Here is a 238,491-nt window from a genome sequence, read left to right as displayed (position 1 = left end):
ATTTTTCATCATTCAAGTTAACACTATATTATAATTATCTTTTAAAATTTCCTGTATGCAGTCAGAACAAAGGTATGTAGATACTAAATGGATATGTTTGAAACGGTCGTGGACAATTGTGTGGGAATTCAAGGAAAAGAATTTGGTAGGTCTTGTATAGAAAACTGAGATGTAAATTTTTAGAAACAAAATAATAAAATGGGTGGAAGAGTTTTAGAATATGCTCTAAGCTTAATAATTTTTTCTTTCTTTTTGTTTTCTTTTACGATATGAAGTGAATAGGCCAAAATCTATAGTAAATTTTTTTATATCAGCATTTAAAATTGAAGAATATTAATTAAGCTTTATTTTTGAAAAAATCTTGAATGAGACTAGGGATGGAGTAAATTTCATACCCTGGTAACAAATCGAGGACCGATGGGCAGGGCCAGCCTTTAGGCGCTTAGACCGATCCAAGCTTGTCAAGGAGTAAAGAATGTCATATATTTTTTTCATAAATTTATTTCTTCTTAACATTAGAATCATTAAAAAAAATGGTTCTAAGCAAAGCTAAAAGAAATTACAGCACATAGACTTTATTTTACAGTCTGATCATGTTGAGTCCTGGTTAAACTAACTTTCTAGTACATTTTGTTTTCTATTCGAATTTATTTTCCAACCAATAACAGTAAAGGTCAAAGTTCTGTAAAAAGAATAAACTCATTATAAAAATAAAACAATAGAAAAAGTCCAGGCTCATATATAAAAATTATGTAAATAAATGTGATAAAAAAGTTCAGTGTATGCTATTTTAATTTTTTAAGTCAGCAATTATTTATTATTCATTGAAAATTGGAAAATTGGAAAAAAGTTTTTCAGAGCAGACTGATTAAAAGTCAGAGCCGCCAATTAATAATTTTTCCAAATGGGCCGAGGCTTCTCAGACCGGCTCTGCCAAAGGTAATTCTTACTATTGACAAGAAAACTAGTTTCTTCTTCAAAAAATAAGTTTTTTTTTTGTGTGTGTGTGTGTGTGTAATAAGAAGATATTTGAATACTTTTCCTTTATTGTGTTCGATTTATTTTGTGCTTGAATTACTTTGTGATCGATTACTGTATGTTCGATTTATTTTGTGCTTGAATTACTTACTTTGTACTTGAATTAGTTACTTTGTGTTTTGGATGATTGTGATTTAGATGATTTGGATGATTATCAAAAATTCGAACTCGAGATTTTGACAAATCACCACGTTTCAGACCTCCCTGAGTTCGAGAAACGAATTTTTGGAAAGTGTCCGTCTGTCTGTCTGCTACAAAGAAAACTCAAAAACGCTTTGAGCTACAAGGATGAAATTTGGTATACGGTCTTTACACCAAATTTGTAGATTTCTGTCAAATTTTGGACAAAATCCGTTTAGAGCTAGTCGGTCTGTCCGGCTGTTCGAATATAAGTTAAAACAATAATTACAAAACGATGAGAGTTCGAAGAATAAAACTCGATACACAGATTTAACATTTATACTGTAGACCCATATCAAACTTTGAGTTAAATCCAACGAGGCGTTGACCGTCTGTAGGTCTGTGCTTTCAGAAACTTGCAAACGCAATAACTAAAAAATTCAATGACTTAAATGTATGAAATTTGGTATTGGATTTTGTGACTACAAGTATAGTTTTATGTCACATTTTTGTTTTAATCAGTTGCGCAAAACCCATTCTAAACACAAATTGGGTTTTCGGATACTGTGACAACATGCCGGAGATTAATCGCCAAAAAAATACGCCAAGGAACATACGGTCGATTCAGTAAATATGCCAAATTCACGCCAAAGGTTAATATTTCATAATTATTGAACGTCGATGCCATGCAAGGCGTTCTCTAGGATAACAACTTTATTAGAGAGTATGCGAGAAAGTTTTGGGAAGATCACACCAGCTGTTTACTCTCGAAACAAGCTTCCCATTAAAATAAACTGTAAATGGCATGGTAAAAGTCAGAGTATCTATTTTTTCAATATCTGCTTCATTAAATTTATCAATTTCTGTGCTTTTTATTTGTTGAGCAGCGCAGATGTCTTGAAGCAAAACTTTGGTTTTAGAATCGGAAGATCGTGAGTTTGAGAACCATTTTTAACAACTCCTGGTAGTGTGGGGTCAATCATTTTTCATTGGTTAAGAGAAGTCGTACCTTTTCTTAATTAATTTGAAAACTAAATAACTTTTTTTCATTTTTCTAAATTATTTTCAAAATATTAAAAAAAAAAAGTGTCTAAGTGCCATAAGAAACAACAAGTCAACTCTGTATCGAGGAAAGACCTCTAAAGTTACGCCAAACAGAAGGTTAAAGATGTTCATTTTTTTCTAAAGTATATAATAATAATTCTAATATTATTGGTAATGTTCATGCAAAAAAAAAAAAAAAAAAAATCTTGGGGGGGAAAAAAAACTGCTTATGTCACTTATTAAATTTCTCAGAATACAACCCTTTTTATATTGATACAAGATAGGAAATCATTCTGCTGATCTATTCTGTTCTCGAAAAGTTGTGTTCAAGTAGCTAATCATTGAAATTTCAGATTTACATAATACCCAAAGCTTTACAAGCGTATATTATCACTGAACCGAATATCTATTAATAGAGCTCAAACTTTAATTCTATTTCAATTACTCAGCTATTTTTTAAATGCAGAGCCCTAATTAGTACTAATTAAACGGTGCTAAAAGTATATTGTGTAGTTTTCTGAACAACTTGAGTGCTACTGACTATAGACAATTTCTCTTTTCGCTATCTATTGTTAAACGAGTTTTCGCACAATAAAAGAAAGAAAAAATCCATATTAAAAAGTATTATTTTTTTTTCTGGCTCTAGTAAGTCCGAGAAAATTGTTGGTTTTCATGATTTGAAGGGGGTGGAGGGTGAATGAATTGATTTGTCCAATTGAAACTCAGATCTCTCGGCATTAGTCATTCAATTATTGAATTAATTATTTTTAGCCTTGTATATGGATATTGATTAATAACATTTTCAGTTCACAAAACACTACATCTTATGTTTAACACAATAAAAAGGAACATGTTCCGTATTCATTATACATGAGAGTATCTTGATGACTTTAATGCACGATGGAAATTACGGTAAAATCCTAGATGGGCACACCTATTGACGACTTATTTGAAATCTCGCCAAGTTGACTACTAATTGAATATTTGTTATTATTATTATTTTTCAATTAAAAAACGATACTTGAAGGCCAGAAATAATAATAAATATAATAAATAAATAAAATTAATAAATTAATAATAATTAAATAAAATAATAGATAAATAATATTAAAATAAAATAATAATAAAATAATAAATAAATGAAATAAAATAAATATAATAAAAAATAAAATAATAAATAAATGAAATAAAATAAATATAATAAAAAATAAAATAAATAAAATAAAACCAAATAAAAATCCGTCTAGGTTGCCACATTGGCGACGTTATCACCACTCGTTTGGTGAGAATTTAAAAAGACGCCAAGAGGTGGGCTGTGCTAGGATCCACCCGAAATTACAAGTAAACATGAACAGCGTTGCATATAAAGGGGGAGGGAGGGGGAAAACATCCCTATTTCATCGACATGTTACACACATTCCACATTATACGTCACAACAGGGGGGCAAGGGGGAGGGAATAGATGCCCCGGTGTCACTTTAAAGGAGCTCTATAGAGACAAGACATTAATGCGTTCATGCTACTTTTAAAATTAAAAGGGAAGGTATATAAATTAAAAAGTAATTAAAGGTGTGTGAGAGTGGTTTCTTTGTTACTTGTCGATTTAGGAAGGGGAATCTTCAGTATCTTTGAATGAAATGCGTAGGTTTTTATCCTTTCGCTTGGTGCGTGAGAAATTCCAAAAATCACCAGTTTTCTAGACGCGTATTGGAAATAATTAAATAAAAAAGTGAGATTCGGATCATCAAATAGGACAACGTTTTAGAATAAAATTAAAAGAGGGAATTTAAAATAAAAGTAAGGAAATCAATCAAGATTTAAATCAGACTAAAAATGTCACTACACACGCATCCATTCTAAAATGTTCTCTTATTTCCTGATACCATTCCACTTTTTTCTAATTAATGAATTCAAGAGAAGCTTTGTAAAATGCTTAAATCGGCAATTCACACTCTCCGAGTGAAGGGATAAAAACTGTCGATCAAGCGAATTCTTTTTAAAAGATTCCTATGATTTCCTTGCCTCGATCGCCACGTATAGAGAAATCCTTATCGTAATCTCATAGTATATAAGACCAGGATAAATAATTTATCCCTCTTTTACGCTCCTTTGCTGTTGTATAGCTGGTGAAAGGATGATAGTCCGTCAAAACTTATTGTACATAAATCATGCCTACCGGGATGGAATAAAAAGAAGAAGTTAAAAATATGAAATGTGTCTATCGGCCACAACCCTGCTTCAAAAATTTTATATATATATATATATATATATATATATTAGATAGATAGATAGATGCACAAAAAGCAAACTAAAGCTAAAATACAAGCAAATATATATATGTATAAAAAAATAAAAGCGTAAAGAGAACTGGAAAGAAAGAAAATGGCCTAAAACATATGAAAAGTTATTATTAATAATAATAAATATATGCTAAATGAATGCCCAAAATGCTGCAATTCACGGAAAACTGTGAAAATAAAGCGTAAATAAATCGTAAAAGTAGAAATAAAATACAAAACAGAGTATGAAGGGAGGGATCAACGCATTACTCGCTTATCAAGGGATGAAATTAACGCGAACCACAAAAACAATTACAGGATTTTCCACAAACAGTATTCAATAATTAAGAATGCAAAGTTAGATATATCTGAAACATCTTATTTGCAGTTATTGGCCTACTTCATTTTTCAGGTCGTAAAGTGATAAATAAAACAATTACCCTACGGTGTCTCAACAATACCTTCTAATTATCAAGCGATGAATGCAAGAAATTTTAGGTACATTTCATATTTAGCTGATATGCTGCATATAAAATTTTAAAAAAGTCAGAATATAGGAAAAAATATTTTATGATTCTTTTTTTTTTTTTTTTTTTTCTTCTTCTTCTTCTTCTTTCACGGAATGTGTTACAAAAGTAATAATTGTTAATCTGTGGAGACTACAATGAAATTTCTAGAATTTATACATCAAAAAGGAGACATAAGTTAAATAAATAGAAGTTAATAGTTAAATAAATAAAACCTCGACTCCTCAAGGAGCTGCAAGTAATTTTTGGAAAGTTAAATGTTTTCCTTTCTTTTAAAAATTAACAATGATATTTTTAAGTAATAGTATGGATTACTTAGATAAAAATTATAATCACAAAACACCTAAAAATGTTAAAACCTATAATGAGGCTTGTATGATGATAGTTTTCCTGTTAATTACAAAAATAAACATTTAACTTTAATTTGAAAAATATAGTGAGTAGTTTGGAGGCATTTTAACTTTCTCGTATAAGCAATATAGAGAAAGTATAGTAATAATCAAAAAATTCGAAGTCGAGATTTTGACGAATCTCCACGTTTTAGACTTCCTGAGTTAGAAAAACACAATTTTGCAAAATGTCCGCCCATCTGTCTGTCTGTCTGTGACAAACATAATTGAAAAAGGATTTGAACTAGACGATTGAAATTTGGGATACGGTCTTTACACCAAATTTTCAGATTTCTATCAAAATTTGAGTAAATCCGTTCAGAGGAAGTCTGTCTGTCCTGCTCTTTGAATATACGTTAACATGATATTTACAAAATGAAGAGAGTTGGGCGGATGAAATTCGGTGCACAGATTTAGCATCTATAGAATAGACATCAGTCAGATTTTGAGCCAAATCCAAATACGGGTTTACTGTCTGTCGGTGGTCAGAAATAAGTAAACGCGTTAATTCAAAAATGCAATGACTTAAATATATAAAATTTGGCATAGGAATTTGTGGCTACAAGTGCAGTTTCGTGTCAAATATTTGTTTCTATTGGTTGAGAAAAACATTTCTAAAACGCAAATTCGATTTTTGGGAACTATTAACCTAATCTAGGGATTAATTGACAAATATTTCGTTATGAGTCACACGATCAATTCAGTAAAAATGCTAAATTTATGCCAAAAAATAATATATAATTATTGTACGCCAATACAATGTAAAGTGTTCTCTGGCACGACAAGTTTATTAGAGAGTATTTGGAGGGACCAATCCCGCTAGTTTTATTAAATTATTCAGTACTTTTAATTCTTTAAAGGGCCATTTTTTTCTAGTCATATTATGTTAAAATGTTTCTAGGCTTGATATTAGAATAAGAAAAGGGATTCATTTAGCTTATTAAATAAATTTAATTTGATTAATTAATTAATTTGGTTACTTAATAATTAAATAACAAATCAAGACACATCATTTTGTGTGAGGTAAAGAACTGAATCATCTAAGTTTCTGTCTTTCTAAAAAAATTTTGTCAGAACTTACGCCAACCTACAAAATTTCATACAAATATTGATAAATTTGGTGGGAAGCATACTTCCCACGGCCCTAGAAAGGGTTAAAGTAGTATTTTAATTCTAGTTTCTTCCAATTACTGAAAATAATTATAATGAGCTTTATTATGAAGTATTAATAATAAATGCCAAAATTTTGTTCACTAACAATAATGACAGTACACTTTTATGATCATTATCGATATTATATTGTTATTTAATTATCGATACTTTTTTTTATCCTAATTTCTGTAGAATACTGAGATGAAGATAAAACTAATCTACGACCCAAAGTAGGATAACGAACAGCTTCAGAGGATTAATAAGAAAGTGGTTATACAACATCTTGGTTTTTTATTGACATTTTTTATAAGCTTTTACCCGAAAATTGTAATTAAAATTCTCTTAAAATTAATGCAAAAGCAAAAAAAAAAAAAAAAATCTCTCGCATAGAAATCCCAATTTAATCAAATTCTTAATTGTATCCAGTAATGGAATATGCAGTCTAATTAGGTATATGAGGTCATTTATATGGCAAGAGACCATGACCAAAGATGATGGGAATTTTAATGAATTTATTTCCCTCTCTGTTTTATATTCTTGAAAGTAGCTCCAGACATAAAATTGGACGAGCTCAAGGCACGGTCTAATTTGATGTCTGGAGAATTGAATTTTATCACGTGTGTCTGCCTAGATTTTGGATGGTCGTTATAGTTCCGATGTTTAACGAAGTATTACGAGCTTTGCCTTGAATCATTATGATATGAGTGTTATTATAGTTGTTAGTTAAGGGTAAGAAGAGAAATAATTTTCCAGAATATTATGCCTTCTACAGAAAACCCTTACAATATACTTACTCCTCATTTCCATATTAAATACCAGCCAATATTGATCAGTTGGGGTACGAAAACCGCACAGATATTAAATACTTCATGATGTGATGCAATATAAACCAATTTTAACTTGTAAGACTTCTTAAATATTGATTGAAAACTTCACTTTCGGATTAATGTAGGTTTCGGCGAGCTCTTTAAACGTCGGGCATAATGGATATGTACTCTGATATTCTAAAAGTGTTAACTACTTATTTTATCTCAGTTACAGTTGATATTAACAATTTCCGATCATCATTTACAACTAAGAAACTACTATATATCTGTAGGCTTTGCTTCTGGTAACTGTTCAAATTTCACTCAAATCAATTCAAGTAACTCTCTCTCCGGAGGATCAGACAGGTGTTTGCGGTTTCTTACCTACTTCGTGGAAATGGAGAAGATGGTAAAAACAGGAAAAAAAAAAAAAATATGAAACGTGTAGTCATGGGAAATTTATTATATTGAGGAGTGCCATGGGCTAGCGTTTTGAAGCACCTGGATATGCGGTCCATGATTTTCGGTCATAGAGTTGCTTTGAATCGAGACATTGTTACTGAATGTGTATGTATAATGCCTTGTTTGGTCTTTAAAATAATTACAGGCTGTGCATCAATTGTGGATTTAGGCACTTTGTTGCTCTAGGCAGTGCACATTATGAGGCTTCTCTTTTAATTAGATGGTCAATTTAATTTCATATTTTGGTATACTTTTAACATGCCAATGATTTATTTTTTCTTTAAAATTTACAACTTTTATGAATATATATCTCCAATTTAATTTCATATTTTGACATACTTTTAACATGCCAATGATTTATTTTTTCTTTTAAAATTTTACAACTTTTATAAATTATATCATTTTATTTATCTCTAGATTGTCCAGCATTCATGTTTGCACGTAATATTATTAAAGCAGATGTTTGGCTTTATAAAAATTTTAATAACTAAATGAACGTAATGAAACATTGAGAGCTAACCAATTATACTTAAAATGTCAATATTATTCTATTATTTTATAATTCATAGAATTTGTATTTTTTACAAACTTATTTATTTGGGAAATAGTAAAATAAAGTTTTTAAGTGAATCTACATGGGATTTTCACAATTTAGCTGTCCTATGCAGCTACCTAGTTGGAAATATGTCTCTGCTAAAAACAAATAAGTGATTAAATGCTATTAATTAATCACTTAATAAGTGGATACGGTACAGAGTTGGGGTTGTTTGGATTTCCCTTTGCAATGCTATTAATTAATCACTTAATTCGTAACATTGTGAATAAGTGGTTAAGTAGCATTAGTAGCATTGTGTAATAAGTGATTAATGTAGTTTGAAAAGTATTAGGTAATTTTTTTTTAAAAAATTAGCCTCTTTGGACTTCATTAATTATATTGAGAAACCAGTTCAAATTTTATGAATTTAGGCTTTATGAAATGTATGTAAATTGCAAAGGGAAATCCAAACAACCCCAACTCTGTACCGAATCCACTTCTTACAAAGCAATAATTAACTATTAAATAATGTGATATTTAAACTTTTAGTCTATTTTACAGGAACAGTTCTATTTCAAAGGGGTAGGGGTGGGTAATTTAGAATAATTTCTTAATTGTACGACCACCTCTACCTTTATGATTAGTGTGCGATTCAATATTTTAAATTTTGATATTTTAATGGTTTCACATGTATTTGCTCTCATGATAAAATGGAAGAGAAAAGAATTTGACTTATTGTAAAAGCATAGCCTGTCCTATCGCTCGACGGCCATGCATTGCGCCGACTACGGGATGATTATTTGAAACGATCGTTTACACAAAGTCACCGTGGGAGTTTGCCCCGATGAAACGGCGACCTTCAGAGGCGATAGAAAAAAAAATATATTTATATAATCATAATCCAATATCGCGCCGACGCGATGCTAATGTCTCGGAAATACGGGCTTAGTTTTATCCGATCATTGCGATCATTGGACAATCATTTAGCGATCACTCTTGCTCCTTCGGTACATTATTTATGATTTCTGAAGCAATAAGGGTACAGCGAAGGATTCTCACTCTTAAGATCTTCCGCGTCATATTTAAGAATGGATCTTATTACTAAGTTAGTTCTATTCCGTGATTTCAATAATTTCTTCGAAGTATTCTGTTTTGAGAGTCTTTAGACTGAAAATTTGAATCTTGACCGATGTTTTTACTTTCAACATACCGACTGCATCGACAATGGAGTGACCAGATATATTTCGTAATGCTATCGATTCTCATTCATTCGGCAGATATCTAACTACAGGATGGATGGATTAAAGAAAGGGAGTTAAAAACAGATATTAATAGTAAAACCTATGTTCAATCTAAAAATATTATACACTCTCCAAAATTATATAGATTGTTATATAATATACAATATTAATACTTTCAACTATGCAGATTATACAGATGTAAGGGGGCAGTTGGGTTGAAGAAAGGTAACAGGCAAGTAGAATGAAAATATGTTATTATTTTATTTTCCAAATAGTTAAAATACAAATTCTATGAATTATGAGACATTGAATATATCAACTCTTTGTCAAGTTCTATCTATTTCATGAAGCATGTTTAGTTATTTCCGCGGCTTTTATTCCTTGAATATTGATCGCAGACATATACTGTAAATTATAAAGTTGCGTAAAAAAATGTGCAAAATATTATGAAATCGATTAAAATTTTCAAGGGATTAAACTTTAAAAAATACAAAATTTAAATTTTTATATGGACCCAGTACAAAAAAAATTCCCAATGAGTAAAATGTGCTAATAAATATACATGATTTAATAAGATCATGTACAACTCTAATAAGGTAATGTGCCTTTAGAGGTCAGGACAATCCCATAGAGGTCATGTACATCCTCTAATAAGGTCATGTTCAGAATTTTGTCATGAAAACTCTCAAAGATATGTTAAAACAAAATTGGTGAAGGGTCAATCACAAATTACAATGCAAATGTTTACAGCTTCAATGCAGATGACGTGACGCAGGAATGCATCATAAGGAAATAAAATATGCCTTATATCTTTAGTTTTAAATACAATTGTAAAATCTATGATTTGTATTTAAAACTAAAGATATAAGGCATATTTTATTGCTTTCTGAAAAATACTTTAAAATTTTATATCATGAATTACAGAATATAACTTAAAAATAGCACGGTCAATGAACTTATAAAAAAAAACTCATGTAATCTTTCCTTTATGTAATCTTTTCTTTAAGTTATTATTTCTACAAATTTTTAATACTTTTGAACAATAAATAGCAAAACTATTATTTATTTATTCAATCATTATTTTCTTTGTTAATTTGTGTACCGGCCCTAAAACATGAACATCCGACATGATTTTTCCTCTTTGCAAATTCATATCCAGGCACCGAAAAGTGGTTTAAGTCAGCATTTATGTAGTTTCATATCTTTGAGACTTTTTGTGATAAATTTCTGAAATTTTGTACATGACCTTATTAGAGAATGGAACACATTTTACTCACTGGAAAGTTTTTACACAGGGTCAGTATAAAAATTTAAATTTTGTATTTTTTGAAATTTAATCCCCTGAAAATTTTAATCAATTTCATAACATTTAACACCTTTTTTTACGCAACTTTTTGTAATTTACAGTGTATGTCTATGATCAATATTTAAGGAATAAAAGCCGCGGTCAAGGTTTTTGAGCCACCCTGTATATAAAAGTGATTATTTACTGTACGTAATATTGAATATAAATAAGGACAAATATTGCGTACTTTCATTAGTCATAACAAATGAATAAATATAAATATACATATTTTTACTAAGTTTCTAAAATAAAAAATAAATAAAATGAATATAGATTATTAGTGTGTTGTTAAGCCAAAAAATGTACTGAAATGTGAAACTAAATTGACCTGTTTATTAAAAGAGGGTTTCATAATATGCATTGCTCAAAATGTTTACACCCACCACTAAAAAAATATTTCAAAATGCAAAATCTGCTCTTCAACCAATCATTATATGGTACCAAGGTCAATGACATCAACATGAAATGAGTTATCTTTTCTTTGATGCTATCTATTCCCTTCCAAAAATGCTGGACTATAAAAGGTGCACTGTAAAATTCTTGAGAATCTACTGTATTGAATTTCATTGGAGTAGAGTTCACTTAATTTCCTTATATTCAACAAACACAAAATAAAATTGGATGTATTAGGACCTTAAAGTTTTTCCTTCAAACTGGACTCGACATTTAATGGGACCTTCGAAATAACTTCGATTACTTTTGGGATATGCTTGATATGTAAATATTTTTTTAAACTCTAAAATCAATTTAAGATATTTTAACTCCTTTTATCCACAATATATAGTTCCGAGGTCACTGACATCAACATGCAGCGACTTATTTTCTCTTCAACGCTTTCCATTTGCTTTCTAAAAATGCTGAACTATGAGAAGTGCAAAGTCGAATTATTTTAATTCTACTGTATTGAATTCTATTGAAATAAAATTCATTTTGTATTTAGTTTTAAATACAAAATAAAATTTGATATATTACTGCCTTAAAGATTTTTTTCTTAAACAAGATTCAACATTTAATGAAGCCTCCGAATTCTAATGGAATCTTTGAATGCTCTTAGGATATATTTGAAACATTAACACTTTTATAAAATATAAAATCAATTTACGATATTTGAACTTCTTTTTTCTACTGAATAATTCTTTTATGGACAGTTGATATGTATGACTTGTTTATTTCGTTCGTAAGTTAAAGAGTGTCCCCAAATTAACGCAACATTCAAATCTTATATTAATATTGGGACACCTTTTAGATAGGTTGTTAATTTTCTACATTTATTTTTCACTTCTATTCTGTGATTAACATTTTCAATTAATTCAAATGGTATTGTTTATCATTAAGTTATTGCTATTACTATCTGTTCCGTATACAATGTTTTCTTCATTTTTTAGCCCGAATTAGTTAAATTCAAGAAATTACAATTGTTTTCAGCAATTGGATTAAAATGAGATGGAATTTAATTTTAGAACTAAACTGTAACAGACATTTTATTGTTCATTTTTACGTTTCTTGAATTAGGCATGAACAGAATCATAATGATAACAAATACATCGAATATTCTCACCCTACTGTAACAACTGCGCCTTTTTCGCGAGAAGAGAGAGAGAGAGAGAGAAAATGAGATAGCTGTTTATTTGTTATTTTAGAGTAAGAAAAAAAAGAGTCAAATGATTGACTTGGAATTGGGCTGGGTGGCACCCCACTATGGTGATTTCCTGTATCATGTTATGCTCAGATTATTTCTCGATACATATTTTATTGCTTCAATGTGCATGTCTGCATTTTTGTGTTTGTACTTGTGAATCTGGACCATTTGTACATATCGGAAAACCAGTGGCTGTTGTCTCCCCAAAACTTTCTCGCACACTCTCTAATAAATTTGTCATGCCAGAGGGCGATTTACATTGCACTGGTGTACAATAATTACGAAATATTAACTTTTGGCGTGAATTTAGCATTTTTTGGCATCCTTGGCGAGTTGTTTAACGATTAGTTCCTGGTATGCCTTAATAGTGTTGAAAAATCAGTGTTTTAAACGCGTTTTTTTCAACAGATTGAAGCAAAAATTGGACACAAAATGCATTTGTAGTCACAAAATCCCATACCAAATTTAATATATTTAAGTTATTGCATTTTTTAATTACCGCGTTTACATGTTTCTGTAAGTACAGACTGACAGACAGTCAAGCTGTCGATGCATTTGATTCAAAATTTGACAGATGTCTACATTTTAGATGTTAGATATGTGTATCGAATTTTGTCCATCTAGCTATCTACGTTTTGAAGTTATTGTGTTAATTTACATTCGACCAATTGGACAGACAGACTTCCTCTCAACAGATTTTATTTAAAATTTGATAGAAATCTCCAAATTTGGTGTAAAGGCCGTATACTAAATTTCAACTCTCTAGCTCAAAGCGTTTTTGTGTTATCTTTGTCACAGACAGACAGACGGACATTTTCCAAAAATGTGACAATCAACGTTTTGACAGATTTGATTCAAAATTTGATAAGAATTTACATTTTAAATGCTAAGCCTGCATACAAAATTGCATCTATCTAGGTTATTACGTTTCGAAGATGTCGAATTCTCTTTGAACAGTGAGACAGATAGACTACCTCTGAATAGATTTCCTTCAAAATTGGATAGAAATCTAAAAAAAATTTTCTTAAGTCGACATGCCAAATTTCATCGATCAACCTTCTTTTTTTTTTAGTTACAACGTTTACAAACAAACACAATGACAAATATATGCTTTTCGAACTCTGAGAAAGCCGAAATGTGGAGAGTCGTCAAAATATCAAGATGGTATTTTTTTTTTTTTTTTTTTTTTTTTTTTTTGTCGATTACTATACTTTCTCTATACTAAGTACACGAGAAAGTAAAAAGAATTTTAAAAAAATTTGGCGACTTACTCGGTTTCTTTGATCCGAGATGGTACACTACTGTGATGAAATATAGACTTACACATATGATAACTACAAAGGATACTCCGTCTCGCAGTAAGCCATCTACATGATCGGATGCGATAAATCTACATAATCGTAACGCTACAACATTGGCGGGAACTATAGGTGACCCTAGAGTCATCACCAATCCCGCTACAACTCCAACCATACAAAGTATGCCCCGTCATTGGTAGAAAGTAGCTAACCCTACATTATTTCTGTACTCATCAATGCAGCGAGAACCAATCAACATGCCGGAACCTTCTCATAGACATATTTTATGTCCCTCTCCCCGGTGGGGATATATTTATATGATAACTCAATTTGAAAATAAAGTGAGAGCCATTATGAAGAAATTCGGCATCCTGTGTGTTTTAACAAATTACTCATTTTGTTTCTTACAACAATAGAATTTTCAGATGGTTTTAAATAACAATTATTTTGGATAGTAAAAGATACTTTCCTTTTGTGTATCTTAAAAAAAAAAAAAAAAAAAAATAGCTCATTTGAAAAAAAAAAAAAAAAAAAAAAAATTAATCTTTATCATTGTCAGATCTAGAAAATTTGAGACTCAAACAGAGCTTAGAATGTGACTGCTTTTTTTTAAATAACTAATAAATAAACTAGCCTAGTTATTTTAATATATTTCTAATTTAATCAGCATTTTAATGAGCTATTTTAGATTAATATCTTGCCTTAGTAACTTTATAATAAACACGAATTTTGTTTATTTATTAAATGTGACTGAGGATTGCTCGGCATTCAAGTAGACGAATGGGGCTAATAAATGTTTTAATAATTCAAGATGGAATTGAGCAGATTGAATTATGATCAATTAAACTTGACAATTTATGACTTATTTAAGTTGACTTGTTTTCCTAATATTTTTTCCAGCTTATTTATTTGGAAATTAGACTAATAAGATTTTTTAATCGACTTGCCTGCTGCATTTGTCAGCCCAGTGGCCTTAGGCAGCTGCCTAGTTCGCATAGTAGGAAATTATATTAATTATATACTAGCATGAATTATCAATTAGGTAAATGCTTAGGTGCCTTATAATTTTTAATAAAATCAGGTAATGTAATTTTTTCATCGTTATGCTTCAAGATATTTCATTTTGAGCTTTTTTTTTAATTTATGAGGGTTCTACATTCGAACTTATTTAAGTTAAAATCAAGTATCCTCTAAATGTCGGAATATTATTCAAACAATATCCTTAATAAAAGTTAAAATCAAGTATCTTCTAAATGTCGGAATATTATTCAAACAATATTCTTAATAAAAGTTAAAATCAAGTATCCTCTAAATGTCGGAATGTTATTCAAACAATATCCTTAATAAAAGTTAAAATCAAGTATCCTCTAAATGTCGGAATATTATTCAAACAATATTCTTAATAAAAGTTAAAATCAAGTATCCTCTAAATGTCGGAATATTATTCAAACAATATTCTTAATAAAAGTTAAAATCAAGTATCCTCTAAATATCGGAATATTATTCAAACAATATTCTTAATAAAAGTTAAAATCAAGTATCATCTAAATGTCGGAATATTATTCAAACAATATTCTTGTTAATCTTCCTAATTGATTATAACATTCTTTCATTCTAAATATTATTTTGTATTATAATGTAAACCAGCGGGAGTGGTCTGCCAGTAACTTTATAGTATACTTTCTAATCAAAGTTCTATTTCTCCTTTTCCCGCATAAAATGGTGGAGCTTGGGTAAGACAATAAATGCTATGAGTGCTCACATTTAAATTTTCATCAGTACCGCTCATGAGCGTTGTGTGCTTCGTACTATAATGAAGAAAATCGGGTAAAATCCTAGATGAGCCCACCTCTTGGCGACTTATTTGAAATCTCGCCAAGTTGACTACTAACTAAATATATGTTATTATTATTTTTCAATTAAAAAACTATACTTGATATAATAAATAAATAAATAATAAATATAATAAATAAATAAAATAGATAAATAAAAAATTAATATAGTAAATAAATAAAATAAATAAATAAAAAATTAATACAATAAATAAATAAAATGAATTAAATATAATAATAAATAAATAAAATGAATTAAATATAATAATAAATAAATAAAATGAATTAAATATAATAAAAAATAAAATAAAAATAAATTTAAAAAATACGTCTGGGTTATACAAACGTTATCGCCACTCGTTTGGCGAGAATTCAAAAAGACGCCATGAGGTGGGCTGTGCTAGGATCCACCCGAAAATCGATTATGTATTTTGGATTTTTCCGACCTATTGAAACTAAAATTTAACAAAGAATTATTATTTCAGTAACAAGATCACATGATAAATTTCATTTATCTATGCCATTATTTTGTTTTATAATATAATATAAATCAGCAGGAATGGTCTCTCAGTAACTCTCTAATATAGGTACTATTTCTCCTTTTCCCGCATAAAATGGTGGGCCTTGGATAAGACATAAATGCTGTTAGTATTCATATAATATGAGAATGTACAATGCATGAGATATGTAATCATGTATGAGAATATACAATCTGCCAGACGGACAACCCTTTGATGGATTTGATTAACTATACTTAAATCTATATTTTGAATGCAAAAAAATACATGGTAAATTTACTTTACCCGATATGTTGCGTTTTTTAAGTTATCGTAAGACCGACAGACGGTTAATACCTTACCACGTTTCATGTAAAATTTGGCGAAAATCCACATTTTTGATGCCAAATCTATCAGCCAAATTTTGTTCATCTCGCCTGTTATGTCTTGTAGTTATCGCATTCATTTGTTATTGACATACAAACTTTCTGTCGATGGATTTCGTTCAAAATTTGATAAAAATCTGCAATTTTGATGTAAAGACCACATATCAAATATCTTCTGTATAACTCAAAGTGCTTTTCAGTTACCATGTTCAAGATAAACAGACAGACATAATTTCAAGAATGACTTTTTCAGACTCTGGGTGGTGCAAAATGCGGAGATTCTCAAAATCTCAAGTTCGAATAATTTGACAATTACAATTCTTTCTTCCCCGTGATCTGGATGACCCGGGTTCGAGTCGCGGTTCGGGCATGGTTGTTCTTCTATGTTCTATCTGTGAGGTGTTTGAATGTGATCTTCTGTAAAAAAGGGTTGTGCAAGCGAATGTGACTCAAGAAGTAGCTAAGTCGTACTCTTGGCCCTAGTTGGCGTTACTGTAAAAACAAGAGACGCTCACTCGGCTTAAATCGCTGACAGATAACTATTGGCGAGATTGTAAAGTGCCATAAGTCACAACAACAATTCTTTCTCTTTGTATATAAGAAAATAAAAACGACCGACTTTATATTACAACAATATTTAAATTGCCTTAGCAACGATATACAGATAAGTACTTCAGACGCTATAACGATGTTATTAAATGAATGTCTACTTGTAAGCATAAGATTTGTATAATTAGGTCATAATATGATTTTTCTAATTTATATAATAAACGTTTAATTTTAAAATTAATTTTTGTTTTCAGTGTTATGTAGATCGATTTTCAATCCTTTGCAGTTTTTTTCAATATTATCTTTAAGAAAACTATTATTTTCAAATGTATTTGTATCGGTAGCATTAAATTTTTAATGATCAAAGTTCCTTATTAAAACTTTGATTATGCATTTTTTTTTATGTGTGTGTGTGTTTGTTTATACGTCGTTTTATGTCAGTCTCTTGAAAGATGTATCAACGCTTGTTTATTTATTTGGAAAACTGAAGACAAATTACTTTATCAGAGTATTTCCAAGTACATAAAAAAAACAAATACCTATGATGATATCTTTTCTTTAAAAAACCACACTAAACAATCATTTTCTAGACATTAAAAAAAGAATAAAATAAAACCGCTTTATCATGTTTGAGAAAATGGGGGGGGGGGAGGAGAGAAAGAAAAAAAAAGAATAAGAAAAGAACACAGCAGTATACATGTCGATTAAAAGCAAAATTCACCAACCCAAACAAATACAGTTTTCCCAAAGTTAAAAAAAAACTCGTTCTTTATATACACTTGTTGATTGAATACACATCAAACCAACCAAATAAAAACAACTTTTTTTTCTTTTTCCCCAGTGAAGTGCTGAAATGTGGGAGTGTATTTCGCCATACCAACACCCCCTTCTTGCTTCTCCCCTTCTAAGTTCCTGATCCTTTAATTCCGCCAATCCACCAATGTGCGGCGCAGTGTCTAGGGGGGTCTTCCGACATAGACGATTTTCGGAGTCCTCTCGTCTGCGTCTGGTTTTGGACGGACAGAGGGCTTTTTGTGGCCGTGTTTACACTTGACTCGTAAAAAGGATTTACGTGAGTTCGTCACGGTTATCGGAGGGGTGTTGTTTTTCAGGTGTTGCTTCGGGTAGGAAGAATAATGGGGGTATTGAAATGCCCCATCCGTGGAGTGCCGCTGCTCTTAGCGATGGTTTGGATATCGTTTGCGACCGCGAAAGGTAATTGATGGTTTAATTTTTGATTATTTGTTTATTTATATACTATAACTTGCATGGAGTGCTACAATTTATGTTATGTGATATGGTTATTTAACTGTGATGTGTTTTTTTTAAATCTTATTTTTCAGTTATGAAAAATACGAAACTTGTTAATAAGCAATAAAAAAAAATTAGTTTCGCGGTTTTAATTTCGTTTCTAAATTCTGTTTGCTCTTCCGAAAAAAGAAAAAAGAAAAGAGATTTTATGTTCTGATTAAATAATTAATGAAGTTTCAGAAAATTTAGTTATATTTAATTAAGTTGTGCAACAATTTGTGTCAACGTTGTTTTTTTATTGAAATGATAATCTTAATTATTTTTGGGTATAAATATTAAGGAATGTGGTAAAAAAATTATTGCGGCAGACTGCGCAACCACAATATCACAGCTGAAATTTGTTAACCATGATTTCAGAAACTCGTTCAGCGATATAAAAAAGATGAAAATGCAAAATTTAAGAAAATGAAAATCCATTAAAATCAGGAATTGGATGCATGTATCTTTCTGAAATTTATTTTTATTGTATTTATCACACTAATCAAGCAGTATCATCTTTGAAAATGAGATTCAGATTATATGCTTTGTGTTATATAAATAATAAATGTTTCTTTTCTTGAAACTCAAAAACTTTTGCGATACATCATGCAGCTAATTATTTAGCTGCTTAGCAGTTAATTACTTCCGTTTTGAAATTCCATTACTAAATAGTACTATAATACGATACAAACGCCAAACTGTAATATATATATATATATATATATATATATATATATATACTTGTTAAAATTTGGGTTAAGCACGATTTGGCAGAGATATATGAAATCTGTACCATGTTGTTTAGTTTTACCCGTACTATTTGCCCTAATTCGGCCCTGTAATCATATAAAACAATGATTATCGCTGTATTTATTTCATGATACAACATTTTTAAAGCCAATAATTTATCTGAACAACCAAGAATTTCAGCCAACTATGCATATATTATTTGTATGTATATATTACATTCATATAAATCTTGATCTAAATTTAGTTATAAATTTTTACCTATCGTTATCTAACTAATGATTTGTACGCTTTCAAATAAATCGGACGTTTCATTTCTGAAAGAAAAAAAAAAGGCCAAATTAACAGCTTAAAATTTTAGAATGTATTTAATTAACTTATTTGAAGATAAGCAATTCCTGGTGCAAGATCTTGTAAAAATGACTATACCGTCCTATCTCTCAAGGGAACTGCATTTTCAAATTTAGATGGCCATTTCAAAATAGGTCACTTAGTCTTCCTTTTATGTATTTATTTTGACTGTTAAAATATGAATTAACCCTTAGCATTTATAGTCAAATTTTATGTTAATTTCGTTGTAGTTTTTTTTTTTTTTTTTTTCATTGCGAATTAGAATATAATAGAAATACAAATAGAGAATAGAAGAGCGATAAACTTAACCAGGAATCTCCCAATATTTCTATCACTTTTTATCGCCGTTTCTCTGTTAATAATCAAATTTAAATTAAATTCAAAACAGACGTTAAACTCTGCAATTAGACTGCTCATTTACTCTGTCCTTCTTCAACCAACTAATCCAATCTTCACCATGGATTTCATACATGAATTGTAAATCCTGTTTTAAAATGTAGATTCAACTTTTTTTTTACATAAATTTTAGTATGAAATAACAGTCATTTCACTTTTCCGTTACAAAAAACATATTTAATTAAAAAAAATGGTTACAAAAAAATAAAACTGATAATTAAAAATACTCAAACCTGCCATTTGTTTTCCTTTGAATTTTATATATTTTTTATATAATTGTTTAATAATGCAGTCCAACATTTCGTGGACTTCTAGATTTACTTATAATGAATTTAAACCTTACATAGTAAAGTGAGGTATTTCACTTTTCTTCAAACGAAATACACTCATACACACACACAATTTTTTTTATGCAGCTACAAAACAATTAATTTACTGCCACAATAGAGCGGACATCATGATCATGTGATGCACTGCGCCAATTTAATTTTGAAATCCATTGCACTTCATAATGAAAGAAAAGTCTGGGCTTTATTACAACTGAGAATTAACACCACGTAATCAAAAGTTAGATAATATGTGCAGTTACATTCCTTAAATGTAATGGCTATTGTATTTTATGAAATACAAAAAAACGAAGAACATTGATATTATTCAATAATTTAACGAAAATTATATAAAAAAGAGATGTTTAACTAGTAAATGCAACTCGAATCCGTTTTTTTGCATGTAAATACATAAATAATAATCAAAACATTGATTTAATGTGTTCCGCTTTTATTTGAACTTTGATTAATATGCGTAACCATGAACGGAGTTGGTAGATGTGATTCATTTATTTCATATGTTGCATATTAATCACATTTGGCAGTGAATGCTCATACTTATCATCAATAATGATAAAATCATACTTATCAATTTCATGGAATATTATATGTAATTATATCTAATAATAATATGTAAACAGAATATTTATCTGTTGTGTAATACGACAGATAAATAATGAATTCTAAACGGACAATTTTCATTTTAGCATTTTTTTAAATGGCAGTTAACCAATTAAATGATTGATGGTTTCAAAGGGCAATTATAATATTAAATCACAATACCCTTTCTAGTTTGTTTTTATTTATTGAAGAATTCAATTGTGAACGAAATTAATTTCCTTATTCTTTTAATTAAGATTTTCATAAGTTTATCAAAGAAGAATTAACAGAATATTTAGTAGTAATCAAATTTACTATGCATTATTTATTTACTATGCATTATAGTTGGCAAATGATAATATGAAAATGTCATAAATATAATAAAATGAATCAAATCATTTATTATTGTAGTATAGAAACAAATTTTAAAAAGTTTTATCAAAATACTTTTATTAATGTATTAAAATTCTACTACTTTTTAGTTTTAATATGTAATTTATTATTATAAACACTATAGATTCCTGAAATCAAATTTTCTTAAATTATCTTATAAATGAGTATCTCTTGTATCGAATCAAAATTAATGGAACTAGTCGATTAACTGACAACTAAGTTTTGAAAATATTTGAAACTAGTTGATATACCCGGTCTGTTAAGGATTAAATTCCTTTCAAGCGTAATATTCTTAATGCAGAAAGTAAATTTTCTGAAAAGTGATATAATATATAATCCTCTTTTCTAGATATATATTGAAATGAAAGAGATATTAAGAAAAACTGTGGCAGAGTAGCTCAAAGTCTTAACGTTATCCAGAAAAGTTTAAAAAGGTTATCTACAAAGTTTCTTATATCAAAATCATTTGCATTTTTTTTACAGAACTGAAAACAATTGAATGAAAAATTGCTTAACAATGAAACTATATCATTGAAAAAGAAGATTTTTTAAAATTTTTTGATGGTATGGATAGTATTCTGAATAATTTCCTCTAAATTTCTGTAGAAAAAAAGATATTTTTGAATTTCCCATGACCTGATACTCTGCGGTCTTTAAACATCTATTCGCATAGGCTTTACTTCATTTGTCGAAGTTTGAGCCTTCGACTTATGCCTCCTTTTAAACATTGTTAAGTCGCTAATTGTAAAAAATAAAACAAAAAAAACATCGACTTTGTAGAAAAAAAAAAAAAAAAGACATGCTTTAAAATAAAAGAAATTAGTGATAGAGCAGTTCAAAATTAACATTAACTGTAGCTTGTTTAATTTTTAAAAAAATAAATAAATAACAATTGAAAGAAATATTTTCGGAAATGTAATTTTTACCATCAAAGCGATAAAATTTGAATTTTAAATTTAATTGAATTGATTGAATTTTAAAATAGCACTAAAATATTTCTTGTAGTATTATTTCTCCGAAGTTACTGCAAAAAGTGGTTTGAAAATTGTCGGTTAATTGCTAATTAATAAGTATTTAATAAAATTTTGCATTTTGAAAAGTTGACAATACTCTTTCTCTTGTTTTAAAGAATAAATGTACAAACTTTGGTTAAAATTGGCTTATTTGTATAGGAGGAGATGTGTAACATACATGCATGTATAGCTTATACATGCAACATGCAACAATATATTTTATTTTATTTATATACATGCAACAATAAATTTTATTTGTATTCCCATTGAGAACAAACATATAAGTGCTCAAAATTCCAAAATTCACACAAATCATGAAGTGATCGAAAATTCTACTTTAATATTTCATCTTTATAAACATTAAATAGAAATATAGAAAGAAAAAAAAAAGATTATGACCATATTAGCAATTTTCAATTATCAATCTATAATCAATCTATTTTTATAGCAAATTCGAAAAAAAATCCTTCTTTAATTAATTTTTGATTTGAAACGATGAAATACTAAAATTACCCTTCCGAAAACTCCGAAGTTTTGAAGCCTGTTGTTGGATAAATGCGAACTATAAAATTAGTAAGTTATGATAAAATACTGTAAGATTAGGGGCAGACTAAACATGGACAGACAAGGGAGCTGCCTAGAGCCTCTAGGTTGTGAGGGAACTGCAAGCAAGTCTATTAAAAGACTTATAAATGAGTATAAAAAATACAAATTCATTAAATTATAGAATATTGGGATAATATTTTCAGTTTATCAAGAATACTGTTTTTTGAATGAAAGAATAATGTTTCTAATGTTCGTACGAAATTAGGATATTAAAAAACACCAAGCTCTTGTTTCAATAATATTGAAGTACTAGGGAGAACAGGCTTCGATCGACAGTTTTTTTTATAGTTATTTCTATTTATTTATTTTTGTAAAATTACGTTTTTTCGGAAAAAATATTTAGGTACCAATCATATACTGATTACATATGAATATTTTTCAATCTTACTACATATGAACTGGTCACTGGAATAAAAAAAATCATGCACGCAGTTAGTTTAACATGTTGTTACAGCTTCACGCCGATAGATGGCGTATCTGTCGAGTACAAAGTTTCTGTTAATTCTTTTTTTGTATCAGAACGTAGAGTGTGTAAGAACGATTCTGAGACCTAGACGCGGCACCAATTGTGAAAGGTGTCCTAATCTGTAACAGTCTACATGAAGTGGCACAAAAAATGTGTCCGAAAATAAAATGGTGTTCACCAGAAAGAATGAGTAATTATTTAAAGAGAATTACACATGTTATTAGAATTGGTTAACGCAACAATTGCATTGTTGCTATTGGATATGAGCCGAGCGCATTCGTATTCAGATAATGTCATACAGCGCCATCTCTCAAAATATTTTTTTTTTTTTTTGTGTGTGTGTGTGTGTGTGTGTAAAATTGTGTTTTTTCAGGAAAGGCACCTATTTAGATAAACTTAAAAAGCAAAACCTTACCTAAATATAAAATTTGAACCAAATCGTTTAAACAGTTTCCAAGATGCACGAAATAAATTTCAAGAATTGCTCGTTTAAAGTTATAAGATAAATTCATTGAAATGATTATAAATAACTAAAGAATTATTGCGTTTTCACCTAGGAAAAGTAAAAATAATTAATCAGAAGTAAATCATTAACAAGTTAAAAATATATTGAAATGAGAAACTAAATTGAACAATTTGCTTTAAGAGGAGCCTCGTAATATGCACTGCATAATGCCAAAAAAAAAAAAAAAAAAAAAAATGTCTGAATTCGCCATCAAGACAGACACCACTCAGTTAGGTTCATAATATATAAAGGCTGGTTAAATGTTGTAAATATTCCACAAAAGCCAGGACAAAACCAAAAGTTGAAACCATCCAAGTTAATCCCGGATGTCATTATTATTAGTAGCAGAAGGAGTCTACAGATAAAGGACGTACATTACGTTTCTTTTTTTTTTTTTTTTAAATCTAAACTTAACCGCCATTGTTGAATGGATATTTTATTTAAAGAGAAAAGGGATTTTTCAAAATTAAATTTATAAATTATTTTTTTCAATATAAATTATTGTTGGAGAAATAATTATCCCGCATATTTCATTCAAAATAGGACAAAGGGGGGGGGCAAAGAGTCAATAGATACCAATCTGGTTAATCCGAGATCGGGTCATTTAGGATTAAGATTACTACTAAGTTATTTTTTTTTCCTGGCTTTTATAATTCACAAAGTTTATATCTTATACCAGAAAGCATGCCAAGCCTGCTTAATAAATTAAGATTATTTTACAAGATCTTGTTCCATGAAAAGAATATCCCCCTCTCCGTTTGTTGAGGAATGCATTAATGTTAACAGAATTATCTGAGTCCAGAAAGACGGCTTACTCATTTAAATAAAGCCATAATTTTAGTTATCTTGTTTATAAATATGAATTCTTTTTGGAAAGATATATGAGGTATGGTATGTTGCAAATGGCGCTGATGGAAAACAGAAGATGGATGACTGCTTCGAACTCTAAGCCACATCTTTATCTATCTATAACCGTGAATGTTTTATGAGGCAGAATAATAAAGCTAGACTGTTCGGTATTCCGAGAAATAATTTTTAAAATTCTTCCCTTCAGATTTATAACCAGTAAGGTTTATTTTTTTATTTCATAGAACAGGATTCCTCAAACTATTCTCAGTGTTGACTCACATCAGCTGATTTAACTTTTAGAGATCGTTTTTTTTTTTTTTAACAGTGAGAGGTCAGAATTAGGTTTATAATCAAAGAATTTATCGTAAGGACGAAACTAAAGAATCTGATACATTTGCCAAGCTGAATTTTTAAAGGTGATAAACTGCCAAATATGGCAACCTAACTGTATTGCTTTATTATTATTATTTGGCGAATTTATTACTGTTTGCCATGATTTGATTGAGATTGGCGAAACATTTGTACCGTGTTCTTTAATTTTACAGAAGTGTGATAAATAGTAATGAAAGGAAATTTATGTAGATATATTTTTAGTCTATTATTTTTTGGTATATTTACTGAAATATTAAAAACCAGAAGACATTTTGACATATTTTTGTTTGCTATCTTTGAAAAATTATGAAAAAGCATTCTCTAACAACGTTTGGGTAAAACGATATTCAAGCATTCGACAATGCACTATCAATGCCGATAATTTAAGAATCACTAGAATAAAAAATTGGTTGAATATCAGCATTATTTTTTCCAGTATGTTTTGTGGTTCTTGTTGAAAATTTCAGAGTAATGCATTTGCCAGTGTCATCAATTGCATGCGGAATAAAAATACTGACTTTTAAGAAATTTCACAAGATATCACAAATTTTCTTTAATTTAGAGTCCCAAATGGTAATAATTTTGAAGAAATTAGAATAAATTTATTCAATAAAATTTTTGCCTAGTATTTAATTGATTGCTTTTCATTTAATTAATTGTTACTGTTACACTATTCTGATAATGTCCTAGAAATAGGCAATGAAAATTTTTGAAATCATTTTACAGCTCTTTTTTCAATGTTAGTAATAATAAATTACGTTGATTTCTGATAGAATAATATAGTTTTGATTTGCAAAACGATCATATGTTGCTGATATCTAAATACGAGGTAAGAGCTAAAAATTTTGACTCCCCTTATTACGAAGAGCAGATTAATTATAAAACCAAATTCTCTAAATTTAAAAAAAGTAGTTCATTACTTCGCATTTGCACTGAAAACAACAATTAAAATTAATTTGAAATCAGTACAAACAGAATTGGTTTTACTAGACGCTTGAAAATATCATTTTATCGAAACAGACGTGCAACAATTGAATCCCAATTCATCTTGTCAATATACGACGAAAAGAAAAAAGAAAAAAAAATCTATTACACATTTACCTCTAAATCTTTTAAGATAAGGTTATTGGGGTTAATCTTTACAAATTTAGACTAGGTATTGAATTATTTGCAAATGAAGATAATCCCGATTAATTCCCATAACATGCAGTGAAATTGAAGAACTTCAAGAAAACGAAGCAAAGTTCTGGTTGATTCTAAGAAACTTGTTCCTATTTGCAATATTCGTTCTAGATTTAGTTTACAATTTCATATAATCAAAGAAAATCATAGAAATTTAATTAATAGGAAGAAAGACATTACCTCATAAGAAGAGTTTAGATGTTTATTAAGGACTCGGGGAATATAAGTTAGCTGAGACTGTAAAGATGTTAAATGGATGTTAGACAAGAAAATTAATTAAAATTAAGGTTTCGGACAAGGATCCATTCATCAATGCTAAACGAAAATTTCTTTAGGGATAAAGAAGAAAATTAGATGAACTATTTTCAATTCTAGTTAGGCACTGCAGAATTAATTGCGACGCTCAAAAGATACTCCAAAATAGGCACTCAGCAAATTTGGGAACATAGGAAAATTCACATATATCATTGTTTCCATGTTACAAATTAGTAATTTTTCCCCTGTCCATAAAATGGTTCTATCAATGTTCTCCATGTTTTTTTTTTTTTTTTTTTTTTTTTGCTGAGTGATGGCCTTCCATATTTGGTATTGAGCCAAATGGAACAATAAAATGAAGTAAGACTTTTTTTAAAAAACAACTATATGGAGATTATTTTTGGAATTACATATTTTTACGGTAAAAGGATGTAGACGTCAGTCTTAGAAAGGTACATAGATACAAAGCATTAGTGTATTTATGTCTTTTTTGAAACCAATCAGGAAAACTAATTCCATGCCCCGGATGCCAAATACAACTACTGGAACACTGATGACAGCAGAAATATAATCATATTATGCCACCGTTGAGAAAAAATAATAAGTTTTCCATAAGTCATCCTAATATTTCAAATGCAAGTTACCGTAATTTCCAGCGTATTATCCGCGGCGGCGTATAATACTTTTAACTCTTGACAAAAAGAATCAGCATATAATCCGCTCCTACGTATAATCCGCGGTGGCAGATTATTAGTGACGATTACAGCGACGATTTTTATGTTTTTTTAAACAGATAATCCGTGAATTATACACAAACTAGGGTGTTATTATTATTATTTAGTTATTCATCCCTTCCGTTTTCGCTTTTGATTCCCACTAGACATTCTCCGCAGAATTCAGTTCTTTTCAGTACACATTTTTCATTCCTTTTCACACTAAAATGCAATAAATTCAATTCATGTTCGCGGAATACGACTTAATTTTTGATCGCGTTGTACAGCGTATTATGGTTGTGCAATATATTATGGTATTATGTTGTACTTTCATTGTACAACATAATCACAAGAATTATTCTGCCTCATCGTACCTTACGGAAAATACAGAAAGCCAGACAGCCAAACATAATAAAAGAGATACATTGATCTGTGCTAAATAAATACCATTGCGAGTAAATTATGAATAGATATTAAGGCAGAATATGTTCTCTCATCCTCACTGGTAATGTTTATCAGTCTTACCACTATGTTGCGCTCCCAGTTGAAGGCGAGTGCCAGTATATTCAGACGGATAGTATCTCATGTAGAGATATTATATAACATGCATTATTAATAATTGTGAAATCATACAAACTGTTTCCATAGATAAATGCACGCTAATAAATAAAATGCTAAATAAGTGAAAATTTCTTTTAACTTAATTTTAAATTGAGAAATGAACACCACTAAAATATAAATGCAGACTTTATTAGAAACGTAAATTATGATAATTATATTGAACAAACGACAATAACTAGCTTTGCTAATGACTTAAATCATATTTATGTATAGGCTAATATTATTTTCAAATTTTCACATTAATTAATTTCCAGTAGTTGAAATATTGAAACATTTTAATAAATTTCACTGGGATAGAACGAAGATTAATTTTTTTAATTGCGTTGTTTCCATTTTCATTATCAGTCAACTGAAAATATCACTAATAAACTACGCCTATTTTTAATTTAAGAAATAATTCCAAAGTAAATCATTATTGCAATCAATCATTAGTTTCATTCGAATCCTTGGTAAATTTTTATTCAATTTCTTTTTTCAAAATATGAAAAATAAGCTGATTTAACGAAGACCAAATTTAACATTTGTAATCAATATAAAATAAATATCTCTTCTTTTTCTTTTTTTTTTCATAGTATATTGCATTCGATATTTATCTAAAAGTTTGAGAGAAGAAGGTTTAATAATTATAGCTGTAAAAATGTGTTCCAACTCTTCTCTTCCGTTTTCGGAATGTAAAACAAAAAACAAAACAAAACAAAACTTTCAAGATTTCGATTTTTTTTTCAGTGTGGTCTGTAATTTTCCTTTTATTTTATAATTATATAATAAATGTCAAAATAAAAAAGTAAGAAGTGGAGAGGGGGAGGACTTAATACAAAGGCAAAAAGAAAGAAAGATAGTGTCAGAAGATGCTTAGGGTCAAGCTAATTTAAATGTAAGAATTCGAATTGTTTTTAAAAATCTTTCCGGTCATTAAACTTTAGTATAACACAATTATTCTGAAGAAATTGCTTGTTTGAGAAACACTGAAATTCAAAAAAATTTGGTTTAAAATTTTTGTTATATTATTATTTAAATCAGAAACCTGAAAGTAATCATGCCAATTTTTTTTAATTGTTTGCTGAGGAAGGAGGTTCTTCAAATAAACAGTTGAATGAAAAATAATAACAATTAGTTTGAAAATATTACTTCGATTGCCAGCTCTTTTTAAATAATTCAAACATAACCAAATAATAACTAAATTAAAACAAAAAAAATTTTGCTTTTTGAAATTCTGAAACAAAATATTTTTTTTATGTATATATATATGACGTACTTCCTGGAAATTTAAAATAACTCTGAAATTTTGAGAAACATTTTTAAGTTTCAATTAATTAAGCCATGTAATATTTTTCGTTAATATGTTTTATACAAGGGATGTTCAAATGAAAAGATACGAAACGTCGTAAAAACGTAACAGTTAACAGATTTGTCTATGCCGCTATGGGAGAACGTAGCATCTAGGGATGCGATTGGAGTCTCCGGTGTAGATCGGAGCATGCGCGGGTGCCCGCATGAGCAGGAGAGAGCAGAGGCTCTTATAAAGAGGCCGTCCAATTGGCGTCCGTCAGCTACTTGTTGAATTCCTCGAGTACAGAAAAACCATTAACTTCGGTGTGTACTGTGAGACTCTCCGAAGACTACGCAGGTCCATCAAGAACAAAAGACCAGGGCTACTCACGGAGGATGTGGTTCTGCTTCATGATAACGCCCGTCTACACGTCCCCAGGGTCACACAAGCGAAACTGGACAAGCTCAAGTGGGAGCAGCTTGACCATCCGCCTTATAGCCCTGACATGTCGCCCTGCAATTTTCATGTATTTGGTCCCCTAAAAAAACGTCTGAAAGGGAAGCGCTTCAACTCGAACAAGGACGCTGTGAAGGACTGGGTCTAGTCACGGCCACAGGAATTCTGGGAACAAGGAATCCTTCGGCTCTTTAATCAATGGGATCGTTGTGATCAGGCATATGGTATATACTTTGAATAAAGTCTTCATTTATACCCACAGTGCCGTTTCGTACCTTTTCAATTGAACACCCCTTGTATATTTTGGAACACGCACACTGTTCTAAAAAGTTAAAAAAAAAAAAAAAATATTCCCTATTTTGCTATGTTGATGAAGTGATGTAATTTTTTGAACTCGAATTCAAATAATTTTTCTGAGAAATATAACTTAGAAGAAGGCCGTGAAAGAATTACCGGATATACATTACCATCCTAAGGAAATTCTTTTTTAAGGAAAGGTAAATAAGAGCAATTACTTCAACGAATGCAGCACTGAATTTTATTTAAAATCCTATTATTTTATAAAACACATCATCCACATTAATATGTGTTATTTTTTATTTATTTATATTAATTTTATAACACAAATAAACTAAATTCCTCATAAATAAACTGATCTTGAATTTAATTCAATTTTAATGGTATAGCCATCTTAATCTTTTACTTACTGCCATTGTAATTCTAATATAAATCAGAATTTGTAGGTAGTATTATCAGACGTACTCATATCTTTTAAAAAGTTTATATTTAATTAATCAGGATTGTAGGAGTAAAGGTTAATAGAATCATTTGACTGATAAATATTAATCTTTTATAAACATTTTTTAATCTATATAAGAATTTGATATGGGAAAATATGAAAACAAGCAAAAATTGTGTTTTTTTTAATGATTTAATATTATTTAAAATAAAAAAAATTATCACAAAATATTTTTTGGCATAATTATTATTTCAAAAGTTACTTACCAAAAAGATAAGCCATTTTATTAATATAGTAATATTAATAAAATTGCTTATTAGACTGATCTTTTTTAATTGCTAAATTGTCCTCAGTAAAACAAGTGAAGTGAATAATTATGATATGAAATACTATATTATTTTGTTTTTTTGGGCCCTTTTAGGCTTAATCCTTTCTGGGGCCCCGGATGTATATTTCCCACCTATCTTTATATGAAATTATATAGAATGGCATAAGTTCTGAAAATTTTTCACTATGATGCTATAGTTCCTTATTTCACACAAAATGATGTGTCTTGATTTGTTATTTAATTATTAATTATACAATTAATTAATCAAATTATATTTATATAATAAGATAAATAAATCACTTTTCTTAAATCAGTTTCAATCCTAAAAATATTTTAATATGCCATGAATAGATAAAAAATGGCCTTTTAAGGGGTTAAAATATAAGGCAGAAATATCTTCTCTCTTGCCCATTTCTTGTTACATAACTGATAATGAATATGTAATATGTATACTATGCAGTAAACAATATGCTGCAGTTATTTCATTGAATCGAATTTGCTGTGAAAACTGGAATTCATATCTAAATTAGACAAAATTTTCAATTTTCCTGCATCAGAAGTATCTATATTTTCCCGACAAATATGTTGACATTGCTTAAGTAAAAACTCAACACATATCCTACTTCAGACAGACATGTTGAGAACACTTTCCTTATCAACTCTTTCTGTTTCCGGCCCATCTGTTGCCACATAACTAAAAGAAATGTTACCTCAGGAAGGACAAGTATGTCTTTATTCACCCTTTCCTGCACAAAAAAGTTTCTTTCGCATTCAGAAATTTCATCACGTATTTCTGGAAACTACCGGATGTACTGGATGTAATTTTTTTTTACTCGACCATAAATCATCTCGGATTGAGTGATGATTTGCTAAGTTTCGTATTTAGAGTGGGTTTTGGACATTTTTATGATATTTGTCAAGTCGCGAACGGATTTGATCATGGGGGGGGGATATGTTATATTGTTGCAGGAAATGTGTTTTTGCGAAGATTGCTGTGAAATAAATCTGAAAGAATTGCAATTTTTGTTTTTCATCTCATGAAAGGATTAATTATTTTTATTAATGGGACAAAAATTGCATTATTTACTTTGTGACCGCCAAAATTTTATCAGTGTTATTTCATTTAAAGAAGGCAATGGCGAAGCAATGATGAATTACGGAAATATTGAAAACAAATATCACAAAAAAAGTTATACAATATAGTAATTCTTGAATCAACAATTCGTTGTAGGACGAATTATCGATTCAAGGTTAAAAAAATTCGAATTTATTGGGAATGGTAGTAATTAAAGTCTTCCTGCCTACGCCTTTTTATTTTCTCATATATGTTAATATAGAGTGAGTATGGTTATCGTCAAAAAATTCGAACTCGAAATTTCGACGAACCTTCATGCTTTAGACCTTGATTTCGAAAAACACATTTTTAGAAAATGTCCATCTGTCTGTCTGCGATAAATATAACTCAAAAACGCTTTGATCTAGGTGGATGGAATTCGGTATATTGTATTTACACCAAATTTGCAGATTCCTTGCAAATTTTGAGTAAAATCTGTTGTGGGAAAATCCGGTTGTTTCAATATAAGGTAACACGATAAAAACAAAGCAAATAGAGCTAAATAGATAAGATTCAGTACACAGATTTAACATCTATTGTGTTGATAACTGTCAAATTTTGTGCCAAAACCCACAACTTAATATATTAAATTAGATGAGGGGTTTTGTAACTACAAGTCTAATTTTGTGTCAAATTTTTGTTTCAGTCAGTTGAGAAAAATGTCTAAAACGGAAATTCGATTTTTAGACATTATTGATTGCATGCCTGGACTTAATCGTCAAATAACTCGCCAACGATGACAAATTCTCTAAAAATGCTTAAAACATGCCAAAAGTTAATATTTTGGAACTATTGTGCGCCAGTGTCATGTAAGACATTCTTTGGCATAAGTTTATTATAGAGTGTGCGAGAAAGTTTTTAGGAGACCACTCCGACTGATTTTAAGAATGACTGAAATTTTGTTGTTTATTTATTCGCTATCAGCCATAGAGCTGAGATACTGATATCAGTATCTATGCTATCAGCCTTCATGCATTAACAATCAAAGCCAAATTATTTTTCTTATGCCCATTTATATTCTTTCTTTAATTTTCAACAATAAACAATGAAATCAAGAAATAAATTATTAATATAATGAATGAAGCATACTATTCATAGAAATTCAAAAATTTATAGTTATTCAGAAAGATCTAAATTAAGGTTGCCATCAAATATAGATTAAAATTTAAAAGCAAAATATTTTTTTACTTTTTTGATATACAATAGATTTAAATTTTATTATTTTAAAATGTCTTAAAATAAAATTATTCTCGAATAAATTTTAAGATTATAACTTAAGATTATAGATATAGATTAAGGTTATTTGATTTATTTTCGTATATAAATATTTTCGAAGATTTGAATAAAGATATGCATTTTAGTTGCTTATATCTCCAGTATATTTGTCATTTATATACCTTTGTGATGAACCTTATAAGCCAGATAACAGCTACGAGGCATGAGTAAATACTTTTGTCTTGTGGTCTTGTTACTCGGTTGCGAACCGCAAGGTCCCAGTTTCTATTCTGGCTTATAACAATCCGTTACACCTTATTTTAAAAACAAGATTCTAAGTAGGTTTCTGTTGATGTTTCCAAATATATCTTTGATTCGGGTATTAAAAATCAAAAAATATTATTTTATGAGCGCAATGAAGTAAGCGTAAAGTTGAAAACAATAGACTAGTTTCAAACATTTGGGAATGTTAGAAACTACAACATTATCCCATTTTTACGATCCCATTTTGAACGCTTTCCCGCGGTTTACAAACATTTTTGTTGTTGTTGTTGTTGTTAGTAAATTGGTTGGTATATATATATATATATATATATATATATATATATATATATATATTGTTTGTATAAAATTCCTGACATTAAATTTAAGAAATTTCATATCTTTGTCCATTTACACCATGGACAGGTGTAAATGGACAGGCCAAGCGATCATCATCTGTAGAGGGGCGGAAGGTATATGAAGGAATTCATATGAAAATAATATATTTCTATAATATTAAAAAACTTTAAAGATAGATAGATAAAAGACAAAGGAATGAAAGGTGCAAAAAGAAATCCATTTGGGACTGCATATTTTAATAGAAAGCAGAATTGCATTATCTGGAATAAATACCTCTTAATAGTGTAAGCATAATTCTTGTTATTATAATTAAAACAAGCTATTTTTAGCACCAAGTTTATTCACCCAGATTAATGACTTCTTGGATTATTAAATAATAATTTTTTTAAACAATAAAATGCATCGTTTCTTGAACAAAAAAAAAGATATTTCACCTTGTTATTTCATGCGACTGTTAAAACACGAATTCAATTGATCAGCTTATTGCAAATTAAAAAAAAATGTTTATACGAAATGTTGTTTTACGAAATAGAAGCGGAAATGAAAATCCTATTACGGAATTAATTAGTGGCAAAAAGAGGGACTGAATTCTATCTTACCATTTAAAAACATTATTACATTTAATGTATCAAACTAGTTAATAATATTATGCAAATTAAGGGGGTAATTCTACGGAAATGAAATTGGTTATCATTAAAAAGGTAATTTTCTTAGTTTATTGTTTTGGAAAATACGAATATCAATTTCCGAGGACAAGTCATAACTATTAACCATTTGACGACGATTAAGTCTATTTTTGCTCAGATTAAACTTTCTGTTTGAAACTTATTTCTTTTAAATCTTTTTTTCCTGTGACTGAGTATATTTTTTGGTTGACACATCGAACCATCTCAAAAACATTTATAATAATATTCGTAGCTCCATTAATTAGCTATGCGTTGTATCATTGCAGCTATAAAAACATTCAATGATAATTCAAAAGTGATTAGAGCTGGATGGGTGAAATTTACTTGACTTGACACCAATTCATAGATTTCTATCAAATTTTGAAGAATATCTATTCAGAGGTAATCTGTCTGTTCGGCTATCCATCTACAAATTAACTCAATAATACAAAATGTAAAGAACTTAAATAAAATTTACTTCACATGTTTAGCGCTTAAAACATATAGTCTTATAAAATTTTGAACCACATACGTCTAAGAATTGAACGTCTTTCTGTCTATACTTTTGGATTATGTAAAAGCAATAATTCAAAAATGCAATGACTTAAATAAATAAAATTTGGTATTTGATCTAGTGATTCGATGTCAACTTTTGATTCCAATCTGTTGGCAAAAAAGGCATCCAAAATATAAATTCAATTTTCAAATGTTTAGTATTGAATGTATGCCTGAGTGAAATCACACACACACACACACACACACACACACACACACACACACACACACACACACACACACACACACACACACACACACACACACACACACACAACCCTATATTCAAGACTAGGACAAATATTTCGTAACTATCGTTCGGCAATGCCATACAAGGAATTCGCGATCTTACCCAAGGTCTATAATTAATATGTGAAGAGGGGTATAATAACTTTACTAGCGAGTGTGAGAGAAAATTTTGGAGAGACTACTTCTGCTGGTTTGCTTATATAAGTGGATTCCCATGATTAACATTTTCTTGTCATTTATACCAATATTCCCATGGTCCATTGGAAAGTGGAAAAGCAAGATAATACTTTGTATTTTGTTTTATCGATTGAAATGTCAATGCCAAAAATTTTAATGATTTTTTTCCCCAAATATCACGATAGCATTTAAGATATGATACCTGTGAATTCTTTATTTAGACGCCATTAATAATTAAAGCTGTGAATCCAAGGCTTATTAAAATTACTAGTTCAGTTGCGTGACTTCCGTTTTAAACCTGTTTTTATTTTTTCATCCAATTAAAATATGCAATTAGTGAGATTTTTCCTTATTGGATGTATTATCTTAATTATTAATGGATATAACAAAATGCATAAAAACGTGTGAAAATATAGAGAAACAGATTCTGTATTGCAACAATTACATATCCAGCCAAATGGAATACTCATTTGCGTTAATAATTTATTATAAGTGATAGCATTTAATATCAAAAGATTAATCAGTGTGTGGAATAAAATTGATTTAACAACTCACAGCCTCGTTTCCTATTTAATAAATATATAAATTCAGGAGTAAAACAGTAAACCTTTTCATAATTTTAGTAATTAACAAATTTAAAAATTTTATTTATACGTTAAAGAATTTCGATAGTGGAACCGAACATTTCAATTCAAAATTGTCTCAGTCATGGCCTCTAATACTCTCGCTCTAGTTTCTCGCTGCTGTTGTCGTAATAAAAATCGTTTAGATAATGTCGGATGCATAGATAGGGTCGTTTCGATATAATTAGCACGCATTAATAATGTTTTCTGAAGTTTTATTTAAACAAAATAACTACTTAGTAACTTTTAAATAATTGTTTGCATTCGATAACATATGCTCCCAGAACAAGCAATTTATGGAAAGAAAAATATATATTGTTAGTTGGATTCGAGAAATTTAATTATTTATTGGTAATAAAAACAAAATTATATTCTTAGCAGTTAGAATAGAATTTTATGAAAAGAGGAATTCAGAATGTTGCATGTGTATATTTAAACGATTATATTAAATTAAATACATGGCAACACCTGCATTATTTATTCCATTTTTGTATTTCCAAAATATTAAAAATGACTAAAAGATTTGTAATAATTATAACTCATTTTTTAGATAACAAGAAATAAAACATTCGAAATTCGAATAGTTGTAAGACTTTTTTAAGAATGCAAACTAGTATGTTTGGCTATTTATACTTCATTATAATTACCACAGGAAGTTTTAAAACATCTTATGCGGAGTAGCTAACAGATTTTATTATTCAAATTACAAACACGAGAAGATCCAATCGGAAGACTTTATGGAAAATATGAACATTCTCAGCAAAACACGTAAGAAATGAAACCAAGCGATAAATTAGTTTCTATACTTTTTTATTATTATTATTATATCATTTATGAGCATGGAAGATAAAATCTATTCAATTTCCTATGTTATGATTATTTTATAGATAAAAACAGAATAATAGCTTTTTTCGATAGCCGATATCAAAGCTAAATCAGACGATCAAAGAAAAATTAATACCAGGCATCTTTTTCAGTGCTATCGAAAACAAAGTTCATTCCGATTTCAGTAGTAAAAATTTATATCAATGATTCTTGCAAACAGAATTATATTGCTTCCTCTTTTCACACATGGCAAGATTTTGAAGAAAAAAAAAAGGCGCTTGATCGCCAAAAAGCACCTGCTCATCTGTTCACGTCGGTGCTTCTTTGTTCCGAATGAACTTACCTAACCGTACGAGGTTCAAGGTCTAGGGGCGTTGATTCCCCCGTTCATAGCCCCTTGTGCCTCTTTCCCTCCCCCCAGGCATAGTCGGTGTACAGAGCTAATGAAAGGACAATGGATGACCAATGATGTTGAATGTTGAATTCGAACACAACTTTTTTTTCCGTGATTGCTTTTTTTTTTATTCCCAACTTCTCTGTTTTTAGACTTGTTTTTGCTTCTTTTGGGAAGACTATTTTTTATTTTTATTTTTTTTATTTCGATTTTTTTTTTTTGCGGAAAGGTCAGAATAGCTGATGTATTTCAATATAAATCATTGATTTTACAGTAGGATGTTTCAAAATATAAAGATGAATTAATTTAAAGTATTTACATTGAATTTGGATAATTGGTTTTACATGTTTCAAAATATAAGGATGAATTACTTTAAAGTGTTTACATTGGATAATTGGTTTTACAGTAGGTTGTTTCAATATATAAAGATGAATTATCTTAAATTACCTATATTTGGAATTTTTTTTTCAATGTAGGTATTTGTCTGTTGAATTGATTGAATTGTAATTGTTGTAATTTGATTGTTGTAAATTCAATACTTAACCCCAAAAAACTTTTAATTCAGTATTTTTTTCCCCATCGGATTGGAATATGATTGTTTGTGGTTGTTTAAACCTTTTTTGTGAAGTTTAAATGCTTTCTTTACGATGAAATCAAGAGAAAAATTTCATAATTTTAGTAATATCTGTATCTTTTTCTTAACAGTGAATTTACTAATTAATGTAAATATTTTTCAGCTAGCATTTTTCGTTCTAATGAAATATTATAAATAATATAAAAATTCTTAAACGATCGAATAGAGGGCATTATTGTTTTAGTTAATTAAACTATGGATGTGTTAAATTTTTTTCATAAATTATTTTTCGCCATAAATAAAAAAAGGAAAAGGAATATTTGCATTATTTATTTGTATCAATAAAACATCTTTCAATTTTTGAATAATATTTTATAGTGACATCTTATGTCAAAATTATTTTCGATGAATTCAAGAGAAAATTTTCAAAGTATGCAATATACCGTCTTCGGGAAACAAGTCACCGAAATCTCCATGTAAAAACTGCGATAAAAAATGTAGAAGTAAGCCATCCACACAAGGTATTTTTAGGTAATAAAACTATGGGCGCATTAAAAAGAATTCTTCAGATATTATTTTTCATAATAAAAAAAAAAGAATATTTTCATTACTTATTTATATCAACAAATCACCTTTTAATTTTCAAATAACATTTTATAATGGCATCTTATGTCAAATTAATTTTCGATAAATTCAAAAGAAAAATTTCATAATTTTCAACAATACCTGTATCTGCAATATCTATACCTGTAAAAAAAATTTTTTAAATATCCTGAATATATATCTTTTTAAATTTCAATCTGAGTTAATAGTCTTGCTTATATTTTAAGAACCACAGTTGGTCTAAATACAATTTTAATGTGAGTAATGTACCATCATCGGGGAGCAAGTCATCGAAATCTCCATGTGATAGTTGTGATAAGAAGTGTAGAAGTAATTTTCTACACAAATTTCTGTGCTGAATCTCCCCTCCCCCTTTCCCCCCTTTACGGTTGCAGCATCGGGGAGAATTCGCGCTACAACAATACAGATCTTCTGACTGCTCTTATGTGCTGCATGGTATAGAATACAAATAGTTTCATGGTGCATTAGGAAATGTTTGTCAGCCTTTTCTGAGTTTGATCCTCTTACAGCTTAATCCATAACTATTATCGTGGATTATTCCTACCGTTGAAGAGTAAGGAGGGAAGAACTCTTTTTACTTTCTGTCAGTGGCTAGTCCGTGAAAAAAGGAAACAAGTTACTCTCACACAAATGCATTGTGTGACTGTGTACATAAAGGTAGGCCTGTTGAGCCCGTGAGAATAGGTTTTGACCCCTATTATGCAAAACTGAAAAGGAAACTTCGTGTCCCCTTTCCACTTTTGTGTGAGCGACACAAACTTTATGCATGAATTGCCGGAATAAAAAGTATTGCAAACTTTTTGCATTTGATGGTCAAATCTTCTTCTTCATTTTTTTTTTTTGTTGTTGTTGTTAGAGCTTCTAAGCAATGAAATGCATTGTATTTGAAAATCATAAATATTTGCAATCTGTATGTTTTCATAAGAACAGCTGCTATATATTGATACATATCTTATCAAGACAAAATAATAATGCTTCATTTGATATATATGTAATGATGTCTCTTAATCTAATTAAAATTCTAATTAATTTCTAAAGTTTTATCTTAATTCAGCCCATATTCATTCTAAAATTTTCTCTTATTTCCTGATCAAATTCCATTTTTTTTAAATTTGATTAATGCGCCACGAGCTCTAAAAATATTTAAATCAGCGGTTCTCACGGTCCGAGTGAAGGGATAAAAATTTGTCAAGCTAAGCAAATTCTTTTAAAAGATACCTATATTCCCTTTACCTAAATCGATACATGTAAAGAAATCCCTATCAGAATTTCATAGTACATAATGACTGCGGGGAAAAAAAAATTCTATTTCGCTCTTGTATCGGTTGTGAAAGGAAGTCAGTTCGTCCTCGCTTCTTGTACATAAATTATGCCTCCCTGGATGGAATAAAATGAAGCTTTAAAATTACAAAAGTGTCTTCTCTCTTCGGCCACGGAACTGCTCAAAAATAGGTGTTTTAGATTATATATATATATATATATATATATATATATATATATATATATATATATATATATATATATAATTAGCGAAAATAGAAAAAATTTGTTATTTATAAGCTTTTAATCATATTGTTTAAAAGAAGCGCCGAATATGACCTATTTTATTTAAAGTTACGTAAGCCTACTAATCGAAATGATATCTACCTCCTTGATGTTCGATCATATGCTGGTTAAATTTATTCAGATAGATAGATTACTGTTATACGAGTATATTGTATTTTTCAACAGAAGTTAAGCATACTACAATTAAAAACAGAAGTATATTTACTATTCCTTTGGAATAATAATAATGAAACAGTAAGTATGAAAAATATAAGTAGAGCATTTATTTGCCTGTTATACTCGTACACTTATGTAGGATTATGAGATAAGAGTAAAATTGTTGATAATTTTAAACATTTAATCGGCATTGTTATAATTTTTTTTTCTCAAAATATTTAATTTTTGAGCTTACTTAAACAACCAAATCCATACGATAAGTTATTTTTGCATTAAAAAAAATGTGCCAATTGAGTGATTATTTTGAATTTAATTACCAAAATTATTTATCATATCTAAATCATTTTTTAAGCCTGAAAACTTTGATTAATTGCCATTTGGTAATACATCTCGAGAGGAACTGCTGAACAGCTGACGAAGACTTTAGATGGCGAGTGCATTAAACCACAAATTCTTAAATAAGATTTTAGATAAAACGAAATTACTTCCCTTCATGAGCGCAGGATCTCATGGAATAGAGTCTCTCTTACATGAATGCCTCAGAAGTTTACTCTAAAACCAATTTTCCGGTTTTCAGACAGCCGGCGAAAGCAAAATTAATGATCGTCGCCTAAAGCAATGACCCCTTAACAATGAATAAGTAACTGGAGTCGAAGAAAGAAGATTCTTTCATCCTCCTCTTTGAATTCGCCTACTCTATCGGGTTTTTGTTTCCATGGCAATTTTTTCTTGGATGTCGTAGAACTCGGCAAAACTCTGACTTAGCCAGTCTTTCGTGTTAAATTCCAATCTGAATAGAAATATTTATTTCGCGAAATGTTGGTTGAGAAGGCAATTTCCATGAAATAAATCGTCTTCAGTGAAAGAGCAACCATATTTATTTAAGTTATTCATTAAAGTAATAGCATGTTATTATCCAGTGAATAGTTTGCTACCATTATCTAACGAAATAGTTAATTTTTTTAAAGCCTTTTTTAGAAATTGACATGGCAAGCGTCGCTTTCTGTTTTTTCATTAGCTTATAATAGTAATTTTGTTACGCGATGATAAGCACATTGTCTAAACTATCAATTATGATCAGTAAATTGTGAGCTTATAGTTCTGGTGTTAAAGGCCGGATTTTTGAAACTCATTAATGAAAAGAAAAAAAAAATATATCTTGTACAGTAGCATAATATAGATAAATGGATCTGAAGTCTTATCAGTGGCAGATTTAGGTATTTCGCGACCCTAGGAAGTGCACATTATAAGACCCACTTTTTTAAAAAGATGATCATTTTAGCTTCACATTTCAAAATATTTTAAACGTGCTAATAATTTATTTTAAATGATTAATAAATTGTAAGCATAGAGCTCCTACGTGTTAAAGGCCGGATTTCGAAACTCAGTTATGAGAAAATAATTCATCTCTTGTATTCATAGTATAATACGGATAAATTGTGGCGGAATCTTTTCAGTGGCGGAATTAGGTGTGCGGCCTTAGACAGTGTACATTATGAGACCCGTCTTTTAAAAAAATGGTCATTTCAGTTTCACATTTCAAAACATTTTAAACATGCTAATAATTTATTTAAATAAATGTTTATTTCATTTACTTTGTGAGAATATATTTTTGTTTATTTATTATTATTCTAGACTTCCCGGTATTCCTGTTTGTGCATACAGGAATACCGGGAAGTCTAGAATAATAATAAGCAGATGATCATAACAAACATCTGAATAACAAATTTAACTTAATCTATACTACTATTATAAATGTGAAAGTTTGGATGGATGGATGTTAGTTAGTCAATCACGCCAGAACGGCTGAACAGAATTGGATGAAATTTAACTGAGAGATAGATTATAGTCTGGAATAGGACATAGGCTACTATTTATTTCGTTTAATTGAGTGGTTAATTGTTTATTAATTAAAAACTAACTTTCCCGCCAAAAATCGCCAAATGAGTAGAGCTTCAGGGTTTTTCTTTCTTTTTTTTCTTTTCCCATGCCAATGAAATTAGGCTTAACATGATTTGGCTATTATTTCAAACGATTCTGTTTATTTTCTTAGTGTTTGATGCATTTAAAATGAAACATTGTTAATTAATCGATCTTTCGGATTCATTTTGAAGTACTTTTGAATTAAAATAAAACAGAATAAAGGAAATTAAAAATTTTTAATCTATATTGCGTTACCCCAACTGGTGGAGAAAATTCATACATTTGTATTGCCCCAATTGGCGTTGAAAATTCACGCATGCGCAGGAGTAACAAAAGATAAAGCCATTGATGCTATAAATTCCAATCTATTTCCACGCGTACGAAGTCGCGGGTAAAAGCTAATGTTACATATATTTGTAGTATTTCCCAATTATACGTATATTACCAATTATATTCATCAATTATACTCGATAAAACTGTTATTATTAGCCGAATGTTTTATATTTGTTTGAATTGTATTTTGTACAAACTTATTTCTTTGACAATTAGGAAAAAATTTTTTAATCGACGTGCTTCCTAAAAATATTTCCTTATAATATTTATAAGAAATAATATTTCTTTATAATATTTCGTGCAGAAAAATAAACATACAAATAAAAAAAATTAAATAGTCGCCTAAAACCTCTTTGTCTCGTAGAATTAAAGCTAAAATAATTTTAAATGTGTATTCTAATTCTAAGTAAGAAAAGTACTGAAATTCTTTATTATCTTGAAATTTTCAAAACTCTCAAATTGTTATTATTAATATCTATATAACCCCTTAAGCTGAAATTCAAACTATTCAACCAGATCACGTAATCTTTCCATTAGTATGCAAAACTACAAATAAGAAAATATTCATGAAACTGAAACTTATCGCCTGTGGGTGTTTTCTTTTCAGCTGTTAGCACGTTATTCTGTCCCATTATTAAATAGTTATTATTGTCCACAGTTCATGCAAATAAAAACTGGGGAAGAAAATGCATTCAAATGATTTCATAATTCTAAAGGCCTTCGGTCATTTAAATAGCCGTTCCTATAATCATTGAGTAGCCGTCTAAATATCAATAAAACAATAAAGGGAAAATAAGTCGGGAGAAGCGAAACTGGTTTAAGTTGGAATACTGCTCAACTCAACAGAAATTGATTTCTTATTTTTAATAAAAATTTTTAGAATTCATTGTCTTTTTAAGTATTCAATGAATTATTAATTAGAAATATGCGAAAGTGTTATTTTGAAAAAATTTCTTTCCAGACATAATTTACGATTCAATTTACATATATTTTTGTTTTCATTCTTTATGTTTTGTAAATTTATTTAAATATATATATAAAAAAAAAAGATTCAATTTTTTTTTGACTTTTTTATATAATACTCCTACTCTGCGCATGTGTGTCTTATTTAACCATATTTTTGCAGTTGCGTGGCCGAAGAGATGGAAGGAACTTTTGGAATTTTAACTTCGCCTTATTTAAATCCGGGGAGCATAATTTGTACAGTTAAAAGTAAGAGATACGTCAATCTAAATCGCAATACAAGAACAAAAAGAGAAATTTTTCCTTTTAGTGATTTTACTATGAGATTTTGATAGGGATTTCTTGCCATATGTCGACTTAGGAAAGGGAATCTAGGTATCTTTAAAAGAATGTTGTAAGCATTAGGGATTTTTATCGCATCATTTGTAAGCGTGAGAAAATGTTAAAGTTTGCAGCATTTATAGAGCGCGTGTAGAATTAATTAAGTAAAAAAGATGAAATTGGTTCAAGGAATTAAAAGAACATTGTAATCTTAAGTTAATAAAAGCTAAATTAAGATAAAAATTTGGAAATTTATCAAGATTTAAATTATATTTTTAAAATATCATTACACACACACACACACACACACACACACACATATATATATATATAATTATTATTACAAGCAATAATTTCAGAAAGCATTGTCAGAAAGTAATTTATTTTATTATAATATTAATACATTACAAGATCAATGTCTGATTCTATGCTGTTTTTCTTCTCTTTTCTTATTTCCCCATTTAAAAAAAAAAAATATTTTTAGTAGTAATTTGTACCTAAATACGAATGCTTGATATTTGTTTAGACGGAGTGTCAACGCTTTTTCCAATAAAAGTAATGCCTCAAAATGTTTTAAAGATTTTTCTTGAACATGATAAGTATATAAGCAGTAGCATAATACATAGTTAAATTCAAAATGTTTGTAATTTTTTTTTCCCGCGGATGTAAGCAGAATGCATTAAAATATCTTTATTTGCTCGTTAAAGTCATCTTTGTAAATAGGCTTAGTTTATATGGTTTATAATATAACTAGTCGCTTTTGGCGATCAGCCGGTCCGCCAATCTTATTGCTCGTTAAAATTTTAGAAATTAAATATTTTATGTTACTCCTATTTTAATAGCTTCTTCGTCAAAATATTTTAAAACTTCAAATTTTGATAGTCATATAATTCACTCATAATATTATAAAGGCCTTTATCCATAACGTAATAAGTATCTCTCTAATTTTCTGTTTGCTCCCGTAGAATTTATGCTTTAAATTAAAATGGAAATGATTAAACTGCAATTAATATAATAATATTTTTTACTAAAACATTTTTTAGTAATATGATTACTGAAAACAGAGTCACTGAGCATTTAAACTTTATGGACACTAAAGAATATCTTTCTTAATTTAATATCTCAAGAATTTTTCAACAAGAATTTCTCAGATTCATCATGAGCAGATCGATTAATTAACAATGTTTAATTTTAAATGCATCAAACACTAAGAAAATAAACAGAATCGTTTAAAATAATCGGTCGAAAAAGGTTAAAAAAAACTACTTAAAAAACGATGTACTTAAAACTATAAGCATATACAAAAAATATATTAACATAAATACAATTTAATTACAAAAACATGCAACTAACCTAAAAATAATTTAAATCAAGTCCGAATCCGTTGTAAATAGTTGTCAACAATCAGAATACAATGCGCATGCGTGAATTTTCAAAGCCAGTTTTGGTAACCCAAATGCGTAAATTTTTTACGCCATTTGGGGTAATACTATGCAGATTAGAAATTTTTAATTTCCTTTATACTGTGTCATTTTAATTCAAAAGTACTTTCGAATGAATATGAAAGATCGATTAATTAACACCGGTTAATTTTAAATGCATCAAACATTAAGAAAATAAACGGAATCGTTTGAAATTATCAGTCGAAAAAATGTTAAGCCTAACTTCATTAGCGTGGGAAAAAATACTGAAGCTTTACTCATTTGGTGGTGGGGGAATGATTATTTTATTGGTGGGAAAATCAGTTTTTAATTAATAATTAAAATTCTAATTAAAAATTCCAAAAAAGGGACCCCAGATGCACATTCCCAACCTCCTAGGTATACTGTACCAAATTTGGTAGCTGTAACTCAAACGGTCTGGCCTGTGAGCGCCAATACACATACATTGAGCTTTATTATAAGTATATAGATATATAGATGACGGATACCGAGTATATATTTTGGAAATGTAGTACATGAATTTGGTCCGGAATTCGATACACTATAATTTCATGTTGCGACCAAGTAACTAATTTCATCCATTTATGTCTTTATGTCTTTTAAATATCTTGTTTGTGTATAAATAAGCATAGAGAAATCATTCGAGAAAGGATGTTTTTAGAGCACGGAGAATAAATCACTGAAATTCATCTAAGTATCGACATAGAATCTTTTGATAATTACAGTACTTATTCTATGTGCATTTCATAAACAGGAATGCAAAAAAAAAAAAAAAATCTATTTAAAATAATATATAGATCAATTATTGATTGATAGCAATCCTGTTAACCCCATAATCATTTTGAAATAAAACTACTTTTTATACTATCGATATTAATAATGTTTTAATTATTTGCCAAATGACGTAGGACTACTTAGCTAATGTTCAGAATTTGTCATTGTTTTTAACAATAGTGAAGTTTTCAGTCGTATTTGATAATTCTGGAAAAATTACAGAAAGTATTTTGCATTTAAATGCAATCAAATTTTTGATGGAAAACCCTAGCATTAAAGAAAGCAGAAATTAATAAAGGCACAAAATCTTTAACTGAAAAACGAATACTGATTACAGTAATTTATTGCCTCTTAGATTTTGGCATTTGTTGATGTATAATATTCCTTGAGCAGAATTTTTGAGATTAATTTATATCCTTAAACAGGATCTTTTAAAATCAATTCTAGGGAAATAAATGGATCCATTTTTGACTCTGCACTGACCGTAATTATATTTTATTCAAGTTAGAAAATACCTATATAGAGTGCTCAATGACATGTATAATAGGTATTTCTAAAATAATGTTTTGTGACGTAAATTCTTCTAACAATTGAAATTTGCCGAACTCTTCGTATTTATCAGGCCTGTAAAAAAATAATATAATGATATAAATAAATTCATAATACACTCATACATAATATATACTTACTTTCATGAATTTATATGACTGTTTATTGAAAAGAAATTCACCACATGAAGTGAAATAATATAGCTAGAATCATGAAAATACAAAACGTATACAAACTTTTAAGGCCAAGCAAAGACCACAAAAAAAAAAAAAAAAAAAAAAAAGATTAAAGATAAATTTAAAATCAAAGGCGAATTTTTTTTTTTATTTTAATGCTATTATTAAAATGAAATACCATTAAGAATGTTTTTAATGGCATATTTATTTAATTTTAAAAAGCAAAAATCTCCATTACTTATGACTCTATAAATTATAAAAATAAAAAGCATTATTATAGTATAAAAATAAATATTTTAGAATCTTTTAAACGTAGAATTAGTTATGAAATACAAAACCAAATTTTAGAAGGATTCAGTAAAGATTTAAGAAAAATAAAATGTTTTGGGACAAAAGTTTCTGGCAACAGCTTATTATTTCAAATGGGAAATATCGTTTGCTATTTTTAAATTTATTCTTTTTTTTAAAAATGTGACGTGTAAATTAGCCATTGAGTGAAAGAAATATTTTTGCTCTTTTTGAAGAGAAATATTCCTGTTTTATAGTTCAAAAGCATTGTGAAATTCGTGATTTGAAGATTTCTTAATACAAAATAAGCAACATTAATAATCGAAAAAGGAAAAACCGCTCATCAGAATTTCTACATGGAGAACAGATTCAAACGAATACAAGAAGGTAGGTAATTTTCAAATATTTTCGCTAAGAAATCGTTTGAAACAAGAAAAAAAAATTCTGTGGATGTAGAAATCGATTGCTAAATCTTTAAATACATCAGTAACAATATCAAAAAAGCCAATAAGTTAATATTTACTTCTAAAAAAATTTAAAAACATATTATTCACCATATCTTGTCGAGGCAAGTGGTTCAAGTAAAATATTGCAATTATTAAATCTTTTCTCATATATTATGACAGTTTTGGAATGATTTTACTCAAAATTATTGTATCTAAGAGTGCCGATTTGTGGTTGTGAATTTATCATTATTAATTATTATTTAGTTATCTATTTTATTATAATTATTTAGTGTAGTAATTATTATTAATATATAGTTATACATTTAATTATTATTTATTTAATTATTTATTATTATTTAACTATTTTATTATATTTTTTATTATTTTTATTTTATTTTAATTATTTATTTTTAAGTTTATCGCGTCGCAATACATTTTCAACTATTATAAAAAAAAATAATGAGAGAAACAATCATTTAACAACAATCAAATAAATAAAGAACAAAAACTAAACAGAAACAACAATTTTCTTGATATCTTATAATAAAAACAACATATTTTTCTTTGTATATACTACGTTTAACATTAGATATAATTGTTACTAAGAAAAATTCTTTTGTATTTACAAGTCAAATTCCGAAGTTTTTTATTGAAAAGAACATTTTTCTTCTTTTTCTTTCTCCTATAAATATTCCTTTTTTTAAAAAAAAAAATCAAAAACTTCAATCTATCCTTTCTCAAATGCAGTTAAATTATTTGATTTTGGAATTATTACAGAAATAATAAAGATCAATAAAAAACACTAACAAATGACACAGTTGATGATAAGGTGTTGTCAAAAGTCACCGGCGTTACACTGGTAAAAAGATCATAATTAAAGTTAAAAAATAGAATTTAAGCAGCTGACAAAGGACTTGCCATTCACAAAAATCTTTCATATGCATGTGTACTAGATGCTGAAGACAGACAAAGAAAATTAAAAAGCCATAGCAAAAATATAAAGGAGCGGGAATAAAGCAGAGAAAGTGTAGGAGGTCTAAATGGCTCAAGCAGAATAACCTACATAATATTCCACAGTAACAGTATCATTGAAACATAATTAGTACATAATAAAATTTATAAAATTTAAAATATATAAAATTTAATTTCAAGAATAAAATTTATAGGGCTGGTCTTAAAAACTTCACACTAACTTAAATTGATTTTTTTTATAAAATGTTTGTTTTATTTTCTGTATAAAAGGCTGTGAGATAAATTTTTTTATTTTTTTTATATTAGTCTTTCAGTTTAATAATGGTATTAAAATACAGTTATTATTTTCATTTTTAAAATTTATGAGTTATTCAAAAAAATTTGTTGGCATTAAAGTTTTTAAAATTACTATGCATACAAAGACTGTACATAATTTTTATATATCTTTCTTCTAGCTTAAAAAACGATTTTAATTCAATTAAAATTCTTAGTTATAAAAATTGCTTTTTATTTATTTTAATTCCTAAATAGCTAGATTTTGGTGTAATTGGATTAATTTAAAACCTATTCTGATCACCTGAAATTTAATGATAAATTCGATAAAGTATATTTTTTTCTTTTGTACATATTACTGTCGTTGTTCCGAAGCGGGATTAATGAAGATACCTTCTGACAGCCATATTTTAGAAAAGCGAGATGTGTCTTCTTTTCTTCACAGAGAAGAAAAAAAAGTCTCATGTATCACTTCAAATTAGGAATGTATTGTCACTAGACGAAACGGAAACGGGACAAATTTATGTCTTCCTTTTTTTCCCTTTGAGAGAAATGTCATTCAAACATTCTGGTTTGCAACTTGTTCGATGAACGTAAATTTCTAATGTCTTTTCCATGACAACCTATTCATCTCTTTTCTTTCTTGTTCCCAACCGCAACCGTAACTAAAATCCTAGAAAAGAGAAAACATGTCTTTACAGTGTCACTTACTTATCTCTTAAGTTTCGATTTCTTTGTTTGATAAGGAAGACTGAAATTATTTGGTCCTGGAGGAATTTGCTCTCGGCATTTGGAGTGATATATCGTGCAGTCTGACCTGGTGTCTAAAACAAACGACAAAATTATGAAAATATATTTTATGGAATTCAATCGGAAACATCTCAGCAGATCCTCTGACAGTGTAATAATTATTCCAGTCACACTTTTCTCCGAGTCTTAAGGTCGAAATGCTTCTGTCTGGTGAAGCGAATCATGGGAAGAATATCAAAAACGATTGCACCTGCCAATTTCAGGAAGAGAGAATATCACAAATAAAAAACAAACATAGACAGTTAGGGTTTATAATGGATTCTACAAGAGTCATAAAATTATGATTCCTCCCATAAAATATATAAGACTATGTATCTTTATGATTAATAATACAGCATATTTATACTTTCATACCATGATAATGTTAGAAAAGAATGTTTGAACGTTACCATAAACTATGTATTTTAATGATTCCTTATCAAGTGTATTTATAGATTTCATATCACGACATTGTAAGAATGGAATTTTAGAATATTTAACTGAATAGCATACATTATTGCCTTGTTCTACAGAATTGTACACTGACTTAGAAAAAAATACATAAGCTTATATTTGAAGGCATTTTCCTTGCAGGCTTTAGAAATGAAATAGCATAATTGCGACAAAGGAACGTTTGAACCTTATCGTAAACTATGTATTTTAATGATTCCTTATGGAGTGTATTTATAGATTTCATATCACGACATTGTAAGAATGGAATTTTGGAATTTCTAGTCAAATAGTATGCATTATTGACTTGTAATGCTGCAGAACTTTACATTGACAGAGGAAAAAAAATACATAAGTTTATATTTGAAGGCATTTCCCTTACAGACTTTAAAAACGAAATAGCATAATTGAGACAAAGGAATGTTTGAACGCTATCGTAAATTATCTATTTTAATGATTCCTTATCGAGCGTATTTATAGATTTTATATCACACATTGTAAGAAGGGAATTTTGGAATTTCTAATCAAATAACATGCATTATTGATTTGCAGTTCTACAGAACTATATATTGACAGAGAAAAAAAAAATACATAAGCTTATATTTGAAGGCATTTCCTTTGCAAAATTTAAAAATTAAATAGTATAATTGGGACAAAAATATTCATTTCAAAATTTATTTTCGCAACTTTTTATTGAATAATGTCCATATTCGAAGCAGTTATAGAACATTTTAATAAGCAGTTATAGAACCTTCTTTTTTCTTCCTGACAAGATGTATTATTAAAATTTACTTCTGATCTAATTAATATATCTTATCGTTCGACAACACATTTTAAACCTTTGCTTTAATTTTTTTTATTCCTGCAATTTTTCTTCTTTAAGACATTCTCTCGGAGATCAATAGCTTTTTATCAGAATTCTAAAAACCGGTGTTTCAACTTGATTGATGTCTTTAACCCTTCTCCATTTCGATATTCAGCTATGTTATAATATGGCATTTGTGTGTCGGCATTGAATCTATATTAAAATTCATGGACCTTGTGCTGCACTCATAAAACAAAAACAAACTGGTTGTTGTATGACGTTAAATTTTTTGGTAAGCGTACACTGAACTGAAACCAAGCTCTGACATGAAATAAGATCGATTCGCTGTCTGAACTTTAACTGTATTTGTTTTTCAAACAAAAGTAGTATAAGAATATTTTTTTCAAGAATCAGAAAATTTCAGAACAATCGGTCATTTTCAGAAAATGAAGAATTTATATGTAAACCAGTGTTTACATATACCATCCTGTTATTTCACTATCCGGTTGACAGGAAAATAACCTTTATTTTTTTCCTCTCTGAACAGTTTCATTTTTCATATAAATTTTTGCTTCTTTTCTGTGTTAAATAGATAATTCTACATAGAACTATTCAAGTGTGTTAACATGGGTTTTATATATTTAGTTAGAATAAGTTGTGATCACTATTTATTGATGCAGAATCCTATCATTTTGAAAGCAGCTGCGAGCAGGATATATATGTAATGATATTTTAAAATCTAATTTAAACTTAATTAATTTCCTAATTTTATTTCAATTTAACCCATTTTAACTTAATTCTAAAATGTTCTCTTATTTTTTGATTCCATTCCATCACTTTTTATTTAATTAATGCGCCAAAAGCCCTGTAAAAATGATTAAGTCAGCAGTTCTCATGCTCCGAGTGAAAGGGTAAAAATCTCTCAACCTTAACAAATTCTTTTAAAATATACCTATAATTCGCTTACTTAAATCGACACATGTAAAGAAATCCCTATCAGAATTTCATAGTATATAATCTTTGGGGAAAATATTGCTGTGGTTCTTTTTCAATCGATTCTTTGTTCTATAAAAAAACCCGATTCTTAGTACAATAATAACTTAATTTTGTTTTTTAAATTGTGGGATTAAATGGATGAACTAATACATATTAATCAAATCAAGTTATACCATTTATTACTTTCATTTACTTTTATTATATTCCTGAAATATTTCTTACAGAACTTGTTATATTTTTAAAATAGGTTGAGAATTTCTAATGCGATAATTTTTGTTTGAGATTATTGATTATTTTATACCAAATATTTTTAATAGAAAAATTGGGATCTATTAAGCAGAACGATTTAACTTAGATAATATTAGCTAAAAATTATTATAACATAAGGACTCCTAATCATGATAGAATTTGAGTTTGATAATTTCTTCAAAATAAGCTTAAGAGAAAATAAATTAAATAATAAATTTTTATAAAGATTCATAGTCCTTTCAACAACGAATAGTATTCTATTTTATTTTTAAGGTTATAAATTTCCTTATTTAATATTTTCGTATTCTTTAAACTGTATGTTATGAAAGAGTGTTGGACAGATAATACTATTACTACCCTAATATATTTTACTAATTAAAAAATTATGTTGTCCTAATGTTAAAGAATTGTGTTGTCCTAATATTAAAAAATTGTGTTGTCCTAATATTAAAAAAATTGTGTTGTCCTAATATTAAAAAAAATATGTTGTCGTCTTGTTAATAGTTCTTTTTAAATGAAATAATATAATATATGATATAAGAACTCGAAACTATTATAAAACAAACTGTAATAAAGATTAATAATTTTAATTGAATAATAAATAAATCATTACCATTATTAACATGAAAGGATCCAGATAATGTATTTTAATATAATTTAATATTAATAGAAAGTGTCGATGTTTATGTTTTTCATTATCATAGTATAAAAATTTTATAAAATTATTTTTTAACATGTAATTATCCTTCATGTTTTAATGCATGTGCCTTTCAACAACAACAAAACTAAAAAAAAAATGAAAAAAAAAATTCTTACATTTTAGTGAAATAAATACGTTGCGCTCCGAATGTTTTCTGAAAATTCCCTTGAAAGAAAACCTATTAAAGAAGAAATTCTCTTTTTATTTTGTTCTGTGTTCGTAAACAAAGAACACGAATAATCAGAAAGGTCACGACTTTTCCCAAGAATAATGTACCAAGCTTCCAAATAAAAAAATATCTGTGAAAAAAGATTTAGAACCTCGGAAACAATAATAGGAATTTCATAATAACCCGTTTCGTATTTGATAAATGCACGCTTTTAGAAGTGTGAAAAATGCTCTGTATTTGAAATGAATACCGAGCAGTGTTATTAAAGTTGTGAAATAACTATAATTAAACTCATTTTCTACTTGAGGATATCATTTTTTTCGCACTTGTCTGTCGTATTGATAAGTCTGGTTGTTGATTCTGACACTTCTGCAATATGTGTCTGATGTTCTGGTTACAAGTTATCAAAAAGTAAATGAGATCTTTTGCAATATCAGAACTCTGGTGCGAAAGAAGAAAAATTTGATATGGTTCCTGATGGCAATTGTCAGTTGTATATTACAGCTATCAAGCTTTTTTAATTAAAAGGTTTGAAAAGAGATTTTTTTTAATATTTATTAATAAGGATCTCTGGTAGTTAATTATATATTTGCATTTACAATTTTTCTATTTATTTTTACTTTGGTTTAAATTTAAATTGCGATTTTTAATAGTTGCGAAATAATTATTATTCTGAGAATGAAATAGCATTTTGTATTTTAATAAAAATGAATTTAATGGCGTTGCCATTCATAGTAGAAGATATTTTTTAGAACAAAAAAAGTACCAAGGAATGAAAATAAGTCTTAATGATTTCGTCTACCGTATGCTTCGATTAACACAATTTTTTTCGAAAATGATAGTTGCAAACAGCGGAATGATCGTTCCAAAATAAATGTTTTATATCTTCTCTACTACTAAACGTCTTCTCACATACAGTCATAGATTTTGGTCAAAGCCGTAATTACTCAGATTTTTATTATGAGATATTCGAACATTAGTGTTTTATGTTTCATCATATAATAATGAAGAAAGCCGGTACTTGGGTATTAACTGCATGATATTAGTAATAGTAGTTACAAAATGTCGATCTTTGGCATGGATACAGAGTGTGATCTTTGGCGATTTTTTGCGATTAATCACTATGATATGATTAATGTACAAATGTTTAACTCTATGTTTATCTATATTATATAAATATTTTTCCAACCAATTGAAAGTAAAATTTCATTTAGGAACTACGATTACAATCACAAGATGACAAAAAATTTCATTTATTTAAATCATTATGTTGTCGCATTTACACGCATAAGAAAGTATAAACCGACTGATAACCAATCCTTTGACGGATTTAGTTCAAAATTTAATACAAATTTATATTTTATATACTAAGCCTTTATAATATATCGTAGTTATGTAAATCATTAGCTTTTGTAGTTATTGTGTTAATAGGGCATCAGGATAGACAGTATTCTTTTTGAATGGAATCGTTCAATTTAGAAATTTTTACAAATTTAGCTTAAAGTTCCATGTAATAAATTTCATCCATCTTTTTCAAAGAATTTTTAAATAATCGCGTTGTAAACAGACAGAGATAATTCCAAAAATGCTTTTTTTTTTTTTTTTTTAATTTAGAAGAGTCTGAAAAATTGGAAATTCCTTAAAAACTCCACATTTCGAAAACTTCGATTTTTTTTTTTCTGTTACTTACATTTTTTTTTTTTTTTTTTTTTGTAATTTGTATACACGAAAGTAAAATTAATATGTTATTCTTCATTTCATTGATTTTCATATTTTATTTTAAACTTTTTCTAAGTTTGTAAACTGTAAATTGAAGCTAGTGAGAAAAGAAGAAATTGACCTGGTTTCTATTTAGGAGATCAAACAAAATATTAATTCCAAAAAATGCTGCATTATCAATCTTTATTTTTAAAACAAAGGTATTTTCTACTATTCAAGGGATTTTAAAGTCGAATGATTCTCATATGTGGTTACTCTTGCAGCATTGCTTATGAATTTATTTTTGGTGTAGTAAAGTTATGTTTGTCTGATTTAAAGTGTTTTGTTTTTTAAGTTGCTGAAATAAAATTTTAAAAAGTACAAAAAAAAAAAACTCATAAATTTTTTGAAATTTTAAAATGTCCGTGTTTATACTATTTACGCAATAATGACAAATACTTGGTACTAAATTCAGATTTTGCAACTCATCCGATGGCGTAACAAAATACATAAAGGAATTCTCAAAATGTAAACACACCATAATAATACTTCGGAATAGTAATAATTTATTGTGCTCTTCATAGAATTTCCTTGGGGAAACAGAAACAAAGCTAAAACCTTTAATTCAGAGGAAATCTATATTTTTGAATTATTATTTTTATAAATTTCCTTATTATTTTTTGCATTTGTCCATATTCATACTTAGTTTATACGTTAGACAGTCAACGACAATCAAAACTAATCTTTGGCGATTAATGGTTGAAAAAATACGCCAAAAATTAAATAAAAGATTTTTTAGGTGAGATTGATAAGTTATGGTCTGCCGTGTTTTCAGTAATTTTCGAGTGAAATAGCTTCAATAATATATATCTATTTCATATTATTCTGGGGCGGAGAAAATTACAGTAACAATTAAGTAAAACCCATAGTCCAAAAATTCTGACAATCCAGTAAAACAATTTCTATTTTATTCTAGAACTTTACATCATGCGTTTGTTGATCTGCACCTTTGTATATATATATTTTTCTTTTCTTTCGTTTCTTACATTTCAAAGAAGATCTGTGGTTCTTAGAATTTAAGTGATTGAAGTTACTACCAAATGAAAGATCGATCAAATAAATGAATAAAACCAACATTTTTTTCTCTCTCTTTGGTTAAATAGACTATTTCATGTCTTGAATTTTGACAAGCAACTGTTTTAGCCTTCTGTTATCAATATTTGAAAGTTGTATTGAAATAATCTTAAAAAATAACTCGTATAAACATAAAGTGAACCTGTTATTGAAATAATCCTTCAGATCGATTCGATTACAAAACGGAAGGCAATTTTGATGCGTTGAGTACTGGAATAAAATATTTAATTTATATCAAACGTTTGAAGATGATTCCTTAAATAATTTTTCTTCCATTACTATCCAATCAGAGTCGTAAATACCACTCAAGCAACAGGTACTTAAACCCAGAACTTAAGAGGGCGTTAGAGTGAAAAAAAAAAACTTTCAATGTTCTTACATTGGATGGATATTTTTTTTAACAAAATAGGAAAAAATAAAATTTATTAACGATATTTATATTTACCCTTTTCATAGCAAATATTTATTTTATCGCTGTAATAAGATAAAATTCCTACCTATATTTTTACGATATCTTCATTATATTGATTGGCATGCATAATATCAAAAATTATCATGAAGATATCATACACCTTATGCTAATAGAAATCACGGTATTTGTAGAATGCTGTTCTTTAAGAAAAAGAACACAAGAAAGAAATTGCTGAGTAAGATGCCTTTTTTTATTAGTATCAAAGACTTAGCGATGAAGCGCAGAATTATGGTTGCTATTGCAAACTAACCTGGTGGCCCTTTCCATACAGATGACAAGCAAGGAAATACCAATCTTTTCCAAACATCTATTACAATTTTACTACTAAATAAAAATTGGTTATGGTATTCAAAGAAAGTTCATTATGGTTATAATCTACTATTTCCCCATTAAAAAGAAGTGCACGTTAAGGCAGTCAACAATTTTCATTCACTAAAGTCAAGGACTGGAAGAAAATTTCAGAATGCATAACAAGTCATTAAAGATCCAGAATTCATACTAGTGCTCGTGTTGTTTATGAACAGTGGTGCAGCATCGGAGAATAGATGATGAAAGAATGGAAATTGAAAAATTGTCTCTGGGGGAAAGTTATTTAGAGAATTCGAAATGCAACTTTAACTATTGCAATATGCAGTTTCACTTTACGCTTTTGATAGACTTTAAAAAAATTTCCTATGATTCGTTTAATGCTCTTGAAGATTTGACCCAGTATTGTCCGAATTGCCCTCACATCCACATAGTGTGGTAAAATACATAAATAATCTACAATAATATGGTCAATATCTTAGCATCCTAGGTTAAAGATAAGATATTCAAAATGTTCTATTTTCCTTCCCCACGAATTTTGTATTCAGCTGAAAATGTCTCTAAAATCAACCAAGTTTAATATGAAGTTAATAGATCTGTGCAACTAGCGAATAGCAAAAAGTGAAAAAGTTCGAAAGGTTTTGAATTTCTTTAAACATTTTTGGAGACATCCTTTTTTTGTCTCCGTTTAGAAAAATAAAATATTAATCATCAAAAGGTCTTGAAGAGAAAAATTAGGAAATTGCTATGCGAGAAAAGTTTGAATTCAACAAGATTTTATGGACAAAAATATGGTAATGCTGAAGTAATGAGTGGCGTCTACAATGTGCTCTACAAAGCATAATGGAAAATTGTCCCATGTGCTAAAGCATGCTATGCATACAGCGACCTATGAGATATATTTAGATTTCATAATAGCGGTGAAGGAGACATACAAATTTGGAAGTTTCTCGAATGATTCAAAATGTATATTGCTGTTTTGAAAATATACATTTGTAAGCAAGACAACGTACCAAATTGAATCTACTGAAAACAATGTACCAGAATGAATTGTTTAAACACGAAAATAACACTAAAAATTCTAAATGCAATTAACCTAGCTGACAAATATAATGTAATATATGCATTAAAGTATAGGTTTGGTGAAGTTGATTGATACGAACAATGATATTGAACGATACAACTAAGGGGGGGGGGGAATGGAAAAATTTTGCTCTGCTTTTGTTTATTGAGAAGGAGCTCTATTATCATCTGTTATCCTGGTATCCTCAATCAGTAATAACAGTTTGTCTAATCTACATCAAACAGGGCAAAATAAAGATCTAATGAAATTATTATTATAGAGCTGAAATAATTTCTTTAAAAAGTAGTATGAAAAAAATTTACTGTCATCCATGAATGATTTCAAAACACCACAGGAATATGAAGATTTATATCAAATATTAAAGTTACCCATAGCATTATGATTAGTAAAATGAACCACAAATAATTTGTAATATTATTCCAGGCTTAACAGAAATGGTTTAGTATCATGCTGTTTTGAAAATTTATCGAAATATTATTACAATTTGTGCCAGAAATTGAAATCTTTCCAAGCCAAAGATAAATCAAATTTTAGATCACTGATAATCTTTTGATAAAACACTTTTATAACATTAAGATTGATATTCGAATTATTCAGTAATATCCGCATAATTATAGTGGTTTTCTGTTTTGATTGATGGTGATTTGTTTCCACATATTTTATGGCCTCGCATTAATCACCCTTTTCCATGTCAGACTTGAGAGCTATTAAAATAAGGAATAGAATTCAAAGAACAAAATATAAATTTAAAGAAATGATTTGGCATACACATACAAGACGAATGAATGCATTTTTTTATATGCTTCAATTAGATATAGACGATTATCTAGTAGCCATGTAATCGTATTTTAGTATCACGGTTTAATATGCATTATAATGATGTAAAAAGCTATGTGGTTATGTGTTCAAGCATTCTGATTTTAAGTTTAATATTGTATTGAGCTTAGTCGGTTTATATGAAATTTGACAGATATTAGTTTTCACTTGTTTATTTCAGAGATTCAAAAATAATTTGCATTTAATCAAATGTTTGGTGCATTATATCAATGAATCATCCTATTGAGGATGACTAAATTTTCAACCAAATCAGCCAAATTTCCATATATAAATAGCACTGAATTCAAAAATCCAATTAAAAAAACATAATCCTAATTTTATGCATCTTTCTGTTATAAACAAATATATTAAAATATCAAACTAAATTTGGCTAGTGTATTTGCTTTTGATTTCAAATACCAAGAGACTATAACTTCAAAGTAAAAATAGTAATATGGTAATGGAGTAGTAATAAATATTTTTAAACATGTCTCTTTCTTTCTATCTTTCTTTTTTGTACAAAAAGAAAGAAATTAGCATATGTCTTACAGTTAAGAAAATTTTTTTCCATATCTGTTAATATTTTGCATTATGCATGAAACCTTAAAACTACTATTTTCGGCATATTAACAAAATGAATGTTACATTATTAAATTATACTCTAAATCCTCACTGCATTTAATCATATTAAGCACCTTTTGTCTTTTATTAATACTCTTCCACAGTATATTGAATGTTTTAAATTTGAATTTTGAAAAATTTGATGACCTTAGAAAAATGTGTTTCCGCAGGCAAAGTATTTTTAATCATGAAATCATTCTTTAGTATGTCTTTTCCTCAAAAACCATTTTGTCTACAAGGCATACTTTTTTCCATCATTCGATTATAATGTGATTTAATGTCTTTTTAATCTTTCTTTTATCTTTTAATGTCTTTTAAGGATTTTTTTAGTATAATTGATAAATTGAATGTTTTTATTGGTTAAAATAATGTTTAATTTGGCATTAAATAATTTTAGAAATGCAATATACTTGAGATACTTTTGAATGATGTTAAAGAGAATGTTTTGATCCATCTTGTTAAATTTCATTTACTCGCGTTTCTTTATGCAAAAGGCAATTATTCCATATTTTATCATTGAGATAATGAATGCATTTAAAATCAAGATAATTATCACACTTTACGCATAGAAAAAAAATTCGAATTTATATTCAACATACAAATATATTTCACTTTAGAAAAATATACAAATGCCCGAACCAAAAACAAAATAATTCTCTCAAGTTTAAAGAAATAAAACTTGATGGAATTTAATTATCAGGTTGAAAGATTTTTGAAACATTTATATAAAAAAAAAGAAATTCATTTTCCAAACTCAATCTAATAATCTTGTGTTATTTGAGAATCTATATTGGGAATTTTATTCTACAAATTTCGATTTAAAACCTGAATAAACTTATTTTTTTATAAAACTTTTTTCTGTCCTTGCTGTTTTAATGACAATGACAATGCAGAGAAAAAGAGAAAGTCATCAAACTTAAGAGCCAAATATCACAAATTGGGCTGGACCAATTTTTTTTGTCGAATTCAAGGGGACTTATTATTTTTTTTTTTCCTATCGCATTGTTTCTAGATGTAGTGATATAAAGGAAAACTCAGCTCCCAAAACTTTAAAAAGTATTATTTTTTACAAGCATTTAAATTTTAATTTGTATTTATTGACCAATTGTTCTATAATATTCTTTACAATAGAAAGAATATGGATGTTTTTATAAACCTCCTTTACTTAGATGCAGAAATTAATATACTTTTAATCAATTCCAAAAAACGAGTCTAGAGTTTATCACATTTTTTTTCGGTTCTACAGTTACAAAATAGCAAATAATTTGAAATACAATTATCTCATTCTTTTAAGGAAGTAATTTGAAATACAGATAAAAGCAATTTTATGAGGCATCCAAGATTCTAAATCAATTTTCTAAAAAATCTCCACAATCAGTCTAAACCATCAAAAATATCTCCAATTATATCAGTGGTTATTATTAATCTATGAAAAGATTAAAAGATATTCATCTCGGCCACACACACAAGTCAACGATCGATCTCGGAGGACTGGCTCATCTCAGCTACGAGATCTAAATTAATTACCCTAATTCATCCTGATTTATCGAACAATACATAATCGTATATCATCATAACGTCAAGTTAGTCGTTCCGATTTGAAACTACAGAAACACCACACCACTTAAGACAATTATGTCCAATGACTTAATGAACTCATACTGCTGATAATTAATCACAACGACCTATAATTTGAGTTGGAGAAAGACAAAGATATATGCCATTCGTAATGTCAGTTCGGATTCATGTTTTTCTGTGTCGTTCCGCGCGAACTTTCTGTCTGTATGCTCTATATATTTATGAGTATAACAATCTGTGTGGGCTTTGGATAATGAAATGAACTGTTAAGGTCTCAATCATTAATCTTGCTATAGCCCCTTTCCATTGGGAGGTACTAAGCTACTAAAAAAACGGGGGATGAGATGACAGCGAAAAATTAGTCTTCATTGTTCGTGAAGCAACAGGTGAGGTTTTTATTCAGAAGCTTTTAGAAGGAGGCGGCAGTTGCATTAATTCATGAAAAGGTGTCTTAATAATTTCGTGAGCTCGATGATATTATCTTGGCGTAAGTATATATACTCATCCATGTTTTATTCGTCCCTCCTGTTTTTTATACGCTTTTTCAACGTCAACTCCCAATCAAGCTTTTATAACAAATGATCATAACGTTCATATGATAGTTTTTAAGGGAAGAAAACAAGTATGAACTAAATCGTGCTAATATGTTTTTCGCTCGTTTTTTTCAACAATAGAGTTCAAAAAGCTTTAAGTGCTTCGGACTTGAAATAAAGTTTCAGTTTCAAACAACTGTATTGAACGATTTTTCATTAGCAGCTTCAATCGCATGCTACCATCAAACTGATAAAAAATTATACTTTTCCAATAAAATTCCAGTTTTTCTTTTTATTTATGATTTATACTTGTTATCATGTATCATTGTTTACTTATATTATTAAAAAAAGTTATTTGAAGGCCGAAAAGTTATTTGAATTCTAAATTATTCATATGTGCAAAACTTTAAATAATCACCTGATTTTTCAGTTTTCATGGAAAAAGTATAGAAAAGCTGTAAAAAATAAGAGAGAAATAAAGAGATGTACTTATATTTATTAATCTAAATTTAAGACCAACATAAAAATATTTATAACCAACATAAAAATATTTATAACCAACATAAAAACATTTATAAAGAAATATATGAAAAAAGACGTAATTTTAAAATGCATGAAATTCAATAAAATATGGAAATTTCATTTATTACTGAGTTTATGTTAAACGATAAGAATTTTCTTTAAGCCATTCGAATTTATATATATATAAGCTACGAGATAACTGAAAATAATATATATTCTCGGAAGGTTTACACTAGAGTAATAAAATTCGGAAAATTGCTATCCTAGAGATTATTTTTTCTGCTTCATTCAATTGAGACATCCAAGATAGAATAGCATATCTAACCATGCGCCTGAAATCGTTAAGATGCTCTTCAAATAAAAGGTTAGGAATCAATAAATAAAAGGTTTGAAATAGATTTGAATCTCTCATTTCCCATCTGAATGTATTTTAGAGGACTTTTCCCAGGCTTGTCTGACTTTATTATACATTCCACTTGTTGCACTTGCCGGAATTCCCAATAAAAAAAATAAATAAATGCAGTTTTATTTTAAGTACCATTTGCCCTTTGTCCACATCCCACTTTTTTTTTTTAAATCCATGTAGAAAGTTAATCTTTAAATCCAAATAAATAAATGGATAAACAGAACCATATATATATTTGAATCTCCCATCTCAACGTACTTAAGAGGACTTTTCCCAGGCTTTTCTGCTGGAATTCCTTGTTAATGAATAAAAAAAAAAAAAAACCGCACTTTTATTTTAAATACCATTTGCCCTTTGTCTCCTTAAAAAAAATTCCATGTCGAAAGTTAATCTTCATGCAATGCCATTGCCTTGCGCACGTGTATTGCCAAAATAACTCCTCCCCCTCTTTTCTTTCAAAACAAATATCTTATCAGTGCATTCTTCAAATACTTCACAGCAATTATCAAACACTTAAAGCGTCACTTACCTCAATTTAAGTGCTCAGTTAATTGTTTAGATCAGTTGGCTAACGAGCAGACTCTCCTTAATAATTAACCTTCCAAAAGAGTCCATCAACCATTTATAATATCTCAAGCATGCTTGGTTAGCAAATCACTCTCTAGAGTCACGAATTAAAACTTGCCCATTATTTTTTTTTTCACTAAAGATTTTTTTTGCAACCTTATCGATTAATTGATCGCTTAATGTATTTTTTCCGAAATGCCTCAACACTTTGGACATAGTAATTGGTATGGCGGTGTTAATTTAGAGGTAATATCTATTCATTTTGGAAAAGTTACTAAATCCTTCATTTTTCTTCCTCTCTCTTTTAAGTTGCATCATTATTGGTTGGCAAGAACTTAACTTCGAAAAAGACAATTTTCGAAGTTAACTACGAAAAAGACAAGATAGTTATTTCATTTATCTAATTAAAAAAATAGTTACTTCTTTTACAAGTTTAGATATTTTCATTGATATATAATCAGACCATTCTTAAAAATATCTATTATAGCTGGGGTGTATTTGTTTAAAATCAACAATAAAAAAGATGTTAGGAGGAAAACAAGATCACAATAAAATTTTATTTTCCAATCATTTTTTCCAAAATTGTTGCATTTGCAATTGATTTCTTATTCTTTTCATTCGAGCACATTTATTTATCATTTTCATTTATTTCAAACAGCTTTTTTATAGGTCTTGAAGAAAATGCAATTTGTAAACTATTTTGATTTCCTTCTTTTATTTTTTTAGATTACTTACTCAAATGAATGCTTTTTTTGAAAAATAATCTTTGTTTTACAATCAAACAAAACTTTATAAATCAAAATCGTAAAAACCTCTTTTAAGGATTTTAATGTCCAATAAGTTTTTGATGTTTAATTAAAAGTTCAAAATCGTATTACTTATTCAGCTTTTACGAGGCCAAAAGTGGTTTTGAGCATGTCTTGAAATTTGCTAATCTCAGGAAGTTGATGCGACTGCATTGATTTATTTATATTTCCGGTGCACTACAGTGTGATAGGAATTTCAAAAGTTTTCATTTCACGGAACAAGATTTCTTGAATGCAATTTGAGCTATAAATATGCATTTTAAAATATAAGCTTTATGCTTAAAAGGAATTTTAGAAACACATTCATTCCTCATAAAATAAAGGTGAATATAGATTAGAAATGGAAATTTGAAAATTTTTGAATCTTAGAAAAAGCATTTCATTGTCTTTTGAGAGTTCAAAAATTTCATGATAATTCCATCTAAACAATGCAATTATACATTATGCGTCAGAAAGTTGGTGAAATGAGCTGCTAGTTCGCGAAAACAACAGTGTGTGTGCACTTCCAATCCAAATGGTAATATTATTATTTTATAAAAAAGAAATTATAATAAAGAGACAATAAGTTTAAAAATTTTAACTAAAATAGAGTCAATTTTCATGAGTTCAAAATCATATGACGAAAGTAACTGAACGTGTCTTCTAATGTGGTACCAGTGATTTGTAAATAAAATAGAATAAGAAAATGGTCGTAAAGCGAATTTCAAAATTTAATTTCATACGCTTCATTTGATGTATATTACTTGAACATGAACCAACTTTATTGTTAATTCAAATTATTTTGATTTATTTGGCTATTTCTTCTCAAAAAACGGCTATGAAAAGAATAATTTAGTAGGCATCCTATGTGTAAAAATATATGATTTAAATAACTTAAGCTGCTATTTCATTAAAAATTAATAACCGACATGGCTCTTTTATAATTTAGAAATTTTCATTTCTGCATTGCTTTATTCGAGAGATATTAATAGTTACTCTTTGGAAAGGATTAAGCCAATTGTACTTTCAAATGCACCAGCAACGATGTATGAACTATTGATGTGGTAAGGCCTTTTTTGGATCAATTAATATTTTTAATTTAAACCATTAAGCCATAGCATTTCATTTTACGTTTCTCAAGTGGTAATAATCTTTTGCTATCACGTACAAGATGATTTTGTAAACTCATAACTTCTGAGAAAAATTTTACAGCTTGAATTTTAACAAGTAAAGTTCGCGTGAGAACGAAACAGCAGCCTTTTGCCAAATTGAAGTCGAACAACGGTCTCTTTCTTTAAAGCGGAATTAACGACCAAATGTTGCTTTAGGCATCCAATACTAATCCAGTTTATCGAAAAATTCGGAATTAAAATGCTGCAGGATAAGGAACACAGTGCGTGTGGTCTCCAATTGAAAATGATTTATTATACAAGCATCAAAACACGATGCAGAATTTAAAACCGAGGCCAGTCGTCTTCATCTCCTCATTTGCGACAGAGACTGTTGTGTTTTAATTTCTGGTGACGTTTTTTTTTCCCGCCCTTCTGTTTCATCTCGTTTTGAATTGGTACATTGGCGCCAGAGATGTCACGCCTCCAATTATATCATCAAGCTGAAGATGTAAAAATTTAATCAAATGTTTGTAAAAGAAGCTTTTGTGCTTGTTATGAAATTAAGGCAAGCGGTTTAAAATGGCATGGAACATAAATAACTTTTTATAGCTTCATACTCGTGCCCATGAAATTAACATCAAGACTAACTTTTACAGAAGAAATAAAGGGATTATTACTTGCAAGTGAAAAAGTGGTGATGCTTGTAAAGAAATTATCTCGGATCTTTAAAACAAGTTTGAAATCTTCATTATCCATTTTCATACTCTTTTATCTTACTTAAATAGTTTTGGTTAGAAGCATATAATTTTAAAATTACTTTTCTATCTCAAAGTAAGGAGCTGCAATAATTTTTTAAATTAATGAAACAGTGTATAATGCTTCAAAATTTTGAATATTGATTGGCTTTTATTTGGAAATGCTTTAATTTGGTATCATAATTTAACTCCTTGACATAAAAATAAAAACGAAATTTGATGAGTCTGAAAAGCAATATTTAGTTTGGCTCAATTGAATAGTTTTGTATAAGCTTAGGATCGGAACATTTTATGTTGAAATTTGCATTGATACATAATATTTAATATTAATATATAATGTTAATGAACAATACATATATACTGGATATTTGATTTGTAATGTTAATGGGCGATTCTCTGTGCCGATGGAGACAGAAAATCTTGATGTCTCGTCATTAAATGAGTTATTCACTAATTGTACACAAAATATTTTTTTTTTTTACAATTTGAGAAAAATTAACAATATAAAAATTAAAAAAAAAATGTAACCTAAAATTCTTAAATATCTAAATAGGTGACAAATATGGGATACTTATTTAAATTAATATAAATGAACAAAAAGAGGAAAACTTTAATAATAGAAAAATAGTACATTTTAGTGCAACTAGCCGCCTTTGGCAAACCACTTTTTCATATAGTATAATGGCCATCCAAGCTATTAAACAACTATTAATATTAACCATATATTTCTCATTTTTTAAACTTAAACCTAGTTGTTTAATAAGACTGAAACATGAATTAAATGGATTCAGTCTGCAGAACAATTACTATTCTGGTAAATTAAAATGTAGGCCAAGGATTAATGTACGTCCGCCGAAGTTGAATTATTTTGGGACGATTTCTCTTGAAATGTAATCGTGGCAATTTTTATTGCATCCCTAAAAGCCGTTTGTTACTATTTCTAGTGATTTTCCATGATGATGGAGTTTTGAATTTTGGACGACTGACATTATTTTGACGTGCTTGGCGAGAAACCATACATTTGTTTTAAATCTCATCAGATTTTGCATTAGTTACCGTTAAAATTTATATCATAGAATTCTTAGTTATTTCACAAAATAACTGATAACGATTTATCAGTTATTTCAAAGAATTTTGAGTTATTTCATGAAATAATTTATCACATTGTGTATAATAAATTATTCATACTTTAACGATAATTATAACGATATCTGTTTGGCGACGGATAAGCCTAATTTCGTACTGGATGAAACTTTCTGTTTGACACCGGAACTCTTTTTCCGAGCTTTTCTAACAATATTTTGTAGCATCATTAATTTGCTAAGCGAAGCATTGAATGATGTGCAACTATTAAAGAGTTCAATGAATTAGTTGAACTTGAACTTAAACAGTGTGGAATATAACGGACGAAACAGACTGTTATCGCCTCGGTGCCAAAAGGTTATAATTAGTAGTTATCAAAGTGTTTGAGAGCTTGAATAAAGATGCTTAAGTGATGTTTGCTTGCTTTAGCTTGACACAAAAGAAAGGCAAATTAAATGCTGTTTTCCAAAGCACAATTCTGTTGGTTTTAAACTTTGAGCATTTTAACAGGATGTGGGAAATGTCACTGTCTTCATTGCAGTTGATGCACAATGAGCTTTCTTCTTTCTTGTGTATAGTTGACCACCCCTCCACCACTGAACGAAGCAGTATCTACAGGAATGCATAAGGGGTTGTCAGAAAGAATAAATTTGTGTAAGAGACCTGGAGTTATGCTCATTTTACAAATCACGTGCCCAATAAATCTATCTTGAACTCCACTTCTGGTCCATTTAGTGATGGTAATGATGTCTGGGAGTTCCCATTCAAAGTGCGGTGTTTGCTCCTGTGATAATTGTCTGGGGCTATTCGGGTGGAGTTCTTTCTCATGCTGATGATCATATCTTCGGGAGAAATCCAATAATGAATTAGTCGAAGAGTTTTACGATGGTGTGTTTACAATTGACTGTTGTCATTCATAATAAGTAATAGGACTGATTTCTATGCCACGAACGTTAGCGTATTATATATATTTAGATGTTCTTAATTGAAGATCATTATGATAAATAATATATTAGATCTAATTGGTAGTCTATAAAATACAAACAAACATTTTAGGAAATTGTCTAATTTTTATAAAATTGTACATATATCATTCAGTTTAGATTAGTTATGACCATTTTACAAATCACGTGCCCAATAAATCTGTCTTGAACTCCACTTCTGGTCCATTTAGTGATGGTAATGATGTCTGGGAGTTCCCATTCAAAGTGCGGTGTTTGCTCCTGTGATAATTGTCTGGGGCTATTCGGGTGGAGTTCTTTCTCATGCTGATGATCATATCTTCGGGAGAAATCCAATAATGAATTAGTCGAAGAGTTTTACGATGGTGTGTTTACAATTGACTGTTGTCATTCATAATAAGTAATAGGACTGATTTCTATGCCACGAATGTTAGCGTATTATATATATTTAGATGTTCTTAATTGAAGATCATTATGATAAATAATATATTAGATCTAATTGGTAGTCTATAAAATACAAACAAACATTTTAGGAAATTGTCTAATTTTTATAAAATTGTACATATATCATTCAGTTTAGATTAGTTATGACCATTTTACAAATCACGTGCCCAATAAATCTGTCTTGAACTCCACTTCTGGTCCATTTAGTAATGGTGATGATGTCTGGGAGGTTCCCAATCAAAGTGCGGTGTTTGCTCCTGTGATAATTGTCTGGATAATATATAGTTTCGATTCATATAATTGTTTTCTGATTATATGAATCCATTCTTTATATAATAATAACAGAGCCATTCTTCTTCTTTGGTACCTTCAAGAAAATTTCTGTGGGAAAATGCATCAATGTTCCGGTCTAAATTATTCCTGGATTGTTGTTTCATCGACGCTTAAAATATCAGATTAATCTTGAACTCTGCATGAAATGTAAGAATGGGCTCTTGGAAACTCTTTTCCCTTTACTGTTTTTCCAGTAAATCCGATTTAATTATAGACGAACATAAACATCAAAATGTTTCAGATTATTCATTCAGTTCATTATCCCACAAACCACAAATCAAGAGATAAAAGTTAAACGCAAAAATAATTAAGAAATGAAGATTTATCCAAATTTACACTTTCCTAAAAACATAAAAATTGTTGGCTACAGCAGCCCAAATAACAGTGAATTGATGATGGTTCAAAAGAATTTTTTTTCCTTTTTTTCTATTAGATTGTTACTCTTAACGTAGGTAAAATTACATATTCCTTATTCATTACCAGATTTAGAGCTCGCAAAGCCTGAAGCCATTTGAAATACGGGACCAATTAAGTAGTATATTTAGTATGTAGGGCAATTGCATATTCGGAAATTTTTCTGACCCCCTCACCTCCCCAAGAAAATAGGGCTTGGGCAGTTTACACGTAAATTAGGCACCGTTCCAGCAAAGGTAAAAGTAAAAAATTCTGGTAAAATTAAGACAAAGAAAGACCAATCACTCCCTGCTCTCTTTCCATCCTCCACAGATCTCCGACCGTACGTTTTTTTTTAAGTGTGTGTGTGTGTCAATTTTTAACCGATGACTATCTATAGTTTCCGAATTGAGAGCAACCACTGCAAAAGAATTCGCCCAAATACCTATTTATTCTCTTATCACTATTTATTAGCAACGCCTAACATTTACAGTTAAATAATCTCGACTGATATTTATAGTTGATAAGATTGAATAATGCGCTTGTATCCGTATTTTAAATGCTTTACCAAATATATTCAAAGAGAATTTAAAATTTTATCCAAGGGCATAGTAAATTTCCAGCAAAATGTTTCGTTTTTCAAAGAGTTTAATAATAATTGCGGGGAAAATTTGCATTTTTTAAATTATAATCTCAATTAAAAAGTAACACATTTTAATCGAATATTTTTATTCATCCACTGACTTATTTAAAATTCCAAAGATTCAAAAATTGTAGAGTCTGTTTATTTATGGGTTCCATATGATTTATTTATTTATTTCATGTTTGAGAAAATCATAGTAATCTGATTAAAATATTTTTAAAATCTGCTGAAGAATTTTAAAGATTCATGATTTACTTTATAGCTTTTAAAACTGGAAGATATCAAATTGATGCTTCTAAATATATGATTTGCAGTTGCGAATTCGTAAAAAAGTAAATGAATAAAAATACCATCATTCAGCTTAGACTTGCAATTCCATACAACGTTTCCAATGACCTGCTGTTGAAATAATATCTTCACTTACAGAAAAAAAGGATGGTGAATTAGAAATTATTTTTCTTATCAGTTGATTAAGCTTAGTTATGGCGAGCAACAATTTACCTATAACTACTGCAATGAATTATACCTACTAGTTGAAGATTTTTCTAAAACTTATATTTTATGTATTCCAGAAGAAAATGTTCATAAATAATTGATGTTTTCTTTCATAGTGTCATGAAATTCAACTCTCCTTCCCGGAACCGTACGTTTGAACAAATCCGGTTTAAAAACGGGTAATGATGCACGGTTTCTATAAAAAAAATGATGGTGAAATTGTGATTCTTCCGTTTCTTGAAGTAAAAATAAAAATAAAAAATAAAAGAACGTTTTTGAGAAAGCAGTAAAAAATTTAAATGGTACAAACAAAAAAGCGCGTGAATTCATCGTGGTTCTTAATCCACGGTTTATGCTCCAACTTGGTCGTGAGGAGAAGATCATGGGACTTAATTTTTAAGTCTCACGTGTATTTTTCTTTAGAAAGTTCGGACCGTGAATATAAAATGTTCATGGAACCTATTATTTTATTGTATTTTCTTTGTCAGTCAAATAAGTTTTAAAACTCCTACATCCTTGAAATTGCAAAGGGAAGGAAAACCATACACGAATTATTAACCATAAAATATACCTTACTTCGTGCATGCTTTAAAGTAATAATTTAATTTAACCAGTTTTATAAATGTTAATTTAATAAGTAAATATTTAAATGTTGAAGAAAAATGAACTCGTTTCATTTTTCTTGATATTTATTATATTTTTACTATAACTATTACGTGTTACAATTAATACAAAGACTTCACCACACAAAAAGAAACATTTATTTAAATTTCATACACATCGGGCAAGTGCAAAGCAGATTTTCAATAAATATTATTTAATACTGAATTTGTTTATAAAATTTGGACAATTAGTAGCAAATGGGAGTCTAGCGGATTCAGATTAAATCATCCGTTACATATGTCAGTCAGTAAGTTGGCATAGAGAACTGGTGAAAGAAATTACCACGTTACTAATATTTATTACTGAAGAGATTTCTTTTAAAATACAAAAAAAATTTTAATCTGAACATGAACTTAAATTCATGCAATCTTTTCATCAAAAGAATATTAATAGGCCAGACATTTTTTTTTAAAAAATCATGTAGTTTAAGAAATATCTGAGAATTCATTATGGTTTAAGGAATTATCTGAGATCACAGACATTCTCGAGAGTTTTTTTTTCCAAGCTTGTTAAAATTTCAGATACCTTCTTTAATTTTAACCTAGAAACTCTTGAAGTAAGAAACTCTTGTATTAAATGAACTCGGAACAAGTAAAAATTCAAGCATAAACACGTGAACCATTTTTCCCCTGCAATCAAACAAATTTTTAAAATGTTTTCTGGAGATATAAAAAATTTCAAAAAAAAACATAACATCTATATATTTACATTTATATATGGATAAATGAACAGCATTATCACTTAGTTCTAACATTAAATAAAATCTTTAAGAATGATTTACGTGTGTTTTTTCACTTTTATTTTTTACTGCAATTGATATTTATTCACATGTTCCTTAACTTAATTATGTCAGAATTGGTGATTACAGAATATCACTCAGTTAATCCGATTTTTAGGGCTTTCCCCGACACCAATTTACCATCCAATTCAGTATATTTATTTACTAAAGAATTTTGGGCGTACATTTTCTTTAGTGTTATCAATTGATTGTTCGCATAGTAAGCAAGAAAATATTCCAACTAATTACTAATCATGAATCAAAATACAATTCCTAATAATTTTTTTACTGGATTATTGTTTTTAATATTATAGGATCCATGCAAAATTTTCATAAGCACAAAATGCTTTTTTAACGTTTTTATTTAACTTGATTTATTTTATATTTGTTAAGATGGAGTCTGTAAATGAATTTCCGCTCATATTCTAGAAGTTTGAAATTCTGCTATTTTGACTTGCTGAGGCTTGAAAATTTTTTCATCTAATTTAATATTTTCAGAAATTAATTGCTAGTTAAACATTTATTAAATTAAATTTTGATATGGTACTAGTATCACCATTTTATTGTGAATTCGACAGAGAAAAGATTTCAAAATTAAAAAGTACAACATTTTTAATATAAAATAAATTTTCAACTATTTCGTACATTAATAAAAAGGTGCTTTAAGAATTTGTTCTGTTCTTTATAAAAAGCATAAAATTCTATGATGTAATTTTTTTATCCCTGTTTTGTACACTAAGTGAGGTTTGAATGCGAGTATTTTTTAAAGCGGTTTTCTTGATATTTATTCAAGATGATGAATTTCAAAACTACTTTCTAGTTGCAACTGGTTAGTAAACTTTATATAGAAATATTTGCAAACAAGCAAACAAATTGTTCAATTCCGATATTCTAAATATTTACGTGTTAAGAGTGCCAGTAATGGAAAGTTTATTCTACGTCATAAGAAACAGGGAATCACGGCAAATGTTAATTTCGTGAACAGGATATAAATTACAGGAATAAGCTGAGCCAAATCTAGCTATAAACACAAAGATTATCATTTTCAGAGATTGTTATCTTTTAGCCATTTCGGGAATTTATGTTATTTAATTATAGAAATTATAATTTACATTTTTTTAACAAAATTTAACTGTTTAATCTACTGCCTCTCACGGTTTAACAGATGAATGACTAAAAGTTTGAGAATTTAAATGGATAGTAAACAAATTAGAAGATGATTAAGATTTTTACTTGCTCGCGTAGGAAGTATAAAGAAAGTATTGTAATCATCAAAAACTCGATTTTGACGAACCTCTACATTTTAGACCTTCTTGAGTTCGAAAAATAAATCTTTGGATAATGTCTCTGATAATGAGAGACATTTGAAAACATAATGTCTGAAAAAGACGTTTCGAGCTAGACGGATCAATTTTCGTATATGGTCTTTATACCAACTTTGGAGAATTCTGTCAAATGTAGAGCAAATCCCGTTTTGAGGAAATCTGTTAGTCCAGCTGTTCGAATACAAGTTATTATGACAATTACACAACGAAGATAGCTAGATGGACAAAATTCGATACACATATTTTAACTTCTACAGTCTTCACTTATCGAATTTTGACCAACCCAATCCAACCAGGGATTGCTCGTCTGTTGGTCTGTATTTTCAGAAACATGTAAACGCGATTAGTTCAAAAACCGAATGATTTAAATATAACAAATTTTATGTATGATTTTGTGACTATAAGTATAGCTCTCTGTTTCTTTTTTGCTTCAGTTGTTTGGAAAAAAACTACTGTAAAAAACGAATTCTGTCAAATGTAGAGCAAATTCCATTTTCAGGAAATCTGTTTGTCCGGCTGTTCGAATACAAGTTATTATGACAATTACATAACGAAGATAGCTAGATGGACAAAATTCGATACACATATTTTAACTTCTACAGTCTTCACTTATCGAATTTTGACCAACCCAATCCAACCAGGGATTGCTCGTCTGTTGGTCTGTATTTTCAGAAACATGTAAACGCGATTAGTTCAAAAACCGAATGATTTAAATATAACAAATTTTATGTATGATTTTGTGACTATAAGTATAGCTCTCTGTTTCTTTTTTGCTTCAGTTGTTTGGAAAAAAACTACTGTAAAAAACGAATTCTGTCAAATGTAGAGCAAATTCCATTTTCAGGAAATCTGTTTGTCCGGCTGTTCGAATACAAGTTATTATGACAATTACACAACGAAGATAGCTAGATGGACAAAATTCGATACACATATTTTAACTTCTACAGTCTTCACTTATCGAATTTTGACCAACCCAATCCAACCAGGGATTGCTCGTCTGTTGGTCTGTATTTTCAGAAACATGTAAACGCGATTAGTTCAAAAACCGAATGATTTAAATATAACAAATTTTATGTATGATTTTGTGACTATAAGTATAGCTCTCTGTTTCTTTTTTGCTTCAGTTGTTTGGAAAAAAACTACTGTAAAAAACGAATTCTGTCAAATGTAGAGCAAATTCCATTTTCAGGAAATCTGTTTGTCCGGCTGTTCGAATACAAGTTATTATGACAATTACATAACGAAGATAGCTAGATGGAAAAAATTCGATACGCATATTTAACATCTACAGTGTAGACTAGACCCTTATGGAATTTTAACAACCCAATCCAACCAGGGATTGCTCGTCTGTTGGTCTGTATTTTCAGAAACATGTAAACGCGATTAATTCAAAAACTGAATGATTTAAATATAACAAATTTTGTGTGTGATTTTGTGACTATAAGTATAGCTCTATATTAATTTTTTGCTTCAGTTGGTTGGAAGAAAATCCTGTAAAAAACGAATTTGATTTTTGGATGCTTGTAACCGCATGCCAGTGATCAATCGCCAAAACACTCTCCAAGGATCATACGATAGATTCAATAATTTGGTAAATTCATGCTAAAAGTTAATATTCCGTGAGTGCTGTATGCCTGTGCTTTACAAGGCGTTCTCTGGGATCAAATCTTTATTAGAAAGTATGCGAGAAAATTTTGGGGCGATTACTCCCTCTGGTTTTAAATTAAAAAAAAAATTATTTTTATTACTTATTGTGAAATATAATCTTTCATATAATACTTTAAAAGCCTTTGTATTTTCAAAATATTTAGATAACTATCAAGGTAAAAAAGATGAGACACGAATAAGTTGAAATCTTTTATACTGATTAGTTTAAACAATAGCTTTATTTAATTTATTTAAACGTTATTATTTATTTGGAGATGTATAATATAAGACTGGCGTCTAAAGGACCGAATAATTACTATGCAGTCTGATGAAACAGACATTATTTGGTGATGTACAACAAATTAGTTTTTGCATTGTCTGTTTTTTGACGTAATACAAAAAAAAAAAAAAATATTAACGGGTCAACGAACAACAACTAGTTATGTAATTTGGAAAACCATCAACAATTTTTATAGGATAACTGTCAACTAAACATTCTTTCTCTCTCTCTCTCTTTTCCCTTGTCGGTTTTTAATCTGAAGTAGATCTCATTTTGTATTCAATTCTTCGTGGAATGTAAAAATAAAAGCATGCAAAGTTGAACGCCCGGGTTATGTAAATGTATGTAATTCAACAATAAAATGTTTAAAAAAAAGACGACACTGTCATCAAAATTAGTGGCAAGGAAAAGTCGGATTGACTTGTTAAAGATATTTTTTTCTTTCTAATTAATACGTGTTTCTAAGAACTGAGGAAAAAATAATAACAGACTTCGTAGTTAGTATGTGCTATGGAGTATTACTATTCTGGTTGAAGTTTTATGATTTTAGTCACGTTCATTTTCTGTAGAATTTTCGAATTTTATAGCTTTTAGTTAGTATGCGTGCACTGCGAGTGTGAAGGACGATTGTTATCTCAGAATGCATCGTTATTCTGACATACTTCCTCAGTCGCAGTTCAGTAGTTGAATTTCTGAGTATTTTTTCGATTTTTTAGCGAAGAAATGTGTCTTTTATTTTAAAAATTTATAATGTGTATTTTTTATTGCCCTCTTATGAGTTTCCTAGATTTAATGGCTGATTAATTTTAGGTTAGATTCGTCTTTTTATCATAACCTTTTGAAAGATTGATTTTTTACTTTTTCATATGCGAAGTATATAGAGGGAAAGTAATTGTCAAAAAACAACTTGAGATTTTGATGAATATCCGCACATCAGCCCTCCGTAAATTAAAAAAAAAAAAATGGTATTATGTTTCTCTGTCTACAGACATGATGACTCAAAAGTGTTTTGAATTAAGTGAATATATGGATGCAACACCAAATTTGTAAATTTCTATGAAATTTTGAACGAAATCCATTCTGATAAAGTTTGTCTTTAGAGTTGTCCGAGTATGAGTAGACACGATAACTACAAAAGTTGAAAAGGGAAATAAATAAAATTTTATACACAAATTTAGTATCTTCAATGTAAATACGTATCCAACTTGGAATCAAATTGGTCATGGGTTGACTGAATAGTGTACGGTTTCGTGCATGAACACGATAACTCAAAAGCGTACGTTTTACCGAAATAAAATTTGATATGTGAATATAATTTAGTTCGATGAGAAATTTTGGTTTCAATCGGTCTGAAAAAAGGGCCTCCAAAACACATATTCGATTTTCTTGCACTGAAGTATTAACTATATGCCAAATTAATCGCCAAAGGTCTTACGCTACATTTACGATATTTTATAACTTCTGTTGGCCAAAGCATGTAAATAATACACGGGACATCTTTTTTTTCATATATATAATATGAAGTACACAGTTCTCATAAGTGGGAATTCGAAAATTGAGCATTTGTATTATTCACGGCCTTGCCCAAGGTCCACACTTTTTATGTATGGAGGAGGTAAATAAGACTTTTATTAGAGAGTATGGGAGAAAGGTCTAAAGAAAACATGCCCATTTTTTTTTATTTTGTACATAGCTATATTATCTTGCGGGAAATTTAGTACATGCGTGGAGTTGGAACTTCAAGCAAATATTCACTTAGTAGGAGCTCTTACTTTCCCCTTCCCTCAGAGACCCCCGGGGGCACCTCGAATTGAGGATGAGATGCTTCCGGCATGGTGGTTGGATCTCACCACCCTAGAGGGCACACAAATAGGTGGGGGATCTGATCGATGACGGGACGTAATTCCTTTGGGGAGGGTTGTACCGTGGCCGGTGATGGCCCTTAGGACTGAAACACAGTTCCCACCAGTGTTGCTGTTGCGGTGATCTGGTAATTCAGTTTTATGGTTTAAATCCGTGTGCCTTCGTGGCGGGTGGGAAAGTCAGATGTATGACTTTCTCCTTCCCTCAAGAAGACAAACTTCTCAAATCGGTATTTTGCGTCAAAAAGAGGAATCGTTTAGAAGAAATGAAAAAATAATGGAGAATTTCTAATTCGATTTTTGAGAGATTTGACAGGTAAGAAGAGCATATTGAAAGGGTATTATCATTGAGTTTTTGATATGATCTTATCTACTGTATTTGTGATCTTGTGAATTGTAGTCTATGCCAAATTTTAATTCCAAAAGGTAGAAAACAAACATCCAAATTACGTATTCGGGTTTCTAGCACTTGGGTATGAACGGTATTTCAGCGATTAATAGTAAAAAATCGCTATAGGATTCTTTCGTAACAATTGCTCGCCATTGGCATTCATTTGATAATACTGAATTACGTTTATTGTAGAATATGCAGAAATGTTTCGAAGAGACCACTCCCGATAGTATTTGTTTATTTTTTCTCAAGAATATAAATTATTAGACACACAAAATTACAGTTCCTTAAATTTAATATTTTCATTCTTAAGCTAGATGCATGAAATAGCAATAAAATTTGCATAGCCTATACTAAATACTTTAAATATTTTTTTGAATTATCCTTTTTTACTACATTAAAGCACTTTCTTCTTTAATTTTCTTCGAATATCGTAATAAAACAGAACTAATTATTGAATTTCTACAACGCACTCACTAAGAAAAAAATCGGTAAGAACTTCAGTTAAAGATTTTATATTGATGAAAATCCCTAAAACTTCTAACTCGAATGATGTATCACATTTTCTTTTGATGAAGTTTTCAAGATAAAGTTTTCAATATGATAAAATGGTTGAAAAATCATGTCCGTTTTATTACTCATTAATCAATTACAAGATTGACAAAATAAGTTATCTCTATATATAATCTAATAATGACTTGTTAATAGGAAACGCCCATGTATACAACATTTTTTGCAATGAACTTGAAAAATAAAACTTATGCCTTCTAAAACTGCCAATCCTTCATGGCTTGTAACTATATCCTATAATGTTTGCATAATCCCCGATTCCATACATCATAATCAATTATTTGTTGCATGTCTACAGATTGGATTTACCAGAATAATCTCAAATCCATCTTGTGAAATGAAACAAGAGAATTCCAACAACTTCGTTCTTGTCCCATCTGAGAAAAGGATTTCATTTCTGGCACATAAACTATCTCACATGTCACACGTCACAGATAAAAGAGGGGTTGAGCCGCGTGGCCTCGCTTGTCACAAATGAAATACTGACCAGCAGAGCAGTATTCGTTTATTTATTCTTTTCTACTTTCTGCTCCATTTTTTTTTCTGGATTATTATTTTTTTTTTTGGTAAGTTGGCAACATTTCTAGTAAAATGTCAGTGAGATTATGGTAAGAAAGAATGCTCAAGCCATGAATTAGTCCATGGGGGGAAAGGAAAAGAAAGTATGATGAGTTCATCAAGAACTTTTGACTGATATTATGAGTTTTATTTTTGGCAGAAGTAGTAAATCCATCATGTGTACGATGAACATCGAGCTTCTTGGAACAGAACATTTCAACTGTCATTCATATTCTATGTCTGTGAGATAGGATATCTTACATTAGTTGTGTGTACTAGGGCGTGAATTGGTTTTAAGCATTTCATTTTTGGGTTTTTTTTTCCAGGCATATGAGGTGGGACATGTTTCATGAGCTTTAGATTGGCCTGTGAACACATGATGTATTTTCGAATATGCTGTTAAGAGTGTAATCGTAGTTGTTTCTTTGGGAAGTTGTTCGGATATTCAATGTCGTTTGGCGTAATTAAATTTTTAAGTAACTATATAATTTTGTTCCCCTTTCATGTTTAAAGCCATGAGAAGATCTTTCGAGTTATTAAAGCATTTAATTAGGAAAAAAGTGTATTTTAGACATTAATTAATGGTATAGTGTCAGTGTCCCTCTGTAACGGAAACATATGAGGTAGAATGTAATGGAATATTCCGTGAGAAAATGTTTTTTGTAAGAAAAAGTTTTTATGTCGAAACTGCAGGAAAAGCATTGTAAGGTATCGAATATGTATATAAAAAATCAGATTAAGAAGCAGCGATCTATTAATTAATACGAAATTTATTTTCATTATATGCACTTTAGGATGCAAATAAATAAACAGACTGCTTCGAGTTTTAACCTTCCTGCAGGTGCGCTCTCAAAACTACCACAAAATGTCAAGCTTTATATTTCAGATTTGATTTTATAAGTGAGATAAATTATTAAAATTAGGTTGTAATTGGGTAAATGTTAAAAAGTACAATTATTTTAAATAATTTGAATTAAAAAGAAATGGGAATAAACAAACAAGAAAATAGCATAAAATGATGAAAAAATTAACTGAATGGCATGAAAATAAAATAAATGATATTGCCAATATTCCAACTGAAAATTTACATTTGTAAAATTAAATTTAATCATGAAAAAACAGAAGTCTTATTTTTTTAGTTGCGTCATTACTGCTTATTTAAAATGCGCCTGACTTATAAATCACAAATTTTATTGCTAGATTTTATGTGAAGAAAAAACAAATCATTTAAAAATTTACTTTTTTTAAAAACAACTAGAAATGAAAATACAGTAAGAATTTACTTCAGTGGTCGCTGGTACGTATCGATGAAATACGCATAGCAGATTCACAGAGTTCTATAAAAAGCCCATCGAACAGTTCTAACAGTTCGTTGAAAGAAACTGCTAGAGTAGCCAATGTCATGCCTTCGTAGCTCCCTATGGTAAAAACATATAAAGCTAAATTTTTCTCTAGTATATTTTTCACATAAGCGCGCCCGCTTTACCCTGACATGGACTATGACAAGCCGGGAGACAGAACTGAAATCAGTAATGAGTCGGTAATCAAGTCAGCTCAATCGAGTAGTAAGATTGGAGTAGCAGACGTTCGAGTGGCGTGAATAGCCGGACGAAGTTTCTCTCATGCAGAGTTCTCACTATACGCCTTGTGCTGTTACGATTTTTTTTTTAATTCCCGATTTATTGTTTGAGTACTGCTGTTTGCTGTAAGCGTTGTTCTTGTGTACGCCTCAATTGCATTTATTTTTCTGTGTGTTCATATTGAATAAAGCCTCGTTATTTGTTGTTGAGTCTGTTCGACTTACAGCCACTGCATCAAAGTCCTTGCTTTCCGGATTTTGAATTTTTTGCAATAATAGGTTTGCATCTCAAAAATAATGATTCCACCAGACTGCTACTTCAATTCACGTGGCTGCAGTAACGAGTAAAAATTTGCTATGACAATACACAAAGTTTAGAAGCAGAATGTAGCAGTAGTTTTTGGAATGTAATATTTCTTTCATTGCATATTTAATATCTGTTCCAGAATCATTTCCTATGAAAACTTAGTCTTTCACCAGTCTGATAGAAGAATTGTAACTGAATTATAACTGGAAATACTTTAAAAATTTCTAAAATTTTATGATTTTCTACATTACTATCTATCAGTATAATAAATAAAAAAATTTGTTATTCTGTACCGGCTTGAATAGTGCAAGCGATGCTGCGACAGGAATGTTAGAATCTAATATAACTGTTTTGTTCGTCCAAAAATGAAGCAAGCCGATAAAGTGATATTTTATTTCAATAAGTGTAGCAATTGCACTTCCTTTTCTTCATTGCATATATGCCTTTGATAATAAACGATTTTATAGATTAATCACTTGTAAATTAAGTCGCATTTAAATTTATGTAACTAAAAAATTTTTTAAAAAAATAGGCCTGCCCTTTTCCTTTAACCGTTTTTAGAAAAACCCGAACGAAAATTTGAATAATAATAATGAACATAGCTTATTCTTCAACAAAATTCAACATGATATGAGCGAACAAATATATCAATTATAGCGACTAGAGAGATTGCTTGTGCATTTAGGATAAAAATCAGCATTAACTGGAAACAGTGATTGAATACGAACACATGCCACTGACAATGAGATTTTGGACGTAACTAATTACAATAGTTATTTACTATTTAAAAAACTGCGGTGTTGTCAGTTTAAATATTTCTGTTATTTCCTTTTATATATATATATATATGTAATACTTTTCGGGAATCCTGTCGGCTCTTTAATATGTAACATTATTTTATGTGAAGCAGGATGCAGTTTGAAGACAGTGAAGAGATTTTTTACATTTTTAAATTCTTTTTAATCCATCCGGAAAGCATAATTATTTACAAGCAGAAACGCGGACAAGACGTCCGCCACAGCGCAGACAAAAGGCAGAGTGGGGAAAAAAAAGGCCGAAATAAATTATTTCTCGCCTTATATAACCTTAGATTTTGATAGGGAAAATATCTCTTCACAGTGCTAATATATTAATAAGATTCTGATAGGGATTTCTGACGCATGTCAGTCACATGTAAGGGAACACACAGGGATCTTTTAAGAAAGAATGTGCTTACTGGACATTTTTACCCCTTCACGCTGAGCGTGTGAAAGTATCGGCGTTTAGCTGACTAAGCAATTTTATAAAGCTTCTCTTGAATTAATTAAGTAGAGAAAGTGGAATTGGATCACGAAATAAGAGAATGAACTTACTGTAGGCTAAATTAATTTAAAAAATTGGAAATTAATTAAATTAAAATTAAGAGTTTAAAATATCATTACATATATATATATATATATATATATATATATATATATATATATATATATATATATATATATATATATATATATATATATATATTCGGAAAGTCATCTAAAATTCTTCCATCACAGTTTTATCACCAATTAGTAAAGGAAACGCCAATATCATTTAGCCTTTCTGTCTCTTTATACGTCATTAAAGTACGCAAAGCTGCTTATTATTTTTGAGTACATGCAGCATAACCAGAGCTGGCAGTTGCACTATAAAACCCCAAAACAATAACTTACTTTTGAAAACATCACTGTAACTACTACAACAACGAATATAATATAATGGAAATCAATTAATTATTATAAATGTTTCAATAATTTCACAACTGTGCAACTCTTATTTAATTTCCGGCTAGAAAATCTGGATTCCAAATCATTCTTTATATAATATTTCATTACCGAATGAAAAATTGGAATTTTTTCTTTTCTTTTATGCCTCGCCAGTGCAGTATTTCAAACGAGAATCAACGAAACATATATGCACCCCCTTCTTATTATTCATATTTGAGAAGTAAATTTCGTATAATCCTGCGTGTTCTTTAATTTACTGCCATAATCCTGACGGACACTTCTTAAATTATTTGCCATAACAGAAAGCAACTCATTACAATCACAGAACAAGACTCAATAAAGAACACCCGCCAAGTCTGATCTTGTACTTTCACAGTTGCGTGTCAATTTAGCGGTACGGATTTTAGGCCACAAGAAAAAAATAAAACACAAATAATCTCAGGTATTTGTAAACGTGTTCCAGTGAGCTCGAAGGGGGTTCAGACTTAAACAAGACGAGGGAAGGAAAAGTCACACCTGTAACCTTAGCTTTTCTGAAGAAATTCGTGTGAGCTCGGGTTAAACTTCTTCTAAATCTTGCTAATCTCGGTATGTGGTCTTAGTTGGCATAATCGCACTCAGAGCATCAAGAGTTTCGTTTTGCTTTTGCACGTGACTTGTATTCCGTGATCTGAAGATTTGCAATTTTTCTGCTGAAGACATCAGCCCTTGGCAATAAAAAACAAGTCTGTTAACGAGGGAAATATTTCAGACCATACATTTCTGATAAAGGTAGAAAGAAATGTCTCTATTTTCTAAGGGGAAAAAAGTATTAAATGAAAGAAAAAAGGTAATTTCTCAAATTATGCTAATCCTCTTATCGTCTTGGACAAATTGTTGAGAAAGTAGGTGATAGAGATGTATGAATTCGCAATGAATCTATATGTTTAGCAGTTTTAAATTGAATTTACTTCAAATTTATGCTCAAAATAGAAAAAAAACAACATATCTTTATGAAAAAAGGAAAGATTATATCACAACTGACAGAAAAAATAAGTTCTCTTTTATATACATAAAAACATTTCTTTCCCCCAATTAAATTTTCATTTTGATAACATTTATAAGCTGCATATTATCTATAATTGGCGTCAAGTGTCATAAAACGCGTTGATTAGATACAAAGCTCTACTAGGTACATAGTTGAATCTAGAGCTAACGAATTTAGTATGTGGTTAATTATTGATAATAAGCGCTAAGTAAAAAAAAAAAAAAAAAAAAAAAAAAATCAATAGATTTTTAATTAAAAATTAGTCGATATTTTTTATGTTTGTTTTCAGTAATCTCAATACATACTATAGCACAAAAACAATTTTCTTATGGAATTTAAATTTCTTAAAAAATAAAGTTTCGGATATTAATTTTCTATTCGCTTCATTTTTTTCTCTATTTTTTATAAATTAAAAAATATTTTTAAGTACATCTTACGATAATACTTTACATTGTTTTAGTAACTATTGTTTGCCAACAGATTCTAGAACCCACCGCGCTTTTGCGCATCCGTTAGGATGGATTTAATTCAACAAAATGGGGATGAGAGGAAAGAGGAAAGGAGATGTTTACATTTAACAATAAAGTAAATTTTGGAAGTGGGCACATCCTTCCGCGTGTCACCCCTTAGTGAGATAGAATCGTCGAAAAGTGGTCATCTCAGGGTGCTGAAAGGAACAGTACATTAATTCACTTGTCTATTTCGACTATAGTAAATGTATTTTTTCGTGTGTTCACATTATCATTGGCGCATAATTAAAGAGGAAATTTTAAAAATGAAATAGAAATAGGCAAATGAAACTTAAAACATTATCTTGCTCTGATGCTTCGGACTAGAAGCTCAAATATCCTTTAAATTTTAATATGTATTTTTCTATAAATTTGGTAGGATTTATTTGTTTATCAGAAAGTAATTATACATTGTATTTATTGTATCTTCAGCAAACTTTCGATACGAAGATTTCTTTGCAATTATTGCATTATTAATTATCTTATACTAGTAGTAGCCGCAAGGCGCCATCTGTGCTGTAATAAATGACGGGAAAATAAAAATAATGATTAAAAATAAAATTATTTACTAAAATAAAATCAAAATAAAACAAAACTGATTGATTGTTTTATCGTGTTTATTTTTTTCGCAACAGTGATATTGTGATGAGCTATAGTCGACAAAAATAGAAATAATTAACTAAAAATTAAGAAGAAAAGTGAGAAAAAATAGAGACAGAAAGTGTAGAAAGTTTGTTGCAAGTAATTCTATTATAATTTAAATTGTGTAAAATTAACATCTTTGATTCTTGGAAAACTTGGATTACACTTTGGCTCTTTGCTACGTGAGCGAAAGAATAAAATTTCCCCTCGTGGATTGGTTTGGAAATATTTGGGCTACTTTTGAAAAAATTTATTTTAAATCAATAAAAAAGAAATCATTTCGGCCGTTCGAGTCCTAATTTAGGAAGAAGTGCTTGAGTTATTACCACAAAAGAATTAGAAAAGTATAATAAAATTAGAATGTTGGATGGTGGCATTTTAGTTTTGGTTAAAAAATTTTTGGGGGGGAAATTAGCAATACTTAAAAAATTTTTTCAAAATGTAGAAATTAAACCTTTAAAGCTAACTTCATTAGAAAGAATACCGCACAATTGGAAAGAACAGTTATTTGTTCTACCGATTGAGCATTCATTTTTCCCCCTTTCTAATATCGTCAGAAAGGATACTTGGGCAATTACGAGGGAAAATTCAACCAAAACATCACGAATATTAAATACATTTTTGTACATTAAATTTTAAAATTCTGTCTTCGAATTGTATGAAGTCACCATGACCACTACCTGTGTGCCAAATTTCAAGATTGTAAAAATGAAAAATGTTTCTAGAGTTGCAGACATGCATATCAAATTACTCCCTTTTATAAGTATAAATACGTTTATACTAATAAGCTGTAAATTTTAAAAAAATGGAAATTCAGGAAAATTCTGTATGTAAAAATGATTTTATTTTGTGAATAAAAATTTAATTTCAAAACATTCACCCCCAGTTTTTTATGAATAAACTTTTCCTTTTCCACCTCTTTACGAAAGAGAAATGACATACATTCGCTGACACCATTTTCTTGAAGATCAAACAAGTTAATCTGTAAAACCAAAAACTTGTCAATTCAACGTATTATTTCCTTCAAACAAAACTAAATTAGATACCGAACTGACCTTAGTTACGAATTACATGCGATAAATCTTAAGATTTACTTCAACATCCAAAGGCATTATATTGCCAACAATGTAAGCAGAAGTATCATCTTCGGAACATGGCCAGTTCTCAAATCCTTCTTTTCATTAAAAATGTTTTTAATGAGGAACCGTCTATAATCATCATAATTTACCTTTCCTCTTTCAAAGTTATCTATAATGGTAAATAAATTGCAGTTTGCCTTCTCCAGTGGTCTCAAACAACGTTAAATAGCTTGGGGTGACGTATTGGCATCATTAGTACCTCTTGGGCTGACCTCACCGTAATGTTGCAAAACACTTAACACCGGGGAGGCGTTTCCAATTTCAAACTTCCATTCCATTACTCGAAAAGAAAAATCGCAAGGAAGCTAAAATGTGATATTTTGACACCTGTGAGCTTTCGGAACACTCTGGAGATGAGGTACCGTTGGGTGGAATTGTCCCTTCTGGCAGTGTTCTTTTCAGTTTCTGGGATCAGGTGCAAAGAATCCTCTTGTAGATCGAACTGTAATTGGAGATTTTCATTGATGTGTGCAGAAGAAAAATGATCCACTGTTTGATTAGGACCGATTTTTGTTGTAACTAACCATGTCAAAAATCAGACCTTTCAGAGCGCTGGTTTTTGTTTGGTTTCTCTGTAATTGAGGCACGAGATTTTGGTCCAGATTCCGAAGTTCAATTGACAGAACAATGTTAGAATTGTACTTAAGCTTTCTTTGTTACTAAGTCAATCAAAGACAAGCAGTGGCTTTATGGCAGAAATTGCAAAAATAAACTGTAGCTGTATTTTAAAAATTTAACCTTAAGATTTATTTACAGATGCTTAGAGAAGTGTATACATATTATTTGAATAGAATGAAAAGTAAATTTATTGCGCCAAATGATGTATAATTTTGGATTTCCAATAAGATTTTGGATTTCCAATATGAAAGCACTTTTAATGTTTATTTGATATTTAATTTCTTTTTTTTTTCTTATGTTCGAATACAAGTTATATAAGCTAACATCCAAATTTGGTAACTGGTGATAATAGATATCTATGAAAAAATTATTTTGGATGTTATTCGAAATTATTTTAGAATTTTTTTAAACTTCTAATAGAGAACGGTTGATTTCAGTATAACATATAAGCTAAATCATTTTTAAACCAAAATTATTAGTGTTATCTTTATGTAGAATTAGATAAGTATATTCTGATTTTTTCCCCTTCAGTACCGATTGAAGATATAAAAGATTTTTAATTTGTTATCAATGCGTATCTAAAGCCTAATTTCCTGTATCTTAAATATTTGATTTTTTAAGACTGGGTACAATAAATATTTTCTCCTTCTGATTTATTTCATTACTTAAAGGCTCAGATATTATAAACATAAAATATACTTAAGAAACTGCATTTCTTATTCTATTCATTAATATATCTATTTAATATGGCAGTTTATTACTAAGACTTGGTTGAATTTGTGTGTGTTTTTTTAACATTTCGAATAAAAAATTGAGAATTATATTTCAATATATTTCATATATATTAAATCGGTTGCTTCTCGATAGGTAGTTTACCGAGATTAAAACGTTTATTAAACTATTACAAAATTGCAGAAATATTCATGAAACCCAATTAAAATAGTTAACTTTCCAACATAGCAATTTGATAGGTATAAGGAGTCTTATAATGGAAAATATGTTTCTTAAAAGTAAAAGAAAAGTAATCAAAATAATAATTTGCAAATACTATTATTTCGTTCAATAAGACATTGAACTTTAAATGAACGTACATCAAATAATAGAAATCGATCCCCATGGGGCAATTTTTCAGTGCAGATATTCAAAGAGAACTACACAATATCTTGTTATTGATTTTTTTTTTTTTTTTGTCTATCAGTAACAGAAAGCATCAAAGCAAAGGTGATGACAGGTATCATTGGAAGGTACCAATTACATATAAATGAAAAAATCTGATCGATAGTGTTATTACAAAATTCTGAGAGCAATAAGGATAAAAATAAATGAATTATATAGGCACTTAGTCATAACATAAACTTAATTACATGACTATGTACAATTACTTAGATAACATGCATTGTTAACAACAAGTAAATAGGAATGCCTTCGGAAGCATTGACCTCGGAATGCCGTAAATGTTTCAAAAGTACATTTTTAAATTTCGCCCTGAATCTTATGTCAATTCGATTACATTTTTCTGTGATTAATCTATTTGCTATTCGGATTACAGAAAATAATTTTATGGAAAATCTGATGATGAATTGCTTCACTTGAACTTTGTAACGCCAATCTTTGCTGGTGGAATACTGAAAAACAAATTAAGCAATCCAAAATATTATATATATCCAACTGAAAGAGTGAATTTTTAATCATTGACATCGTGAACAGAGTTAACTAGTGGGCAAATGAGGCAATCACATATACAAGTTGTTAGTCGTAATAATTAAAATGACATTAGACATAATTATATAGACCTTAATTATTAACCTTAGACATAATTATATATATTGTATTGCTTAGATTGTATGGCTATAAGGAGAAGCGAAAGAAAAAATGCATAATCAATTGGTTCAGAATCTAAAGAGCAGCATTTGCAACAACAGTAGATATGATTTATGTGGCAACCCTAGCCAGCGTGACTCTCATATGAACTTTCACATTATTCTTTTCTTTGTGCTTAAAACGCAATTTCACAAAGCGTGTCAAAAACAATGAAAATTGTTGCATATGCCTGCATAGGAACGTTCACTTATTGCTTTTGATGTATATTTCAAGGTGAAACAAAACGTATAGTTATATAATATATAATGGCTTAACGGAATCAATAGCTGACAATAACGCATTCATTATAAATGAGTGTAAAATCTTCAACAAAATATTTTCTGGGATGAATGACTTGCCGAATAAAAGACGTTCTATGTAATCGAAAATTGAATCGGAACACATTTTCTGTTCTTCTGGTTCATTATCTCTCTTGTAATCGAGCAGAAGCATCCAATCAGTTTCAGTCTGTGCGATCAGATATCGTTCTTTATTACTGTCGTTTATCTGCTAAAGGATATTATGACTGAAGAAATTTATTGCATGCTTAAAGGAAGTCTTGTAAAATGCTTTACTAGGCTTCTGAATTGAATGAAAGGAATGATACATCATTTTTTTAAGTTAATAGAGATACGTAGGTTATTACATATTCTAATTCTTCAAATACAAAATTTTGTGTCAGGGTTAAATACAATAATCGTAAGTTTAAAATACTTGGGTATGTTAACGCATTTTAATTCTTCGGAAGAATATGAAAATCATTATTTGTTGTCTTTCTCTTGGTTTTGATATTTTAATAAATTCATTTATACTATTCTTTTCTTTTTAAAGTTGAACAAAGTATTGTTTATTAAAATATCAAAAAACAGATCAAGGGTCATAATCTGCTTTGTACTATAATTTGGTGTGTATTTAGTTGATTTGACTGCTGTGCATTTTGCAGAGAGTTGATTTAAAATTCAGAGAAAATGAAACCCAAGCCTATTTTAGGTAAAATAGAAGCGGACATTTGAAAAATGCCTTAATCATTACATTATATTTGTGGTCAAAATAATAAACCGCATTTTCATATTCGAGATATAATAAGCATGGAATATGATATGTTTCTCAAATACAATTTTTTGCAGTTTCTTTTATCGTTATAATTGGGAATACTGAACGGTTAAATGAGTATAAAAACGTCATCTTTATTATGGATTTTTAAAAAAAAGAAGCAGTTTGTTGATTACGTTTTTAAGAAATTAAAACGATTATAATTTAAGGAATCAGCGAAGCAAAAAAGAAACAAACACAGATAAATATAAGAGCATTAACGGCTTTACGCAGAACTTAGAAAAGTGGATGTAAACAAGTAATGTAAAAACAAATTTTTTAAAAACAATTCCTCCTTTCGCAAGAATTGAACTCGCATTCTTCACCTTCATGTGAAAAATACTGAAATCCTTGCATTTTACCGATTGAGTTACTGCCTGTTGATTTCAATTTTCATTACAAGCTGTTAAAACTCTATTTAAAGTATTAAAAATTAATTAAATTTAATAATTAATGAATTAATATTTGAAAAAACTATATTAACATCAAGTGTCATCCACTACAAGTTTAAAAAAATATAGTTGAACTTGAGTGGATGAATGAAAAGTATTTTATTAATGATTGAAAATTTGAACAACATATATAAATATATATGGGAAGAGTGTGAACTAATAGTAGGAATTGAAAAAAGAAAGTGAAAATTTCTTTAAATATTAGATAAAAAAAACATTATAAAGAAAAAAAAATAACAATAGAAATACTGCAATTAATTTAGAATAAAGATATTTTGATTTAGAGAGAAAAAAATAAGGCAAATAAAAACTATTTATAAATGTGTGCATACACAAGATTTGAAGAAGCAAGTGTAGAATTCTTTAAATTTTATTATTCTCCATGCTTAACAAAATAGTTTAGTTTTTAGTTTTTGCTAAGATTTCTTTGTTCAAGCCATGACGATAAAAATGCAGTGAAGGAAAACAGAAAGAGAAAAAAGAGCTTGCGTGAGAAATTATTTCAGAAAGGAATTTGCCGACTCAGAATCTGATTCCACGGGAGAAAGAGTAGCTTGTGCAACTTAGAAGTAAAAATTACAGTGAAGCCTAAGTTCGAGTAATTAATAAAATTATTTTTAAAAGGTAGATGTATTAGAAATTTTTAAACATAACATATATATACAAAAAAAATAAAAAAATACTCAAAATCAAAATATTCAAATGCATTTCAAAAATTCATCATTTAGAAAAATAGCAAATATATTCAATTCTGACTCTAAAAGTCCATGCGGGAAAAGGGACTCTGGACTTAAAGGGTTACTTTAAAAGATTAATTCATTTTCAAAATATTATACATTTACATGTATTTTATATATAAATATGAATGATGTACGAAAATAACTAGAAACTCACCAAGTTCTCTGCATACTCTATAGATGTTCTATGTGTGCTTTCTGAAATACATGACACACGTTCAGGCTGTAATAGAACTCATTCCTCACATTTTATAGTATCATCTTATCTGTGGTCATCGCTGTAGCATCTGGCCTTTTATCTCTTATAATATTTTTATTAATGTAACAGCTTCTCACAGAAGAAAAATAACTAATGCTTCTTTGTCAAATTGCACGAAAATCATTCATCAATGGCGATTATCTTTCAATTTTCATAACTGGACGTGTATTTTCATAACTTTTCACATTTCAGGATAAATGAAATGCAGCTGATGCTCACAATGTAAACTTGGTGAATTTGCGATTATTTCCATGCATGCTTATATTTGTAAGCGAAACCCTTTTGAATATAATAGTATTTTGAAAATAATCGAAACTTTTTTATAGCAATACATTTGCTGTTTCTTTTCATTGCGCTTTCTTTCTGATTATTCCTTCTTTGGTGATTAGGTCCAAAATTAAACAAACCCATTATTTTTGAGTTAGAATGTTTAAAAGCACAGTACTTAAGTTTAGTTATATTAACATCCCGTTTTAAAGCAACACTAGAGCTATTTTGGAACGGATATCGTAATTTCGAACAGCGGTCAGATGACGTGGACAACACCTAAACTGGTATTTAGTTTAAAATTTTTGAGCCATTTTCAAATTTTATCCATCTATCTCATTGCATTTTTGAAAAATGTGCAGATTCAAAATGTTTTGAAAATGTGCAGATTCATCCGTCCGGATATTGAATTTTTTAACTGTCACAATATATTTTTTTCATTGTATTTTTCTTTCTAAATGAAAAGGTAAAAATTTACGATGTATGAGCGTCATATTTACATAGAGAACTAAAATGGTAAAAAGTATGTGGATCTCGGAATCGGAATATCAGACAATAGAACAAAAAATATTGAGAATGTTTGCTTAAAAGTATAAATCGCTTCAAGTTTCGCAGGTGTTAAAATTCTCTGAACGGCGCTGGAGGAGTTACATTCCGTGCGTAGGATGTACACCATTAATTATGCAGCTGAATATCAAATTAGAAATCTGAAATAGAATCTGTTTGATTTTGATTTATTTTACTCTTTTTTTTATTATTCATTATTTCAATTAGCTGGTTTTCCCTCACTGTTTTTTTTTTTTTTTTTTAATTTTTCTATACAAGATCAATTATATTTTGGGAAAAGAATTAACATATCTAAGAGTGGCGGATATAGTGGTGGATTCTGGCATTTTGAGACTTAAAACCCTTTCGTCAATTAACTTATCAATTTTTGCTACATATTTCATTATATTTTTAACTTTATCATCACGTTAACTTAATCAACACATATACTTATTTTTATTGATTTATTAATTTACTATTGCTCATGTTTATGTTGCTGGCACGTTTGTACTCAATTATATTTAAACAAATGCTTGGTGAACATAATAAAACTGATAAGAAACCTGATCCATTATACTTGACAATGTTAACATTATATTATTCTTATTCCTAAAATTTTATTTCATAGAATTCGCGATTTTTATTAATTTATTTATTCGGAAACAAGGAAAATAAGCTTTTAAAACGATGTACCTACGACTCTCTCAGCCCAGTGATCCTAGGCAGCTGCGTTATAAGAAATCTGGTTACCGCTTTCTGAATAGTACTCTTTTATAATAAGAAATTCGTTTTTTGAAATTATATTCACAGTAGTACTGACTCTATACCGTCATAAAACATATTTGTATTATGTATTTCTACGTATTGTGAAGACTTAAAAGTTCTTTCTATTTGTATCAACAATTGCAGTTATGTGTTTGAACCAGCGGTAGCGGTCTCTCGAAACGTTCTCGCATACTTTCTGATAAAGGTGTTATCTCAAAGAATGACTTGCATGGTATTGGCATCCAATAGTTATGAAAAATTAACCTTTGAAGTGGATGCAGCAATTATCTCGTGATCCTTGGCGAGTGTTGTTAGCGATTAATCCCAGACATGCGGTTAATAATATCCGGAAATCGATTTGTGTTTTATGCGCGTTTTTTGCCTAATGATTGAAACAGAAATTTTACACCAGACTACACTTGTAGTCAAAAAAATCACATACCAAATTTGATATATTTAAGTCACTTCGTTTTTGAGTGATCCCGTTTACATGTTTCTGATAGGACGGATCAGCAGACTGTCAACCCCTTGTTAGATTTGGCGCAAAATTTGACATGTATCTATACTATAAATGTTAACTTTGTAAGCCGAATTTTATTTATCTAGTTCTCTTCGTTTTGTAATTATCGTGTTAACTTATATTTGAACAGTCGGACAGACAGACTTCCTCAGAACGAATTTTGCTTAAAATTTGACAGAAATCTACAAATTTGGTATTATAGCAAATTTCATCTGTCTAGCTCAAAGCGGTTTTGAATTATCTTTGTCACAGACAGACATTTTCCAAGATTTTCAAATTTTCGGGAAGGGCGATCTAAACCGTGGAGATTAGGGTTTATACAAAAACCGACTTTTTGAAAAACCGGTTTTCGAATTCAATATTTCCAAAAAACCGGTTTTAGCCGGTTTTCGAATTTTTGTCAAAAAAATAAAATAAGGAAAAATATTTCATTCAATTTATATAAAATAACAAGAAAACGAAATCAATATCAAAGTAAAAATATGTATAAAAAATAAGAATTACATATACATATTACTTACACAAAACAACGAACAAAAATTTCAAATAATATTTATATTATTTTCATTAATTTTAATTTCTCCTAAGAAAATAGGATTTAAAAAAACATAAAATAACCACTGAACGGTAGCTAAGTCTTGTTCTTCTTTTGGACACAATATTGCCTGAAATAGAAAATACTAGCTACTAGCTACTTGATTTTATAGTTTTCATAGCATCAAATAACGAATCTAATTTTTTGTGTTCTTTTATTCGTTACCTCAAATAATGAAAATTCAGCTTTCAGTGTCTTTGGATTTGTAAGTTTTTCTTCAGGGTCTCCAAGAAATTTATGAATTGATTTTTTCCATGGCTTCTTTTAAAAAAGCATTACTCTGATGAGTAGTTTCTTCGATTTACTCTTCAAAAAAATTGTTTCCGCGTAAAAAATTTGGAAATATTCTAGACAATATCTTTCCAGATAACTTAATAATTTCGGTTTCTGAAACTAAAAAGAGTACACTAGACTTCTTCGCTGAACTAAAAATGTTTTTTAGATATTCCAAATACAGCAAAAGAGTTGCTAATTCTACTTGTCTTCTTTCTTGAATTCGTTCTTCTAAAGTATAGGTTCCCAAAGTGGTCCAGGTGGACCCCCAGGGGCCCATAGGGGACCACACGGGGGTCCACGTAGACATGAAAAGAAAACAGGGGTTCACAAGTTGTAAGTGTTTGTAATAATAAATGTTTATAATTTTGTATAACCACAAGTATTTTTTTAATAAATAGGACACAAGAAAATGTGCTACTTTTTTTTTCTTCTTAACACCCCAATTTAGGGTGATATTTTTAGGAGTTTTGGGAATACAGTAGAAATGTAGCAGCAGGGGGTCTACCGAAAATAGTAAAACTTTGAAAGTGGTCTAGGAGAAAAAAAAGTTTGGGAACCTCTGTTCTAAAGCATATAATAATTTCAAACTTATTTCAGTGTTTCAATTTTTTAGTTCGTTTAACAGAAATTCAAATATACCTTCACTCGTTAATAAATTGGCATCTTTTCGCCCTAAGCCTTCAGCTGCTAGACAAATCGGTATCAACCAATCACATTTTTTTTTTTTTTTTTTTTTTGAAGAAGAAGAAGAAGAGGAATATTCAAGCGTTCCGGAAAAACGGTTTTCTTAATGTAAAAACCAGTTTTCAAATGTCACAAATTTACTTTAAAAAACCGTTTTTTTTTTAAACCGGGCTTGAAAAACCGTCAAACCCTAGTGGAGATTCGTCAAAATCTCGAGTTCGAATTTTTTGACGATTTTCTCTATACGGAAAAGTAAAAATTATAAAAAGCATATCTTTCGTCACATAATCGCGCCAAAGAAAAAAAAATGAGAAAAAAATAAATAAAAATTTACTGAGATGGCTACAGTGGCTATTTAATTGCTCTTGAAATTGAAGGAAACGACGACCCAAATTCGCCTTGGTTGACCTGAAAAAATGAATAAAAGGCCTTTTTTTCTTGCCTCGAGTAACAAGCAAGGATGAAACAAAAAGGGAGGAAATAAACATAATAAATATGAGTCTCTCACAAAAGAACACCGCGCCGACAGATTTAAGCCTTTCAATTACTTTTTGGCGTTATTTGAACTCATCCCTCGAGAGCAGCTCGCCAACTGATTAAGGCGGCGAGCAATCTCATTTATGTCCAATTACCAGACCTTGTAGTCTTATCGTATAAATACGGTGCGGTGATTCAATGCTGAAAGAACGTATAATATGGCCATTGAGTTATAAAAAAATGAGCCGAACGGTCTTCAAGAGCGGGGTTGGCATGCCTCGTGAGTAAATTAGACTGGATGAGAAGAAACAGAAAATATCTGCAATTTTGAAGGACACTGACTTGCTTTAGAAACGTTATTTTCTTAGTTGAAGTGAGTGGGCACCCTTAACGCATGCAGGGTCAAATAAACTAGTTTTTGACAAGTGCTGTCAAAAGCTTAGAATCAACTGCTTAAGTGTGAGAGTAATACAATGTTACAATTCTAATGACGCTACACAATGTCTTAATTTTGCCAAACGTTTCATATGATATACGCAATCAATCATGCAAAATAAATTATTTTATCAACGGAAAATTAATACCTAGCTTTCCAAGAACCGCCAGAGAATCGGACAAAAAAATCTGTTATTTTTATTCTATAACTTCCTTGTAAATTGCTTCATTAAAAAGTTATCTATATCAGGAAAAGTCATTTGTACTTAATGTTGCCTGCAAAATAAATCAATAAATATTTATTCGAGTAACTTTAACAAATTCGTAAGTTCGGTTTTTATTTAGAATTCAGCATCAGTGCTAGGAAAACTTATTACATTTTTATGAATTATAGAAATGTTAAAGATAGTACCATTGTTTAATCTTGTTTTATTTTATAACTGAAAATGTCCAATGGATTTTTTTTTCGGTTTAGAATCTTTTTTTTTCTTCGAAAATAAGTAGTTGAATATTTGATTATTCACATGAAGAAAAATCAACTGGAGTATTCACCTTTCAACTTTCTTGTACAATCGATGGTGGATTTCCAGCCAGGTAGACTAGGCAGTTATCTACGGCCGTTAGGCTCAGTGAGGACCCAATGCAAGTGGATTAGAATGTTTTATTTTCCTTATTATCATATAAATAAATTTGCAAAAAATACAAATTATATGAATTATAAAATAGTAGAATAATATTATCATTTTAAGAAGTATAAGTTATCAGGTTCCTGTATGTTTCATTATGTTCTCTTAGTTATCAGAATATTTATAAATATCGAGCATTTGCTGCAATAATATTGTATACAGATCTGGATGTAGGGCAGCCTGGTCCGGGATCATAATAGACAAATAAAAACCAAAGCATTTTTAAAAAGTTATTAAAATAAAAAAAAAGATTAACCTTAAATAATCATGAATATGTTAAGAGTGTAGTGAAATGTGAAACCAAATTGACCAATCTGCAAAAAAAGTTCTTATAATGTAAGGCGTCTCATAAGTCAAGGGCCACTGCCTAAATCCGCCATTGCGTACGCTACCACGGTATGGCTAATTTTATGTTTAATTTAGTCATAGGGGGCGGATTTCCAATTAGGCAGATAAGAGGGTATGGGCTGAAGGAGGCTGCTAGCAGATTGATTGAAAAAATTATTAGCCAGTTTACATTATAAATAAATTTGTAAAAAATACAAATTTTATGAATTATAAGATATTAAAAGCCTTATCAACTGTATTTGATTATATCAATTATACTTGACAAATTATACTTAACAAAGTGTTAAATTATCTTATCTGCTTCATAATGTTTATTTAGTTATTATAGTATTTATAAACACTGAATGTGCGTTGAAATGATAGTTTGTACAAATATGAGTGTCACGCAGCCAATGAATTATGATAAATAAATAAAAACACATGCGTTTTACTAAGTTACCAAAAAAAAAATTACTTAAAATAAATCATTAGCATAATGTTAAATTAAAAATATGTTAAAGTATGAAATTAAATCTTACAGTTTATTAAAAGAGAAACCTCATATTATGCACAACCTGGGCTCCCCAAAAGCTTAAATCCGCTACTGGTTCAGATAATCAGTTTATTGTGTATTCTGAAACACAAGTTATTCTGCTACTTTTCTTTAATGAGCACCATTTCTTGACAATCGATTCAAACCAATTTTATTAACCAATTACTGAGGAAAAAACACTGATTTACAATTTCAAGCTAAATCATCATATATCGTTAGATTATGCATCAAATTTATTGAATTTTTAGATTCCGCTTTCACGCACACAGGCTGACATCTTGATGAATGATTTGATTTAAAATCTTAATACACACCAACAATTCTAATGATCAAACCATGTGTGAAATTTTATGTATCTAATTTGTTTCATTTTAGCTTTATCGTATTGTCGGAAACTGAGATGATTGACAGATAAAAGACTTTGACCAATTTCGAACAAAATTTGAATGGAATCTTTTGCTTTGGTCAGTGAACGCTTGTCCATTAGAGCTGCAAAAATTGCTGACAATTATTTTTAAAACTTACTTAAAAATTAAGACTTGTTGTTTATCACATTCAGGATTCGATAAACAATGGAAGGGAGGAAAAAAATAATAAAAACTGAGAAAAAAGACAGAAATTAAATAAATAAGTAGGAGATAACGCATGTTGTAGCTTCCCGGAGACTAGCCATATGGCATCAAATTTGCTTATCACAGCTAAAGGCGAAAACGAAGGATCCCTCCCATTGAGTTTAACGGTAAATGGCTGCCGTGGGTACAGACCAGGCTTGCCGCAAAGGTCAACTATGTAATGCATTTTTTTTTTTTTTTAAGTTTCTCTTCCATACAAAACTTGCCTTAGGTCTTTTGACTTGTTTTTCTTCAATTTTTTTCCCACGTTAGATGTTATTTGGTTCTGGTTTCGCTTTCATGTTATTCTGGCGGCAATTTATCTCCTTCAATGTATACTCGTTAAAAAAAAAAAAAAAAAAAAAAAATAGAAGTCCCTCCTCAATAAAAGATATAATTTTCTAAAATCCTACTTTTCTTTTAAGTGGCAAAGCCATTTTTTTAATAACTGGATTTTAATTTAAATCTGTTGTTAATTATTTTTTGAAGACTGCTCGTCTCTGAACTGATGAACCGCCATTGATTTTGGTGTAAAAACTGCTGCCAATTTTCAGTATTTTAACTTGTGGAATTTTTTAATTCTAGTGTTCATAAATGATTGTAAGACAGAATGCGCAGTTCCCAAAAATGTTTTCGAACTCAAAGTGTCGATATTCTCAAATGTTGATATTCAGTAAAACTTCGAAGATTGAAATTTTGAGAATTACAATGTTACCTCTTTGTATGCAAAAAATAAATTACCCACAGTCCCATTTTCTTTTAACCTTTGCCAGAACAAAAGCATTATGAAACATAAGTATCTATAGATTTCAAATTTTCTTGTTCTAAATTTCCTTATGCTCAAATTAATTACATCAGCAGAAATTTTTATAATAGAATAAGTATATCAACAATTCAATTTTAAAAGATCCTGCCATCATTTTAGATTTAAAAAAGAAATAATTAAGTTTGTTGAAATATTTAAGTTATCAAAGATGATAGATAAATTATTCACTGATGTTTCAAATCTTTTAATAATACAACAGTGTTGCGAGAGCTGTATCAAGTCTTGTTTTGATAGTGAGTAAGTAAAGTGAGTAGTCAAATTTGATGTTTTCGATATTTTGATGAAAAGTTATTTGGAAAAAATAGTACAATATTTAATGAATGGCCATGTAATGGCATACATATTAGTTTGAGATCATTTGGTTTTTCAATTTATAATCAAAATGCTATTAATTACTCCAGAAAAACTCTACAGAGAGGAAAGCAATACATATGGAAATATCTACTCAAAATATATTAGCTGATAAAACTGTGAAATTGAGTAAGTTTTTGAGTAAATGTATAAATAAATAAATGCAACAAAAAGTTATTTAAATATATATTTATTTAAGAGGTTTCAAAAGGAATTTCTTGAATTTCTATGGATATCTGTGATAAATCAATAATCGATTTACCACCCATTCGGCTAGCGAATACCATTTTGAATGGAACTGCGTGTGGTAAACCGATAACTTTATTGATTCTTGGCAATTTAGTTTGAATTTTAATGCATTTCGTTAATACTAAGGAAGATAATTATAAAAAAAAACTTGAAAATCGCCAATGGTTTTGTTATATTCGTATTTAAAGCCTGGTTTTGATCATCACGAGAATGTCTAAAAAAATATATCCGATTAGCCGTTGAGATAATATTGTACGGTGATGGAATTATTAAGTAACATACACCTTTTTTTTTAACTTCTTCGTATGCGAAAAATACTAAGAGAAGTTTTTGTAACCGTCAGGAAATTGACCTCGGAATTTTGAAGAATTTCTACATTTCAGACCACCCTTAGTCCGACAAACATAGTTTTGGAATTAGGTCTATTTGTTTGTAGGTACGATAATCAAAAATGTTTGAAGCTAGACCCATCAAATTGAGTTTATAGATGTAGATTTGTGTCGAATTTTGAATGAAATTGATTCAAAAGAAATCTGCTGTCCGCCAGTCCGAATATGTTTAAACAAATAACTACAAAATGTAAAGAGGCGAAATTTGGTACGAAGGTTAAATATTTAAAATAAACGTATGTTCTTACTAAATTTTGAATGAAATTTGTCAAAGAATCGTCTGTCTGCCCATCTGTATTTCGCATGCATGTACATGCAGCGATATCTCAAAAACCTAATAATTTAAATAAATGATATTTGGTATGTTATCTTATATATAGTTGTATATCTATGTCAAACTTTAATTTAAATAGGTAAAGAGAAAAGGTTTTCAAAATACATATTCTATTTTCGAGTTATTGCGTATTAGTCGAATGCCAATGATTAATCGCCAAAAAGCATATCATCAATAATCGCAAGATAGTTTCAGTAAAAAGGTATATTCATGCCAAAAAAAATATCTATATTTTGCATTTATTATTCACTATTGTAATACAAAGCACAGTATGATCTTACTCAAGGTCCACTACTGTATTCGGGGGGTGGGGGGATGAGAAAAAGGATATAACACTTTTATTAGAAAATATGAGTGAAACTTTAAGAGATATTACTCCCACAGGTTTATATTTCGTATTTGAGGCCTTTTTTAATAAATACGAAAATGTGCACCAAAAAAAAAAAAGCCATCCGCGATTAATCACCGAAACAGTATTGCTTATTAATACAATTATAAGGTAACATACACATATGTTTTTTTTAAACGAGCCACCCACAACGGATTCTTGGGATAACACTTCTGAGTGAATTACTAGGAAGAATTTTTTGAGTTTTCAAGTATCTCTCAGATATGACATGGAGTGACCATCTGTTCAAGCATCTTTGAAAGTAGCGCACTTTATGTAAGATAAAATATTACTTGCTACATTTGATAAGCATTGGAGATTATGATTAGATTAAAAATTAGGACGGAAAAAAAGTTTTGAAACAGAAGCCAATCGATTTATAAACAAATATATATCAGTTATCAGCTTAGGGTGTGTGATGAAATAAATGTGTAGGTTGTGTTATAGAACTATATTTTTTTAGCAAAAAGAAGTAGGACGAAGATTATTTATTTTCAATAATCTTTTTTTTACATTTATGATTCTAAACCATTTTGTAAGAATAAACAATCAAATGCAGACTAATAGTTTGTTTTTTATTCTGGAAAATATAGAGAATTCTTATCAGAACTGAATAATTTTAATTTTTAAATTATTAAACTTTAAAATGTTGCCTTTTTAAAAAATATTATTTTTGAATTGTAACTTTATTAGTTTATGATTGAAAAAGTGAAATACGTTTCTAAATCAAAACAAAATCATAAAATTTGAAAATGTTTCAGAGAAAATGAAAAATTGTTATGCTAATGTAATAAACTAATAAATAATTATCAATATATTAATAATTTATGAAAATTAAAGTATTAGTTGCCTCTGATATAATTAAGATATTATGAATTATCACAAATATATCCTACATGAATTTATTTGTTATTCAATTTAAGAAAGAAACTAGACTTATTTATTCCTATTATACAAGATTCTGAGTTCCTAAACATAAACGAAGAAGGAACGCTTTTAAATGAGATTTTTTTTTATTTTTTTATACTGTTAAAATTGTAATTTAAAATTAAAATAAAGCATAAAAACTTAATTTCGAATATCTTAATTAATAATCTTAACATTTCTTTTGTATAGATTAAATACTTTCGATTTGGTTAGATAATATTATTTAATAGAAATAACTTAAACATTCTAGACGTTTTATAATATTTCAGGATATTAGAATGAAATAAAAAAATTTAAAAATAAACTTGAATAAAAATGAATCATTAATTTAAAGGTGATATAGTATCTATATTTACAAAGATCTTTCTTATGAATTTTAATTACCATTTTTCATTCTTTTTGTGTTACAAAATAGTAATAGTTTTTAGATAACTTGAGTTTGTCTGAAATATAAATATAACATGATCGTCTTAACAATGACGGGTAAAAAAGAAGTGAAATGAGTTCCACCTACATTTTGTAAGTCGTAACAAAAGGGAAAAATTATTTTCTGACTCCCTTATGGATTAAAAATGTTAATTTAGAAAATACATTTGAAATTTCCATTACAAAGTCCAGTTGGATTGAAGATGATTAAACGTTTTGCAGCTCATATTACTGTCTTCTATTCTCCTTGTTAGGATTTAGCATTGTGGTAATTAGGTGATACAGTTTGGTTGGTACTGCAGGAAAGTCCGCAACCGCCTACTCTAATTTGACCAAGAGAAGAATAGCACTGTGGAAAAATTAAATTACATTAGCATCTCATTATGTAAGAATTTCCCAAAGAAGTGGGTGCTTGCCCTAAAAACCGTGGCCTTGTTTACGATCAAAATCCACCATTGATTGCTATAAAACGCCCTTGCACAGCTTAACTAATTGGATCTTTTTATAATATTATATCCCATTTCAACATAAAAAAATGTTTCCCAACATACCTATATGTCTTATTTTGAAGTATTATCACAAAATGTTATTCAAAGAAAGGCATAAACAATCTACGTTTTGGATGCAGCTGTGTAAATAGTTCTGTCATTTGAATAGCAAAATAAGTTAATTATTATTTCTAAGAAAATACATTTTAAGAATTTTTTCAAGATTATTTTATAGAATTTTTACTTCGAAAAAACAAAAACTTCTGCATAACGAAACTTCCTTTTAGTTGAATCGGCATAAATAACTTGAATGTCTACTCAAATAAAATTTATTTAAAAAAAATAATTCGTTGAATATGTATTTTAGGAAATAGTCATTTTTAGAATTTGATTTTAAAACATCTTGTTTATTAAAGTTAATGCTCTGTAAATATTTATATTTATTATTTAATAGAATATTATTATGATATCGCTAAATATTTATATTTATTATTTAATAGAATATTATTATGATATCGCATCTTTAGAAAAAACATTCCATGGCTGAAAAAAAATTATTTTTAAGCCAGAAACTTATTTGACGAGAAATCTGTTTGCGATCTTTGCTGGTAAGTACCGTTCATGGGATTTATTTACAGATTTTTATTCAGTTTTGTATTCTTAATACGAAATAAGTTTTAAAATATAATAATGAGATTTTATATCAAACTTAAATTTTGGAAAATGAATTTAAATAAGCGAGGCAAGTTTTTGCAAATAAAAGTGGATGTTATTTGAAAAAAAATTTGAGAGACTAATTTACGAAGTGTAGTTTTTTAAAATTTAACTAAGATGTGTTTTTGTTTAAAAAAATGGAAATTAAAAAGATTTTATCACAATTTCACTCTATTTTTTTAATTTATTGATTGAAAAAATATGCATTGTCGTATTTTGTTAATATCAGCACCTTGAGAGATTTTTAATGCAATTATTTTTCTACATTCGTTTTACATTAATTACATTTATTATACATCTAATTAGATGTGCGTGCTTTCCAGAATAATAAAGAAATAAATAACTAATAAATAAATAAATAATAACAGCATAATTTCTACAAAAAAGGTTTAAAAAAAACGAAATTTTTATATTTATATATTTGGAAAATGTAGAATAATGACAGTTCGTTGTCTTTCAAAATGATTATGCCAAGTAAATAACTAATTCATTTAAATTCCAGACAGCAAACGAAAAATTTTTTTCGCTGTAAAGATGCTTTTTAAATTTATTAAAACATTTTTTACTTGTGCCACTCTTTTTTTCTCAAAATTGCTAGAATACTGTTTCGAAACTTAACCATCCAGACAGCAGATGAAATGCAGCGATAAATAATCAATCCGAGACTATTTAATTTCAAGGAGTGGTCACAGAACTTAACGGAAATTATTGTATGCGTGAAGACATTAGAAAAGCTGACAGGGTAGAAAAATAGTTCCTTTTTCTCCTCCAAAAGAAACAGTCATCGCTATATACACTTCCTGTTCATCCAAAATTGATTACTCAACTGAAAAAAAACGAAATTCGTTCCTTTATGATGTCTGCCGGAACTGTTCTTGCAGAAGTAATTAGATTTGACTAAACATCCTAGTGTTATTTGTTACTTTGAGGCAAAATATTTTTACGCTAGCTTCCCTACTTATTTAGCTGTGGTAATTTTATATGGGAATCCAGTTTTATAGAAATACTTGAATTCAGTGAACGTAAAATTCCTCTTAAAAAATATCTGATTTCTTTATTTGCTCTATTTAACAAATAAGATTCAAATAAAAATGGTTCCAAATTTAAGGTATTCATTTCTACGGAGACTAATAATTTAAGAAAAGAAAAAATGTCATTAAATAATTATTGTTTTTGATTGCTTAGCATCAAATGATTATGGAATTTTTATCAACATTTAGAATTTTTAATTATTATTCGTAAAAAAAATTATTTCTGTGAATTCTTCTTCCAAGAAGAATGGCGTTAGAAGAGAATTTACCACAAACCTTATATTCTTTTGTATCGTCAAAGGCTCAAAATCAATTGCAAAATAAAAACAGATAAACCAGACGAATTGCATGTCTTTAAACTATTTTTATTATGAAATGCAAACAAAAAATATGAATAATTTTCTTCCATGCGCAGAGATTTTTTTTTTTGTTGTTGTTGCCATAATTGGTAATCAGTTGCAGTCAATTTCTGAGATTCTGTTCATTTGGGATTTGGGCTAAGTACCAAATAAGGCATTTACAAATAGCTGCATATTTAAACTAATACCGTTTCTTCTGGCAGTTATTTATAGGTTATGGCAGTTATTTGCCAGGTCAGGTGTCGTCCTGGTCATCTGATCGCGTTTCAAAATTATGAGGTCCATCCCAAAATAACCCTAGTGTTGCTTTATAACGGGACGTTAATATAAGTAAACTTAACTATCTGGCAGTTATTTAATGGTAAGCAAAGTCTGAAGAATTAATTCATATATTGATAATTTCGTACCGTTATTCTTTTAACAACTGTCAAAATGAAGAAACATTGCAACGAATGTTTCTTAAAGTAGCTACATTTGCATGTATGAATTTTTTTTTAATATATCAATGATTGATAGCAAAGATGTTTGCTTAAAACTTTAATATATTGACTCATAATACATTGCTCGATAATTGTTTACCGACTTATTAGGCACTATCTAGAAATAATCACAGATTTTTATTTATCCTATTTTGCCTCTTCATTGATATATTACTAATAAAGAAACGGGACAAATCTTTCCAAAACTTTCTCGCATATTCTCTAATAAAGTTGCTATCTGCCTCATCTCGCATAAAAGTTTGGACTTTGGGTAAGGTTGTCAATAATGTATGGCATTAGCGAACATAATTACGAAATATAGACGTTTTGGTGAACTTAGCATTTTTTTTCAATCTATTGTAAGATAATTGGCAATATTTTTGGCGATTTATTTCTGACATGCGGCTAACACTACTCAGAAATCGAATGTATTCTATACGCCAAAACCAAATTTAAACCAAAAATTAAATCAAAACCAAAATTTCACTTGGAATTATCGGTGTAGTCACAAGATAACATACTCAGTTACTTTGATTTAAGTCATTACATTTTTTAAATGCTTGGGAAAATATCGATCCACAGACGATCAACCATTTAACAAATTTGGTTCAAAATTTGACAAGAATCTAATTTTAGATTCGAAATCTGCTCACCAAATTTTATTTATCTGTTTACGTTTTATAATTATTGTGTTCACTTGTGATTGGCCAGGCAGAAAGATTTTCTCTAAATGGAATTCACTCAAAATTTAATAGAAATCTACAAGTATGGTATAAAGACCATATACCAAATTTTATCCTTCTAGCTCAAAGTGTGTTGTTTAAGTTATCTTTGTCATAGACAGACAAATATAATGCCAGAAATGTGTTTTTAGAACTCAAGGAGATTTAAAATATGGAGATTTGACAAAATCTCGAATTCGAATTTGTAGTCGATTACAGTATTTTATCTGATCTTCGAACACGAGAAACTTAAAATCGTAAAAATCATTCACGTTCCATTTCAGACATCTTTTTTCGCAGCTTCAAAGAAAAAAAGGCGCGAAAAGTCGTGCGATTTCATAATAATCCATATCATCAAACACCCGTTTTGCAAGAGTCGACAATTTATAACGCTAACGAAGCACAACAATTCTATTTGTCGAACATGATACCGTTATCTTGTTTCCACTTTTATCTCTTCTGTCTTCAAGAGATCCTGTATTAGTAACACTTTCCCGCATGCTTTTCTTGAGACACAGTCGCTGTTTCATTTCTTTCTCTTTTTTTTTCCTTCATCTTCTTTTTGAATTTCAGCCTACTTGGAAAGAAACTCTTATTATGCAAAAGTTGAATGAAGTATCCTTCAAGCTGATAAGAGTCTCACTTCTAGACTTTTTATGTTTTTGTTTTTATTGCTGGAAACGATTCGAGTAGCAATTTGACCTTTTCTGAGATTGCCGATGTCCAAACATGGTATCCGGAGCAGGTTTTCACTAAAGAGTTATGACCTCCGCTTGCTAGACTTGCATAAAACATCCATTGATTCTCCTGCGAATCGGCGAGAAAAGTGCTTTTGGAAGAACTTCTAAACTTGTGACATCATCAAGTGACTCACGTGTTAAAAGAACTTCAGTTATTCTGCAGTTAAAGATTGTATTTAGCACAAGAATTCACTTCACTTTTCGAACATAGATATTTTTTGAAGAATGGCAACAGTTGGTCATTACTGAAGATGAAAGCGCGTTGCAAAATTCTTCACGAAAAGTTCAAGGGAAAAAAACTGGTTGCTTTTTTTAAAATCCTCGGATGACAAAAGATTCTTTGCTTGAAAATTCGTGACTAGAGAATTTCGAATAGCACAGTAACTACCATGCTTTAGAATGTGTTGGATAGCAATTTTTTTTTTTATGTGTGTGGAGAGGATATTTTATTTTCACTGCTAGAATTTCTATGCTTTATTTTGTCGAATTTATTTACCTCATTGAAAAATATTCAAATTTATTTGAAGAGAAGTAAAATATGTAAAAAACAAATTTTTTATGTTAATAATAAGCTCAAAGGCACTTAAAGCCATTATTAATTTTATTTTTTTCTGCCACTCGAAAATTAATTGTAAATCAATTTGGTGCACTCGCAATTATTTTTTATATTTTAACTATATAAGAAACAAGGAGGAATTGAAATTATTGCGGATGATTTCAGTGACAAAATTTGGATTAAAAAAATTGTTTATCACCTTTGGTGCTTGACAAATTGTTACGTTTTAAGGAATATAGTGCAATCTTTTTATTGATTTTTAAACAGATGTTCTTACGATTATTTTCAGTTGCTCTATCGCAAAGTTTAATGTTTCTTTCCTTATTTCTATTTTAATTCAGAAAGTGTTCTTTCTTGTTGAAGAACTTTCTACCGTTTGAATTAATTTTTTGAATAAAGCGACATAACTTTGTGTAGTATGGAATCAAACGGATGTTTTTTCAGAGTTTATTTTGTAGTAACGAAAAATTTGAGTTATAATAATTCATGGAGGTTTCCATGAGAATTTCTTAAATTAAAATTTTAAATTATATTGATAAGTTTAAATATTGATATTACGCTTTTGAGCTTTTAAAATAACTTTAAAATTATATATTTAACTTATCCAAGACTTTTTACTGTTTTGTAAAAATTTTATATTAAAGGTTGCTTATTAAATCTATCAAATCTTTTTTTCATTAAAATAGAAAGAACACTGGTTTTGAAAATATAGTCATATCAGTTTAATTACTTATTAAAAGAACAATATCTTTTAGGGATTTAAATTTTCGTCAACGAATTAATTATTCCTTAAAAACCTAACTAAATATTCTAAGCCAATCAGAAAATTATACTGCATTTTGATTATTCCACTGAAAATTATAATAATTTACAACATAAACTATTATATAAATTATCATAACAAATTATGCAAAAAAAAATAAAAAATAATAATTTAATCATTTTATATGTAATATGTTTTCTTTTGTATTCTATTTTTAAACCTTTCTTTCCATCGCCTTATCTGATTTTTGAAAAAGGAATATTTTAGGGAAGCTTCTCAAGGATTCTTGTTGGCCTACAAGGCTGTTAGATTTTGACTCTTTTCTAATGTCTCAGTCCAAAGAATCAATACTCTTGACTCCATCACGTCGCGCCGGACTGTCTACAAGCCTCTTTCCTCTATTTTATCATCATTTAGTTTTTCAGTCTGGCAACGCTGCAAGAAATAATGGATTTCCTGAGACTGTTTTCGTCTTTTGTTTACTTCTGTTATTTCTTTTTGAATAGTTAATCTGAAATAGTACAATATAGATTAATATGAGGCCACTTTCTTTATATTTTTATAAATATACTCTTAGGAAACGGAAGACAATAAAAATTTAAATTAATCAAACAAAAGTCGTTGGTCATCTAAAGAATATTATTGACGTACATTTAAATTGTTAAGGAAGTGCGGCGCTGTAAAATACTGTAAATGATTTCCTAAAATTCGGCGTGAATAACTGCTTCCATAATTGTTTACGTTTGCCGAAGAGGAAAATTGAAATATTTGAAGAAATCATAAGAATAATTTTCCTCTGAAAAGGCAAAATTAAATCAGAAAATTATTAGGAACTTAAAACTAATGGCTTTGAAAAATGGAAAATTTGATTCCATAAGATCAATTCTGATAGAACGATTTAAGCCAATTCCCAAGGTAAAGCAGAAAATTATTAGGAACTTAAAACTAATTGCTTTGTCAAATGGAAAATTTGATTCCATACGATCAATTCTGATAGAACGATTTAAGACAATTCCCAAGGTTATAATAAGCAGGCGTGATAAGATAAGGAATTATTTATCGGTTTCGATTCATTTTGATGTATTTTTTTATTGTAATTAAATTTGATGCAAGAACCGGAAGATTTTTAAGCTCTTAAATAGTCACAGAATGTTCCTTTTTATTTTAAATAATTTAGTCTTTGGAAATGGCAGTTTTCACTCGAACCATATTCCAGAACCATTATTATTTATTCCAGAACCATATTTTTTTAGTTGAATAAGCTAAACTATACCGATGTTGATTTTTTAGAACAGAGTAAAAAATCAAGTGAGGTAACCTTTTGACCTTCTGCACATATTTTTGAAAATATCTGCATTCACGAGTCAATAACATTCATATGCATAAAAAAACATGCACAACGAACTTGAGCACACACAAAGTACCAAGTGCACTCTGTACAAAGAGGATTGAGATGTATTGTAAGCTATTTGCGTTTTGAAGGAACACCCATCCGGATAAAGCGATTTTTTTTCTTTTTTTATATTTTCCCCTCGGTCCCGTTGAACCGGAAACAACATATAAAGAATAAAGGCCACAAATACCACCCTGAATGTATACAACCTCTCCGAAGACTTCATATTTCTTTGGGCCATTTTCTTAAGACTCTTTTAACATCCATTGAATGTTTATCCGAGATCGGGACACGTGTGTTCTGTGAAGCGAAAATGTGTTCTACTCCTTTTCTTCATAGTTCTGCCTCTTTTTTTATGTATTGTGTATGCGAAAGGAAGGGGCTCTTTTTTGTTTGTGTTAAAGAAGTTTTCCTGTGTTATTTCTAAAGATCTACAAAATTTTGAGATCCAAACGTTTATTTTAAGTTTAAATGGGCTTAGTCTTTAGGTGCAACAAACATGGAAACCCGAAAAAAGATAAGTATCTTTCATAATATGAAAAACAGTGAGTATCGGCTGAAAAATATAACACAGATCAACAAACATTTTTTTTTTTTTTTTTTTTTTTGCTGCCAAGTTTTTTTAACCGATTTTTATTGCATTTGATGCTATGGTTTCAGATGTAATTTTTTATATCATCTTTTTGACAATAAATGTTATTCAATTATGAAATATTAAATATTTTATTGGAATTAATCGTTAACTGGCCATATATTTACTATATGACCAGTTAATTTTGTTATCCTGATGAAGCAAAGATAAATAAAGTACATAAATTTTCACCACATATGTTTATACGTAATAATAATAATTCATATGTCTTTCTTGATATCTGTGATGAGCCTGTGATAATCCGTGACACTACACTCTTTTATGGTTGATGTTAATGTCAAAAATTCAGCAGACATGTCACAAAAAATCAGAAGACAGAAATCAACTACGTAGCACATAAAAAGATTATGTGCATGCTGTTGCCATTACATCCTCATAAAATCCTATCAGTAATATGATCAGTGGGAATGAGTCTCCAAAACTTTCTAGCATACTATCTTATAAAAGTCTTATACTTCTTCCCTCGCATAAAATTGTCGATCCTGAATAGGGCCACGAATATTATGCATAACATTGGTAAGCAGTTATTATGAACTAGCTGCCTTTGGTGACCAGTCGGTTCGCCAATCTTAATGTTCGCTAAAATTTTAATAATTAAATATTTTATGCAATTCCTACTTTAATAACTTCTTCATCAAAATATTTTAAAACTTCAAATTTTGATAGTCATATAATTCACTCATAATATTATAAAGGCCTTCAGTCATAACATAATATGTATCTCTCTAAGTTTCTGTTAGCTCCAGTAGAATTTATGCTTTAAATTAAAGTGGAAAGGATGAATCTGCAATTAATATAATAATATTTTTTACTGAAACAAAGCATTTTTTATAATATGATTACTGAAAACAGAGTCACTGAGAGTTTAAACTTTATGGGCACTAAAGAATTTTTATCTTAATTTATGTAATATCACAAGAATTTGTCAACAAAATTTTCTCAGATTCATCATGACCAGATCGATTAATTAACAATGTTTAATTTTAAATGCATCAAACACTAAGAAAATAAACAGAATCGTTTAAAATAATCGGTCGAAAACAGGTTAAAAAAAACTATTTAAAAAACGATGTACTTAAAACTATAAGCATATACAAAAAAATATATTAACATAAATACAATTTAATTACAAAAGCATACAACTAACCTAAAAATAATTTAAATCAAGTCCGAATCCGTTGAAAATCCGTTGAATCTGTTATCAACAATCAGAACACAATGCGCATGCGTTAATTTTCAACGCCAGTTACGGTAACGCAAATGCGTGTATTTTTCTACTCCAGTTGGGGTAACAATATGCAGATTAGAAATTTTTAATTTCCTTTAATCTGTTTTATTTTAATTGAAAAGTACATCAGAATGAATCTGAAAGATGGATTAATTAATAATGTTTAATTTTAAATGCATCCAACATTAAGAAAATAAACAGAATCGTTTGAAATAATCGGCCGAAAAATTTTAACCCTAGCCTCATTACTGTTGGGAAAAAAAACTGAAGCCTTACTCATTTAGCAATGGGGAAAATGAAAAGATTTTTTTGGCGGGAAAGTTAGTTTTTAATTAATAATTAAAATTCTAATAAAAAATTCAAAAAAAGGGACCCTAGGTGCACATTCCCTACCTCCAAGGTATACATGTACCAAATTTGGTAGCTATAGGTCAAACGGTCCGGCCTGTAGAGCGCCAACACACACACCCACACGCATTGAGCTTTATATAAGTACAGATTAAAGATATATGATGTGAGTCTAACATTTTTCTGAATCTATAAACATGTATTTGGTGTCTTTTTTTTTTTTTTTTTTTGATCGATTAAAACCAGAAGTTAACACTGAAATACAGTTGTAGATACAAGATCACGTACCAAATTTCATTGATTTAATTTGTTGCGTTTACATTTTCGAGAAAGTACAAACCGACAAATAGTTGACTCTCTGATAGATCTAAATTTTAGATGTTAAACCATTGTACCAAATTTTATCTGCCAAAGCTCTATGCATTTTGTACTTATCGAGTTCACTTGCACTCGATCAGTCAGATAAGACTTCTGAATGGATTTAATTCAAAATGTGATAGAAATTTTCAAATTTGTCCAAATATTAAATATGATGACTCTAGTCTGAGTTATCTTGTTCAGACATGCCAAAGACGTATTTATAGAATTCAGCGCGATACGAATCGCGGAGATTTGACAAAATCTCTAGTTCGAATTTTTGTAACGATTACAATACTTTCTCTATACTAAATATGCGAGAAAGAAAAAGTTTACATTTCGTATTCTTTTCGATTTCTAGTCTCTTCTGTCTTTTCGATTGCTCCTTCCTTTTATTAAAAGAACAGCACGCTGTTAATTCCTCGTATTTTTTCTTCTTCCGAACGTTCTCATTTTCACTAGTGACCACATTTTAATCCAATATTGTCTGGCTCTGGTCTGTTATGTCTCGCGTTTTTCCGCTTGCGAAATCCACAGTGGATACTTAAATTAAATTGTAATCGCATCACGTGATGTGAACATGTTTGATGTGCTTAACATAAGCTAGTGCCATTTTCCTTTGCTATTATTGGTTTGAATTAGAGAAAATCTTCATTTTCTTTTTTTCAGTATTACTTTTTCTAGATAATTTTTACTTATAATTTTTGAGAACGGAAAATAAAGGCATTTATTCATAACTCAGTAAAATTTACAAAGTACATTTTTAATTCTTAACGCATTAATTATGCAGATATATAAGTTGTCTCAACAATATTTTTTAAACACATTTTGTGGCATAGGGATGTATTTTATATATAGCATTATTTTTTCCCCGCACCCTCAAGAGGTTTCATTTCAAAAAACAAAATAAATGCATGAATGTTTTATTCTCCTGATATCTCAAGACATCTCAGAGCATCTATTTCCTTGAGTCCAATCATTACGTAATTGATCACATTTGTCCCAATAATATTTTTTACGAAATTATTGTTTAAAAATGTGGATACTAAAACTTTTGTGAAAAATTAGCCTAAAATTATATCACTCATTACGTTGTTAAAAGGGCAATTCACTTGAAAAAAATCTTAATAACATTCCATTAAATCATATATGCTCCCTCAAAATCAAACGGATTAATTTTATAAAATTCCAAATATCAGGAAAAACCTGATATTGACAGCTTAATATTAGGGATTGCAATACCGGACCAAAATTTCAATACCGGTATTCGGTATTTTTTAGATCTTAATACCGGGATACCGGTTTTAATACTGGTATTAGAATTTTAGAAAAAGAAAGAAAACACAGGTGTTTCTTTATTTTATTTGCCAGTTTTATTAGAGAGTGTAAATACCACAAAAAATAATTTGTAACTTATACATTATAATAATAAATAATCACAAAAAAGTAGAGGAACATCTTATTTATTTAAATCACAAAAAAAGTGTAAATATCACTATTCAGTCTGTGGTACTATTACAAATTTTTGAAATGTGATTTTAGAAAACATAATGCATCAATTGTACTGTCATTAAGCCTGAAAATAATTTTGTGTAAAAATTACCAGCTGTCGAAAACGCTCTTTCGGCACTACGCTAGTTGGTAGTACTGTTAGCAATGCGCGATATACTTTTTCCAAGTATTTACTTCTAAATCCCTCATCTTCAAATAAATCGATTCCTCGTCGGATGGTTTTGGATATAGCTGATTTCTGTATTGTATTTTGGTTCGTTGAATTTTTTTTATTTATCGCTAATTCTAATTTTTGTTGAAGAGACAATTCCTTTTCACTATCGACATTAGTGTCATCATAATCTTCGATAACTGAACCGAATTCTTCTGAATGTGGATATTTTTGTGGGTAAAAAAAATTTAAGAAAATTCACTATAAACTTAATCAGATTTGAATTGATTATTTTCTGTTCTTCTTTTTCATTTTCATTTTTAGAATCATTATAATTATATAAATTCCATAAGACATTTTCTATTTTGGTATGCCTTTCTTCTGTGCGATTTTTCAATGTAATATATAATTCTTCAGATAGTGATGTGTGCTGTTCTTTCAGTGACTGCAACATGAAATTTATTGTTACATTAGCTGTTAATAAATTAAAATCTCTCCGACATAATGCCTCAATAGTCAGTTTTATTGGAAGTAAAGCTGATATAGTTCTGGATATTAAGTCGAATTCACGATCTGAAAAATTAATTTACAGGTTTAAGTCGATTATTGCTTTTTGGATTAAATTTCTCACTTTCAAAAATCGTTCCATCATTAGGAGTAAACTGTTTCAACATGTTTTATAATCTAATATTAACATATATTCTGATTTATTTTCAGTTAGTATATATTTTAGTAATATATCATTTTTTATAGGGAAATGTTTAAATATCTTAACAATTTTTCGAACTTTATAAATTATAGGAAGCATATTCTTGATGATTAATATTTCATCCTCATTAGCAATATCTTCTTCAACAACTACATAGTCATTATCTTCATTGTCAATATCACTCTCACTCTTACACTCTTCAAAATCGGAATCCGAAGTTTCTCGATCCACAGTATTTGGATTCTTCTGTTCTTTATTTTTTTTGGTATAATACATCTATTACTCCTAACTGAATTCCATGTGCTTGGATCAGTTGCTTATTTGCACCAATCAACTTTCCAACTTTTTTCATAACCGTCGCTCCATCAGTCGTTATGGATACAATATTTTCTTTCGGGGAAAATCCGTACTTCGCTCATTTAGATTTAAGAAATTAATTAAGCCAATTATTAGCTAATCAATTTCGTCCGTTTGGGAGACATAAAAACAAAAACGTATATTATTTTGCTATGTTCGTGATCAATGAACATATAGTGGAGACAATTTTAAAAATTTTTAGTAAATACCGTGAAACCGGTATTTAAACTTGTGAATACCGGTATTACGAAATTGTACAAATGGCTCAAAATACCGGTATTCGGTATCCCGGTGTTGCAATCCCTACTTAATATATTCTAGTATGCCATTTGAGGTCGCCTAGCTGGAAATTATTTCGTTTAAATTTTCTTTATTTGTCTCTTTTTTAGCTATATTAAGCAATGCTTTCCTTGTTCCTATTCTGTGACTAAGAAATAATAACTCCAGAAGCAATACTACTATTTATATATTTAATGATAACTAGTTTTAAATCAATAGATGATGGTTCAGCATATTTGAAATATAGCATTTGTTTGTTTATTTACTTAGTTGCCTATATTAAGTATAATAAGTAATCGAATTTTTTTTATAAAGATATACAAATATAAACATTAACTTTGAATAATAATTTGCTTTAGTAAATTGAAAAGTCTATTAAGTTATAAAAAATTGCAAACAATAAAAATAAAATATAATAATAAAAATAAGACAATAAGATCGTAATTATTTTTTATAAACCAAAATAAAAATAGTCCAATTATGTAGAACCAAGTTTAAGAGCCGAATCAGAAAGGAATTCTTTTTCGGGCGGAACCTCTTAAATTCTTTTTATACTAATCCATTCAAATTAAACCCTTCAATTACTATGATTATCAGTCATTAAAATTAATTGTGTATACTGAAAAAAGTAAAAATTTTTTCAGAATAAAATTTTAAAACAGACAGAAATAATTTGATGTAATGTGCCATTAAAAGTGAAGCGGTTTAGGAGATAATGACATCATAATTTGTAAAATTTTATATAATAAAACAGAGATTACATATAATAAAAAGCAACATTAATGCATAAAATTACAATACATACACAGTGTTAGACTTATTTATCTGGCAGATAATTGTTATTTATGAAGAAATTATTTTGTGCGAAATAAAATTCTTGTTTTTGTGCCTCTCTAAATTCATTGCAAAAAAATAAAATAGTTTTTTTTTATGTTCGTGTTCGTAAAAGTGTATGATGTAAATGGACAGATTAATTTTTACACTGTAATGATTTCTTTATTGAGTTCAAAAATTAATGTTGTAAATGTTTCCTATTTAGTTGTTTAGAATTACTTTAATTTTTGATCTGAGGTAATTTGTGATTTTTTGTTTTTTTGTTTTGTGCATTTCTGAATAAAGTGGCCATATGATATGGAGCTGTCTTGCTTCCATAAAAAATACTAATTGTGGACTTAATTTGTTGTTTTATTGCTTGCTTTCTCATTTTGCTTTTTAAAAAGCCAGAAACAAGAATATAATTAAATAATTATGTATAAATAAAGTATAGCTTAAATGAAGTAAGCAAAAGCAGTAGAAATATATTACATGGGTTTATAAAAATTTCTAATTTTTGGATGATGTAAATATTTAATTGATTATCATGATTATTTTTCAACAAAGGAAATAGATTTTTTATAGAATAAAAAGAACATAATAACGTCTGATTTTTATGATGAAGGTAGGTTTTTTTAAAAAAAATTATAAGTACTGTATGTTTAAAAAATCTAATCCCACTACATTTTATAAATGCCCGAAAATTTCTTTTTTGCGATTTTAATAAATTTTATTCGTTGTTATTCCTGTTGAAATTTTTGTACACATAAAGTAAATATTTTAGTCATTTCCTTTTGCTATAATTATTTTGAATTTGCAAAATCTAGAAACATCAGAATTCTTTTCAAAGTTTATTGCAAATTCTGGTGAATTTAAGGATACCAAAAGTAATTAGTATTATTTTTTCTTCATCTTATCTCTGAATTTTCATTTTTTCTTATTCTTTTCTTTTCATCACTGTGTATTGGCAGATCTATAAATAACAGCCTATAAATTTCATTTTGTTCATAAATGAGATATTTTAGAGAGTTTTCTGTATTTTATTCTGTATTATTAGAGAGTTTTCTGTATAATTTTGTTAAGTAACAATGGTTGGATAATACGGATCTTTTTTATTTTAATCTTATGGACCTTTATAATATAAAACATAGTTGCTAAGTTTCACATAGAATTATTTCATTTTAATTTTGTGTTTTATATGTATATCTAAATTTCCTTCCTTTTTTCAACTTTACTTCAAACGTTCTTTCAAATTTTAAAGAGTGCTGAGGTTATGTTCTATTTTTAAACGGTGCTTTTTGAAATTTTATCATTATTCTTGCATCTTATAAAATTTGCGAACGATTAACTATTTGCATTAGTATACTATGCAACAAAAAATTTTCCTAATGTAGTTATTATATTATTTTATGCTAAATTAACATCTTCATGTTATTTTTTTTCGTAACCTAACATTTTTTAGAATGATTTCAGTTTATAAATTATCTTTAATTCGGATTTTTTAAAAATTAAGATTACCGAATATATTCGAATTTAAGATAATGTAAATGTTACATAATTGTCATTAAATGTCTTAAATTAAACACAGGACGTATTTCTTTCGTAGTTCTATTCTGTCGTTCTTTTGGGAGCGACGATGGGGAAGTTCTCATTCATTGCAGCAGAAATGAATGTCAGCTAATTCTATTTTCGACGCCTCTTTACAGGGAAGATGTTATTAACCATTAACACGTCTTAATCCTAAGAATGAAAGAAAGATACATTATCTCACGTCTCTAATTCATTTCACGCCAAATAAGTTTTTTCCTCTGCAATAAATTACAAAAATACTTCAACGTGATGAAAAAAAAGAAACTAACTGGCGTGAAAGAGTATCAATTAATTAGAAAACCTAAACAAGATTAATTTAAGATACAAGTTCAGACAACCTACGTCCCAAAATGTCTTCCCTCTTACAGGGATTACTTTTTTGTCTTCGATAGCTGGCATGTCAGTCATGGTTTAAACAAGGTGACACGGACACACACTATTAGCATTCTTCTAGCGCATATTTTGGAATGAATGCAAGGGTATCTTCCAATCTCCTTTTTTGTATTTTTCCCCTGCAATTTTTCAGGAAAGTTATTCTCTCCACGTAGCCTATTAATCAATGTCAAGGCGTTGAAATGCGATATCCAATCTCCCTTCCCTTGAATTTTACCGTCTCTCTTGTAGATTTTTTCAGTGATAAGCTATTTAGGAAAAGACAGTGCAGATACTGGCTTTCTATTTACCACAAAGAAATTATGTTTACCGTCTGTAAATTTACTACCTTTCCTAAATATACTTGCCACTTGACGTGAAACATCTCTTGCGCTAATGTAATTTGTGTTTAGAGGGGCCTTCCTCCAGGAATTTTCGTCCAAATATTTTTATTTTATTTTATTAAGACGTGTATATCTATTTGTTTATTTTGAAAGACTAGCCTTGTTAACAAAGCAGATAAGAGCGTGACTTAGTTTTCATTTTTCAACGAACAGTTCATGCACGTGCTGTAATTTGTTTTTAGACTTCATTTCAACTGAGGGCTTAAGATTTTCATAGTAGATTAGAACATTTATTTTCAAAATTACAGAAAACTCTCTAAAATATCTCCTTTACGAACGAAATGAAATTTATAACTTATTATTTATAGATCAGCCAACACGCAGTGACTGGATTTTCTAATCTTTACCCATGATGCTGGTAAGAAAAGAGTAGAAATTTTACAGGCAAAAAAAATAAAAATTAAAAACAGTGAAAAATCAATGTTTAAAAAAAACAGAAAATAAATAAGAAGAAAATTTAATTAAAATTTATTTTCGTCAGGCTTATTCGTTCTTATTAGTTTCGTTAGAGTGATCATATTTTTACTTTCTCGTATGCGTAGTCTAGAGAAATTATAGTAATCGTCAAAAAATTTGAACTCAAGATTTAGACGAATCGCCTCGTTTCATATATACTTGAATTCAAAAATCGCATTTTTTGGAAAATGTCTGTCTGTCTCTGACAAAAACAACTCAAAAGTGTTTTGAGCTAGACGGTTGAAATTTAGTATACGATATCTACACCAAATCTATCAAAGTTTGAGAAAATCTTTTCAGAAAAAGTCCGTCTGTCCAGCTGTTCGAATATAATTTAACACGGTAATGACAAAATAAAGAGAGCTAGATAGATAAAATTCGGTACACAGATTTAACATCAATAATGGAGACATCTGTCAAATTTTAAACGAAATCCAACTATGGGTTGACTGTATGTCAGTCTATACTTTCATAAACATGTAAACGCGATAGTTAAAAAACGCAGTGATTTAAATATATCAAATTTGGTATGAGATTTTAGAACTAGGAGTGCCGTTTTGTTAAAAAAAATTTATTTGAAAAAAACCTTATTTTGAATTACTTACTTTATTGAGAAAAACGTATCTAAAACACAAATTCGATTTTTGGATACTATCAACACATACCTGAAATTAATGGCCAAATAACTCGCGAAGAATAACCAGATAGATTCAGTAAAAATGCTAAATTTACGCCAAAAGCTAATATTTTGTAACTATTGTACGCCAGTGCCAGTTCTCTGACATGACAAGTTTATTAGAAAGTATGCGAGAAAGTTTAAGGAGACCACTGCTACTGGTTTGAATTACAAAACAATTATCAGATTGCACTGAAATTATAATTTAATACTAAATGCAAATTTTCACGGGACATTTTTTTGTATGCTTAAAAGTTTTTTTTAGAATGATTTCAATTTTATGAACTATCTTCAAATTAGAAGTTTCTGGTATGAAGATGGAAATTAGTGCAACAGCTAAATTAATGCTGTAAAGTGTTTGAAATTAAACATAGACCTCAAGGAGTACACTTCAAAAGTAGTTCTATTGTGTAAATGATTTGGAAAAGAGGATAGGAAAGTTCGCATTCGTAGTAGGCAAAAATGAATATCAGCTAATTCTAATTTTTTGACATTTATTTATTTTTTACTCGGAAGATGTTATTAACCATTAATACGTCTTAATCCCGAAGTTGAAAAAAATATGCATTATCTCATGATCTTAATTCTTCACACCAAATAGTTTTTCAGTAGATAGAAGCAGAGCTTTTCGAATGAAAATATTTTAAATAATTGTTTGGTTTACTTTTTCTAATGTAGCAGGAAAGCAGAATTATCCGGAACATTTAGTTCAAATTCTGGGCATTTCTTCAATTCGGGGCTACGTGTCAAAAAGCAGAATTTTGAGGGGTAATTCGGAAGATCTGGTCACTTTATATGTTTTTCAGAAATTGAAAATGAAAAGTTATTTATTTATTTTTAAGAATTAAATCTGTTTAACATTTTTTAATATCTGCTGTTTATTTATAATTAAAATCTGGGACAATTCGTGAAATTTAATTAAAATGTTCAATATGGGATAAAAAATTACAATTCAGAATTGCTTTGGTTAATCTTTAACGTCTAATCACTTTTACTAATAGAAGTCCAAAGGAAATTTCAAATACTCCTTTAATAAGAAGTATTTGAATTGCTACAGATGGCATTTTAATTGCATTGAAAAAAAATATAGTTAAGATTTTCAATGTTAAATTGAAAATATAATCGGAATAAAAGCTAAAATTTAAGAATTTTTGTGTGTGTTGAAACAGCATTTTATTTCCTGTAATATATTTGCATTATTCCTCTTTAAAACTGCATAGTTCTCTGCTTTAATAGTATAAAACGCCTTAATTAAAATACCTAATAATAAATGCTCCATATAAAAAAAATATTAAATTTAGTTAATATTAAAAAAAGTTAGCTTTCAAAGATCTTTAACCCCACCTTTTACTATTCTTAAAATCATCAAATTAAATGAATCAGCTAGGAGGAAAAATAATAAAAGTAATAATAAAACGTTTTTATGTGCCTTTAGATCTTTTTCCCTCTTGAAATTTTTAAAATTAGCTATTTCATTGTCTCTGATCTTTTAAAATTTATTTTTTGCATTTTATTTTATGTCCTTATTTCTTTTCCCTCCCATATACAATGTTTTGCTTTGATTTCTAATGCGTAGGAGCTCAGAAAATATAGCCACTTTAATTAAGACAGCTGAAATTTAAAGAATAAATAAATCTATTGCAGTTGAGAGCTTATATTTGCATAATAGAGAAAAAAAATTCTGCTAATAAAAGTGAGAAGAGGTTTAATTTAGTGAAATAACTATTATTAAATGGGAGAGTCACTTCTGGAACTTGTACTATAAATCTACTTTAGACTCACGTTCGTATAACTATATACGAACATTTAACATCAATGCAGAGCGAATAACAAGTAAGACCAGCAATTTTTTTGTAGACGGGAAATAGTTGATTTTAAAAAAATGAGAGGGGAAGGGTGGGAAACTGAAGGGAAAGTGTGTGATTTAGTACATGGTCTATAAGAAAACAAAATGTTTTCGTTAATCTACTTAGCTTTAAATACTTATTTAGGCAAACCTTGTTGGCAAAAACAAACGAAAAAAAAACAATGTTATATTTACATAGAATATAAGGTGCAATTACTAGATGGATTTTATAACTTTTTTTCAAAGTCAGTAGTGACCGTATAAGTACAGTAATCCATGTCTTGTCTCTTCTTTTAAAAGCATGTAATTACTTTGCTCCAACTCTTTATTCAAATGAAGTTTCTTTTTGGTATTTCATGTCAAATACTGAATGCGTAGGCAAGGTTAACAAGTTTATATCAAACGCGAGGAAAATGTAGAAGTTTATCTCATTTTTGAGATTAAAAAGAGTGTGAAATAAAAAGGGAACTTGAAGCATGTTCCGCACAAAATTGGCAACACTTATTAATGTCTGTTTACATGAAAGATATAACTTGGCAGTGTTTATCTTTTGTATTTCTGGAGGTTGTAAAATTAATGACTTATGCATAGTAAACAAATGAAACATTTTGATCGCTTTCATTTTTTTTTATCAAAATGAACCAAGTAATGATGGAAAAAAATAATAGTGAAATGTAAAATTTAAAGTTCAGTATAACTACGAAAAAGAATTAAAACATTAGTTGAAACATTGTAATTATAACTGTAAATGTTGGATATACGGTCATTCAATTACAGAAAAGCACATTTTTCAAACTGAAATACTGTCCGTTTAGGCATATAAATCTCTTAGATCATTAAATGAAGATAACCTTTAAAAAATTCTGTTCTTCAATTGAGAAAAAACATCTTTAAAAAAAACATTGTAAAATTGGAAAGATAATTTAAATTATCCGAACTGGGAATTTAACTTAATAAAATGTCTAAAATATTAAGAACGAAAAAGTTTTTAACACTATGCTTACGGATAATTCTTATATACCTATCTCTATGAACACGCGTCAATTTGATAAATGAACGAATACATATATTTAAAGAAAAACAACCACTTAGAAAGCAAAATAATTAAATACTACTAGTAAAAATTGTATATATGAGATATCTATTTATAGAAAATTTTTATCATTCAATAATATTTTAGTACATTACTTCAATGTTATACATTCATTCTTTTACACAATACTCAAATTTGTTGTACACAAATACTCAATTTTATTTGTACACTGTTCGCAAACAATCTTTTCACATTTTTTTTTTTACAATTTTGTTTCTTTTACAAAATCTAATTTGGGTTAATCTTGCGTTCTTGCAAAGTACTCGGTGACGGTTTATTATAATCTATGTTTTTGTATTGTTTCTTTTCTTCTTCTACCAGTTTTTTGGCCAACTGAAATAGAAAATCCTTCCTGGATAATAATAATAATAATAAAAACTGGAACTAATAGCAACTGCTACTTTCAAAATGTTTTTGCACTCTGACGCAATTCACATTCTGCGTTCCGTTCTTGCTACTGTTGCTTATCCGGCTTGTTTCATTTGAAATAATGAGATCTAGGTATAGTCAGTGTATTCATATTTATTATTGTTGTAATTTTTGCAAGGGTAAAACTAATTTAATAAAAATTTTATTTACATTACGATCGCATCAAATTGATGCACTTCCTTAGAGATAGGTATACCACATAGAGAATATCAATATTTCAAAACTTTGGAAGAAAATAGACCAATATATATTTACTTCGCTCGACGAATAAAAGTCAGCGCAAGAGATAAAATAAAAATGCGAATGGTTTTTGTAGTTTTCCTAAAAATATTCGAAGCGCATATAAATGGCGTGTCCCGTAAACCTAGTGTTAACTGAAAAAAGAAAACATTTTTTTAAAAACTAAAATAAGATTAACACGGCATTTTAATCCAAAGTAAATTATTATTTTTTATCACATGCGCGGAATCTTTTGTAGACTAAACATTAATCAGCCACAGAATTTAATGACTTCATTGAAAGGAAATAACAAGCTTTTTAGGAGAAACAAGTTGGTCAAATAGTTTGATCAACGATTCGTTGCACATTTCTAAAGTGACCAGGCATCCCATATTAGCTGGGGCAATCCCTTAGACCCTTTTCTCAAAACTTAAAATAATATATATATGAATTTTTTCTTATTCAGAATAAACTTCCCGAATTACCTCTTTTTTAGACTTTTAGCTAAATAATTATTAAATTATTTAGCTAAAAGTCTATAAAAAATGTCTAAAGATATTAAATTTAAGAAAACCGATGCACATTTTATTTAATTTTAAATAAGTAGTTTCTGATAAATTTCTCTAGTTTTTAGGAAGTAGAAAATGCAACACTGTGTCTTAATAACTTCTATGATGAATATTATTTAATTTTATGCGTGATTTGTGCTATCATTAAATATCTCTGATAAATTGACCAAACAACTCAATTTGCGATTATCTGATTATGTGTTTTTACTGTCCTAGTCTGACAATCTCTCTTCAAAACAGATAATGCATCGGGTTAAAATTCAAAACAGTGGTATATATAAAATGTACGGATATAAAAAAGAAAATATGATGGCAGATAGAGTTGGTAACGCTAATAACAATTACATTACATATTCACTATAATAGAATTTCAGTTATTCGGATTGTTTGGAAACACACTGAATTTGGGTAATTAAATATCCAAATAACTGGAGGAAAAAGAACATTGTTAAATATATTAAATAATTTAATGCTTTTTACGTACTGCATTAAAATATTTATTACTGCTTGAAAGTAAGTATTAATCGAAGTAGATTTTTTCAATGTCTTTATTCGGTACGATTTTGTCTGCGGATTTTTTTCAAAGCAATCCAGTAACTGGCAATCCAGATAAGTGGAATTCAGATAATTGGATTTCTAATATATGTTGGTAATAATGCTTGCTATTAATAAAACTTCCAATGTTTAATAATACATGATAATTTAATGGCGTTGTTTTGTGACAACAGTTTCAAAAACATACCTTTTTTTAAAGTTCACATTTAAAAGCAGTGCCTCAGACATGCGAATAAAATCTCCCTGTTTGTCAAAAATCTGTTTCATTTCACAAACTAAGCATATTAAATTATTTTTCACTTTATAAGATTTTATTCTTGTAAAACTCATCTTCTTTAGTATTCTTGCTAAATTAGTTGTTGATTAAGCCTTTTGTCAAATTTGATTGCATTTCAGAATACATGGGTGGCATTCGCGAATGAAAAAGAATAGCCTGGAGATTGTTGAATTATGAAAATGATGTCATATGAAATCCTGATTACAATCGTCTTCATTTACTTTCAGTTGTTAAAGCATTTATATGGTTCGTGAAATCTTGTCGATTATATATTTTTTTTGTATGCTGACCCAAAATATGAAATTCCTTACCCATGTCCAATCCATTTCAATTTACTTTTTATTCTTAATTAACATTATAAACCTTGAAAAACATTTTTTTTTCTATGGCTATTCAACAGACTCTCTCAAAATTGAGAAAATTGAGCGAATTGCGTTTTTTCCACCTCTCGTTGGTGGTAGACAGCAAAAAATGACAATGGCTCTGGAGGTTTACTTCTTCCAGCTTTATTCCCCTATTCCTGAGTTTAAAAATAAAAATACGGTAGGATTCCAATTAACAAATCACTTTGAGGAAAAGCAGAAGAAAGAAATCCACTAACAAAATATTCCCTCGAGCAGTAAATGTTCACTCTTTTAATCTTTCCAATTCTAATTATGTTGCATCTGTTGCGGTCAGTGCAAGTTTAGGCGTTGTGTTTCGAGACTGATTTCCGACTAGGTAGACTAAGCAGTTGCCTGGAACGCTGGACTGAGAGGGGCCCCGGCAGGTTCATTAAAAATACGTTGTCAGTTTACTTTTGTCAAATAAATAAATTTCTAAAAATTACAAATTCAGTAAACTAAAATATATTATGATAATATTTGTCAAATGTAATTGGCCATATTCCTATCTGTTTCAATTCGTTTACTTATTTATTAAAATATTTATAAAACCGAAAGTCTACTTAAATAATATTGTGTATAATCGTGGATTCTGCAGAATTATGAATATTAATGCATAATTAAAAACGCGTGCATTTTTACGAAGAGTTAACTAAAATAAATTACTCTAAAAAATTACCAACATGTTCATCAAGTTAAAAAAATGTGTTAAAATATGAAAATTAAATTAACCAATATAATGTACTTTACCTTGGGCAGCAAAATCAATGTTAACATAAAATCATCTATAGAGAATTAGTTGGTAAAATATTTACTAATATTTTACCAACTATAAACGTTTACTTTATATTTTTATATTTTTAATATTACCTCGTAGACGTTGGATTATAAATCACTCCTAATAATGGGATTCTTGCTGTAGATCGTACTTAGATCGGAATTTTATTATAATTAAAAATTTTTTACATATTTTATTTTATAAGTATATTTCTTATACGAGGAGAGATTATATTTTACCTTTTCGTATACGAAATAATCATCGAAAAATTCGAACTCGAGGTTTTGATGAATCTTAACATACCAGATCTACATCAGTTCGAAAAACACTATTTTTTGTATCATGTCTATCTGTGAAGAGAATAACTCGAAACTGATTTAAGTTAGACGGATGAAATATTGTATGCGACTTTTGCACTAAATTTATAATTTTTCATCAAATTTTGTACAAAATCCATCCATTTGAAATATATCTCTTTGGCTCTTCGAATACTGATGAACTCAATAACTACAAAATGCAAAGAGTTAGATAAATAAAATTTCATATACAAGTTTAGTATCTAAAATATCGATTCTTAGCAAATTTTGAACCAAATCTGTTATAGGGTTGCGCATGCGTGTAAACACAATAACTCATAAATGCAATAACTTAAGTTAATAGAATTCGGTATTTTATCTTATTGCTATAACTGTAGTTCTGTTTCATATTTGGGTACCAGTCGCTCAGTAAAAATACGTCTAAAATGCATATTTGCTGATAAATTCACTTAAAATGCTTGAATACACCAAAGATGTATATTTCGTAACTGTTTTTCGCCAGTGCCATGAAGGCATTCACGATCTCACCCAAGGTTCACAATTTTATGCAGGTAGAGGATAAGACCTTTAATAGAGAATATGCGGGAAAATTTCCCGGAAACCACTCACGCTGATTTTCCAATTGCAATTCAGATGAAGTTGTGCATTTGAAGAAAATCAAAACGTAAAATTGAAATTCATTTAAAGTATGAACGATTTATTCTTGTAAACCTAAAAAATAATAAATTCAATGAGAAAATGAAGAAAACTCATTCTTTTTGTAAAGAAACAAAATAGTTCGGGGATTTCAATATAACTCACTTCAGGAAATGGTATAAGAATTAAATCGGCCATCCGAAAAATTTTTTAGGACGAACAAATAAAAGGAATCCCTCCAAAAAACCAAAACCACATTCTGGAATCTATTTCGATGCATGGAACTTAGTGAACGATTCTACAATTGCTCACAAAACCGTTAAGCCAGGACCGACTTTTTTTTTTACTTCCCTCGTCTTCCTAGTGCCATCGATACTGGGGGAAAAAAAAGAGAAAAAGAAAAAAGTTAGCTGAGACGAAGCCTATCTTTCGTTGTGGGCGGTAGCTGTGAAAGATAGTCTCACCAGTTGAGTAATTTCTCAGATTACCGAAAAGCGGTAGCTTGGCAAAGAGGTCAAAAGATTTATTGAATGTTGATGGGATAGTATTGTTGGGAAGGGTTTATAAGCCGGTTGAGAACTGCAATATCTTCTTCACTTACTCAAAGCTTGAGGTAAGAACAGTTAATCTTGGTTTGAAGTGGTGTGGATGAAGATAAAGTCGAGCAGTCAGTCGCCTGAAGTACCAACCTGAAAAAGAGTTTTAAGATTATGAATGGCCACTTAAATTACCGATAGCGGACAGGGATTTCGGTGTGGGGATTTTGCGATCTTTTAAGACATCGTGGAAGTGAATTTTGGTCTTTACGAAGGTAGTGAGATTTTTCATTAGCTAAAGTTGTTGGTTACGCTTGTCTAAAATAATAAAGATGCGGAAGAACATGGCGAATTAGATTTATCCGTTTCAATGTTTTGAAGTTAAAATAAATCGTACTCAGCTTGCAAAAATTTGTTCTGAATTTTTTAACGGATATACTCGCCTTTTAACGAATTATTTATATAGCTATATATCTATTCATAATGTATATTCTAAATTAAAATAATAGATAACAAATTTTTTTTTCTAGTCATATTTAAAAATGTCTTCTGCATCACAATCGGGCTTACATGCTTATAGAACTAAGCCTATGTAGAGATATTCTCCTGGTATTATTCTCTAAAGTTAGATACAAAATATTATTTTACATTTCCGATTCCATCTGAATTACATAACATAACACCATTCCGTGCCCTTGCTATCTTAACCATCAAGATTATTTAAGCTGAATGCAGCTGAAGACCCCGGCCGGTGGCCAATGAACTGCAATAAACCTCCATAACGTTGGATTATTTAAACAGTGTCGTGTACATGAAGTAGAAGACAAATCACAACCCTTGAGGGTAATGATCTTTCTGGTTCTTCTAAGCTTACCAGCTACAAAATTTAATTGTTTAAATTAGAAATTTGAAGAAAATTGATCAGTATCAAGTTCATGAGATTGAGCTATTCTTCTGTGTTAAAAAATTTGACAGAAATATATTGGTAACAAAAACTCTGAAGACACAAAATTATACGAATGTACAAGACAAAAACCATCACAAAATAAAAACAGAAAAAGGACAGATTCTGAGAGGAGAATAAATGCTATTTACAAAACGAAATTAAGTAAAAAGTGAAAAAAAAAAAAAAAAAAAAAAAAAAAAAAACAGAAAAGAAAAGAAAAGAAAGAAGGAAAAAGAACGAGGATATACAAAGAAAGTATCGTGAAGATTTCACAACAATGCTGCTTTGAAATTTATGCTGTTAGGACGGAATGTGATATAATATTTATCTCTAGTCATATTTGATATTTCGAAAAATAGCATAAGTACAAAAGAGGCTTAAAATAAAGAGGTATTCATTTCGTTTTCATGGTGCTCTCTAAGACTGTCGCCCAGGGTATTTATACCCTCTTGTCCCTCGGTTGTTAGGCCATTGATCAAATATTATCTTATCTTAAAGTAAAGCTTTTTTATCTAACATGGTTCAAAAACTTTTCACCTAATTTCATTGTGTTCAAAATAACCCTATTTTTGCTTCAAAACGGAGGATTTGAATGTAATGTAATAAAACTTTTAAAAATAAGAGTTGTCATTAAAATAAAATAAATTTATTATAGTTTTTAAAACTAATTGTTAAAAAATGTTCCTATCAATAAGTTTCGCATGAAAAGATTGAATTAAAACAAGAGCATATTTCTATGTATGCAATTTTAGGGCGACTTACGTAATTTATCCTTCCCGGGAAAAACAGTGAATTTTAAATTTTTAAAAATATTTCAATGGGCGTGTTATTTATGGAATATAATTATATGCATTAATTTATCTTCATTTTCTAAGTAAATATTCATTAAATTCATGCATTTTTCGTCGCATTTTCCTCAATCACTTTACATTCTTTTGAAGGATGTACCGGTTATCCTTGATACGAGCTGCTGAAAGCATTTGGATGGAAATATTATTCGACATTCCAAATTTTACACGCACACTTACCAAACACATTTCGATACTTCATTTCCATAACCAGCAACATCTAATAAGAAGCAATAAATCAGATAGACAACATCTAAATAACGATCCTGCCTGAGAAAGTGGAAAATAATCAAGTCGCTATATATCGACTGATCGAAAAATTAACCAATGAAAGAAAGAAAAGAAAGAGAAAGGTGAAATGAGATTGTGCAACAAGAAAAAAAAAAAGTGAAAAATAATCCACCTAACATGCTCTCCGGGCGTGATATTGCAAATCTAATTAGCAAGATTCCGACGATCATCCAGTTCCTATCTTCTTGAAGTCACCTTTTCCAAGAAATATGACACCACCATGGGACCTGACCAGCGTGGCTTCAGAGATATCTTTCCTTACTTCATCCTTAATAGCTATTACTTTGAGAGATACTGATATTCATTTATCTTTGGCGACTTGACTTGGCGAGCCGTCATTTTGTGGAGGATTATTCGTTCGGTAAGATCAAATCCATCAGCACGTTTCGGTCTCACGGTTGCGTTGAAATTCTACATCGTAATTAAGTAAATTGCTGCTTCCTCACAATAACTGTACATCAATTTTTATTAATGATGTACATTTAGGAAGGATAGACACATTTGGCACACCTTGAGAGCTTAAACGTTTCTGTGAACGATCATCTCGCCAAATAGATAAGAATAATGGCTATCGCAAATGGGTATTGGCAAAGAAAAAAAATAATGTGCTTTTAAAAAATCAGCACTTTACTAAGCAGTTCTTTCATCTTGTAATAGATGGAAGAGTTATTACAAGTTTTTCTCCTTTCTTGGCATTTTTTAATGTAGAGTATTCATTTGAACAAAATCATCCTTCGATCATGTTAATCACAGTTTCTCAATTTTAGTGGCGTTTTTAAATTTATTAAATTATGTTTATGGTTCAAGATGTGGATAAGTTATATAAGTATAACTGAAGGATATTCAACGTCGAAAATGCTATTTTCAATAAAATATTTTAAATACTAACTTAAAGAGTCAATTCTCGTTATATCACAGTGACCAGACGAAAATGGCAGAGCATGTCATTGAACAGCTTAACTGCATATTGGTTTGGGAAGTCATGTCATTTTTTATATTTAGAATATAAAAATTAAATTTGGGAGAGGGGGGGTGATTATTGCATATATTGTGATCAGTATTCAATACAGATATACCAATGAAGAATATATATATACCAATGGAAGGGACAGATATATCAATGAATGCTTAGAAGTATATTCAAATGAGAATGTTGTTAGATATGATTTTTTTTCTCATTCAATATTCAATAAGTGCAGTCCCATAATTTTTTGTTTAAATTTATTTTTTTATATGTAGACGCGTTTACGCGTTTTTATTAATTATATTACAAATAAAAAATACGTTTTATAATCAATTGCTGCAATACAAATTGATCCAATTCAATTTAGTTTAGACCATCTAAACATTTGAGTTTTAGATTAAAACTGGATACGTTTCTTTAAAAGTGCTCCAGTTTGGCATTAGTAAACTAATTATAAAATTTGTTGCTGAAAACGAAATATAAATTTAGTTTCATTTTACTCATTAAAAATTTGTAAGACATTGCACACTTGAAGATGGATTTCGAGGATTATGCTTTTTCTACTTATTGTTGGAGAAACTAGATCGTACAGATTAATTTGTCAATTTTTTGTTAATTTTAAATCCCTTTCTAAACTTGTCGGGGAGTTGAAATCTGAAGCTTAAAATACCCTGATCCACTGTGACTGATTGATTTTCGACTATTCAACTTAAGCAGATGCCTAAGGTCTCTAAGTGAAGGAGGGTCACAAACAGGTAAATTTAAAAGATGTTATTAGCTTTTTATCGCTAAATATATGCATTTTTTTAAAATAAAAATTTTATGAATTATAAGGTATTGGAACAATATTATCTCTTTCTTTAATCTAATTAGTGAGGTTCGTATTTATTTCATTCAATCTACTTTGTTATTACAATATGTATTAACACTGAGCGAATATTGTGTACAAATGTGGATGCTTCATAATTATGAATCATGAAAAATAAATAATTATTGATATATATATTTTGACAAAATTACAAAAATAAAAATGCCGAAATTAACATATTAATTAAATATGCTAATGATTGCAAAAGACTATATCATTAACTTATTGATTAAATTAAAATTGTCTTGAAATGGGAAATTAATTGACCAATTTATCAAAAGAAAAGGCTCTATAATACGCATTGCCTAGGGCCACGAAATGCTTACATTCAACACTGCTGATTTATAATATAAATTGCGAAAGATTTAGTTTTGTTGTTAAGAGTCAAAGGCATCAAAACCCCGAACTGTTTAGTTTGGGGATTGTTTGCCTTTCTTTAAGGGGGGAAAAATGACTCTGTAGCTGAATATAAGATAATATGCAGTTATCAAAAGTACAGCGGCAGCAATACACAGAAGATAAAGCTATCGTGTTTTTTTTTTTTTTAATGTATATAATTTGGCACGCTTTGGGTTCTAGATAAATTTTCGCTTGACGCTATGGTGATAACTTTTTTGTGTGTTGATTCACCTGTAAACGCCAAATATAACAATTAAAATTTCTCATATTTAATTTACTACGTCATTGGCAGTTACATGGCAACATGCAATTAAATCTGTCTGAAATTGTGATGTCGCATAAACTCATTGCATGAAGTGGAATAAGTCCCTTGGTAAAAAACCTCATCGAAATATTTCAATTAGATCACATTTTTGAGGGAATAACAAAAAACCCCTCAGAGATCACAAATCCTTTTTTTTTCTCTTGCTGTTACTTTTTATCTAAAGAGCTCGTGAATCGTAGGAAATAGCCATTCAGTCTGACGAACGGCGGATTCACGCGCGATAAACATGGACACCCAAATGTCTTTAAAACTTCAAAAGAACATCCTCATCATTCGTCGGTGTTATCATTTTAATCGTTCTATTTTTGCCTCCAATGATCCCTAGAAAAGCATTATTGTGTTTGAACAAGATAAAAAGGTCCGTCTGGCACCACAGAGTTCTAAGTTTATAGCGCTTCCTCGAGTAAACTGTTCTTAACATTCCCTTCTGCATGAAAACAGGCCGTTTGTTTTTACAGGAATAGCATTTTTCCCAATCCACACTTCCTGGAACTTTAGCGAGGATATTTGGAAGAGAATAACCTTTCTATCTTCTTGCCTTTTCTTGCACTAGAAGCAGAGCTTGAGGAATTGAAGAGTATTGAAGGATGTCGGATTGAAAGAGTTACTTAGTTTCCTCGAGAGAAGAATGAGCTAAGGAAAGGCTTTCTATTGTGCTGATAAAAGACACTGAACACCATAAAAGAAATTTGTCATAGAAACGAAACAGCTTTCTTTCCTTCCTTTCGATCTTTTTTTGCTTTTTTTTTATTGAAATATATGGAAGGAAAGTATTGTAACCTTCACAAAATTTGGAACCCAGATTTTGATGAATATTCATAAGCCAAACCGCCACCCTAAGACCACACACACACACACACACACGCAAATCCTTTTTGTCTTGTTTATAAATTCAATAAGGGAAAAAAACCCCAGAAAGATCTAGATAAATGAAATTTTTAATATGGTCTGAACCCAAAAATTATAGGCCTCTATAGAAATCCGTCAATGAAATTTTTTTTGTCCTTGTTATTAAATAAAATTATTAAATGATTCTACAATATTTAATGACATATATATTTTTATGCACACATTAATTCCATTCTCTAATATGCATTTCAACTACATGTGAAAATGATTTTGAACTTTAATGTTATTTTCCATGATTTTTCTAAGTCTTTTGAATTAAATAATTTTGGTCTTTTTTTTTAAGAAATTGAATGATATTAGTTTTCAAATTGATCGTATTGATTGGGTCTTTTCTTATTTATGTAGTCATTTACTTCAATTTTAATAGTGTTGCTTGTCTAAAAAATTGTAAATACTTTAGTTATTTCACGGGGATTTGGACCTCTTCTTTTTATGTTGTCATTGATATATGTTGTATTTTAGAGTTTTCATAGCAGTTTTTTTTGTAAATAGTGAAATTTTATACTAATACTGCTTTTTTTGCAAAGGGATCTCAAACTTATTCGTACCATTGATGTGATGATAACTAATTACGCCTGCCATTGAGAAATGCAATATTTTTAGCCATTGTCGTAAATCCCAACCTTTAATGTATTCTTACAAAGAAATGATTCTGTATTTGGTCGCTCTTATTCGCCAGCCGATTCGCCAATCTTAATGCTCGTTAAAATTTTAATAATTAAATACTCTATGTAGTTCCTCCTTTAATAGTTTCTTTATCAAAATTTTGCATTTTCTGTTAGCTCCAGTAGAATTTATGCTTTAAATTAAAGTGGAAATGATTAATCTGTAATTAATATAATAATATTTTTTACTGAAACAAAGCATTTTGTTTTATAATATGATTACTGAAAACAGAGTCACTGAGCATTTAAACCTTATGAGCACTAAAGAATATCTTTCTTAATTTATGTAATATCTCAAGAATTTGCCAACAAAATTTTCAAAGATTGATCATGAGCAGATCGATTCATTAACAATGTTTCATTTTAAATGCATCAAAAACTAAGAAAATAAACAGAATCGCTTAAAATAATCGGTCGAAAACAGGTTAAAAAAACTACTTAAAAAACGATGTACTTAAAACTACAAGCATTGCAAAATATATATATCTAATATAAATACAATTTAATTACAAAAGCATACAGCTAACCTAAAAATAGTTTAAATCAAGTCCACATCCGTTGAAAATAGTTGTCAACTATCAGAACACAATGCGCATGCGTGAATTTTCAATGCCAGTTATGGTAACGCAAATGCGTGAATTTTTCTACGCCAGTTGGGATAACGCTATGCAGATTAGAAATTTTTAATTTCCTTTATTCTGTTTTTTTTTAATTCAAAAGTACTTCAGAATGAATCTGAAAGATCGATTAATTAACAATGTTTAATTTTGAATGCATCAAGCATTAACAAAATAAACAGGATCGTTTGAAATAATCGGTCGAAAAATCTTAAGCCTAACCTTATTAGCGTAGGAAAAAAAAAAACTGAAGCATTACTCATTTGGCGGTGGGGAAATGAAGATTTTACTGGCGGGAAAGTTGTTCTTTAATTAATAATTAAAATTCTAATTAAAAATTCCAAAAAAGGGACCCCAGGTGCACATTCCCAACCGCCAAGGTATACATGTACCAAATTTGGTAGCTGTAGGTCAAATGGTCTAGCTTGTAGAGCGCTAACACACACACACACACACACACACACAAAGAGAGAGAGAGAGATACACACACACACACACAAAGAGAGAGAGAGATACACACACACACACAAAGAGAGAGAGAGAGATACACACACACACATTGAGCTTTATTATAAGTATAGATATAGATATAGATTTATATTGTTTTGCGAAAATAAGGATTTTGTGATTTTATTATTCTTTGTGCATTTTCTTTTCTTGAGCTGCACAGTACCGGAGTTTTTTTTCTGTAATATGTATTTGAAATAAATGCAATAAAATATATAAAGCAATATCTTATTATCTATTCAATTCACAGAAGTATCATATTTTTAACTTTCGATTGCTTGCTTTTTCAAAGAAAAAAATTACGGCTCTAACAATAAAAAATAAATACGAAAATAAGGCATTAATATTAATAAAAAGAAACTGAATAATTAAAACTATTTAGAATTCATTAATAAAAATTGTTTTAAGTCGAAAGGATTTTCTTAATTAATTTTTCTTATAAATGTTAAGGAGTTACAAAAAAAAAAAAAAAAAAAAAAAAAAAAAAAGGAATAGCTTCATGGGAAGCTTTATGCCCATCTCTTATGAGTCTTTTTTTTCCCCACTACAGGTGCTGTTGTTAAAGAAGTCCTCGGCTAAAAAAAGTTCAAAAGGTTCAAATAAACTAAAAAGAATTAAAAAAAAAATGATACACTACTTGCGGACAGACCGGGGAGAAACCACACGGTGGTTTCTTTTGATCTCTTGTGTTTATAATGTTGATGAAGGTAATTTTTTAGAAGTCTTTTACAAAAGCATTTCCTTCCTGTATACGTTTGCGGATAAGATTAATCTCAGCAATGAATATTCTTCCTCAAGTAGACATCCTCACTCTTCCACGCAATACAAAGATCTTTTCTGTAATGCCAATTTTCTTCCATTGACTTTATTCCCTGTTCTTTAGGTTTATTTTTATCTACATAGCTAAATGAAATGAAAATTCATACATTATTGCTCATATTCAACATTGTCTTTTAAGTTATCAGTCTCTCATCTGTACTTACGTAAATACTTGTAATAAACTATTGCGTGACATTTGCATATAGGAGCAGATACGTACAAGTAATAAAACTATTCCGCAATGGTCTTTTGGTCCCGATTATGTGATTGATAAAAACACGTTTTGAAGAAGTAACAACATTTTAAACATTATTTTCTGTCTTGAGATTTAGCAAAAGTTGGCTTGCTTTATTAATAAAATTTAAAATAATTTTCGCTTTATGTCTTATTAGAGGTAAATTGTCGGTCAATGAAGTTAGATAAAAATGCCTACGAAAAATCATCGAATAAAGACATTTTTTCTCATATATATTATATATTTTTTGTGTCTAGATGAGCAATTTTTCTACTTTTTTGCAAATAATCTTGTCAACAGCAGTAGCTTCTAACAAACCTATGTTAATCACTATGCAATATCTTATATCAATGAACTACGGATGGTTGATTAGACAATGGTTATTTGCAAGTGTCTCAGTACAATGCTCAATAAACATTCATTATTTAATAAGCAAACGATGACAGGACATTTAAAGCTTCAATAGCTTTCATTAATTAGCAATAGACATATGGATTCAGTCACTTTGTATAACTGCAAAACACTTATTAACTACACTTCAAATTAAAGGAACCGAATCGTAACTACTTGTGATACGATTTGTTTGTTTGTTAATACTCTGAAAAACAAACCAAAAAGAATTTTAAAAAAAACACCTTTCGACACTTTCTGTCAGTGATACAAACGGGTAACAAGAATGATAAAGGAAAAACTTCGCCACTTTTCATTATCAGATCAATCTGAATCTATGTAACGGAATTGGAATTTTATAACACTACTTGTCTTTTTTGAGCAGAAAAGATTCATTATCATAATTTTAATGACGTCAGATAGAGAATTTGACTGACAGCACCCTCTTGGAGCTCCATGTTTCAAGAGCGTAGAAAGTTTAATAAACTTCTTCAAGAACTACTTTAGCTTTCGTACTTAATTTAAAGGAAGCTCCTTGTTCAAATGGAATGCTTTCCCGGATGACAGTGACATCAAAAAAAAAAAAAAAAAAAAAAAAAGATGAATGATGTTTTTAAAAGTCAAAAACAGTGGAATGGATTTTTAAGTGTGTTAAAAAATGTATTTAAAAAAATAAGATGTGATTTTTTTTGTCGGTTATAGCAACTTGATACAGATGATGATTTAAGCAATGAAATACATAATCATATGGTCCATTGAAAATAGCTGAAGCTGAATAATTCTAGTAATTGGAGAAGAACACTACTTACTTAAACTGTTGAAACAGGTTATGGAAAATGGTTTGTAATTCAAAAATCAGTAAAACTTCAATCATTGTTGTTTCTAATGGCATTTGCCATGGACAAGCTCGCTGACCAAGTCAGCGATTTTAAGTCAATGGAGCGTCTCTTATTTTTAGTAGCGCCAACTAAGGCCAAGAGTACGTCTTACCTACTCACGCATCACATTCGCTTGCACAACACCATTTTACAGGGGGGCACATTCACACATCTCACAGATAGAAGAACAACCATGCCGGCACCGGGACTCGAACCCCTGACGCCCAAATTACGAGAAAAACGAGCTATCCCTACGCCAGGACGCCGGCACTTCAAACATAACAGCAGGCATTTGCCCAGAGATGTAAAATCTGGCAAGAAAAATTTTGGATCTATGGTCGCTTAATATTTGCTTCAATTCGTACAGACTGTAGGCTAGCACAGTACGCCAACCTACTAATTGTTGAACTAGGTAACGACTTATTAATTCTTTTAATTAGATCCTGAAATTTCTTGAATAGATGTTATTGAGTTATTTCCATCAGTATTCAACAACGGTTCAAAATCCTGAAATTCATAATGGACTTTCTGAAGATGATGAGGATCAATCTGACAGATTTTATGAACAAAATTAGAGTAAATTTGCTAAAATTGTCCCTTTTTATTTAATTTCTATTGCATCGTACAACGCTTTTTTGTTTTTATAATAATTTTTAAATTATATGGATTTTTTTTTTTTTTTTTTTTTTTTTTTTTTTTTTTGTATAAAGGCCATTTATATCTGTACCAAACCTGAAAGTAACCGTACAAGCTCTAGAGATAAAACGTGGTTAAGAGTTCACAAATGTAGTTTTTTACTCTGACAAATTTCAGAAACAAAATCAGAATAAGTTTGCTGGAAATTTTCTTTTTATTTCATTTTGTACATTGAGAAATGTTTTTCTTTTATATTAAAGTTATATGGTGGATTTTTTAAAGACTATTTGCTATCTGTACCAAACCAAAATGTATTCATATGCGCTCTAGAGACAGAGCATACATGAGCTCTAGACAGTTCATATATTTTGTGAAATTTAAACTTTCGATATATTCGATATACTTTATACAAAAGGAATCTGGAATTTTAAAAGTTCAAAGAGTCTTAATTTAGGCAAATTAAATTTCCAAATGATTTGCAGTGGAAATCAGATGAAATACTATTATAAAAATTTTATTGACTTAATGATAATTTCTGTGATTTATAATGATGTGATTGATCACAGTTATAAATCGTGTTGATTTATTCTGTGACATATAATTAAACTGTGATTTGTAATAGAAATTCTATATTTTTTAAAATCATTTTTGACTAAATCGAATTGATTGTAAATTATTTAATATTTTTACCCATACAAAATGTTAAGTGGTAAGATTTATCAATAAAAAATTGTTTTAATAAAATGAATTAAAAAGAATCCATTCTTTTGGAGGATGTTAATACTCCTGTATTGACAATGTAATTAAATTGTATATTTTTATCAAGTTAATTAAATATTTAAAAAAATTCTAAAATAGACGCTTATCACAAATGTGCAAAACATAAAAATTAAATGAATTTTGAACGTAAATAGAATTTTGGCTCTTTTATTTATATTCAAAAAATGCTTGTGCATCATAAATGGCTTATCAAGAGCATAAAAAGCATTGGGTCAATATCAATTGCGGTCATTTCCGCTGAAGTTGCGAAAAATGCCGGAAATATGTCGCCATTACGACTTTGACCTAATCCGTTCTGAATATAAATAACGTAAGATTCTTTTTAAGAGAAGAATCCTCTTTTTATAGAAGAAAACCATGAAACTCTCATATTGATTCTTTCTTTTTTTAGTGAAGAGTTATTATTATACGGCTTGAACTTGTTTTTAGATTTGAGGATATGTTATTTAATTGAAAATTTTTATTTGAACATCACTCAGTCAGGCATAGAATATATTTTTTAAAAATATAACTGGTAAATTTGAAGAAACAGAGCAAGATATTTTAACCATGCGCGTGAAAAAAAAAGGGGAAGAATACAACATTTGTTTTATAACATTCAAAAATTCCCTGTAATTTATTGTTACCTTTGATTCACTGTTATTTCTGTACAGTTTAGTTATATGAGTTGCGGATTAACAAAGATGGCCCCATTTTATAAAATGCTAAACAATTAGCATTTTATAAAATGCTAATTGTTATATTTGTTATTTTAAGCTACTTTTTATTTATGTTTAATGAATTTAAAAATATTATTATTTGACCGATATATTAAAATAATCACTTAGTTTAAGCCAGACGATTTATGAAGCTTTTATTATCTCTCTCTCTAATCGATCTCATCCTATTCAATTAAACAAATACTCTTAACTTCCAATTAGATAAGCCAAATGGTATAATAAAATCTATCAATTTCCAATCTGAATAATTAATATGCATGACTAATATATTTTTGAAGGATATCGCTCTTAAAGAAAATTAAAAGCACATCAATAACTAGGAAAAAAAAAGAAAAATGATAGAGATCCAAAGAATCATAAAATAGTTATTTTCTTCCTCGAAAAGCTCTAAGTGGACACTTGAACGGGAAAGAGCGAAAGTAAAACTAGTTTCCCGCCAAGAACAAGCTGTCCTTTCTACTCCCCACACCGTCGACCTTAACACTTGTTGCTCTTCTCCACTACTTCACAAGATGCTGAGTGTTGTGGAGCGTTGAAACTCGCTCCGGTCCATTCACAGATCTGTTCTCCCTTTGCGTTCCATGCTTCTAAGCGACCGGTGATTGCTCCAGTTCATTGTGTGTGGTCATTTGCCTTTCTAGTCAAGTAACCGCGTGCAGTGATAACCACAACTCTTTTAGTGCTGTTTTCACTAGATTTCTCTTAATCGGAAAATCGTCTGCTTTCAGAATTTATAACAACAAAAATTTTTTCGAATGGTTTGTGCGTGGCTGTTTGGTCGTATAACGAAGCACTAGCTAAAAAAAGTTATATTTTATTTTCATTTTTGTAAAGTTAAAAAAAAAAAAAAAAAAAAAAAGAAGTTAAATTTAGAATTTATATACGGATAGATGGCAGTCTTTCAGATTTAGCCTGGACTTTTCTTATAGGCGAAACATTTAAAGTGAAGTTTTCGAAGTAGAAGAAACTTAGTCTGCAATCTGGAATTACTCTCTATCGCTGATTTTTCCGGATCACATGTAACTATCTTTCTTCGTTTTCTTCTGGTCTCAGCGAAGTTCTTAATATACTTTCATTAAAGTTAATTCAATTAGTATTTTTTATTTTTGAAATACAGTGAACGTAGAAGGCATCTCGTTTTAACTGAATTATTCTTTCCTAGTAAAACGATAAATTTCTTCTGAGTGCTGAAAAATTGAATTTAAAAATTAATATAAAGAATGCCGGCAGATGATAAATCAGAAGGCCCATTTAAAACGTAAAATATTACATTGTAATCAGTTTTCTCTTAATAAAAAAATTATTTTTTGGAGAAAAAAAGTGCTTTGCCTATAGAACTGTGAATTAAATTAATTATGTGTGCTTATTTTGTGAACGATTCTGGATGTACGACATATTGGAGCTAATATTTATAGTAAAGCAATTATCGTCTGCGTCAGAACAATTCTAAAGAATAAATTCTAAGCAATGACATTAGATCAACGATGGACGATCACTTTCGTGATCATAACTATATGTTTAACTGTATCTGGAAGAATATCAAGGTGGAATGGACGAAGAAGTAATAGAACACATTACGATAATCGTTACTATTGGTTATTGGATTATGATTATGATCCCTTTGATCCAGGTAAGTTTATTTTCCTAACTTTTTCCAATATTTATATTTTTTTAAGTTTTGTCATTTCTAGGTTGGTTCCTAGTTTCCAAAAATAAATACTCGGAATATAACAAATTTTTTTCTCCTGTATTTAACTAAAAAAGCATTATTAGATAATTCGAAATAATTATTGGTAATAAGCATTGAATAATTTATTGGTAAATTTTTTGTTATGTTTGTTAGTTAAAAATATTTACAATTCAATGTCAATAATGCAGGATATTTTATACTTTTTGTTTGTTTGTTGATGCAACTGAAAAAATATTCCGTAGCATTGAACTTAATAAAAAAAATTATGAAAAATATTTTAAAATAATTATCAACTTATAAAAATTGGATTAAGATTATTAATCCGTACATTTAATTATAAAATTTCAACCTATGTATATAGAACTGATAAAAGAATTAAAGTGAAAATTATATGATTGTATTTTATTTTATTACAAAGCAATTATATTTTTATTTTAATAATTATTTCAACGTTATTAGATGATAGAAATATTTACAGTATTACAAATGCGTTAAAAGTTTAAAGGTACAATAAAAGGAAATAGCTGATAGTTTGTTTGATGTTTTGATTCAAATTTGAGAGTTTTATCAATAAAATGGATGTTTTGTATTGAAGGCATGGAAATAAGAATTTAATTTTAATTCTCTGAAAAATATTTATAGACACATAAATTTGAATTTTTATTAAAAATGTTTGTCTATTTTGAAAATGCAGGGATTATAAATTCATACTTTTGAATTCTTATTCATTTCTGGGATTTATAATATTTTTCCTTACCTTTTCCGAAAATTGACATGGTTCATTGGCATTTGAGTTTTCCTTCTGTTTTGAAGTTAAATTGAATTGTGGGAAATGATTAGTGAATTTCCTTTGATGAATTTTATAATTAGAAATAATAAATATTATTTTTTTATTTTGAAAATATCTTTAGTAAATATGATATCATCGTCGATTCTGCTCTAAGACGGTGAAGTTATTACTGCTACAAAAATAAGTACATTATATTTTTATTGATATGTATTGTGTTTATGAATTGCTCGATAAGACAATATCTTTACAGGAGTGCTTCTGGGTAAAAAATTTTTATAGAACATGAAATAAAATTTACTGCGTGGGTAACATATGTTAACTCTACTTTTTTTTATAAAGCCTAGTTATTGACATAAACGAATAAATAAAAATCTTATTTCATTAATATAGTTATTTTATATGCTATTATAAACGAAAAAAGTGTGCTCGCAAAATATCATTTAATGGTTTAGACATTTATTGAATAAAGATATTGCTATCCGATGCAAAAGTTACTCATAATATACAAACGCCTCAAGTATTCCAGAGATTTTAATTCAATCAATAGGATAATACTTTCCCGAAATGGAAGTTGCCATATAATTGTTATTTATTTACATCTGGCATTTATTGGACTAACAGTTGAATGTAAAATTTCAAATTTCAATGTTAAATTCATATTATTTGTTTAATCAGTATTATATCTAAAAGAATTATCAAATTTGAAATTATTTCACTACAAATTTTTATATATCTGTATTGAGTTTAAATTTCCCCTCAATTTAGAGTCTTACGCGACTTTTATGTTTGAAGTCGGTTTCTGGGTTTAATTAAAAATATATTAAGCTACAAATATCATTTTAAACATGTTTCTTTATATTTTATTCTTTTTTTTTTAAGTAAAAAAAGATTTGGGAAAACAAATAAATAAAATGAGAATAGTTGTCATTATATTTTATTTAGAGAAGTACATATGAAAATTATAAAATTTTCCGAAGTTAGTCAATTATTCAAGAATTAATTTTATGTTTAAATATAAATATTCTGAAATTCTACAGATTATTCTTTGTCTGAATGTTGAAAGTTGCCGAACCGGTTCGTTTCAAATAACAGATTTCTATTCCTTGATGATATGACAAGAAAAACTAAATATATTTCCTTAGATATTCTCATTTATTATTTTACTTAAAATATCAATATCCAAGTGTTGAATTTCATAGTATATAATAACATTTTTGAAATCAAAATATCAGTATCTAAGTAGAATTCTACACGTGCTTAATTTCAAACTATATAATAACATTTTTGAATTCTTGTATGTCATGGTAGAACTAAGTCAAAACTTACGCGTTAGGAATCTGGATGTTAATGAAAAGTAAAATGGCATAAAATTTATCATTATTACAAAATTATTTTAAAAAAATTAGAAGGCTACTTTAATAATGTGAAATTATAAAAAAAATATTTATTTATTTTAAGACTACTTTGAGAGGGGAAAAAACTCTTTATAAATCCTACGCAATTCTCAAGTAAATTTTGTGCATTTTTTTACTCAAGAGCAAGAGAGAGAGAGAGAGAGAGAGAAAAACACGTCGAGATCGTATTAAATGATAAAAGATGGCAGGCAGCTTTTTTCTTTTCATTTTTATTGGTCAAATATAGGCTAAATTTAAAGTGGGAATTGGCCAAGGCCATTTTTTTTCAATTCATTGTCTTAACGTAGTTGCACAACCTTCACATTCCTCAGCACCTGTGTTCACACTTGATGCAAATCTATCTCTCTAAACAAATCAATTTGAGATCTTTGCAGGTGTTCACATCTTTTTTTTTATTTTCTTTAAATTTTTTTTATTTGTTTTGTTTCCAATGATATTTATGAAAAATAAATTCCTTATCCTTAATATTAATGTTTTATGTTGGTTTTTCGTTGTGTGATAAAGAACAAAAATAAACGAACGCAGTCTAGAAAATTGAAAAATCATGTCGTTAACCCTTGGCGATTGAAGATCCATAATAAAGTGTATCATTCGAACACCTGCAGCTGAGAGGCTAGTTCAATAAAAAGAGAGAAACATAGAATAAAAACAAAACAAGTTTGGCGGGAAAGGGGTGGAAGTCCACTTTTTCATTCACTAGTGCACACCTACAGAATGCAGATGATGCTCTACAGAAGAGTTTTATGAGTCATCTAATAGCGGTCGTTAGAAAAAATAAAATAAAAAATAATGTTCTGTAGAAAATATTATTTTTATTCTCGTCTGATCTTTCTTATTTTATCTGTGACCTCACATGACGAGATGATGTCGGGTGTCAAAATCGGTGTTATTTCTTTGTTATTTTGTGTCATCAATGGCATTTCTTTGATGACTAAGGGATTTTTGATGTGTGGTTTATTGTGAGAGTGTGCGACTTCCTTATTAATGCGTATTGATGATAAAAGCAAAAAGGATTATGTGTTATGCAATCAATGAATATTCCTAAATATAAAGATGACATTTAAGAATGAATTGAATAAATGAAATACGAAGAGAATGTAATGATTATTCAGGTGTGTCTGGTTCCGTTTTCAAGATAATAATAAAGCTGTTTTAATATGATGTGTGTCCGTTTAAATATCCCTTTTTAGCGTTCTGTTATACGAAGTATACAAAGAGACACTAAAAAAAAATAAAAAAAAATCCAAGTTTAAGACCTCCTTAAAATCGGAAAGTCCATTTTTGTAATCATGTTTGTCTGTGAACACGTTAATTTAAAAACGGTTTGGACTAGACGAATTAAATTTGGCATTTGGTCATTATACAAAAACTGTAAATTTCTTTCAAATTTTAAATAAAATCAATTTATAATTAACTCGATAACTACATAATGAAGTAAACTAGATGGATAAAATTTACTACATAGATTTAACATCTAAAATGTAGATATGTGTCAAATTTGGAACCGAATCCGCCAAGGGTCCATTGTCTATCGTATTTATATTGAATTTTGAATGAAATCCAATATCAAAAATTTTAGCTGTCAGAGTATACAAGTGACCACAATAACTAGAAAACTTAAGGAGCTAGATGAATAAAATTTATTATATTGTTTCAGAATTTAAAAATGAAGTTTTAAATCAAATCCAAGCAGATTGACAGTATGTCGGTCTGTACATTCACATATATCGAAACGCAATAATTCTAAAGAACGCAACGACTTAGATAAATAAAATTTGATATGTGACTGTTATTTATTGTGTGACAAATTTTGAATTGAATCAGCCCGAAAAAAAGGCATTGAAAGTGCACGTATGGTTCATGGGGAACTAAAAATAAAAATATGAGCGTTCATGGTGTTAATAGTCTTATCTAAGATCCAATAAATTTAATACGGGAGATAACATCTTTATTAGCGAGTATGCGAAAGGGTCATTTTATACTGTCACGTAGAAAATTCAATTTTAGAAAGGAATAATGTTTATTTCAAAATGTAAATTAAAGAGAAAACAAAATTACTTGCATTCTCTTTTCAAAGAAAAAGATTATAATGAGATGCTTTCAAAGTTATTAAAAGCACGTTCTTAAATTTATACATAAGGTTGATGCAATTTTCTAAACCAGATAATGTTATACAATGTTGGCAATAAGCTTAAAGAAAACTAATTATATAAAGAAGCAGGAAATATTGTTCAATTTTCGCTTTTCAAAGTAAGGAATTAAAATAAATGGATTTTTTTTTATGTGTGGAATGTTATCAAAATTACAGAATCGTTTGAGCGTACAGACCCTGAAAAAGCAAAATTAAAATAAAAGCAAACGAATGAAATTATATAGAAAACTTAGCATGAAATAAACCATATTTCAGATGAATGTTTTTATGAAATTATTTATGAATAATTAAGATGATTAAAAAAAATTAGGAAAAAGTTATTTGCCTGAAAATAAAATTGCTTTTATTTGTTATTTTAAAAAAAACTTGAGGTTAATTAAAAAAAACAAAAAAACTTGAGGTTAATTAAAAAAAAACTTGAGGTTAATTAAAAAAAAACTTGAGGTTAATTAAAAAAAAAATCATTTTAAGATCGCTTGCATCATAAAATTTGGAAGTCTTTTGCTATAATTTTCATGGAAGCTGTGCGATTCGAAATAATATTTTCCGTTAATTTTGCTTAATTTTTTTAAAAATGAAAACGGGAATATCGACATAACTCTTGCATAATGGAAAATTAATGTTCGTATTCCTATGTTCTTTTTATAATTTCAAAAGCAAAAACTTATGCATTAATGGTATAATATACTAAAATTAAAAATGTAAATGATATGATATACGTCCAAAATTATGGCGGTTCTCGAAAAATTCGTGATATGAAATGATATAGCGAAGAATGAGGGTGCGCATGCTAATATGCGCATCTGCTTCGAAGAAACTAAATTTTATTTGTAGTTCGATTTTTTTCGTATTGAAAACCTCGATAGAAATTGGCTGGAAGAAGAGTCAGCCGTTTATCTCTGTTAAATTCTAATCAGTAGATAACTTTTCCTACTTTAAAAGCCTTACACATGTTATTTTCATTGTACTATGGTCTTCCAATTCTCTTTTTTCTGTTATTTCATCTAAAATTTGGGCTTAAATTCAAAAGGGAAAATGATTAAACTTCAACCATTAACCTGTTTGCTGAATTAAAACAAGCTGTTTATAAGAATAATAAATAAAATCGCTGAATCTTGGAATGTGTAGTGTAGTATCTAATATATTTCAAAATTTATTGTAATACCCTAAAGCTTATTTGTTCATTGATTCAATGGTCAATTTAAATTACTACAATAAGCAAGCGAAAGATATATATTTCTACATCCAGTTATGTTGTGAAAAATGTAGTAATATATTTTAAAATGTGCTAATTATATATATGCAAAAATTTAACCTTGCTTATTTTTGAAAATAATCTTATGAATCTCTAATTTCGAAGTTAAAAACGAATAAATAGTCAAAAATAAATAAAATAAAATAAATAAATAAATAATTTTTCTTTTTTTAAAGCCAAGCTTTGAAAAGAAACCGACTCGGCATGATCAATTATCGTACCTCGGGATAAACAATGGAAGAAATCAATACAAAATAATTGCGATAACAATAAAAATTATTTAAATTTCAGTCAACAAAAATAATTGAAGCAAATCTAAAATATTTTTAAAAAATTAATAAAATTAAAAAATAATAATATAATTACTATATAAAGTACTTTCGGTATATAGCTAGTTATTTGTGCTATAATTTTCCGAAAGAAAGAAAAATGTCAAATCTTAGTTTTTAAAAAATTCCCCTCAAAAATAACTCCGAGGTGTTCATTTCTATCCTAAAAAACACGTTTGAAACAAATTTCGTACCTCTGTGGTCAGCAGTCGTCTTTTTCAGCGCGAATGTACGCATGAAAATTAGCTTTGTTATAAGAGGTAATTTAAGAGGCCTTCATTTCGTTATTCATACATATCTATAGATTTCAAAAATGTAATTCTTTATAATTTTAATTATATAATAATCTCACTTTGAAGCAATACTAGAGCTATTTCTTGACGAATTTTGTGATTTTGAATTGCGATCGGATAATGTGGATGGTACATAGGCTGCCAACGCTCTTTATTTAATGCATTACATATTTCATCTAGCATTTTGTAATGTCCCCCCCCACTCTTAGTGTCTCTGCTGGGAGACGACAAATTTTGGTTATAAACTTAACTTTAAAAATTTCAGTTGACCTGACATTTCATCGAATGCATAAAAAATTTATTTTTTATTTTAGAACGTTGCTGATAGTCTAACGAATCCAACGACACTAAAATCATACATCAAGGTGATGCAAACGATTCAAAAAATGGCGCAACAAAAATGCATTTTGGCGTTTTAATATTGTAGGTGTTTTATTAACTTGTGCATTAAAATGCTTGATCTAAGAAATTCGATATAAGATAAGTGAAAGCATATTTCTGGAAATCAGACTTTATAACTAATTTTGGAAGAATTTTGTGAAAGATTTCAATTTATTTTTATAAAATTTTATTTAATTCTTTTATTATTTTACAATTTAATAAAAAATTAAATACGAATAAGAGTAGAAATTAGCATTTACACTCAAGCATCCGCTATTAACTTGCAAATTTTATAGATCTTGATTTGTTTCATACGCAGTGTTGAAAACAATTTTATATATTAACATACAAATAAAACTGAAATAATAACATAGTTTGAGTTCGACGAGAAGTTTAGTTGAAACTTTGTTCTGATTATAATAAAACATTTTGAATAATTGTTACGTATTTCAATAAAAATATAACCTCATATTTTCAGCCGTTATATATTTTTTTATTGAACATCAAATATTTTTTATTGGATTTTATCTAACACCTGGTGGATATGCCTACAATCTGACAGCGTCACTCTTTTTCTGATCAATACAACTTGTAAATCTGGGTTTTTGAATTCTTCATTATAGCTTTTTATGAGCTGAACTATGTAAACTGAAGATTAGTTTAATATTTCTGTAGTTTAATATTCGACTAATGTCGAAACTTTTGTTTAATATAAGGTTAAATTTATATCTAAAACTCTTCTGCTTTACTTAAAATTAAAAACACTTATTTGTAGATTTTTTCCATCTTAGAAAACTGTTTTGTTCCTTCACCGATGTAGTACTGTAGTGCTTGTTTATTTCAAAACACAAATTCTATTGAAAAATTGGCTTAGAAATGAAAGAAGGTACAGCCACAATTAGAAAAGAATTTGGTGCATTTTTTTTCAACGTTTTTTCTTTCCTATAAATAAAGCGCTCTTAATTTTGCAGCTTCGTTTTTGAGTGAAGCTCCAAAAATTCTGTTTATATAAATTTTAATGAAATGGAATGACTTTTCCCCAAATTAAGCAGTATTTCTTTATATTCACAGTTTGTTGTCACATAAAATTTTAAAGAATAAGCTTCATTTTTTTTTTTTTTTTACTTTCTCTTATACAAAGAATTTTGTACTCGTCAGAAAATTTGAACTCGAGATTTTGACGAATCTGCTCGTTTCAGACATATGAAAAACGCATTTTTGGAATTTGTTCTGAAATAATTCTTTAATATATTTTTATATTCAACATTTGTTATGTATTGGAATTGTTATGCATATTTTTCTAAACAATAATATGCGCAAATGATTAAGAACACTTGAGTTCAAGCACTCCGTTACTCTATAGCGCATCGATACATTTTGGAAATTATGTTCGTCTGTGTGTGAACACGATAGCTGAAAGACACTTTGAGCTAGATTGATGAAATTTTGCATTTGGTCACTATATCAAATTTGTAGAATGCAATTGAATTTTGATCGAAATCCATTTACAGGACGTTAGTTCGCCTGTTCTGTCTTGAAAATAAGTGAACACGGTATTTCTAAAGGAGCCAGATACCTATGCGTACATTGCATTCGAATTTTAGAAGTCACATTGTTTACTGGTATAAATATTTTAGTGCGCGTATTTATGAAATATGATTTTAATAAATAAAAGTTTTATAGAAACATTCTTTTATTTAGAAATTTTAAATTAAATTTAGGTTTTCTTATTTATATGAACTTTACCTTAAATGTCTATGCTTCTATTTATAATTTTTTTTAAGTCTATAGCTCAGTAACAGGAAAAAAATTTGTCGGATTTCTGCGATTGTCTTCGGTTTTGTTCATTATTATGTAAGTCGAGTTCCATTGGTTAAATCTATTGTAAGATAACAGATTTATCAGCTTATTCTAAACATAAATATATATTCTTTAAATGATAGGGATTTCCGCTTTTATCTCCTCACGTCTGTTCATGACTTTCAAATATTTAAACGGGCATTGCAAAATTACATTTTCATTGTCGAGATTGTGTCTGCCCATGATCATGCATGGTTATTAATCTTAACTAAAAGCATTTATGCAAAATGAGTGACAATTCCAAAATCTAATTGTCGCTGAATAAAATATATCCGATTCACATGACTTAACTGCCACAAGGGATGCGTAATTGTACATATAATCTAAATATAAATAGACTAGTCTTATACTGTTTTGTTTTGAATTATTCTTTTTGTTTCTGCAAGATGCGAAGTGGATTCTAAAATTAATTCAAATTGGCGAACGGTTCTTAAAATCTCACTTCGCGCTTCTCATGTGAGCTCGAATTTAGTCAATGCATATGATTTTAATACTTGGAAGTGATTCCTATGACTTGATGCTTTATCTGATATCCCTGCTCTCATTTCTCCTCCCGGAAACGTTGGAAAAAGGTATTTTGTTTAGTGAACTTGTACATTAGAATGGTGAGTAATCTTGTCTGATGATATTTCAAAAATATTTCAAATTTTTTTTTCTACATACCGTATTTTTAAACAGAATGGTGATAAATATTGCGGCTTTAGATGAAAATTTAATTATTATAAAATATAATTTATGGAGTAATATTCATGAAATTTTCTTGAAGCTTAACATGAATTTCAATTTTCCCTCCCCCTAGAACCGTGGGCTTGACACTGAACGCTACAGGTGCTCAGAATTTTATTTTTTAGAACCACCACACTTGAATGTTTTGTGCTTCGTAGGAAAGAGAAGCGAATATTCATTTTGGTCTTTATTTGGATCAATTGAAGTCAACATTTTGCACTGAACTGCAATTTTGATAATAAGGTCACTTACCAAATTTCATTTATCATAGAGGTTGCATTTTTGAGTTATGGTCATGACATGCATTCTAAAGTAGTGACCGTTTGACATTCTCGATAGATTTAGCTCAAAATCTTATAGTTTAAGTTCTAAAACTGTGTACCAAATTTTATTTATTTAAATCGTTGAGTGTTTCAGTTATCGCATTTACATGTATGTGAAAATACAAATCGACAGACAGACAACCTGTTAACGGATTTAATTCAAAATCTGATAAAAAAAATCTATAGATGCTAAATCTGTGTAACAATTTTTATCTATTTAACTATTTTGTAGCTATCCTGTTCCACTATATTCAAATTGACTGAATTCATGCGAATGCAATTCGTTTAAAATGTGCAGAAATCTACAAATTTAGTGCGTACGAAGACTACATACCGAATTTCATCCGTATAGCGTTTTTGAATTATCTTATTCACAGACAGAGAAGCAGTTGGATTGACAGACCGATAGATATAATTCTAAAAATGAGTTTTTCAGACTTAAGGAAGTCTGAAATATGGGGATTCGTAAAGCTCTTCAGTTCAAATTTTTTGACGATTACTTCCTATAGAAAAAAGTATTAAAAAAAAAAGCTTTTTTAAAAATTTTAAGATCATGTTAATTTTAGATATTTATCCTCTCAATCAATACGAATTCTAATAATAATGAATTATTTTATATTTGCAATAAAGAGTTATGGATTATTATCTTTGGAAAATGGATCTTAAAGGATTAATACTGACCATTACATACAAACAATTGAGCTATCATGACTTTCTAAAAATATTAATAAGTGATTAATGACTTTATAAATTTCTCTCATTTTTCTACAACGACGAGGTGCCAATTTTATTTTAAAAATCCATCAAAACTGTAGAAAGTTTTAAGAATTAGTTATTTATCTTGTAAACATTTTGTTTCTCTTTAGTGTGATAACTGCTCTTGCGTCTGAATTTTCGCTTATTTTTGGATATTTTATCTGAATTAAGGGAAAAAGCATTTCTTCTATTTTATTCTTAATTCCTTTTTTATTTATATAATTCGTTAGTGACCTTAGTCGCAATTGTAAAAGGGGTTTATATGACTTCATTTTAATCTTTTTGATAAAAAAATTAGTACTAAAATTGTATTGGCATTTTCCTTTCATAAATTTATCGAATTGCAAAGATAAAAAATGTAGGATACCGATTCAACTGCTATTCACTACCCCCAGACGATTATTAATAATTATGATTATTATAATAATTATTATAATAATTCCTATAACCATTAGCTCACGTTTCGAAATCAGATGCTATTATAACAAATAAAATTTTAAATTTAATTTTAAAAACCATACATGAGAAGTGCCGTTAATTGGATGGGAAATCCAATGAGTTGAGAGAAATTTAGAGCATTGTCGTTGGATGTGTCTAAATTTAAAGACGTATATAGATTTACAGAATTAAAAAAAATAATAATTTAAAGGCATTTTTTTATGGTATTAGAAAATAATTGGGACATTCAAATACGCTTTAAGCAGTCGTTTTGTACACATTGTATTCAAATGATGAAACTTCTCTATGACTATTTTCAGTTATAATTTTCTTTACTGTTTTAGAATTGTAACGGTATCACGTGAAACTGACTTAAGAACATTTTATTAAAAATAAAAGTAGACTCAAAGTTAAAATGTTTAAGTAATTAAATTAGAGCCCCATACGAACCGCGTGATCATGAATTGGCTTTATCTTTCTTATTATCATCTTATTATTCATTTCTCTTTCTCTCTCTCTCTTTTTGGTCGGCAGTTAATTGCAGTTAGAATGAAAGAACGAAACGATACTTTCATAATTTTGATAAATATTAATTTACTCTCTCGATTAATTATAGTTTGTTTGTATATTAACTCATTTATCTCTATATTATATGTTGCCGTTTTATTAATGCTTTATAATATCATCACAGTAAATTAGTTCTGTGCACCTGAAATTGTTGAGATTGCATTTGATATAATCAGTAACTTTTAAATGCGATTAGTACTTACTCAGATATCTATTTGTGAGAAAGTAAAAAAAATAAGTACTCTTCACATTATTTTAAGTTATTATCCCGTTCTATTTTATTTCAGAAAAAAATTTAGAAACAAGCATGTTTTAGTTTTCGTAGTTGAAATGCGCATAATGTCATCAATAGGAATTTCAACATGTATTATAAATAGAGTTTATTTTTCTTATCTCATGATGTCGCATGCGAATTCTCACACTTTCTCTGTCTGTTTATACTAAGATTTTATTAAATGCCTCTGTATCAGAATTAAGCCTTGCAGGAGTTTTTAGGCTTAAGCCCGCCCTTTTTTCGCTCCAATTTTCAAAACGAATTTTTCCAATTTTTTTTCAGAAAATAAAGCAGTATATATTTTTTTAAATCATGAAATAATGCAAAGTGAATTTTGCAAAAGTGTTTAATTAAAAATATTGATAAATTAATGTTAAAAAATTTAAACAATTTCATTTTAATTTGAATAGCTTCGAATGCACGGTGCCTCTATACTATATATATATATATATATATATATATATATATATATATATATATATAAAAGAAAAGAAAAGATAAGATTATCCTTAAAGTGGTAGGAAAAAATAACTCGAGTCCTAGGGTTCCTTAGGCAATTGTCTACTTCGCTTATTTGATAATACGGCCCTACGGGTAATACGGAGCATATAAAATAAGTGAATATACATATTAACTTTCAATTTCCAAGTTTGGGGATATTCTGTGGTGAAAGAAAGAAAGTTAGACTATATGATCAGATTTTCATATCTTTTTTAAGACATGAAAATTCGATCAGGATTTCATATATTTCCTGTATCATTTGACCAGGATTTCATGTTTTTTCGAAACCATATGACATGATTTAATATCTTTTTCATCCGTAGAAACGAAAACATTCATATTTGAAATATAATGGAAACAGTTTATATATTTTTTTAATGAAAAGGTGATTCTTTTATTTTATTTTTAGCACCAATTCAAATAATGCAGCAAACTCATTATTATTTTTTTTTACTGAATTTGGTTTAACTATATTTACGTCTCATTTCAAAACAATACGAGGGCTATTTTGGGAACAGACCACGTAATTTTGGACGGTGGTTAGATGAAGATGATGACATTTGATCTGGCACCCTCTCTCCAATGCACTTCTGCACCACACCAGCTGGGAGATATTTGATTCCGACATATTGAAGTGCACCCCGCCCGTTGCACAGCGTTTTTCGGTGGAATCGAATTTGGAAGTTGATACTTCCAATACGGTAGTCGGAACCTTGCTATCGCGACTCTTTTATGACTGGATGGGTTTGAGCATATGGGAACGTGTGAAACTGATTTCAGAAAAAGTTGAGTTCCATTGCAACATAACTCTTGCTTTCTGATGTAAATCTTATTTTTGCTTTAATGATTGATATGCCAATTTTTTTTTGTTGATTTGTTATTGTATGCCAATTTTTGCCACTTTTCAAATCAAAAGCCACTTTTTGATATTTTTGTTCATGTTTGGAATGCACTTAATCAAAATAAAAGTTATATTGAAAATCTGTATATTTAGAATAAATAAGGAAGGGGAAAAAAACAGTCTCTGAGCCCCAACTACCATATCAATTTCGCCAATTTTTATTTCATACAAAAATTTAGTACTTTTAGATACGTCAACAATAATCGCCTGATCCCGCCATCCCTTCTGTTTCGAGAAATATCTTAAAAACTTTACTTCACTATACATTTTGTATAGAAAAATACAGCTAACCAATCAGATTGTTTTTTGTGCAAGTATAATTCAAAAAAGTACTTTCATTTGGCGATATAAAATGCAATTGATCGAAATTGTTTGATATTAATAAACTAATATTATTAATGCAAATGGGTCAGAATTGATCGTTGAAAGCAGTTTGTAGTTATGCAGTATTATTCAAATACACGGAGCAGAGGTTTTTTTTTAAAAAAATTATAATGAACCGTAGGTACACAGAGACGGATACGATACATTACTAGATAGAGGAATGTTCAAAGTTAACAATACAATAAATAAACAAAATAACACGATGGTGTATTTACGAGAAAACGAACATGACTCAAGAAACATTTTATCTGCTGAAGATGCAAAAAGTGTATCCATTGTTGCATGCCTGTGAGAACTTCGTTGTAAATTCATTAAAGAGCCACCTCATCATAAATAGAATTACAGTGTCTAAAAGAAATTCATTGGAAATGATTTCATGTGCAAAAGGAAATGCAGTAGTCATTCTTTCAGTCAAATGAAAATATTGAGCGTATTCGAATTGCTTTCGATCATAACTTTAGGAAATCTGCAATCAGAAAGCATGGAATTTCGCATCAGCTGCTTGGCATGTATTTAAAACTGTGGCAAGTCCACTCTTTACTTTGTACAAGATCGAATTTTTACAGCAGTGAGTTCTATAACCAAGAATTATTTACTTCACGATTGTACATTCGATTCGAATGTTGTCGCACAATAAATAGCTATACTGAATGCATACAATAAAAAGATCTTTCCTCTATTCAATGATGTATCATATGTATGTCCACTGTCGTTCATTGGAAATAAATATTTTAAATCTGTTACTTTTTTTTTCTTTCTTAATAGTTCTCTATTATATCTAGCATTAATCTTTTCATCACTTTCAAAAATAAGTGTTTAGCCTAGAAGTAGTTTTTAAAATTTTATGCATTTTTGATATTGTTTAAAACGAGTGGCAGCATTTATTTATGTTTATTTTGGCCTTATGGTTTGTATTACTCAGATATTTTTTTAAAGGAAATATATTAGTATGAACTAAATTATTTGGTATTTTTCAGTGTCTATAATTGATAATTTGCTGCTGTTTTGAATATCATTTAGTTTTCATAAGTACGATTTTTTTAAAAAAAATTTCATAATTATAAGTAATCAGAGAACATGGAAAAATATAAAGTCTTTGTTTCTGACACATTCTTTGTGGCTGCTTTGATTTCGTGGCTGAGTCACCACTTCGGGCTGGCATACGGGTTCGAGATTATCACACAGAATGACCATTCTCTATAAGAACATGGCCCCCATTAATTTTCTGTTACATTTTTAATCCACCGAGGACTAAATATCCTCAAATCGTATAACTGGAAGTATTATTATACATATTTGTATACTCTGAATGTATTCATTGCTCTGGAATATAGTAGTCTGAAGAGGTATACTAACTCGAGTGTCATCTTCGTCATTAAACTTTGGTTTAAAATTTTTAGGACCGCAAAATATTTCTAATGTCGCTTTTTAACATGATGCCAATCTAACTAAACTATTCTTTCACGCTCTTTTAAAAAATATTTTGTTTGTAAGTAGATTGTATGACCAGAATCGGAATGACGTAAAAAAAAGGAGTATCTTTGCATTTCAAAACTTTAAAATTTCGAAAATTTAAATGCACCGAAAGTTCGTTTTTTGCTTACAATATATTTAAGCTTATATAGTAGTAATATTTTAACTGTTTCTCGTTTAACATTCACGGTAAGCCGTTGTTTCCTAGTGATAATTCTCGTTCTCGGGTTGCCAGAGATCTTCAAGTTCGAAGCCTGATTTCGCCGTGTAAGTGGGCCTAGTGAACGTTACATCTATCGAGGTTATTTGTTCTCTAAATAGTGTGGCTGAAAGTTCATATGTCACAGGTATTATCCCCGCCACAGTCAAATCTACGCGAAGTGCGTCCCAAAATCATCGTGTTGCTTTAGAACAGGACTTAAACGTGATATCCATGGCAGTGATATAAAGTCATGATTTGCAATTTAGTTGCCTTAAAAAATTATAGCAACTTGAAGCGTTTTATGAGAAATGGTTTTTAAATAAAATGAGCAACAATAAGTTGTATTTCTGCACTTTATCCATTAATGTATTTTTCGGTATTTTTTTTTTTTTTAATTTCTTGCATAGGACTGCTTCTATTCTGAAGAAATGCAGTAAACATATAAAAACTAAATTAATAAGTAATTCAGTTTTGAAAGATTCACAAAGCGAATTGGCGCTGAGGTAATTTAAGTGTCTCTGAAATACTATAAGAAGCATGTTTTTAGATTTTATTTTTAAAAAAATTAAGGAAGAACAATTTTTCTGTTTGTATATATTTGTAGAAAGCTTTAATTTTGAAACTGGTTATTTCTTTTCCCTCCCTTTCTTTTGTCCTTTTTTTATAGGATAACTTTTTGTATTCTGTTACTGTTTGTATTTTGTATTCGGATTTACTAACTTTTGTGCACAGTAAATATTGGACTAGAATAGATAGTTCTAAAACATTTGAATAATTGTTCATTTTTATTAAAATAACAGTATTTTACAAATAGAATATATTGAGATTTGTAATTAAATTGTTTTTTTTTGTATAAATAATTATATTTATATCACTGTTTGTGTAAAATGTATAAACATTGTAATTTAAGAGAAAGAGGGAGAAGGGTTGGATTGTGAGTTGATTAACTGTCTGTTTTTCGGTGATTGATTTGGTCATCTTTACAGATAATTATACGCTCGAGATGTTATCATAATATAATTTGTTTGTTGGCTGAACAGATTGCATGAGTTTGGTTTGTTTATTTCGTTATGGTCTTTTTCCTTTCTTATCTGCGAAGTATTCAAAAAGAGAGAGAAAGAGAGAGAGAGAGAGAGAGCGAGAAGAAAAAGAAAGAAAGAATCAACCGCATATGATGCTTGACCATTTAACATTTAAGCTCGACAATTTAAAAACGCGGATAAATGAACAATTGTGTACTGATTACACAATTTTAGAATCTAAAGTATGGATCCTTATCAAATAGAAAATCAAATCCTCAAAAGGTTAATCGTATGTCAGTCTGTACCTTTATAGGTATTTAAACGTGATTATTCAAAAATGCAATGACGCAGATAATTGGAAGTTATTATCTGCTCTTGTTACTAAAATTGTAATTCTGCGTCAAATTTTATTTTTAATCTTTCGATAAAAGGGCATTCAAAATGCATATTCAATTTTCTTTACTATTGTACGAATCACTAAATGTTCATTTATCGAAATCTGAAGCTATATGCCTAAACATTCATTGCTTGCTTAAGGCTCCATAATTCTTACGTGGGGTGATGAGATATAATACCTTTATCAGAGATATGCGAGAAAATTTCTATTTCCGCAGATTAAAAGAGTTTTTAACTTTCCGTATGGACTTTGGAATCAGCGTTAAGACATTTTTTCCTGCTTCTGTCATGTAATGCACCAATAATTCAATTATTAAGCGTCATGCAATATAGAGTTTGAATTCTTCATTTGGTAATTTTTACTTTCTCATATGCAAATATATAACGGAAATATATGCAAATATATTGTCAAAAAATTTGAATTAGTGATTTTGACGAATCTCTAATTTTCCGACTTCTTCACTAAGGTTGGACGAAAAACACACTTTTGGCATAAAGTCTGATTGTTTGTCTGCCTGTGACAAGGACAAAATATATCAAAAACGCTTTGAGATGGTATATGGATTGGCATTTGGACTCATAACATTTGTACTTTCTCATGCATGTAAACACGGTAATCCATCAAGGGAATGACTTAAAATTGTGAAATTCGGAATGATATCTTGTGACACCTGCAATTCCATGTCAAATTTTGGTTTCATAGGTTTCAGTTTTATGCGGGGAAGAGGAGGAAGGGAATAAGATGTTAACTGTGGTATATACGAGAAAGTTTCGTGGATACCATTCCGACTGGTTTTATTTTTCGTTTTGAATAAAGACAATTCTTTTAAACATTTATTTCCTATAAATATTTTTCCATGCTTAGGTGTATTTTTTAATACTTTTTTAAAGATAGCTATCACAAAGGAAGTAGCATCTTGAAATTGAGGGATGACATATTCCACAAAATACTCGAAATCGAATGAAATTTGACTAAAAAATATCAAATTTATATGCATGTATACATGCAAAAATTCATCAGATTGTTATTTTATTGAATAAGCGTATAAATTTATCATAATGATAAAAAATATTATATCAACTTGATCCAGATATAATTAGATATTATTAAAAATAATGTAATTAAATTTGCGGATCGATGGAATAACATGGAAGGTGTTCTGTGCCATATCGTTCGGTATTTGCTAGTGGGAATCAACACGCATTCATTGATTGTATTGAATATATATATATATATATATATATATATATGTGTGTGTGTGTGTGTGTGTGTGTGTGTGTGTGTGTGTGTGTGTGTGTGTGTGTGTGTGTGTGTGTGTGTGTGTGTGTGTGTGTGTGTGTGTGTGTGTGTGTGTGTGTGTGTGTAAGCATTATTTTATGTGAAGCAGGATGCAGTTTTGAAGACAGCGAAAATAATTTAGAAGAATTTTACATTTTAAAATTATTTTTAATCCATCGGGAAAGCATAATTATTTACAAGCAAAGACGTGGACATTGCGCGTCCGCCACAGCGCGGCACAAAAACAGAAGTGGCGAAGAGAGCGAAATAAATTATCCCTTGTCTTATATAACATGAGATATGGATAGGGAAAATATTATTTTACAGTGCTAATATATTATTAAGATTCTGATAGGGATTTCTGACGCATGTCAATCACATGTAAAGGAAACACAGGGATCTTTTAAAAAAGAATGTGCTTACTGGACAGTTTTCTATCCCTTCGCGCTGAAATAAATAGGAAATATAGGAAAATATACTATTTAAAAAAATTCCAGAAGAAATAAAATTATATTTGATTACTTATTTATGAAAAATCGAAATCAGAAATTAAAAATTTATTTTCAAAACTGACAATACAAGTCTTATAATAATGTTAATTTGGATGGAATAAGAATTTTTATATATACTTGGTAAATCAAAAAGATCTTGGGTTTGTTTTTTTCCTTGAAATTGATAGTAATATTTTTAGATTTTAGATTAAAAATTAATTAAATCTATCCAGCAATTAGGCAATTATTTATTATTTATCTAATTAAGGCATTTATTAAAGTAATTAATTTAAATTAAGGCATCTACGTTAATAATAGGAATCAAACATTATTTTACTGGGTTGCTTGAAAATATGAATTTATTTAGTAGTTGGTGCCATCATGTATGTTAATAAAATATTTAATTACTCTTTGCTCTTTTAATTTCCTGTAAACTTTTTAACATGGCAGTATTTATAGCCTGACGTATTAACTATGAATTACTAACTTCCAAGCATGTGTGATGTCTGACGAATGATGAAAAAATTGTTCTAATAGGTATAGGGATAGACTATTGGATCTAAAGCTACCATGTTTGACACATTAGTATTTCTTTGGTGGTAGGTGCTCATAAGGAAAGGCTTTTCAAAAATTTTAATTTGAGTTATAATTAAAAATTAATTAAAATTTTAGATGCAGTTTTATTTTGTAACGATGTTTTTTTTATTTGCTATTTCGGAACTCATTATTAAACATAACGCATAATTTATATCCCTTTAAAATAAAATATTTTTTCAGTTCTATCAATTTTATCTTTGTATAATATTTTTCTCAAATTGAAAACACTTTTAAGAATATTTTACATTAATTCTTTTCATTCTTTTAGTTGTTGGAATTATTCAAACGCGCCTTTCAACACAATGTTAAATCATATGTACAGATTTTCAGTGCATTTATATATATATATATATATATATATATATATATATATATATATATATATATATATATATATATATATATATACTCGTTATCGGTGATCTCTAATTTAGAGTATTTTTCTACTACAATAAATGTTTGTGTGTGAGCATGTCTGTCTGTCTGTCTGTACGTGTGATGGCGCTCTATAGGCCAAACTGCTTAACCTAGGGCTATCAAATTTAGCAGAGATATACTTTGGAAAATAAAAATATGCGCCCACCTCAAAGCGATTTTTTTTTCAAATTTTTATTAATAAAACATTAAGCTAGATTTCGATATTTTATCGTGATAACTTCTAATAATTCTCAACCACAAAAATGATTGTTACACCATTTTAAAGTCCAAAAATTATCCCTTTTATTATGCCAATTTAAATGCTGTAAAAATTCTTTAGGCTTGATTTAATTAACTTTTAAACATATTTTTAAATATAATCACAATAATTTGTTGTGACCAAATCGTTTGTATTATTTCATGAAATATTTGATCGCGCGTTTTTATTCCGTTGTTGAAAACTAACGAAGCATTGTTTAATATTTATGTAATTTAGGACGATTAAAAAAGTGGAATTATAATACCGTTAAATCAAGAAGACATATAAATCAAAGATTCACGCATTTAATAATATGATATCATGGAACTGGTCTATTGATAATGCAGCTGTGAAAAATAATTCATTGTTTGGAATTGATATAAATTTTCAATCGAATTTAAAAATTAATTTGCATATTATTGTTTTTTTAATGTACTGATATAGACATTTGTATAGTTGGGAGATTTTTTTTTCTCCTCATGAGCGGTTCTTTTTGAAAAGTATTAATTATTTTCATTAACCATTCACATTGGTGATCAAGTGAAAAAAAAATATATGTATATCGTTTTATGTTCTAGCTCATAAATATTATAATATTGACGTTATGTATTATTTAAGAATATTTTTATTCTTTAAATTTTGCAAAATAATGCAGAAACTGAATGTAGAGGTGTAATAAATGATTATACTATCGTTTATTACATATAAAATTGACTAATTTTACATTTAAGTGATGAAGCCGCATATTAGAAAATATTTTGAACAATAGATGGCAGCATGCTCTAGCGGAAGGGAATTTTCTCCCTCCTGAAAGGATTTTTCTGTTCGCTTGCAGCAGGGAAAATCCTCAACTCCACGAATTGAAACACTTGTCTGCTCTCTCTGTTTGTTGTTCATATTTCTGCATTTGTATTCATCTGAGCTCTTTTAAGCTCTATTTTGTACTATGGAAGACGACGATTTCTTAGAAAATGAAGATGATGCTTTAGAAACCAGTTTTAAACTCGCCACTGATTTTGTTACTGAAAATGCCTCTGTCATGCAGCAAGACGATCTGCTATTTCTCTACGGCAGATACAAACAGGCTACAGTTGGTGTCTGCAATGAACCGATGCCGGGTATTTTAAAATTTAAGAGCCGTAGTAAATGGTCAGCATGGCACGAGTTAGGAAATATGACCAAAGAAGAAGCGATGAAGCAATATATAAAAAAAGTGAGCCAAATTTCACCTGACTGGGATGCAGCTAGCCGGAAAGAGAGCCGAAAAAAGTCTCATTTCGGGCCCGTAAATAGCACTTGTCAAAAAACAGATGTCGATCTCAATGAAGATGCAAAAACTGTCTTTGATTTTGTGAAGGAGGGTAATTTGAACCGAATTAAGGAATTAATTTCGTCCAAATCGTCTTTAAAAGATTGCTGTGATGAAGGTGGTTTATCTTTGTTACACTGGGCTTGTGATCGTGGACAAACTGAAATTGCTGAATTTCTGATATCTGAGGGAACAGATATCAACTTTCAAGATAAAGATGGACAAACGCCATTGCATTATGCCTCGTCTTGCGGGCATGAAGAAGTGATAAATTTATTGTTAAAGAAAGGAGCCGTTACTAATATATATGATGCAGATGGTTTAACCCCTGCTGATGTCGCCTATAGTACAACAGTAAAGGAGCTTTTAATGACAAATCATGTTTAAAGTTGTGAAATCTAAGATTACCTTAAAGTAAAATTATTCTTTGATTTTCCTTGATTGTATGCATGTACCTACAAATTTTACTGCGTGAGCAAATAATGCAGGTTGCTATTTTTTTTGAAACTTAATTGATTAATTATGAATTAGTTTTGTGACTACATGCTGAACCATAACTGTTTTTCAAAATAAAATAAAAATAATTGTATATTTGTATACATTTATAATTTCCCTGTTTAATTTTATTTTATTAACTGATTGGATGACATTTTTTGTATTGAAAATATATTGCTGTATTTTGATTTAAGGAAGAATTTGTAGTACATTTAAGATGTTTGTGGATTTCAAATAATTTTTTATGGAATTATAATATGAATGATATGTATGTAAATCTATGAATGATAGTAGTTTCTATGTTTAAAATATGATAACTTTGCATGGATGTTTATTGATGTGAAAAATATGTTCATGAGGAAATCTGTTAAGTGGTTAAAATCTTGGCAGCTTTCTGTGTTTCAATGTTGCTATAAACAATAATAAGTGTATCATATATGTACTCAGCACATTATGAAATTTTTTTATACAAATAGGAAATATTCCTAAATTATGAATATATTATCTGTGAAAAATCTCAGTTTAATAATTAACATATTTTTAATAATAATTAACACATATATGTTTAATAATTAACATATATGTGATTTTATATATTTTTATTGAATATGAAAACCATATTTAAATTATTCATCATCAAAAAAATTTAATTTAAAGTGTATATTGCAAAAAATAATTTTCTTTAACTATTATTATAATTTATTTTGGGGAAATGCTGCATTTTTTAAATAAATGACAAGGTTTTTGAAAACAGCTTATATATCTCAAAACTGATGTTTTGAAATTAATTTCTTATTGAACTGTAACTAATTATATCTAGATGTCTTGAAACTGATAAATTTTATGTTTTGCTCTTTGATGTCGTTACAAGAAATGTCAATAAAATTTTAACAGAATTAATGGAGAGAAGAAAAGAAATTAAATCAAAGCTTCTGTATTTCAATTTATCTGAAGAATTTGAACAGGTATCATGCTCTAAAAAATATTTAATTCCAATTGTTCTCTAGTTTGGAAGATACATTTGGCAATTTGAAAAGAAATATTTTAAAATTCTTTTTTGATGGATTTATTTATTCATTATATATATTAAGAAACTGGTTAAGTTTATGTTTTAAAATTTTGATAATACTTATACATTCTATAAATGAGAAATATCATTTTGGATATGTCACTTTGACTTGGGAATACATGAATGCAAATATATGGCTGGGATAAAAACAATAATAATAAATCATGCCATGTTATTACTTTATTCACTTTATTGAAACATATTCAATGAGTTAATGCCCATATAAATGAATAATGTATCTCAAATACAGCATTTCATTTAAACTAGCATTATTTTATTAGTAGAATAAAAACAAATAAATATAATATAGTAATAAATGATTTATTACTATATGATGTTAAGGTCATAATGATGTGTGTTGATTCATCTTATTGTATTTGACTTGAAAATATTTTATCTTAAAAATTTAGTATTATGATTTAAAAAGTTAGTAATTTTGATTTTAAATCTCAAACTTTAAAAATTAAATGATATTAAACTTACATTTTTTGAAAGTGATGACAAAATACTCTGAAAATGTTGCAAGAGCTGAAATTAAAAAAATATATGTTTTAATGCATTTACCTTTCATCATAGAAAAAAAAAAAATCTTATGTAACAAAGGTACAAGACTATGCATATATTAATGTTGAGATGCTTCTGTGTGATATGTTTTTTAGTTTAGCATTTGTGAAAAAAATTATGTAGCTTGTTATAGCATTATATATATTTTAATAATTTAGAGTTATTACTTGTTGTACTGATGAGTATTTATATTGTCACTTGAAGTTTAAATGAACCTTTTATGTCTCTTTGTATAGATAAATTGAATAACTATAAATATGGCTAAATATTTATTTGATGTATTGGAGGCTGTAAACATTGACAATGAGAGATTAATTTTATGCATCTAATTAAATGACATCTTCTATTATGAAATTATATTGCTTCTATTCAATCAAAAATTCTTTGAATTCTAAAGAGGATTTTGTATTCTTTATAATTTATTATAGAATTATTAAGCCTATGGATGTTTTACTTTTAAAAATGTACTACAGGTGGTGTACAAGTTTTTACCGATTCCATTATCAATTTAATATTTTTTTACGGTATTTGTATGAAATTTTTTAGATTTATTATTACTGAGATTTTCAAAATTCTGAAATCATCTTGTGTTTTCTGCTGATGTTAATGTGAGAGATGAGAACCATTATGTTTTGGTAAAAGTTCTAGTTAAATTGGCTTTAGTCATGAAATTTAATATTTTTATAAATTATTTTTCTGATCAGTAAAAATATCATATACATGTTGTAAATTTCTCATAATGTATGTATGTTGAATTTTAATGTTGATTAATTATTCCATGTACTTATAATGTTTGAATTTTCATTTATTTATTGCTTTGTATTCTTTTGCACTGAATGTGTTTTGTGAAAATAAATATTGTGAATAATTGTATATGGTTTCTCTTTTTTCTTCTTGTCTCTTTCATTCCATTAATGAAATCTATAAGGATAATAACATACAAGTTAATACATATTTTTTTTATAGAATACTTCTTATGAGAAATTACATATTTCAATGAGATTTCTTTGCTTACAGTAATATCATCAAGATATTTTTGCAAGTTTTAAAAAGGCCAATAAGTTTATTTCACTGTTGTGATTTTATTTTTCTAGAATATCCATCAAAATTAGTTTTTATGTTTTTTTTAAACATGAATATTTACCAGCAGTATATATATATATATATATATATATATATATATATATATATATATATATATATATATATATATATATATATATATATATATATATATATATATATATATATGTATATATATGCATTGAAGTTTACTTAATTTCAAACATTGAATTTGAAATAGTAATAAGATCTGCCTTTATCTAAATAGGAAGTTGTTACAACATGCATATTCAACCATAGTCTTTATCAATAAATTAATTTTGTTAAGTTTTTATTAAATAGAATGATATTTATTTTTTCGCATTTGTAATTTGTCTAAAAATATTTTCAGAGAGAGGGCTGTTCCCATCTGTAAATAATTTGGCTGCAAATGCAATTATTAGTACAAATGCTACTTGTGGTGAAACAGAACCAGAAGTCTATTGTAAATTAGTTGAACATGTCTTTATGCGGTGAGTAATAACAATTTTTTTAACATCTAAATTATATATATATATATCCTATATAGACTTTTATTTACCTAAACAGTGTGTATCATGAAAATGATGACAAATGTGCTAATGCTTTTGTTGACAGTTTCAATTCTGTTTTCAAGCTTAGTTCAGATTAAGTTATAAAGTTATGTTTAGGATAAATTGCACCAGTGATTTTGACAATCAGAGAAATAAAGTCTTCCTTAACTGTTGGTGTCAATGACAATCCATATTTTATTATTAGGGAATTCACAGTTTTTTATTTATCATCTGTTTACTTTGTTTAATTTGCTGTTGAGTCTAATGTATTTGCTCATGCCTAAAAGGAAAAAAGAATTATTTATTCATTTAAGAAAATAAAAGTAATATATAAAAGTGTAAAAACTCTCATCTTATTGCTATTTTAAGACCTATGTCTGTGATTTTTAAAAGTATAATTTATAAAAGGAGCAAATTAATTTTCTAATTAATTTAATATCCTTTAATAATTAATTAATTATTAAAGGAGCAATTTAATTTCTTTTCCAGCGTAGTAAGAACCTAATTATTTTTGTCTCACTAATTTATTCTTAAATGCTCAACTATCACTAATTTATTTTACTTGTCTAATATGATTACTTCTTCAGTTGAAATTGATTTACAATTTGATTTCATTTATACTGACTTTTCAAAGGCCTTTGATTTTATCGATTTCGTAATTCTTTTAAATCAGTGACATGATTTTTATATCATTTTGACAGGTTGTTTTCAATCCTACTTATAGGGTAGGACTCTATGTTTATTTTAATTATTTTGTTTTGCATGAATTCTCGGTACTTCTGGCATTCCATAGAGCTTTTAGTTTTGGATTTTCTACTTTTTATTTTATTCATTATTATCTTTACTAGTTTTTTAAGTACTTGGAATGTCTTTTATTTGTTAATGACTCAGAATTATTTCATTCATTACATAATAATTTTGATGCTGTCCTTTTACAGAGAGATAATCTCTATAGATGGTGCATAGACAGCAAGTTACACCAGAGCATTGATATATAGCATTATTAATTATTTTTGGAAAGTTCAGTTTTTGAATCACATTTATAAAATTAAGGATTATTATCATGCTCATATTGAGTCAAAGATTTGGGTATCCTCTTTGATGCTAAACTTGATTTTACCCTACATATTGATTCTGTAATTTTCCAAGGCCTTTTGTAGACTTAGATTTTTCAAATATAAAGCTAGAAATTTTTGAAGTGAATTCTCCCTGAAGATTTTATATTATACTCATTTTAGATCTTTCCTGGAATATTGTTGCATTATTTGGGATACTAATTACTGTAATAAAATTCAATTATTGAGTATATTGAAATCAAATTCGTGTAGTATTTGCTTCACAAGAAAAAAAGATTTTACTTTCAAAATATATCTTGTGTATATGATATGCTTAATTTGATCAGTTTCTATTGCAGACATATGATTCAGTCAGTTGTACTGATATACTGAGCTGTATAAACTTCACTGTGCCTGTCAGATCTTTAAAGAACCAAAGTACTTTTCTAAATGTATTTGTAATTTTAAGTATATTGACAGGTTCACAATGTATAAATTTTATAAGAATTTTAATAGGATCTCTGGTGAACTTGGCATTAATCTAATGCTTCCTAGTGTTTTTAACAAAAATTGTTCTCAATTTTTAATTATGTGACCTTATTTTTTTCTTATTGCCTTAACTACGTTATTTTTTTTAATGCTTGATTACACATTATTTTTGGCAATACATTTTGAGATGTTTATGATGTCCATGTTTTTGTGTCAGTATTGTACTTGTATGTTTATTAATTTTTGACCTTTTCTTTTTTAATTGGTCTTTTAATTTCAAGTTCAAAATTAAATGGTTGATTTTAATATTGCAGGTCGTTTGTGGCCTTGAATATATTTTTGGTGCTTTTCTGATTGTATGTTTTAATTTCAATAATTTAAATGTTTGCATTTTTTTAGTACTTAAAATATAGTTTTGAACTTTGTAATTTTGTATTCTCTGCTGTTATTTTTCTAAGTTTTTTTAAAATTTACTTTGTGGCTTATGTTCTGTGTATTTTTGACTCATGAATGGAGTCAATGAATGGAATTGGCACTCTATGAGTGGAGTCATCTGTGTAGTTTTACTGTAAATAAATAAATTTTTTGTTTAAAGAATATGCGAGGAAGGGTTATTGATTCATATGTGATGAGGTTTCTGTAAGATTTTGTAATTAAAGGGTTAAAATAACGATATCTTTACTTTAAACTTCCAATTATTTTATATTTGTGTGGTAAGTTTTACTGTAAATTGTGACATTAACTTCCTCAATTTATGCAATTTCTTGAATTGAAAATTTGTTTTTTGGAAGAATTAAAAATGTATATTACTTTCTACTACTTTTCAAATATTGAGAAAGTCTCATCACTAAAAATTTTGGCTTTTAAAGATTCGGCAGACAGTTTAGCTTTAGAATTTAGAATATATATTTTTAACTTGCAAATACGATTCTTGTAAACACTAAAATTTCCTTCTGAACTAAAATTAATGGATATTTGATTTTTTTAAAAATATCTACTTAGAACTGGGACAATTTGATCTTATTTTAAATCTTTAGAGTATGTTTTCTTTATTTATAAGTTGGCTAGAATTAGTTATTGTTTCATTAAAGTTTTAAAACTTTTGATATTAGTGAAATTTTTTATCAGTATGGAAATGGTGAAAGAAGGAAAGACATTTATTCAACATTTAGTGAAGTAAAAAATTTTGAGAATTTGTATAAATGTTACTCAAGCAATTCATTTTAATCATTTTTCATGCTTCAATTATTTTATTTTCATTGAAACAAAAATATATATTTGCAAGACAATTTTTTTGTCAGATTTTTACATTATTTTTATTTCTGTAAATATCGGCTTTTAAGTGTTCACTAGATAGTGTGGAATTTAGGTAATCACATAAAAGACACAGACCATTGTTAGCTGTTAACTATAACTAGCTGTTAACTATGTATGTTAGCAGTTATATGTTTTGTGGATGAATTTTTTAAAATTATAATATTTTACAGAGAACCTCAATGTGGTTTATGTGATGCTCGAAGTGAATTACCTGAACATAGACATCCAATAATCAATGCTATTGATGGAACAAATAAATGGTGGCAAAGTCCTACACTTCAAAATGGAAAGCATTTTGAATGGGTTACTATTACATTAGATTTAAAACAGGTAAAGCTTGTGATTCTTTGGCATACACGTTTTTTCATTATTATATTTTAAAGGTTTTTTTTTTTAAATCGTGCTTTGGTGCTTTGTTATGGAATTTTTTTTAATCCAAAAACACTATGCATTTTACACTATTTCTCTGCATACCAATGAATATAGCTGATTTTTTAAATAATTATCATGTTACAGCTCCATTACAAAATTAGTCCCATTATTATTATTATTATTTTTCTATTATCAAAGTAGACAACACCTTCCATTTTAAGAATTCACTGTCTTATTGATTCAACTAAGATCCCATAAAAGAACTAAGACTATGTAAATTTTTTGTACTGAATTATAGCATTTTTATAATTTAATGATTAGTTAAATTTTGATTTTTAAGTTTAAAACGCTGCATATGCCATATGAACATTATAGTTTAGAAAATAAATAAAGTTTAACAAAACGTTTTTGAGAGATAATAAAAAAATTATTCAATACCTGCTGTCTACATCAAAAAGGTCTTTAACTTAATGAATTGCTTCATGGTAAGTTGTATACACCTAGATAAATTTTTTCCTAGGCATCTTTACCTAGGCATTTTTTTTTATTTCATTATAATTTCCTATTATCTTGCTTTTATTGAACTGTTTTTGTCAAATAATTTCAAATCACTTGAAAATTATGTCATTTTTAGTTTTTTTCAATTTTTATTATTGACTTTTTCAGCACATAATTTAATCACTAATTCATTTAATTTTGGAAGTAAGATTGAAATATTTCAGCCATATAATTTGATTTTCTTTATAAGACTTCCAGTCCTATTATACAATAAAAATTGTTTTTGTGGCACTGCTTTGAGAGGGGAAAAATAATAAGATTCTTTCATCTTATCAATGTTTTTTGTTTGTTTCTCCCTACCTACTCTAGAAAAGACATTATACTCTTTGTTAAGGGAAGAAAGAGAAATGATTTATCCCCTGAGTATCTGCTTCCACTGCATCTAGACAGTAAAATACATAATTTTTTCAAATTATAGCAGTAAACTGAACATCTATATTATTTTTGAAACAATTCTTTATGTTTCACAGCTGTTAGAATAAAATAAATATTTTTCGAATTCTTATACCTTCTTTGAGAGAAAACTTTCTAGCGAGCCTTAAATTTTAAATTAAAAAAAGTTGTATTTAAATTTAAAGTTTCAGTTTAATTTAGTTCACTTTTGCAGTTATTGGTATCAGATGTTATCATAATAGCAATTTAGTCAAATATAGCTTATTTAAATATCAGAAGTTCAAATACACAAATTTTTTATAAAAAATGTTTTAATTTATGTTGGATATTCCTTAGAGGCAATTCTTTCTAAAGGTTCATATTTTTTATAGGTTTTTCAAATAGCTTATGTAATTATAAAATCAGCAATATCACCACGGCCTGGAAATTGGATTTTGGAACGATCTCTTGATGGCTTGATCTACAAGCCATGGCAATATTATGCTATCAGTGATGCAGAATGCTGGGAAGCATTTGGGGTTCGACCCACTATGGGAAAGCCACGCTATCGTAGTGATTCTGAAGTTATTTGTACTTCTTATTATTCAAAATTGAATCCCTTAGAAGGGGGGGAAGTAAGTATATTAATGTGTTTTTTCGTCCATTTTATCCTAAATCAAGATAATAGAGGTTAAATAATTAATTATAAATGTTTCTTTTAACAACAAAAAAATCAATTTCTGTGTTATTATTATTATTTTTTTTTATGAATTTTAAAAGCAAATGCATTAAGAAATTTTTTTTTCTTATATGTTATTTTTCGTATTTTTAACGGACTTTTAGAAAAGTAAATTTCTAACCTTGTAATATTAATAGAATCAAGCTTTCATTAGAGATTCTATTAAATAGTGCAAAATTTCTTTTATCATCATGTGGCTTCTTGTAAAATTATAAGTTAAAAAAACTTGAGAAATTTTAAACTGTTTATAAAATTTTGTATAAATTGAATTAAAAATAAAATTTACCCCTCTTATTGATATTTTAAGAAATTTTAAATGTAATTATTAATTTAAAGTTATTAATACTATATAATTCTGTTACATGCTAGTTTAACCATTGTAAAGAATAACCTAGCAATGTTTGTAATAGAATAAGAAAAGATTGTTTTAATCTAACTTTTGCATTTTGTAAAAACCATGCATTACTAGTTTAATATGTTATTCATCTATATTTGTCTTTGCTTTTAAATTATTTTTCATGGGAATTTTTAGTGGTAGATATTTATTTTTAATTTCATGAGTAATGAATCAGTGTTGACATGAGGTTGTAAAGATGCTGCTTATATATTGAATAAATGAAGATATTCCAAAATTATGTTTTGCAGATAGTATGCTTAAAATTTCTGTTTTAAGAAGTTATAATAATATAAATCACCCAATTATATAATTGATTAATTTTCATTGGTATTTTCTTTTCGTGTAGATTCATACATCTCTAGTCTCTGGTAGACCAGGAGCTGAAGGACCTAGTGATACTTTAAGAGTATGTGGATAATTTTATTTTGTTTAACTGTATTTTTTTTCATAGTAGTAATTTTTTTGTAGCATAAAGGTATGCACCATATTTCTATGATATTGTTCGATATTTGCAGTATTGGGTAGCACATAAGAATATGTCTTAGGATGTCTTGTGCTACTTAGGTATATAAAGAGAAAATGAAACAATTGTTCTTTTCAAACTTAATATTTTATATTAGATAGAATATGCACATGCTGCCCAATATTCTTACTCCTAAAAAACTCCTATATTCCTAAGGAATTAAAATGCTGTTTTCTGTTAATTTAGATCGATTTAAAATGAAAAAAAAAAAAAATGTATATTTGCATGTAGAATATAGTAACAATTACAATAACAACAACAACAAAAATCTTTGAAAGTTAAATTATTCTCTGAGAAGAAATAATATCTAACTGGTGACTTGCATAGTAATCATTTTATTTTTTGATATTAATTAATTTATATTTTATTCAACATAAAATTAAAAACAATATATTAAATCCAGTAATGAAGCAGGACTGTTTCTTGAAAATGAGACATTTCTTGTAGACTCATCAAAATTATACTACAAAATTTCAAAGCAATTATTTATCTTAACAAATATTATTTAGGATCCTTCATAGTTAGAGCATTATATTAGGATATATCATAGTTTTATTTTATAATAGAATTTCTTTTTGAAGTTTTTATTTTTTCACAAATGGAATTATAGAAGGAGGAAATATTGTAATCATTAAAAAAAAAAAAAAAAATCACTTAAGATTTTTGTGTATATTTACATTTTAGATTTCTCTGAGCTTAATAATATTATTTCTGGAGTTATATCTTTGAGTTTTTATGTAAAGATGATAACCCAAAATATAGTAAGTCAGAAGAATGAAATATTTTATTTATTATTTACATGAAAATTGTAGATGTGTATCAAAGTTTAAATCGAATTCATTAAAGGTTCAAATTCATTGTCGGTTTGTCTGTTCTTGTATATTCAAACATGATAATTCAGAAATGTAGCAAAGAAGATATAGGGAATTTGACATCAAGATCTTGATATCAAGATTGCAAATGTGTATCATAATTTCCGTTCAATTGATCAAAAGGAAAAGTTTCAAATTCATTCTTGATTACCATTTTAGTGTTATCATTACACTAAACACATTATATTGTGTTTGCATTCAAAGAATTCACGTGGAACCTTTTCCCATTGTTTTAAAAGGAAAAGCTTGAATCATATGTTCCTAAAAAATGTTTCTTATTTAGTTTTTCTTAAGAGTCGAATGGAAGGGGAAGGAGAAACTTAATGAAATTTCTGCTTTAAGAAATATTCTGGATATTTAAAATTCTTATCCAAATTCTTATCCAAAAGTCAATTGCTAAAACTGTTTATATTTACAAAAACAATTTTTGTATTATTATTATACTATTAGGTTTTTTATGAAATTCATAGCTATTTATTAAAGTATATTTTCTTTTGGGTAGTGGATATTTAGATGTCATATGTAATTTCCAACTTTTTTTTTTGTAACAGGAATTTACTACAGCTCGATTTGTTAGATTAAGACTTCAAAAAATTCGAACACTAAATGCTGATCTTATGACTATGCAGTCTAGAGACCCATCAAAAATTGATAAATCTACAACCAGAAGAGTAAGTTTTTAAAAACATCTTTTTAAAAATTTTTGAATATTTTCTATGTCATAAAAATTCTAATGAATTCCTTGAATATTTTTTTGCAGTATTTTTATTCAATAAAGGATATATCAGTTGGTGGACAGTGCGTTTGTTATGGACATGCCAAAGATTGTCCCCTAGATCCTGAAACAAATGTAAGAATTTTTCCTTTAGATTCTGAAATATTTAATTATTTTGAGCTTTGAGCAATGCTTTTTGTCTGAAACTATTGCCTGAAACTATTTTTTTTGCTTCAGAATCTGAAAAACAAAAGAGAAAATATAAGTCTGTTGTTTTGGAGTTTAACATGTAGAATGAGACGAGATTGATTCAGTCTCTTGTAAATTTAAATATATATGAAGCATATAATTTTAAGTTTTATGTGGTACCAAAATGTTTTTCTCCCTGTGTTTATGTGATTTTATTATTTATAATATTTTGTTTTTATTTAATTACTTTATTTGTATTTTTTATTCTTTGTATATTTATTCATACAGTAAAGATTAATACTGAACATAGATGGCGCAGTATGCGCTAACCCATATGTATGTTTGGAATGTGGGGGAGGCGCACTTAAGCTGTTTTTGAAAACACTTCTCCCTGAGAGTTGGTGTGAAACTGGTGCAAGTAGGCACCGCTCGCTCTTTTGTTAGCGGCAAAAAGAAGTATTCGTTCGCTCTTTGTTAGCGGCAATTTCTACTTTAATTGTATATAGTATTATGTGTTACTTTATATATGTGAAGTCATCGTCCATGTGTTGTTATATGTGTGTGTGTGCAAAATAAATAAGAAAAGACAAGAAAGCATCTTTCCTTGGCTTAAATACACACAACCAGCTCTACACCCTGGAAGATTAGAAAAAAAATTTCTTCCTATTTTAATACATAATTGATAAATTGGCTTTATTTATTCGCCATCACAAAACTAATAGGATTTTATAATGAAATAAGATTAAGTGTTGTGTCCGATTATATAATAGTTGTTTGGAAAAATATTGTTAATTTTTAAATTACTATTAACTTTTATGATTTGTAATAATATATTTAGGCTTTAAGATTCTAACCTTTTGCATTTTCACAATTTCTTACATGTTTTTACCAAAATTATGAATACCTTTTATTTATTAGATTATTAAAGCATCATATTTCACATTAAGATATTACAGATGTGCAGGATGTAAATCTGTGTACTTGAGATGCAGATGTTAACCCATGTGTACATTATTTTATATTGAATTATGTTGATATAACTGTTTTTCTTTTGTAATATTTTAAATAATAATGAGAAAAAAATATTAAAAATTGATATGTAGTGATTTAATGAATTATTTGGAAGCATGCTTAAAAAAAAATATCAGAGACAATTTGTAAGATATTAATTCCTTATAAGCATTAATATTGACAAGTTTTACTTTCTGGAAATATTGATATTAACTCATCCAAAGTGATCTTAAATGTTATTTATGGGAAGAAAACTATTTTTATTAAACTATTGAAAATGAATTAAGATGTAGAGACGGGAATTTCTTGTTAAAATTAAGTGTATTATTTTTGTTTTGTTTTTTTGCAGTTATTTCAATGCAAATGTGAACATAACACCTGTGGTGAGAATTGTGAGCAGTGTTGTCCTTTGTATCAGCAGAAACCTTGGCAACCTGGTAACTTCAATGATGGTGCTGTATGTGAAAGTATGTATCATACTCCATGAAAATTACATATGTTATTTATGCATATTTAAGAGTATTAATGTAATTTGTCTTGTCAGAGAATTGGTTGCATTTGTAGAAATACAAATGACAATTTTTGACAATTATCATTTAATTTTACTTCTGATTCTTTATTTCATGTAATAAATTAAAAAAAAATTTTTTATCATCTGAATCAATTAACCTGAATCAAGTATGCTCAATTAAAGTATTTGTCAGTAATATTTTTTGTTTTTCCAATCCACTGAAATATAGTTCTGAGTAACTCACTGCTATTTTATTCTTGCTACCGAAAAATTATCTGTTAAAGAAATAATGTTGAATAATTGAAATTGGCTGCTTAGATAATAATTTGTAACTTATTTTATCATATATTAAACACTGTGATGAAAATAAAATAACTCGTCTATATTTATTATTTTCAAATAGAAACACATCTTCACTCTCTCTTTTGAGCATACTGCCAAATTGGTCTTTGATATAGCCTGCCTTATTTCAGATTTGTTAAATATTTCTCAAATTAAAAAACAATTTTTTAATTTTAAGATATATTTTGAAATAAAGGTTTTGATACATTATTATTATTGATTATCTTATAACTTTATTAATTTTGTGTACTTATATGACAAAGAAATTATAAAAATATGATTAATAAAATCAAATGTAGAAATAAATTTATTTTTTTTATGCTGCACTGCAGTATTTTTTTATATCACATACTATTTAATTAACAAATGATTAAAAATTTTGGTATTCACAGTATATAAAAGTATTTTTGAACATTTATTTATTTTTTCAGAATGTCAATGTTATGGGCATGCTGACATTTGTTTCTATGACCAGACTGTTGCTGATAAGAGAGCGAGTTTAAATATAAATGAAGAATATGAAGGAGGTGGTGTTTGTATAAAGTGCAAGGTAAGAAAATTATGATTATAATCATACAAAATCTTCATTTGGCTGAAATGTTTTTACAAATTTCTTTTCATATCTCATTGCATTGGTTACTTATTGGAAATGTGGAAAGGAAAGTTGTTTATTATTTTCACATTGTTAGTTCATTAAAATTTTTTACCTTATTAATAAAATTTTTTAACTTATTGATTTATAATCAGAAAATAAATCTTATTTGTTAAATCAAGCATGAAAACACTTTAAAATGAGAAGTTTATTATTAGAATTGTTTAATCTTGTCTTGTCAAGGATATATTTTGTAATGGATAGTTTAGCAATCAAATTTTCAATTGTTATTCTGCTAATTAATTTTTTGTATACCTGACTCATCTGAGATATTTTACTGTTCATTTTTTTAAGCATTTGGTTGCAAAATTATGGAATAATAAGATCTGTATTTATTTTTCCTGCAGTGTTGGTAATACTTCAAAATTAGTATAATTGTTACAGTAGTTTTCTCTCAACTATCAAATATGAAACTTCATTTATAATGAACATTACATGACAAAAAAAATCTTATGTGATGAATAGTGCTTGTCTGAACTATTTTTCCAATCCTATTAATGAAATAAATATGAGTGATTCAAATATTCTTGCATATTAAATTTTGATCAATTAAAAATTATCTGAGACAAAATATAGTCTATAATAAAATGTATGAATCATGGAACAAACATTTTTGGTCACTGAGTTAAGTTTTATAGAAATTCTGGCATATTTTAAAATTTTTTATTTCTTTTGTTTTGAATGGCAGGTTCTGAATTCACAACTTGCTACTTTTGTAATGAGAATTTTATAATAGAGAAATCTTGATACTCATTCAAACTTTTGAATAATTTGTCAAAATGCTGATAATATTTAGTGATGAATAATGCTACTTCAAAAAGTGCTATCTCTTTTGCAAGCAGAATTATTTCATTATTATTAATGAATTACATTCATTAATAACACTCAATTATGCATTGTTATTAAGGAACACAAGTAAATTTAACAACGTTAAATAGTAATTTGTTACTTTCTTTAATGTGCAATCAATTTTTGTCGTAATGACTTTGTAGAATTGGATTAAAAAAAAGAAATCAAGTATGGATCTTTCTGAGAATACAATTTTTTCCCCAATAATCTCCAAGAAAGAAATGGGATACATGAAAATCTTTTTTCTTAGTATTTAAAAGATTACATTTCAGAACCTTTTCATTTGCAGATATGTTTTTTTTAAGTATTACTGCTCAAATAAAAAAACAAATTTTTGTGTCATAGCATCATACAACTGGAATTAATTGTGAGCAGTGTGAAGATGGTTATTACAGGCCTTTAGGAGTTGAGAGAAGTGATCCAACTCCTTGCCGTCGTTGTCGTTGTGCTGGACCTGGTGTTACTGGTTTCTGTATTAAAGATGATACTTTTATACTTGAAGGAGTGGTAAGCCTTTTTTCTTTGTTAGTTATTAAAAGATGTTTGTATAGTTTAACTCAAGATTTAAGATGAAATGTTTTTGCCCTACAGAACTAAGATTTTCAAGAAACCGAAATAATGATTTTGATTTAATATTTTTTAATATAGACTTTGCATTATTTTGTTGAATAACATTCTTGCTAATTGAGCTGAATTCTGCTGTTCTAATGATTATAATGTCTCTTTAATGGTTCTATTTATATTTTTCTTATAAATATTTTTCATAATAATGTTATTTAAAAAAAACCTTTATAACTACTTTTGAACTGATCTATAATTTAAGTTTAGCTTCATTGTGACATTAAAAAAACATTTCATATTTTTAAAATGCAAATTATATTGTAATAATTAAGTTAATTTTTCTAATTGTAGTTGAAATTAATTTTTATATTAACATAATATTTGAAGCAGAGTTATGGTTGAAAACAGAAAAGACACTTTGAATTTTTTAACTTCGTTTTATTCTCTCCCGAGAGGCATGTTTTATGGACAAGTAGTGTGGACAAGGCACGTCCATTCACAGCGTGATACAAGAGTAGATTAGCATAAAATAGAGAGGGAGAATAATTTTCCCAGTGCTTATTCACAATGAGATTCTGATAGGGATTTCTTACATGTGTCGACCAGAGGCAAGGGAATAATAGGGATCTTTTAGAAGAATGTACTTGCTGGACAGTTATTTATCCCTTCACTCCAAGCATGTAAAAGTGCAAATTTTAGCATTTTTACAAAATTTTTATTGAATTAATTAAATAGAAAACGTGGAATGGGATCAGGAAATATGAGAACTTTTTAGAATGAATTTAATATGCTCTGAATTGAGCAAAAAACTAGGAAATTAATTAAGTTTAAATTAGTTGTTAAAATATCATTATATATATATATATATATATATATATATATATGCTTTTTATTCAATTGATTCTTTATATATTTAAACAAAAATTATCTTATTTTTAAATATAATAAGTAAATTAATTTTATTTCATAGAAGGTATACTGATATTTTTTTGTAATTTAAAATATACAAGAAAAAAATCTGACACTGATATGAAATTTTTCAATTTTAAATAACAGATTATGTTGATTTCTAGATGGCAACATATAGCATTTGTTTTCAGAATGTAACATCCAGATTAGAAAATGTTTTTAAAATTCTATGATTAAATATTCCCATTTAAGATTAGATTTCATATTAGATAATTTTCAATTATAACTGTTTGCACATGTAATATAAAAATGAATTAAATGTAAAATATGCTTTGTTAAAACAGAAGTTGTTTGCAGTAGGTGGAAGAGGAAATGTTATCTTATAATCATGTATATGGAAATTAAAGTTTTTTTTTTTGCTATTTGGTTTTAATTATTTCTAAGTATTTAAATCTTTAGGAAAGATAATAAATATAGTTGATAAATTATATCATTCTCTGTCGAAAATATTTCTTGTTAGTTGAATTTAATTCTTAATTATGCAGTTTCAGTTGATATTTATTTCTCGAATATATGCTTATCATATTTTACATTTGAAAAGTAATTTTTAAAGTAGTTTGCTTTTCCACATTTCATTTTCTAGTATCCTGGTGACTGCATATGTAAGGAAGGATTTGCTGGAAGCAAATGTGATCACTGTGCTCTGGGATTCAAGCAATACCCCATCTGTGAACCCTGCCCTTGTAGTCCTGCTGGAACAGAAGGAGAAACAACATGTGAAGGCCGCTGTATCTGTAAAGTAAATATTTCTTAATTAAAAAAATAATCAAAACAAAAAAATATAGTTGCTTTTGAAAGAATTTCACTTTGAATTATTTCTCTAATTTTGAGAGAATTCAGGTTAAATTGAGGTCTGTTTTAATTATTTGTTAAATGGAATTGCATGACAAAAATGAAATTGTTACTATTTCTGTTTAAGGTAGATGATGTATTCAAAATGCAATACACATGTGTGAAATATACTGTATAGGTGTAGAATTACAAATACTGGATTCTTTGAATCAGCTGTAAAAGCATGAACTTGTTTTTAAATAATCAAGTCTGAACATTAATTACTTTGATTGTTGATGCATGTAACTTTTTCATTATTTAATTTTTAAATTATAGAAATTTGAAATAGTTTCTGTCTTATTTCATATGCAAATTAAAATACATAGTTCAAATATTCATTTGACACTGTATTTTATAGTAATATCTCCAATATTTTTTAATTTAGAAAGTTACATATTGAAATAGGAAGCCTTCTCTTCCTGAATTATAGCATTTTTACTGATCAGTTATATTTTTATAGAAAATGTAACATTTTTTTTTTGCTTTATACAAATGGCTACTTAGGTTATTTTTATTGATTCTTTTATTAATTTTATTTAGAAAAATGTTGAAGGAGCCCATTGTGAGTATTGTAAATATGGCCATTATAATATGGATTCTGAGAATTCTGATGGTTGCACTCCTTGTTATTGTTCAGGAATTACAAACAGATGCCGAGAAAGTGATTGGGGAGTTAAAGTGGTAAGTACAGAAAAATAAATTTTTATTATTTATTTTCAAAATTTATTAAAAATATAAATATTTTTAGGGGATTCTAAAATTTAATTTTATTATAATTTATATGTGTAATTCATATATTTTAAAATATTGAAAATTAAAGATAGATTCCACATCTTTTCACTTTTTAAAAAAATGCGAAATATGAATATGTTCTGGGACTCTTCAACTATTTATATCAATAGACAAGATGAGCATTCATTATTTAGCCGTGAGTCTTGCATTAAACTGAAGATTTTAAAAAAAAAAAAAGTTTTTTCGGTAGATATGTGCTGATTTATTAGCATCTAATCTTTTAATTGTTCATAAGATGGCTGAATTGATTGAGACCATCCCAAATTAAGATTTTCCTATTTCACAGGTATACTGTTTATACCTGTTTATGGAAAATGTAATCATTGATAGCATTTAAAAAGTAAATTTCTTATTAAGGAACTTATTGAATGCAGATATAAATGTTTTTTAAATGCTTTGAATTTTCTACTAAATTAGTGAGAAATATGTATTTCACATCTTTTTTTATAAGGCATATATTGTCATGTTATGGAAGTTCATTTTTATAATAACAGGTGATCAATCACAAAACTGAAATTATAACATTTAATTGTCCTAGTTAAACTGCTTGTTTTATGAAGTATCAAGTAGAGATGTGTTAACCAATAGTATGTATTTTGAATTTGAGTGTATGAATGATTTGTTACAAAATTTATAACCTTCATGAGGATTTACTAAATTGATATATTTTGAATATCATGAAGGTTGGGTAAAAAAAGTACTGTCCCTGTGAATTTTGTCATTGCATGGATACTTACATAAGTAAAATTCTTTTTTCTCTCTCTCCTTTTAGATATCATCCCTAAATGGCTGGAGAGTTACTGACCTTTATGGTCTACATGTTGCTGATCCTGAATATGAAGGTGATTATCTTAAAATCACTAATGAAGCTATGCTTGGATTTGATAATTATTATTGGATGGCTCCACCTGAATATATCGGAAAAAAGGTGGGTTATGGTAGGTGATAATAAAATTCATTTTTGCATTTGATTGTACTCAAATTCATCAAATTAAGGTATTCCATTGTTGTCTCATAATGTATTTTTTTGTTTGTATACAAATATGATTTTACAGCTGAAAAATTGTTTTGTAATTGTTTTTATAAATTCTGTAATCATTCTTAATAGAAAATGAAAAAAATCAAATAATTTTATGTCTTAACCCAATAATAATGGTTGATAAAAATTGTTTATCTTTTTTATACTTTATTTCTGAGAATAAATAAAAAATTTTATGAACTTTTCAGCTGTTTTATAAAATAAAAACCAATTTATAAAGATATTGAAACAATGTCTAGATTATATAAAATAAGGTATTTTGAATCAAGCATTCATTTAATAATTTATCTCCTTCATTATAGTTGCATAAAAGTATTAATTTACACTATTTTGTCTGTATTTTTTTCTATATTCATCATAATAAATTATGGCATATGAGTTTATTTTACATTATTTGTGTAAATCATTGTTATTTATAGAAGTATTGCTATCAATTTTAATAAAACTATTTTTGCTCATTTCAACTGTGCAAATACTAGTAGGCATTACAGCTTTATAATCATCGCAAAAATTACCTCAGATTTTTCCTAATAACTTCTGTTTAAATTAGTAAATTTAATTTTTTTTAGTGAACTGAAAGGTATGAATAGCATTTATTGTTTTATTATTCAATATATATTTATTTGCTGCTAATGATGATATTTTGGATATGGTTTCTGTTTATGACAATAAACATTGTAAATTGCGTTGTCATATTGTCATAAACATAATCTGAATAAAAAGAAAAAGTGTTATGAATGGTTTTAAATGCAAGTGGAATGCTTATTCATTCAAACTCTAATATTTGTGATAAGATTTATCATGATGGAATTGCATCAAATGTTGGATACATATAATAAGATATAATTTAATGACATAGAATATATAGATATATGTATGTATGTATGTAATAATTTCTGCTATATTATTTAACAATTGAATTATTTACATCAATAAATATCTCATACATCAAATATATTTATGTCTTCTATTAGCTTTATTCTTATGGTGGGGATCTTAGGTATGTCATTGGCTATACTGTAATAGAAGATAATGGCATTCAAAATGATGCTCCTGGAATAATTATTGAAGTAAGAAATTAATTACATGAACTTTTTTATGAAAATAGATAGATAAATTCAGAGTAATAATTGTTAATAATTTTTAAATATTTTTTTAGAGTGATCCCATACGCATTGGTTATTACTTTGGTTCTCGTAAAGTTCAAGGAAATATCACAGTGACCCTTCCTTTGCAAGAACGTCCATGGTCCCACCTAACAGCTGCTGGGAAAAGAAGCAGAGCAGTTTCAAAAGAGACTTTTGCAGCTGTGATGAATAATATTACTCGCCTTTTGATTCGTGCCAAATACCACTCCGATCAAATAATTGGAGTGTAAGTTATTGTTAATTAGGAGTTAAATCTCACTAGAGATTGTTTTGAAACGAAGCCGTGTAAATGAAATATTTCATTATATAAAACATCGAAAAATAATAGACAAATTTGATGGAAAGGTAAATATTTTACATGAGTATGGTGAATGAAGAATATGAATCTAATTCATATTCTTCATTCACCTGAGGAGTTCACATGAGGAGTAGGAAAATATGAATCTAATTTAGTTTATGAGTAAAAAATTAATTACATGAACTTTTTTTTTATTTTTATGAAAACAAAAAGATAAAAATGATACCGAATGGATCCCACTGTAAATGTAGACAAATAGATATAATTTAGATTTAAAATGGAATTATATATATTTATTTTTATTAAAACTCCCTTCAGTGATATTTGTAGTTATTATTCAGGGTATTTCACTATACTATTTCTGAAAGTGGGCAGAATGTTCTAAGATGAATTGAAATCATATAGCAATATTGAATCAAGAACAATAATATATAAAAATGAGCAAAAAAAAAAAAAAAAAAAAAAAGCAAAGAATAAAGTTGGAACATTCTGCCCACAATCTATAACAAATGCAAATGCTATTGTTATTTCAATGTCAATTTTACATGGAATTGACAAACATTGTTGCTGTAATGGGAGCTTCAACATACTTGAATTATATTTCACTCATAGTGATTATTAGATTTGTAGTGATTCCACAATTAATAGCAAAATTTCCATTAAATTATTTGTTATTTTCGAACCTGAAGTATATCAAACATTTCTTTAAAATATCAATCAAACATTTACTGTTAAGTTGTATTGGTACAAGGGGGGGGGAGTAGAGGTTCAGTTTGTTTAACATGTTTAAGTAACATTATCTTATCAGGAATATCTTTGTAATTCTACTGAGGGCTGTATCTTAAAAGTCTGTATACTTTAAACAGTGATTATAGTATAAATTGCATCAAGTTTCATTAATTAAATAATTAACAGTTGATTGCAGTTCAATTAATGACTTTTCTATCATTGTTATTTGAAATCATCAATTTCTGTTAATGATGATGTTTTATATTAATATTATCTCTGATTTTGTTCAGACAAGTGGGAAATAAGCTTATTTTTCATTGAAAAGTAGAAATAAAAAAACCTTTTTCATGTTTGCATGTGTTGTAATTATGAAATGAGAGCGTATTTGCATACACCAAAAATTATAGACTTATTATATTTAAATTTGTTTTGCATGTTTTTTTCATTTTGATTTAAAAGTTACAAATCTTATTTTTAATATGTGAGTTTTTTATTAATTCTGCAGTTTTAATATCAAGCAATTTTTATTAAATTATGATTTACGTCTTTCATTAATGTTTTTTTTTTGTTGTTGTTTCATCTTTTGGAAACTTGATGAGAAAGAAATAATTTAGAAATGAAATTTGAAGAAATGATTTAAAAAGCTCAGTAATGAATTGTCATATATGCCTTACTATCATTGATGGAATGAGCAGTTTTGTGATTGTGTCCAGATATTTTTTGGATGTGTATTCTTTTGTTAATATATCTTTACACACATATATATATATATATATATATATATATATATATATATATATATATATATATATATATATATATATATATATATATATATAATTATATACCATCGTCATTTCAGTCTCTATAATGTTGAAATGGAAATAGCAGATAGATGGTCAAGTAGTATCAAGAAAATGCAGACTGTAGAAATGTGTGAGTGCCCATTAGGATATTCAGGATTGTCTTGTGAGGTATTTATATTAAATAAAATATAATATATAATTTTTATTTTTTATAGGATAATTAAGTAGTCTTTGAAGTAATATAAAGCATTATATGAATAAAAACTGCAATTTTCATATTTCATTTGAGAAAAAATGCAAAAAATTAAATGTTTGATTATATTTAGTATTTGAAAAGTTGCATAAGACAGGTGAAAGTCTTGGAAAAATGGGAAAATTGTTTAATTTGTTTGATGTTTTTAAAAGAGCATATTTGAGTGTGGGGAATCCCAAAGTGTCCTTGCTGTGCCACTACATTTGAGAGATTGCAGAAGAATGTGTTTAAAATTGTATAATATTTTGTTGTAATTTTTTTATTGAAGCATTTTTCAATTTCAGATCTGTGAAACAGGATATAGGCGTGTAAATGATACACTCCACAAAGGTGTATGTGAGCTTTGCGAATGTAATGGCCATTCTACAACTTGTGATCCTTATACAGGTTACTGCTTGGTATGAAACTTAATTTTTAAAAAAAAATTTACAATTCAACTTTATCATTCCATAGATTGTTATAGAAAATAGTGTATGCCATATATTTATAAAAGCAATATATATTTATACCTATTATTATTATTATTTAACTGCATCAGAAATATAGGAAGAATTATCTAAACCAAATCCCTCCATTTTTTTAAAATTCACAATTTAGTTAAACTGAAAGTCTAATTTTTGATTTCTTAGAACTGTGCTCATAATACAACTGGCCATCATTGTGAAATGTGTGTAGAAGGTTTTCATGGCAACCCTTACAGAGGTACTTCAGAGGATTGTCAACCATGTGCTTGTCCCTTGCTCAATCCTGAAAATAACTTTTCACCTGTTTGCAGAGACATTGTGACGACAGATGCTGTGACTGATTACGTATGCACTGCTTGTGCAGTTGGTTATACTGGCAGTAAATGTGAAAGGTAAAATATTTATAAATGAATTCTATTGTTTTTAAGCCCAAATTAGTATTCAGTTAAACTATTGTTTTAGGAAAGTAGTTTTAATAATATATTTTGTAAACACTTTCTTTTACATTTTAAACAAAATGATAATGTATGCTTAACAAGATGGTGAAAACTGGAAAATTATGCCATTTACTGCAGTTGTTTTTGAAAAATTACTGCATTATTAAAAAAAAAACATGGAAAGATATTGTATAGTTTTTTTTCTGTGAAATTCTTCTCATAGTTTTATTCAAACACTGAAATTTGTGCTGTATTTAAATTATTAAATTTATTTTGAATTCTATTTTGTCTAAACAAACTTTAGTTAATAAATATTTTACTGTAAAAATCATAATTCAAAAATTCCTATCTGAAACAGCATTTTGTTATTTAGATGTGCTCCAGGTTATTTTGGAACACCTGGCATACCAGGTGGTTCCTGCCAACCATGTGATTGCACTGGTAATGTTGATACATCTGATCCCAATTATTGTGACGATATTACTGGCCAGTGTTTAAAATGTATTGGAAACACAGGAGGATGGAATTGTAATGAGTGCTTAGAAGGACATTATGGCAATGCTTATCATCATATTTGTAAACGTAAGTAGAATTGTTAACTGAACCATTCAAATTTAAAGTTGATATCTCAATGGCAGCTACAGAACTTTATTATGAATATTATTTTCTGACAGAAGACAAATGATGTGTATGCTTTAGGTTTTAGTGTATTGTCTACATATGTGCTGGCAGATTTAAGATATTTTCTTTTGTAACAATTTAAATAGGAACTATGTGCTCAAATATTTTTTAAAATAAAGTAAAAAGGTGCTTTTAGCATTAAACTCAGTAATGGAATTTTGTTCCTATGATGACATTGGGCCATTGGTTCAAACATAATATGCTATTATTCACTGGCTTAGAGACATTAATTTAATATATTTTGTGCAACTGAATATCGAACATTCTTAGTATTTTATCTGCTTTATAGTATGTTATTTGTTTCAAAAAGAAATATTACATTTTTGACAATTTTTAAAGTTTTTTAAATGTCAAAAATCTATATTTAAACAATTAACTGATATCTTCTGACTTTCTTAGGTATATTTTTTAGTTTTAAATTTACAGTTAATCTTTTTCCCTTGATTTCCATATAAATAAAGAAATAAACTTATAATTCTTTCTTTTTTATCTATTGCTGCTTTTCCTGTTTATAAGGTAATTAATATTCTTTAACATCATTATTTATTTTCCTTGATTATTTTTTGTATGGTTTATGATTAATAAAATACTGTTTAAAATAAGCAATTCATGGATACATAAGAAAGTGAGATTTTTTAATTAGTGCGTTTGTTGTCATAAACTATTTAAACCATTATATTTGCATTGCTAAGTTGTGTGTAGGTTAGCAGTCAAAAAGCTGACTTTTTTGTGTGTACAATTAAATATTCATCTAGTGAAATAATGCTGATCAATATTCCAGATACATTATTTTTAAATACAAATTATTTTTTAAATTGAAATTTTTAATTACATACGAATATTAAATCTCATGATCCATTCATTTTTTTACTATTTAATTCTCAGAATATTCACAGTTTAATAGCATCTGTGTTAATTAACTTAGTTATTGTGTACATTGCATATATTGTACACCCGTGTGTTTTACTTTCATTAGGTTCAGACTTCTTAATTAGTTGTTGAATAATTGTCAGTTGCATTTGAGCAAACCATGTATTTTTTAAAAATAACTATTGAATATAGTTTTAGAATTGTTAGAAGAAATTTTAAAGAATTTCTTTTGTTTCCCTTTAATTTTAAATGTCTTTTCAAAACAAATTTCGTACACAATGCTAAAGAAAAATTTAAATTATATTTAAATAATATTTTTATTCTTCAGTTAAAGCTAAAAGCATGAAATACTTTTGAAAATATCCTAAAACATATCCAATGGTATCTAAAGGGAGATAATTTTTACAATATAATGTTGAATGACTGTTAATTCACCTTAGCATAAAATTAGGGGAATTTTTATTAATCACATGAAAGTCATAGTATTTACCTTCATTGTTGTATTAAATTGATTGAAAGCAAATAGATATGTTGCATTTTACTTACTTTTTTATGTTCATTTTTTTCTAAGTAAATTTTAAAACATAAAGGTTTTGTTTACTGATAAAAAATTTGAAATGGATAATGAAATCTGCATTCATACAATGGATATTAAACTAAACACTAAATTTATCTAAATTTTTCTTTGATTTTTCCAAGATTTTTTCAAATTTATTCATTTTTGTCTTTTTATGAAATAATTTTCTTAAAAATTATTAATTTCTTAAATGCATTATTTTGCTACAATGTGTGTTGTATTATTTCTGTAAGTTATATTCGTATTTAAGAAATGATTATTTATTACAACAGATAGCTTCTATCAAAATGTTAAAAGTAAATATGAACTGGGCTAAATTTTTTTTGTTATTAATGTTTTCAGTTATAAGGGGATATTTTTGGAAAGAGAAAAACAATTTATTTTAATATTTTTATTCCATTTAGTCTTAAAGCATTTTTCTATACATTCATTAAAATTAAAAAGTAGTTAGCTTTGTGTTAGTAATTTTAGATTATGACAGTTTGCAGATGAGCACATCTCTGGTTCCTTTCAGCCTGCGGCTGTAGTCCTCTTGGTTCTGAAAGTTCCATATGTGATAGAGCTACTGGAGTTTGTGAATGTAAGCCCAAATTTGTTGGAAGAGAATGTGACAGATGTGATGTAAGTATTTTTCAAAATTTTTTTCTTTATAAACATGCATACAGAGTGTGCTCAATATCATGACCTAATAGCTAATTTCTAAATATTTAAAAATAAACATATATTTCCAATTTGAAAGATGTTCTAAATAATGAAAAGAATTATGTTGCTTAGGTTTGTTATTTAGAAAATTTATTTCTAAAAATTAGGAAATATAAATTCGTATACAATTTTCCTGTTCAATTAGTAATATCTGGTAGCATATTCTTGATATATGAACATTTTAATCAAAGAAAATTCTACTCTTCTGCAATTAAAATTTTATCACGTTGTGAAACTTTGTACTTCATTATTTTTAGATAGTTAATGAGAGGAAATGTAAATTGGCTCACAAATCTTCCATAAGGATGCCTTTGGAATAATCTCAAATCATCTGAAATAATGGTATTGAGAGATTTTAATTTGAAAACTCTTAATATGTGCCAGTTTTGACTTAGAAAAATAGGGTTTATTTAAATTTAAATTGTTATTGCCTCAAAAATATCTTATGAAATACACTTAATAGGACCAAAAAACTGTATAAAAATGTAGTTTTTGTAATTTTTTTTAATAATGCATATGTATTTTCTGAAATAACATACTGTATGATTCTTTACATCAATTAGACTATTTTTAATTCTAAATGAAAACAAAATTAAGTTTCACAATTTTTTTGTTTTCCTACCAATTTTGAAATTGCTTCTTGAGCCATAATTAAAGTGGTAATTTTATATATTAACAATATTTGAATAATTAATTAAATTACTTCTCTTATGTTAAAATTAGAATTATGTAGATTTTAAATTACTTCTCTTATGTTGTAAAAGTGGTTAAAAAAATTATTTTTCTGATTATTGAAAAAATTATATATTTTTTCATGTACTAAACTTCTGATTTAAAATTAGATCTCTTCTAATACCACGTAAAACTTTAGTATTTCCAGCATGTTGTATTACTTTATGCTTTGAAAACTTGTAATATTAAGAAATATTAATGAAGTTCATAAAATGTTTTTTGCTTAATATTTGTTATTACTGAAATGTATGTATATATTTATCTTTGAAAGTGTAAAGATGTCATTTAAAAATGATTATGTTTCTAACATTGTTTGATAAGTTGCATTTCTTTTTAACTTTTACAAGTACAATAATGGAAAAAAAAAAACAGCGTTAAATTACATATAAAGTTATATACAATAATAAAGAATTTAAGCATTAAAGTGGTATATGTTTTAAAAGATATTCTTTTAAATAAATCACAAAAGAAATTTACAAACTGATTGTAATTGTTAAATAGAACCACTGATTTTTTTCCTACAAATGTATATTAATCTAGTACTCCAAATGAATGATTTGATAAATTCTTTATAAATTGTTTATATAAGGGTAGAGAATGTAATTTAGATTGTTAAATTTTTGTTGTGGTTACATAGCTGGTAAGATGTCTATTTTTATGAGTGTGAAAATAATCTGGAAGTCAACTTTAGCTTGAAATTAAATGTCGACAATTTTAGATAAATTTATTTCTATACAAATGGGTGGATTGATCTTTTGATTAAATTCTCTGTATTAGAGAATTTTTTGGAAGGTTGATGTGTAGCATTAAAAGTAAGACAAATCACTATATGCAGGAGTTAGTGATCTTCGCATGATGTTAATAATAGGTTTTTACTCTGTTTTTATAATTATGTTTCTAATATATTATTAAACTGAGTTTAATTTTCTATGTAATTTTGTGTAATAAACATTGGTTTTGCTATTAAAATTGATTTCTTTGAAATGAAATTCTACTAATTTGGTTGTCTTCTGTTCTAATATCTGCCTAATCTTGTATTCCTTTCGTCTTATATCTTCCAAAATTTTGATAAAGTGCTGCATATAGGACATTTGGCAATTTTATTTATAACAAAATTAAGATTTGTAATTCAGTTGACATGTTTAGTGTTTATATATGAATTCTTCATTCAAGTGAATTCATTTCATTCTTCTCAAGATGTTGTCTTAAATATTTACTTGTATAGTTAAATAATTAGAATTTTGTGATCATTTTTTTCATGTACAGTATGGATTCGGAAATGTAGAGCTTGGATGTGTTCCTTGTCGCTGCAACAAAACAGGTACAAAGGGAGGAAATGTTGATCAATGCGATCCAGTAACTGGAAAATGTGACTGTAAACCAGGAGTATTTGGCCTGAAGTGTGACACCTGTCTTGAAGGTTACTATAGTTTTTCAGAAAATGGCTGCAAATGTAAGTTTGCTATTATATTTCTTTCATTTTAACTATATTTTTTATTTAATTAAATATTTTTATTGTAGTCGTAATAAAATGTTGATAATGAAGTGTGAATTTAAATTTATTTTTAAATGTTTGATCATTTTGAAAATAGTTGAATTTTGAGCTCTTGTGAGTTATTATTTTTATTTGTATTTTATTAAATAAAATTATAATAAATTTTATTTTTGTTTTTTTAGGGTGTGGATGTGATGTTAATGGAGCGGCTAGCATTCAGTGTGAAGATCCTAGTGGTCAGTGCAAGTGCAAACCTGAAGTAACTGGTCTGAACTGTAGTCAGTGTAAGGTATGAATTAATTCTTTTACAAATAATAAAATTATTCTTAGTTGTTTTTGCATTGTTCCATACTTATTTAGAATTGCATGTTGCAAATCAATTATTTTTATTTGTGCATGTTTATTATCATTTATCTCTTTTGTGTGTATGTAATTTTAGCTATAAAAGTAGTGCAAAGACCAAGCTTTTTTTTAGTAAAACATTAATTTTTTTATAACACAATTGTTTCAAATTTTATATTTGGATTCATAATTATCATGCTTATTAATAGTCTTAAGATAAGGTCATCTCTATTCATTGTTTCATTTTTTTCTAAGAAATGTGTCAAATGCTGCTTTTTTTTACCTTAATATTAAATAATATATATTTTAGAATGTTTTTATTAAGTAAACTTTCTGAGACGCACTGAAAATTAACAGTGAAAGGATAGATATAAAAACAAACTAAAGAGAAAATATATTGAGCATTGTTTTTCTTGTATAAGTTTATTAGTGTGTCAAAAATTAAATATAAGTTAAAATTTCACCCCTTTTTTTATTGAGTGAATAAAATATGTATGTAGACATATTTTATTTCAAAATGCATTGTTTTGTTTTTTAAAGATTTCATCAAACAAGTGTTACTAAAATGCATTCCTGATTGCATTTTCTTATACTTTAGTGTATTGTAATTATACAATTGAAAGACAATTATTGCATATGTATATTATATTTACATAGGAACATTTTCAATAATAGTCTTTACAATGGCAGCTTATTTAAATTAAATTAATTTTGATAGTTCATGATGTATCACATACCAGTTTCAGATTGATTTGATCTACGACAACAATAACAACAAAAAAGAATAATTATTTCCACAAACATATTTTACATTCATGTTAAATTATTTTTCTGCTTTCATATTTATGAGTGCGCACTGAGTTTCTTGCTGCAGAATAAACGCAGTTCATGTATGGCCAAGCAAGATTTCAGTCTCTATGCTTTATGACATTACTTTGCATTTATTGAAGTACTTTATATATAAAGTTTGTAATTACTTTTTCTATAAATCTGTTGATATATTATGCAATGTAATACAAATGTTTATATAACAAACAGTATAAATGAATATATAAATGAATTAAAATTAATACATTTTAATGATGTTCTAATGACCATTATTCTCTAAATATTTTTACAGAAATTTTTTTTATTGATTTATGATTTTAAAATATATATTATTTTTCATTTTACTGGTAAAGTTAACTGTTATCAAAGTCGAAATTGTGGAGAAACATTGGTTTTGAATTTCAGTTAATGAATACTGTGTCCAAATTTTTATTTATTTAAAATATAATCTATTGAGGTGTTTGATTTAATATTATTGATGATTTGAAATATGTTATCACAGAAGGGAAATAAATGGAGAATGAAAAGAAATCCACTTTAATATAAAATAATTATTTTTCATTTTGAATTTCTATTTTCCACACTTTCAGATTCTTTTCACCAGTCAGAAACTTAAATAATAAAAAATTCTCCATGTTTCTAAATTTTCTTTTTATTTTCAATAATAATTTTTATGCAGCTATTATAACTTATTATTTTTTTTAATTGTAGGAAAACATGTGGAATTTATTATCTGGGAAAGGATGTGAAGATTGCCAATGCAATATAAATGGATCTGTAAATTTGGCTTGTGATGAATTGTATGGAACATGTAAATGCCGGCCTGGAGTAGGAGGTGCAAAATGTGACATGTGTTTGCATGGGTATTTTGGATTTTCGCCTACTGGTTGCAAAAGTAAACACGCAGTTACTGCTTTTTCTTGTTAGTGAAGTAAAAATATATTTGTCTGACCTAATTGTAGATCTTTATAATATTTTGAATAATTTTATAAGTGAAATTTTAGATAATTATGTTTGTTCTATTCTTTTCTTTTGATAATGCATTTGCAAATTTGCAATTGAAAAGAGATGCTATGAAATAAATAAGAAATGCATTAAAAAAATTGTTCCTATAGAAAAATTAAAATTATCTTATTCTGAAAAGCAAAAGTTTTTACTTTTCAGTACATTATTTGCATTAATGTAAATCTGAAACTGTCATAATTTATCCTCAGTGCTATATATTTATGTATGTAATAGGCATTTTAAGATTCTAAAATCTAAATTATAGCAAACAATTCCTTTTTCTTTATTACTTATTCAAAAATGCAAGCTTTGGATTTTTTTCTTGTATACTTGGTGTACAGCATGCGAGAAAAATTCCTTTTTTAATATTATTTGTCTATTTGATTCCAAAACATTTATTCTTTTATGAAAATATATTTCTGCTTAATTACTTCTTTCTTTTCTTTTTTAAATCACAATTGTTCATGATAACTATTAATTACAAAAGTAAAATCATTGTATCTAATCTAAGCTTGGTATAGCAAACATATGTTTTTGCAAGAAATACACAGCAGATACAACCTATTCTAAAATCATAATATATTGATTGGTAAATGAATTTAACTAAATTTTCCAAAGATTAAATTAATTGTTCAGATGTATGATTGTTTTGTGGATTACTTATTGTGAATATGACCTCTTACTTCTGAGAGATTATTTTAAATGTACTATAAAAATGTTATGCTTAACACTAATTTGTTTTTGAATATATTTTTAATTTTCTTTAATATTATGGTTGAATTTACTGTTTGTATATAGTATGTAATTTTTTTTATTGTAAATTTTCTGTAAATGAAATTACTCTTGATACTGAACCATAAAAAGTTACATAATATGTTTATTAAATTTGTTACTGTGTTTTCTTTCAAATTTAAATTTATCAAAAGATTTCACTATTTAGTATCCTTTTCTATCTACGTACTTTAGCTAGACTTTTTTGTAACAGCTTTTTTATAATTATTATTGTAGAATGTGAACCCTGTGAGAATTCTGCTCATATTTGTGATCCTATTACTGGAGCTTGTGCTTGCCCTCCTAATACAGAAGGAGATTTTTGTCAAAGATGTACATCTTCATCTTGGGGTCATGATGCTATACAAGGATGTAAAGTAAGCAAAACTTTTATTTGAATAAGTGAGTGGAAAGAATATTTCTGGGTAGCATGAAGTCAAAGAATCTGCATTATTTTTAGTAGTTTTATTAGATGAATTCTTTGCATTTATAATAGTGTTATCACGGTCTTACACAACTAGATAATATGAGTCAATGCTTGATGTGAAGTCTATTTTTTTGCTCTTAAGGATAGGACAGTAGTAGTATCTAATGCTTATGCAATTGTAACACCTCAAGTTTGATTTTCTAAGAATGTAGTTCTCAAGCATTTTACTGTCTTATCATTCTATAATCATGCTAATGGTTCTGTTAAATATATGTGTAACTAAACTTAGTATTTTCTTTCTTTCTTTCACCACAGAAAATCCCCAAACGTGGAATCTCTAGGATTCCCTTTCATTGAAAGGATATTCATGGAATGATTTATTAAGAAAATTTAAAGTTTACATATGGTACAGAAAACATAAGTTAATAATTCTTGGAGAAAGACTTGATTGAAAGACTGAAAACTTAGTATTTTGTAGTTATCATTTTATGGGCAAATTATAATTATGAATGAGACATAAGTTTCTCCGTGGAGAAATCTAATATTTTTTGATCAGCAATCTGTTGTTATCTCACAAATATTAGTTTCATTTTTTTTTTTTTTTTTTTTAATCAGCAGAGAGAAACATTGTGATATGTGCAAGATGCTCTTTTATATTTTGAATTCTGTATAATATCATGAAGCTATTGTAGCAATATTGTAGACATTGTATGCTATTTGTATAAATTTAAAACAAAATTTAATTAGAGGTACAGCTTTGCCATCTGTCTTCAATTGAAATCAAAACAAGAGAGAAGAAAGAAGTGAAATTGCCTGGATATTTATTTTATTATAAGTTGAAAGATTTATGAATTTCCAGAATGAGGAAATATTAAATGATTTATTTCCTAATTGTGTTTACTAGGTGAAATTATTTTTGCTCAGAATTATTAATTTATAAATGGACCAGAAAAAAAAATTAACCATTCTATTCATCTGAAAAATAATTAATCAGTGATTATGCTTATTGATGTGAATTTGTGATTATGACTAATAAAAGTTCTTAGAAATGTACATTCAAATCCCTATCATCAAATTCTACACTCATTGGCATAGAATAATATCTAAATAAATAATATTAGCTTATATAGTATAAAATTGAGAAATAAACACTATGCCAATATTTTCAGATTTTGAAAAATATCAATTTATTAAAAATTTATTTTAGTATTTGATATTACTAATTAGGACTCTATATAACTTAATATAATGATGGTCAAAATGTTTATATCTTATCTAGAGAATTGTATTTTGATTACGTGTTTGTTATGACAGGGTTTAACATGTATTTATAATTTTTTCAGAATTTATATGTATTTTGATTTTACAATAATTCTTTAGGAAGTTGATGAGGAAAGTTTTTTTAAAAAAGAATTTATTGTATGTTCCATGTTGTATATTTTAATGTTTGTTTTGTAATTCACAGAATAATTTATTCATATTTTTAATAATTAAGAGGGCAGAATATTGAGACATTTCAGGCTTATTGATAAGTGTTCTGATCTATGTGAGGTCATAACTTTATTTAGCAACCTGTCCTTCTATTTGTAAAAACTAAATCCATTTTACAATGAGTATTAATTAAACAAGTTATTTTTATCTGTATAGAAAATTTTTGGCTCTTATAAGATTTTAGTGAATGAAAGGGTAGGAATGAAGAAAATAAAACTAAAGATTTGAAGTATTATGTGTTAATTGTTTTATTTAAAATTACATACCAGTATTTGATTATTTAAAAACCTAATAAATTATATATTTTTCAGCTTTGTAACTGCAATCCTCGTGGATCAGTTCCTGATAGTGTTTGTGATGTTGAAAATGGGAATTGCTTATGTTTAGAGGGCTATGAAGGTCGTAGTTGTGATAAATGCCGCTTTTCTTACTATCGTTTTCCTAACTGCTTGGAGTGTCGATGCCGTTATGATGGCACTTTAGGATCCCAATGTACTGCCGAAGGTCTCTGTCAGTGTGATGAAGTTGGACAGTGTCCATGCAAGGTGATACATTTATATTTTCTTTCATATTGACACATAAAGCACAATTCTTTATAAAATCATAAAACACTTATATGATTTTGTTCCAAGATATTGCATTTTTTCTACTTGTGTTGAATAAAATTTAAGTGGTTTATTAAATCATATATCTTAAATAAAGTGTTTATAAAATTTTATTAATTTCAATGATAAAATCTTTTTAAAGGATACATTTTTATATACCTTTTTCTGTTCATTAGTTAACTCAATTACATGAAGTAAAATGAAGTACTTTTTTTCTTTACAAATATATTTAAAAGTTGTTGTATGAAATTATATAATTTTATTTCAATAGGAAAATGTGGAAGGTTATAAGTGTGATGAATGTAAAAGAGGAACCTTTGGCCTCTCTGTAGATAATCCTAAAGGTTGTTATGAATGCTTTTGCTTCAATAGATCAAAATTATGTGAACAAGCTGAAATGGTTTGGTCACAGGTAAATATTATTGGTTATTTACAAGTTGTGAAAAAATCTAAATTATATTTAAAAACTTATATTAAATTACACTTGTTCTTTAAATTTATTTTTGCTATTATTTCATTGGGTAAAAATTTAATTGTATTTACTATTCAATTACTATGTTTTCATTTGATTTTAGTTTTTAAGGCGGAAAAAAAAGATAAAATAAAGCAAAACAATGATAGATAGATAAATTTATGATAAGAATAAGATACAATTATAACAATAATAGAAGTAAGTTAATGTAAAATCCTTCTTTTAAGTCAGAAATATAATGATTATTTTATTATTTATTTGAATAATTCTTTATGAAGTTCAAACACAGCATTTAAAAATAATTTTTGTATGATAAATTCTTTTATTCACTATAAATTCATAGTTTTAAAGTTTATTAGTACTGCTTTAATTATTTAAAAAAAAGTAATTATATTATTTTAATTTTTTTTTTCAGATTACAACTCCAGCAAGAGAAGTTCAGTTTGAATTGGGAAACACTCCTTTAGGCTTATCTTCACATAAATTTCTTTTGATTCCTGGGCAGACAGGTAATGTCAAGCTTGGCATATCATACACAATCAAACAACCTATTTATTGGATGCTACCTAAAGAGTTTTTAGGTGAAAAGGTAAGATTTTTATCTAGATTAATTTTACTAAAAATATTTAATTATTTGATCTTTTTTACTTTGAGTGCTAATATAATTTTAATGAATAAAGAGTTTTAATTGTGTGATATAGTGAATTTGAGTATAAATAAATGCTACTGATACTCACATTATTTTATTCTTGTAATTAAGGAAAAATTTCTATTGAAAGTTTTGCATAAGTCTTCAAAAGTTTTTCTAGCTTGTTATTTCTTTATTGTTGTCAAGAAAAAATTAATAAAATAATTCTGATTTTTTAAAAAATTAAACAAGATTTAAAGTAATTTTTCTATCGATTTATTTTATCCTTTTTAATGTTAATCCTTTTTACTTCATACAGTTTGGTTAATGGAAATTCATTTTATTGATCACTTGATTAAGGAATCAAGAAAATAATACTTTGCAGGACGTAATATATAATAACTGTCAATAGAAAATGAAATATTCAGTTATTTAGTTAATTTTTGAAGTTGTAATATTATAATTTCTTTAAACATCATTTATGAATCATTACTTGAAAAAAGCTTTATATAATTTAACTTAATTTTTATGATTTATTGCCTTGTCAATCAAATTATTGACAATATGTAAAGTTGCAAGAAATTAAAGTTAATAATTCACATATAAATTTTATGCATTTTCTTTTAATGTGACTGGTTCTGATACTATTCTAGATTCTTAATTATAAATTTTAATATTTAAGAGTTATAGATTCATATTTCAGTTAATGTTTTCTTTTAAATCTTGTTTATGTGAGTCATTAATATGATGATATTGAGAATCACACAAATATACCAAATACATTCTTTAAGCAAAGATTATGTAAAACAGTCCACTGGGCAGACTAGGATCATAGCTATCAAATTTGGTACATTGTTACTTTTTGGGTAAGGGGTGCCTACTAATCATTAAGAAATGGATTTATTTTTAATCAGTTTAAAATTAATTAAAATATAAACTTTTTTATCAGTAACTCAGAGCATACTATGGCATAAAATCCATTTTGATACAACTTTAAAATTAAACAAACAACAACAAAAAAAAAATGGCTCTTCTGTGAAATTGATTTTTTTTGTAGATTTTTTCTTTAATTTTAATGAATTTTCCAAAATTTTATATGCAGTACCTAATGCAATAATTTTTTTTATTGACCATTTATAGATGAAATGCTTTGAAATTTATTTCATAATAGAGTCAGTGAACTTATTAGTCGATTAACCTGGCGTCTTTTAAATATCCAGTTGTTGTGTTACATAGCTATATTTCAAAATTATTCAGTGTTTAAGAATTACCTGCTTTTTTTGTTTGGAATTTTATAGATTATCTTGTTTTTTGAATAATTTCTATATTATTTTTTAGATATGTAAACTTAATTTAGGAATGATAGCAAAACAGCAATATAAAAAAATTTGATTATAAAGTAGATAATCCATTTTAGGATCAAAGCATTGATCATGCTATGTGTTTCAAACTAGTTTTAAATTCTCTTCCACTCTTCATGAAACATTAAATTTTTTTTGATTATCATTGTTTATGCAGTATCATTTCTTTGTGAACAGTTGATTGATTGTATGTGTGTTTATTTATATTTTATTTATTTTGCATTGTTTCTTTCCATAATTTATTTTCTTCATATTAATACATTTTTAAATAATTTTTAATTCAATCAATATTTGCAGACTAGATCATATAATGGAGTGTTGAAATTTTCTATTGAAAGTCGCAGTTCTAGGCGTTATCCAAATCCTTTACTCTTTAAATATCCAGTTGTTGTGTTAGAAGGCAATGCTCGAAGCCTTGTTCATTCTCCTTTTCTTCCAATCTCTGGTGGAAGATACAGTGTTCGGTTACATGAGGTATGTATTTTTAAATTATAATAATTTTTTTAAAACAATATTATTCAAATGTTTTATTGCAAAGTTCTTTTGTTTAATTTGCATCAAATTATAAAGTTTTTATGACCAATATTTTTTGAATAATTTATACATTTTAAAAAATATATATTTAACATTATAACATGGTTTTCTTATTGATTCTTGATATTCCTACATTCAGCCTACATGAATAGAATGTAATGTGAGAAGTAAAAGTTTTCGCTTAAATATTTAGTGATATAAAAATGCTCTCAATATAAGGAAGAAAAAAAAAAAAAAAAGACTGCCATATTAGAAAAAAGACAACCAGTCAATTTACAAAATTTGCAGAGCTAGCATATTTAAAAGTAATTTATAAAATAAGATATATTAAAGTAATCAATTTGAACTAGAAAAATATTGAATGCCTTCTGGCCAGTTAGTATAGTTGATTGCAAGTTGCCATGAAAATATTAACTGTGAAATGTCTTTTGAATTAAATATATAAAATATAGCTAATGGGAACTGAAATATCGTGAAGGTGAAAAACTTATCTTCAACTGCTATATCTAAATTTTGCTAATTGCATTTAGATACAGTATTAAGCTTACAAGATATAGTTAAATTACAATTTCAAAGAAAAGCAAATCTTTTCAAATAGAAGTATGAAATTGATCTACCTATATATACTGGCAGGTAATTGAAACTTCATGATTTCGGCTCTGATTTTTAGATTTTGAAATTGATGGAGAAAGGAAAATTAAAATATATTTCATACACACAAGGTTCAAATATTTTTGAAAAACAATTAAGCTCATAAAATATGCTATAATGCATCTCAATTTTATAGCAGTAGTTTTAAAAAGCCCTAAGATTGAATTTTCTTATCAAGTATTTTATAAAGAAATTAGAAACACTATAGGAAATGTATAACTTCTTTAAAATATTTTCAAGTATGCCTTTGAATATCTTTGGTGTTTAGAATAAATAATAAAAATAATTTGGAACACCTTTAGAAGATTCAAAGTTTTAAATCTCAAGGCTTTTACTGCTTGAAATTTTTACTTATAATGTGGTTCTCCTTTGGATCATTCATTAAAAGAATAAATAAAATAAAAAAATGAACCAAATTTAATTCTTGCTTTTATATTTAAATAATATCCTTTAAAAACATAATTTTGGTTTATATATATATATTTTAAATATGAGGCTGAGAAGTTACCAGATAAGTGAACAGGTTTTAGCTTCCCTGTAGGATATATTAATAAGTGTTGGTTATGTTGGTCACATTTTTGATAACAGGGTGTACATTCAGAGGAGTTGTTGTATGGAACAGTGATGAGCATTTTATAGCAATCTGGTGATTCAGAAGATAGATGCCTAAATAAATGTGAGGTTATTGGTTAAATGTGTTTTGCTTGTATTTGTAAATAAATTTATTTTCAAAAATATGTTCATATTGCTTTAAACTGGGAAAATTTTGAATTGTCAGTTCTACTGATTTTTTAAAAAAATATATACATATATACTTTTAGGATCAGTGGACTCAGTATGAAAATCCAGAAGTTCGTGTCACAAGGTCTTTGATGATGTTAGTTTTACAGAATGTGCACCACATTCTGATCAGAGCCACTGAAGGTGCAGATGTGAAAATAGCCAGGTACATTGATTTAAATTTTCACTTTTGACTTTCAAATGTATATTAGTATATAATTATGTCTATTGTACTCAAATTGAACTTTATTTTTTAGCATTATTGGAATGAATTTCATGCAGAATAAACATTAGATATTACTACCTTTAATTTATAATGATAGATTTAATACATTTATTTTTATAAAGTCAATATTTGCTTGTTTATTTCTTATCATAAAAGTTTTTTTTAACTATGAAAATGCCAATTATAATGCTGTTTGTATATCATATTTGTTTGTTTACTGTATCAAAATGAATTGCCAATATTTACATGTATAAATAAATTATATATTTGCTTTATTAATAAATTGATGTTAAATATTACTTATATAAATATCTTTCTAAACATGCTTATAGTGGAAATTTATTGAGGTGAGTTATTTGCATTTGTATTGATTAGCAAATTCAAAGAGTTCCTAATTAGCACAAAATAACTTACAACATTGTTATGATATCTTCACGATTCTGTCTTGTTTTCAGAATATCAAACAACATCGTGGAAATATCATACAGTATCTTGTACTAATAATGTTATTGTCCTTTAAAGTTATTTTGATGAATGAAAAGCTCCTCTATTTTGATATGTTCTGTTTAATATTAAATTTTATATTCTGAAATTATAGATTGAAAGATGTTAGTATGGAAATAGCAGTACCTCTGTCTCCAACCCCTGCTTCTCCATATGTTGCTGTTGGAATAGAAGTTTGCACTTGCCCTGAAGAATATGGGGGGTTATCATGTCAGGTTTGTATAGTTACTTTAGAAGTATTATTTTTTGTAATTTTATTGTTTCAGAAGTATATTTTTAAAAAATTGCTTATAAACAATTTTTAATTAAGATTTTTTTTTCTCTTTAGGATCCTGGCAAAGGTTACTATCGGAAACGAAAATTGAACTTAGAAAATAGTACTGATTTATTTGATCAAATTGGAATTTCAGAACCTTGTCCTTGCAATGGCAGGAGTGAAACTTGTGATCCAGAAACTGGTCATTGTTTGGTAAATAATGAATAATAAAATTCTTATTTTATCATTGTTTGTATAATGCCTTAAGATGTTGTTCAAAATTTTATTTGCTTAATTTATTTTTTGTAGAATTGTAGAGAAAATACTGCTGGAGCTTTTTGTGACTTGTGTGCTAAAGGCTTTTATGGAGATCCAAAAATTGGTGGTTGTAATCCTTGCGAATGCCCTTTAGTAGATAATAGGTACAATTTAATTTTGCTTCATCTAATATTTTTGTGAGCAATAAAATTTATTAACTTTGGTTTATCTAATATTTTTTTTTTTTTTGCAATCAAAACAGTTTTAGTGACACTTGTGAAGGGGATATTTATGATCATAATTGTACAAATTGCCTGCCTGGGTATGAAGGAAAGCACTGCGAAAGGTATGTGTCCATTGTTTTTGAGAAACTATCTTTATAATGGTATGTTTTGTTAAAAATTTATGTTTATGGCTCTACATATTTCTATTCAAACATTTACTGGAAATTTAAAATGATACATTCCAGAGAGTTAATTTATATTTTAAAAATAGCTAAAATTGCAACCATTTGAATTTTCAACTTGAAACTTTCTAATTTGCGAGATAGAGGTTTATTATTTTCTCTAATTTTATCTTGAAAAAAAAAAAAAGCATTGATGAATTACTTATATAGTTGATTCCATAGTATGCAGAATATTACTGAATATTAAAGCTAGTTGAAATATTATTAAACTAAATTATAAATACAAGTACATAGTTTACATCAGGAAGTCTCTCTCAAGTTTTGAGTTTTATCGTCAAAAAAATGTTACTGATAAGTAGTTGAATAGTATAAATGCTTCTGAAACTATCTTCTTTTCTTGCTGCCCTCGTCTCCAAATCTTGTTGATATGCTCTCTTTAGGTTGATACAATAACAAAAGACTTAGGTAAAACTAATATTTATAAAAAAGTATCTTGCTATGAATACTAAACTTTAAGTTGTTACTTAAGAAAAGTGATAATTGACATTTTATGGCAGAACTCAACAATTAATGAAAAAAGTGTATTCTTAATTTAATAATTTAATTTTGAAAAATGTTATAAAACCAAAAAAATAAATCAAAAATAATGCAGTGAAACCTAAATTACTTTTATATGTATTAAAGAATATACATGCATTTTACTATTGATACTGTTTGCATATATGTACATTATGTATGTTGCTAAAATATTATAAATCATTTGAACCACTATTAATAATATATGGATATTTTATTCCATATGCATCTTTTCCAAACATATAAACTTTATGTACATATGTGGGAATGGCTCAACTTTGCAAAGATTCTTTATATCACTTTTTGTACATTTAAAAAATATTTAATAATCTCTAACTTAACATATATTCATCATGAACATTTCTGGTCTTATTTTGTATGAGTTTACTTTTTATGTTTTTAATCAAAAAATGTTTCACAGATGTTCTCTAGGATATTATGGAGTCCCTACTATGCCAGGTGGCAGTTGTCAACCTTGTAATTGTAATCCATATGGTTCATTGGATCGAGTTTGTGATAGAATGACTGGTCAGTGTTATTGTAGAAGAGGAATTGGTGGAAGAGATTGTACCATGTGCAGTGCTCGGCACATATTAACAGATGTTGGATGCAAATGTAAGAAAACTATGTAAAAACTTTTTTTTATTGAGCTTATTAAATACATAAGCTTTCTTAAAAAGGTTGTGAAGTATCAGAATGTTCAGCACATATTGACAAATGTTCAATGCAAATGTAAGAATACAATGTAAAAGCTTTTTCTTATTAAGCATATTAAATACATAAGTTTTGTTATAAATGTTGTGAAGTATCAAAACATAATCAGTTGGTTTAAAAACCTAGATTCCATCATTTCTAATAAAGGAATTACATTTAAAAATTAGACTAAATAAATTGATTATATGCATAATAAGTTTTGTTACATAATAATTTGAAAATTCATTGTCACTTTTTCTTAAATTTCTGTTATTTTTTAAGATAACAATTCATAAATTTTAACGATGTTTCTTATTGAAAAGTTAATTCTAATAAACATGCTGATAAAATTATTGAGCATATCTACATTTTCATCAATTGATATAGAAGTGATTAAGTCTATACAACTAAATTATCATCATTTGTATATAAAGAAGATATTTATCATTCAATTTTTTAAACTGACAGACTAGTTATTAGTTGAATATTTCCATCAGTAATTTTATTACTTGGTATCTTAAAAAAGTATATAAAAATATACATATCTAAAATAATTAATATTTATTCCTAAACTATAGTATGGTTTAATAAAGTTAAGTTTTAACCTAAGATTTGTTGTATGCAGATTTTATTTTGATAATGAAAAAGCTCACATAAATGATAATTTACTTTTATTTATAGAATCACATATTTAATTATTCAGTTTTTTTTTAATGAAATCATTTTGTAAACTTGGCAATATTTTTTTATGCAAAAAATTATATTTCCTTCACTCAGTAATGTTTCTTTTTCTTTCTTTTTTTAAAAGCTTGTGACGATGAATGCATTGGACCTCTTTTAAATGATGCTGAATTTCTAGTTGAGTCTTATTTAAAATATAACATTTCAAGTTTTGCACCCCCACCTTGGATTCCACTTCTAACTTACGATAATCAAACTATTTCTTTGCAAGTAAGTTAATTTCTGAATTTAAGAATTTAATTTAAAAATATTTTTTTTCCTTTTTTTTAAATATAAAGATTGACAGTTCATTTGAATCTATATATCACTTTGTAGCCTGAGAAGTTATTACTTAAATCAGAGAATAATATATTTCCAGGTGTGTTTTTGCGCAAGACATTTTATTGATATCATAATACATATTTACAGATTTTTAAAGATCCATTAAAAAAATATATAGCATTTCTTATTATGTTAGATTTTTATTCTTTTACTTAGTGATGTCATCTTGATATACGTTTGGTATGATAAATTAAGCATGGTTAAGGAAAAAAAGAAAGAAAGAAAAAAAAAAAAAAGATTCCCACAGATAATTTAAATGGAATTGGAGTAAAAGTCAATGAATTAAATGATTCTTCTATCACATATTGGTTTAGCTATTATTCAAATGCATTGCTGTTTTTAAATGTACTAATCCACTTAGTTTGGCTGTAAAGTAATTGCATAATTGTAGTTTTTATAAATATTTATTTACATATAATATGGATTGGCATAATTGTTTTGTTTAATAACATAATAATAATAATATATGTTATAATTTTGTATAAACATAACAATTCCTAGTTTTGTTAACATGGATATCCCTCCTCAAAATTATGAGTTTTGTATTATGATTATGACTCACAATTTATTTTAATTTTAATTCATATGTTTGTATTTACTTGCTTTATTTCTGAGCAAAATATTTGTAATTTTGTTAAATATAACTTTATTATGCTGATTAATTATTTTATAAACAAGTGAGTATTTTCTGTTCTAATTACTAGTGAAGTTTTTTAATTTTTTATAAAGTTAAAAAAATGTGTCTAGTTTTAAGTATGCAGTAAAAGTTTTCTTTTTAAAACATATTTCTTCTTTATTTTATAGAAAGCTATTTCAAATTATTTTCATGTCCTTGATGTTGGATTAAATATTTCTCAAAATTTTGAAGCTGAGTTTGATTTTGAGACTTTGGCAGATCTAATGTATTTAAGGGTAAGTTGTTTTAAATTGATACATTTGTATTATTTTTAATGAAAGCATAATATTTAGAACTGAGGTTTAAAATTATATTTCATTCACCAGGGTAGAGATATAAACATTAGGGGACCACATTTGGCATTTAATGCTCTAGAAGTAAAAGAAGATGCTGAAATATTGTACAAACTGTTAGATAAAATTTGGACACAGATATCTGGTAAATATTTAACAATTTATTATTATTTATATATTGTCTTCAAATCCATTTATAATTTTGAAAACATTTATTATTATTATGATTTTACTCAATTTGTGTTAGCTATATATTACATTTATTTGTGTTTTTCTAGAATCTGTGCAGCACCTTCAAGAACAAGGTTCCAACTTAAATTTTTCAAACGCAGCTGTTGCAGAAAGAATTGTTTTTGCTGAAATGGTTTTAGAGGAGATGAAAAAAAGGGATATAGATGAAATAAGACAAGAAGTTGAGAGAGAAATGAGGTGCATATGCAGAGTTTTAATTTACTTTCTAATTTCTAAAAGATTATTTTTATTTCTGAATTTTTTGAAGCAGTATTTATTTTAAAATACTTAATGCTTTTTGATAATTTGCAGCAAAACTGATATTTTTTAGAAACTTATTTGAAAATAAGATTACAATTATTTTTTCTCTATGTATATATAATGCAATATATGTATTTTCATGTACAGTTTTTTTTAATAAATATCATTAAGATATATAAAAAAAGTAAATTACTTTTGGAAATAAAATTAATTTAACATTTCCTTTTTTTCCACTGATCCTACGAAGAATCTACATTTTAATGCAGGATTTATAATTTATAGCTAATACCTAAGTCAAACCATAAACTTTTTATTAGTTGCCTTTTAAATATCATGTGTCTAATCAACTTAAGCAATTATTTTTAGCTTCATGAAAAAAAGCAGACTTCTTTTTTTGTTTTGAGATCACACAATGATACTGAATTTTCTATCTTTCTTTCTTAGCCAAGTTTGAAGAAAAATTATAAGTTGTTGTTTATTATTTAAGCCTTCTCTTTATTGTTGATCTTTTTCTGTGTAATATTTCTATGAAAATTGTATTTATTTTTAGAATGAAAACATTTTTATACCCATGTAACAAATAATTATATTAAGGTGAGAATATAGTAATTATTTTCAAAGCAATAATTTAAAATGATTAACAAAAGGAAGTGGTACTTTAGAACAATCAAACATATATTTAGTAGGACTTGTGAAGTTTCATGACAATATGTGTATTTAAAAGGTGCTTGTGAAACAATCAATTTGTTTCAGATAAATTTTATGAACTTTATTAAAAATTACAACATATTTTTATAGCTAAAATAGTGCATTCTTAATTTGAAGTAATTTTCAAGATTATATGTAGTTTTAACAGAGATTAAGTGATTTGTAGAATAAATTCCTCTTCTCTTTTGCTGTCGGATCATGATAAATCATCACCTCTTACATGAACTTAATCACTGGAGTTATGTTTTTGAGGTATAAAATAATAATATTTTACGGTTTCTTCGAAGTTTAGAGTAGAAAGAAATATTTTAACAAAGAATATAGTTGGAATGACATGAATCCTTTAAAAAAATTCTTATAAGAATGGCGGGAGGAAAATAAAACTAAAGTGCTAATATTAGTGAAAGGTAAAGCGTAAGAATGAATACTTTTTTAATTATAAACCATAAAATGTTTAGATTCATTTAGAGTCAGTTAGCTATAATTCAAAATTTAAAAACAATCTTACAAAAGGATTTGGAAAGAAAAATGTGTTGTTTTCTTGAATAATGATCTTCTTGTTTCAAATTACATAATTAGAATTCTTTCTTCTCCCTTTACTCGAAAGTTAAAAATTTCCTCTGAATGAGTGTTTGGTTGCTACTTGTGAATTTAGAAGTTTAGTTTAAAAATAGTTTACTTAAGTGAAGGAAAGCAGAGGAGCTGTTAAAAAAAACTTAGAGTATTTCAATATTTCTATGAAGATTTTTTCAGTAACTTATTGGAAATGATTGGAGAATCGCAGGCAGATATCTTTGAAGTCAAATATGTTTGAACTTGATGGACTTAAATTAGCTGTAGAAAGTCAAATATTCTCATTTTGAAATGGATGGAAATTTGGAAAGTTGGATGGCAGCTCATCTGTTGATGACTGAAATTTGCATGGCTCATTCCCATATAATTCTTAAATAATTTCAAAATAACTGGGGTACTTATCTAATTAAACTAATCATTAAACCACATATGTACTCCACAAAAGCACAAATTTAAAAATATTATTATTATTTTTTATTCAGCATCTTCACATTACTGGGACTTTTCTGCTTTCCTATCAGCAACCAAAATTGATTGAAGAATGTATAGGATTGGGGAATGTATAGGATTTCTAGTGATTATTGTATTATGATAGATTATTTACATTACTTACCAGTTAAAATTAAGGCGAAATATATTTTGAAATAGAGTGATGCTTTGATGATATATTTGATGGAATCGGATTGTATAAAAATGTTTATTATTTGTTTCCTAATTGCATAAAATAAAAATTATTTAGTGACTAATGTAGCTATGTTTCAGGAAGGCAAGTCAAATATCAGAAGCTGTGAAGAATGCAATTATGAATGTTAGCACATTTTCTGTTGATGAAGAAAAAATAAATAATCTGACCAAGTTGTTCAGTGAATTCATTCATTTAATTGAAAGGAAGGTTAGATTGACTTCAGTGCAATCTTCTGTAATTGTATGTGACAGTCGAGAAGTTGAAGAAACAATCAATGTATGTATAAAATATGTGTACCCATGAATACTTTTAAATGTTTACTATTAATAATGTAATTCTCTATCAATAAAAACAGATTCAATAAAATAATTGATTAATTTAAATAATAAATTATTGTATTAAAACAGCATGCATTATGCATTATTTATATTTTTAAAAAATTATGATTGAATTCTAATCTAGAATACTTATTGTATTTGATCATTAATAAAATCAAAGCAAAGTGTAATTATTTTGTTTTGTTTATTTTTGAAATATATTATTTTTATCACATATTATAATATGGACATTGTTATATTCTGAGAGTAATTAAATAACTAATCAAAAAACAAACATTACTAGAGGAAACTATTCTGAAATATGTTTATTAGATAATTTTTTTATTTTTTACATTCACTACTGATATAATTTTTTAAATTCACTATTATTGTGAGTGCCTGATTGTTGAATGGTTTTAATGATCCTCAATTCATTCTATATTTTAATTTTTTTAATGATTTCTATGTTTTATATTTTCTGAATAATTTTATTATTTTAATTAATGGCTTCCAAATTTTTAAAATTCATAATGATATTAATTGATATTTTAGACAAAAAAACTTAATTGAAAATGTTTTACGTGGAGTGCATATGAACCCTCTCCTTTTTTTAATGTTTTATTGCTTTTAGGGGGGGAAAAAACCCCTTTTCACATTAATATTTAAAGACATGAATCTACTTTTAAAAGGATTTAAGCCTGATAAAAAAAATTCAGGGGCCCAATTTAAGAAATGAATACAGTTTCCTTTCATTTGAAAAACCTATTAAATTAAATGCAGATTGCCTTTTGCTGATTGAATGAGATTAATTTGAATGCAAAGATTTGTTTATGCTTTAATTTATGATAAGTAATAATAATGCATTCATTAACATTTTATTTTTAAATTTGATTTGGGAAATGCATATTCTTCATTGTTTTCAGCTTATTAGTGCTAGTTGCCAAAACTGATTAGTATGAATTCTTAAAAACTTTAATTAATCAGTGACTCATAATTTTTGAAATAATTTCTGAGTGAAGAAAAATTAAAATTTGAATTATTTTACTATGCAATATGTTTTCCCCTTTTTATATAATTTTATTTAAAATTTTAGAAGTTTTAATCTTGTTTGAACATCTCAGCTAAAAAATTACATAGAAATATCAATAATTTTTATTTAGGATAGGCAATAATACAGCTAATTAGTCTAAATATGATATTATAGCTTATTGAAAAGTTGTGTCTTTAATAAAGTGTATTTTTTTGCCAATATTTCAGTGGTTATAAGATTTTACAGATTATGAGACTAAAACTAAAATTATTGTTAACAATTTAAAGACTGTAGAATCCCTCTTCCCTTGCATTTCATGATAATTGAAATGAATAGTATTATTAATACATTTTGAAAATTCCTGTTAATTGAATTTTTTCTTTTTTTTTCAGAGAAATTTGATACAAGTTGAAAATGATCGAGAATTAGCTAATAAAAATTTAGAAATGTCTTCAACTTTATTGACTGAAGCTTTGGATGCTATGCAGAACATTTCATACATTCTTGAAGTAATTGATTTCTCTCCTCTTTTTTTGTCAATGTCATTTAACAAAATTGTTTTTCACAATTTTGTTAAATGTTTTAATTACAGTTTTTAAAATCCTATAAAATATTTTTTTAAATACATACAGATGATTTATTTATAAATTTTTAAAAATGAAAATAGAAATTTTTTTTGACAATTTTATATTATATATATGTTTATAATATTGCACTTTAATGCATTGATTATTGATTGATAAATACTGTTATTAGAAATATGAAGATAATCAAATCTCATTTGATATTTATTTATTATTGTTCAAGCCTTTAATGACAGTTTTCAGTTTAATTTAAATAACCAACGCATAATATTATAGAATGGTTAAAATAAATAATATTTCTATTTTTGTTTCAATTATAGACAAATTAAGTGAAAATTGGACAGCTGTGCTTTCATTATTGTCCTTTTGCGATAATGTTTTTTAACATTTCATTATTTTATTACTAATATCTTTTCCTAGTTTCTGATTAATGTTTGTTTTTATAAATAATTAAGTTCTGCTAAAAAAAAAATTCTGCTCTGCTTTTACAGAAAGTTATTCCCTTGCAAGAGTTACTAGAAAATGCTACAGAACAGCTTGAATATCATCGAGGTATTTTGGCAAGATTAAATCCAAGATATATTCAGAAATTTGTTATACCAGCAGCTGATCATGCTGAACATTTATCACAACAAGCAACATATTTATCAAAGTAAGTTTAAAACGTGTGATGCTTATTTTCATTTTTAAACAGATAGATTAGAATTTTATAATTTTGCAAATCATTTAATGTTCAATTTTCAAAAGCAACATGTCTTAGTATCAGAATTTTAGATTGCATTATATTAGATTGCATAATACAAATGAAATAGGCTTTTTATTTATAATATTAATTTTTCATGCAAAATTAATTTATAAGCATGTTTCTTAAATTTGATTATAAAATTAAAATTTAATACAAATGTGAAAATTAATAATTTCTTTTGTATTTAGTCTTTTCAGTGCTACTAAAACTGCGTCACAATTTCCTCTACTTGCTGCTAAAGTGTATGATGATATTATAAATCTTGTAGAAGGTGCTGAGCAAGTAGCTAAAAATGCATATACTACAGCTGATAGAGCTTTCTATGAGGTAAGTCTTGATTTTTCAATAACTGCAAAGTTCATTTTTTAAAGAACAAATATGTAATTTAAATCAATTATTGAAATGATGGTAAAATGGTTGAAATGACTGTTGAAATAATGTGCAACAAGCTTTTTTTCTCTTCTTTTTAATTTAATCGCCTTCATATACTTTTTTGCAACTTGTTATCAAAATTCATGTGTCCATAGTTTCATGCAGAAATTGCATTAAAGTTAGTAATATAATAATAAAAATGTATATATTTCATGCAGTTGTATGGATTTTAAAATTTAAGTGAGTAAATTTAAAACATGTTTTATTATATCAATAAGAAAAGCAGATAAATAATTTCATTAAAAATTGCTTAAGTCAGATGTATAGTAGATATTATAGCATTCAGTTAATATTGTAGATACTTCATGAGTTTTATTTATTATAATAGTCTTATAAATATTATTTTCGGAATCTTTTTACTTTATTGTTTGGCTGTTTTAAAAAAGTGATTATGCCGGGACATTAAAAATTAGATTTCTGTATTTTAATAGGCTGACCCGAAAATACAAGATTCCATTTCAAATCAAGCAATTGTTCTTCGAAAAAAGAGTGAAATGCTTTTGCTGAGAAGTAATGCAGTAAAAGAGAAAGTGCAAGGTGAGTTTTTAAAATTAACTTTTAAGTGACTGTTTCAGATGTATAGCTGATAAAATATTTTCTACAGACATGTGCTCAGTCTTTGCATACAATTGAAATACAATTCATTTTCTTCCAGGGAAACAAGAAATACTTTCAAAGCAAAGGAAAACTATCAATCAAATTAATGAAGATATTAAACTAATTGTATCTTCTGTAGCAGATTTCAAAGAAGATATGGATTCTCTTCCAAGAAGTAATTTTTCTGAACTTTTACTTATTATTTTTACATTAAAATTTATGTTAAAAATTTTTTTAGTTCTACCCTGTCTTTCTAAAATGTTTTATTATTTTGTACTTAGATATTGGAGATAGATTGCATGACAGTGAAGATATGCATAAAAGCATCAAAGATAAAATGACTGCACTACATAGCAAAATAGAAATGCTTACAGATGACATTAACACAAAATTGTATCCAAAATTGGATGGTCTTCGTATTGGCTCATCTGCTGGTCTGTTTAATGTAACGAAAACAAGTATGTCATTTAGTCCTAATTTTTTGTATAGCCATAATGTATTTCTGTGATTAATGATAATCAGAATATATTTGTACTCATAGCATATTGCTATTATGCATTTATAAAATTAATTTTTATGTGAAATACTAATAACAGTCTTAAAAATTGAATAAGAAAGTAACAATTACTGTTTTCTTATCTCTATCATTCATTTGTAAAATGATACACATTTATTTGAAGATTTCAGGAGGAGCTATTCAGTAGTATTTTATTTATATTCCAGTTTCATTCAATTGAAAAATTTTCGCAATAGAATACAACCGTGCAAATTGAGAATTTCATTAATATATATACATATTCATAATCATATATAAATAATAAATACAAATGAACTGCATAAAATTTTAAAGTTTGATAGACATAAAAGCAATTTATTCTCAAACACTTTTTTTATATTTAAAAATTTAATTTAAATGTTGAATGGTGCAAATAAATTGACAAGATGATTTATTTTCAATAAATAAAACTGTTCATATTGTATAAACTTATTTTAAAACATTGAGCTGAACCTTGTCAAAAAAATTGATTTTATGGTTAGGAATTTTATTTGTTTGTGTTCGTATCATGAAATAATTTGTGTTGTTGGATTCATAATAAATGGTTCAATGAGCTCTATTCAAAAAAATATACAAGTTTCTGCAAATTTTGAATTTTCTGATTTAATTATTTGATATAGCAACTTTCAAAAGAAAATTTCTATTGTAGAATATTTTAAACAATGTTTAATTTGCCATGCCTAAATATCTAAGTTTGAAGATATGAAATTTCTTCAGCTTTGTAAAGAAAATATCTTTTATAAATACCCTAAATAGTCAAATAAAGTGATAGTATGTATGTATCAAGTGTATGACATATAAGCCAAGTATTTTAATATATTAGGAAATAATGTTTCTGATTTCATTTCAGTTGATTTGGCAAAAGGAACCATTAATAAGGCAGTGAAGAAGGCAAACAATGTGGAAACAAGAGTTGGAAGAGTTAAAAATTTAAATAATCAAATGCAACTCAGTCTAAGAGATTTAAAGAATAAAATTTTGCTTGCTCGCCAAAAAACATCTAATGTAAGTTAATAAATGTTTTATAATCTATTATTCTATTTATAATGATTATTAATAAGAAGATAAAAACAATTTGTCTAAAAAGTTTATTCCTTTTAATATGCTATTAAAACAATCGATTCTAAATTTTTATTTGATCTTTTTTGTGAAAGTTTTCAATTTTAAGATTTAATTTGGTTTTATAACTTAAATAAAATTATGCTTTTTTTAAAATAGGCTTTTATTAATATATAAATCTGTTTAAATAATTTTGGTCCTTACATTATCACCAGCAATGTATTAGATTTGAGAATATATTCTCTTTTTGATCTTTAAAAAGAAAATATCTTTCTAAAGATTTGCTTTCTAGAGATTTTTCTTTTGCTACTTATTCTTATGACAATTTAAGTTTGTTAATGTCAGATATGAATTAATCATTTTTTAAAAATATTTTTATTAACAGGTTAATTTTAATTCTTATAAACATAAACCTTTTTCTTGTGGGATGTAGATTTTCTGTACTAGTAAATGAGTAGAATTTTCTTCTCCAAGCAGAACTACTCAATTATTATTTAACTGAATATATTATTTCCCTGTCCTATCGACCCTACATGTTTTAGGTTATTATTAATTAACGAAAAACAAAAATAACTTGTAAGTGTTGAGGAGGAACTACCCAATTTTAATACTTGAAAAGATGGGAAAGCACTTTATTGTTTTATTGTGAAAAAATAATTGTTAGAATTCTTCTGCTTCCTTCTATCTTGGCATTCAAGTTTGAGAACTGAGGAAGAAAGTAAAATATTGATTAAAATTTTTTATATAAATTATTATAATAAGAAATTAAACTATCAAGAAATAATTTTTTTCTTCTTCTTGAGTTTAGTGATTAAAATATTAAAGTTAATTTCAGTATAAATGGCTGTACAGTTGTTATAATTGTCGCTTGCTTAGCAAGGCTATCTTCTGGAGTTTTTTTTTCTGTAACAAATTTAAGCTTTTATTGAATTTGTGTAATTGTTAATTAATCAAGTTTGTAATAGTGGAATGAATTTTATCCAAATTAAAGGTGAATTATTTATTTTAGGAAGAGCATATTTGTTTAGCATGTAATTTGCTCCATTTCTGAAATAAGCAATTTAAATGTAAAACAAAAATCCATAAAAAATTATCTTAACTGAAAATGAAGACTTCAGAATTGACAGACAAATATTGTTGAATATATTATTGAATAAGAAAATAATAAAATCTGTTAATTTTGTAATATATATATATATATATATATATATATATATATATATATATATATATATATATATATATATATATATATATATAATGTAAGATTCAATTCTAATATGCCTTTATTTTTTTTAGATAAGAATTTCCTTGAGTGCTGATTCTTCTGGTATATGCGTTAGATCTTTCAGACCAGAAATTGAGCCTACATCTACTTCGAGTATAGTTCTTCATTATTCAGTTAAAACAGATGCAAAAGATAGCTTATTACTGTTTTTAGCAAGTTCAGTTTCTGTAAGTTGTTCACTTAAATAGCTGAATTTTTTTGTTAATTAAATTATATTGAATTTAAAATATTGAGTTTAATTATTATTATTGAATCATAAAAAAAATGATCTTTTCTTTTTATTTAGACTTAATTTTTCAAACATCATTATCTTTGTTCTTTATTTGATAATTCCACTTGGATCAAAACCAATATTTTTAAGTGTTAATATGTTATACAATTAATTGAATGCAAGCATGTTTTTTGATTGATTTTGTAGAGATATATATAACATAGGAAAAATTTATGATCTGAAGGTAAGTAATATAAAAATGAGCACCTTATTTTTAAAATTTACCTTCTATTGAATGAAAGATAACAGAACTTCGACATGCTTATGAGAGAAATGTTTCTAAGTAATCTTTCCTAGTTATCATTTTGTTGTGATGTAAAAGTGAATTTGTAACCTCAGTAGATTTGTTTTATTTCAGTAGTTTAATAATATGTATTAACCAATTGTTGATGAAATGTTAAATCATCAATTATTTATATAAATATTTTTTTTCCATGCTATTCAGATGAGTAGAGACCGTGAACCAGTAAGCAATAATTATTCTTATTTATTTATAAAATCATAACTAACTTTTTTTATTTTATTGTTAAAAAACAAAATGGCCTAAATTTTTTTTAATTGGATATTTTCGGGCTTTTTTTTGGAATGAATGATTTTATTATCAAATTTTAAAATTTTTATTTATTCAATTTCAGTCTTTTATCATGAAGGGAATAATTTGTTCTACTCTCTATTGTAATGCTACTTTTATATCATTTAATCATATTTTATTTTAAAATCAATCAATGTATGTTATGGTTGGCAACATTCATGTTTCCGTATTTGTTTTTGAATATTGACTTTTACAATAATGTTTCTGAAAATTAAGTAACTACATTAGCTATTATTACTAGCTGTGTTTCTAAGTAATTTAAAACAGCTGAATATGCTGTAAGAGTACAATAGATTCTCTCTAATCTGACTTTCCACTTGTCCCATGCAACTATTGAAAAATGTTGCCTGGTGATGAATCATTTTTCTGTTAAAATCTTTCCTGTTTTAGTGCATGATTTGTGTATGTAAACTACTCCAACATAATATATTTTTCTTCTTTACATATTGTTAGTCCCCCCCCCCTACACACATAGAAAAGTGTATAATTCTATAATTCAGTGATATTTATATGATTTTCTATTGTCCAGACACTCTATAATCCAAAAAGTGTCCAGTCCTATTTGTGTCAAATTTGACTCCTTTGTATATTGAATTGTGTTTACTTATATAATTTTTAATAATAATATCCAAATAATATATATATATATATATATATATATATATATATATATAGATTTAGCTGAAAAATTTTAATTGCATAACCACTATTCATTTAGCAATATCCTAATTAATTGTTAAATTGTGTGTACAATATGGAAATTTAACTTGCTATAGACTTATAAAAAGAGTTTTTTTTATAGGCTTAATTTGACTACCAATATATGTATTGGTACATGAAATCACTGGAAGTTGTTTGCAGCCATTGCATTTTTTAAATGCATGTATGCATTCTAGCATCATATTTAGTATACCTTATAAAAAGTTTATTGTAATTAATTGATCTTTAATTCAATACTGTTTTTATGCCAGATAATAATTTTCAATGAAATGTATGTTAAAAATAGAGGATTTACTTTCAATGAAAGTACATATTTTCTAAATTATTATTCCCTAATATTTTTAAAAATTTATTATCTAGGAGGACTTTATGATTGTAGAAATGGTCAATAGAAAAATTCGTTTCATATGGAATGCCGGTGGTGGAAGTCAAGTTATACAACACAATTTAACTATTGAAACAAATGATGAACAATTGTTGAAAGATGATCGATGGTATAAAATTGAAATAAATAGGTAGGATATGTTTCATATGTTGTAATAGATATTCTGTAAAAATCCTCTTTTGTTTATTATTCTGTCTCTCTCTCTCATACACACACAAGATATTCTTTGAAAAGGAGGGGTAGAGTTCTTTAACAATAACTTTTATTCTTAGTTATGTTGTGGAAATAGTTCCAATTTTTATCCATGATCAGGATTTCTTTATATGAATCATGACCAGGAGAAGAAGGCAGAAAGCTGGGAATCGAGCAGCATGAAAGTAACTTGTAGTTTAGAAAGGAAGCTACTAATACTGCATTTTTGTTTGGTACATGTTGATAAAATCACAATGGGAAGATAAAAGGCTGCATTTCTCAAAAATTAAAATGAAGCTGGGGTTTGAATGATTAGGCATTTGTTTTTAGAATATAGATAAATTGAAATTACTACATACATACATGCATGCATGCACATACTGAAAATATAAAGACACTTACATATGTACATTTATATATTAAAATGTCAAATGAAAATATAAATAATTCATACTTGCTTAATATAAATTGAGGAAGAACACTGGGGAAAAAATAATCATTTAAGGAAAAAATTTATACGAGGGCAATTCAGAAACTAACCTCCGGTTGATTGAAAAAAATACACCAAGTTAAGTAAAAATATTTTAATATATACATCTTACAACTACATCTTTGCACTATTTTTCGACATAGTCTCCATAACGATTGAGGCACTTATCGTATCTCTTCACAAGCTTTGAAATTCCTTCTGCATAAAAATCACCCGCTTGTGCCTTGAGCCAGCCTGTGACCGCATCTTTGAGCTCTTCGTCGTCATCAAACCGCTGGGACCCGAGCCATTTCTTCATACGCATGAAGAGGTGATAATCGCTTGGCGCCAGATCTGGGCTGTAAGGTGGATGGTTGAAAACGTCCCACTTGAAGGACTCAAGAAGGGCTGTTGTTCTGTGAGCAGAGTGAGGACGGGCGTTATCGTGCAAAAAAACGATACCGGAAGTCAGCATACTACGGCGTTTGTTCTGTATAGCCCGTCGTAATGTTTTTAGTGTTTCACAGTACACGTCTTGATTAATGGTCGTCCCACGTTCCATGAATTCAACCAACAACACCCCTTTGGCATCCCAAAACACCGTTGCCATCAGTTTTCTGGCAGAAAAATCTTGCCGGGCTTTTTTTGGTTTGGTAGGCGAATCTGAATGTGCCCACATCTTTGATTGTTCTTTTGTCTCAGGGTTCACGTACTTAATCCAGGTTTTGTCACCGGTCACGATTCTGTTTAACAATGGTTCTCCTTCGTCCTCATAACGTGACAGAAAGTCTAATGCAGAGGCCATTCTTTGACTTTTGTGGTGGTCGGTAAGAATTTTGGGCACCCATCGTGCACAGAACTTACGGTAACCCAATCTTGCTGTCACTATCTCGTACAAAAGAGTCTTAGAAATCTGTGGAAAATCAGTAGACAACTCCGCCATTGTGAAACGTCGATTTTCACGAACTTTTGCATCAACTGTCTGAACGAGTTCGTCAGTCACCAAGGATGGTCTACCACTCCTCTCTTCATCATGAACGTTTTCTCGTCCACTTTTAAATAAACGTACCCATTCACGGACAACTCCTTCACTCATAACTTTTGGTCCGTACACGGCACAAAGCTCACGATGAATAGCTGCTGCAGAGTATCCTTTGGCTGTAAAAAACCTTATAACAGCACGCACTTCACATTTGGCGGGATTTTCTATTGCAGCACACATTTCAAACTGCCACAAAAACTAAACTAGCGCAGGTACGATGTTCACTCGACTACGGCTTGATGCCGACTGACCTGCTGAGCGTGTGAATGCACAGATGGCGCGCTACTCCCCCCACTACCCGCACTGTGACCAATCGGAGGTTAGTTTCTGAATTGCCCTCGTATTTGTAGAATGATTTATCTAGATTTAAAAAAAATTATTATTATGAAATTCACTAGCTTTATTGCTATCTCCTTTCATTGTTTTACAGATTTGGGAATGTTGCAACTCTCAGTGTGAAACCAACTCCCTCTGGTCAGAAGAGTGATCCATATGCAGTAACAGGTGCTTCACCTGCAGGATATTCAAAAATGGACTTGGATTCAGATTCATTTTTTTACATTGGTGGAACTCCAAAAGGCTATCGTGTAAATAAATATATTTTTTTCATTAAGTATATTTATACTTCTTGATTTTCAAATGGGAAAAACTGATTGACTTATTAATATTACAGGTCCCTCGAGAGTTGAAAGCTAGAAATTTTGCAGGTTGTCTTTCAGAGGTAGTTTTGGAGGGCAAGAAAGTTGGTTTGTGGAATTTTATTACAAATCAAGGTTGTGATGGGTGCAAAGAAGGGTTAGTAGTTCTTCTGTACTTTTTATTTTTAATTGAATTATATAATTATTGAAGTCAAATTGGCAATATTTAAAAAGACTATTACAATTGTTACATAATACTGAGTATGTTTTTATGAATCAGAAAATTATATTCACCTCTGCCAAATATTTTTTTATTCACACTGCTTGAAATGCAGAATTAGTGTATTATATATTAAAAATTGTTTTTCTTTTCTTCAGAATTACTAATTGAAATAATATCTTAATTTAACCTTCAAAACACACACAAAAAATTGTTGAAAATTAAATATATTTTTAATCAACATTTTCATGTCATATTTATTCAAGAAGCTTAATCAATTACCAGCAATTATTTTTTAAAGTAAAAGTTGGAGTTTTTAAAAAATAACTTTTAAATACTATGCAGCTAAAATTATTTCATAAAAGATTTAATAATCTATTGAAGAGCTTTTCTTTAATTGCAAACTTCATACGAGGATATTCTTGTATTACTATTGTTTTCTTAATGACCATGGTTTAATATTATTTATAATTCAGCTAATTTCTTTTTAATAAACAAATTATCTTAGTAAATGTTATTGACTTTAAATACAAATTTTGGCACATGATTGATCACAATGCTATAATACTTTTATTTCATAGGTATAAATAAATAAAAATGTGATAACGTTGGAAGTTAGTAAAGATTCTGTTTGAGCTGATGTTATTTAAATAAATAGAAAAGATAAATTTAGTATTTTTTTGTGTGTTGGCTATTTACATTTATAATCTAGTATCTTACATCTGAACTAATAATAAATTGATGTAGCATAAGATAATCTTTAATGTTATTATAATATTTGTCTATATAATATTATAATAATGTCAAATACTGAACAAAACTATACAGTATCTTTATGGTGCTAGGATACTGGAAACGGAATTGGTTAATCTATACTTATAATAAAGCTCAATGTGTGTGTGTGTGTGTTGGCGCTCTACAGGCCAGGTCATTTGACATACAGCTATCAAACTTGGTACATGTATACCTTAGAGGTCGGGAATGTGCACCTGGGGTCCCTTTTTTTGAAATTTTAATTAGAAATTTAATTATTAATTAAAAACTAACTTTCCCGCCAAAAAAATCTTCCATTTTCCCCACCGCCAACTTTTCCGCCAAAAAAATCTTCCATTTTCGCCACCGCCAAATGAGTAAGGCTTCCGTTTTTTTTTCTCCCAACAGTAATGAGGCTAGGGTTAGTATTTTTCGGCGGATTATTTCAAACGATTCTGTTTATTTTCTTAATGTTTGATGCATTTAAAATTAAACATTGTTAATTAATCGATCCTTCAGATTTATTCGGAAGTACTTTTGAATTAAAATAAAACAGAATAAAGGAAATTAAAAATTTCTAATCCGCATAGCGTTACCCCAACTGGCGTAGAAAAAAATCAGTATATTTTTGGCGTAAATTACTCAAATCAGTTACGTAACTGGCGTTGAAAATTCACGCATGCGCTTTGTGTTCTGAATTCCGCATTGTGTTGACGAATTATTATCAACGGATGCGGACTGGATTTAAATTTTTTTTAGGTTCGTTGCATGCTTTTGTAATTAAAATGTATTTATGTTAGTTATATATTTTTTGTATATGCTTATAGTTTTAAGTGCATCGTTTTTTAAGTAGTTTTTTTTAAACCTGTTTTAAACCGTCTATTTTAAACGATTCGTTTCATTTTCTTAGTGTTTGATGCATTTAAAAGTAAACATTGTTAATTAATCGATCTGCTCATGATGCATCTAAGAAAATTTTGTTGACAAATTCTTGAGATAATACGTAAATTGAAAAATATATTCTTTAGTGCCCATAAAGTTTAAACGCTGAGTGACTCTATTTTCATTAATCAGATTATAAAAAAATTCTTTGTTTCAGTAAAAAATATTATTATATTAATTGCAGATTAATTCTTTCCACTTTAATTTAAAGCATAAATTCTACGGGTGCTAACAGAAAATGAGAGAGATACATATTACGTTATGACTGAAGGCCTTTATAATATTATGAGTGAATTATATGACTATCAAAATTTGAAGTTTTAAAATATTTTGATGAAGAAGCTATTAAAGTAGGAATTGCATAAAATATTTAAATATAAAAATTTTAACGAACATTAAGATTGGCGAACCGGCTGGTCGACAAATTCTTGAGATATTACATAAATTAAGAAAGATATTTTTTTAGTTCCCATAAGGTTTAAATGCTCAGTGACTCGGTTTTCGTTAATCATGTTATTAAAAAAATTAACATTTATTTACGAACACGAACACACTGATATTCACTGTTACTCTGATTAAATGTTATAAAATCTGAATAGATAAACATAAACGTGTAAACAGCTGTGCGCCGGTTTCTATGGCAACACAGCTGGAAAGGGAAAAGAAGTTTCTAAGACAGAACATCTGCTTTACACAATTTTATAGAATAACCTTTCCCCTTTTTCGTTTCATTTTTTAAAAATATTACTTATTTAATAAGAACACCTGCTTTACCCAATTTTTTAGAATAGTTTTTTTCCCCTCTTCGCTTGCTTTAAAAAAACATCTGTTCTTATATATAAAGTTCAATGTGTGTGTGTGTGCGTGTGTGTTGGCGCTCCACAGAAAAGACCATTTGACCTACAGCTACCAAATTTGGTACATGTATACCTTAGAGGTCGGGAATGTGCACCTGGGGTCCCTTTTTTTGAATTTTTAATTAGAATTTTAATTATTAATTAAAAGATAACTTTCTCGACAAAAAAATTATTCATTTTCCCTACCACCAAATGAGTAAGCGTTCAGTTTTTTTTTTCCCCAACAGTAATGAGGCTAGGCTTAAGATTTTTCGGCTGATTATTTCAAAGGATTCTGTTTGTTTTCGTAATGTTTGATGCATTTAAAATTAAACATTGTTAATTAATCGATCTTTCAGATTCATTCTGAAATACTTTTGAATTAAAATAAAACAGAATAAAGGAAATAAAAATTTCTAATCTGCATAGCGTTACCCCAACTGGCTTAGAAAAACTCACGCATTTGCGTTACCGTAACTAGGGTTGTAAATTCACGCATGCGCATTGTGTTCTGATTGTTGACATGACAACCAATATCAACGGACGATTTAAATTATTTTTAGATTAGTTGCATGCTTTTGTAATTAAAGTGTATTTATGTTAGTTATATATTTTTTGTGTATGCTTATAGTTTTAAGACCATCGTCTTTTAAGTAGTTTTTTTTCAACCGATTATTTTAAACGATTCGTTTTATTTATTTATTTTTTTTTAGTGTTTGATGCATTTAAAATTAAACATTGTTAATTAATCAATCTGGTCATGATGAATCTGAGAAAATTTTGTTGACAAATTTTTGAAATATTACATAAATTAAGAAAGATATTCTTTAGTGCCCATAAAGTTTAAACACTCAGTGACTGTTTTCAATAATCATGTTACAAAAAAAAAAAAAAAAAAAAAAACTTTGTTTCAGTAAAAAATATTATTATATTAATTGAAGATTAATCCTTTCCACTTTAATTTAAAGTATAAATTCTATGGGAGCCAACAGAAAATGAGAGAGATACATATTACGTTATGACGGAAGGCGTTTATAATATTATGAGTGAATTATATGCCTATCAAAATTTGAAGTTTTAAAATATTTTGATGAAGAAGCTATTAAAGTAGGAATTGCATAAAATATTTAATTATGAAAATTTTAACGAACATTAAGATTGGCGAACCGGCTGGTCGCCAAAAGCGGCTAGTATAATATATTATAAGCAGTTCTGTCTTATAATTATTTAGTTTAAAATGCATAATAAAATTTCATCTGTAATATTTGAATTTATATTTTAGAGCTGCTGAAGAAGCTGATTTTACAGCATATAGTTTTAGAGGGGATGGATATGCTATTCTTCCACAAATCAAACGATATAAAAAACGCTCCTATGTTGTGACATTGCGTTTTAAAACATTTGATGAAGATGCCTTGTTATTTTTTGCGCCCAATATTGAAAACGTGAGTTAATCTTTTTGGTATAATTCAATTCTTAATAAGTTTTATGCCATAAATGTTTCGTGACTAATTGTATTTTATTCTTTATAGGGTGATTTTGTATCATTAGAACTTCGGGATGGATATGTAGTGTATCAGTTTAACTTAGGAAGTCAATCTAGATCAGTTTTGAAAACAAATCAGAAATATAATACAGGGAATTGGGTACGACTTGCAGCTGAAAGAGAAAATTTGCAAGGTAATTTATTTTTATTAGTAAATTATATTTCTATTCATGCTTATGCATCATAGGAAAGAGCAATAGGTATCAAGTAATTTAAAATAAATAGGTTAAATTATTAACTTTAATTATTTATTAACCAAGTTTTTTTTAATAGAAAATTGAATTTTTTACTCGTATTGATTTAAAAGCCATAGTAGAATTTAGGTTTTTAATCTTAATGATTAGCATTTCAGTTTAAAAATTTTTATATCTCTAAAGTGAATTGTTAAAATGATTCTAACATTTTATGTTTTGTCTTCATTCGTTTTTGCATTCAATTTATAAGATTTAATGAAAAATCTGACAGTATATAATTGAATAAAAATTATGTACTTTTATCTTCAAAGAAATTATTTGATTTTTAGGTCGTTTAGCAGTGGAGGATGAATATCATGATGGACAACTTCCAGCAAATAGTAATTCAACCATGGAACTTCAAAAAAGTTTCTTGTATTATGGAGGAGTTCCTCCTAATTTCACGATAAATTTGTAAGTTTAAGCAGATGAAAACTTTTGTATCATTCAGATTTTACGTTACTTTTTCTTGTCTAACTTTAACTATTTGTACCTGAAAGCTTTCAACAAATACATACATTTTATTATCTTGATTAAATATTCATTCTTCCTTTGAATTTTTAGATGGAGTGGTATAACGTTCCAGAAATTTTTTGGTTGCATGAAAGATCTTCAGATAGATTCAACACCTCTTGACCTTTTACAAAATAGTTCCTTTGGTGTTGAAGCAAGTTGTAAAGATATTGTAAGTATTGTAAATTTTATTATTTGGGAATTTTTAACCTTTTTTTCAATTTTAATTTTGTTGGATTAATTTGTTGGATCGATCTTGATATTTGGCGAAATAACATATCGAACAAATTATTTTTAGCCTCAAAAATCTGTCGGATTTAGAGGCAGTGGTTTTATAGAAATGCCAGGAATTCCATTGAACCAGGAAGCAAGTTTCAGTTTCTCTTTCCAAACCATGCGAGATTCTGCTGTTCTTTTATTATCTACATTTGATTCGGGTAAAAACTTTGAGAGTAAGAGACCGGTAAGTGCATAAATCATATTTGGATATCATTATTTTTATAACATTGACGAATTTCTTACATTTTAAAATTTAGAGTTCCACATGTGGTTTTCAAATCAGAGTGATTGTGATGTCTCTCATTCATTATTTGAGAAATATTTTTCCTGTTTTCCTATAAATATTCTTTCTTGTTTTATGCATACATTTGACAGCGGAAGAAAGGTAAAAAGAAAAAGGTAACTATTTTTTTTTATTGTGTTAAATATAGAAGGAACTAAAGTAAAATATTAGAGAATGTTGTGAGGACTATTTTTTACATTATTGATGGATGATCATTTGTAAGATTTTTTTTTGTGCCAGCAAAATAGCGCATCTTCCCCGTGATCCGGGCATTCCGGGTTCGAGTCCCAGTTCGGGCATGCTGTTCTTCTTTTGTGTTCTGTCTGTGAGGTGTGTGAATGTGCCCTCCTGTAAAAAGTGGATGTGCAAGCAAATGTGATGCATGAAGTAGCTAAAGTGCCATAAGTCACAGCAACAACAATAAGATTTTTTTTGTTAAATGCATACTTTTAAAAGTTTCATATTTTAAAGGTGTAAAATCTTTTATCATGTTTTGTGAAAATTAATTCCAGGTATGTTAAAAATGGAAGCATAGACAAAATCTTGTTGATTAACTTTTTAAACTTCATTATGGCTTTAAGATAATTGTTATTTATAATTTTGTTCTCCTATATAGGAAAATATTATTTATTGTATTTGCATTGATATGGTTCATTTGGGAATTTAAAAATTTCCTTGATACTTTGACATTTTACAGGCGATTTTTCTCATGAATCATCGATACCTTTATTGCAATAAATATTACAGAATAACTAATTAGAACAGAAGTAGCATCAAAGAAATTGCTGAATTTTGATGTATTTGTATATTTATCTTTTGATTTAAATTATATTAAAATTATTTTTTAAAATATGTAATGCAAAATGTATCCATTTGTCTTTTGGTTTAAATTATAATGAAATTGCTTTTTGAAATTAATTTGAGATGTAAAAAAATTCCCATAATATAAGTTTAGTGAGTAATTTAATTTTTAGTTGTCAGATATTTTAAAAATATCTGTGAACTAAAAAAAATTCAATGAGTAAAGTATTTGCTTTTTAAAAAAATGTTTTATTTGCATAAAAGAATTTTTATTCACTTTAAAGAAACAGCTTTTATTGTATATATAGGTATTTTTCTTTTTTGTTGAAAAGAAAACTCTTAAATAAACTGTAAACTTCTTTCTCTCTCTTAATTTCCAATTATGCATTTTTATTTTGGCTGAGACTTTTTGTTCTTGTTTAAATTGAAATTGTAATTTATTATTATTATTTAAATTTTAATGCAATTCATTTCATTTAGGATTATTATTCAGTTGCCATTGTGAATGGATTTATTGAAACAAGGTTTGATGGAGGAAATGGTGAAGCTATTATAGAATCTAACAAGACCTACAATGATGGAAATTATCATACAGTTACTGTAATAAAGACACATAGAAAGTGAGCTAAATATAAATTGTGTTGTTGATATTAATTGCATTTGATCAAAGATTTTCACATTTGTGAAAAAAAAATTACTCTAAATTTTGATATCTTTACACATAATTTAGTTCTTCTGTTTAAAAAAATTGTAAATATCATATGGAAAAAAAAAATAATTACATGTTTTAATCAATTTTTCTGTATAAACGAATACAGAAATTTTTTTTAAAGTGGAAATAAAATTAGTTTTTAGTCAGAAATAACTTATTTAGAACTGAAAGTTTTTTTGTTACTTTGCAAATGCAAATTTTTCATGAAAGAAGTTTTTGCATTGTTTTGTATTAAAAAATGAAACATGAAAATAAAAATCTAAATTTCTGATTTATTTAAAACATTAATTTTTCCTTGTCAAGTTGTTAACTTATAAATGAATTCTCATATATTTAAAAAATAATTTCTGTTATAGATTCTAGTTCAAACACGGGGGGAAAAAAGATTTTTGAAAATATAATTTCATTTTAACAAAATAAAAATTAATAAAACTTACTATTTTAATTCATAAATTTCTCAGTTTTGAGTTGCAAAAATGTATTTTGAGAATAATATCACAACCAGTAGTAGTTAGGCCATTTGAACTACAGATTAGTTGCACCATTCTGCAATAATTTTTTTTAAAAATTCTTTTTTTAGTAGAATTTCCTTGTTTTGGATTTTGCTGACCTCATGTGAATAGACACCTTTTGAAATCATATTGTATACTATAATTTGACTATTGAAATCTGCTGTCTTTCTACATAATCTCAATTCACATAACTCAAACTATACTTTATCAATTAAAAAAATTCATTAATTGCATTTAACTTTAGAGTTTTACTAAGTTTCGATTTTAATCTAAATGTTTTTCTCCAAAGAGATTTTAATTTGTTTCAGGTGTTAAAAGTGTAAATTTATTCAATTTATTAATTACTTTTTTTTTCTTTTTCTAATTTGGAATCCACGAGAGTATGCACATTAGATTGTTTCACTTAATAACACACCAATTTAAACTGGTTTTGAAATTTGTGAAAATTATAACAATTTTTTTTTTTGTAGAGTTGTAATGAGAGTGGATGATGAAGAAGTGGGATCTGATAGATTACCTAAAGGATCCAAAGACATTGACGCTCCTCCTCAGCGAGGATTGTATTTCGGAGGCTTCAGAGAAGGAATAGAATACAATTCTATGCTTTCAACTGCAACTCCTTTGTTTGGAACCATAAAAGATGTGATTTTCAATAATAAGTATGTTTCTTCTCAGAAACGCAATATGTATGTTAAATTTTTTGGATAATATTTTCTTATTAATTAGAAGAAAAAAAACTATATTTTCAAAAGTTTTTAGTAACATTAATTTTATTTATCTTTGAAAGTGTTCAAGGATTTCTATAATATTATCCGTATTTTTTCATACATATCTGATAATTATTACTTAATTATTTTAACAATGTTGTTTAATTCTTAGCAATTTTTGTATCAAAAAGCCTCTATTTTTAAATCCAAATCTGCTGCAAGAATATTTGCAGCAGATATACATCTTTCTATTGCTGATGACTTTTATAGCTTTGTTTATTATAAATATGCTGACACAATTATTTATCATCATTTCCAGCTAATATTTGGAATCTATTGAATTTAAATTAAATGGTTTATTTAAGAATTTATGAATACATAAATAATTTCTCACAGTTTCATTACAATTTGATTGATTTTTAAAATATAATATATAGAATAATACATTTAAATATGAAAATATAAAACAAAAATTTTGATTATATTTAGTTATTGTAAAGGAAAATAGATTTTAACGTATTTTCATATGTCCACATTAAAGTTTTACTAATATATGTGCTTGGTATATTCAATATTCTATTATATAAAATGAATTTAAAAAATATATTTTAGTAGATTACAATCTCATTTTTCAAGTACAAGTACTTTTTTGTCATGTTTTTGATGCCTTAATTATTTTTGTTTCTATTTAATTTTAAACTTCTTAAAAAGGTTGACGTTTATTTTAATAATCTTGTCTGTACCAAAAACATTTATAAGCAAATTTGATGTGCATGTATAATAATGTTTATGACTTTGTAATGTTTCTGATTTTTATAATATTATGTAAGGGCTTTTTTAAACATAATGCAATCTATACAAAATGAGGAAGAAATTATTATTATTCAGATATTGCATACAGCTTTTTTACTCATCTACTTGTTAACCTTGAATATTGCAGGGTTATTTGGAATAAGAAAATGAAAACATAAACTTAACCTTAATTTCCTGATTTTAATAATGGAACAAAAATAAAGGATTAAATATTCAATAAAATAATAAAAACTATTTGATTTTCATTGTAACAAAGGAAAGTATTGTTACAAATTTTAATTAAAAATTATTTTATTTTTAAAAATTTGTTATAATTATGGATAAAATTTGATGGTTTAAGGTAATGACTGTCCCTCTCCCCACAGACTTCTCCTTTATAATTAATAGAGATAGAGGAGTGCCATATGAATGGATTAAAGTTGCAGTAGTGCAAGTGCTAAAACAAAACAATCAAACAACCAACCAAAAAAAAACAACTCATATTGAATTTAAAATGGCAACAAATGCTCACATTCAATTCAATCATTTCATTTCATCCATCATTTTCATCATTGAGAGATAACAGGGATCTCTAAACTGATAATATTGTAAAAAATTTATTTGCAAATTATACAATATCTTTTGCAATATGTTAAATTCTAGAAAACAAAAAAGTAACTTGTGTAGCCTTTATTTATCCAAATAGTTTATTTTGTAATGAATATTTTATATGCATATAATATGAACTATGATTTTACAATTCATTATTTTTTTCTGTAACCAAATTAAAAAATAATTTATTTGAGAAATCAATTCTTATTCTAAAATTAATAATCAAAAGTATGATATAAATCTTCTCTTTAATTCTGTTTGTTGAATAATTAATTGTTCTTTTGCAGGATTTTATACTTCAGTAATCCTGTAGATTTCAAAGGTGCTGGTATTGGCAGAACACAGAAAGAATGGTTTGGTGCAGAGCCTCCTTATGCAGGGATTGTCCAGCCACTTGAAAGATGCTCTGAAATGGCTTCTTATAATCAAGAAAAAAGAGCTGTAAATTTTGGAGACGAACTTTTTAGTCATGCCAAAGTAGCCATTGGAAGAAAAGATTTTGTACATGAGTAAGCTTTTTCTTAATTTTTTCTATAGTTTAATGCCTTTTGTGATGTATATGAGGTTTACATGTATAAGTTATTGTTTTTAATTTCAGCTTCAATGTGACTTTTGACCTACGAACTTATTATCCAAATGGCCTTATAGCTTTAGTTAAGAATGGCCATATCTCACCTGTATCTCATTTTGCAATAATGCTTCTTGGAGGAAGAGCCGTGATCAACTTGTACGATCGAAAAGCACGTCGTGTGTCTAATCCAAGTTCTTTGAATGATGGAAACTGGCATCATGTAAGTCATTTTTGTTGCATCCAGTTATTTAAAGCTCTATTTGCATATAAATTTATAATTTTTTGTATTGGTAATTATATAAATTATTTATGTAATGTAATTATGTCATTATTTATGTAATTGTGTGAATTATTATTATTAATTAATTTGTGTATTGATTATAGCAAAACTTTTCTGAATGGCCACTATTATGTAAAGGTCCTTCAATTCAATGACCATTTTTGTTTCACATGGAATTTTTGACTAATTGATATAATGCTAGTTGAACTCTGTGAACAGCAGTGCTGGTTGCCTATTACATTTCAAAGTTTTTTTATTATCTGATCATGGGACTTTTATTAAGAAAAAAGGGATAAAGAGGGGGGACATAAAATATAAGTATTCTGAAGAGTAACATCAGATATTAGATTGAATTTAATGATCTGCTTCTCTGTGTAGAGGTTAAAGTAATATATCTTTCACTGAAAAAAGAGAAATGAGGCAAAAATTAAATAAAAAAAATATTCAATAATTTGCATTTTGTGCCTGATTAAAAATTAGGGATAAATTAAAATTCTTTTAGAAAATGTTCACAATTTGTAATTTATTTACTGCAGTGACACATTTTCTTTATTATGACAGTATTTTTCATTACTATATTTCATTAATCTGTTAATGTTCAAGAATATATATATATATATATATATATATATATATATATATATATATATATATATATATATATATATATATATAATATGGATTTTTTTATTAAACCTACTTACAAAATTAAATTGCTTTCAGGGGGGGGGTCTTAGAGGGGATAAAAAATTAACAAAAATGTCTTATTTTTTATTGAAGGAGGACTTTGATAATTTTTCCAAGTGCAAAGAATCATAATATTCACTAAAGCGTTTTCTTCTTTAAGCACTACTTTTTTTAAAATAAAATAAAATAATGGATTAAAAAGCAAGGCTTTTGGCTTTTTTGAAAATTTATCTTCACATATCATTTCTGGCAAGACTTTTTATTTCCCAACTAATGCATTTCAGAACGCCAGTAAAGTTATATAGCCAAGTTAATAAACTGTAGTAAATCCATTATAAGATAATCAATAAGGAACTTTCAACTAGAATGTACAAAACAGTTTCTCAGCTCCCTTTGTTTGTAGCATCTGAAAATTTAATCATAAAAAAAATTTTCACTGTCAGAAAAAGATTTTGTGATTAAAAGCAATTTTTTTTGTAAGACTAATTTGCTTGTTTGTAAAATTAAAAGTAGACCTGACAAAAATAGAGATAAATTAATTTTTTTGTTGAATTTTTTCTTTTCTTTTTAGATTTCAATAATAAAAGTAGGAAGGCACTTATCATTCCGTGTGGATGATAAAAAGAAACCTCTGAGTTTGAAAGTTCGTCGACGATTGACATTAAGATCTCCTTTATATGTAGGTGGTGTACCTGAAGAAATGGAAGCTATCCATAAAGTGGTAATTTTATTTCACTGAATATAGATAATATAAACAAAAATATAGTAATTGTATTCTTAAAAATTCACAAAATTCATGCGTGGAAAAGATATGCATTCGATTATTGATTATAAAAAGAAATATGTATGCTGTCGAAGCATGATGCTACTTAAGGATTAATTATTTTTAATCATAATGCATAATATGCAACTAGTGATTTTCAAAGATTTAATCAAGTTTTCTTTTTAAACACTAGACTGTACTGGTTAGAATACAATTCTTTTGTTGTTAATGAATATTTATGAAATTAAACTTTAAGTTTTTGCTAGTGATTAACATTTTTATTTATTCTTCTATTTTTTAATATTTTTTTTATTATATTTGTAAAGGTGATGGAAAGTTTTAAAGGATGTATAAGAAATTTCCATTTAAATGGCAAATACTTAGATATAGCCAGTGGTGAGCTTCAGAATGTTGGTCACTGTTTCCAAACAATTGAACCAGGAGCATACTTTTCTGGAGATGCTTTTGCAATTTATGGTGCGTAAGAATATATATTTATATTAGGTAATGCTCAAAAAAAAAAAAAAAAAAAAAATTAAAATTATTTATGACATATTCATTTGTGTTATTTTGTTCACTAGATGGATTATCTGATAAATTTTTGCCTGTTAATAAATAAATTTTAAAAGTTTTTATTCTCATCAGATATTCAAAATAGCTTCCAGCTGCTTTTTTATTATCAAGTGTTGTAATATCTTGTTGAAAAGTTTTATTATCTCCAATAAAATAATAATTTACTGTGTGCTAAAAATTTAATTTTTTCTGTTAATTTTTTATTTTAATAGTTACACATTTATTATTTTTTGAATTAAATTGTTAAAAATTATTTAATTGTTATATTTATCTTTGAGCCCCATCTATTGAATAATAGAAGCTTATAAAATATTGAATAACTTGATGAAATTTATAAAAGTAAAATATCACATATATTGTATAATTTTTTATAGCTAGTGATTTTGATCTGGGAATACGATTAGACATCCAAATGGAGTTTAAAACTACTAGACAGAATGGGTTATTATTGGCTTTGTCTGAAGGTTATGGAGTTCCATCTATAGCTCTTGAGATAGACAATGGAAGTGTAAGTTTTATTTTAAATAATTTTATTTATTTTATCACTTACTTATAATTAAGTAAACCAAATTTCATTATAGAATATTTGGGTGCGACTTTTTATAATATTACGTATTAGAGGGGTATGGTAGTGTGAATAAAGGGGATAAATGTGCATAGATGCCTGAAGATCTCAGAAGTGCATAATGACAAAAATTTTACTTTATTATAGCGATTATATTAAAAATAGGATGGAGGGACTTTTCTTCGAACCTTTATCGCCTATCAATGCTTCTGCTTGTTATATCAGTAATTGCGAGCAATTAAAATTGCATTATTAGAGGATCTTTTGTAGATACTTTGTGTAAAGTATTACAATTTTAATTTTTAGATGCAGTATTAATACAGTCTTTTTTTTAATTAAGAAAACAAAGACATATCCAAATTTAGAAGATATGCCAAAGTAGTTTGTAATTTATAGTTTTAATTTTACTGAACATTTTTTTAATGCCAAATAAGAGGGTTTCTGAAGAAATACACTTATAAGATGGAGGAGGATTAGCTTGATAGATGATTCCTAATATTTAGATATTTGGAGAAAATGCTTAATTGGAACTATAAAGACGAACTGCCATTTTTCTGCACGAGTTGATGCTGTTGAGGCATCTCATAATCGCAAAAATTGTCAGCATAGTTTTTTGACATTTTTATTATAGAACTATTTTGAAAATTATAGCATGGTAGCAGGAAAAGACAATTTCAATGTACCTTATGCAAACAGTTTGAAACCAGTAAATACAATCCCCCAAATCAATGGAATAATTCCATAATTTTTTTAAAAAAATAGTGCATTTAATTTTTTAATATATGTTATCCAATGAAATTTATAGAGAAAATGTGCATGGCTTATAATATATATTGTCATATTTTGTAATTACACTGTTTATTGATTGAGCTTTGAAAAATAAAATATATTATTTAATCCACTTTTTGTATATATGCATAAATGTGACTGTTTATATTTCATCATTTGTAACTATTATTAGAATAATATTAGATATTGCTTCAAAATTAATATCTTTATTGGCATTGCAAAATCTTATAAATGTTTTTTTTGTATTTCCCTATAGATAATTATTTCTGTTTTATTGGGAAATGAAGAAAAACCTTTCAGTGCCGTTAGAACATTTGAATCTTCTTATTATGTATGTGATGGACAATGGCATATGGTAACAGCTCAGTATGCACACAAATCAGTTACTTTGAAAGTAGACCTCTTTGATGTAACTGTTGGAATGAGTCATACTGTACCACTTGAACCCAATACTGCTTCTCCCCTCTATATAGGTGGTATTCCTGGTAAGTTACACAACCATTTTTAGGAAGATTTTTATAATGTGTGAGGATTTATTTTCCAAATTTAATAATTATATGTTTTATTTTTAGGGAAAAATCTGCAATAAAAGATCAAAAAATAAAATGCAAGATATTTTGGGCCATTATAGATTTTTTTTAATTATAATTTCATTATTATTGCATCTATTAATTTATTAATAATTTTAACTATTGAAAGAGAATGATATTGTTGCATGACTAACAAATTTTGTGTAGTTAAGCAAAAATGTAAGCTAACAGAAAAGAGACTAATTTTTTAAAATTTCATTTTTTCAAAAAATTTTTTAAAGGAAATTTTATTTTTATTAGAATTTAACTTAAATATTAATTAATTATCTGCATAAACAGTTAACTGACATATTCATAAATGTTATTTTTCATATTAGTATCGTTTTAAAATATTTATTGTCTTTCAAGAATTCCTTAATAGCAAGTTTTTCACTTATTAGATTAATTAATTTTAGTTTTATCATATTCCTTTCTTAAAAATCTGAGAATGTTTTCTAAATTATGAAAATGTCCCAAACTTTATCGAAATATCATTATCAATATTCATTACATAAAAACAATTAAATTCACTACTTTTTATTAAGTTAATTTAATTTGTGATATTTTAATCTTTTATGTATATGATAAAATATATTAATGAAGGTAATGTTTTTCTATTTTGATAATTGCAACATTCCCCCCTCCCTTTAGACAATGTACCAACTGGTGCTGCTCACAACAGAAATAACTTCATTGGATGCCTTAGAAATATTGCAATTAATGATCGAAGAGTGGAGTGGATTGATATGGCTGCAAGACATAACGTCCTGTCTAATGCCTGCCCAACTTTCTAAATTTATGTGATATTCTCATAAGAATGCATTCTTTTACAACTAAGATCTATGACAAGTACCTCACTTGTAAATCGCCTTTTAAAGATGCTGTAGTGCTCTATTGAATACTTTGTCACATAGTGTTTATTTCTTACTTTAAAATAGGATTATGATATAAGAGATTCATATCTTTTGAAGAGCAGATAGTCTACTTATTGAAATTATTGTTTATGGTTGAATAATTATTTTTGTTAATATATTTTAAAATATTAATGACAATTAGATATGCATATAATAAAATAAATTATATATAATTTCCACTTTTTGAAAGAAGACCTCTCTAATTCTAATTTTATTTTTTGTAAAGCATTTAATATTTCTTTCTTTTGTTTTATTCTTCTTTGAATTTATTATTTTAATTGTGAATTAAATCATATTTTTAGTTGTTTTTTGAATATTTATTTCAGTCTAGATAATCAGTTTTTTTTATATACTCCATGTGTATATTTTGAAAATTCCTAATGTATACTTTTGGAGATATTTAGAATTTTTCTATTTTAATATTTTAAAAATATTTTATCAACATCTTAGATTATTTTTGTTATTTTTGAACAGAAAGTAGACAATCCAATAATTAAGTAAAAAAATATATTGTATATCTTTTTTTTTCTATGTTTTGTTAACCTGATGTTTCGAAGTTATACTTCATTGATGAATCTTGTCAATCTGAGAACTTTTTCATGTGCAATCAATTTTGTAAAATGCTTTGTATAATTTTGTATATAATGTAATAAGATAAGCATTGTCTCTTCAGATTTTTATAGATGTCATTTATCTGAGTAATGTTCATCGATACCTGATTTGTATAGTATAAAATGTATTGCCTTATGTATCATGCTGTTTTTCTGCTGTTTCCTATCATGTTGTAAAGTAATTTATTTTCAATGTATAAAGTATTTAAAATCACATTCCAGTGATTTTCATTCTTTTTCTTTCATGTACTCTTTTTTTATTGTCAGTAGGGTTCATTTTCACCCTATTTAATCCAGTCATCAGTTTTATATGTGTGTTTGTTGAAGTTTTTATCAAATGTTATAAGAGCAAATACACTGCCATTTATTTGTCTTGTTTTTTAATTTAATGTTTAGCAGCTTAGTTAATTTAAATATCAATGGGAAAAAATCATATTAAAAAGATAAGAGAATATTAATTTATTTTAGAGTATTATGATATATTATGAAAGAAATCTTAAATTCCAGAATAATTGTTTTATAGTTAATCTTAACTAACTGAAATTTAACTGTGAATCCTAAGGGAAGGACTTTGCACTTCAGAATTGACACAGTGCACAATCTTTTAGTTAATCAGAAGAAAGTAATTGTTACATGTAAGTATATAGTTATTTGCATTTCATTCATTTTATAATATTGTTTATTTTTTTTATTTGTGAGCATTATTAACCATATTCATATATTTTAGTGAAATTTCTTTTGAATTTCATAAAATAAACCATTCTTTCCTCCCAAAACTGCCCCCCCCCAAAGTTTACCCTTTTATACACATGGGCACTTTTTTATTCATTTGTTTAAAAAACAGTAATAATTTCTATCTTATTAAGCTCATAAAAAAGTCAATTTGTTTCGTTTAAAGTAAATTAATGTGCTAAATTTATCAATAAAATGCTTATTTAATTGTATTTTGATCCTGATAAATGTGTGGCTTTGCTCATTGATTTTAAGATTAGTTTTACAAATTAAATTTTCTTGTAATTTGATGTAATAGAATCCATTGTACTATTATATTTCCAGAAATGTTTAAAATTATACTTTTTTTTAGTAATGGATAACAAAGTAATTCATCTTGCTTTACTGCTTGAAAAATACTGCTAAAATATCTCTTTCCAAATGTTCAAATGCAAACAAAATTAAATCAAATATTGAGGTTTGCACCTTAAAATATTGTTTTTCAATTAGAGTTATATAAGAGAATTTTTAAAAAATTATTTAAAAGGAAGTTATTTGCTTCCTTGTTTTATTTTCTGCCTGTTACATTTAAAATTTTGAAACTAGCTTCTAATTGCATTATTTATCTGTTGATCTCGGAAAAATTTTCACGGTGCCTTCTTTTGAGTGATTTCCAGATGTTGGACATGAACTTAAGATGTACACAATCTCGTTGCATGCTTTATTGTGTGTGGTATTGAATATTTAGTCTTGTTTCTTATTTAGTCATAAAATTTTATAAAATTAGAGGCTGGCCTCTAAATTCTTTAAAAAAATTATCTGTGTATGTAACTTTTCAAAATTAATGCTTTAATTTTTCAAATAAAATGCTCTTTTAAATAGTGCCAATTATTTAATTTAGGTGTTAAAATTTTTGAATGTAGCTGTTGTGATGTATAATAAATAAAATTTCAGTTTCTGTGCTCAAGGTGATTTGTTTATTTCATATTATATTTTAATATTGGATTTATATATTACTGAAAAAAATGATTGAAAGTAAATTCTCTCCTAATCTTATGAGAAACTGCTGGTTTTTAAAAATTACAAGCTGTTAAATTTTTGGTGATAACAGAAATTACTTTCATGAATTAGTATACATAGAATGATAATTTGTTTTTTACTAAGAAACAGGAATTCGATTATAATCATACCAAAATAGAATTTCTGAATAATTAGAATTTACTTTCCAGCTAATCACAATATCTTTCTGTGCAATAAACGATTGTTTAAGTCTATTAATTTCCATTACATTTTCCAGTCATTGTTTTATGAATGCTGTATCCGAGCTTCAGTCATAATATTTGATTATATGGGGACATTGTTTGATTCCGGTAGTGATGGGTGCTCAGATTTATGAAAGTATTTATAAGAAGTACATTCATCTTTTATAGATTGTACTATTTTCAATGTGAGAAATGAGAAAAAGCTTTTATCTATCCACTCTAATAAGAAATCACCCCAGCTTTTTTTACCTGTCAAGTTATTGTTTTTTTTTTCTTAACACTAGTTGAACTTACCTGAAACTATCAACCAAAAATTAAAGCAATTTTTAAGAAACTTAAAAGTAAACATTTTCTGAATTAAAACTAATAAAAGAAAGGTACATTTATTTAGAGAGTGCCAATGCTGCTACATTTGAAATACAAATGAAATTATTCAAATTAGAAGTAAATATTATTTAAAGACAAAAAAAGGAATTTTAAAGGGAATAAAAAAGAAGGAAAGGAAGAATCTGGTCTTAAGACTTTATCAAGGATCACCCTCAGGTAGGGATTCAAACCAGGCAGTTTTTTTCTGTGAGGGATTTGACTTTCGTCCAAGTACTGACCCCTCGTGACCCGGAAATCCCAAGAAATTGAGGTTTTTGGAGATAAGAATTAATATCTGTAAAGCAATGACAATAAATTACGCAATACATTAAAGCAAAACATTAAATCTAAGCAAGACCACACCAAAATGTCGAGTTGTTTTGTTATAAAAACAGCCGCCGATGTTTTTATGACAAAATAACTCGAAAAATTCGATGCACCACTAAAGGAAGAATTTAATTTTTTTTTTCTGTAGGAATGGTCTTTATTAGTCCAAGATATAGTATGACTTCCCATGCTGTTCGGAATTCTGATGCGATATGGTAAAGATAGCGACACGATATTTTGGCGCATTTTGTTTTGAGAGGAGTATAGATATTGTGTTAATAGAATTTTGTCTGACGTCTGGTAGATATATCCGCCTACATGCTGTTCCTTTCATGGAATAGATTTGTCTCCGTAGAACTTTCCATCTCTGTCTCAGGTATGTTACCCAATGTGTAATTGATTTATTACAATGAATACAGACCGAAAAAGCTTACGACGGACAGTTGAAAAATCCGGATATTTTTCTTCCATTCACTTGAAAAGATATTTGAAATATAACTTTATTTTTCTATTTTTTTCTGTTAATGTATCAAGTATAGTAAAAAGTTATAATCTTCAAAAAATTCGATCTTAAAATTTGACGATTCTTCACTTTTCAGACTTTCCTAAGTTTGAAAAACACATTCCCCCCCCCCTCCCCCTCATTTCTGTCCACCTGTCGTTTTGTGTTTCTATCAACATGATAATTAAATCAGCGGGAATGATTTCCCCAAATTTTTCTCGGATATCCTCTAATAAATATATTATCCCACTTTCCTTCCTTTTATAAAAACCTTAAACAAAGCCGTGAATATCACAAGTGCTTTGATCCTTCTTTTCACACCTAAGAGTTGTGTGCCAGTGCCAGTAATGTCAGCAGCTAGCAAAGTAAACAGATGATACTTGTGAATTAATTGCATTGCATGACGAACGATAGTAATAAATATCGATCTTTGGTGTTTTTTCTTTTTTTTTCTTTTGGCGATTAATTCCTGCCATGAGGTTGATAGACAAGTACCCAAAAATCGAACTTATATTTTGAGCGCCTTTTTTCCCCAACTGATTGAAAACGAAGTCTGATATAAAATTACAATTGTTATCACAAGATTTCATACCAAATTTCATTTACTTAGTTTACATGCATGTGAAGTACAGACCGACAGACGGACAACTCTTTCACAAATTTGGTTCAAAATTCGATAAAATTTCCACGTTTGATGTTAAATTTGTGTCTCAAATTTTATCCGTCTAATTCTTCCAAGTTTTGTAATTATTGTGTTAACCCTTTCTAGGGTCGTGTAAAGTATGCTTCACACCAAATTTATCAATTTTTGTATGAAATTTTGTAGGTTGGCATAAGTTCTGACAAATTTTTTTAGTAAGTCAGAAACTTAGATGCTTCAGCTCTTTATCTGAGACAAAATGATGTTCTTGATTTGTTACTTAATTATTAATTAACCAAATTAATTAATTAATCAAATTAAATTTATCTAATAAGCTAAATGAATCCCTTTTCTTATTCTAATTTCAAGCCTAAAAATATTTTAACGTAATATGACTAGAAAAAAATGGGCCTTTAAAGGGTTAACCGAGCATATAGATTTCCGCTGAGTACGATTTCCTTCAAGATCTACAAATTTGGTGTGAAGTTCTTAAACCAAATTTCATTCATCTAGCCCAAAACGTTTTTGGTGTTATGATATTCACAGATGGACAAACATAATTCCAAGATTGTGTTTCTCTGATTCCGAGAGGTCTGAAACATGAAGATTATTCATTCAATTTTTTAATGATTAGAATTGTATGTATTTCGTATACGTTAAAGTAAAGAAGCATTAAGCTAGAGGGTTCGAGATTTCATATGTTGTTTAATGTATTAGAATAAGATATTCTGTGGTATCTCCACATAATTATTGTACGGCATCTAGAATACGTTGTTTGATATTCTAGATGCCGTACAATAATTTGAAGATGGCTTTACTAGACTTTTGAATATTTTGTTTTGATAGAAATAACACCAAATTCGGATTTCTGTGAAATTTCAGACGAAATTTCTCAAAAGGAAGTTCATCAGTCTATCTGTTAAATGCATTGACACTCGATAATTCATAAATGCTAAGAGCTATTGGAGTAAAATTTGGTACATAGTTTTGTTATCAGAAATATAGTTGCGTTTTAATTCTGGACTAAATCCGTTAACAGAACAACTTTTTATGCATCTGTATATTTGTTTGTGTTTGAATACTATCATTCAAAAAGACAATGCTTTCGATAAATACTATAAAGTTCTACATCCGTTTTTGGTAGCAAAATTATAGATTTATATTAAAATAAACAAATTTCCACATTGGAAGAAAAACTTCAAAATTCATACTCGATTTTAATCATAAGACTATGAAATAAAAAATGCTGTATATGTCATTTCTCTGTTCCGAAGTTGGGGAAAGGGAGGAAATACTCATGCTTGTGGTTTAGCTTTACCTTTGAAAATCTGCCGGCTTCTTCCACATCCTTCACATTGCCTTTTTGGAGATGTAGATGTTTATAAAGAAAATCAAAAGAGGTGCTGTATCATCAAAGTATATGAGAAAGACGAGAGGAGAACGTTCCCGCTAATTACTGCCAGAATTCCCATTTTAATAAGGTGTTTTGAGATTATATGTCTACTATAGTTTGTCAATGGATTTTGAGATGACCACATTTCGACGACTCCATAAGGGGCGAGACGAGGAACGATGAGTACATTTCCCCTATTAGATACTATACTCTGTTTCACCCTAACTTGGCAGTAGTGTATATTCTAGGCATGCCGAATCGCAGTCGTCGTCAGGGGAACAGGGTTACTTTAAAGTACAATGTTACTAGAAATGCAGATCGTTGGCGAAACTTTATCTCGCAAATTTTTCGCCAAATAGTAAATATTTATTTACTTTATCATATTATCACTTTATCGGAGAATTAATTGTTTCCTTATTTTCATTATTTTTTCAATATTATTGACACATTATTTTAATAAATCATTAAAGTTATTTCATTTCGTTTCACCGTTTCTCAAAAAAAAAAAAAAAAAAAAAAAAAAAACCAATATATCTTTCAATATTCTGTAAAGCGTAGTTCGGCTAATGTTTTTCGAAAAGATATCTGTATCATCGTTCACATCTTTTTAAACTTTATCTAATGTTCGGATCTCATTTCTGCGAAAAAAATGCACGGATTTTTCGTCAAATACAGATTAATGTAAAATCATCATATTTTACAAGACCTGAATGTTTATCTACTGAGCCTGGTCGCTTCTTTCCAGGGGTACTTAAAGGATGCCTTTATTTCTTTGTTCAAAAGGAAAACTATTCATTGCGAAACATCTGTAAGATGCGAAACTTTATCCACGATTTGATTGATAGAATCTTGAGGGTTTTCTCGGAGTCGAGAATAAACATTTAATATGTTTTTACATGTTGCCCTTCTTGTTGGTTTCACTCGTCTTGAAGGTGTGCACAGCGTAGTCGGTGAAAACACTTTCTCTTTTTCAAACATTTTATAAGTTAATAGAAATGACGAATCGAATAAATATTCACCAAACAAAACTAATAACTACTAATGCGATTAATAGTATCAAAAATATCAGCTGCTGAAAAAGCGAAGATAAAAAAGTACGAAAGACGATAATGGTTGCGAACTGAATGAAGTTGAGTTGGCGGAGACGTAAAAGAAAAGTGCGCCAAATATTGACCTTGATTACCGGTTCTAGCCAAAGTGGAATTCATTATGTGAATCTTTTAGTTTTATTCGTTCGCTTTATTTACAAAATACTTAACATATAAGCATTTCTAACTTGAGAATAATTTTAAATACATATTCATAAAAAAAGGATTTCTGTAATTTATGATGTTATTTGATAAATTTCTGCGCATTTTAACTATTTTAAAGTCGGAATTGATGGGGAACTCTTTCCCAACGCGGAGCGTCACATTTTCTACCTTTTACAATACTGCCAAGTTAGGGTGAAACAGAGTATAGTAAATGTAAACATTTCCTTTCATCTTTCCTTTCACCCCTATTTTGATGGATTAAACCCATCCTAACGCATGCGCAAAAGTGTGAGGGTTTTACAATCCGTTGCTGAACTATACTACTACTAATACATTTATTACTACTACTAATAATAAATATCTACTACTTAGAGATTACTGTTTGTTGTTTGTTTGTTTCTTATGGCACTTGCCACTGACAAGCCCGCTGTTACGAAGACAGCGATTTAAGCCTGAGGGGAACGTCTCTTATTTTTTATAGCAGCGCCAACTAGGGCCAAGAGTACGACTTTGCCACTCACGCATCATTCATTCGCTTGCACAACCCCTTTTTACAGGAGGGCACATTCACACAT

General features: G+C 28.0%; 2 protein-coding genes across 5 annotated transcripts; both read left to right on the top strand.

Moving 5' to 3' along the window:
* Positions 1 to 18,183: 18,183 nt before the first annotated feature.
* LOC129968187 (laminin subunit alpha-1-like) lies at positions 18,184 to 233,127 on the top strand. 4 transcript variants are annotated; one of them, XM_056082039.1, is made up of 66 exons: positions 18,184 to 18,354; positions 162,652 to 162,772; positions 165,864 to 166,023; positions 167,388 to 167,630; positions 168,478 to 168,537; positions 170,078 to 170,197; positions 170,287 to 170,376; positions 171,791 to 171,908; positions 172,726 to 172,844; positions 174,141 to 174,302; positions 175,909 to 176,064; positions 176,697 to 176,837; positions 177,721 to 177,876; positions 178,962 to 179,057; positions 179,147 to 179,361; positions 181,025 to 181,136; positions 181,506 to 181,619; positions 181,851 to 182,077; positions 182,496 to 182,704; positions 184,765 to 184,871; positions 186,951 to 187,137; positions 187,362 to 187,468; positions 189,061 to 189,244; positions 190,363 to 190,502; positions 192,355 to 192,588; positions 192,920 to 193,060; positions 193,536 to 193,709; positions 195,407 to 195,583; positions 197,116 to 197,240; positions 197,899 to 198,019; positions 198,133 to 198,273; positions 198,370 to 198,482; positions 198,581 to 198,664; positions 199,722 to 199,915; positions 200,802 to 200,944; positions 201,860 to 201,967; positions 202,058 to 202,169; positions 202,303 to 202,453; positions 204,560 to 204,758; positions 206,222 to 206,338; positions 206,905 to 207,065; positions 207,347 to 207,485; positions 208,022 to 208,127; positions 208,246 to 208,362; positions 208,469 to 208,645; positions 209,594 to 209,748; positions 211,102 to 211,257; positions 211,807 to 211,827; positions 213,034 to 213,188; positions 215,192 to 215,348; positions 215,435 to 215,556; positions 219,433 to 219,595; positions 219,683 to 219,830; positions 220,220 to 220,343; positions 220,494 to 220,614; positions 220,741 to 220,905; positions 221,097 to 221,120; positions 222,286 to 222,425; positions 223,500 to 223,688; positions 225,428 to 225,649; positions 225,739 to 225,931; positions 227,250 to 227,399; positions 227,768 to 227,918; positions 228,389 to 228,522; positions 229,625 to 229,853; positions 230,589 to 233,127. In XM_056082039.1, the coding sequence occupies exons 1-66, from the start codon at positions 18,276 to 18,278 to the stop codon at positions 230,729 to 230,731; spliced, it is 9,519 nt and encodes a 3,172-aa protein (XP_055938014.1). In that variant the 5' UTR covers positions 18,184 to 18,275; the 3' UTR covers positions 230,732 to 233,127. The 4 variants fall into 4 exon arrangements, with proteins under 4 accessions (XP_055938014.1, XP_055938011.1, XP_055938012.1 ...); XM_056082036.1 differs by lacking the exon at positions 18,184 to 18,354 and adding an exon at positions 137,116 to 138,220; XM_056082037.1 differs by lacking the exons at positions 18,184 to 18,354; positions 211,807 to 211,827 and adding an exon at positions 137,116 to 138,220.
* LOC129968188 (acyl-CoA-binding domain-containing protein 6-like) lies at positions 158,606 to 160,786 on the top strand. The gene has a single exon (XM_056082040.1). The coding sequence runs from the start codon at positions 158,708 to 158,710 to the stop codon at positions 159,455 to 159,457; it is 750 nt and encodes a 249-aa protein (XP_055938015.1). The 5' UTR covers positions 158,606 to 158,707; the 3' UTR covers positions 159,458 to 160,786.
* Positions 233,128 to 238,491: the final 5,364 nt, after the last annotated feature.

The sequence above is a fragment of the Argiope bruennichi genome, chromosome 5 (genome assembly GCF_947563725.1).
Source record: "Argiope bruennichi chromosome 5, qqArgBrue1.1, whole genome shotgun sequence".
Lineage (NCBI taxonomy): Eukaryota > Metazoa > Arthropoda > Arachnida > Araneae > Araneidae > Argiope > Argiope bruennichi.
The sequence above is the reverse complement of the archived record's forward strand: the minus strand, read 5'-3'. Positions and strand labels throughout refer to the sequence as shown.

What these genes read in the sequence shown, in the direction of transcription:
- LOC129968188 (XM_056082040.1), top strand. Translation starts at nt 158,708, where the DNA reads ATGGAAGACGACGATTTCTTAGAAAATGAAGATGATGCTTTAGAAACC.
- LOC129968187 (XM_056082036.1), top strand. Translation starts at nt 138,058, where the DNA reads ATGACATTAGATCAACGATGGACGATCACTTTCGTGATCATAACTATA. An exon ending in TTATGATCCCTTTGATCCAG is followed by an intron (nt 138,221 to 162,651) that starts GTAAGTTTATTT and finishes AAATATTTTCAG; the next exon opens with AGAGAGGGCTGTTCCCATCT. An exon ending in TGAAAGAGAAAATTTGCAAG is followed by an intron (nt 219,831 to 220,219) that starts GTAATTTATTTT and finishes TTTGATTTTTAG; the next exon opens with GTCGTTTAGCAGTGGAGGAT.